Genomic DNA, 288358 nt, shown 5'->3' on the forward strand with positions numbered 1-288358 from the left:
AACTTAACCTGCAAAACTGACCATTCATGAAATCTCCCTTATTAATCCTCCGGACGAAAAAATGCACATGTAAAAAAGTTTTAGAGATGGAATTCCATCACGTTTGGTTGATTTCCAGTCAGGTTGCTCTTGTACTGTATATATTGTGGAAGAGTAAAATCACCATTTCGGTTCCCTATAAACCAGTCCATTCCGGGAACATGGAATGTTATTGACCTTTAAAACCTACCTTTGGACATGTGGATGCTAAATATAAAGTTTGGTTCGAATATCTTCAGTAGTTTTAAAGTTGTAAGCAATACGCTTTACACGCACCCGCTCTTGAGATAAGTCCGATGGGACTTGTACCGAAAAACGGTCCGTTAATGATATCTCCCTTATTAATCCTCGTATCGAAAGAATGCACATGAGAAAAAAGGTTTAGAAAATTTCCAGTAAGGCAGGTAGATTTCCATTAAGTTTGGTTGGGTACATTTTGTGGCAGTGTAAAATCACGGTTTCGATTTCGTATAAACCCCAGTCAGTTCAGGTATTTAGAAACGATGTTTGCCCTAAAGCCTACCCAAGGACTGGTGGATTATAAATATGAAGTTTGGTGGAAATATATCCAGTAGATTCTAGCACTCGCGTACATACGGAGTAATTAAGGAAGAAAATAATACAGTTAAGAAAGTTGAAATTAATAGAAAATGGATTATAACTGAGGACAGCTGTATAACGACAAATATGTAAATGCCAAGTGAATGTACTGGAAAATCAAATGCCCCTCAGTAAATTATGCTGGTGTGAGTTATGGATATAACAAAGCGGTAAAAGAGGAGAAATTAGGCGCAGTGATTCTTAGGTAAACAGATAAGAAGATGACTAATGGTGTTATTACTTACTCTATTCGAGGGCGGTTATAACCTTCAACGATATTCCGCCAATATCCCGCAGATAGGCCGAAGGAACAACCACGAATTTACAAGCATGATGAGGAAAATGGCAATACGTTTCTTCCCTGCTGGCAAGCAGTCAGAGACGTTGCCATGGTAACCTGTAGGATCTGTAGGTCACTCAATGCAGAGCACGATACCAGCAGAAAATTGTAAATTTCTCCATCATGTGGGGAGTAAGTAAGGTAAATTATGAACATAACGAAAGTTGTTTATAATGAAGAGACATTTCACGTACGGTAAACGGAGTTTACAGAAAATCAATAGTATAAGAGAAAATGGAAGAAAACCATTCTGATTTTCCTATAAACCCGCTGTCTATTCAAAGATTTTAAAATGATATGCATATCGAAACCTGCCCCGGGATGAATATACTCTAAATACGAAGTTTGGTTGAGATTTATCCAGCCGTTTTGACGTGATGGTGGAACAGACAAACAGACACGAAAAGTAAAAACCACCGATTCGGTCTTGAGTTGACTTAAAACGGATAGATATCTGAAAAATTGTCAAAACGAAAGAAATTACAGACAGCGGACCCCCTACAACTTTAATTCAAGTTAAACCGCGAAGAACACGTTAACATCTCGGATACCTCTATACCTCGGATATCACGCAATGACTGTTGTAATTCCTAGCTAGGCAAAGTCGAAGCGGAAGAAAGGGGTCGATATAATATCGATTTTACGCGCAATATTACCAAAACACCATTCCTTCATAACAATAGTTAGGAATTCACGTACGACTGGCAATTCACGTGTATAGGAATTTACATGGAACTCTTTATCCCACAAGTTATTAATCCCGCACAATATTCTAGCAGTTTGCATACACCCATTTTTTCAATAGTTCAGGTGCTATCAAGTCCGTAACATTAGTTTGATCACCTCTAAAGGAAGACAGTGGAGTTAAGTATATGCTTTACCTGCTTCCAGACCTCTATTTTGTTTACAATAGCTTTGTGCTCCACACGTTGTAGAGAGAGAAAATCCACAGGGGATAGCTGCCCTAAAACACGTAGGCTACGGTAACAGAATCAAATAGATAATAATTTTCGCGCTATTTATCTTAGGATAAAATTAACTTACATATATTTCAATTTTGAAATTCCCTTGTTGTACAGCTATCCCCGATTAGGAAAACTTTTCTTTACATAATACCATATAAACATCTAAAATATATTTTTAAAACGAAACAGGAATATCTAAATGGAGGAAGATATTAACTGAAAATTTTGTGACAGATTCTCGCGCACCGAAGGGTAACCCTGGTTTTGAAAATGCTTACAGGGCACCGTAAGTCTCTGGGAATGCGAGATTTCGTAGATTTATTATACTAGCAATAGTGAAATATGAAAGTTCAAAATATATCACTTTCCAGCACCTCTTCAGCACAAACTAATGAACTTTCAGACCCTCGTACTTATTTGTTGCTTACTCACCACATTAACACTAGAGGAAAGGTTTTTGTTTTCTTAAGAATGAAGCTATGCTTTCCAGTGTCCACTCAGTTAAATGCAACTTAATGGCTTTTCAGTCTGTTGAACATAAATATTACACTATAACATACCTCTAAAGAATATACTATTAAACAAGGAATAAAAATACACAAATAATGACATGTTTCTTTCTTAAAAAACATCAAATGTCATCATACAGGTATTTTATATAGTGTAATATTTATATTGAATTTGTGTGTTCAACGGACTGAAAATCCTTTTAGTTACATCTAGATGAGTAGAAAACATAATTTCACTGAAATGTGGAAATAACGATTACTCCAAGAAACAGTTTAAAAATGGCATATTTTTCTAAAAACAGGATACATAGTTTACAAATAGAAATTCGGTTTTAATATTATACAAAACAGGCAATAAAGAAATACTGATTATCTGTATACTGTACAACACTTCTAAAACTTTGTCCATTGATGACACAATGAGTGAATGTGAACTGGTATTAGTAATTAACAGAATCTCTACATCCCACAAAAGACTCTTTGAATGAGTGTATGTTATATACCTGATATCAGATGTTGTTCCAATTAAGACTGAAAATACAATGTGAAAACATTTCAAATTGTTAAATTTCCTGAAGGAAACCGTAACTCATTTTAACATATTTTCTTAGATATAAAAGCCAAGGAAGGCATTTATAACAAGTGGAGTTTCATTCTCCACCTGGTGGACTATCACTGCATGTACTTCAGATGAGGCTTAGTGGTGTCTCACAGGCGCGCGAGCCACCAACATCTTGGACAAGCATGGCACTCCAACTGGTGAGCCCCCTGCCACATTAAGGCAAAACGCTGGTAATTTAAAGACTGAAAACGCCTAAAAAGCTTAAAATACTTGTATAACAAGTGGTGAATCAAGTATTGGTGAACTTGTGAGAAGAAGGATTCGAAACTCACGTCAGCCATTATCACAATTAATGGATCTGTAATGGTATCTTTATTATTACCAATGGATTTGACTTTCTAATTAATTTATACGTAAATTTGTCGCTTCTGCACGGTGGATAAGGCTACAAGGATGAGAGAGGCTTATCACATGGAGTAACTTACACAGTTGTATCTCCATGACACGGGAAACTGAAGTCGAAATTTTGGAGTACACAGAGTAATAATAAATGAAGACCCCACGGAAAAACATAAAGTGTCATTTTCCGTTGTTTTCTTTTTTCAGAAGAAAAATTCGAAGTTAGAAACGTTTTCAAATAAACTAGTATAAGCCAATCTGTTGTCTACTTTTGTTTCGTGGTTATTATGTGTTGTTGCAGTACTTAAGTTATTTTCTTGGTCACACTATAAGCTATACTTTCATTTTTCTGGAACATACTGTACTTATCAGCTTCCTCCCAAGTAAAATATTATTTTCTTGATCTTTTCTTTTTTTGCTAGGGGCTTTACGTCGCACCGACACAGATAGGTCTTATGGCGACGATGGGACAGGAAAGGCCTAGGAGTTGGAAGGAAGCGACCGTGGCCTTATTTAAGGTACACTCCCAGCATTTGCCTGGTGTGAAAATGGGAAACCACGGAAAACGATTTTCAGGGCTGCCGATTGTGGGATTCGAACCTACTATCTCCCGGATGCAAGCTCACAGCCGCGTGCCTCTACGCGCACGGCCAACTCGCCCGGTCTTGATCTCTTAACATTCAGCACGTCTTATAACGTAACTTAATTTAACACGTTTTCGATAAAACTCTATATAATTACAGTATTATCAAAAAGAACTTTCCGACATAATTTATTTCTGATGTTCGACTCGTTGGCTGAACGGTCAGCGTACTGGCCTTCGGTTCAGAGGGTCCCGGGTTCGATTCCCGGCCGGGTCGGGGATTTTAACCTTAATTGGTTAATTCCAATGGTCACGGAGGCTGGTCGTATGTGTTGTCTTCATCATCATTCCTCATCACGACGCGCAGGTCGCCTACGGGAGTCAAATAGAAAAGACCTGCACCTGGCGAGCCGAACCCGTCCTGGGATATCGCGGCACTAAAAGCCATACGAAATTTCATTTCTGATTTGTGCAGTGGAATATTTGTCTACTGGTACTCTCAAAAATCATTTAAAATCATTATTTAGGTCTGTAAAGTACTGCAAATAAATGAAGTCGGCCAATATTTGAGTTTAAGCAAAAGGCAAGAATGAATTTTATACAAGATTATTATTTTCAGACATCACTAAGCAAAATAGTTTTGTTCTGGGCTACGAAACACTCTCAGAGCCTGTAAATCTTTAAACTTCTCCCTGAATTCGTCAGTGGGCCACTTGAGACAAGCAGAGGAAAGAGAGGCATAACATTTCTTTTCTGATATAAGATGCTTGCCTATTTTATACTTCCTAGAGAACATGTACTAATTTAATGATATTATTGCAAACACTTTTTCAGTTAAAACATCCCGTGTTTCGTATTGTCTGAATGTATAAAAATTCTTATTTCCATACATATACAGCCAGCCTACATGAAAATCAAGCACCTTTCGTGTACTCATCAACGTCTTGTTCTATTTCATTTGGATTTGTCAAGTTATTCCTTTTTTACAGTCATAGTTCACAACTTTTTATCACCGAACTTGTCAATGATTTCCTCTGTTCAATAACATTACCTAAAAGCCTCACTTCTTTTTTGTTATAATTTGTTTTACGTCACACTGACAAAGGTAGGTATTTTGGCAACGATGGGGTAGGAAAGGCTTAGGAATGGGAAGGAAGCAGCCGTGCCCTTAATTAAGGTGCATCCCCAGCATTTACCTGGTGTGAAAATGCGAAACCACGGAAAAACATCTTCATTGTTGCCGACAGTGGGGTTTGAACCCATTATCTTACTGATGCAAACTCACAGCTGCGCGTCCCTAACCGCAAGGCCAACTCGCCCGGTAAACCTTACATTCAACCACCAGAATTGACGTATCTTGTTTTCCCCTGTGGTCTTCGAATATTCTATGCACTACTAATACCAATCCATTCACATTCGGTAATTAACATCCTTTATGCAAATTATATATGAAGTGCTGACAATACAAAGGGAAAACTCCACAAATGTATGATTTTAAAGAATAAAAACATTCGAAATTGCTTCCTTTGGGTGAACACAACAGAAGAGGCTTACAAATTATATGGACTTTCTTGGGATAAGAGCATTTATTTAGAAAAAGAACTACCAAATTATTTTCTGTATTCTACATTTTCTAATACTTTCTCAGTTTGAATCTCTACTGAGCAAATTAGAAACTTGCTAGACAGGTTTCATATGACCAAACATTCGTCTAATATAGAACTTGCTTTATGTTTTATCCTTTAGTTTCACAGGAGGTAAGTTGATTGAACAGTCCTACAACCTTTCACTTGCAAGACAAAAAATTTTCAGGCTCTAAATTTTTTACCTTTCCGTTCTGAATTTACCTGAACAAGGAGGAGAGCTGTTGAGTTCGCCCACCATACTCCCAGCCACATCACTCAAAATGTTTCCTGGGGTCTGTTCAGTGCTTATAATCACTTGGAAAGAGGCGTGAATTCAATAACGTTGACTCGCATAACTGTTCTCTGTGGTTCATAATTTTAAAAAAATTAAATAAGAATTTTCGCTCCATGTTGAGTTTGCCCTTTATCTTCACTTCATATATTGTTACTTGATTACCTTAACATCAGTTTTAATAGCAGCTAAAATTATGGTCGTAAGACATTATCACTTTTGAGTATAGTCACTTAAATAGTCAATTAAATATAACATAAATATAGTTAACAAAATTACACTCAAAAATATTTAAAATTCTTCGATAAAGGCACATCAGCTCCAGTCACTACTGTAAATCAATCACAAACATACGGCTGTATATTCTCCCGACTGACAAAAGCACGTGACAAATCAGAAGAATTACTCTTTCCTTGCAATAATATTACATACGCTACGCTCACTCTAAGACGTAAGAGAATACAGGAGCTTCCATACAAATCCGCTGAGCATACTCGCTAGTATAATAATTGTAAGGAAAGAGGCCGGTTTCTGAGTTATCTTTGGCTAGCACCTAGGCAGTCTTAAAACATCTCTTGATCAAGAAAGGACGAGAATATTATAAACAACAGACTTCATATTTCTTTGCAAGAAACATCTTTAAAATGTTTAGGATGAAGTTCAAAGGTGTATTTATTACAAAAGTTGTCGTGGAGATATAGGAAGATTTCACGAGACGGAGATTTCATGAAGTTCAGCCAAGAACATACGAGAATGCCTCCGATCAATATTACAGAATATTGGTCATTTCTGTAGTTTAGTAAGTAAGCCAGGTGGGCTGTTCTAACTCATCTAACACAGCCACCGTTATCGTCGCTCAGCACGCCGTGGTGGAGGCTCTCAGGAGGCCTAGAAAGCGCTCAGACTAGGTACGACCATCCATGCCGCCGGACTTGAGCTACTCTATCTCAAATGATCTTCCCATTACAGTTGCAGGTGGCTTTGCAGAACTTCCGCCGTTCCTTGCCCTCTCGGTTGTGCGACTTGCACAGCCAGTCGTGCCAGGTAGCGTTCAACTCTCGACAATTTGCCCACATGTCGGCGGCAGGACACGAGTTAGTGCACAGCTTGCCAAGTTTACAGTGACCGTGGCAACTTGAACACGGCGTTCCAGCTTCGTACGGTCTCCCCAGTCTCTCCATGTAGTTCCCTCTGAAACAGAAAATAGGAAATCAGCTTCATTGTCCTTTAACTTAACCCTCTCGTGCACGCATTTTCATTTGGAAGCGAGAGGAGAATTTACTCATTAAAAGCTAAAAGAATACAAACACATTTACTTAAAAACCGTTTCATTTTCCTTGAAAATCATGAAGACTTCTAACCAAACCTCGACGTAATAATGGTAATATATGATATGGGTAATACAAACATCATTAGGAAAACGGGTGTCTACAATACAAAATATTTTACTTGTTGTTTAGTGTTACTTAATAAGAACATATTAACTTCTAAAAATTGGCATTAGAAACACGCGTAAAAAAATAAAATAATTAAAGAACAACAGTTCGTGAGGCCGCTGTAATGTTTCCCGCTTGCTTCTCTTGGATTTAAATGGAAATAGTAATGGTCTTCACATCAAGTGTAGGAGTGATTATTTTGCATGAAGACGTTTTGAGTAAGACACACAGAAGTGGCCTGGTGTGAGGTTTATGTGCTCGAGAGGGAATAGAAACCAGAACTTCCTGAGCCGTACACCGGTACACTGACAATTCAGCAAAGGAGCCGCACCTTCGTGACATTTAACAAGGAAAAGGAATATTTACATTATTACCCATTGTCCACCGGTGTTGAGCTTATATTTGAAGAGTGTCTGTTCAAAACGTGCTATTTTCATCTCAATAAAGTTGTGAGAATAGCACAAGAAACGTAAAATAAAAGGCATATAAAACGAACCCTTGATCTGGTTTGGAACAACTTTTTTTTTGCTAGGGGCTTTACGTCGCACCGACACAGATAGGTCTTATGGCGACGATGGGATAGGAAAGGCCTAGGAGTTGGAAGGAAGAGGCCGTGGCCTTAATTAAGGTACAGCCCCAGCATTAGCCTGGTGTGAAAATGGGAAACCACGGAAAACCATTTTCAGGGCTGCCGATAGTGGGATTCGAACCTACTATCTCCCGGATGCAAGCTCACAGCCGCGCGCCTCTACGCGCACGACCAACTCGCCCGGTGGAACAACTTTTAATGATTTACATCTTTCTGGTCTGGATTCCTCATGCAGTCGATAATATTCCACTCTAATGCATGTTGACGAAATACGAAATAGTGGAAATAGCCTCTTTTCAATCAATCAATCAATATCAATCAATACTGATCTGCATTTAGGGCAGTCGCCCAGGTGGCAAATTCCCTATCTGTTGCTTTCCTAGCCTTTCCCGAAATGATTTCAAAGAAATTGGAAATTTATTGAACATCTCCCTTGGTAAGTTATTCCAATCCCTAACTCCCCTTCCTATAAATGAATATTTGCTCCAGTTTGTCCTCTTGAATTCCAACTTTATCTTCATATCGTGATCTTTCCTACTTTTATAAACGCCATTCAGACCTATTCGTCTACTAATGTCATTCCACGCCATCTCTCCGCTGACAGCTCGGAACATACCACTTAGTCGAGCAGCTCTTCTTCTTTCTCTCAATTCTTCCCAACCCAAACATTGCAACATTTTTGTAACGCTACTCTTTTGTCGGAAATCACCCAGAACAAATCGAGCTGCTTTTCTTTGGATTTTTTCCAGTTCTTGAATCAGGTAATCCTGGTGAGGGTCCCATACACTGGAACCATACTCTAGTTGGGGTCTTACCAGAGACTTATATGCACTCTCCTTTACATCCTTACTACAACCCCTAGACACCCTCATAACCATGTATAGAGATCGGTACCCTTTATTTACAATCCCATTTATGTGATTACCTCAGTGAAGATCTTTCCTTATATTAACACCTAGATACTTACAATGATCCCCAAAAGGAACTTTCACCCCATCAACGCAGTAATTAAAACTGAGAGGACTTTTCCTATTTGTGAAACTCACAACCTGCTGTCCATCTCACAACATTTTCGAGGTCACGTTGCAGTTGCTCACAATCTTGTAACTTATTTATCACTCTATAGAGAATAACATCATCCGCAAAAAGCCTTTTGAACAGACACTCCTTATTTGTCGGTGTACCTAACCTACAATCTCGTACTGGCCCACTGGTTCACCTTTAACGATGCTCTCCCATATAACGAGTAGGAAGTGAAGCCTGAGAGCTAATATCGTTCTCACCACTGAAAATTAAATATGTCAGGCTGCCATACACTCTGAACTTCATTAGCCCTTTACTCACTTCTATGTACATCTATAGCATCCCTGACTATTGCCCGTAAATTTATCCAACAAATCGGCATGATCAAGATTAAACTTCGAGTTTTATGGGGGAAATATTCAACATCAGCAACCAACGATACTCACTTATTATTATCATTATTATTATTATTATTATTATTATTATTATTATTATGATTATTATTATTATTATATCATTCTCAATTTTACAACTGGGTTTATGTACTTCTTCGGTACAATGTACACGGAAGAAGTACTATTCAGTACATACGCACATATATTCTCAATACATATATACATACAATATTGAAAAATAAACTTGACATATATTTACACACATTAGAGTATTTACAACACATAAATAGACGAAATTATTAGTAGATGATTTCCATTAGTCTTCTGTATATGGTGGATTGTTCATGCCAACAATCTAGTGGCTAGCATTGCTACATTTTGTAACTCTCTGTAAGTGAGAGGGTGATGATTAAGTGCTTCAGTGCTCGTGTGTGGTGTCTTTGGTATAATACCATTACATCCAATCACTACTGGAATTATGATAACACTACCAAATATAGCAGTGCTTCGATTCGGCGTTATCGAAGTAAATTACTGTATATGCAGTGAATAGGATTTTTTAAATTGCTTGTCCTTTAGCGTTATCCGAGGAACAGCATGGGGAGGTCCCCATACGCTGTTTCTAATGTAAAGTGTTAATTGCGGAGTTGTGATGATAATGGCAGGCTCACTTGCCTACTGGCACTAACAGTCGAGTTGGGAAGTTTTCATTAAAATAGAAGGCCCCCTTGTCTGCTATGCGGTCACAATCGATTTGGGGAGTTTTCGTTACAATGGCAGACCCCCTTTCCTACTTCCAGACATAATCGGGTAGGGGAGTTTTCAAGAAAATTGCATGCTCCCTTTCCATCTGCCAGTCAAATCGAGAAAGGAATTATTCACTTCAATGGTAGGCCCTCCTTAGAAATTCCAGTTACAGAGGAGTTGAAGAAGGACCCCATTCCTGCTGCCAGCCAAAGTCGATGTGGGGAGTGTTGATTACAATTGCAGACGTCCTCCTCCTGACGGTCACTATCAATTTGTAAAGTATCAATTATAAAGGTAGACACACGCTTTCAAGATCGCTACAAATCGACTTCAATGAATATTTATAGACCGACATACGAAAGCATATGCTTGTTAACAACATTGCAGACCTTCATTTACAGATTAACTGCTACTAAACGGTACGTCATACCGTCAAACGGATTGCACATAAGACGCCTCATTTAGCGGTCTAAGTGGTTGATCCTATCACGTTTTCTCATATCTCGTCTATCTATGGGTTAGATTGATTTAGAAACGTTGAATAGGGCGAAATTTGGGTAAGGTTTTCAAACAGTGCATTACTTTTCGGATACTTGTGTAACGGCTAGAAACATAGAATTTAGCTCACATATGGCTACAGGGTGGGCCAAATTTCGTGCCTAATTTGGTGATTCTGTCTTTCTAATAAGTGTGTCAAACTATGAATTATACGTGTAAAAACTGCAATATTTACGTACAATCGAGGAAAAACAGTCAAATCTAACGCATAAGCGATAGAATTTTGCCATCCATTTTGTGATACGACTTACCTTTTAGCAACTAAATACTTCGACACAAAGGTATGCACCGTCATTAAAACTGCCTCCATATTTCGATATTTTCCGGGGGGGAAAAGTGAAAAATGTAAACATCTTGGAATTTTTCCGTCGGTTACAGGCTAAAACCTATAATTTGACCAAATTTCAATTTTCTAACTCGTCTTGCAGATTGTGCCGCCATCTTGATTTGGGGGAGGGGGTTAAAAATTAGGACTTTAAGGAAACTATAGGTTATCGTTTTGGATAAATATATCCGACTACGTTCTTACGCTGAGCCCCAAATTGAAGACTCCCAGCGAGGCCTCTCAGGGTGTTTTGAATATTTTCGATTTTTCTAGGGATCCTGAAATCATTAGCTTCTCTGGTACTAAGTTTTAAGTTTCAAGGATACCTGTAAGTGCCTCATTAATTCATGTCTATTTTAATTTATATACCTTAATTTATATATACAGTGCAGTATATATAGATCGCTCCAAACTGGCTTCCATTTGTTAATATATAGATTATATTTCACCCCCTTCCTAGGGGTTCTAGGGGCGTTTTGCCCCCAGAGTATATTTTCCAGATAGTAGGTAATATTTGTACGCCTCTCACCCCAAAGCGGGCCGAACTTGTACTTTAAAAATATCCGGAGTGACACTATTCATCTCAGCAACCCCTAAAAGTATGGATTCGACACTATTTTCGATTATTTTCATATCTCACTCCCCCTCGGCCCCCCGCCTTACAAAGGCAGCTGAAGTTGGACTTTTAAAAAATCAGGAGTGTTACTATTCATCTCAGCGACCCCGAAATCAATGGATACGACGCAATTTTCGATTATTTTGATATATCACTCCCCTCTCGCCCCCATCACGAAGTGGGCTGACATGGACTTTTAAAAAAATTCCGGCATGTCACTATTCATGTCAGCGAACCCGAAAATTATGTATTCGACAATATTTTCTATTTCTTATTCCCACAGTGCTCGTCTCCAGATAGTAAGTTATGAGTGTACCAAGTTTCTTTGATTTTGCTCTAGTGGTTTAGAAGGAGATGTGTCATTTACATACATACATACATACATACATACATACATACATACATACATACATACATACATACATACATACATACATACATACATACATACATACATACATACATACATCCTGTACAAACACATATTTTTAGAAATATAGATAAGTACCATCATAAAAATACTTCAACCCCTACATCACTTCATTTCAAGCGTCCCTTAAGTGGATTTTCCGTAAACAAAAGTACGTGTTTTTTATTTTAATGAAGATTCCAAATACCAATTTTTACGTCTGTAAAGTTAAGTTTTTGAGATATAGGCTAGATGTACTCATATAAACAGTTCAACCGCGTAGCGACGGAATATCCAAATATCGTCCGTTAGTGAGCACCTACACTGTAAAATAAATGTGTATCCCCAAAATGTCAATTTCTTTATGTCACGTAGTTTTGGCTGGGTGTTGATAAAAAACAGTCGGACTTAACCTTCTATATGTAGAGTATTGTTGAGTTTCCACATAGCTTTTATTTATTATTATTATTATTATTATTATTATTATTATTATTATTATTATTATTATTATTATTATTATTATTATTATTATTATTATTATTATTATTATTATTATTATTATTTCTACGTCGCGTCGATACAGATAGGTCTTATGGCGACTATGAGATATGACGGGACTTGATTGGGAACGAAACAACAGTGGCCTTAATTACGGTACATTCCCATCATTTGTCTGAAACCACAGAAGATCATCTTCAGGAGTGCTGATGGTGGGGTTCGAACCAGATATTCTTTCAGTACGCACCGTACGTGTTACAGTGAGAGTAGAAAGCAACAAAACATCATTCGCGTGCATGTGACAAGAAGATGACCAGAAGGAAGCGTTCCACCATTTGCAATCCGCGACTCAGTAGGAAAATAAAACTGACAGCTCTAAAGAATTGCGACATTCGATGCTATTAATTGACTGATATCACAAATGAGGTCACGGGACTGAAGCCTAGGACTGGAGTTTATGATGCTTATCGCCACTAGGCTGTTGTAAATCTACGCACAACTCAAAAGGGAGGATCCCAGTAATTATGCTTGTACGAAACTAATTTATATACACTGAGCGAGCTAGCTACGCGGTTCGCATCGTGTAGCTGTTAGCTTGCATTCAGGATATGGTGTGGTTCGAATCCCATTGTCGGAAGCTCTGAAGATGATTTTCCATAGTTTCCCATTTTCACACCAGGCAAATCCGGGGCTGTACCTTCATTAAGGCCACGGTCGCTTTCTTACCAGTCCTAACTATGTCCTATACCATCATCGCCACAAGATCTGTCTTGAGTCAGAGTAACGTAAAAATCAATAGCAAGAAAAATAAATGATACAATATCAACCAACGGTCCATTAAAACTTTTTTATGTTTCCTGCAGCTGTTGCGCCATGGGATTGGGTTTGGTTTGGTTTGGTTTGGTTTGGTTTGGTTTGGTTTGGTTTGGTTTGGTTTGGTTTGGTTTGGTTTGGTTTGGTTTGGTTTGGTTTGGTTTGGTTTGTGAGACAATTTCGACGTTCAATTTTAATCTATCAGAGAACAAAGGAACTGAAAGTCGGCGAACTATGACTGAGTTTTATTAATTTTATCGGGTAAACACCAGGTGTGTCCCCAGAGATCTTTTAATAATGGTATTCTTTATTACGTCCCACTAACTACTTTGACGGTTTTCGGAGACTCCGAGGTGCCAGAATTTTGTCCCGCAGGAGTTCTATTACGTGCTAGTCATCTACCGACACGAGGCTGACGCATTTGAGCTCCTTCAAATAGCACCGGACTGAGCCAGGATCGAAGCTGCCAAGTTAGCGCCTCAACCGTTTGAAACACTCAGCCCGGCAGAGATATTTTAAATGCCGACATAGTACGGCATGGAGTGCCGAATGGACGTTTTTCCACCCCTCAAAAATTAGTTTATCTTTGCAGGGCTTGAATGCACGATCGTAGGATCCGAGGCCGACACTCGGTCATACACAATGCTTACTGTGATATCTGTAATATTACTTGTAATGAAAATTATTTTACCGAGCTCGATAGCTGCAGTCGCTTAAGTGCGGCCAGTATCCAGAAATCGGGAGATAGTGGGTTCGAGCCCCCCTGTCGGCAGCCCTGAAGATGGTTTTCCGTGGTTTCCTATTTTCACACCAGGCAAATGCCGGGGCTGTACCTTAATTAAGGCCACGGCCGCTTCCTTCCAATTCCTAGGCCTTTCCTATCCTATCGTCGCCGTAAGGCATATCTGTGTCGGTGCGACGTAAAGCAAATAGCAATTTATATATATATATTGATAAAGCATGCCCCAGTCATGAGGTTCAGTAATCCGCATGTACTCCACTGGAGTGAGATTCAAGTTAGAGTGGGGCGGAGGGATTTAGTATTGTTCTGATGTACGGCCACACCCTTACAAGTAGCCTGGCAGTAAAGTGTCGATCAGTGGTAGTTTGTCCACCTCCGGACCCCAAGATCGCTGTTTGAAACAAGACAGGAAATGAAAATCCTCAGCCTGTTTCCAGTCATTCGACAGGATCAGGAAATGAATCAATGAATGAAGCCCCTTCTAGTGGCGAGGACAGGAATTGTGCCGGCTGCCGAAACCTGTCGCATTCCTCTGGGGCAATGATTAATGACTGACAAATGAAATTATATTGGAGAGTGTTGCTGGAATGAAAGATGACAGGAAAAACAGGAGTACCTGGAGAAAAACCTGTCCCGCCTCCGCCTTGTCCAGCACAACTCTCACATGGAGTGAGCGGGATTCGAACCACGGAACCCAGCGATGAAAGTCCGGCGCGCTGCCACCTGAGCCACGGAGGCTCCTAAAAACCTGACAGAGTAGTCAAATTTTTGAAGGGCAGGAGGAGGCTATTCGACACTCCATTTCATACGATGTCGGCATGTATTAGACCTCTGGCGACACTCTTGGTGCTTACCAGACGAGGTGTTATTTTTTTTTTTTTTTTTGCTAGTTGCTTTACATTGCACCGACACAGATAGGTCTTATGGCGACGATGGGACAGGAAATGGCTGGGAGTGGGAAGGAAGCGACCGTGGCCTTAATTAAGGTACAGCCCCAGCATTTGCCTGGTGTGGAAATAGGAAACCACGGAAAACCATCTTCAGGCCTGCCGACAGTGGGGTTCGAACCTACTATCTCCCGAATACTGGATACTCTTACCAGACGAAACTTCATAAAATTTGGTATTCGATCGCTTAATAGGGATTTAGAATAAATATTCTGCCATCTGATAGAGTAAAATAGAACATCGATGCGCAGGCAGTTAAATGGTGTCGATTTACAATTCTAGCACAGCCTAGCTGAGAACATACGATTATTATTATTATTATTATTATTATTATTATTATTATTATTATTATTATTATTATTATTATTATTATTATTATTATTATACTCACATGGGACAGTAGTTGCAGACGTAGCTGTAGTACGACTCGTGGCGCCCTCCGCCGTCACACTTGGTGAAGCCGCAGCCCACCTTGTGTGTAGCATCCCACACCATCTGTGAGTAGTGGCCGATCACGTACAGGTCGTTGTGGTGAGAGCCGTACGTGAAGTTGTTTTTCTCCTCGTTCCACATCCGGATGGCGAAGAACCTGAAAAAATAATCTTTGCTATATGATCCTTTCCTCCAAACATTTAAATAAAATCATAATATTGTCTGTACATTTCAAAGTTTTGTCTAATACATAATTGTTGATATAAATATGTCATATCGCTGGCGGACATCTCAAATTGGCGAAACAAAATGTGTTACGCGATGTTACCTAGCAACCGTGCAGACTGTGATGTGAAATATTGATGGATGGCCATGACAGAGATACATAAATGGCTCTTTCACCATCAACATACTCTAGTCGAGTCCAACTCCCATACAGATTGTCTCTCGAAAATGTTTCGTTAGATGCAAATAAATCAATCCTTATCGAAATCCCGATTTTCTCATCCCCCCACAAGGCCCCTGTTCAGCATAGCAGGTGTGGCCGCCTGGATGAGGTACTGGTTCTCCTTTCCAGTTGTATCCTCGACCCAAAGTCTCACGCTGCAGGATACTGTCCTTGAGGCGGTAGATGAGGGATTCTTCGCCGAGTCCGAGGGATGAACTAACCCTGAAGGGTAAAAGGATTAAGAAGAAGAAACATTCTGATTTTTATTTTATTTTTTGCTGGTAGTTTAACGTTACACTAACACACTAAAAGCTTTCGGCGACACAAGTAAGGGGAAAGGGCTAGGTTCGGGAAAGTATCGTCCGTGGGCATAATTAAGACACAGCCCTAGTATTTGCCTGGTGAAAAATACATTACCGAGGGAGTTGGCCATGCGTTTTGGAGCGCACAGGTATGAGCTTGAAATCGGTAGGTGGTGGGTTCGAACCCCACTGTCGGCAGCCTTGAAGATGGTTTTCCGTGGTTTCTCATCTTCACACCAGGCAAATGCTCGGGCTGTACCGTAATTAAGGTCACGGCCGCTCCCTTCCCACTCCTAGCCCTTTCCTATCCCATCGTCGCCATAAAATCTATCTGTTTCGGTACGACGTTAAGTCAATAGTAAAAAAAACATTCTAAAGCACTGAAAATAAACACTAGGCCATGTTCAACAAAATCAAACGAAATTGCATACCCAAGCACAGTGAGAAATTCACAACATACAATCTATACAAATAAAATACGGTACAACTTACAGCCTTAACAAATTAAAATCACTCCGCACAGTGGAGAATGCACTGAGCACACTCTGGACCGATCTTCTGGGCATGTTCAAGAAACATTGGAAGATCCGCAAGTGTAATTTGTGGCCCGGTTTTCTGAACGACCGCATTTTTAACATCTCTTCCTCTTGGACAGGCTTCTGACGTCATTTCTTGCTCTAGTCTATAGTATTCATACACAGACTTTAAAAATGAGAAAATTACGGTTTAGCGAGATGCCATGCAATCTGAGACGTTCTGAAGAATAAATGTTGTAATAATTTTGAAGATAATACTTCAGAACGGGAATATAAATTGCAGCGGTGAAGTTCGCGTGGCGTCTATGAGACGCCGTTGACACTCGTGTAACAACGACTCACCACCAGACGGTCTGGCACCATTGCTAAATGGTTAGCGTCCTGTCGTTTGGTCCAGCAGTCCCGGGTTCGATTCCCAGCCGGGTTAGAGATTTTTAACCTTCATTGGTTAATTCCGATGGCTCGGGGGCTAGGTATGTGTATCATTTTTATCATTAGAATTCATAACAGACAGGACCCCATCCTCATAGACGAGCAGGTCACCTGTATGGCGTGAACTCAAAGGACCTGCACCAGGCCTCTTCGGAGGCTGCACGCCATTATTATTATTACCATCACACGAGTTAGAATAACACTGGCGCGCTGATGCATTATGATGTTGGTTGTGAGTAGTTACTTGAAAGGTAGATGGCGTTTCCGGTCAGTGGCCTTGGATGTTTCCTTGCGAGGACAAAAATAAACTGGTGTGGCGTCTCTCAGACTCCGCGCGACCAGTCCAGGGTTGACGTCCCATCAAACTCAATTGCTATTGCAACATGATGGGTTGTCAGCATACGAGTTGTGGATCCAAAACCAAGCCAATTAGAACAGGTAACAAACGAGGATCAGGACCGAGGAAGTCAAAATAGAATGTGACTGTTTAGAATGGAAGCTCTAAAATCACAACAAAGGAGAAAAACCGCTCAATACAGAAGTTCAATTTTAATCATCTCAGCTACCTGTTGTAGGCAATATAGTTATACTGATGGCGCCAAAACTTCGCATGGTGTAGGGTGCGCTTTTTATTATCTATCTGCAGGAGCTATGGACCAATGTTCTTTACCGTTACCGACATGATTCTACACAGCGTAAATACTATCAATACAATACAACGTTTAGAAAAAAACAGTATGGAACACGCAGTCGTATAAATACATATTTCAATTACTTGAACCAATGAGGAATACAAGACTTAGAAAAATCAACATACTCTTGCTACGGATATGCGAGAATAAGGCACAACGAAAATGAAGATTTTCTCGAAAACCAAAGTATAAGTGACGCTAACTTCGACACCATTCGTTTTCCTTGAGCTTACGACTAATGGACAAGGGAATGGTCTATAACTGAACTACGTAAAGAATGATACTATCCAACCTACTGCACCATTCCCATTGAACGGCTCAGCATGATCAGTCTTAGAAGGCTACATGTTACGAGTGTAACACGGAAGATACTTCGGCACGGGTTTTACTCCGGTCACCTCCACCCAATTTACGGGTTGGAAAACGCGCAAGTACGACCATTCATGTGTTGAGGGCTTAAAACCTTCTGAACCTTGGTCTGATACAACGTATTTACATCGTTTCAGCATAGTTCATACAAGACATTTTCCGTTGTGCATATTGACTGCAGTTAACGCCGTAAGTATCCGTACGCCTGTGCTGACGAACGGTGTGCAGCATTCAGTCAGCTGCTATACGATACTTGTTGGGGCTAGAGTAATAGGACTGATTGTATTACCCTCATACAGCTAAGATTTGAAAAAAATGTGCATGCAATCTCTAGTATTAAAGGCATAATGTCAAGAAACACAAACAGCTATCGCGTAAAAAGTATTCGTACAGACATGAAAGCATTCTGTAAACAGGGTTGTAGGCGCAGTTCCCATAAGACGGGAACCCATCCGACAAGCAGTTGTTCAGTCCCAGGTAGACTGCAGTTGTGTTTGTATGTGTGATTGTAAAGTGGTGTCAGTATAAGACGTAACGGAAAAGAAACCAGCCAAGCGGAGCGTAAGCTTGTTATTAGACTCCACAATAAGTGTAAATCTTTACTGGAGACCTCATCGCCTGTCGCGAGGCCCCGATCGATAGTATAGTATAGTCTATAACAGATCGGCATTGTGCTACTAATTCTGTGCAAAACATGCCAAGAAGTGGACGTCCAGACAAACTGACTCTCAGAGACAAGCGTAAAGTGGTGCGTCTGATTAAAACAGATCCAAAATTAAGTGCTCCAAAGATAGTGGCAGAACTATCAAATCAAGGTATTGCAGTATCTGAAAGCACAGTGCGCCATGCTTTTAAACACGAAGGGTACAATGGTAGAGTCGCTCGCCAGAAATTGTATGTTTCTGAAGCGAATCGGAAAAACCGCCTTTCTTTCGCAAAAGAATACGTCGACGCACCATTCGTGGAATTATTTTCTCATCTGGGTCTGATGGACTACAAATGGTATGGCGGAAAAAGAATACGGAGCTAGCGCCGAAAAACCCGTGTTCAACAGTGAAACACGGAGGTGGAAATGTGCTGGTTTGGGGATGCATGCGTGCTTCCAGAGTACAGTATTGAGCTTCATATTATAACGTTATAAATGTATATTGACATTTTGAAAACAAGTCTGGCTGCCAGTGCCGAACAAATGAACGTCCAAAACGACTTCGTGTTCAACAAGACAATGGTCCCAAACATGCCGCCTATAATACAAGACTGTGGCTGTTGTATAATGTTCCAAAATAGCTTCATATCCCTCCTCAATCCCCGGATATTAATCCAGTTGAGCAGTTATGGAGCATTTTGGAGACCAGGATATGGAAAAGGCAAATCACGAGCGAGGCTACCATGGTTAACGGCTTTGCAGGAAGAATAGGTCTCTATTTCCAATGAGATAACGAAAAAATTCGTCCGACTCGTTGGCTGAAGGGTTACCTACAAATGGCAGATGCCGCCCACCCTCATCGGAGGGTCTACCTTACAAGGGCTGCACCCGGCTAGTAATAGCCACACAATTTATTTATTATAACGAAAAAACTCGTCTAATCAATCAATGTCACGGCGTCTTTAAGCTGTCATTAACGTGAAGGGGAACCCAACAAGGCGTTCAAACCCTGGAGAGAGACTGCATTCAGTTCGTTCACTACAAATATAGTACGTGTACGAATACTTTTTACAATATGGCTTTTTGTGTTTCTTGACATTATTTCTTTACTTGAAATTATGTGCACGTTTTGTTAAAATCTTAGATGTATACAAGTAAAGGAATATATTGTTGTTTTTTTTTTGTGTTTTTTTTTGTTTTGCTAGTTGCTTTACGTCGCACCGACACAGATAGGTCTTACTACTACGATGGGACAAGGAAGGGCTAGGAGTGGGAAGGAAGCGGCCGTGGCCTTAATTAAGGTACAGCCCCAGTATTTGCCTGGTGTGAAAATGGGAAACCACGGAAAACCATATTCAGGGCTGCCGACAGTGGGATTCGAACCTACTATCTCCCGAATACTGGATACTGGCCGCACTTAAGCGACTGCAGCTATCGAGCTCGGTAATATATTGTTTTGTAATACCATCAGTCCTATTACTCTAGCCCCAATAAGTATCGTACAGCAGCTGACTCAATGCTATACGCCGTTCGTCAGCACAGGTGTACGAATACTTACGGTGGTATCTGTATATAGTTTGCGAAAAATGCAAAATAAGTGACAGTGATCCTAAGTTTTGGTTGAAAGGACTAATAACTAATAATTTTTGACTCTGTATAACAAGCTACTTAGTGTGTATTATATGTAATCAGCTCACTTTTCTGTAATAAAGCTGGCCAAATGCCCATTAATATAAATATAAAGAAACTACCTATTGTCTAAACCATGATAGGAAGTCTTTAAGAACCCTGGATGAGTGGAACGTAAAGACGTCCATATCCATATTCCTAACAAGTGAGATACTAGAATGATTCCCTCTTTGCCCATCAGGAAATAACCTGCAAGCCTGCATGTCATTAGCATACTTACCAAAAATAGCAAGTATGAGAGAGCTTTGACACTTCGTGATGAAACGCTGTATGGTGAGGTCATCGTCCATGCATATCGTATTCTGTACTTAGAGTACGTAAGCGCCGCCTGCAGGAAATCCGATCGTTCTATTTAAAGAGAACTGCTCATCCCCCCCTATAAAACAAAATTAGTTCTTGCTGTGATTTTTAAAGGCTTATTCTCCTCATTCTATATGTATTATAGTGCTGGTACCCAACTTTCGTTATGTCGGTGTTATCCTAAGTAGAATATCAGAAAAAAATGGAACAACCTTCTTATCTTTCTGTCAGGAACTTTCCCAATTTGTTGGGGTATATTTTACGGCCGATGCACTTCCTGGCGCCAATCCTATGTGGAGGGATGTATTTACTATTGCATGTTTCTGTGATGGTCGGAATTCTTGGATGTTGTATGCAAATGAAGAGAAGTGTGTTAAGACGAACACAAACACTTAGTCCCCAAGCCAGAGTAATTAAAAGCACATAGTTAAAATCCCTGACCCAGTCATGAGTCAATGCGGGATCCTCTGCAGCTGGCTAATTATTATTATTATTATTATTATTTAAAGGGGCCTAACAGTGGATCCGACCCGCAATACTCTATGAAAATGAAAACCTACAACCTGTTTTCCAGTCATTGACCGGGTCAGGGATGTAATGAATGAAGCAGATAAAGGCTGTTAGTTCGATGGGGTCGCCACTCCCAAAGTGATTTATTAATGAATGATAGATGCTATGAAATGAGAATGGAGAGTGTTGCTGGAATGAAAGATGACAGGGAAAACCGGAGTACCCGGAGAAAAACCTGTCCCGCCCCCGCTTTGTCCAGCACAAATCTCACATGGTGTGACCGGGATTTGAACCACGGTACCCAGCGATGAGAGGCCGACGCGCTGCCGTCTGAGCCACGGAGGCTCCGCAATACTCTATATTCCCAGAAAATATCGTAAAGCAATAGTACTGCTGACCAAGGGGCTGCTTCTAAAGCACAATCCTGAATCGATGATGCTTGTTGTCTGAAGGGGTCCAAAATTCAGGTCTTCGGCCCTTCATGATGGTACTTATCGCTAGTAAAGTAGAACCATGGTATTACTCATGCAGTGGTACTAATCAGAAGTAGCGCAGATTCGCGCCATTCCACACAATATGGTACTACTCACAGGTAATGTAATACGCACATGTAACGCGGATCTATGGTATTTCTTACATTGCGGCGCCACCTACAGGTAACGCAAACCTATGGTGTTCCTCACGTAGTGAGTACTAATCATAGGCAACGTAAACCCACGGTGGCCCTCATATAGTGGTACTAATCACAGGCAACGTCCAGACCCGTGGTGTTTCTCACATAATGGTACCAATTACAGGCACCGTAAGCCCGTGGTGTTCCAGATGTGGTGGTACTAACCATGAGTATCGTAAAGCCCATCCTGATTCACACTCTGTTGCTCCTAACCACAAACCTATTGTGTAACTAACGTATGGTGGTACTGCTCGCAAGTAAAGGCACCCATGGTGTTCTCCGCGTGATGGTACTAATTACAAGTAGTCCCATGATTCTAATTCGACCATCCCTTGGCCACCCTTTTAGTCGCCTCTTATGACAGACAAAAGATACCATGGGTGTATTCTTCGTCTGCGTCCCCCACCCACAGGGGGGTTGTATGTTTGATCCGCGAGAGCTATTTTATTTCGCTCAAGTCCGCCGGCAAGCCGGTTAAGACCCTCCTATCCACCACCTGGGACGCGCCACGTGGGAGTATCACCACTCCCCCTGCTACGCCAGCGTAGTAGGTTCGTGGGCAGTGAAGGCTAGTATGCTGGCCATTCAGCCAGGAAATCTTAGCAGAGGGCTCGTCTTTTGAAACGCCACGCTTCACCAAGACGGTGGTGGCTTTCAGGCTACTGGGGTACCATTCCAAGCCTTCTTTGAAGTAGATGCAGTGCCACATAATGGCACTGGGAGGGAACTCCGGTTTTGATATAAAAGTCGAAGACAGACATTTATAACAAGTGGAGGTATGTATTTCCCGCTGGCTGAAAAAATGTATACTGTATTGTTTCTGAGCCCCAATTTCAAACCTCTCCAGCTCAACCTCGGGGAGTTTTGGGACCTTCCTATGGAACTTAGGAATGTCAAGTTCTCTGGTACCAAGTCTTTCCAGTTTCTAGGATGCTTGTTAGTCTTCATGTCTTTTCATACTTTTACATCACTACATTTGTATTTATTAGTATACAGTAGATGAAGCGAGTAACATGGTGCTACTTAAATAACATTTAGTACTCTCGTCGTGCGAGTAAACAAGTGCTCGGGAGTATCATGGTGTATCTTAAATGTCATTTAGTACTCTCGTCGTGCGAGTAAACAAGTGCTCGAGAGCACCATGGTGTATCTTAAATAACATTTAGTACTCTCGTCGAGCGAGTAAACAAGTGCTCGAGAGTACCATGGTGTATCTTAAATAACATTTAGTACTCTCGTCGAGCGAGTAAACAAGTGCTCGACAGTAACATGGTGTATCTTAAATAACATTTAGTACTCTCGTCGAGCGAGTAAACAAGTGCTCGAGAGTACCATGGTGTATCTTAAATAACATTTAGTACTCTCGTCGAGCAAGTAAACAAGTGCTCGAGAGTACCATGGTGTATCTTAAATAACATTTAGTACTCTCGTCGAGCGAGTAAACAAGTGCTCGAGAGTACCATGGTGTATCTTAAATAACATTTAGTACTCTCGTCGAGCGAGTAAACAAGTGCTCGAGAGTACCATGGTGTATCTTAAATAACATTTAGTACTCTCGTCGAGCAAGTAAACAAGTGCTCGAGAGTACCATGGTGTATCTTAAATAACATTTAGTACTCTCGTCGTGCGAGTAAACAAGTGCTCGACAGTAACATGGTGTATCTTAAATAACATTTAGTACTCTCGTCGAGCGAGTAAACAAGTGCTCGAGAGCACCATGGTGTATCTTAAATAACATTTAGCACTCTCGTCGAGCAAGTAAACAAGTGCTCGAGAGTACCATGGTGTATCTTAAATAACATTTAGTACTCTCGTCGAGCAAGTAAACAAGTGCTCGAGAGTACCATGGTGTATCTTAAATAACATTTAGTACTCTCGTCGAGCGAGTAAACAAGTGCTCGACAGTAACATGGTGTATCTTAAATAACATTTAGTACTCTCGTCGAGCGAGTAAACAAGTGCTCGAGAGCACCATGGTGTATCTTAAATAACATTTAGTACTCTCGTCGAGCAAGTAAACAAGTGCTCGAGAGTACCATGGTGTATCTTAAATAACATTTAGTACTCTCGTCGAGCGAGTAAACAAGTGCTCGACAGTAACATGGTGTATCTTAAATAACATTTAGTACTCTCGTCGAGCAAGTAAACAAGTGCTCGAGAGTACCATGGTGTATCTTAAATAACATTTAGTACTCTCGTCGAGCAAGTAAACAAGTGCTCGAGAGTACCATGGTGTATCTTAAATAACATTTAGTACTCTCGTCGAGCGAGTAAACAAGTGCTCGACAGTAACATGGTGTATCTTAAATAACATTTAGTACTCTCGTCGAGCGAGTAAACAAGTGCTCGAGAGTACCATGGTGTATCTTAAATAACATTTAGTACTCTCGTCGAGCAAATAAACAAGTGCTCGAGAGTACCATGGTGTATCTTAAATAACATTTAGTACTCTCGTCGAGCGAGTAAACAAGTGCTCGACAGTAACATGGTGTATCTTAAATAACATTTAGTACTCTCGTCGAGCGAGTAAACAAGTGCTCGAGAGTACCATGGTGTATCTTAAATAACATTTAGTACTCTCGTCGAGCAAGTAAACAAGTGCTCGAGAGTACCATGGTGTATCTTAAATAACATTTAGTACTCTCGTCGAGCGAGTAAACAAGTGCTCGACAGTAACATGGTGTATCTTAAATAACATTTAGTACTCTCGTCGAGCGAGTAAACAAGTGCTCGAGAGCACCATGGTGTATCTTAAATAACATTTAGTACTCTCGTCGAGCAAGTAAACAAGTGCTCGATAGTACCATGGTGTATCTTAAATAACATTTAGTACTCTCGTCGAGCGAGTAAACAAGTGGTCGAAAGTAACATGGTGTATCTTAAATAACATTTAGTACTCTCGTCGAGCGAGTAAACAAGTGCTCGAGAGTACCATGGTGTATCTTAAATCACATTTAGTACTCTCGTCGTGCGCGTAAACAATTGCTCGGCAGTACCATGGTGTATCTTAAATGACATTTAGTACTCTCGTCGAGCGAGTAAACAAGTGCTCGAGAGTACCATGGTGTATCTTAAATGACATTTAGCACTCTCGTCGTGCGAGTAAACAAGTGCTTGAGAGTACCATGGTGCATCTTAAAGGGTATTTAGTACTGTCATTGTGCCAGTGAACGAATGCTCGAGAGAACCACAGTGCTAGTCTACTCCGGGTCTTCTATTTCGTCCGGTTTATGGCATCAGCAGGTCGTACGCCCACATGCAGCTTATTCTCATGTACACAGTTCGGTCAGAGTTTTCTTGACCGTCCTCTCGGTCTCCATCCGCAGGTTTAAGTGCGAAAGCTGGCTGCGCAATGTATGTTGGATCATCTCTGGCCATGTTTCCATATACCAACGAAGCCTTGTCTCTCGCTTTTTGTCCCGTATCGAGGCCACTTTGAAAGATGTCGGGATGACTTCACTCTTGATATGCTCGAGTCCCGTGACTGCCAGTAACTATCTTAGAATCTTCATTTCCATAGTTTGAAGCATTTGGCCGTATCTTGTAACTGAAGGCCAACACTCTGCCAACACACTAGTGGCGGACAAAGTTAGCATACATTCATTAAAAGAAAAGAAAATTGCTGTTGGATTGTGAATCCCCTTACAAATTCCTTTTTGATTTTCTGTACCGCCTGTTCTAAATAACCACTGGAAAGGAGGGAAGACAAACTGCAGCCTTGTCCCACTCCTTTCTGTATTGCTGCTTTTTTCGTAGTCTTAGATTCTTATCCCTGCAGACTTATTTTTGTACAGATTATACTGTAGATAATCCTTCGTTTTCGGTATCTGATCCGGATTACCTTCAGAATCTCAAGAATGAGGGAACAATATTCTTTGAAAATAATTAGGAAAGACAATTTACTGTGTGATCTGTTTTCTGTGCCATGTTGTTTATCAGGGTTCAGAAAAGCAAATTACTGCACAGATAGTGCGTTTTCCCAGGACTCCCCGGCGTAAGCCGCAGGAGACAGGCTGAAATCGCAGATCTCTGAATCTTTAATAAAGTTTGAACACCCTTGGTATAACTAAAATCTTTGTTGGTAAATTCTCCCCCAATCGTCGGTCAGTCTTGAGAAAAAGCAGTGCTCACTTTGTAGATATTTACCACAAAGGCCACATGTGGTTCATTCTACAGTTCGTTAACCCATCATTACTTCTTTAAAAAAACGGGAGTTGTTTAACTGCTACTACCAGTACCTGGTTGTACTCTAGTACTGGATCTACTACTGAAAAACTCTTACTATGATTGTAAACCAAATTTTAAGAACGAGAACTTGTTCCCGAATGCTATCGGAATGTGGTGCAGTTTGACCTCCAAGACGTTCGCAATTAATTACAACTTTACAAAAAACTTAAAAGTCACTACGAAAAATAAAACCTGTCTTATAAACTTGTTGATATCACGCACGTAAATAACCACTTCACTTGCGATAGCTATGAGCTTCATGTACGGAAGGCGAAGAAATACTGTATTCTGCAAATCTTGAAACCATGTAATCATCAAATTCGTGATATTACTAAATGAGTAAAACCTGTTTTGTAATGTACCATTGCGGACAAAAGAAAATCTTGCACACCTTTCCGCAGTATAAGGATTTCTGATCCTTTAACATGAACTTTCCATTATCTCCTCTCGTTCGATTTCCAGAAATTTGGACCAATACAGAAATTCCATACTGAAATGTCCAAACACATTTTGTTCATTTCATATGGTCAAGAGAGAAAATTTCCTATTTATAAAAATGTCCAAAACAAATTTTCGTGTGCTTTAAATTGTCCAATATATTGTAAAGTCCACTGAAAAATGTCCAAAATTTATCTCAATGTATCCAGTCAGTGTTAAGGTCCAATTAAAGTTGGCAAAGATGCAAATCACTATTAACATTGTCAGAGTTTTCTTTTTTTAATTGTATTTTATTTAGACAAACATGTGACCTGACGTCTTCAATAATATAACACAGAAAAATAAAAGTATATTATAGCGAAGAAATTTACGTAATTATAATTCGAACAATGCTTGTTCAACACCCATATCGTCGGCTTAGTTCCAAAAACCTCGTAAGTCTGATTTTGATCATTTTTTTGATATTGATGCTAATAGCAGTAAAATGTAAAACATAAAATCTCGTATGTCAATCTCCATTGGAGTTTCTTTTTTTCTTTTTTTGATCATTTAGAAAAATTAAACTCCGTATGTCTTCGAGGATCACAATATTATCGCAAAACCTTTTAATTCTGCTTTACCTTCCAACATAGACATACCTGTACATGTTTTTACACAATAATCAATACTATTTAAAACCTCGTAAGTGTGGAAAAGTTAGTGGAATGACGACACACGATGCTCTGTGCAGTTGTGCGTAAAGTCTGGAATCTCTCTGTCATGTCCTGAAATTAATGTGTGTTGTTGTTACTGCTTGCTCATATTGCGTAATATAATTGATTGGATGGGTCCAGCTCCTTGGGTGAATGGATAGCACACTGACCTTGAGTTCCGAGGGCCCCAGGTCCGATTCTCGCCGAGCCTGGGAATATTTAATTCCATTGGGGTAGGGACTGGGCGTTTGTGCTCGTCTTAATACATACAACACATCACTACCAATTACCAAGTAGTAAATACATTCTCTACATAGAGTTGGCGTCAGGAAGAGCATGCAGCGGTAAAACCGGACTAAATCCACATCCATTTCTGACCAAATCAATTTGGGAAAAGGTCAAAAATGATTATTATTACTATTATTATTATTATTATTATTATTATTATTATTATTATTATTATTATTATTATTATTATTATTATTATTATTATTATTATTATTATTATTATTATTGTGCAAATCCCTTGACTAGAGCCCAGTGATTATGAGGCAAGAATCTCGGAGCCCCTCGAGCGGAATATGCTCTAGTGATTACGGACAGTATTTCGACAAGATCAAAGCAATAATTTTCGATGCTAGTTTATATTAAACTAGCGGAATGTGCCCATTGTTGAAGGGCCTATATTTGGTGATGCCACTGGCATCTGTTTGTACCCATCATTCACGTGTAAGTTGTCCTTTTTAAACAGCACCCTCCGTAAACTCTGGGGTCCATTTTATGATCTACCACGAACTGGCCAAATACCCAGCCGAACAGTGCTCGGCCGGCGAGTGTGTTTTAATTCCTGGCAATCACAGTACATCTGGTAATCACCAGATTCCTACGCGCGGTGATCATTGCGGGGTGGGCCCACTATTATTGTCGTGATTAGCCTCGCGACAACAGGCTCCACGGGCAGTGATCACTGCGTGGGGGGTGGGGAGAGGGCAGGGGCGCACTATACTTGCCATAGCTTGTTAATTACTAATAACTGTAGATTATATTTATTCACAGGGCTAACGGCTCTCCGAAAGTGAGTTGACCGTGGGCCATTTGTTTCCAATTACTAATCGAATTATTATTTTGCCATTGTGCTTAATCAGGAGAGTTTATACATTCTGTACTTGCTTAGACTATTATGGATCTGAACACTGAACTGGACGAAGGCCTGTAAGGTTCAATAAATCCTGTAGTATTAATCACGCCATGTGCTTTAACACGTAAAAGCGTTAAGTCCTAGGGAACAATTAGAGTGATAATAATGTTATTGGCTTTACGTCCCACTAACTATTTTCTTAGCGAGTTTTGGAAAAGCCGAGGTGCCGGAATTTAGTCCCGCAGGAATTCTTTTACGTGTCAATAAATCTGCCGACACGAGGCTGATGTATTTGAGCACCTTCAAATACCATCGGACTGAGCCACTAAGCCCCGGCAAAGAAAATGTATATGTTCTTTCTGTAAGAAACTGAATTTTAAGGACACGCGCTGAGCTTCATCTTGTGAAAGGACTAACTATTTACTCATTATTTTGGATTGTAGCGAATAAAACATGTCGACGCTTCAGAATAATAGTATCGTAATTGGTGTTGTTCACATCTTACATTAAAGCAAATTAAAAGTTCCCGTGTATGCCAGAAATCACCACGGAGACTTGAGGCTGTCAGTATTACCTAGAACGCTAGCAACCATACGTCTTATGACAAATCACTCCACTAATTCGTTCTATTATTCGCAAAATTAGTGGCCGTAATTTTGAACCGTACTCTTTCCCTGATATAAAATCGGTAGACGACGAGTTCCACCAAGGAAATACCTTCACGTCCTACCAAGAATAAAATGTTCAAGGTGCAGCGGCACGCCCTAAATACTAATTCTGTATAATGCTGTATCGGAGAAGGACTTGAAAAATTCTTTCAAACCCAAAATGGGAAAGTAAATGAACTGTAGAGAATGTTTTTTGTTACAAAGTAGTAAAACGCTAGGAAAGTTTATGGATGCAACTAACATAACGTACCAGTTATGCGGATTGCAGCATTTCAGGAACTAAGCAGAGCTTTAACCCTTGACAGGCTTTGACAGATCATAATAATCCCTTTGTCAGATACAAACATTGGGAATTTTCAGTATTGGCTCTACTACACGGGATAACACAATTTCCAAACTTTGAGATTAAAATATTTCGCCTCGTCAACCGGTACTAAATGACAGTGCCATCCTCCTTCCTTTCTTATAAGCATTAAAGACAGGTTAAGTTGTTATATGAAAAGTTCATAAAATTGTTTAATATTATTTGTAAGTGGAAGACATTCAACATGTGTACATGTAAAATAAATCGTGGGAAACTTTTACCCCTTGAGTGCCCTGCCTTCTCCAGGACTCGGGAATAGGAACAGAAGCGCTGACAGCAACTTTCACTTTCTTAGAAACGCAACGGTCACGCAGGGAGAGAGGTGCCATATACCGCGAGGACAGTACCGCATAATAAATATTATCTAGCCAGTATGGGTTTGATAATTTATCACTGATATTTTATTTCTTAATTCTACGTTCGTGATACCTGTATTTTCAGCATCAGTAGCGTGATCATTATCCACATCTGTGAGTTCACCACTGAGCCAGTAAATGTGATCGTCAGGAACTTACTAGTGTGGAACTCGCGTCACGACACTCGGCTGCCTCAACTTTGAGCCTTTCAGCGCACAGCATTCTGGGCGTTTTTGAATTCCCACAAGCCGCTCTATCTTGAATGAATTTTCGATCATTTTGAAGCCATTTACTGTTCACATGAATTCGCAAAATTTTGCGAAAGAAATTTTTCGCCTGTTTTAGTACCAAACTTGCTCAAATGTTCACTATTTGATTTTTTTCACCGTACAATTGTAAAACTCCTCTCTAAAGAACCAGAGAAACAAGGAAAAGCCATTTGGTCCTTGTTTCAATGACGGTGAAATCCTCTCCCCGCGGTAGAGAGGGGGCAACGACTGCATATAAAAATTATACTTTATATGCAGGCGGCTAACGAATAAAGGGACCGATTATCTCCCGGTATAAGGAGATCCCCTATACCAAGTGCCAACAGTCTCTTTGAGAGTGGATGAGCGGGTCTGGGTAAGGGCACTCTATTGTCCTGGGACAAGAAATTGTTCCCAAAGGCGGAGGAACCAGTTTGGTCAACGGCATTAGGATGCAGAAGGAAACGGGAAACCACTGCATTAAAGATCCTGAGAGATATTCCAATAAATTCACATGGCATGGCTGCAACGCCAGGATCAGAGCTGGCCGTGTGGATCGTCTACCACCGTTTGGAGACTACGTCTCAAGAAGAAGAAGAATTGTAAAACTCACTGAAAGGAATCAACGAATTCTCACATGTCGTGTTACCATGCCAGAGTCCAGAACTATACTGCCGCGCGGAACGGTGATTTTATTACCTCAAGATGGTGGGTCTGTTGCATAATATGGTGACGTCATGATTGATGCTAGGTACATTAGTCCCTCCTCTTTGCAATGAGATATTGAACACTGGCATTGCACATGTTATCTAGAACTTATTTCGGTTTTTAAACTTTAGTGTGTGTAGCAATCACCGGCCCGACTAAAGTTCCGAAACCATAGACGTGTTCTACCTCAAAATTCCTAGTTTGCACACATGAGATTCAGACAACCGTGCCCCCACTTCACACTTTTAAGCGGATACTTGAGAGTCTTCAATATAAGCGAAATTTTCCAAAATCATAAATGAAGTCGCTGTGAACGTATTAAAGAAGAAGAAGAAGAAGAAGAAGAAGAAGAAGAAGCAATCAGTGCATAATTTGTGCAAAGTATAAAACTGGAGTTTATTATACTTAAAGCTACGTCAAATTACCGGATATCACTGAGCCGAAGACGTAAATGAAAATCCACAGCCCATTTTCAGTCATTCGACCGGGTCAGAGATGTAATTAATGAATCCCCATCTAGCGGCGAGGATAGGAATTGTGCCGCCTGCCGAAGCCTATCGCACTCCTCTGGAGTAATGATTAATTCTGACAGAGGAAATTATATGATATTGGAGAGTGTTGCTGGAATTAATGATGACAAGGAAACTCGGAGTACCCGGAGGAAACCTGCCCCGCCTCCACTTTGTCCAGCACAAATCTCACATGGAGTGATCGGGATTTGAACCACGGAACCCAGTGGTGAGAGGCCAGCGTGCTGCCACCTGAGCCACGGAGGCTCTCCGAGGACGTAAATGTTCCGCACAGTCACTCAGATTGGAGGAACTGCGAGAGGTTGGTGGATCGTTTTGGAACGTTTGAGTGCAGTACCAGCGACAGATACACACAGAAGGTACACATAATTTCTGCTTTCGTTCTAGACAACAGGGAATGCATGAAGATCGAGATATCGATCATCGCAAAGCGCAAGGTAAGACTTTCAAATATCCAACACTGTCGTACCAGACAGCTCAGATGATAGAGCGCTGTTTTTTTAGCCTAATTTGGTTCGATCCCCTTGCAGTCCGGTATTATTTAACTGTATTCATATACACCAGCCGCATGTCGGTAGATTTATCGGCTCGTAAAAGAACTTCCGTGGAAGAATATTCCGGCATCTCAGTGGTTATGACATTTTTTTAAAAGTATTTATCGGAATGTGAAACCATTATTATTATTATTATTATTATTATTATTATTATTATTATTATTATTATTATTATTATTATTATTATTATTATTATTATTATTATTATTATTATTATTTGACGGCAAGAGCCTCCGTGTCTCAAGTGGCAGCGCGCCGGCCTCTCAGCGCTGGGTTCCGTGGTTCAAATCCCGGTCACTCCATGTGAGATTTGTTCTGGACAAAGTGGACTCCGGTTTTCCCTGTGATATTTCATTCCAGCAGTACTCTCCAGTATCATTTCATTTCATCTGTCAGTCATTAATCATTGCCCTAGAGGAGTGCGACAGGCTTCGGCAACGGGACAATTCCTATCCTCGCCGCTAGATGAGGCTTCATTCATTCCATTCCTGACCTGGTCAAATGACTGGAAACAGGCTGTGGATTTTCATTACCGGGCAAGTTGGCCCTGCGGTTAGGAGCTCGCAGCTGTGAGCTTACATCCGGGAGATAGTGGGTTCGAATTCCACTATCGGCAGCCCTGAATATGGTTTTCCGCGGTTTCCCATTTTCACACCAGGCACCTTAGTGAAGGCCATGGCCGCTTCCTTCCAACACCTAGCCCTTTCCTATCCCATCATCGTCATAAGACCTAATTGTGTCGGTGCGACGTAAAACCACTAGCAAGGAAAAAGGATTTTCATTTTCATTAGAGGAAGAGGAATTAGACGGGCTACTTGGCCGAATATTCAGCGTCGTGTCCTTAGGTTCAAAGTGTCCCAGATTCGATTTCTGCCGGGAAGGCAACTTCATTCGTGTAGGGTCAATTCATATAGCTCCGAGACTGAGTATGTGTTTCTCTGAGTACCCACATTTTATATACAACACACCACACTATCAATCACCACGCGAACAAACAATAGTGGATGATACATCCTGCCATATACGGTTGGCATCTGGAAAGGGCATCCGGTCGAGAAACACGGCAAGTATACAAATAGGATGCACGTCACACCCGCGACTGTACCAGAATGTGATAAAAGAATAAATTAAACAGATTCCCATGAATTTATAGGTGGAAATGAGTTCTGTCTTTGAGTTATTCATGTTCATTCCTGGGATGAAAGGGCAATGTGCTTTTTAGACCCCACACTTCGTGCCTTTGCTTTTTATCTCTGGTACGTTGTTTACGTACAGCATTCTAGTGTAGCGAGTATAGCAGACTGCGATTAAATTTATGTATCTGTAATCCTGATGTGTCTGCCATATGTCTTAATAGCGAAGTCAGTCAGGCTTAATGAATACAATCATATAGACATTAAGCACAATGAGATTAACACTCAACGTGTGATATTGCCAAGCACTGTCGCTGACATCTCTTGTTGAGTCGTGACGTCACGTTCCTGTTGACCCTAGCTCAATTCAGCCAATAGAGCGCGAATTTTCTTTACGATGATGTATAATGTCGCCAGACCGGAGGCGCCAATCTAGAGTTCCACGTGAGGCTAAAAATAACACGAAGTCCATGAGGGCATGCGTCCTCCCAGCTGTCATTGGCTGTTCTGCCCACCAATCGTAAGTCGACAGTATTTTGCATGAGTCACACAAGTTTACAGACAAATTGCAATTTCGAAATAATACCCGTTGAACTAATGACGTACCTCCCGTTAGTTGTGATTGATTGAGGACAGAATTGCCGTCAACTACGGTTAAAAGCTAGTACTAACATACTAGTCCACCTCTGGGGTGTAGTGGTTAGTGTGAGTAGTTGTCACCCCCGAAGGCCCGGGTTCGATTCCCGGCTCTGCCACGAAATTTGCAAAGTAGTACGAGGGCGGGAACGGGGTCCACTCAGCCTCAGGAGGTCAACTGAGTAGAGGTGGTTTCGATTCTCACCTCAGCCATCCTGGAAGTGGTTTTCCGTGGTTTCACACTTCTCATCCAGGCAAATGTCGGGATGGTACCTAACTTAAGGCCACGGCCGTTTCCTTCCCTCTTCCTTGTCTCTCCCTTCCAATCTTCCCATCCCCCACCAAGGCCCTTGTTCAGCATAGCAGGTGAGGCCGCCTGGACGCGGTACTGGTCATACTCCCCAGTTGTATGCCTCGACCCAGAGCCTGAAGCTCCAGGACACTGCCCTTGAGGCGGTAGAGGTGGGATCCCTCGCTGAGTCCGAGGGAAAAACCAACCCTGGAGGGTAAACAGATTAGGAAAGACTAACATACTAATCACACTCGTATTTAGGAGTAGGTTGACGTGATTATCACATAAAAAGAGAAAAATCTGTCTGGAAAAAATCAGGGTTTCAAAAATGTTTTGCATAAATAGGCAATAATAATAATAATAATAATAATAATAATAATAATAATAATAATAATAAGCCCGCAGCCGTGAGCAGGCACTGTTTTTAATTTGACACCATCTGGCTGCCTGCTTTTCAGTTTTGACGTTTCATTTTACTCTACACCCACAATATGGCAGAGTAAACCGAATCTTTCTTGGGTGTCTATGACTGAGTTTTGATTAATTGTATCTGGTAAATACCAGTTGTGTCACCAGAGATATTTCAAATACCGACATCGTACGACATGGAACGTCGAATGGACTTTTTGCCACCCTTCAAAAATCCGACTACTTCTGCCGGATTTGAACCCGCTATCTTGGGATCCGAAGGCTGACACTCTGCCACTGATGTACAGAGGCAGTTATACATAGATATCATTACTTTTAAAATCACCGAGCTCGATAGCTGCAGTCGCTTAAGTGCGGCCAGTATCCAGTATTCGGGAGATAGTAGGTTCGAACCCCACTATCGGCAGCCCTGAGGATGGTTTTCCGTGGTTTCCCATTTTCACACCAGGCACCTTAATTAAGGCCATGGCCGCTTCCTTCCCACTCCTAGCCCTTTCCTGTCCCATCGTCGCCATAAGATCTATCTGTGTCGGTGCGACGAAAAGCAACTAGCAAAAAAAAACTTTTAAAATCCTTTTGACCGTAATCACACCTGCAGCCATAGTCGTCCCAGTTGACGGTATTTATTCTGTCGAACTGAATTCGTAAATACAAATGTGTGGTGTCTGTATCGAAGCCATGGCTGCAGGTCTTCGTCATGTGGGTTTTGGGTTTGTGATTTAATAATAATTTCGTGTGGCTATTTATAGCCTGGTGCAGCCCTTATAAGGCAGACCCTCCGATGAGGGTGGGTTGTATCTGCCATGTGTAGGTAACTGCGTGTTGTTGTGTTGGAGGATAGTGTTATGTGTAGTGTGTGAGTTGCAGGGATGTTGGGGACAGCACAAACACCCAGCCCCAGAGCCGCTGGAATTAACCAATGAAGGTTAAAATCTCAGACTCGGCCGGGGACTCGAACCCGAGACCCTCTGAACCGAAGGCCAGTATACTGACCATTCAGCCAACGAGTCGGACGGGTTTGTGATAGAAATTAGTGAGTGTGTAGAATAAAGGTTTGGAGAGGGCTCTCCTGTTGAGACTGTTAAAAAATCACGCTATTTTCAATCTCCATTAATTTAATCACATCTTCTGGGTGTTTATAATATGCCGACCATTCAGCCAAGGAGGCGGACAAAATGAACCTCTCAAGGCAGCGATTTTTGTACTTTTTAAAGAAAAATATGTTTCTTTCAACCAAGTGATTGTGTCGTCTTCGCTCCATCAGTTGGCATGACTTCGAACTACATCAATCCCTGATTTTGTTTTCTCGCTTCCACAGCGATACAAAGACATTATATAAGTATAATTTACTACTATACAGTACTCGTAAATCATTCCAGGATGTATATTTAATGATTAATCAAACTTAGACTTCGTAAGGCATACACTTGCCATTACCTAAGTCACAGAATTTAGGGTACTTTATCATTAATATCCTTACCCTTACTACTAGCTTCAGGCATCATCTCTGTTTTAACCTACCTATGATTTCTTTCTTATATTTCTATGATAATATGATAGAGATACGTTCTTATCTCGTATGACTCCCATTCATTGCTTAGTAAACTAAAGACGTGTACAATTCAAATATATTTCCCTTCCTATGTATTTTTCATCCGTATACAGTGACTCACATAATTATTCGGACACGTTAGTAATTATAGTCTTTGCTACACACTGGCCCTATATTTCAGAGAAAATATCGTACACGCAAACTAGTTTCTGATAGAACCCAGTTTGACAGATTCAGCACGACGTTCAGATGTGTACTTTTAGAAAACAGGAGAGAATCAGTGATCACGGAACCTCAGAACGCAGTTAACGTGCTTCAACAAAATTATTCGGACAAAAGTCAGTTGCCGTGCAGAGGTCGTATGTAAAAGAGCCACGGGCAGTATGAACGTAAACATTCAGTGTGTTAGAGTGCTGTGTACAACGTAGGTGAAAATGGGCCGCAGAGGAAGAGAGAGCACAATCGAACAGCTAGTAATTTTTCACCATGCTAAAGGTAAAAGTTGTCGTAAAATTGCTGAAATGTAACAAATGAAGAAAAGTACAATCTCTGATATTGTCACAAGATTCCGGGAGGAAGATAGGATTGACATCTACCGCATACGGGACGTCCAAGAACTTTTTTCTGTGAGGGAAGAGTGTTATATCATCAGAAAAATGAAAAAGGCACCCAAGTTAAGTGCTCCAAAACTCGCTACGGAGATTGCCGCAGACACCGGAAACAAAGTGCATCCCTAAACAATACGTAGAGTGCTCAGAAGAGGTAACTTTCACGGCCGTACTGCAAGAAGGAAGCCCTTCATAAATCAAGTAAATCGAAGAAAGAGAATGCTGTTTGCCAAAGAGCATGTTAAAGAAGACAGTAAGTGGTGGAAAGACGTTATATTTGTTGACGAGAGTAAATTTAACATATTTCAGTCTGATGGGAGGTTAACAGTTTGGCGGTGTCCTAATATTGAGCTTCAAGAGAAAAATCTGAAAACAACTGTGGAGCATGGTGGTTGACATGTAATGGTGTGGGGGTGCATGTCGGCGAATGGAGTTGGTGAATTGGTTTTTATTGAGAGTAAAATGGACCACTTTCAATACCTTAAAATACTGAGGGACAATATGAAAAATAGTGCCGAAAAGATGGGGACTGGTGAACATTTTAAGTTTTATCAAGATAACCAACCACCCAAAGCATATGGCCTGGAATGTAAGGATGTGGTTATTGTTTTATTGCGCAAAGGTGCTTCATCCTCCCCCTCAATCACCAGACTTGAATGGGATTGACAATCTTTGAGACAAACTGGATAAAGAAATAAGTAAAACAACAATCACATCTAGAGAATAATTGAAAACTAGACTTAAGAAGAGTGGCAGAAGATATCTCCCGATTACATCCGGAAATTAGTGGAGAGCATGCCAAGTCGACTCACGGAAGTAATTATAATGAAAGGAAAGCCCGCCAGATACTGAACCCTTAGGACCATATGTAAACAGGCAAGTGTCAGAATAATTTTGTACAATATTGGTTTTGATTTTGATTTTGTTTTTAATTATTATATTTTCATTGAACGTGTTCATTAGAAGAATGATGGATGTTTAGCTTTATTATTCCATACAGAAACTTGTATCTAATTTATATGAGTGCTTTATTATTACTGAAACCACTAATACAAAGGAAACTATAATAAATCATGTCTGTCCGAATAATTATGCGAGTCACTGTATATATTTTTGTAGTCTTCTAGTAGGTGTGCAACTATCTTTAACACATTAAATATGTCGATTAGGGGCCGATGACCTTCGATTTTAGGCCCCTTAAAACAACAAGCATAATCACCATCATCATCATCAAATACATCGATTTTCCTTCATTGTATTGTGACGTGTCTTATATACCTTTACTGAACCTGAAATTTCCCTCTTAGCCACATTTTACTTACTTTACATAACTCTTCTAGCTTCCATTCGATGTTGTATTCTGTCCTTATTGTTTGTTTTTGTATATAACTCTTTGGACCACCTCCTTACACGTCATCTTCTTCCGTAGATAAATCGTTTTTGCAATAGAGTAGTACTTCGTTCCTATATCATCTAGAAATGTCCACACCCCATGCACCTAGTAACGCTTAAATATTTACAATCCTAAAAAAAGCTGATGTCGTTTTAGTCTATTCGTGTAATAATAACGACTCATGTAACAGTGACAATCATTCTCTTCATATTTATCCTTCCAAAGTTTTTATCAGACTGTATCCCCGACATTAAATAAGGAAGGGCATCAAGAAACAGGCGAGAAGTGACTAGTTCACAGTTGTCCTTTAGTGGGGATAGAACCGTACTTACCAAGGTACTTGCTGAGTAGAGATGAAGATATTCTGGCCGCACGAACCAAAGTTGTTGACCCAGCGACCCTCTGCACCGTCGTGTGTCAACCGCAGACACCTCTCAGCCCAGCTCTGCGCCGCCCTTGCAGCACCCTTGTGCCAAGACTACAAAAACAAAAATATATTTAACGAACTCTATTTCTCTCTTCATGTTATTAGTATAGTTTGGATATTTACACTCTCGATGGTGAACATAATCGACATATTATGGTAAAAACCACCTTTCAAATAATAATAATAATAATAATAATAATAATAATAATAATAATGTTAACAAAGAAAATAACTCAGTGATATATACAGCTATTAAGAGTCTTGGCCTGTTAAGACGACTGCTGGCCAGTCAGATAGCCAGCAGCTATTAGATCATCACGTGGTCAGCGTAATGCTTGGCACATACTCAAAATCTGATCTGATCATGACAGCCCCTTTGTGGTCTGAAACCACAATGGTTTTCATACAACTTTCAATCACTTACCACACCCTTCCTTCCAAAATTCCAGTGAACACTTTGCCTGGTATACTGATTAATGAGATACCTCGATAATTGCTATCCTTCCTGGTCCCTTGTCTAGAGATAGGCGTTATTACCACTTTTGTCCAATCACAAGGTACCTTACTAACACTCTATGTTAATCTTATTACTCTATGAAGATATTTCATCCCTGCCTTCCCACCACTTCAGGTCTGTTTTCAGCTAATCCTGCTGCTTTATGACAATGGAGTTTATTTACCATACTTTCTATTTCATCAAGCATGATTACACCAAAATCATTACCCCCTCTAAATGAGATCGGTTGTTCATGACATCACCAAGAAGATTTCCCTTTACGTTGAGAAGATTTTCAAAATATTCCTTCCACCTGTCCAGTGATTCCCTGGGATCTATTATGAGTTCACCTGAACTACCCAAAAAACTATTCATTTCCTTTTTCCCTCCCTTCCTAAGATTCTGTATTATGGTCCAGAAAGGCTTACCAATATCTTCCCAGGACTTCTTTTTGGATCCAACAAGTATTTGTTTCGCTCTGTTTCTTCCATCTACCTACATTCTCTGTCTGCATCAGTTCTTGTATGTAGCCATTTCTGATACGCCTTCGCTTTGCGTTTACAAGCTGCTCTGACTTCATCATTCAACCATGATGTTCGCTTTTTCCCATCCTTATCCCACACAGTTGATCCTAGGCATGCCCTTGCTGTTTCTACTACAGCATCCCTGTATGCCACCCATTCACTTTTTTGTATCCTGAACCTACTTACTGTCCACTGGTTAAATCTTTTCACTAATCATGTTCATGTACTGTATGTACTTCTGTCTAATTTCGTCGTCCTGGAGATTTTCTACCCTTATTCATCTGTAGACAGATTTCACTTTCTGTATCCTAAGCCTAGAAATACTTAGTTCACTACAGGTCAGACAGTGATCCGTATGATCTAAAAACCCGCGGAAAGCCCGCATACTCCTAAGAGATTTCCTGAATTCCAAGTCAGTTATGATATAGTCTACTATGGATATGGTGCCAATACCCTCCCATGTGTAGCAGTGAATACCTTTATGCTTGAAGAATGTATTCGTAACTGCTAATCCCATACTAGCAGAAAAGTCCAGCAAACGCTTCCCATTTCCTATTAGTTTCCATATCTTCCCTATATTTACTAATAACCTGTTCGTATCCTTCAGTTCTATTTCCAACTCTTGCACTGAAATCGCCCATTAGCACTATCCTATCCTTGCTGTTGACCCTGACTATAATGTCACTCAATGCTTCATAAAACTTGCTAACTTCATCCTCATCTGCACCTTCACATGGTGAATACACTGAGACAATACTAGCCCTGACTCCTCCAAATGCCAAATCTACCTACACATCATTCGCTTATTATTACGGGCCTAACAGGAACTATGTTGCATCCAATGGTATTCTTGATGAGCAGTACTAGCCCACACTCTGCCCTTGCATTTAACTCCTATCTGTTCCTCGTTATCTCCCATTACCCGAGTATCATAAAATCCTAACAGATCGAGATGCATCCTCTTTGCTAACTCAGCCAGTTCTACTTTCTTTGTTTTATAAGCCCTATTAATATTGATAGCGCACCATGGAATTACATTTTGTTGGCCGAGTTGTTTCCAAGGAGTCTTTCGCCAATCAAATGGGAGTGGGACTCCGTTACGGCCATAGGTCCAAGGCTTGCTTAAAACGTTTTGAGCGTGCTCGGTGAAAAATCTGTGAAGCAGCATGCTACCCTTACTTACACATAGCCCAAGTGGATCTCTCCTCTAACGGGTTAGGAACCGCTGGTGGATTGTATAGTCCTGGCCGACTGAGCACAAGGATGGGCATGACTCAGAATGTGTTCGAGATGCCCACTCCCATTCCATAGCAACTGGTATCCCGACTCTCAGGACCACTTACTAGGCCACTCAGCCGTGGGCCGTAGTTCACGAACTAGTACGTGACTACAGTAACCCACAGCACGAACTATGTCATAACAAACAAACAAAAATTTAACTGAACCTGCTTCTTACTTATATATGCCTAATCATATAAGTCGCCGAAAACCGTAAAAAAAAGTAGTTAGTTGGGCGTAAAGCAAATAACATTATTATTGATCTATATCAACGAAAATCCGAGATATGAACGAAGTATGAGACGATCATTTGAAGTGTATAGAAAAAATATCATTTTATTTATATAAATACAGCAATATGACCGGAGAGTCCGACTCGTTGGCTGAATGGTCAGCGTACTGGCCTTCGGTTCAGAGGGTCTCGGGTTCGATTCCCGGCCGGGTCGGGAATTTTAATCGCTTCTGATTAATTCTTCTGGCTCGGGGACTGGGTAAATGTGTCCATCCCAACACACTCCTTATCATATTCAGACAACATACCACACTACTAACTACCACAGAAACACGCAATAGTGATTACATCCCTCCATACAGGGTTGGCGTCAGGAAGAGCATCCGGCCGTAAAACAGGGCCAAATCCACATGTACGACGCTGTTCGTACCCGCGACCCCACAGGTGTGGGAAAAAGCGGTAGCAAAAGAAGAATATGAGCGGAGAGCCCCCGGGTCTGGTTTCCGGCGGGTGGGGAATTTTAACTTCTAGGTAATTCTAGGTAATTCCTCTAGCTCGGAGGCTGAGTGTTTTTGTTCCTCTTAATACACATCTATATTTACATATAATACATCACATAATAGACCAACACAGAAACGCGTGACAGTGAATACGTCTTTCCGCATCCGGCCGTAAAACTAGGTCAAACTTGTACTAAGTGCCGACGTACGCAATTGAGAAAGGAAGAAGAAGATTAGCAAGATGACCAATGTCCCTACAACCAGCAACGTGAACGTGATTCTTGTTAGAGCTGCACAGTAGCGGTGAGCGCATCCAGGAAGTAGTTCACAACAGCCAAGGTTAAGGACCACACAGCTGACTCATAAGACTATCGCGCGACACACATCGCCATTCACGTTACGACGTGACATAAACAACAAGGGACGGAATAACCAAAGCCCAGCGCTTATATACCCATGAGTTCTAATTTTATTTCAGGGCTAGGTACATCCTCATCTCCGATAGGATATATAAGATACGTATACATCACTTAATCTTCATCAAGGAATGGATCAAACGCACTCTCTTTCTGTTGGGATGCACTCGTCGCAAGCGTACAGCCTTATGTACGCAGTAATACTACTAAACCAAACCCCAGGGCGCAACAGCCCCGAAGGGCCTTGGCCTACCATGCGAACGCTGCTCAGCCTGACGGTCTACAGATTACGAGGCGTCATGTGGTCAGCACGACAGATCCCCAAGGCCGTTATTCTTGGCTTTCTAGACCGGGGCCGCTAACTCAACGTCAGATAGGTCCTCAATTGTAATCTCGTAGGCTGAGTGGACCTCGAATCAGCCCTCAGATGCAGATAAAAATCCCTGACCTGGCCGGGAATCGAACCCGGGGTCTACGGGTAAGAGGCAGGCATGCTACCCCTACATCGCAGGGCCGGCTACTACTACTACTACTACTACTATAATAATAATAATAATAATAATAATAATAATAATAATAATAATAATATAGCTTTTACGTCCCATTTACTGCTTTTTAGAATCTTACAGAGCAGAAGTGTGAGCGAAGTACCCCTAATGCTTTATTAAATGGGAAGTTTATATTTCAGTAACTAAATACTGTATGCTACTTCACAACAAGTTTCATCATCATCATCATCATCATCTGTTTACCCTCCAGGTTCGGCTTTTCCCTCGGACTCAGCGAGGGATCCCACCTCTACCGCCCCAAGGGCAGTGTCCTGGAGCTTCAGACTCTTGGTCGGGGGATACAACTGGGGAGAATGACCAGTACCTCGCCCAGGCGGCCTCACCTGCTAAGCTGAACAGGGGCCTTGTGGAGGGATGGGAAGATTGGAAGGGATAGGCAAGGAGGAGGGAAGAAAGCGGCCGTGGCCTTAAGTTAGGTACCATCCCGGCATTCGCCTGGAGAAGTGGGAAACCACGGAAAACCACTTCCAGGATGGCTGAGGTGGGAATCGAACCCACCTCTACTCAGTTGACCTCACGAGGCTGAGTGGACCCCGTTCCAGCCCTCGTACCACTTTTCAAATTTCGTGGCAGAGCCGGGAATCGAACCCGGACCTCCGGGGGTGGCAGCTAATCACGCTAACCACTACACCACAGAGGCGGACAACAAGTTTCATGCTTAGAAAAATTCATTACCATTAATGAAATAAAATTCATATATTTTAACAATTAATCACCTGGATTTAAAAATCAAATTACCTTGTAAATTTTGAAGCTAAATGGGATTTGTCCTATAAAAACTACTACTACAATAATAATAATAATAATAATAATAATAATAATAATAATAATAATACTTTTAGTCCATGATAAACTGGTTTAGACTCGGTTGAAGTTCGACCGGCTAGCGAAACATAACGTGACTATTGTGCTTGGCCTAACATTTCAATAGCTGACCGTATACCATCACTTAACCGTGGGTCAAATTCCGGTCACTCCATGCGAGATTTGCGCTGGTCAAAGCAGAGGTAGGGCAGGTTTTTCTCCGGGTACTCCAGTTTCTCCTGTCATCTTTCATTCCAGCAACACTCTCCATTAACATTTCATCTGTCAATCATTTATCATTGCCCCAGAAGAATGCGACAGGCTTCGGCAGCCGGCACATTTCCTATCCTCGCCGCTAGATGCGGGCTTCCTTCATTCCATTCCTGACCCAGTCGAATGACTGGAAACAACACCACGTAGCTAAGAAAATATAGCCAAATGCGTGCGACACATTGTTCATACATGTTAATGTTGGCCTGAGTGGCTCAGACGGTCGAGGCGTTGGCGGTCTGACCCCAACTTGGCAGGTTAAATGCTGTCTCCGTCCGGTGGTATTTGGAGATGCTCAAATACGTCAGTGTCGATAGATTTACTGGCACGTGAAATAACTCCTACGGGACTAAATTCCGGCACCTCAGCCTCTCCGAATACCATTAATAAAAATAGTGACTGGGACGTAAAACTAATAACATTATTAACATTAACATGTTATTGGATTGCTGCAAAGATACAGAAATGAAGTTATCTCTGGGAATATTTGTAGGAGGGTCATCTGCCTCGAAAACTGTTTCTTTAGACAGGCCCCATACGTAGGTACGGGGAGCAGGAAGGGTACGTGAATGGCGTTCCATGAGAAATAGGCGATCTCCATTCTGTTATTACCGAAGAGTAAATAAAGTGAAATAAGGAATTTACAAAAGATGTTAATTGTTAACTGCGCCAAAAAGAAGTGAAATGAAGTGAGGTGAAGTGATATGAAGTGAAGTGAAATAAGGAACGAAAGTGCATATTTGTGTACTTTTATCTTGATCGTGCATGTTTCGTAGTTTGCAGATTTCGGGATTCTACAGTGCATAAATGTCTTTTCTTTAGTCATTACTAGGGCTCAGAATTTGAGGAAAATTCCTTTCTTTCTCGAGTGTCCGAAGACGAGGCCCAATATAATACTTGTTCATCCTGCGTCATTGTTGGCCTGAAAATGAAAATGGAAACATGAAAATCTCAAGCCTGACAGATGAAATGTTAATGGAGAGTGTTGCGGGAATGAAAGATGACAGAAAAAACTGGAGTACCCGGAGAAAAACCTGTCCCGCCTCCGCTTTGTACAGCACAAATCTCACATGAGTGACCGGGATTTGAACCACGGAACCCAACGGTGAGAGGCCGCCGTGCTTCCTCCTGAGCCACGGAGCCTCTAGGCATCAAAAATGGTGTGTTTTATTTGTCTTCTGCCTTTTTCGGCGTTTTCCGATTATAGGCACTTTTCTATGTCTGAACGACTTTTTTTAGGTCTGAACGACTTTTTTTCAACTTCACCTTCTTTCGACTACATTTGTATTTCCCGTTCTCAATTCGAATCGTCATTAGTTGATCCATTACCTCTCAAGCATCTTTTCTGTAGTAAGAGAGAAAAGAGATATACAAATGAAATGAAACAAAAGGAAAAATGAAACTATTGCTTGAAAAAGCCAGGGGTATCAAATTATGTGCAAAATAAGTGAAATATTGAAAGGTGAAGATTTCGATGCGAGTGTTTTTGAAGAGGGAGATCTGGAACCTTTGTGTTGTTGTGTTGTTTGAGTCATCAGTCCATAGACTGGTTTGATGCAGCTCTCCATGCCACCCTATCCTGTGCTAACCTTTTCATTTCTACGTAACTATTGCATCCTACATCTGCTCTAATCTGTTTGTCATATTCATACCTTGGTCTACCCCTACCGTTCTTGCCACCTACACTTCCTTCAAAAACCAACTGAACTAGTCCTGGGTGTCTTAAGATGTGTCCTATCATTCTATCTCTTCTTCTCGTCAAATTTAGCCAAATCGATCTCCTCTCACCAATTCGATTCAGTACCTCTTCATTCGTGATTCGATCTATCCATCTCACCTTCAGCATTCTTCTATAACACCACATTTCAAAAGCTTCTATTCTCTTTCTTTCTGAGCTAGTTATCGTCCATGTTTCACTTCCATACAATGCCACGCTCCACACAAAAGTCTTCAAAAACATCTTTCTAATTCCGATATCAATGTTTGAAGTGAGCAAATTTCTTTTCTTAAGAAAGCTCTTCCTTGCTTGTGCTAGTCTGCATTTTATGTCCTCCTTACTTCTGCCATCGTTGGTTATTTTACTACCCAAGTAACAATATTCATCTACTTCCTTTAAGACTTCGTTTCCTAATCTAATATTTCCTGTATCACCTGCCTTCGTTCGACTGCACTCCATTACTTTTGTTTTGGACTTATTTATTTTCATCTTGTACTCCTTACCTAAGACTTCATCCATACCATTCAGCAACTTCTCGAGATCTTCTGCAGTCTCAGATAAAATAACAATATCATCGGCAAATCTCAAGGTTTTGATTTCCTCTCCTTGGACTGTGATTCCCTTTCCAAATTTCTCTTTGATTTCCTTTACTGCCTGTTCTATGTAAACATTAAAAAGGAGAGGGGACAAACTGCAGCCTTGCCTCACTCCTTTCTGGATTGCTGCTTCTTTTTCAAAGCCCTCGATTCTTATCACTGCAGACTGATTTTTATACAGGTTGTAGATAATTCTTCGTTCTCGGTATCTGATCCCTATCATCTTCAGAATCATAAATAGCCTGGTCCAATCAACATTATCGAATGCCTTTTCTAGATCTACGAATGCCATGTACGTGGGCTTGTCCTTCTTGATTCGATCCTCTAAAATTAGACGTAAAGTCAGGATTGCTTCACGTGTTCCTACATTTCTTCTGAAGCCAAATTGATCTTCCCCCAACTCAGCTTCAACTTGTTTTTCCATTCTTCTGTAAATAATACGTGTTAAAATTTTGCAGGCATGAGATACTAAACTAATAGTGCGGTAGTTTTCACACCTGTCAGCACCGGCTTTCTTGGGAATAGGTATAACAACATTCTGCCGAAAATCGGATGGGACTTCTCCTGTCTCATACATCTTGCACACTAAATGAAATAACCTTACCATGCTGGTTTCTCCTAAGGCAGTCAGTAATTCAGAGGGAATATCATCAATTCCAGGTGCCTTGTTCCTATTTAGGTCACTCACAGCTCTGTCAAACTCTGACCTCAAAACTGGGTCTCCCATTTCATCAGCATCAACAGCCTCTTCATGTTCCCGAACGAAATTATCTACATCGTTACCTTGATACAACTGTTGGATATGCTCCTGCCATCTTTCTGCTTTGTCTTCTTTCCCTAGAAGTGGCTTTCCATCTGAGCTCTTAATATTCATGCACCTAGATTTCCTTTCTCCAAAGGTTTCCTTGATTTTCCTGTATGCAGCATCTACCTTTCCCAGGACCATACAGCCTTCGACATCCTTGCACTTCTCCTTCAGCCATTCTTCCTTAGCTACCTTGCACTTTCTATCCACTTGATTCTTTAATTGCCTGTATTCTTTTCTGCCCTCTTCATTTCTAGCATTCTTGTATTTTCGTCGTTCATCAATCAGGTCTAGTATCTCCTGAGTTATCCACTGATTCTTAGTTGATCTTTTCTTCCTTCCTAACATTTCTTCAGCAGCCCTACTGACTTCATTTTTCATGACTCTCCACTCTTCCTCTACTGTGTTTCTTTCGGCCTTTTCATTTAGTCCTTGTGCAACATGTTCCTTGAAACGATCCATCACACTATTTTCTTTCAACTTGTCTAGATCCCATCTTTTTGCATTCTTTCCTTTCTTCAATTTCTTCAACTTCAGATGGCATTTCATGACCAACAAGTTGTGGTCAGAGTCCACGTCTGCTCCTGGGAAAGTTTTGCAATCCAACACCTGGTTTCTGAATCTCTGCCTAATCATAATGAAGTCTATTTGATACCTTCCAGTGTCTCCAGGTCTCGTCCACGTATACAGCCGTCGTTTGTGGTGTTTGAACCAAGTATTGGCGAGGACTAAATTATGGTCAGTGCAGAATTCAACCAGCCGACTTCCTCTTTCGTTCCTTTGTCCCAATCCAAATTCTCCTACTGTGCTACCTTCTCTTCCTTGGCCTACCACTGCGTTCCAGTCTCCCATCACAATTAGATTCTCGTCACCTTTGACATATTGTATTAAATCTTCTATCTCCTCATATATTCTTTCAATTTCTTCATCATCCGCTGAACTAGTAGGCATATAGACCTGCACTATTGTGGTGGGCATTGGTTTGGTGTCTATCTTGGCGACAATAATTCTTTCACTATGCTGGTCGTAGTAGCTTATCCGCTGCCCTATTTTCTTATTCATTATTAAACCAACTCCTGCATTACCCCTGTTTGATTTCGTGTTGATAATTCGGTAGTCGTCTGACCAAAAATCCTGTTCTTCCTGCCAACGTACTTCACTTATACCAACTACATCTAACTTTAGCCTATCCATCTCCCTTTTCAGATTCTCTAACCTACCACAACGATTCAAACTCCTAACATTCCACGCTCCGACTCGCAGAATGTCAGTATCCATCTTCCTGATGATCGCCCCCTCTCGTGTAGTCCCCACCCGGAGATCCGAATGGGGGACTAGTTTACCTCCGGAATATTTTACCCGGGAGGAAGCCATCATCAGTACATCTTTCATACAGAGAGAGCTGCATGACCTCGGGAGGTGGTTACGGCTGTAGTTTCCCGTTGCTTTCAGCCGTGTAGCAGTATCAACACAGCTAAGCCATGTTGAGTATTATTACAAGGCCGTATCAGTCAATCATCTAGACTGCCGCCTTTGCAACAACCGAAAGGCTGCTACCCCCCTTTCGATGAACCATTCGTTAGTCTGGTCTCTCAACAGATACCCATCCGATATGGTTGCACCTGCGGCTCGGCTATCTGCATCATTGGGACACGCAAGCCTCCCCACCGCGGCAAGGTCACATGGTTCGCAGAGGAGGCTGGAACCTTTAACATCCTTTAATGCGGAAAGAAGTTTCTCGACGTTCTACAATATGCTGTCTGAAAACCGACGATCCTTTGTACATAAGAACCTGGAGATGACTATTGTGATATATCGCAAACCTAACTGAGGTAAGATATCCGAATTCCAAAATCTGTAACCCTACCGTGGTTAAGCCAAATATGATTCCAGTTATACTAATTTCAATTTCTTTCTACAAGATGTCCATTGCGGATTCGCTGAATTCACTCTAGGTGGAAAAAATATTTCATTCTAAATTCTGCAAGTACGTTTTTAACAAACACGGAATTCCTTTTTTTATTTTTAATCTAAAAATTGTCCGACTCGTTGGCTGAATGATCAGCGTACTGGCCTTCGGTACAGAGGGTCCCGCGTTCGATTCTCGGCCGGGTCGGGGATTTTAACCTTCATTGGTTAATTCCAATGGCCCGGGGCTGGGTGTTTGTACTGTCCCCAACATTTCTGCAACTCGCACACCACACCTAACACTATCCTCCACCACAATAACACGCAGTTACCTATACATGGCAGATGCCGCCCACCCTCATCGGAGGGTCTGCCTTACAAGGGCTGCACTCGGCTAGAAATAGCCACACGAAATTATAAATTATTATATCTAAAAATTTACAATGTCTGGAAGAAGAGGTATTTCACTCATATTTTTGTACTGTCTGCTGCATACCACCAGAATTTTGCACTTTTAAACACTGTATTCCTTCATTAAATATGTCATTAAAACTAAAATTATGAATGAATTTGGATCGCATTTTTGCGTCCTTTTTGCCAGATTTCAGGTGCTATTTTTTGGATACTTTAGATCTTTCTCCAGGTCTTTCCTACACAATTTATAGGTCTTCAACTTCCGAGCCATAGTCATTACTAAACACATCCTCGCCTTAGCAGCTTCTCTGGCCTGTGCCAAGAGATATCAAGAAACAGCAACGCTCATCAGACCGTATCTACACTGCCAATTAACAAAATGTGTGCACTATAACATATAAAACTTTGGCACTCTTTACTGAAATATTCGTCATATTGACTCCTAAAATATCGTACATTTTCCTTTTAAACTAGCACTGTTGAGATAGTGTTTAAATCTCACTCTCTGAGTTAGAAATGGAACTGGAGGCTACTACGGAATTGCACATAACGTTTTATTCCGCTCCCACATTCTAAGTATTAAAAAGTAATTTATATTTATTTTGTGTTATCTTAATTTTACACACGAGCTAACGTTCGTGAATCAGGATTGGAGCTCTAAAATCACCAAATTGCACGGCTGACCCTGGTGAAGTAACAGGCTTAAATCATCTACTATTTAATTGTAGATCACCCACCATTCGTCGAAATTTTATGAAATACTCCTCACCCATCCAGCAACCAGTGCAACAACTTCATTAACCGAATATACGAAGTGTTTCAGTAAAAGTGTAGAAAAAGTAAACAGGAAATGGAGGATGTCCTGAACATTGAGACAGTAATCCTGCAGTTTGAAATATGAGCTCAGAACATGTATGTCACTATTACTGCTTGCTGGATTATTTAAAGATAATTTATGCATGCATTTATTTATATTAATTGCAGTTATTATTTGAAAGGGCGTGGTAGAATATCGTACGCCAATGTCATGGTTACATGGAGCTTGGTGGCAACTGTTGTGAAGTACAAAATAGTACCTTAACTAAGGTTTGTCAAAGAAATGTTACTGTTCAGTAATAATAATAGGTCAAGTTTCATTATAAATCTATTTGTTGCTATGTGACTATTGAACAACACATCTGAAATTATTTTACAATTACTTTCGTATGGAAATAAGTTAACTTACTTCTCTAAACGCATCATTATAGTATACTTACAATAGCGGGGGTGTCGTGTAAACCATTCAAGTGCTAGCCATAAGGTTTACTCCCCCGTGAACCGTGTGACGTTGCCGCGGTGGGGAGACTTGCGCGACCCATCAAAGCAGATAACCGAACCGTAGGTGGAACCTGTGGTGGAACCATATCGGAGAGGTATCCGTCGAGAGACCAGACTAACGAATGGTTCATCGAAAGAAGGTTGCAGCCTTTCGGAAGTTGCAAGGGTGGCAGTCTGGATGATCGACTGATATGATCTTGTAATAATATTTAACATGGTTTAGCTGTGTTGATACTGCTACACGGCTGAAAACAACGGGAAACCTCAGCCGTAAATAACTCCCGAGGATATGCAACTCTCTCTGTATGAATGGATGATGTAGTAGTTACGTAGAAATTAAGAGGTTAGTACAGGATAGGGTGGTATGGAGAGCTGCATCAAACCAGTCCATGGACGGATGTCCCAAACAACAACAACAACAACAACAACAACAACAACAGGTATTCCTTAGCCGAATCTCATCTTTAGTCTGTATAGGATGTTTAGACATGATTTACACCATAGACACTGCATTTTTGTGTTTTTGCCGTGTTAAACAGACAAACTGCAGAGAACCTTTATATTTTGCGAAGACTTTGCTTCGTGTCCTCAGAAGAGAAATTCAACTGACTTGTTCAAATAATAAAATCAAGAGCACAATGAAGGAAGGTAAAGGATAAAAGGAATAGAATCGAGAAGGAGATCGTGAGAGAAGTAAGTCCAAAACGGGGTAGAGAGGATTTTTTATTTTATTTTTCATTTTCACTTCTCTCCATCTCTTTGATAGTCTGATTACCTTGTTATCATCTATTTTCTAATTGGCAGACAAGAAAACATCATCAGACATGGATCAAAAGTGGCATTTGTTCTCGGAATATACTGCAATAGCACAGTGAGTCATCTGGTGACAAAGGTTCGGTCAACTGATTTTGAACCCAAAATATATCCTGCCTGTTAACTGGGCCTGTGAACATATTTTATATCATATTCACGGTATACACACAACTCCACATAAGAGGCAAAGTTAAAGGGTTTGAACGCGAGGTATGGAGACTTTGGATGTGTAAATTATGTATGTTCTTCATTGGGATCTTACCAAGCCAGTCGCCCTACATGCTATACCGAGTGACAGTCATCCCTTCCTTCCACTACAAGCACTCCCTCAGTGTCCATGAGGCACGTGCGCTATCACATTAAAAGGCGCACCCATTTACCACGCGGGTGGTCGCGATGCCACAGTCCATAGAAGCGCATTCAAGAACTACTTTATCAATTGACCAGTCCCAGGCCATATATATGCCTTTTACTTTTACTACAAGCAGTCTTCAAACTTAGCAGTGGTAGACGCTCAATCATATATAAATTATTATTATTATTATTATTATTATTATTATTATTATTATTATTATTATTATTATTATTATTATTATTATTATTATTATTACATACACATCCTGTACATACATAGGCCTACATCTCCATTATAGACTGTTATGTCTTTCAACCCGCCTGTTGCCATTTCTTGATAGATGCAGTATTTTTGTATCCGTCTCTTGGCACAGGCCAGAGCAAAGTGTAGCTTCCACCGAAGTCCCAGTCTCATCCATGGCTGTGACAGTATAGAAGCTGCTGGGGTATGGGTGGTGCTGAGTAATGACATTTGGAGCACAACTAGTGTCTGAGTGTTATGAAAGGTGTTGCTCATAGGGTCAGTCGTGCTGCAGTGGCACCTTCTGGTCCAGTGAGGAAAGCAATGGCAAACTACCTCACTCCTCATCTTGCCTAGTACGTCTCATTTGGGCTCTGCCACTGGGTTTTGCAGTTTCCCTATAACTGCATAGCCTTTGGTGGTGCTATTTGAGGATCCAATCAGCCTCTGGGCTGACGACCTAACAGACAGACAGATGTCTTTCAATGTTCAGTCTGCAAGCCTCTGCGAAGTAAGTGAACGCCTTCGCAAAACTCTGTTTACAATGAGCTCTGTGGCCTCGTTGTTGTTGTTGTTACATGAAGCTTCCTATTCGAGGAGATAAAGGCCCGTTCGTTTCACCCCGAAGGACGTAGGTTCGATTTCCTGGAAATAAGTCGAATAGTTTAGGAATCAGGTATCCACCGGACACTGAACCTTGGGATTCGCTCAACTTACACAAAAGACGCGTAACAGATTAATTCTTGGGAGCAAAGACGGCCGGGCATAGAGCTAACCACTTTTACATTTCGCCTTCTTCTCCTCCACGGGCCTCAATGGCTAGTGAGAAGATACAGTTGTTGAAGTTGTTGGTATTGTTGTTGTTGTTGTTGTTGTTGTTGTTGTTGTTGTTGATGATGTTGATGTTTTAGTGGGAGATAAGAAATTTGTATTAAATTTCCTCCCATCGGAGTTTGACAAACCACGAAGTGTGGTAGTAGCATTTAATGAAGTAATATTATTAGGTATTAAAATAATGTCGATGTGATTGTGATGTTACAAACGAATCCTAATTAGGGATACTGAATGTTTCAAATTGGTTACCTGAAAAATAGAGGGAATCATTAAGTCAAAAATTGGCTTTAGATGCGATTCATTGAAAGATGTGATTTCTGCCTGTACGTTTTGAGTATTAGATAAGTTACTTGATATCTACCAATGCCAGGTCCATTTTAACTTCAGCTCTTTGTATGTTACAGTATGACGAGCTCCGGCTCCTTGGCAGAATGATTAGGGTAGTCGCCTTTGGTTCCGAGGGTCCCGGGTTAGATTCCCAGTCGGGTCGGAGATTTCAACTGTAAGTGGTTAACTCCCGTGACTCGGGGACTGGGCATTTGAACCGTTTCCAATATCCTTGCAACTCACACACCACACTTTCCTCCACTACAGTAACATGCAGTTTATAATACACGCCAGATGCCGCCCACGCTCGTCGGAGGGTCTGCCTCACAAGGGCTGTAGCAGACTAGCAATAGCCACACAGAATTATAGTATGGCAAGAAAATGGTTGGATGGATTTTAATGCAACTTGGTATTTAAATCAAGAGAAAGATGCTAATAATAATAATAATAATAATAATAATAATAATAATAATAATAATAATAATAATAATAATAATAATATCCGCCTCTGTGGCGTAGTGGTTGGCATGATTGGCTGCCACCCCCGGAGGCCCGGGTTCGATTCCTGGCTCTGCCACAAAATTTGAAATTGGTTCGTGGGCTGGAATGGGGTCCACTTAGCCTCGGGCGGTCATCTGAGTAGAGGGGTTCGATTCCCACCTCAGCCAACCCGGGAGTGGTTTTCCGTGATTTTCCACTTCCCCTCCAGGCAAGTACCGGGATGGTACCTAACTTAAGGCCACAGCCGCTTCCTTCCCTCTTCCTCGTCTATCCCTTCCAATCTTACCATTCCACTTATAAGGCCCCTGTTCAGCATAGCACGTGAGGCCGCCTGGGCGAGGTTCTGGTCCTCCTCCCCAGTTGTATCCCCGAACCAAAGTCTCACGCTCCAGGACACTGCCCTTGAGGCGGTAGAGGTGGGATCCCTCGCTGATTCCGAGGGAAAACCAACCCTGGATGGTAACAGATTAAAAAAATAATAATAATAATAATAATAATAATAATAATAATGGCTTTACGTCTCGCTAACTACTTTTATTGTTTTTGGAGACGCCGAGGTGTCGGAATTTAGTCCTGCATGAGTTCTTTTACGTACCAGTAAATCTACCGACAATAGACTGACCTATTTGAGCACCTTCAAATACCACCGGACTGAGCAAGGATCGAACCTGCCAAGTAGGGGTCAGAAGGCCAGCGCCTCAACCGTCTGAGCCTCTCAGCCCGGCTTAAGAGAAAGAGCGACTAGGATCTTAACAACTCACTTTGCAATTCAGAAATGAATGAGCACAAATTAGTCTAATCAAAATCATGTGTTGTACCCAGGCGATAGTAAGCGTTATTTCCTATCATCTGTCCGTGCATTTTATACGACAAATAACGAAACGAAATATCTTAGCACCGAGCTCGATAGCTGCAGTCGCTTAAGTGCGGCCAGTATCCAGTATTCGGGAGATAGTAGGTTCGAACCCGACTGTCGGCAGCCCTGAAAATGGTTTTCCGTGGTTTCCCATGTTCAAATCAGGCAAATGCTGGGGCTGTACCTTAATTAAGGCCACGGCCGATTCCTTCCCACTCCTAGCCCTTTCCTGTCCCATCGTCGCCATAAGACCTATCTGTGTCGGTGCGACGTAAAGCAACTAGCAGAAACTCGTCACCAACGAGTTCTAGAACTAGTCTAAATTATAAATGTGTCTGTACACTTCAATTTTCTGCCTTTCACTTCGTTCTTATTTCGAATTAGATACACAAAAGCCGAAAGTACGAGTACGTTTAGTTCGACGTTTGTCTGTCTGCTTTTTTTTTTTCTTTTTTTCTTTTTTTTCTTTTTTTTTTTTTTTTTTGGGGGGGTTACTACATCTTGGGAAAACTGCAAAACAGAATTTTTCAAAACTCGTTGCTTAAATTCAGGATCGGGGGGATACAGAGTGGGTCTCGGTCCACAAGTGACTATGGCTGGCCCTTGGCCAGACAGCACTGCACTCTGACCGGCCAACCGAGCAGTGGAGGCATGGCTACGGCTTTATCGTGGCTCTACGCCTCCATATTCGCGAGACGGAGAAACGTTGGTCCCCACCGCCTGCTGTCCTGAGAATGGTTTTCCATGCTTTTCCATTCTCCTGCACTAAGGCGAATGTCGGGACAGTTCCTAGTATAGGCCACGGCCGCAAATCCTCTCACCTTCTCCGCACGTCTCCTTCTCCGATACAGATTTCCTGGCCTGAGAGACGGCGTCACCGTCTAGGAGGCCCGCCTCCCCCTTCAGGGGAGGAATGAAAACATTTCGTATAGTAGTAGTTAAATTCAGAGATAGCCTGGTTTTGTTCTAAGCTATAGCTTCATTAATACACCGTGGCATAGCAATATCAAGAGGGCAAGAGCAGGGAATGACATTTCTCCGTCAATATTAGCCGTTTTGAAATACTGTACACAATAACATTTGTGATATAATTTCTAATATGTTTCATGCGTTGTACGAGGAATTCTGTAATAAGTAATAACGGATATATTTTTGTGATTATTACATTTCTCACAAACTTCCAAATACCTTCGAAACTATTTGTTCTATCTCAAAAGTGTATATAACAAGAAATATAGTAGCCTACATTTAATTTCCAGTCTTTTATATTTGATACGAGCCCTTGCTGGCGAGATGTAGTGTTTAGAGTGCACTATGTCTTCTGGTATGGGCTAGAGCAATTTGTTACTTTCATTGACCTGTCTCTGTCTTATCCTTGGCTTCGACAATATGAAAGTGACCGAGGTATGAGCGATGCTAGTAATACCATTCCTTATGCAGCCAGTCCCTGTTATGATTGGTGTGAAAATATAGGGTCGGTTGGTGCATGCATTTCAGTGGGCTTGGCAGACTGATATGCAATAGCAACTGCTGGCTCGGTGAGGAAAGCAACGGGAAACTACCTCACTCCTCATTTCCCTAGTATGCCTCTTCGGTGACGCCTAGGCTGTCTGTGATAGCCTTTGGTTGAACTGTGGAGGATCAGACCAGCCTTCGGGCTGAATACCCAACATACATATATTTGATACATTTCAGCGTACGGACTACAATAACGTAGATTTTGTGTTAAATCCATCAGCAGTGCCAACGGCCGTAGCTGTGTTGAAACACCGGATCCCGTGAGATCTCGGAAGTTAAGCAACATTGGACGTGGTCGAGATTTGGATGGGTTGCACGCGTTGTTGGTGGGGGCTAAGGGAATGGAGGGGGAATGGAGAAGCGGAAAGGAACTGGCCAGCCTACCGTACGTAAACTCCGGCTCAGGCACACCATTGCGGAGGTTCGGACCTGCCTTTTGGCATTACCATCAGCAGTGATTGCTGACATAGAAATAGATGGCATTATGATGAAAGTTTTATGAAGATACGCTTTGTACGAAAACTGGTCCATAAACGAGGACTACGACAGCTAATAAGTTAGTGATGTTGAGTGTAAATTAAGCACATGATTTTTCATCAATTAAATCCTAACAATATTTGTCGAATAAAGGCGGTTAGTGTGATGAAAGTTTGTGATGTTGAAGCACGTACACTTGTCACGTGATAGCACTTAAGTACTAAGTTCTTGTCACACAGCCCGTGGGCTATGCTGATTTGTTATCTACTGCACGTATAAATGTAATTATCCAGGAATGAATACAGTAGAAGGACCGCTCCAAGCTATGTGAGTCACCACACCTAAAGAGAAAGTACGAATGATTTTCGCTTGTGAGAGCGAAGTTATCACAAGAGCTTGGGCCAATGTCTGACAAAAATTTGTATACAACGTATTCTTTAAGGAATAGATTTGTGTAAAATGTGTCATAAAATACTAATAAAATACTAATAAAATGAATGTGAAGCACAGTTGTATTTAAAGGTAGATATAAAAATGAATAAACATGAATTGATTACACACACCCAGGCATCCTAGAAACTTAGAACTTGGTATTAGAGAACCGAGCATGTGACGTTTGGGACGGTCGTGTGTTTATTTACCGGTAAGCTGAATAACAGAGGTCGTGGGATGATCACTTTCATAAAAAATGTTATCAGCTTTACGCCCCACTAACTAATCTTTTTTACGGTTCTCGAAGACGCCGAGGTGCCAGAATTTTGTCACGCACGAATTCTTTTACGTGTCACTAGATCTACCGACACGAGGCTGACGTTTTTGAGCACCTTCAAATACCACCGGACTGAGTCAGGATCGAACCTACTAGGTTGGGATCAGAAGACCAGGGCCACTCAGCCCGGTGGACAGTCAGTTTAAACGATCATGTGATGATTTACCTGAATAACCGATGTGGTTTCGAACAGTCAGTTTAAATAACCGCGTGTAGGTTTACCTGAATAACAGAGGTCGTTTGAGACACTCAGTTTAAAAGGATCGTGTGTTTGTTTACCTGTATAACAGAGGTCGTTTGGGACACTCAGTTTAAAGGATCGTGTATTGGTTTACCTGAATAACAGAGGACGTTTGGGACACTCAGTTTAAAAGGATCGTGTGTTGGTTTACCTGAATAACAGAGGTCGTTTCGGGAGGTCAGTTTAAAGGATCGTGTGTTGGTTTACATGAATAACAGAGGTCGTTTCGGACGGTAAGCTTACAGGTTCGTGTGTTGGTTTACCTGAATAACAGAGGACGTTTGGGACGGTCACTTTAAAGGATCGTGTGTTGGTGTGCCTGAAGAGCAGAGATCGTTTGGGACGGTCAGTTTGAAGAATATAACAATGCGGAATTATCTCAGATAAAAAATGCTAGTAGCAGTCAGTTTGTGAGGTGACAGCCTGACTGTGAAATAGAGGCTCCTGCTATAGAAATATGGAGCACAAAAATGGGCAATGTTTGTATTGGGGCTAACAATTTCAAACTACTTTTGCTAGCCTATTTGTTTTACGTCACACCTACTCAGATAGGTCTTCTCCGACTCGTTGGCTGAATGGTCAGCGTACTGGCCTTCGGTTCAGATGGTCCAGGATTCGATTCCCGGCCGGGTCGTGGATTTTAACCTTCATTGGTTAATTCCAGTGGCCTGGGGGCTGGGAGTTAGTGCTGTCTCCAACATCCCTGCAACTTACACACCACACATAACACTATCATCCACAACAATAACACGCAGTTACTTACAAATGGCCGATGCCGCCCACCCTCATCGTAGGGTCTGCCTTATAAGGGCTGCACTCGGCTAGTAATAGCCGCACGAAATTAAAAGGTAGGTCTTATGGACAGGACAGGTGAGGACTAGGAAAGAAACGACCGTGGCTTTAATAAAAGGTACATCCCCAGTATTTGCCTGACTTGAAAATGGGAAACGACGAAAAACCATCTACAGGGCTGCCGGCAGTCTCCCGAATACTGGATACTGGCCGCACTTAAGTGACTGCAGCTATCGAGCTCGGGGCTAATATGTGTTCATGGCATACATATTATCAGTGCCAGAATTATACAGCAAAATCGTTGATGTTGAAAATTACTTGGAATCAGGCTCTAAGTACCCACGTGAACTCAAAATCAATCAATCAATCAATCAATATCCGACTCGTTGGCTGAACGGTCAGCGTACTGGCCTTCGGTTCAGAGGGTCCCGGGTTCGATTCCCAGCCGGGTCAGGGATTTTAACCTTAATTGGTTAATTCCAATGGCACGGGGGCTGGGTGTATGTGTTGTCTTCATCATCATTTCATCCTCATCACGACGCGCAGGTCGCCTACGGGCGTCGAATAGAAAGACCTGCACCTGGCGAGCCGAACCCTTCCTGGGATATCCCGGCACTAAAAGCCATACGACATTTCATTTTTTCATTTCAATCAATCAATCGTCTTTGATCTGCATTTAGAGCTGCATTTAGACAGGGTGTCTCCACTGACACCCGACAATTACTAGGATAAGCTTGTGTTTCCTACATACATTATTAATCTTAACCTCTCAATGCATATAAAATATGCTCTCTCTGCTCAGCATTACATCACAGAAGTTCAGCTTACGTAATACGACCCACGTGTACAAAAGAGACAATCGAAATAGAAACTCTTCATAAACAAATGGTTGATCTGGGATCAAGGATCATGGCGGCATTAAGTGGTACCCACAGCGGATTAAACTCCAGCCATCAAAGAGGACCCCTCTCAAAAAACATCTGGAGAGTTGTATCTTTACTGAGCAATGCTCAAAGGCAGCTCTACGATTTAGGATTGCCCTTTGTTCCAGGTTGTATGAAATGTCTCATGTATGAAGCGAGAAAAGCTTGTTCCGTTCTGAAGACATAAGGTACACCATTGCAGTAAAATATGACAATTACCTATCGTCTTTTTACTATACAGTGTACAGTCAAAGGAAAATCTAGATGCCCTACTATCAGGGGTGGCAAACCTTTTCCAACTAGTGTGCCATTTTCTGTCTGGTTTATTTTTCTCATCTGTATATTGTGCCACTTGTTATTTTCCTTTGGAATGGCTACAACCCCCCAACCCCCTCCAAGCCACCCCAACTTCCATCCCTAATTCCAAATTATGTTTCATAATATGTTATTACTTATTACATATACACCGTAAAATAATACGTTTTATTGCTTGTTCCGTGGTCGTATTTTGCCAATACCACAAAAATACATTTTTAATACGTAAGTTTTAAGAATACCTAACATTATTTTTCTTTAAATATAATAAGTGCCCATTGTAGCACACTTCGTCATTGAGTATTATTGGATATAGAAATCAAAAATGCTAATATTGCCGAAGGACTTTAAGTGAAATGTCGTTCTCAACTTTAGTGTGAAACTTGTTGCTGAATCTTAGTAGCCATGATATTTATGTTCGATTCTTAACTTGTTGTCTTCGATAACACACAAGAAGCACTTAGGTCTGAATTAAGACGGTTCCTAACAGTCGACTTCACAACGTTCATTGCATAAAATAGCTGTTCACAGGCACATGATGTCCCAAACAAAGTAACTAACGCTGTAGCAAGTTTGTTCATGGCTGAAAATATTTGTGGGAGGCTGTTCCGCTGTTCAAGTATTCTTCTGGAAATAAAATTCACCATCAACAGCACACTCGATTTTCACCCATTCTTCATCAAGTTGTAGGAATTAGTTCACCGATGTACTGCTGTCTTGAAATTCAGTAAAGTGGGCCAATGATCTTCGATGTTAGGCCCCTTTAAACAACAAGCATCATCATCAAATTCAGTAACTCCATTTCTAAACTGCCAATACTTAACCACTCAAAAAATTGGCCTTAATATCACTCATTTGTGCAATAGGAGACTTTGAAATAAAGTGCGATAGTTTCTCCAAATCTGGAAGTTGGCAACTATTTGCGTTACAAACTTCGAAACAATAAACAGTTACACACTAAAAATAAAACGCGATGCTGGCAACCACACAAGCCACACTTCGCTAATTGATTGATGTGGGTGAGCGAATGGTTCGCGGACGCATCTGACATTTGTCTCACTTGACCTCCGGACCTACCAATGTTGAAGTGTTGCTATAATGCACGTCCGAATGGAAATAGAATTTAAATTTTCGGTATTTATTTCTTAAACCTGAAACACTATAACTATACCATGCATGAGATATGCATAGTATATAGTACAAGACGTACATAAAAACGTTAATATGTGCATGTGATGTGCCACCGAAATCGTGTTCGCGTGTCACCTAGTGACACGCGTGGCATAGGTTCGCCATCCCTGCGCCTACTTAATATAGCACTAACATATGAACGCACGCATAAAAAAATCGAACATACGAACGTATCATTAACTTATACAGGGGTTAACTAGATGGATGATAAAATGGCCATTGATTTACCCTCGCGTAATAAGGTCTTAATCCCCATTAAGAAGACAATAATACTTATTTTTAACGTACTTATTTAACTGCAAGATATATCTTGGTGATGGAGATTGTGCCAACATCTTATGGAACTGTATGTATTCAGGTCGATAAAAGACAACCTCTAGCTCATTGAAAAGCTACTGTTAGTTGCTGGGATCTTTGGCCGTGTGGAAATGTAAACCCAAATGGTGAACATTGCCGAGTGTTTAACAAACAACAGATCGAACACTTGACCATACTTCAACACGATATCTTCCGAACTGCTCGTATAGTCACGCTGACACAATCAAGTCGACTGTCCTCTCCCCGCAGGAGATGGGGAGACCCCTTTAGCACGGCCACAGAAGCCAGCATCACACAACTGACAGTACTGATCTACTTTGACCAGGCTCAAATAAGCTCGGTGGTGGCTATGATCATTGCCTTAAGAGAAAGTGCAGCTGGACGACCATCCCCTCCAACACTAATCAGAACTGACTCTTCGAATACTGGAGATGTGTGTGTATCTAACCCTCAACCCGTAGCTCTACGGAGTCGGGTATAAAGTGAGGTGAATCTTCGTAGCAAGGCGGCAACCTCATCAAAAGAGTCAATAATACGAGTATGAAATGAATGACGTGATGTATGATACTGCAGTAGGAAGCGCTAGGGTAAAACCCGGTGCCGACACACAGACTACTCCTGTCGAATAGCACAAAGGAGGGCGTGCTTAAGGCTTAATGTCTCCATCAGGCGGACGAATCACCATCATCAACGTCATTTGCCATCACTCCATATGAACACTTGCAATCCAGTGATTAGAAATTGTATACCACCAATTGCTGACCAATATTATAATGGTGATTCTTTTTTTCGACCAGCGGGACTCGAACCGGCTAACCACGGTGTCTGACGCCTTAACGACCATGGCCACCAAGCGGGTTCTTTGAAGAATAAAGGTATGGCTCAAAGAAAAGGACCAAGAAGGGCTTCCTAGGCCTCGTAAATCCAATACCGTCGGGGTCGGAAAGGAGTAAGAGTTGACGAAGGGAGGTTGGAGGGAAAGATGAAAAAGAGAAGCCGTGCACAAGTAAGTGGAAGTAATGCCAGACTCAGCTTGGGAACCCGTCATCACCACCCACACTCCTGAGAGTCCCTGGAAATTGCACCCTTAGTTACCTCTTATGTAATCGGTTATGCACTCACTTCAAATAGGGAGACCTCCCCTTCGAGTCGCGAGGTTGATACTCATTCCGATGCCATCGTACGAGCTCAGGATAAGTTACTTTGTAACAATGTGTACTTACCATACGCAGCATGTTGGCTGCAGGAGGAGACACCTGAGTCCGGAAGAAGTTGTGGTAGGTGACGATCTTCCTCTGGACCTCACGGGATGACGTCACCAGCTTGTTGCGAGGGATCCTGTCGCCGAACAGCCGCGGCCCTGGTAACACACATCAACACTCCTGAGATCTCCAGTTCGTCTGTAAACATTGATATTTGAACCAAGACAAAGTCCTGACACTTGGTAGGGAAAAATATTCAATTTCATAGTGAAATAAGTAGGTTTGATTTTAGGTCTACTCTGTGTAAATATACATATTTTCAATGAATATTGAATTTTCACGACCGCATTGTAATCGAAACCAACTTTCAACCTATTAGGTCGTGTTACGTACATTTAGTACGTGTTGAAGAAATGTTAAGTACAGAACAAAAATGGCCAACCGGACACCAGTGGGAGGTTGTGGGTTCGGGCGTTAGAGGCCACGTTAGGTAACAGTTACATGTTTCTGGAAGCCTTCTGCACAGCCCAAAACTTTAGCATCCTTTCTCTGGCAGCTTGTCTTCTTTCTTCCGTCCACCCACGGTTAAGTTTTGGTTCGTCATGGAATCCCTGGAATTTGTCGATCACTGACCTAAACTTTGTTCGGTTTGAGATGTCTTCTGAATTTAGCTCCACCTGTTTCAGATTCTTTCTCACCTCCCTGAACCATTTGTCCGACACTTTAGGTCTGCTGTTTAGTATTGTGAAAATCCTTTTCGTTAGTCTCTTCTCATCCGTTCTGAATAAATGCCCATAGAATTTAAGTCTACGTTTTCTCATGAACTCAATTAGCCTTTCATTGTCACGGTAAAGTTCTTCCTCTTACTCGAAACCTATATTGTCCATCCACAATCTTTGGACCCATTATTTTGCGAAGGATCTTTCTTTCGAATTTCTCAGCTTTTCTCAGTCCCTCTTTCCCTGTCATTTGGAGGCGTTCACTAGCGTACAGACATTCCTTTTTAATCACTGTATTGTAGTGCCTTAGTTTGGCTCGCCTGGAGATGGTTTTCTTGTTGTATACAGGATAATATGTCCTACGAAAAGCCTCAGCCATCTTCTCCCGGCTGGTGTTGTTTGCTTCTCTTTCATTAGTTTTCAATTGCACTATTTCACCCAAGTGCTTAAAGCTATCATCTCTTTCTTCTTTACTGTGTTCTGTCTTCAGGCACTATACCAGTAAAAGAGCCCGACTTTAAGATTTTAATTTTAACGTAAGCATGAAATAGTTCTCAGGGCGAAACTGGATGAACACTAGCTAGGGCTTAGTACAGGAGGCAGGGTCCTATCTACAAGAAAAATTTTAATCAGATTGAACAAGAGTTTATTCATGAAATGCATATCAAATTGCACATCACCTCATTGTAGATAGGGGTTGTCTTCAACATCGTCCTTTTAATGGTCCGGGTCTCCAGCACACCGGGCCGAACAGGCTGGAACATGTTCCGGAAGATGTCAAATACTCCATTAAGATGAGGTCGGAACACCCAGGTTGGTCGTGTATGAGTAAGTCTCGAACTTCCGATGTTCTGGATGATCTCCGATGGTCTCTGACGATGTTGCAGGTAATCACTCATTACCTAAGTCCAATGTGGCTGATAGACTCAATGTCCACAAAGACTTCTTCGTCACTCGCAGAATTTACAAGTTAAAGTTCATAAAGACCTTGAATAAGTGGTTTCTCACCACTGGCAAAATCACAAGTCACTGTCCATAAAGACTTTAAAGAATTCGTTCCTTAACACTCGCGAAAATGACAAGTCCATGTTCATAAAGACTTTGAATAATTTTATAGAGTTCATCACTGGCAAAAATTACAAGTCAATGTCTGTAAAGACTTTGAATGATTTTAGAGTTCATCACTGGCAAAAATTACAAGTCAATGTTCATAAAGACTTTGAATAATTTTAGAGTTCATCACTGGCGAAAATCACAAGTCACTGTTTATAAAGACTTAGAATATCCGACTCATTGGCTGAACGGTCAGCGTACTGGCCTTCGGTTCAGAGGGTCCCGGGTTCGATTCCCGGCCGGGTCGGGGATTTTAACCTTAATTGGTTAATTCCAATGGCACGGGGGCTGGGTGTATGTGTTGTCTTCATCATCATTTCATCGTAAACACGACGCGCAGGTCACCTACGGGTGTAAAATAGAAAGACCTGCACCTGGCGAGCCGAACCCTTCCTGGGATATCCCGGCACTAAAAGCCATACGACAGTTCACATTTCAAGACTTAGAATAATTTGTTCCTTAACACTCACAGATATTACAAGTCCATGTTCAGAAATACTTTGAATAATTTTAGAGTTCACGCGCGCACAATTGATAAGTCCCATATGGCCGTGATGGTTTAAGTTCCGCATGAAGACTGTCACTACTCGAAGATAGCTTCTGACGACTACGGCAGCGTGTAGAGCCAGGCTGAATACTCAGCTGTGACTGACTGATCAGGCTAAAGTGAGCCCTCCTTATATTCGGTTTGGGGGCTTCTACGTCATCATATTGCGTTATCCCTTGAAGCTGGTTATCTCATGAATCCCTCGACGGATTTACTTGAGATTCACGCTTTGCGACGTTTATGCGATTCCCTTTAAAATGACATGTCGCCCAAGTCGCTACCATAATTATTAGAGGAGTTTTAAAATTTTCTTAATCGAATGTTCGTGAAGGTATGACGCATGAATCCAGAACATACCAGGTCAAGCCAGCTACACTTGGTGTGTCAGGCGGGTGATCTCTCATGCCCCTGCAGCTACGTCACACACACAGCTGTCCTCGACTCGCTCGCTCGTTCCACCGAATGTAGACAAACCAGGCTTGCTCGGAGTATTACGCGTGATGATTAAATGCAATTAACTATCAAAAAATACGCATGTACAGGTCGTAACCGGTACAGCACCAAGGGGCTATTTTGATGTTTATTATATATTTAGTTTTTTCGAAAGAAATCGGTAGTCTTGCTTTTCCTGCTTGTAGTTTTAGTACATTCAGCTGTTCTATTGGTGTGTCAGTATTCCTAGACAGCAGCACGAGGTTATCAGCAAAGGCAAGGCAATTAATCATGACACCACTTTTTAATCCTCCAATGTATATTTAGTTAAGTAGTCCTTTTCTGTACAGTTATTTTTCCCATTCCCGGATGATCTTCTCCAACACACAGTTGAAAAGAATTGGTGACAGTCCATCATCCTGTCTGACTCCTGTTTTAATTTCGAACTGCTTGGAGATCTCTCCCATAAACTTAACTTTCGAATGTGTCCCTGTGTACATAATAATAATAATAATAATAATAATAATAATAATAATAATAATAATAATATGCAGATCGTCATACGTGCATATACATAACTGATTTTGTCCTAATATGCAATATATATATTCAATTCTCGAACACAGTGGCAGATAAATAACATACACTCTCTGACGCTATGCTCGACTGTCTTTGCCTCCAGTATAATGGTGATAATTCTGGTGCAGGCTGCGTGAATCCCATGGCCAATTGACTCTCCAGAAGTAGAAGTCTTGTTTCTAAATCTCCCGACTTTCTGTCAAGGAATCGAGCTCACATCCTTGCAGCTGTGCAGAGTACACCCTTACTACCTCAGCTAGGCAGTCTCCGTTCAACTTCTCGCACCTAAACTGGTTTCTTTTCTTGGAGCTACAGTAGAAGTCAAACTCGACCTAAAGAATAGGAGGCTAACCTGGCAGCCCCTTGTCCATGGCAACAGTTTAGTTGGAAAATATCAAGAGTTTACCTAGCGTTGTTCGACAGGTAAGGTGACAAAGCTACCATACACAAACAGGAGAAAACAATGGCAAACATACGTCTCAAGTTAAGAGTCGCGGAGGGGAAAACCTACCTAGTTATAATTAAAATGCAGACGTACCATACTAAGGTATGAGGTATGTTATGAGGGTATTTAGGGGTTGTAGTAAGGATGTAAAGGAGAGGACATATAAGTCTCTGGTAAGACCCCGATTACAGTATAGTTCAAGTGTACGGGACCCTCACCAGTATTACTTGATTCAAGAGCTGGAAAAAATCCAAAGAAAAGCAGCTCGATTTGTTATGGATGATTTCCGACAAAAGAGTAGCGTTACAAAAATGTTGCAAAGTTTTGGCTGGGAAGACTTGGCAGAAAGGAGACGAGCTGCTCGACTAAGTGGTATGTTCCGAGGTGTCGGTGGAGAGATGGAGTGGAGTGACATTAGTAGACGGATACGTTTGAGTGGTGTCTTTAAAATTAGAAAAGCTCACAATATGAAGATAAAGTTAGAATTCAAGAGGACAAATTGGAGCAAATATTCATTTATAGGAAAGGGAGTTAGGGATTGGAATAACCAAGGGAGATGGTCAATAAATTTCCAATTTCTATGCAATGATTTAAGAAAAGGCTAGGAAAACAACAGATATGGTATCTGCCACCTGGGCGACTGCCCTAAATGCAAACCAGTAGTGAGTGACAGTGATTGTTTGAGAAATTCTGAAATATCCACAAGAAAAGAACACACCCTAAACTGATCTCTGTCTATAAATGAAAACTGTCTGCATAAATAATAGCCGAGACTATTTCAGCGTGACTTCTTCAACAAATAAAGTTAGGGGATGAAGTAACACGTTGTCACTAATATTATAAAACAGCCTATAACCCCTCACTGGATAAATACTATCTTTATTTATTTTCTTTCTCTTCCTTTGCTGGTGCTTTAACGTCGTTCCCACTCAGGTAAGTTAAGAAAAGAGCTATGATGCGAAAGGAGCGACGATGGCCTTAATTAAAATGCATCCGTCGAAGACTGTGGAGAAGGAGAAAAGAAGGAAGTCTGATCCCTAGAATAGTGAATTTTCAATTGATAAAAACAGTTTGAAGCACGAGTACGAAGGACATTACATAGGTTTTTAAAAAGTTGCCCAAGGGAGCTTGAACTGAAAATATGAAAAGAGATGGTACCGATACGTGGAGGAGGAGGAGGAGGAGGAGGAAGAAGAATAAGAAGAAGAAATGGTCTGAGCAGGTTGGCTATGCGTTTCGGTTTACGCAGCTGTGAGGTGGAGGTGGCGATTTGTTTTAAGAGGAAATACAACGAGTTAACGATCCTCACACATAGCTGTGAACTATCGTTCAGGAGATGAGTTCGAATCCCACTTCCCTGAAGATGATTGTCGAAGGTTTCCCATTTCCACACCTAACTATACCTACCGTAATTAAGGCCACGGTCACTTCTTTCCCAGTCCTAGCCCTGTCCTATCTCCTCGTCGTCATAAGACTTGTCTGTGTCTGCGTGACGTAAAAAGCAAAAAATAAGGAGTATTGAGACGTTCAAGTTGGAGTCGCCTGTTCGACAAGAAATATTATCACTAGTTTTAAGGCCTAGTGAGCCACAGTGAATACAGAGAGAACACACGAAGAATGTCTATATTCAAAACTAAGACAAGGAAGGAGCATCAAGTCGCTGAACTCATATCGAGGCCAGAGGTTGCTGTTCGCTTCAGCGGACGGATGCGGAAGTCATTTGGCAGCAAACACTTGCTGAACGATAGCTTTCCAGATGTGTGTTGTATAAACCAGTCGACAAGAAGAGTAGCCCAGTCTGGAGCAAAGAAGGGAGACGGATTCTAGATTCTACCGGGAAAATGCAGGAGTTTCAAAAGTTGTTTCTTTACTGGAGAAATCAATCTAATAATAGAATGTCAATGTCTTTCGAACACAGTTTATATGCATTTAAAAATACGAAACAGAGACGTTATAACACACAGAATGACAAATTTAGTCCAATCAAGTGGACGTTTCCAGGTTATTCAAATCAGTAGTGGCGATTGAGAATTAGAAGTGGGGGAAGGGAAAAAAATGATAGACAAAAAATGTCCCCGGGTCCAAGGGATATCGCGTGGGGGTGGGGAGTAGACATCAACATTGAAATACATTGCTATGAAATGGTAAGTTGTTGATGTTTTTAATAATACAATATACAATGAAACTTTCACTAAAGGAACAACCATTTCACATGTATTACAATTAAATAGAAGTATGGCGCGATTATATAGTTTAGAAGTAATTTAACACTAATAAAGTAGCAGACGCTAGATAGAACTGAACAGACACATTGACGGAGTGTGACTGCCTGACACCCTTCGTCGCAGAAGATGCTAAACATTGTTCTGCGAGTCTCCACTACTTGCTGTGGCGCCGCACAATTCGGTTAGCCGCGACGAACGACATTTCGTGCGTATTTCCGCTAAGTATTACTCTTAATAATAAATAAATTAGAGGGAATAATCAGCTCAAAAGACAACAGGGTTTGTACAAATTGCCTTTTTTTTAAATAATACATAGTTTCAGGCGGTTAAAATGAAATCATTTTTTTCTCCACAAACTGGGGGGCAACTGCCCCCCGTCGCATCCCCCCCCCCTAATCGCCGGTACTGCTTCAAATACGCCAAAATACAGGCTACAAGCACTAATACAGATCTGTTTAAAAATTGTAAACTTGTTGCTGTGCTGGAAAAGAAAAGTAGGTCATAAACTAATCAATTTACAGTAAAGGGTGATGCACTTTTTCCGTTATGCACGATTCCCACCAACAATTTATATACAGTACATATAAAATAACTTGTCGTTACTGACTGACTGACTGACTGACTGACTGACTGACTGACTGACTGACTGACTGACTGACTGACTGATTCATCATCGCTGAGCCAAAACTACTGGACATAGAGAAATGAAATTTTGCGAATACATTTATATTAGAGTGTAGATACTCACTAAGAGAGGAGTTTTGATATTCCGTCGCTAAGGGGGTGAAAATGGGGATGAATTTTTCAAATGAGCATATCTATATCTCAAAAAATTAAACTTTACATACATAAAAATTGATATTTAGAATCTCCTGTAAAAATAAAGAAACACGTTTTTTTTTTTCGAAAATTTCCCTTAAGAGGGGTGAAAAAAGGTGATGATTCCTATATGTCAAAAAATTTTGTTACAGACATGAAAATTGGTATTTGGAATATCCTTTAAAAATAAACACGTATTTTTGTATTAGGAAAATCCAATTAATGTGGGAGAATGAACAGGAATGACAAAAGGGATGAATTAAAAAAAGGAACATATCTACAGTATATCTCAGAAACACAAATTGTTACAGACGTGAATGATAGGTATTTGGAAACTCTTGTAAAAGTAAAGAAATACAGATATTTTCGGAAAGTCCACTTAAGGGGAACTGAAATAGGGGTTGAATTTTTTTAAATGCGAATATCTACGGAACATCTCATAAACTAAACATGTAACAGACGTGAATATTGATGTTTGGAGTCTTCTTTAAAGATAAAGAAATGCCTATTTCTTTGGTTTTGGAAAATCCACTTAAGGGGGTAAAAGATTTGAAAAATTAGTTGAATTCTTTGTTTGAGGTTATTTATATCTCAAAAACTAAAGATGTTGCAGATGTGATAATTGGTATTTGGAATCTCCTTTAAAAATAGAGAAACATGTATTCTTTGGTTTCAAAAAATCCACTTAAAGGGGTGAAAGAATTGAAAAATGATTTGAATTATTTGTATGAGGATACTTATATCTTAAAAAACTAAGGATGTTACAGACTTGAAAATTGTTGTCTGGAATCTCCTTTAAAAATAAACACGCTTTTTTTGTGGGGGATTCAAACTGCGGGGGGTTAAAAAGGAGTTGAATCCGTTTTATGAGGATACATATATCTCAAACACTGAATATGTTACAGTCATGATAATTGGTATTTGGAAGCTCCTTTGTAAATAAACACGTATTTTTTGTTTTAGGAAAATTCACTTCAGTGGGAGGGTGAAAGGAAGTGAAAAAATTGAATTATTTTATGGTGATACTTATATCCCGAAAACTGAAGATGTTGCAGACGTGAAAATTGATATTTGGAACCTCCTTTAAAAATAAAGAAACGTGCATTGGGGTGGGGAGGGGAATCAACTTTGGGGGGAGGGGTGAAAAAGGCGTTGAATTCTTTTTATGGGAATACATGTCTCAAAAACTGAAGATGTTACAGACATGAACATTTGCATTTGGAATCTTCTTTCAAAGTAAAGAGGTATTCTTTTGTTTTTAGAAAAACCACTTAGGAGGCTTAATAAATTGAAAAATTAGTTGAATTCCTTGTATGAAGGTACTTACATCTCTAAAACTAAATGTTTTATGAATGTGAAAAATGGTATTTTCTCCTTTAAAAATAAAGACACACGTATTTTCGGCGGGTGGATCAACTAGGGGTGGAGCCGGAAAAGGAGTTTAATTCTTATGTATGAGGATACATATATCTCAAAAACTGAAGATGTTACTGTCGTGATAATTTATATTTGAAAGCCCCTTTATATATAAATTAAGATAAATGTACTTTTTGTTTTCGGTAAATTCACTTAGGGAGGGAGAGTGACACGAAGTTAAGCAATTGAATTCTTTTATGGGAATACTTATATCTCAAACCCTGAAGGTTACAGACGTGAAAATTGGTATTTGGAATCTAACTTAAAAACAAATAAACACATTTTGTGGGGGGGGGGGGGTGAAATTAACTTAAGGGGTGAGAGTGAAAAATAGTTGAATTGTTTTTATGAGTATACTTATAGTTCAAACACTGAAGATGTTACTGACATGAAAATTTGTATGTGAAAGAAGATTCCAAATAAAGAAACACGCATTCTTTTCTTTTCGGAAAATCCACTTAAGGGAATGCACGAATAGAAAAATTAGTTGAATTCTTTGTATGAGGGTACTTATATTTCAAAAACTAAATATGTTACAGACGTAAAAATGGTATTTATAATCTCCTTTAAAATAAAGAAACACATACTGTTTTGTTTTCGGAAAATTACTTAAGGCGGGGGAGCGGGAGGGGGACGCGAAAAATTAGTTGGATTATTTGTATGAAGATACTTATAACTTTAAAAAAATTAAAGATGTTGCAGACGTGAAAATTGGTATTTGGAATCTCCTTTAAAAATAAACATGTACTTTTTGTTTTCGGAAAATCGACTTAATGGGGGGGGGGAGGGGTGAAAGTAAGTAAAGGTGTTGAAATGAAATGAAATGAAATGAAATGAAATGGCGTAAGTACGAGGACATGTTCGGCTCGCCAGGTGCAGGTCTTTTGATTTGACTCCCGTAGGCGACCTACGCGTCGTGATGAGGATGAAATGATGATGAGGACGACACATGCACCCAGTCCCTGTGCCAGAGAAATTAACCAATTAAAGTTAAAATTCCCGACCCTGCCGGGAATCGAACCCGGGACCCCTGTGACCAAAGGCCAGCACGCTAACCATTTAGCCATGGAGCCGGACAGTAAAGGTGTTGAATTCTACTTATGATGATACTTATATCTCAGAAGCTGAAGATGTTACAGACGTGAAAGTTGGTATTTTGAATCTCCTTTATTAATAAAGAAACATGTATTTATTGTTTTCGGAAGTCCACTTAAGAGGTGAGAGGGGTGGAAAGAAGTGAAGAAGAAGTTGAATGCTTTTTATGAGAATACTACCTTATAAATCCCAAAACTGAAGATGTTAAAGACGTGAAAACTGGTATTTGGAATCTCTTTTTAAAGAAACTTCCTTTTTGTTTTCCGAAAATCCATTTTAGGAGGTAAAAATAATTGAAAAAACGGGTGAATTTTTAAATTGAGTACCGATATATCTACAGTATATGTCAAAAACTTAACATGTTACTGTACAGGCGTGAAACTTGGTGTTTGGAAAGTCCTTTAAAAATACAGGGACATTTTTATTTTTATTTTCGGAAAGGCACTTAACGGGGGTGGAAATATTTCTTGGTATACCAACGATGTATTTAATGAACAGTTGCTTAGCTTGTACGAGGCCTGTTCAAAAAATAACCAAACTTTCAAAATTCCGCGCAAATGCGAAGTCTTAGTGGTTTCCGGTAATTAGCACGATAGGCCTATACAGTAATGGAATCCTTCTTAAGTGAGTAGCCATTCGTAGCACATTTCTGAAACAGTTACCACTCAGGAGCTGTTGGTTTGCGAGTGTGTACAGTATGTGTTGTGATTGTCGGCATGTCTGCATATTTCAATATTCACTTCTGCTTCAAGCTAGGGAAAACGTTTATGGAGGCACACAGTGCAGTTAAAAAAAGAAGGTGATGTGATCGCAGAACGCGTGCGAGGTCAGGTTGAACGTAAAAGTGTTGTTGACGGTCATTTTATTTCTAAATCACGGGTCAAATGGTAAACCGCTGTTGAGAAAAAAATCTAAGGAGAAATATATCAGACTTGCAGAGGAACGACTCATGGAGTCTCCACCATGACCATGGGTGTCTTTACTTTAACCAGGGGGCCCGTGGCGGGGTTGTCATGTGGGACATGTCATTTCAGCCACTCATTCAAGCATTCTTTTTCCCAGGCCAATAGTGCTCATTTTCGTCAGCAGTCTCCCATGATCTATTTCATAAAAAGTCTTAGATAGATAGATAGACAGACATGATTTATTTTAACTGGCAAAGTTAGGGACACGTGTCCCTGTCTTACACTTAACCAGTGAAATACATAATTAACATAAAAATATATAACATACTGAATAAATGAAAAAAGAGACTGAAACAAATTACTACGGTACTATGCTATCCTGCTGTACATAAAAATAACTATTATAATACACAAATATAAATCAACATGTTGCTTCCTGCGAAGAAATTAACATACAACAAAGAACGAATTACAATTTCAATACTAATAATAATAATAATAATAATAATAATAATAATAATAATAATAATAATAATGTAGATAAACCTACTAATATTTACAATTAATTTGTCCAATTCCAGAAGTATATCACATTGACGAATGTTCAGTTTTCATGTGTTTACTGTGGGTGAAAAACATTGCAAAATGGGGATAGGGATAAGGATAACTATGCAGGAAAACCACAGCTGAGTACTTTCTAACACTACTGATGAATAATAATAATAATAATCAATAATGATAATAAGAAGAGGAAGAAGAAGAAGGACCATGGGGAGAAGAAGAAGAAGAAGAAGAAGAAGAATGACCATTAGAAGAAGAGGAAGAAGAAGACTGTCGCACTACGAGCTCGTTTCATAGAGATATTTTGAACACATTCTTTTAAATCTTCCGTGGTTTGATATCCCTTTGACCTTCTGCGGAAGGAAGTTCCATTCACGGCTGGCCACAACAGTGAAGGAATTGTTGTAGGTTGAGGATTTATGCTTAGGAATAGCGAGCAGTGTCGAGCTCGGCGCTCTGGTGTTTTTATCATGGTGTTCAGAAAGGCTATGAAATCGTTCATACAGGTAAGATGGGGATTGTAACGTAAGGATTCGGTGCAATGAAGTCAGGGTATGCAGCTTGCGTCTGTCTTCAAGGCGTAGCCATCCGAGGTCGACGTAAGACTGGGTAACATGATCTGAAAATTTCAGATTACATATAAATCTTACACAGGCATTCTGTGCACGTTGTAGTTTATCTCGAAGCTCGGTTTTCACATCTTTGTAAACTACGTCACAATAATCGAATATTGGAAGAACGAGGGTTTCAACTAGTTTCTTCTTTAAACTGAACGGAAAAGTAAATTTGAAATTGTTTAATGTGTGCAACGTAGCAAAAACTCGTCTACTCACAGATATTACCTGATCCGTCCACGAGAGGTGCTGGTCAATGGTTACTCCGAGATTTTTTACGCTCTTGCAAAAGGGCAAAACTTGATTTTGAAGTTGTACGTTAGCGACACAGCTCATTCGACCTCCTAAATCTATAGCATATAGCATCTATAGCATATATATCTTGCTGAAATCCTACAAGTTCAGCCTCACTGGAATAACCTTTCCAAAACCTGAGTTGCCTTCTATCAATTTTGAAAACGGGTCTGATATAATCAGAAGGAAAGCCTTCCCAGAACTTACAAACAACGCTTGCCAATAATTATATGCTTTATGTTTATCACCCTTTCCTTTGAACACTGCAGCTATGTTTCCCCAGAGGTTTCACCATGAAGTGAATTACTATCTTATTCCAAGTCAAGGACTGTCGGATTAAATAACCTCATAAACGAAATATTCAGTAGGTTTACCTCTATCCTTACGAAAATACTCTAAGTCTAGAAGGCGCAGGAAAACGCAGTTTTGTATGCTGGTAGATCATAAACTCCAAGGGTACAGGAGTCTTCTTCATCATCATCTTCATATTCGTTGCCTATTCCCAATTACCTAGACTCGGCTCTTTATATGGAAATAAGCCCAGTTTTACGGCCGAATGCCTTTCCTGGCGCACACTATATACATTTACTGAACAGTCAGCGTGCTGGTCTTTGGTTCACGGCCCCGTGCTTGATTCCAGGCCGGACCGAGAATTTTAACTGTGTGTGGTTTATTCCTCTGGTTCGGGACTGGATTGGCCTCAATACACCCATATTTACCACTTTCCTGTTTACTGTATAGGACGGCACTTCATTGTACTACAATAACATTGAAAATGTAATAAATGATGTTAATAGTTTTTACGGTGAGATTATTTAGAGTTATAACTTCGATTTTCTCCACTCTCCTAAAGGAAAAGTTGTGCGTATGTGGACTACTATTTCGGCTTGGAACTTCCACGAATATAAGCCGACGCTTTTGAAAAACCACAGCTGGGGTGATAGGGGTCTATTACCTTTTGGGTGTGACAAGGGAAAGGATCTCCGCTGTAATTTCAGTTTCTTTTTTCGGAAATATACCTGTACAATCATTTCTAGAATGTCTGGAAAACTCCAAGTTTCCATGCAAGTAGTCCATAATGTATAAAGATGTAAGAATACTTGGTGACCGAAAATTTCTGGAACCCAAGAAAGGAAGATTTTCGAAAAAACGGATAAACAACGGAGATCCTTTCCCCAAACGGCAATAGTTCTCCATCACACGAGTTTTCGATATTTAAAATAAACGTCGGCTTATATTCGTGGATAAACCAAGTCGAAATAGTAGTCCACATACGCACATCCTTCTGTGGCTAGATGTGGAGCGCTATTTTCGACTTTGCTTTTCCATGAGTACTAGCCGATATATATTTTTAAAATCAACGCAATGCTATTTCAGCAGAACAAATCAAAACTAACATCAAAACTGTGAACTGAGATCACAGCGACCGCCCTGGATTCACTGAGTCAGAAGTTACCCTGAATAAAACTTTGTAAACGCAACGAATTTATACCAAAATAACGGCGCCTCTCACTCCGTCCCGCGCGTTTCACAATCCCCTCTGGATGAAATGAACTCTCTCTTTTTTTTTTTTTTTTTACCATCATGAGATAAAATTTCATTTTCGATATGAACGATAGTTGTTGAACTGAGACATAAAAACGGTATCCCTTGATTTCGTTATCACATATTTTACATGTCCCCAGTATAGGAGAAAATTTAAATACGTATTCTCGTCAGATATAGAAAACCGAACGAGTTGGCCGTGAGGTTAGGGTCGCGTAGCTGTGAGCTTGCATTCGGGAGATGGTGGGTTCGAATCCCACCGTTGTCAGCCCTAAAATGGTTTTTGGGCCGATGACCTAGATGTTAGGCCCCTTTAAACAATACGCATCATCATAAAAAATGGTTTTCTGTGGTTTTCCATTTTCACACCAGGCAAATGCTGGGGCTGCACCTTAATTAAGACCACAGGCACTACCTTCCCAATCCTATCTCTTGCGCCGCCGGAAACCTTCGACGTGTTAGTGTGACGTAAAACCACTAGCAATAAGCAGATACAGAAGAAGTCTGAACCTTCGATGAAAGATAATTTCGGCAAAAAATAATAATAATAATAATAGAAAGGAAAGAAGAATGGAAAAGGAAAGACCCTCGAAGAGTATCAAAATAAAAGACACCTTAGGCCTTGCAAGCTTAAAACCACCGAAGTCGCAAGAGGAGTGCTGGCCAAGGGAGGTTGTATAGGAAAGTGGAAAGCGAAGAACCTGAGACAAGCAAGCGGATCTGTGATCGCCCACCCGTGCTCCGAAGCTGAGAGACCCTGGGGAGGTGCCACCAACCCGCTATCTTGCGGAGAGAACGAGAACAACTAACATCGCCACTGAGGTCAGCGGTACATTCTAACCCTAGAAACAAATACTTTTAGTAGAAAGTACATATACGAAGTGAAGTGACACCACAAAGAAGAGTTCCTTACTTACTGCGATCCGTCCTCCAGAAACTGTGGGAGTGGAAGAGCGTCACAAAGAGCAGACACCACAGCCATACACTGCCTCCCATGGTCCTAGAACACAAGCAGAACTACACTTAGCAAGAAATTAAATAAATAAATAAATAAATAAATAAATAAATAAATAATCCTGACACCTAAGAATGAAAACCTCGTTAGTCAGATTTTTCTGAAATTGAGATAATTGGACGAAGGGTTGAAAACTCCGTATGTCGAGCTGCTCAGTGACGAAAAATATAACAACTGCCCTCCAGTGATCAGTCTGTGAACCACGTGCTGTATATCTGAGAGGGCAGAATTCAATGTGAAATACTCGTTGGCCATTGAAAACGATGGAACATTTCAGGTTTAGTTGCATGTAATGAAGCTTCTTTAATAAAACAAAACAAGTAATGAAAGATCAAGTTGTCAAATTTCCTCCCTCATTCATAGAGATGACGAGCATTCAGTAGACATTGCCATCCGTTTTATGAAGAATGGTTATCTGTTTTATCGAGTTTAAAAGTTTATTTTCCATCTTATTGTTAACTGCATTTTAATCTATTAGATCTGTTTAGACTGTTTTTATGTATTTTAATACTTTTTAAACTTTTAATTCGAATGATATGCGTTATTCAATTCCATTTTAGTACATGTTAATCTAATTTTAAATCATTTTCTAAGAAAATAAGGCATTGCGAAACAGATCCACTGATAATTTTAAATTTGTAATAATTTTCTTCATCGTCTTTCAAAATTCTAGTCAGTGGACACATTTTACATTTTTATTTTATTACATTTTGTTTCATCTCGTACCATGACCTAGCATCATCTTCATCTTCAAATTACCTGTTACAGTCACTTATTTTTATTGCTTGATAAACAATATGCTTTCCCCATCCAGGGATTGCCATACTGAACAATATGAGTATATGTTTATAAACAAAGAGGATTTGAAAGATCTTAAAAATACGATTGTAATTTAAAATTTAAAATGAAACTAAAATTGAAATTATAATCACAGGAATAGAACCAGCTTTTGGGTGAAAGCCTTTTTTGATAAAATTGAAATTATTTCTACCTTTCATGGAATGTGAGACACTTAAGTCTCTGAAAGTGTACTGCAATATAATGAAAACTTCGTAACTCTTAACTTCGAAAGTGTGAAAAGTTCTTTTTCATGTTACTGACGGATTAAGTAAACATTATCTCACTACATACAAGTTTCTCAGACGTTATGGAACATAATTATGAACAAACGTATTGAGAGGGGCTTTGAAATCTAAAGAAAAACCATTTTGGTTTCAGTAAAATGAATTAAATCGGATATACGAGGTTTTCTTTCCTAGCTGTCGATACATTATGTAGCGTATGTATGTGTGTATGTTGCATACTCAGCCCGAAGGCTGGTTGGATCCTCAGCAGTTCCACCATTAGCTATTATAGATGGCCTAGACGTCACTGAAGAAGCGTACAAGGGAAATCAGGAGTGAGGTAGTTCCCCGTTGGTTTTCTCACCGAGCCAGAAGTTGCTATTACATATCAATCTGCCAAACTCACTGAAATTCACGCACCAACCGACTGTATGAGCGAAATTTTCTCACCATTCATAACAGGGACTGGCTGCATAAGGGATGACATTACTAGCATCGCTCATACCTCAGTCACTTTCATGCTGCCAAAGCCAAGGATAAGACAGACAGGAAAAGTAAAGCAATAAAATTTGTACTAGCCCAAGCCATTAAGACATAGTGCACTGTAAACACTAGGTCTAGTCAGAGAAATTATACTCTGAATTTCAGTAAGGCAAAATCTTCTATTAATATTATTTATTTAACGTTCGTTCTAACTTCTAATGCTCTTTATACATGAGCGTATGTTGATATTTTATCCTGCAAGTTTTGTTTGACGTACCGGAAGCAACTTCATATGAATGTCACATTTAAGGGGGCTGGTACCGAATATGTTACAATTTCCAAATATTGGTCATTTTAAACAATGTTTTATTCCAGCCCAAATAACGTCCCAATCAATGTCTGGATTGATAACTTGACAGACAGATTATTAGAAGTAAAGCAATACAATTTTCTAATTGAAAAATATTACATGTTTACAATAGAATCACATATTTCAGAACTGGCATAGAAGTTATCAAACTCACTATAGTTGGTCCCACGAGAGTTGGAGTCTGACACTTGAGCGGCGAAAGTAATAACTACGAAGTACACTGCGTCGTCATAGTTACCTCCATCTGCGGCATATCACTCTTTCATACAGGCTGAGTGTATAAGAAAATATACAGGCTCAATGCAATTCAATAAACTTTGAATCGTTCCTATGATCGGACTAATAATTCCAGCAGTTAAGACAGAATACGTCATTGCCGATAAATACGAGATTTCATAATCACCAACAAAATCATCAGTTTCTGACAATAACCTCAACAAATGCACATGTTCAATACAGAATAGAACTGTACAACTAGCCACTGATTCAATTACAAAAAAAAACCTAACAAAGAAAATGATATTCAGAATACAAACATGTAAATACACAAACACAAAGCAGCAACAGCTAACACAGTACCGCTCCGAATAATATCACAAAAGCGACAGGAGAGTAAACCAACCCACATTGCGATACCTTCCTTAAATGCAGCATCGCTGGTATCGTTGCCATAGCAACAGAGCAGCGTTAGTCAACCTTTTGTCGCCAGTGGCGCTAAACGTGAGACTCCAACTCCCGCGGGCCTTAGTGTAATTAATTGTTTAACATGGCGGATGTTTACGTGTCGATATTTAGCGCTTTCTTCATTGCTGGGCCATTAACATTTGCATTCTGTGTTTATGATTGTGCTGTGTAAAGTAATAGCTAAAAGTCTGACAACTTCGACAAGTTTCCTAAAGTGTATAATTTTAATTGTGTGTTACTTTGACGAGAAAATCTGCTGTTGCGGTTCTTTCGCATTTAACAATGCAAAATAACTCTGCTGGGATATGATGCCACGATACTGAGTATAGAATCCGATCTCCTAACGAACCATGTTTCAAGGCTGGTCAGACTGGTAGTCCACGTGCTTTAGAGCGACAGTGGGAAGAGCAGTAAAGGCAGACAGTATGGAATGCCAGTAGCTTTGGAGAGAAAAAGCAGTTAAATGTGAGACTCATACTCATAAGTAAGCATTAGGATTGGTCACCAGGGACCGAGATATCAAAGGAGTGCTCTTGACGATGGATGTTCGCCGGTAAGCTCCCATGTTTCGGCTCTCACTGTGGACATTAAATAAGGTTCTTTAGCAAAGACAGAACACAGCTGTGACCCTACTCTACTCAACAGGGGGATATGTATCATGGCAGGGACTTTAACACGTTTAGAGACTTACAGACAAGCAGAGAAATACGGTAGGTCAAATTACAGTCTTCTTGTCTCGTAAAGCTGGCTTTAAGACAGAAAAGTCTACAGATCTCCACTTGGAAAACATTCCCTCACCTTACGGTCACACTCTAACATGCCGCCTTTACAGACCCTTCCGCCACGTTTAAACTCTTCCTCAAATTTTGCCTTCCTCTAAATTATACTCCGATAATGTTTTTAAATGGAGTATTATATGTATATTTAAGCAGTTTCACGCTTTATTAGGGCTTTAAAATGTAGACACTTGCCTTGTTAACAATATACAATGGTTCAGACGATCGAGGCGCTGGCCTTCTGACCCCAAGTTGGCAGGTTCGATCCTGGCTCAGTCCGGTGGTATTTGAGGTGCTCAAATAAGTCAGCCTCGTGTTGGTAGATTTACTGGCACGTAAAAGAACTCCTGCGGGACAAAATTCCGGTACTTCGGCGTCGTCGAAAACCGTAAAAATGTAGTTAGCGGAACGTAAACCAAATAACGCTCTTATTCTTATTATTATCATTATACATGTATTACATATATTATTATAATAGACCGTTATTCCTTTCAGTGTTCAGTCTGCAAGCCTCTGTGAATTTACTAAACGTCGCCACAGTCCTCTTGTTTGCAACTAGTGCTGTGGCCTCATTTAGTTCTATACCTCTTACCTTTAAAATGTTAGAAACTGAGTCTAACCATCGTCGGTTTTGTCTCCCTCTACTTCTCTTACCCTCCATAACAGAGTCCATTATTCTCCTAGGTAACCTATCCTCCTCCTCCATTCGCCTATCATAACCCCACCACCGAAGCCGGTTTATGCGTACAGCTTCATCTATCGAGTAACTTAGCCTTTATCTCCTCATTCCGAGCACCCTCCTTCCATTGTTCCCATCTGTTTGTACCAACAACCATTCTCGATAACTTCATGTCTGTTACTTCTAACTCATGAAAAAGATATCCTGAGTCCACCCAGCTTTCGCTCCACTAAAGCAAAGTTGCTCTGAAAACAGACCGATGTAAAAACAGTTTCGTCCGGGAGCTGACTTCCTTCTTACAGAATACTGCTGATCGCAACTGAGAGCACTCTGCATTAGCTTTACTACACCTTGATTCAAACTCACCTCCTATATTACCATCCCGGGAGAACACACTCCCTAAATACTTGAAATTATCGACCTGTTACAGCTTTGTATCATCAATCTGACATTCAATTCTGTTGAATTTCTTATTTACTGACATCAATTTAGTATTCGAAAGGCTAATTTTCATACCATACTCATTGCACCTATTTTCAAGTTCCAAGACATTAGACTGCAGACTTTCGGTACAATTTGCCATTACGACCAAGTCGTCAGCATAGGCCAGACTGCTTACTATATTTCCACTTAACTGAATCCCTCTCTGCCACTTTATACCTTTCAGCAGATAACTTTATCAGAGGGCCAAAACCACATGGGGGATACAGTTCGTATCCATGACCCGACAAGACTGAGAAAAAAGGTAGAAGAAAAAAGAAAAACAGCGCTTTTCGAAAGCGTGGTCATTAGGAATTTATCGTAGAATGAAAATTACTATTCAAACCGTTCTTGATCTTTTATGCGTTGTTGCACCTTCGCTGACACTCCGTTATATTATTGTAGCATTACTACTGTACAGTCAAGAAAGTTGGTAGAAAACTCCAACATTCTCACTTGTTCGATGGTTTGGACAACACAATATGCAGTCTGTTTGCCATTTGTTCACTCTTCATGAAAAGAAATGAAAATTCACAGCCTGTTTCCAGTCATTCGACCGGGTCAGGAATGGAATGAACGAGACGCCATCTAGCGGCGAGGATAGGAATTGTGCCGGCTGCCGAAGCCTGTCGTACTCCTCTGGGGCAATGATTAATGAATTACAGATGAAATGAAATGGTATTGGAGAGTGTTGCTGGAATGAAAAATGACAGGGAAAACCGGAGTACCCGGAGAAAAAACATATTCCGCCTCCACCTTGTCCAGCACAAATCTCACATGGAGTGACCGGGATTTGAAGCTCGGAACCCAGTGGTGAGAGGCCGGCGCGCTGCTGCCTGAGCCACGTAGGCTCTGGTTCACTCTTCATGTACAATGTTAACTACTAGAACCACTTCAAGATATTACCTCCCTTCTCACAACACTTCCTTATGTTCATTTAAAAAGAAAAGAAGAGGTCTGATGAAGTCACAGCTAGAATCAGTAATGACGGGAATGTCTTTCCAAGTACGGTTTCTAATGTGGTGCTGGATTTTCCTCTAATTTCCTAGTTAATCAAAGCAAATTACACGAGCAGTCTTCTATCCTTTGTGAGTCAGCGCTTGAGTTTAAGGGTGTGATGATCATTTCAAGAAATTATTTCGTTTCTAGAATCGAGGAGAATGTGAGTGAAGTCATTTGTTTGTGGTTACAACTACTCATCAGATATGAGTCATTGAACCATGCATACTTCTCCTTAGCAACTCAGTTATTATTATTATTATTATTATTATTATTATTATTATTATTATTATTATTATTATTATTATTATTATTATTATCCGCCTCTGTGGTGTGTAGTGGTTAGCGTGATTAGCTGCCACCCCCGGAAGTCCGGGTTCGATTCCCGGCTCTGCTACGAAATTTGAAATGTGGTACGAGGTCTGGAACGGGGTCCACTCAGCCTCGGGAGGTCAACTGAGTAGAGGTGGGTTCGATTCCCACCTTAGCCATCCTGGAAGTGGTTTTCCGTGGTTTCCCACTTCTCCTCCAGGCAAATGCCGGGATGGTAACTAACTTAAGGCCACGGCCGCTTCCTTCCCTCTTTCTTGCCTGTCCCATCCAATCTTCCCATCCCTCCACAAGGCTCCTGTTCAGCATAGCAGGTGAGGCCGCCTGGGTGAGGTACTGGTCATCCTACCCAGTTGTATCCCTCGATCCAGAGTCTGAAGCTCCAGGACACTGCCCTTGAGGCGGTAGAGGTGGGATCCCTCGCTGAATCAGAGGAAAAACCGACCCTGGAGGGAAAACAGGTTAAGAAGAAGAAGATTATTATTATTATTATTATTATTATTATTATTATTATTATTATTATTATTATTATTATTATTATTATTATTATTATTATTATTATTATTATAACAGCCAGACTAGTAAGCAGCTATCCCGTTTCCAAATACGACAAAGCAATGCATGTATTATAGAACAAGGGGCTATTGTTTTTTTAGGTCACATGTATTCATAAACGACCCTAGAGATCATAAAACTTAAGATCCAGACAAAGTGATGGTTCGATTCTGGGCTGTAAATGCCATCTGACTATTTCAGTCAATCATTAATCCAGACACCGCTCCCAAGACTAGACTGCGGATATCACAATGAAACAATTCACTATGGAACTCCTATAGGATGCTCAACTGATAAACATGACACCCATAGCCTCTAAAATGTAAAAACAATAGACTATAAAGTTATTATTTGTGCGAACAAGTGTACTTTTTATCCATGATATGATCGGCCTCGGCCGAAACGGACCTGACACAAGAGTAGTATAATCATTGGCCTTTTTACAAAGGCGGTCGTGGTTCGTAACCCAGCGTGCGCACGTAATATTTTTGAAATGAAGAGTCGCGTCCTCACGATTCGATTTCACATAAAACAAGAAGTACCGTATAATATCGCGATATGAACAGTCACGTACAAGTATAAACATCATGTTCAGGTGATTGTTTCTATGTCCCTAGGTACAATAGGAATACATTATCTGTAGTAACGTAACGAGAGCTCCAGAATTTATCTGGACTTCGAGTTGTATTTATTTTGACTTGTTTAGTGAATAACTACACAATCAAAGAAGTATTGATAATAAAAGTGCATGAATACAAAATAAATACAAAATAAAGTGATGATGATACTTGTTGTTTAAAGGGGCGTAACATCCAGGTCATCGGCCCCTAATAGTACGAGATAAAACAAAATGTAATGATAATTAAAATTTTAAAATTTATCCTCTGACTAGAATATTTAAAATGATGACGAGGAATGAATATGAATTTAAAGTAATCAGTGGCTCTAATTCTTAATTTGAGCCCTTCGGTTCAGAGGGTCCCGGGTTCGATTTTCGGACAGGTCGGTGATTTTAATCACTTGTCATTAATTCTTCTGGTCTGGGGACTGGATATTTGTGTTTGTCCCAACAGTCTCCTCCTCATATACAGACGACACACAACACTACCAACCACCACAGAAACACGCAGTAGTGATTACATCCCTCCATATAGGGTTGGCGTCAGGAAGGGCATGCGACTGTAAAACAGGACCAAATCCACATGTGATCCCATGGTTTGGGAAAAGCTGTAGAAAAAGAAGAAGTGGCTTTAATTCGCAATGCCTTATTTCCTTACAAAATAATATAAAAAAGTAGATTGAAAGTGGATAAGGGATTGCCTCTGAAGTGGTATCATATATATCATACAAAATATAAAATAACACATTAAAATGCACGAAGGCTAACTAAAACAGAGCCAATAGAATACAGCCTAGTGAACAATAAAATTAAAATTAAAAACCAAACTGAAAATACACGTATATACAACATAAAACATGCCGCTATCACTCATAAAACGGACGGTAGGATGAGAGAGATGATACTTGGGAAGTTTTGGACTGCGGCACAGATCGGCCAGATCCACGCACTCCGTGAGTATGTGTACCATGATAAGATGACCGGCGCAAGTAGACACCGGGAGTAAGTAGTAGTGCGTTGCTGCTGTACCGTGGCCGATACAACTACCTCCCTCCGAGAAATCCGAAGGGAAGTCTTCCATATCTTCGTACATCCTTTTATCATTCTCAGCTTCTTTGGAAGAAGGAATAAATTAAGTGGATAGATACTCATAACCTATCCAGAGAACAAAACTTTCAGCACGGAAATGTACTGTTTTATTTTTGTATTTAAACTCCTTGGGCCTCAGTCTACAAATGCCGGTTGTCGGCTTCATCGGATCAACACAGTTACGTAAATGTTACTGAATACAACTGAAGCATGATTTTACAGCATAAATGCGCTGTTCTGATGGGTGTTCATACGAATAAACAAGGGCACGCAGGTGAGATAATTAGGAATAGATAATTATGTTGCGAAATACGGCTGTTGATAGATTGAAGTTCTTGTTATTCTTATATCAGATTGGTTATTAGATGCATGAGCTAAATAGTCATAGAAATGTCTAGGCTACTTAATACAGAGAGGTTTGTCTACAATTTACCAAAGAAAGGGTGCGTATTTGGACGTTTTGAACGAGTTTAATGATAACATTCATAACAGTTCCCAAATAATGCTTCCCACTTTCCCATCATAATGAAACTACATACGTCTATTGGTAAAGTCTGTATTGGAAAAATATATAGCAAATAATAATACAAAAAAATGTTGTTATAACGAAAGACGAAGGAAACACGTCTTTACACTGATTCTTCCATACGGTCTTCGGGTCAATGAATTTTGACGGCATAAATTATTACATCTTAACACACAAAGAATTAAAATTACTTCATGTCTGGAATCGTAGTATAGGTGGTTGAAAGACACAGTTTCTATGCGCTAGGTTTCGGGATCAAATCCGGGCGCGTTTAAGATAATATTAAATGTGAGAGACCCGTTCCAGCAGATTTATTGGAAATTTAAATAAATCAGTTTCAGAACGAAAATACAGCTATTCGGTCGGTTTTGGAATCTATAATAATTGAAGATTATTATTATTATTATTATTATTATTATTATTATTATTATTATTATTATTATTATTATTTGCTAGTTGCTTTACGTCGCACCGACACAGATATGTCTTATGGCGACGATGGGACAGGGAAGGGCTAGGAGTGGGAAGGAAGCGGCCGTGGCCTTATTTAAGGTACAGCCCCAGCATTTGCCTGGTGTGAAAATGGGAAACCACGGAAAACCATTTTTAGGGCTGCCGACAGTGGGGTTCGAACTTACTATCTCCCTAATACTGGATACTGGCCGCACTTAAGCGACGCGACTGCAGCTATCGAGTTCGGTATTATTATTATTATTATTATTATTATTATTATTATTATTATTATTATTATTATTATTATTATTATTATTATTATTATTTCGAATAATCCGTCTGGCTCCTTGGCTAAGTATTCAGCATAGAAGCTTTCGGATCATTGGAGCCTAGGTTCGACTCCTGGCAGGGCCTGGTATTTTAGGCGTATCTGTTTAATTCCCCTAGCAGGGGGCTGGGTGTTTGTGATAGTCTTAATATACACCTCCATTTACATACAATGCATCACACTACCAACCACCAAACAAATATGCAATAGTGAATACGGCGCATTCCTCTACGTATGGTTGGCAGATTAAATATTGTTATTTGTTCTTACGTCCTACTAACTACTTTTACGGTTTTCGGAGAGGCCGAAGTGCCGAAATTTAGTCCCGCAGGAGTTCTTTTAGGTGCCAGTAAATCAACCGACACGAGGCTGGAGTACAGTATTTGAGCACATTCAAATACCACCGGACTAAGCCAGGATCGAAGCTGCCAAGTTGGGGTCAGAAGACCAGGGCCTCAACCGTCTGATTGGCGGATTAAATCTCCCTCTTGGTGCACTATTTTTTATAATCAGCAGAAATACGTCATTTTCAGTCAATTAGTTAGTAAGCCACAGAAATCTAAACAACTCAACTTCGTGGAATATCCGTATTAAAGGGTTAACAAAACTCGTTTGTACATCTTACGCGTGTTACTTGCGGTACTTACCATGCTCTCTAAGGACAGCGCACGTTTTAAGGTAGGCGTAAATCAACTTCTGGGTAAACAGTTATTAGCACAAGCAGTCGCAAGGCTGCAGTGGAGTTCGCCGCACTCAGCCCACGTTAGCCGGCACACAAAGGCACTGCCAGCTTATGTAATAAGATTCACGATGGTAGGCGATAAGCCAGTCATGACGGCAACCCCTGGCTGAAGAGTCAAGGTCGTTGAACATCCATCATTGTTTATGGATCTAGCAGACTGTACTGTACTTGCTAAAAGACATTCATCTCAGCCAGGGTGTTCGTCCCAGCGTCTGTATTTCAAATTAATCGCTGTTTAACCTGTTGTTATTTCATTATGGATCCCGTATTTTCACGAGCGATACGTCTATTTACGTCAAATAGTTTCGGAAGAGTCGGGCTGAGTGGCTCAGACGGTTGAGGCACTGGCCTTCTGACCCCAAGTTGGCGGGTTTGATCCTGGCTCAGTCCGGCGGTATTTGAAGGTGCTCAAATACGCCAGCCTTATGTCCGTAGATTTACCGGCACGTAAAAAGAACTTCTGCGGGACTAAATTCCGGCACCTCGGCGTCTCCGAAAACTGTAAAAGTAGTTAGTGGGACGTAAAAACAAATAACTATTATTATTATTTTCGGAAGAGTGCTTGAACCGATGAATGTTACAAAATAACGAAAACGTTTAAATGTAAATAATTTCTAGGCGACCGCCTGTGTGGTTTATTGGTTAAAGTGTTTAGTTGCTACCCCGGGAGGCCTGGGTTCGATTCCCGGCTCTGCCACGAAATTTAAAAAGTGGTACGAGGGCTGGAACGGGATCCACTCAGCCTCGGGAGATCAACTGAGTAGAGGGGAAATCGATTCCCTCCTCAGCCATCCTCAAAGTGGTTTTCCGTGGTGTCCCACTTCTCCTCTAGGCAAATGCTAGTATGGTACCTAATTTAAGGCCACGGCCGCTTCCTTCCCTCTTCCTTATCTATCCCTTCCAGTCCTCCCATCCCCCTACAAGGCCCCTGTTCAGCATAGCAGGTGAGGCCGTCTGGGTGTGATACTGGTCTTCCTCCGCAGTTGTACCGCCCCGATCCGAAGTCTCACGCTCCAGGACACTGCCCTTGAGGCGGTAGAGGTGGGATCCCTCGCTGAGTCCAAGGAAAACCAACCCTGGAGGGTAAACGGATTAAGAAAGAAAGAAAGAAAGAAAGAAAGAAAGAAAGAAAGAAAGAAAGAAAGAAAGAAAGAAAGAAAATTTCTAGACAACGCCGTCACGACAGTGATCAATATCTCATTTTAAAGAAGAAGGACCTGAGGCTGACCTGGGTATGAGGTCATCGGGTGATGCAATATTGCTGCCATCTTTAGGTACTAAAATCGCCGTGCCACGCGGCTAACAGTGAATGTAGCTCTGGACTCCAGTGTGGTAGCACGTCGCGTCAGGTGTAGTTTCATTAGTCTCCGTGGGTCGTATGCATATAAGGCGCAAATAAAATCAAGTAGTGATCATTTGAAAACACTGTGATGCGAAGAAATGAGAAAAATGTCTTTCTTTCGCAAAATGTCGCGACATATGGACCATTAATGGCTTCAAGAGTATCGAAAATGCATTTAATAGAAGTCTCATTTAAACTACAGCTAGTAGGTAGTAATTTTTTTGCATTATCATATTGATCAGCTACTGTTGACGGACATTACTCCTCAAGAAGGGCTCACATGTGTCTCAGACAGCCTGTCCCGATATAGACTGAGGATCGAGCGGGGGGTTGAGTCTGTGTTTGTGTTCCTTTCTCTTTAGAGTTGTGGAGCAAAGGCTGTCAGCTGTTATGTCTTTCAATAAGGGTTTAGAGAAGTAAACACCAAAATATAATTAATAACTCGATATCCAGTTGCTTGGTTGACGGGGTGTTGAACTCCAGCGGCGGTATAGAAGTTTGGTAGATGGTTTAGTAACGATCTCGCTTCAGAAAGTGTTTGAGGTATCCTTGTCCATAATGCCGTCTATTTTTTTTACAATTTGCTTTATGTCGAACTTGCCACGCGCTGTTGGTGGGGGCTAAGGAAATGGAGGAGCGGAAAGGAACTGGCCACCCTACCGCACGTAAACTCCGGCTCAGGAGCACCTCTGTGGACGTTCGGACCTGCCTTCGGGCAGAATAACCCTTACCTTACCTTATGTCGAACCGACACAGATAGGTCTTATGGCGACAATGGGATAGGAAAGGGCTAGGAGTTGGAAGGAAGCGGCCGTGGCCTTAATTAAGGTACAGCCCCAGCATTTTCCTGGTGTGAAAATGGGAAATCACGGAAAACCATCTTCAGGGCTGCCAACAGTCGGATTCGAACCCACTATCTCCCGGATGCAAGCTCACTCGCCCGGTTTTATTATTGTTGTTACCGGGCGAGTTAGCCGTGCGGTTAGGGGCGCTCAGCCGTGAGCTCGCATGCGGGAGATAGTGGGTTCGAACTCCACTGTCGGTAGCCATGTAGATGGTTTTACGTAGTTTCCCATGTTCACACCGGGCAAACGCTGGGGCTGTACCTTAATCAAGGCCACGGCCGCTTCCTTCCCATTCCTAGGCCTTTCCTCTCCCGTCGTCGCTATAAGACCTATCTGTGTCGGTGTGGCGTACAGCAAATAGCAAAATAATAATACGTTTTATGCTGATTATTTAGCCGCGGGCTAATTGGATCCTCAACAGCTCCGTTATGAGCACCATAGATAGTCTAGGCGTCGGAGAGAATAGGCATACTAGGGAAATGAGCCTCACCGAGCCAAAAGGTGATATATCAGTCTGCCAAGCCCACTGAAATGCTTTTACCAATCGATCCTATGAGCGACACTTTCACACCATTCATACAAGCTCCTTGAAAACGTTTAATAAAAGGCTAGGTAAACAACTGACAGGGAATCTGCCACCTGGGCGACTGCCCTAAATGCAGATCAGGATTGATTGATTGATTGATTGATTGATTGATTGATTGATTGATTGATTGATTGATTGATTGATTGATTGATTGATTGATTGATTGATTGATTGATTGATTGATTGATTGATTGATTGATTGATTGATTGATTGATTGATTGATTGATTGATTGATTGATTGATTGATTGATTGATTGATTGATTGATTGATTGATTGATTGGATAGGGAATGGCTGCATAAGAAATGGCAGTTCTACCATCGCTCGTACCTTAGTCACTTTCAAGTTGTCAAAGATAAGGTGAGACAAGTCAATGAAAGTAACAAATTTATTCCAGCCCATGCCAGAAGACATAGTGCACTGTAAGCACTTTAAATAATAATAATAATAATAATAATAATAATAATAATAATAATAATAATAATAATGGGCTTCTAACCGTGGCTTTTGTAGTGGGAAGCTAGCGACAGCAGTGTCCTTCGACTACCATGCTTTCTTCCCATGTTTAAAAGGGAAGCATATTTCATGAAGGAGGTGATTGGTAAGAATAAGGTCTCCAGATAACCTTCTTATACGAAGTAATTAAATCGAATTTTAATTAAATGTAGGTCTCTTATTGCCCTGTGTCATTACAAGGATTTTTTCAAGTTATTGTGAGACGAAATTGAGTGTTAACCTTGGTTGCCAGCATGCACTCAACTGTAAATGCCATTGTCACATTCGTTGTTAACTTCTGGCTTTATTGAGTCGTCTTAGTATGAGCGGACAAGGCCAACCGCTGTTTTACATTCCATACCTCCTGATTACATCAAAACTATTTATATACTTCGTTAGATGCAGATGTAGGGGCAAGTTTTTGTAATTGTTCCATTACAACTCGTACTGAACATCGTGACCATTGATAATGTTATTCTCTTATGGTACTGACCCTTTATAGCACTAGCAAAATACAGTATGCGACTAAACAGTACGGGAGTTATAAACATGCTATGAACTTCAAGATACGTCATTATAACGCGCAAAGTGACGACAGCAATACATATCTAACTGTGTCGGTACAGCACGTGTTCAAAATGTGCGCCCTCACGTCTCACGCATTGTAGATTGTCGAAAACAGTCATGAACACAGGTTGTCGTAAGCACACAAATAATAACTACCTTCTCTCGTAATTCGTGAATATTCCTAGGTGGATCATCTCACCTGAAAACGGATTCTTTCAACATGTCTCATATGTAGGCATCTGGGGGCGTTAGATCCGGGGAGTGGGAATGGTACGGGAACATAAGCGATCTCCATACTGCTGTTGCAGAATCTCTATCCTAGGCTATATATAAGAATGAAATGACGTATGTCTGCCTTCGGGAAAGGTAGCACGTCTAAAACGATTTGCGAAATTTCATTAAATTTTGCGCAAACATTCTCAGAAGGACCTGCCTCATGACTATGTTCTATTTCAAAATATAGACCTAAAAGGCATTGAAAGAGATCTCCCTTTAAGAAAATCAAACGATCATAAATGATTTGTTTGTCCAGCCCTTGTCCCGTTTCTCTGCGGGGTCGGATGTGAGGTGAGATGAATCTGCCGTGGCGAGTTTTTATGACCGGATGCCCTTCCTGATGTCAACCTCATCAGAGGAGTTAATGAAATGAATGACTTCATGATAGTAGGATAGGATAGTAGGAAAGGAGAGGGTGAAATCCGATGCCGACACATAGCCTACTCTTGTCGAATAGCACAAAGGGGTCTGTTCAAGGCTTAACGTCTCCATCCAACGAACGAATCACCATCAACAGAGTCATATGCCCTCACTCCATATGAGCACTGCGGAGAAGTTTGGAATTTAGTCCAGGCTTTTGCCACGCAATCTAGTGGTTAGAAATTGTATACCACCACCTCCCCTAGCCTGCCGGCCAATATCCTGATGGCGAAAATTATTTCGACCAAAGGAACTCGAACAGGCTAAGCACGGTCAGACCGTTCAGACTTCAACGCCTTAACGACCATGGCCACGAGGCGGGCTGTCAAGTGATCACAAATATATCTATATAAATAAAGATGTACGGGTTCCGCTGTCTGTAATTTCGCTTGTTTTGCCAATTTTCCAGATATTTATCCGTTTTAGGTCAACTCAAGACCGTATCATTGGTTTTTATTTTTCGTGTCTCTTTGTCTGTTTGTTCCACCATCACGGCGAAACGGCTGGATAGATCTCGACCAAACTTCATATTTAGAGTATAATCATCCAGGAGAATGTTTTAATATGCATATGATTTAAAAATCTCTTAATAGACGGGGTTTATAGGGAAGGCATAACAATTTTCTTCCATTTTCTCTTATACTATTGATTTTCTGTAAAATCCGTGGACTATACGTGAAACGTCCCTTCATTATAAACAACTTTTGCTATGTTCAAAATTTAGTTTACTCTTCAAATGACGGAGAAAATTACTATTTTCTGCGGGTCTCATGCTCTGCATTGAGTGACCGATAGACCGGCAACGAACCTACAGGTTAACTGCTTGCCACCAGGGAAGTAACGTATTGCCATTTTCGTCATCATTCCTGTAAACTCGTAGTTGTTCCTTGGGTAGAAAGCAAGAGAGACGTCAATCGGCCATTCTGCGCTATATTGGCAGAATACCATTGGAGGTTACAATCATCCTCGAATAGCACTAAAGGGCGCTGTTGATATTTGAACAGTACCGCGGAGTGTAGCCCATTATTTCACGCCATAAGGTGCTTTCTGGTATGTGTTGTAATTTTTACTGTATTTCTATTCTACTTCTGTTTCCCGCTGTAATTTCTTGCCTCTGCCTTGCCTCTTTAGGCTTAAGTAATAACACTATAAGTCATCATCTTCTTATCTGTTTACCTAAGAATTTCTGCTCCTAAATGTTTCCTCTGTTACCGCCTCCTTATATCCGTAACTCATACCATCACAATTTATTGAGGAACATTTTGTTTTCCAATACATCTACTTGGTATAATCCTATTTTCTGTTAATTTCAATGTCTTAACTGCATTACTTGCTTCCTTAATTACTCCGTATGTATGCGAGTGCTAATCCCGAAACCTGGACATTCTTTTCTTTGCAAAAAAATTCCGAGCTTTTCAAATGTATAACTTTTGGCCCCGGAAAATTTCAAAATATGGATGCATTTTAATGACGGTGCGGACCTTCGTTTCGGGTTAATTGGAGGCTAAACGGTAGGTCGTATTTCAAAAAAGATAGCACAATCGCTGTTCCATTTGGAGATATCTACAACTTTGGTCCTATGACTTATTGTCGTGTCTCGATTTTTGATACGTTAGATAGCTCTGTATTTCTCCATTGTAATTCGGAAAAGAGGTCTGTCTTTGTAATGAAAACTCTCCATCTCTATTATGGATGGCAGTTGCCGAGTAAACCTGCCGTTATAGTAGAAGCTCCCAAACTCGACTGTGATTGGCAGTAGAAAATGTGGCCTGCTATTATCCTCAAAACTTCCCTAATGCCTACCTTTCATCGGAAAAAACGTATGGCAACCTCCCTGTTTTGTTTCTCGGATAGCGCTAAAAGACGTGCAGTTTATTTTATATTAGATTAATCTTACTCACTGCCTTTACAGTAATTTTCGGAGAGATTCGTATACAATGTAGAATACCGTCACGAAGCACGGGTACATTTGCTAGTCTTTCAATAAAATGTGTGAAGCGATGTTACCTAGCAACCGTGCAAGGTGTGATGTGAAGTATTGATGGATAGCCATGACATATAGATCCACGGCCTGTGCAGCTCTCAAGGTACCCTACTGTAGCTAGGCAACATCGCGTTGCACATTTTCGGATTACTCCTACTTCTAAGACAATGTCAAAATATATTTGCGAAATCATTTGCTAAAATACGCGTTCTAGCTTACTTGTAACTTACGAGGTATCATGGTTGCGTGAACATGTACATGATACAAGTTGATTAAGATGAAGGCGATAACCGACATATCCACTGTTCTCCCAGACCAGGTACCATGGTTACATAAGCATAACAGTGTTTGTTTAGTGTATGATGAACTGAATATTTACATTGTACAGAGATATACAAACATAGATACATTTTCTCAAGTTCGCAATCATTGTTCTAAATCAACGTGTGAAAGCCAATGAAGAACTTCATCTGCCATGCTGTTCAGGTTTTTTAATCTTGTCTCTCAACGCATGAAGAGTACATTCAGTGGCAGTATGGTTCACAACATGCTTTTCTTCTTTGTAGTCACATTGAAGTGAGTCTCTATTCCTATTGTAAAAGAGTGTTGGAATTCAAGATGACAAATTGGACCAAATATTCGTTTATAGGAAGCGGAAATAGGGACTGGAACTATTTTTACAATTTTTTTATCGTACATATACGATGTGTCTTATGGCGACAATGGGATAGGAAAGGGCTAAGAATGGGAAGGAAGAGACCGTGGCCTTAATTTAAAGGCACAGCCCCAGCATTTTCCAGGTGTGAAAATGGGGAACCAAGAAAAACCATCTTCAGGGCTGCCGACAATGGGGTTCGAATACACTATCTCCCGAATGCAAGCTGACTGCTACGTGACCCAAACCGTACAACCACTTACTCGGTGGGATTAGAATAATTTACCATTGAAAATGTTCGATACATTTCCAACTTATGTGACATAATTTAAGAAAAAATGATAGGGAAGCTGTCACCTGGAAAACAGCCCTAAATGCAGGTCAATTGTGATTGATTGATTGATTGATTGATTGATTGATTGATTGATTGATTGATTGATTGATTGATTGATTGATTGATTGATTGATTGATTGATTGATTAGTATCAAATCTGTCATAAGCAGTCCTCACTCTAGTTAATGCTGCCACTGTCGTGTGGTTAGATGGAATCCAGCCGGCCCCTCACAGGGGTTTTCTATGATGTGATGGTGGGGTAGCAGGAGTTGCTGTTGTCACAGTTGTCCCCAGGCATATGATATATTGAAAGAGCCGCCCTTTATAGTAGGTTAAGTGCTGTTCAACAAGAAGTTAATCTGGTTTTTTTTTTTTTTTTTTTTTTTTTTTTTTTTTTTTTTTTTTTTTTTTTTTTTTGACAGAGGTCACTGATGTGTCTGCGTGAATCGGAAGGTGCGAATCGCTTTTCGATTTCTTCCACGAGTTTAACAGCAATTGAAGTGTCCGGCTGGTAGAAGTATATAACGCAATACAGGTAGGCAATGGATACTCGTACGATGAATACATCCTGTTATGATGTGCACTGCTTGGTTCGGGTGAATGTCCGCTAGTTTGGTGTGAGAGCTGTTAAGCTAACTTGAACAGCGGTATTCACCATAAACCCCCAAACCCCATGGCACTACAGCCCTTGAAGGACCTTGACCTACCAAGCGACCGCTGCTCAGCCCGAAGGCCTGCAGATTACGAGGTGTCGTGTGGTCGGCACAACGAATCCTCTCGGCCGTTAATCTTAGCTTTCGAGACCGGGACCGCTATCTCACCGTCAGGTAGCTCCTCAATTCTAATCACGTAGGCTGAATGGACCTCGAACCAGCCCTCAGGTCCAGGTAAAAATCCCTGACCTGGCGGGGAATCGAACCCGTGGCCTCCGGGTAAGAGGCAAACACGCTACCCCTACACCACGGGGCCGGTATTCACCATAGCAGTCACAATTTTATTGATATGAAAGTAATAGTTGGCATATTGATATTCTGTGTTCTGCCGAATACGTCGGCCTGTATAGAGGTTTCCTACATCAGAAATATCGAGTAATAATATAACGAGAGCTCCAGAATTTATCTGGAGAGAATCTGGATTCAGTGTTGTATTTATGTTGACTATTTAGCGAATAACTACAAAGTTAAGTAATGGTAATAAATGTACATAAATATAAAACAAATCACGAACATAGGTGCTCATAACCTAAAGCAGAGAACAAAACTTTTAGCATGGAAGCATGCTATTTTATTTTTGCATTTAAACTCGTTGGGCTGCAGTCTCCCAATATGTCGAGTGCTTTCTTCATTAGGATAACACAAGTGCGTACTGTTGATTCGATGATTAAATCAATTATCACTGATGTGCATTTAGGACTGCCATCCAAGTTACAGTCTGTGGTCAAATGTATTACTGAATATGTTCCAATACGCATTCTGATGAATTTATATAAAAACAAGTGTGCATAGGTGTGATAATATAAAAATGATAAGAGTGTGGCGATATACAGCTGTTGATTAGTGGAAGTTCTTGATATTCGTATACAGGATTGATCACTGGAGTCATGAGCTGGATAGTCGTTAGTAAATTATATTTCCTAATTTACCTTAGACGTCTAATAAGGCAAATTCAGGATGTTTAAAAGCTCCATATCTATTGAAAAGTCTAGGAGAAATGAAATTAAAATTTACTACTGAACGTAGGCTATCAACCGGCTTCGGTGAGGTCATCTGAGGCGAATGGAGGAGGATAGGTTTCCTAGGAGAATAAAGGACTGGGCCTTGGAGGGTAAGAGAAGTAGAAGAGATCAATGCGACCATGGTAAACTAAGTTTTCAATTACTTAATTATCAGAGGTGTGGAACTAAACGATGGGTACATTCTGCTATGATTTGTTTCAAGTTATTGACCTAAAAATATAAGATTTGCAAAATTACTTTTTTTAAATCGCGTAATAGTTTAAAATGTGGCAGTGTTTCTTAATTTCTTGCTCAATTACGCCTAAAATAATGAACCAAGTGAGCTGAAATTTGGTCTGAATATACTTCAAATATTCAGTTCAAATATAAGTCTATTCTATTTTTTTAATAATTAACCTTTTCCCAAATAGTGGCCATTAATATGCAGGTATTTACTGAACTTGGGCACGTTTTGTCCACTAAAAAAAAAGAATGGGAAAAAAGCCCAGCATGTGAATTTGAAATGAAGTTCTATAAAAAACGGCCTTATGCACTTTCTTTGTAACTCTAATGGTTCTCCAGGAAGTTCGGCTTTTATGTCTAAGGGACGCGTTCCACAGATAACTCGCCTGCCGAGCGCTGTTCGACTGGATATTTGGCCGGTTCTTGGTAGCTGTTGTTAATTAAGACTGCGTTAAGGTTACTTTTTAAAACTTACACGTCAATGGAGAGTACAAACAGAAGTCAATGATACCGCCAACTATCGGCTTGTTAAAGACGGGCACGTTCGGTTAATACACTGACTGACAGAGCAAATGCAACACCAAGAAGGAGTGGTCAGAACTTTATGCCAATTGCAGGGTAGACTGACGTCACTGAGGTATGCTCATGATGTGAAATGCGCCGCTGTGCTGCGCACGTAGCGAACGATAAATGGCACACGGCGTTGGCGAATGGCCCACTTCGTACCGTGATTTCTCAGCCGACAGTCATTGTAGAACGTGTTGTCGTGTGCCACAGGACACGTGTATAGCTAAGAATGCCAGGCCGCCGTCAACGGAGGCATTTCCAGCAGACAGACAACTTTACGAGGGGTATGGTGATCGGGCTGAGAAGGGCAGGTTGGTCGCTTCGTCAAATCGCAGCCGATACCCATAGGGATGTGTTCATGGCGCAGCGCCTGTGGCGAAGATGGTTGGCGCAGGGACATGTGGCACGTGCGAGGGGTCCAGGCGCAGCCCGAGTAACGTCAGCACGCGAGGATCGGCGCATCCGCCGCCAAGCGGTGGCAGCCCCGCACGCCACGTCAACCGCCATTCTTCAGCATGTGCAAGACACCCTGGCTGTTCCAATATCGACCAGAACAACTTCCCGTCGATTGGTTGAAGGAGGCCTGCACTCCCGGCGTCCGCTCAGAAGACTACCATTGACTCCACAGCATAGACGTGCACGCCTGGCATGGTGCCGGGCTAGAGCGACTTGGATGAGGGAATGGCGGAACGTCGTGTTCTCCGATGAGTCACGCTTCTGTTCTGTCAGTGATAGTCACCGCAGACGAGTGTGGCGTCGGCGTGGAGAAAGGTCAAATCCGGCAGTAACTGTGGAGCGCCCTACCGCTAGACAACGCGGCATCATGGTTTGGGGCGCTATTGCGTATGATTCCACGTCACCTCTAGTGCGTATTCAAGGCGCGTTAAATGCCCACCGCTACGTGCAGCATGTGCTGCGGCCGGTGGCACTCCCGTACCTTCAGGGGCTGCCCAATAATCTGTTTCAGCAGGATAATGCCCGCCCACACACTGCTCGCATCTCCCAACAGGCTCTACGAGGTGTACAGATGCTTCCGTGGCCAGCGTACTCTCCGGATCTCTCACCAATCGAACACGTGTGGGATCTCATTGGACGCCGTTTGCAAACTCTGCCCCAGCCTCGTACGGACGACCAACTGTGGCAAATGGTTGACAGAGAATGGAGAACCATCCCTCAGGACACCATCCTCACTCTTATTGACTCTGTACCTCGACGTGTTTCTGCGTGCATCGCCGCTCGCGGTGGTCCTACATCCTACTGAGTCGATGCCGTGCGCATTGTGTAACCTGCATATCGGTTTGAAATAAACATCAATTATTCATCCGTGCCGTCTCTGTTTTTTCCCCAACTTTCATCCCTTTCGAACCACTCCTCCTTGGTGTTGCATTGTCACTGTCAGTCAGTGTATATGGGTAAATGGTTAGAACTACGTTGCATATGAAAGAATACTGGGCTAAAAGAAAATCCAACGAATGTTGATATCATGTGGTTCTAAGTGACCCATTCGCGAAGAGAAAGAATAAGAATGATATATATGTGCACATTTGTGAGAAGTTTGAATCTAATCAGTTTAGGACTGGTTTGTCTGCAACACTATGAATTCTGGAAAAAGTTACACTTGAGGAAAGCAAAGCTGGAGACGTCGTGGCCTGTTAAATACACACACAGGCGCTCTCCACAGTACTCTTAAAAACCTGTATGTGCAGGTATTTACTGAGAAATACCATAATGTGTTCCAAATATTGGAGAATCTACTAGTACCAAAATCTCATTTTTTGTTGCTTGGCCATTTTGAGTACAAAAGGTCACAAAGATCACTTCCATATTCCCGCGACAAAAGATGCTTTGGCACGTTAAAGGAACTATATTTTGAAATCAAATTCCTGGCATTTGGCCTGTCTTAAGAATATTATAATTAACTCTGATGACGAATTATATTTTACAGCATGCAATAATTTACAGAGTGCAAATCACAGCCATCGTCTCTGTTTATGTATACTGAGAAAAAATATTTCAGTATTTCAGAGAGTTTGCGTGTATACATTTGTTCTTCGCTTTTCTCGATGCCACCTTCCCAGATATGTGTGATCAGTGGAGCACCTGGTCTGGATTTTAAGGTCGGATGCCTATCCCGTCACTACGCACTGATCCTATTAACAATTCCTCCTAAGTTCACCAGGATTGAAAACCAGGACATACGAGATGAGAGACGACTTGGCAAGCGGTCGCTGTTCCAAACTCCATCAATGCATGTGGGGTTTAGGAATTCTCATATTTCACATAAAACTAGAGATCCCGAGCTCTCACATTAATCCTCAGTTATGTAACACTATAACTTAGCTTGCTTGTTTACTTATTACCTCCTTTGTACTATGATAGTATGCGATGTAAAAATCACATTCAAGAATAAATGATGTCTGGAGACAATCGTTGGTCAGATAGCCCTCAGTTTATTGAGTCAAACGGATCACTCGCTCTGGAGATGCCAACTCATCGAGCATTAACATTGGGACACGCAACCTAAAACTTGCCCTAAAGATTATGTAGCTGTCTCCATAAAAACGTGCATCACTTAGTTTTCTCATTACTTCTATTTCAACAGAGAACCCTGTAGGATTTTTAAGTTCATAAGCTCATAAACTCAAGCGAAAACTCAAGTCGATAAAATAAGCACTTTGTTCTGTTACAGAATTAAGACTCTAGTTGTTTTGGCTGTGGCAGAAGTGGGGCGAGAATCTACCAAGCTAAACCCTGGTCGACGACTTTGAATATGTCACCCTTTTAGATTTATTTCCAAAGAATTCCAACAGGTTATTGTACTTTCTGAGTCTTCCAGCTTTTCTTAAAATGTTCAATCAACTGCTTCGTGGAAATTTACACCGTACCTGGTATCTGTGTCAAGGAATTTCTACTCAACGTGACAGGAATTAGAGACCACAGTACTGATAGTAACCAGATCTCGTAGCTCACCGCTACCTACTGTTGCCAGATTTGTCGTCTTTGATGACACGACCTGGGTATCATGCAGGATTACTCCACGGATTAATGCTGAGTTAAATTATCTTTATTCGGATACGTGGTATCATTTCAAGTACATGGAAATTATTTCCTTAATTGATAATCCATATAAATAAAATTAAAATGTTGTCTCTCTGATTCAAATTTTTGCTTCAGTTCAGTTTCTTCTTACTTGTTTGTTCTATGTTGGTTTGTTTGTTTGTATCGAGATCACGGGGAAACACCTTCACAGAATTTCTGGAAACTCGGTATAAGTTCAGAGATAGCTAGGTTGTGTACAAAGCTCTATATATTATTTGAAAAGTATTCAGTGGCGTAGGAATACTGAGGGTGGCAAAACAATGAAAGTCAAATTTCTCCGTTAATATATGGTCAATCGATAAACTGCGCCTCGTAAAATTTGTGAAAAGTCCAATTCTCAAGTTTTACCGCGCGAAGAATAATTAAGGAGATATATATTTTTCATTAGCTTCCGATATCTCAGATAATACAATTCTACCGAACCTAAAAGGTGTACATAAGAGAAGCTATACAAAATATAAAAAGACAAAGACACCTCCGTACAGGCCATGAAGTCCCTTGGAGGAGTGGAAGGTACAGGCTTCCACCATTGTTAACCGCGGCACGTGATGGGGTAGAGTGGTTAGCTCTACGCCCGGCCGCCTTTGCCCCCAGGAATTAACCTGGTACTCATTTTTGGTGTAGGCTGAGTGAATCTCAGGGCCATATGTACCTCCGGAAGTGGAAATCTCGTTTCTTAAATTTTACGACTTCCTGACGGGGATTCGAACCCACGTCCTTCCGGGCGAACCGAGCACGCGTTTTACCGCCTCGGCCAGGCAGCCCCTGTACAAAATATAATTTCCAATATTTTATATTCGATGCATTTTTTTACTGTGAGAGTGGTGGTAATGAATTCTCACGAATTCTTTTTTTTTTTTTTTTTTTTTTTAGTAGTTCTAACCGCGAGCATCACTGACGTAGAAGTATTACTTAATCATAAAGGTAACAAATTAACCGGCGTGAACTGTTCACTAACCCGTCAGCGAACCAAACATACTTCAGAGCTGCGTGGCAAGTCAGCAGAGTAACAATTTCCGAGCTGCCCTCGCTGTTCGTCATCACGAAATAACAAACCGTCAGTCAATCAAAGCCGTGTTGGCGAGGGTCGACTATCCAGTCACCTAGAAGGACTTATGACGTCTATTACTTCTTAGTGTTAGGGCAAACACTGGAGAAGTAGTTATCCGCTTTCCGGAATATCTCAGTGGCATAGCTTTCACACCATATCTAGTGTGTTGCTAGCGCGAAGTGTTTACATCTACCGTACTTTTTGTTAACAAAGAACTATTTTATATAATACTAGCAAGATACCCGTGCTTCGCTACGGTATTATACTGAAATTTATAATTGAATGCTTATTGTTTTAGATATATAATCCGCCGAAATTCGCGAACTGACTCGTTTTCTGCGAGAATCCACCAAAATTCCCGATCTGACTGGTTTTCTATTATTTCACGGCACGTTTCCTCCCATTTTTCAATCTTCCTTTCCAGCAATCGATTTCGTACTTCCCGGGCAAGGCTCAGGTATTCCTCCCGGTCAGTTGGGTCCGTAAATCTTTGCCATCTTTTCCTATACTCATTTTTAATATGGATAAAATCCTTCAGGAGATCCGGCGTGGTGTCATATTGGGTGCCTAGAAGGCACTGAACCCGCGGCCGGACTGCATTCTTAGTCATTAGACGTCCAGGAGCCGTTTCCAACGCGGTCCGCACATTTGACGACGGTCCGGAACATTATTATTATTATTATTATTATTATTATTATTATTATTATTATTATTATTACTATTATGTGTTGCTGGAATGGCTGATGACAGGGAAAACCGGTGTATCCGGAGAAAAACCTGTCCCACCTCCGTTTTTTCCAGCACGAATGTCACATGGAGTGACCGGGATTTGAACCACGGAACCCAGCTGTGAGAGGCCGGCGCGCTGCCGCCTGAGCAACGGAGGATACTTATAAGTACATTAAGAACAGTAAAATCAATTGGTCTCACCTCCTTCTACACCCCACCGCCGTTAAGTTTATTTACCGCCACCCCCCCCCCCCCCAAATTAAAAGAATGCTTGTTTCTTTATGTTTAAGGGAGATTCCAAACACCAATGTTCACTTCTATTGCCTTCAGTTTTGAGATATAAGTATCCCCATAAAATTAATTTATTTTTTTCACTTCATTTCACACTACTCCCCCCCCCCACCCCCCAAGTGAATTTTCCCGCAAAAAATACTTGTTTCTTTAATAGTAAAAGATCTTCTAAATACCAATTATCACGACTCTAACTTCTTCAGTTTTTGATTTATGTGTCCCCCTGAAAGGAATTCAACTCCTTTACACTCCCACCCTCCAAGATGGTTTCCCCACCGAAACGCGTTTATCTTTGTTTTTAAAGGAGATCTAAATACGAATTTTCACGTCTGTAACAACTTTAGTTTTTATTAGATGTATGTATTCTCATACAATTAAGTCAATTAAATTTTCAATTCTTTCACCCCCCCCCCCCCATTGGATTTTCCGAGAATACGTCTTTCTTTACTTTTAAAGCAGATTGCAAATATCAAATTTCACGTCTGTAACATCTTCATTCTTGAGATATCAGTAGCCTAATTAAAAGAATTCAACACCATTTTCAATCACTTTTACCCACCCCTCACCACCCAAGTGGTATTTCCGAAAACTAAAAATACACGATTCGTTATGTATAATAGAGATAAAAAATACCATTTTTCACTTCTGTAACATGTTAAGTTTTTTTAGATATACTGTAAAAATTCTCATTTTAAAATTTCACCCCTTTTGAGTTCCCCTTAAGAGGAGTTTCCAGAAACAAATCACCTATGTTTCTTTACATTTACAGGAGATTCCAAACACCCACGTTTTACGTCTTTAACATTTTACGTTTCCAAGATATTCTGTAGATATAGCCTTTCAAAAAATTCACCCCAATTTGTCACTCCTGTTTAACCGCCATTAATTGGATTTTCCAAAAACTAAAAAATACGTGTTTCTTTATTTTTAAAGGAGGTCCTATATACAAATCATCAGTTCTGTAATATCTTCAGGTTCTGAAATATAAGTATCCTCATTAAAGGCATTCAACCCATTTTTCACCCTTTTACACCCCTCCTATTGGGATTTACAGGAAACAAAAAAATACGTGTTCCTTTATTTTTAGAGGAGATTCTAACTACCAATTTTACATCTGTAAATTTTAAAGTTTTAAGATGTAGACACACTCATTTTAAAAATTCACCCCCCTTTTCACCCCCCAATATTTGAATTTTCCAAAAACGAAAAAATACGTGTTTCTTTACTTTTAAAGTAGATTCCAAATACCAATTTTCAGGTCTGTAATATCTTCAGGTTCTGAAATATAAGTAGCCTCATTAAAGGCATTCAACCCATTATTCACCCTTTTACACCCTTCCTATTGGGATTTTCCGAAAACAAAAGAATACGTGTTTCTTTATTTTTAAAGGAGATTCTAAATACCAATTTTTATATCAATACACCTTAAAAGTTTTGAGATATAGATACACTAATTAAAAAAATAACCCCCTTTTCACCCCCCATAATTGGATTTTCCAAAAACAAAAAAATACGTGTTTCTTTTTTTTTAAAAGAGATCCAAAACACCAATTTTCAGGTCTGTAATATCTTCAGGTTCTGAGATATAAGTAGCCTCATTAAAGGCATTCAACCCCTTTTTCACCCGTTTCACGATTCCTATTGCGATTTTCCGAAAACGAAAAAATGCGTGTTTCTTTATTTTTAATGAAGATTCTAAATACCAATTTTTACATCTGCAAACTTTAAAAGTTTGGAGATATAGATTCACTCATTTTTAAAATTCACCCCCTTCTCACCCTCCCATTAATTAGATTTTCCAAAAACAAAAAAATACGTATTTCTTTATTTTTAAAAGAGATCAAAAGTACCAATTTTCAGGTCTGTAATATCTTCAGTTTCTGAGATATAAGCACCGGTATCCTGATTAGGCATTCAACCCCTTTTACACCCTTTTTCACCCCTCCTATTGGGATTGTCTGAAAACAAAAAAATACGTGTTTCCTTATTTTTAAAGAAGATTCTAAATACCAATTTTCACATCTCTAAACTTTTAAAGTTTTGAGATATAAACACACTCATTTTAAAATTTCACCCCCCTTTTCACCCCCTTAGCGACGGAATATCCAAAAATCCTCTCTTAGCGAGCACCTGCATCTTAATATGAATATATCCCCAAAATTTCATTTCTTTATGTCCAGTAGTTTTGGCTCGGCGATGATGAATCAGTCAGTCAGTCAGTCAGTCAGTCAGGACAAGCTACTTTATATATATAGATGTTTCTATTAACTCAGCAGATGTTCATTCGTCGATCTGTAGTATTTTAGTTCCTCAAAACATCTTTCTGACTTCATACTGCCGTAGTTTAGGATTTGAAATGGTGCATAATTTATTTCTCAAGGACTTCTACGACCTAGAACGACAAGGTTGCATCATATTCCAAGAAGAATATAAACAACTTCCGATTTCCTAGCATCTATCGTCTTTACGCCAACATGCAGTTCTTATTAATTCACTTACGCACTAGTCTAAGACATATAGCAGAAGGGCTCTTCCAGGGAAGATTCATCACACGAAGACCCAAGATTCAAATCCCGGATGTAACAGCTTCTATCTTGAGTATGTCCTGTTTCCTTCATGCTTCCACTTTCACTTCATAAGTTAGCGTAATATTACTACGAGTACCAACTTGAACACTAACAAGAAAACCCCGAGACTTTCTCGCTTCTGATTTTTAAGAAACTTAATAATGATTCTTGTAATGAGGTAAAAGTGACATCTGTGAAGTAGTTCGTTTTGGAGCTCTTTCTCCAGTTATTGAAATGAAAACTTTGACATTCTCCTAGTAGTTAGGCAACCTGAGAGAGTCTTTTGGTTAAATGTAAGACAAATTACGTTTAAAAGTTATCTCAGCTCGATTACTGATCGGAAAAAACATCTTATTTGAACAAAATAATAATTATTATTATAAATGACTTGTAATGGAAATTTAATTTGACGAAGGCCTTCCCTTGTAGGTTTATGTAGCCCAACACGGCCCTTGAATCTGTCAAGACATTTTCCTTTTTATTTCTGTAATTATTGTTGAACGTCGCACTAAACGTTGACGGTCGAGGCCTTGATTAACGTACAGCCGTGGCGTTTAAATGGTGTGAAGAAAATGGGAAACCAATGAAAAACCACCTTCAGGGCTGTCATTGGTGGAGTTCGAACACACTATCTCATGAATGGAAGCTTGTAGCCACACTAGTCGTACCACGTACCCAACTCACTCGGTTTCGTGGTTAACCTCGTACTGTATACGTTAAGGAAATTGAGTCTAGTCTAGACTAGATCCATTTTCAGAGGCTAATGTAATGTAGAAGTTGCATTTTCTCTGTTAACATATTTTAATATGTTTAATGGATGGACATAATTATCAAGAAAATTTCAGGAGTAGGCCTATATGACAGAATAGTATACATTGACTGACAAAATCACTGTTCTGTTTCAGTTATACACCGGGCGAGTTGACCGTGCGGTTAGGGGCGCTTAGCTGTGAGCTTGCACCCGGGAGATAGTGGGTTCGAGCTTCACTGTTGGCAGCCCTGAAGATGGTTTTCCGTGGTTTCCCATCTTCACACCAGGCAAATTAAGGCCACGGTCGCTTCCTTCCCACTCCTAGGCCTTTCCTATCCCATCGTCGCCATAAGACCTATCTGTGTCGGTGCGACGTAAAACAAATTGTAAAAAAAAGAGTTATAGAATTATTTAATTATTTTCGATTTAGTTTGTAGTTTTCTTATTAAGATGTTATCTATCAATATTGTATTCGTTTTTATTTGAAATTCTATTGTCATACTGATTGTTTGGATTTCTTGAAATTGTTCCGATTTTATTGTATGTCCAAAGTATTCGGCCTCCTACAGTGAGTTTTGCTCGTCCGGGCCTTTCTCGGTTAAATTAAATTTAATTAAATCGATTAAATAGAAATGAGTGACAACATTAACATTAAATTCTCCACGAAGTAAGCATACTAAGAACGGTAATTACAGCGTCTGAAACAAATATAGACAAGAGAAAACATCTTAAAACGTGACCATACCTCCCTTGTCTGTGTGCGGTAGTCTTCATGTCTGAGAACCAGATCAGCCGACTGCACCTCGCAACGAGGAGTGTGGGCACACAGGTAGGTGTAGACGTAAAACACTGATATTACTGAACTTGGTCTTGCTGCATTTCCATAGACCTCCAACGTCGTCTGGAATGTAGTTTCACAAACGGTATTGCGTTATTTTATCCGTAAATACGAGGACTACCAGTGGAGGTGGGTAGCCAATAGTGGAGCGTGATTGGTGGAAGGTCGGACCGCTGAATTTCTCATCAGTATGAGAGACGGGTGGTCTGCCCTTGTAGCCTTGCGGCCGGCTACTTTGAAATCACCCACGCTGTCACTATGGAGATAAAAAACGACCCACCTTTTACTGAAACTGAAGATGTGATCATAGAGGTAAACTCTCAGATCTAGATTCGCTATTGTCTCCTATTACATCACCTCCAGAAGGTCCGACTCGTTCGCTGAACGGTCAGCGTACTGGCCTTCGGTTCAGAGGGTCCCGGCTTCGATTCCCGGTCGGGTCGGGGATTTTAACCTTAATTGGTTAATTCCAATGGCACGGGAGCTGGGTGTATGTGTTGTCTTCATCATTTCATCCTCATTACGACGCGCAGGTCGCCTACGGGAGTCAAATAGAAAGACCTGCACCTGGCGAGCCGAACCCGTCCTGGGATATCCAGGCACTGAAAGCCATGCGACATTTCATTTTTTACCTCCAGAAGGTTCGCGCTTATCCTCTCAAAGTCTCATAAGTGTATAATTCCTATGATGACCATGGGGCCCGAAGCGTGTCTATCATTAGTTACATCCCATTGCCGTAATTGGAAGTAGCTGCATCAAGTGAAGTGTGACAAAGGAGACCCCATAAGCCCGTTATCATAGCTACAAATAATAATGTTATTGTTTTACGTCACACCAACTACTTTTGACGGTTTTTGGATACGGCCAGAATTTTGTCCCACAGGAGTTCTTGTGCGTGCCAGTAAATCCGCCGATACGAGCATCATGTGGAGCAAACTGACAGCCGGTAAAGTAAACATGTGTCCTCATCCCGAGGTGGAGCAGCTTTTTTCAGACACACCGGAGGCACCCAATGGAGGTGAGCTGCATGGACCATTTCAACCACATACCAGCCTTCCAGCCATTCTTCAATTTCTGGTAGTAGCGGGAATCGAACCCGGGCGTCCGAGGACGGCAGCTAATAACACGAACCGTTACGCTAAAGAGGCGGACTGACAAACAGAACAGAAACGATCAAAGCAGAAGAGGACGTTAGGAGTAAGCAACTCTGAACTGTTTGAGAATTATTTATGAACTAACCAAAGAATCCTTCTCATTGAGGACATCCGGATGAAGCTACTCTTACAGAGTTCTAGATTCGAGGAACTCGAAGCGAGCAGGACTAGACTAGAAGTCCACAGTGAGAGCGTAATGATAAACCGAAACTGGACCGCCGAACTCCAAGTTCAAAGAAATGTCATGGTAAGACTGTCAGTCCACGGGTTCCACCACGAGATCAGCTCGACAACATTTTAGCAATCCGCTCAAGACTGTATCTGCACTCTATGCAATAAAAAAGAGCCAAGTCCAGAAGTATGACACGGTTCGCAACCGCCGCCCTATTATGTATGGGAAAATGCGGAGAGCCCGCCTCGGTGCTGTAGTGGTTAGTGTGATTAGCTGCCACCCCCGGGGGGCCGGGTTCGATTCCCGGCTCTGCCACGAAATTTGAAACGTGGTACGAGGGCTGGAACGGAGACCACTCAGCCTCGTGTGGTCAGCTGAGTAGAGGTGAGTTCGATTCCCACCTCAGCCATCCTGGGAGTGCTTTCCGTGGTTTCAACTTCTCCTCGAGGCAAATGCCGGGATGGTATCTAACTTAAGGCCACGGCCGTTTCCTTCCCTCTTCCTTGCCTATCCCTTCCAATCAACCCATCCCCCACCAAGGCCCCTGTTCAGCATAGCAGGTGAGGCCGCCTGGGCGAGGTACTAGTCATCCTCCCCAGTTGTATCCCCAGACCCAATGTCTCAGGCTCCAGGACACTGCCCTTGAGGCGGTAGAGGTGGGATCCCTCGCTGAGTCCGAGGGAAAAGCCAACCTTGGAGGGTAAGCAGATCAAGAAAATGCGGAGAAAGAAGAATATATTACAGGTTTCGTTTTCCTTTTTGTATATTTTCACTGTTACGATAAATATTGAGTGTTAAAATAGTAATAGTAGCAAATTATAAAACCATCGTAAATAGTTTTGTAATATTAATTACACAATAATAAAAAGAAATGAAGTTGTTCAATAACCCGTCAGCGACGGATAGTACAGCTAGTTCTTTAATAAAATGATGCAATATTGTTCGTTCACAGGTGAAGTCCTTAAGATGCTTCATATTCGGCTAGGTTACGTGCTATTGGCTCCGTAAACACGTGTGTTCCGCTCTGTAAGGTTGGTTCGTGACATCACCGGCCTAATCCCAGACGTAATGGGAAGGAACGCAGATGGCGGGACCACACAAACTAAATCTGCTCTAAGTCGCACGAGAAACATCTGGTTTACACATTCTGGGAGACGAAGAAGTTCAGTGTTAAGGGTAACCAGCACACGTGACACACAGCAGACACACTTTACGATCCGTTAATACACGTGATGTTTCATTGCCCGGCTGTCTTCTTCCAGGAGCAAGGGGCCAACACCAGCACTGTGCTATCTCTATTTCGCTGAGGAGAAAGATATAGGACCTTATTTTATTAACATTCAAACTAATTTATATACTGGAGGTGTTAGGTTCGAGCCTCCGTCCATAGCGAATCTTTTCTTTGTTTTAGTGGTTTACCCTTGCACTAATTCAGATTTTCGGCGATGATGCGATACGAAATGGCACAGCCCACAATGTTCCTGGCGTGAAGATAGGAAAACACGGAAAACCATTTTCAGGGTTGCCGATGGTGGGGTTCAAACCCACTATCTCCCGAGTGCAAACTTACAGCTGCGTGAACCTTACCACGCAGCCAACTCGCTCGGTCCACGAATCAATACATTCCATATCAAATGTGGGGATTTTCTGGCATAACTTGTCAGTTCTTAAAGTTGTAAAAATAAGGGTGGGGGCGGCGTCTGCCATGTACAGGAAATTGCATATTTGTATAGTGGAGGGTAGTGTTGTGTATGACGTGTGTGTCACAGGAATGTTAGGGACAGCACAAACACCCAGTTCTCCAGCCAAGATAATTAGCTATTTAAAATTAAAATCACTCTAATCATCCGGGAATCGAACCCAGGGTCCGGAAACCGAAGGAATCGAACATACAATTGACGGAAATTCGTGGAATAACTTTGATTTCTCTGGAAACATTGTACGGGTGATGATAACTTTTTCGGTCCATTTTTGGCTGAACCATTGTAGAAGTACTATATCTAACTCTTTCTTAAACTCTTACACTTTGAACGTGCACCACTGTCACTGTTCTTCTCAAAATCCTCCAGCTTTTCTTAACATTGTGGGCAGTTTGTATTCTTGCTGCATAATCTGCCGTCAACTTAGCAGCCAACACTCCCATCTCAGGTTTTTTTTTTTCTTCCAATTTTTGCTGCATTGACTGCACGGACTACAGCACTCAACTTACAAACCAAAGGGTTAGCAAGAGAAGTTAATTATCACTCGTGTGGACCCTGATCAATATGGGTTGATGACCACGTGATTTTTAACCTTATAGAAACAAACAGGACAACAGCCACCACCATCGCGAGTTAGTTACCATGACGACACTTTAAGCGACGTTTACTAATGACGGAATTTATTGCTACCACAAAGCTACATTCCTTAAGAACTCGGATATCAGTAATCAATAAATCCAATTTAAAATGAATGGATTTTTAACACGTTCCCTCGGTTTCTAAAAACTGTAAAAGTGTAACGGAAGGAAGTCCTAATATTATAATGCAGTTTCAACAACACGTCAATAAAATGGCACTGTATACATTAACAATTATGGGATGAAATGATAATAGGTTGACTATAACATAGCACTGAGTAAATAAATGATAACTACACGAGATTCAGCAACAGGCTGGGAATAAAACAGCACTATGACATTAACAATCACTAGATGAGATTCAACTATATGTTAACAATGAAACAGTACTGTGGCGTTAATGATCACTAGTTGAGATTCATGAACATGTTGACAATAAAAGAGCACTGTGCCATTAATGAGCACTAGATGAGATTCATCGCCATGTTAATAATGAAACAGCACTGTGACATTACTTATCACTAGATGAGGTTTATGATCATATAGACAATGAAATAGTGTGACATTAATTATCACTAGACGAGATTCATCACCATGTTAACAATTAAATAGCACTGTGATATTAATGATCACTAGATGAGATTCATCACCATGTTGAAAATGAAATAGCACGGTGTCATTAATGATCACTAGGCGGTATTCAAGAACGGGTTAATAATAAAATAGCTTTGTGAAACGAATGATCACTAGGTGAGATTCAACAACAGGTTGACAATAAAATAGCACTTGACATTAATGATCACTAGATAAGTTGCATGAAGATGTTGAAAATGAGATAGCATTGTGACAGTAAGGATCACTAGATGAGATACATCACCATGTTGACAATGAAATAGCACTGTGATATTAAGGATCACTAGGCGATATTCAGCAACAATTTGGTAATAACATATTGCGACCTTAACGATTACTAGATATTCAACAACAGGTTGAATATACAACAGCACAGTGTACATAAGTGATCACTAGACGAGATTCAACCACAAGTTGACTATAAAATAGTACAGTGTACATTAGTTATCACTAGACGAGATTCAACCACAAGTTGACTATAAAATAGTACAGTGTACATTAGTGATCACTAGACGAGATTCAACCACAAGTTGACTATAAAATAGTACAGTGTACATTAGTGATCACTAGACGAGATTCAACCACAAGTTGACTATAAAATAGTACAGTGTACATTAGTTATCACTAGACGAGATTCAACCACAAGTTGACTATAAAATAGTACAGTGTACATTAGTGATCACTAGACGAGATTCAACCACAAGTTGACTATAAAATAGTACAGTGTACATTAGTGATCACTAGATGAGAATCAACAACATGTTGACTATAAAACAACACAGTGCACATTAATGATCACTAGACGAGGTTCAAAAACAGGTTGACAATAAAATATCGCAGTGTACACTAACGATGACTAGATGAGATTCATCACCATGTTGACAATGAAATAGCACAGTGTACATTAATGATCACTAGAGGAGATTCATCACCATGTTGACAATGAAATAGCACAGTGTACATTAATGATAACTAGAGGAGATTCAACAACAGGTTCACTACAAAATAGCACTGTGACAGTAATGATCACTAGATGAGATCCATTAACGGGTGGACAATAAAACAGTACTGAGACATCAATGATCATTGAACGAGAACCAACAATATCCTGACTATAAAATGACACTGCACGTTAAGGATCACTAGACGAGTCAACAATAGGCTGACTATATAATAGACAGTATACATTAATGAAAACACTGCGTGAGTTAAGAAGAGATCGGTTACACAATAACAGTTCGAACCATAACGAATTCGAGGCGATAGTCAATAGTAAGTTGGCTAAAACTTGACAAATTGAACAAACCTTAACGAAACCCAACGGCAGAGTTAACAAGGTCAGCGGTGCTGCACTGTACGATCCGGACAGGAAGAATTTCTTTTGCACAGCTTTGTCGGACACGAGTCTCATTTCGGACTTTGGCTCGTGATGCAGGTGCTCAGCTGAGAGGGGAAGCACTGTACTGAAGTAGACGGCAGTGTCACGTAATGCAGTGCGTAATTGTAAACGTGCGTGGGGTCGGGCGACCCAGTGGCCCAGATCGCTTCAGATAAAGGCGTGGTTAACGGCCATCGGAGTGAAAGGACATCTACACACACATCCAGCCATTGTTCGCATCTATGCATCTAGGCCAAATATTTGCAAATTTTAGCATCGCAAAGCTTGACAATAATCAAATAAAAGTGTAGATCCTGTCATTGTAATTTATAAACTTACTCAAATATGTAGAGCCATATCCAGTCGATGGATGGCGATTTTATTACTACCATCTTCTCCACGCGTTCTCACACACCGATCTTCTGAAAGGGCATCCTCTGCTATACTTCCGACAGAATGGTTTGCTCTCACTTGTGACTTCAACTCCAATGTTAAAACAAGCGGCAGAACAAAGAGTTTTTCTTTTCTTTTTTCGAGCAGTTCAACGTTGCACTAACATGGCCAGATTTTCGGCGACTCTCAAATGGAATAATCTTAGGACTAGGAAGGTGGCCGCTTTGGCCGTAATTGAACTACAGAACCGACATTTGCATGGAGTGAAATGGGAAGCCACGGAAAACCATCTCCACGAGTGCTGACAGTGGCGCTTGAACCCATGATTTCCCAAATAATAATAATAATAATAATAATAATAATAATAATAATAATAATAATAATAATAATAATAATACCCGGCGAGTTGGTCATGCGGTTAGGGGCACGCAGCTGTGAGCTTGCATCCGGGAGTTGTGGGTTCGAAGAAGCCCGCTGTCCGCAGACCAGGCAGATGCTGGAGGCTGTACCTTAATTAAGGCCACGGCCGTCTCCTTCCTACTCCTAGGCCGTTCCTATCCCATCGTCGCCATAAAATCTATTTGTATCGGTGCGACGTAAAGCCAGTTGTAAATAATAATAATAATAATAATAATAATAATAATAATAATAATAATAATAATGTCCGCCTCTGTGGTGTAGTGGTTAGTGTGATTAGCTGCCGCCCCCGGAGGCCCGGGTTCGATTCCCGGCTCTGCCACGAATTTTGAAAAGTGGTACGTGGGCTGGAACGGGGTCCACTCAGCCTCGGGAGGTCAACTGAGTAGAGGTGAGTTCGATTCCCACCTCAGCCATCCTGGAAGTGATTTTCCGTGGTTTCCCACTTCTCCCCCAGGCAAATGCCGGGATGGTACCTAACTTAAGGCCACGGCTGCTTCCTTCCCTCTTCCTTGTCTATCCCTTCCAATCTTCCCATCCCCCCCGCAAGGCCCCTGTTCAGCATAGCAGGTGAGGCCGCCTGGGCGAGGTTCTGGTCATCCTCCCCAGTTGTATCCCCCGACCCGATGTCTGAAGCTCCAAGACACTGCCCTTGAGGCGGTACAGGTGGGATCCCTCGCTGAGTCCGAGGGAAAAACCGACCCTGGAGGGTAAGCAGATTAAGAAAGAAATTATTATTATTATTATTATTATTATTATTATTATTATTATTATTATTATTATATATTCGTTTACGGCCGTTAGAGACCACGTTAGATAACAATTACATGTTTCTGGAAGCCTTTCTCACAGCCCAGAACTTCAGCATCCTCTCTCTGGCAGCCTGTCTTCTTTCGTCCGTCCACCCACGGTTAAGTTTTGGTTCGTCATGGAATCCCTGAAATCTGTCGATCACTGACCTAAACTTTGTTCGGTTTGAGAAGTCTTCCGAATTTAGTCCCACCTGTCTGAGATCCTTTCTCACCTCCCTGAACCATTTGTCCGACACTTTAGGTCTGCTGTCTAGTATTGTGAAAATCTTTTTCGTTAGTCTCTTCTCATCCATTCTAAATAAATGCCCATAGAATTTAAGTCTCCGTTTTCTCATGGACTCAGTTAGCCTTTCATTGTCTCGGTAAAGTTCTTCCCTTCCTCGCAGCCTATACTGTCCATCCACAATCTTTGGACCCATTATTTTGCGAAGGATCTTTCTTTCAAATTTCTCAGCTTCTCTCAGTCCCGCTTTTCCTGTCATTTGGAGGCATTCACTAGCATACAGACATTCCGTTTTAATCACTGTATTGTAGTGCCTTAGTTTAGCTCGTCTGGAGATGGTTTTCTTCTTGTATATAGGATATGTCCTACGAAAAGCCGCAGCCATTTTCTCCCGTCTGGTGTTGTTTGCTTCTCTTTCATTTGTTTTCAATTGCACTACTTCACCCAAGTACTTAAAGCTATCAACTCTTTCTATTTTACCGTGTTCTGTCTTCAGGTACCGAGGGGCTGTTTTGATGTTTGTTATATATTTAGTTTTTTCGAAAGAAATCTGTAGTCCTGCTTTTTCTGCTTGTAGTTTTAGTACATTCAGCTGTTCTATTGCTGTGTCAGTATTCCTAGATAGCAGCGCAACGTCATCAGCAAAGGCAAGGCAATTAATCATGACACCACTTTTTGACCCTCCAATGTATACTTGGTTAAGTAATCCTTTTCTGTTCAGTTCTTTTTCCCACTCCCGGATAATCTTCTCCAACACACAGTTGAAAAGAATTGGTGACAATCCATCACCCTGCCTGACTCCTGTTTTAATTTCGAACTGCTTGGAGTTCTCTCCCATGAACTTAACTTTCGAATGTGTCCCAGTTAAAGTCTGCTTAATAATTGCTGTTGTTTTGGCGTCAATTCCAAATTCCACTAATATATTGAATAGCACTTCCCTGTCGACTGAATCATATGCCTTTTTAAAGTCTACAAAAACGACTATCAGATCCTTTGAGAGATGATTCTCTAGTACACGTTTCAGACTCCAGATTTGATCAACGCACGATCTTCCCTTCCTAAATCCCGCTTGATACTCGCCTAGTTGATGATCCACTTGTTCCACAAGTCTCCTCTGTAGTGCTTTAGAGAGTGTCTTATAAGTTACAGATGTGATGGAAATGCCGCGGTAGTTGTTAGGATCTGCTCTATCACCTTTTTTGCGTAGAGGATGAATGATAGCATTTTTCCAATCTTCAGGGATTACCTCCATTTCCCATATCTTTTCCATTTCTCGCCTTAAAATTATAATAATAATAATAATAATAATAATAATATTATTATTATTATTATTATTATTATTATTATTATTATTATTATTATTATTATTATTATTATTATTATTATACGGGGCGAGTTGGCCATGCTGTTAGGGGCACGCAGTTGTGAGCTTGCATCCGGGATTTGTGGGTTCGAAGAAGCCCGCTGTCGGCAGACCAGGCAAATAGTGGGGGCTGTACCTTAATAATAATACCGTTTTATTAATACTATTAATGAATGTAATTTATCACCATCATCATCATGATCATCATCAACATCGTATGGACTCAGCTACAGTGCAGGCATTTGATTTGACGTCAATAATACTGCCTGCATGTCAATTTTGAATTTCGACGCTGCGGTTTACTCTACAAGACGGCAGAGAAAGTGGACCTCCCTTGGGCAAATGGGCGTGGCAGACAAGTGATATAGTCACTGGCTTCTCCCTGTGGCGGCCGATGTTCGAATCCCGGTCAATGATTGTGGGATTTCTGAAATAAGAAATCACGTTCCCGTTGTTCGGATTCCACGTAAAAGTGAGGGCTTAAGGCTTGATCTGCTTTCTTCTGATTGATCTATTGCTAATTTTAAATAATTTCGTCAGGTAAACATCGAATATGTCACCAAAGATATTTTTCATGCCAACATCGTACGACATAAAATGTCCGACTCGTTGACTGGTCAGCGTTGAGACCTTCGATTCAGAGGGTCCCGGTTCGATTCCCGGCCTGGTCGGTGATTTTAATCACGTCTGATTAATTTTTCTGGCTCGGGGACTGGGTGTTTGTGGTGTCCGAACACTATCCTCTTCGTATTCAGACAACACACCAAACTACCAATCACAACAGAAACACGCAATTATAAGTAGCTCCCACCACATAGGGTTATGGTCAGGAAGGGCATCCGGCCGTGAAACAGAGCCAAATTAACTTCTTCGGCACAGTTCGCACCCGCAACTCCACAGGTGTGGGGAAAGCGGTGGTAGAAAAAGAAGATGGTACGACATAAAATATCATATAATATATTTCCCGCTCTTCAAAATTCCATCCAGCTCTGCGGGTTTGAACCCGCTTTCTTGGGATCCGGAAGCCGATATTCTACCAGGAGCTTAACTTACTCCACCACGGCCCGTACAGCGTATCCGAGCCGCTCAGTAGCCTTGTCTCAGTCTGACCTTTGTTTGGACAGTAGGAAAGTTGCAGGAGTACGAGCGACGCTAGAAAGGCCATTCCAGTCCCTCTAAAATATGGCGTGAAAGTGTACCTTATATGGATAGCTAGTGTGTGCATTTCAGTTGGCTCGGCAGGACGAAAACAGACGAAGCAGTTCATGTCGAGCCGATGGCCGAGACGGCAAATTAACGAACTGTTCACACGGAACGACCTGTGTCAACATCCCGCCCCATACGTTCTGAAGTCGACTGCTGCACCTCGACGCTCTATATCAGGGCCTCTCAAACGCCCAAAATCTCACGCGTGCAGATAGAGGCGCAAGAGCTCCGTGCACTGTGCATCGCTGCCGCTCGGCATGGCTCGGATCAACGCTTCGTCTCTGGGCTACTCGGCTAAGCTCGGCTCAACTCGCCTATGCTCGGCTCAAGTCAGCCCGGATTTGGAGCGCTACGGCGCAAGTGGGGCAGAGGGAGACAGGCGGAGCGAGCGAGACAGGCGTGAGGAAAGAGAGAGTAAGCGCTATTGCTCCAAATCGAGGAGTGGGGGGTCTGCACTCTGGTCAACCAAGCCAAGTCGTCTCTTGCACCGTGCACAGTGCATGCACCACGCGCTTGCACCCTGAGAGGCCCTGCTCTATATGAAATTATTGAGTGATATACTGTACATTTAAGCAACATACCGAATCCTTCCAAGTAGCTGTGTCTGGCAGAAACAGATTCACAGTTTCTTCCAAGACCTCTCTGTTCCTCAGCCTGCCCACATAATCATTCTTTATGTCCCGGATAGATCGTCATCTTCTGCTGCCTGTATGAATTTCTCGGGGGTCTATAGATTCCACAATTTATGCCTAATAACAGCTCAAAATGTCTTTAAGAAAGAAGTGGCACGAATTCAGAAACGCAGATTCACACTCAACCCCACTCTTGACCTGCCTTTTTCCTTCCGCACTGTGAAGAACTGCTACGTCTGAGCAATTTCCTTGTCGAGTCTGAACGCTCACACTTCACAGAACGGCGACTCTTCAGTGTCACCCGTCTGTCGCAATGAACTCATGTCCGAATGTGTTTTGTTCCATTTGATCAAGAAGAATGGTGTGTCGAATATACTATCGTCTCGGCCATCAACTCGGTATAAACTGCTCCGTCTGTTTTCAGCCTAAGTTCTGGATCGTTTAGGAAAGTAACTGGAAACTATCTCACTCCTCAAGTTTATAGTACTTCTCTTGCCACCTTGATGCGAATAGCATATCGCAGGAAAATCCACTCTACGATTGTCGCAGAGCCTTCCGACATGGTTCGGTATGCATGACTTTACCATCTTCACACGTAGAGCAGGTAGACAAAGGAAACCACTCTACGATGGTCACAAAATCTCCATCCGCGACACTGGTATCTTGATAAGAACAGCAGAAAACAGAGAAAAGTACTCCACGATGGTCACAGAACCTCCAGCAGTAGTTCGACATTGCCAACTTGAAACTACTACATGATGGTCATCGTCCTGCAAATGGACGCCTCCAGAAAAGAAGACTGGGCATGAATGTGACCTATACTGTATGAGCGAACTACTAAAAGGCACATGCAAGACAGCTGATGATTATGAGGTCGGCGGTTACAGAGTGGGCTTCGGCTGGTCCGATAGTTCTGCACTCCGACCGACCAACCGAGCAGAGGAAGGGTGGCTGCGGCTCTACCGTGGCTCTACGCCTCTGCATTGGAGAGACGGAGAGGGGCTGTTCCCCACCGTCGGCTGTCCTGAGAATTGTTTTCCGTGGTTTTCCATTCTCTTGAACTAAGGCGAATGCCGGGACAGTTCCTAGTTTAGACCACGGCCGCCAGCTCTCTCACCTTCTACGCAAATCTCCTTCACCGTAAGGGCCGATGACCTTCGATGTTAGGCCCCTTAAAACAACAAGCAAGCAAGCATCCTTCACCGTAATAAATCTCCTGGCCTGAGAGACGGCGTCACCGTCTAAGAGGCCCGCCTCCCCCTTCAGGGGAGGAATGAAAACATTTTAGTAGTAGTAGTGATGATGATGATAACTGTAGCTTTAAGAGGATTTTAGGACCCGATGACCTTCGATGTTAGGCCCCTTAAAACAACAAGCATCATCATCAAGAGGATTTTAAGCTACTTCACGTCTCAATGGAAATTTTGGTGCAAGAGTTTGAACAGGATACGCTTAGCCTTATTAGAACATCCTGATTATTTGAATCCTATTTCCTGGCAACCTGGAAGAAAGTTTACATGGTTGTCCTACTTCATTTCCACGTGGATGCTCAGGTGATAGCTAAAATGCAGCGCACGATTCTTTCCTCTTCCGAGCTTACAGTCCGGTTAGTCGTTGTCGTTCTCTCGCTGTGGAAAGAGTTTTTTGTTTGTATTTATTCTCCAAGTGAGATATCAGCTTACAAACATTAAGTGACCACGGAGGTCCTGAAACAAGAACACAATTACTTGCATTGCTGAGTATCAGTATGTATAGTTTAGTAATGGGATTGACTCCCTATCACATTAGGTTCAATTGGTGGTGGAGAATTTGAAGTGAATCCTCAACAATGTTTAAGACGATGTCTTTTAGACGAGAAGAAAATCCAAAGCGTTTCATATATTTCCAGGTCAACAGAGGCACAACACCTCTACTGCAAAACAGTAGTCCTATAACACATCAACTTTGGCATGGAACATGAAAGCGACGAAAGAGAGGTAAGGTAGAAAGGGATCGTAGATGAACCTCTTCTCCTTGTTGACTTGAGATGCCTGATGTTGATCCCTTTCAAAGCGAATTTTTTGGGTCTAATGCAACAGCTTTTCCAGTGCGGTTTTTTTTTCGTGTGGCTATTTCTAGCCGAGTGCAGCCCTTGTAAGGCAGACCCTCCGATGAGGGTGGACGGCATCTGCCATGTGTAGGTAACTGCGTGTTATTGTGGTGGAGGATAGTGTTATGTGTGGTGTGTGAGTTGCAGGGATGTTGGGGACAGCACAAACACCCAGCCCCCGGGCCATTGGAATTAACCAATGAAGGTTAAAATCCCCGACCCGGCCGGGAATCGAACCCGGGACCCTCTGAACCGAAGGCCAGTACGCTGACCATTCAGCCAACGAGTGCCAGTGCGGTTTAAAAGATCCTTTAGTGGATTCACAGTGTACTTTTTCATGGGTTTCCCATCCTAATGATCTCAAGGATGAGGCTACAGCACTCTTGCGTTCACCGGCAGTTAACCTTTGGACCATGAGCCCAGTACGTGTCCAAGAGGTTCGATCTCACTGCAGTCTGAAAAACGGCAGCGGGTTGTGCTGGAACATCGACCGGGTATTGCGCGAAGCGCTGTAATGTTGCGTGACATCCACAGTATCCCTTGCCAGGTGTTTTTTTCTTTTTTGCTAGTAGTTTAACGTCGCACTAACACATCGAAGGTTTTCAGGGTGGGAAAGGGCTAGGATTGGGAAGGTAGCGGTCGTGGACTTAATTAAGGTACAGTCCCAGAATTTGTCTGGTGTGAAAATAGTAAACCATGGAAAACCACCTTCAGGCTTCACGAAGGTGCGCTTCGAACCTACCATCTTGTTTTTACAAGTTACTTTACGTCGCACCGACACAGATAGGTGTTAGGGCGACGATGGTACAGGAAAGGGCTAGGAGTGGGAAGGAAGCGACCGTGGCCTGAATTAATGTATTAATGTATTAATTAATTAATTAATGTATGAATTAATGAATTTTCCTGGTGTGCAAATGGGAAACCACGGAAAACCATCTCCAGGGCTGCCGACAGAAGGGTTCGAATCCACTATCTCCCGAATACTGGATACTGGCCGCACTTAGCGACTGCAGCTATCGAGCTCGGTGAACCCACCATCTCCCGAATACAAGCTTACAGCTACGTGATCCCAATCCCCTGCCTGCCGTACGATGCGACTAAAAGTGGGGACTCCAGTTTTCAACTTGGGTGCTGGTGACGACGACGACGATGACAAAGGTTGGTGATCACGGCGACCTTAGCTGTGTCCGGCGTTGCTTCTTTCTTCTTCAACCTCCTCACTTTCTTCCGTCGTATCCGACCTCCCTAAGTCAATTCTTGTTTTCTTCCGACCGCTACGTATTAGGTCTGCGATGCATAGCGTGTCTTCTATTTTCACGCCCTTCGTGGTCTTTACCTATCTTTTACCGATACCCACATTTTTGGAAGGTTCGGAATGGGGATGGATGCCTTGTTGTACTTCTCGTACAACCAATACCGTATCCTTCTCTTCCTAAGATAGCGGGTTCGATCCCGAATTATGTCGGCGGCTTTTGAAGGTTTTTAAATGCGGCAACCACATATTGCTGGCGTCGGTACGTTAAAAATATTCTGACAACCCAGCATACATTACAATCGAACATACTTAAAGGAACGTTAATATCAAGGAAACTTCATTTTTTACTCATATCTTTCGATAACAATATTGCAATCCTCTAAACTGAAGCAGCTTCAAGAACGACTTGCCATATAAATTATTGACTTGCTATCGCATTGGTATATTTATCAATTCTTTAAAAATACCTTTGCACAATAGAACACTCCTTTCTACATGTCTGTATTTGTAAATAAATCTTGATTCTAAGAAAATAATGAGGAATTACGACAGAGATAAAATATTAGTTATTGTATTACGATAATTAGACATGGCAGCATGGAGTAAAACACGATGTTACACCCTGCCATGACCTACATACTCTACGGCGAATCTTGACTCGCATTATCAAACAGGCTCGGGAATTTTTATAAACAACTTATGGCGCCTACACAGCACATTTAGATTTGTATTAAATTACCTCCGCTCACGGTTCGAAGGAAGAGGGTATATAACACGGATCTAGCGCGGTAAATCGAAGAGCAGGTTACCTTCGGCCACATCCAGTTTCATGAAATATTTTCGTCCGCCTCTGTGGTGTACGGTAGTGGTTAGTGTGATTAACTGCCACCCCCGGAGGCCCAGGTTCGATTCCCGGCTCTGCCACGAAATTTGAAAAGTGGTACGAGGGCTGGAACGGGATCCACTCAGCCTCGGGAGGTCAACTGAGTAGAGATGGGTTCGATTCCCACCTCAGCCATCCTAGAAGTGGTTTTCAGTGATTTCCCACTTCTCCTCCAGGCAAATGCCGGGATGATACCTAACTTAAGGCCACGGCCGCTTCCTTCCCTCTTTCTTGTCTATCCCTTCCAATCTTCCCATCCACCACCAAGGTTTTTGTTCCGCATAACAGGTGACGCCGCCTGGGCGAGGTACTGGTCACCCTCCCCAGTTGTATCCCCGACCCAGAGTCTGAAGCTCCAGGACACTGCCCTTGAGGCGGTAGAGGTGGGATCCCTCGCTGAGTCCGAGGGAAAAACCGACCCTGGAGGATAAACAGATAAAGAAGAAGAAGAAATATTTTCTAGTAATTTCTTGTAGATCAAGTTTGGCCTTTTCATAAACAGGAAACTGAAGCAGCCAAACTTTTCCCCCTTAGACTTCAAAAATACCTAGCTCGATAGCTGCAGTCGCTTAAGTGCGGCCAGTATCCAGTATTCCAGAGATAATGGGTTCGAACCCCACTGTCGACAGCCCTGCAGATGGTTTTCAGTGATTTCCCATTTTCACACAAGGAAAATGCTGGGGCTGAACTATAATTAAGGCCATGGCCGCTTCCTTCCCACTCCTAGCCCTTTCCTGTGGCATCGTCGCCATAAGACCTCTCTGTGTCGATGCGACGTAAAGCAACTTGTAAAAAAAAATACTTCAAAACTAAAACAGCCCAGTGTGGTTGCGAGGGTGTAGGAGATATTGTTACGGAGAACATCAACACGAATTCATTTTAGTTATAGAAAATATATTGGTTTCACATTCCAATAAACGCTTTTACGGTTTTGAGAAACGCTGAGATTCCACAATTGTGTACGAGATGAGTTATTTTACGTGACTCAGTCAGGCCTTATGGTGACGATGAGATAGGACCGGGCTAGCAATGGGAAGGAAGAGGCCATTGACTTAATTAAAGTACAGTCCCAGCATTTACTTGTTCTCAAAATCAGAAAGCATGGAAAATAATCTTCAAGGCTGCCGACAATGGGGTTCGGACCCACCATATCGCGCAGCCAACTCGCCCGGTAAATCTACTGACGGGAAGTTGATGTATTTGTGCACCTTATGGTATATGCCTGTGGACTAAGTCCGGATTAAAACGTCAAAGCCACTCAGCCGGGAAAAATATAGGCACAGTATTAGTTATCATTTACATTGAGACTGTATGCAATAAAACGTATCGTCTTCGAGATTCCAACTCGAAGTCTTCATTGTTTATAGACAGAGAAGCTACCAACTGCCCCGACAGAATAAGAGTTGGAATATATTCACTTCAGAGGAATAGACTACCCTACTCCTTAGCCAAATCGTAAACATCACGGTCTTCAGTCCAGAGGGTCCCAGGTTCGGTTCCCAGTCGAGCCGGGGATTCTAGCCGCATCTGATTAATTCGTCAGCCTTGGAAACTGGCTGTTTGTATTCGTCTTAAATAATACTGTACACGCCAATACATATACTGTAGACTACACGCAACACTCCACACTATAAACCACCGGGCAAGTTGCTCGTGCGGTTAGGGCTACGCAGCTGTGAGCTTGCATTCGGGAGATAGTGGGTTCGAACCCAGCTGTCGGCAGCCCTGAAAATGGTTTGGCGTATTTTCCCATTGTCACACCAGGTTATTGCTGGAGCTGTTCCTTAATGAAGGCCACGGCCGCTTCCTTCCCGCTCCTAGGCCTTTCATATACCATCGTTGCCATAAGACCTATCTGTGTCGGTGCGACAAGCAAATGTAAAAAAAGAAACACTGTCAACCAACACAGAAACACGCAACAGTGAATAGCTTACATTCCTCCGCATAGGGTTGGCGTTAGAAGGGCATTCGGCCGCGTAACTGACCCAAATCCTCAAGTGCCGACCCCATTAAATTGGGAAAACGGACAGAAATAATTGTTCTAGAATTCAAGATACACCGGGGTGTCGACGTTAGATTTACTTGACCACAGGAAATATATTGGGCGGCCTATTGCTGGGTTTTAATTACATTTTGTCGGGCGAATCCGAATGTTTTACAAATATTTTTATAGCAACAGCATACATTAAAACCTGGTGGGAATGGTCGTCAAGGCGTGGTTGGCCAGATCGAGTTCCGTTGCCGAGGAAAAAATTTCGCCATCAGAAAGTTGGCCGGTAGGATAGGAGAAGTGGTGGTAGACAATGTCTAGTCACTAAATAGCGTACCAAATGTCTGCATTCAATCCCAAACCTCTCCGTAGTGTTCAATCAATCGACACTTATCTGCTTTTAGGACAGTCGCCCAGGTTGCAGATACTCTATCAGTTGTTCACCTAGTCTTCAAGAATTACGAAATTTATCGAACACCCTTTGGTAAGTTATTCCAATCCCTAACTCCTCTTCTAAGTTCATATTTACCAAAACTTGTCCTTTCGAATCGCAACTTTGTCTTCATATTGTAATATTTCCTACCTTTAAAAACACAAATCCAACTTTTTCGTCCACTAATATCATTCCAAGCCATTTCTCCACTGACAGCATGGAACATACCGCTTAGTCGAACAGCTCATCTCCTTTCTTCAAAGTCTTCCCAGCCCAAAAGTTCGCAACATTTTCGTAACGCTGCTCTTACGCCGGAAATCACCCAGAAAAATCGAGCAGCTCTTCTTTGGATTTGTTTTTTCAGTTCTGGAATCAAGTATTCCTGGTGAGAGTCCTATACGCTGGAACCATACTCTAATTGCGGTCCTAGCAGATACTTAAATGCCCTGCCCTTTCCTTTACATCCTTACTACAACCTCCAAATACACTCAAAACCATATGAAGAGATCTGCAAGCTTTATTTACAATCCAGTTTATGTGATTACCCCAATGAAATCATTTCCTTATATTAACAACTAAGAGTGAGGGCATATGATGTTGAGCCCCTTGTGCTATTTGACAGAAGTAGGCTATGTGCCGGCATTGGATATCACCTTCTGCCTTCCTACTCTGATGTATCCCGTCATTCATTTCATCTCATGAACTCTTCTGATGAGATTGACGTCAGGAAGGGCATCCGGTCATAAAAACTGGCTACGAAGATTCATCTCACTTCATACCCGAGCCCGTAGAGAAACGGGAGAAAGGTTGGGCACACACATCTACCGTATGTAACCATTTTTGATGTCATTTAGACTGTCGGTGATGTTCCATCTTACTCTACCAGATGTTAGAAAAATGGGTCATTGTTGGGTGACCTGTTACTGGGTTCTTTCTTCGGGTAAACTCCATATATGTCACCAGAGAGCTTTAACATGCCGACATCGCGCGGCCTAGCTCGCCCAATGCTTCAAAAATCGATTCAACTATCCCTACCGGGTATGGACCTATGATCTTGGGATCGAAAGGCCGATACTCTAAGAAAAAGAAGAAGAAGAGGAAGAATTAAGGCTCGAATAATTGTGTGCTTAATATATTTTTATTTAATTAAATGTTTTATTTATTTATTTATTTATTTATTTATTTATTTATTTATTTATTTATTTATTTATTTATTTATTTATTTATTTATTTATTTATTTATTTACATATTTTTGCTGTTTTTTATAATTAAATACATATTCTGGCGTATTCCTAACTACATATTTCCTATATTCGGCGGAATTTTCTGCTTCTTAGATGTCTCCTGTCTATATTTTCGATCCTTGGCAATTCCAACAATGGGATTGTCTGTTTTGTCAGTGCACCCTTGTCTCTGTATTCTATTTCAAGACAGAAATATTCCGGCCATTAAGGGATAGCAGGGGGCTGAATCCGGCACGGTTTATCATAAAGCCTCCTTTGCTTCTCAACTAGTCCGTACCTCAATAGCAAATTTCACCTGAAATGACAGTGGTCTGCCAAACTTGTAAGAGACTAAGAGTGGAGTTCTCGTTACTACGAATAAGATGCACCCCAAAAATATTAGATTGAACCCTTTTGTGCGAGAGGTTTTTTTTTTTTTTTTTTTTTTTTTTGCTATTGGCTTTACGTCGCACCGACACAGATAGGTCTTATGGCGACGACGGGATAGGAAAGGCCTAGGAGTTGGAAGTAAGCGCCCGTTGCCTTAATTAAGGTACAGTCCCAGCATTTCCCTGGTGTGAAAATGGGAAACCACGGAAAAGCATTTTCGGGGCTGCCGGCAGTGGGATTCGAACCCACTATCTCCCGGTGCGAGAGTTAGGCGATGTTTTAAAAACTGACGGAGCTGTATTATTTTGCAAGATTTGTGAGGAACCAGTAGCTACACACATTCGTTCACAAGTTACGCAGCATACTGTGACAGCAAAACACGTGAAATATGCATCGTTAAAGAGGCCAACACAACGTTTGCTTCCCGAAATGCAAGGTTTGAGACCTGGTCTAGTTCTCACAAGATATTTGCCAAGCATTTCTTACGCATAATATACCAACGAATAAACTGCAGCATCCAGTGCTACATGAAACGTTAGAAAATTACGTCAAACTTCCTCTTCCTGAAGAGTCAACCTTCGTAACTATTATTTACCAAAACTACTTTGAGTCACTACGCAGAATTCGTGGTGAAATCGGCGACAACAAATTGTGGATTACAGTGAACGAGACGATTGGTAGAGCCCTGCGGATATCCGCGAAGTTAGTGTCTTGCCGGATACAAACTGTATGGCAGCGCGGATAATTTTGCTGATAATTTCTAAATAATGACTTTTATTAATTTTCATTTAGGTATAGGCTACTCTAGTTTTTGCTTGTGGTTTGGCGACTCTTGACATTGGTATGGGAGAATGGTGATATATAAAGGATCTTGAAACCATAAAGTCGTAAGTATGACTTAAGCCCACCGAGCTCGATAGCTGCAGTCGCCTAAGTGCGGGCAGTATCCAATATTCGGGAGATAGTAGGTTCGAACCCCACTATCGGCAGCCCTGAAAATGGTTTTCCGTGGTTTCCCATTTTCACACCAGGCAAATGCTAGGGCTGTACCTTAATAAAGGCCACGGCCGCTTCCTTCCCACTCCTAGCCCTTCCCTGTCCCATCGTCGCCATAAGACCTGTCTGTGTTGGTGCGACGTAAAGCAACTAGAAAAAAAAGAAGAAGACTTAAGCCCAACTGATTCCTGCCTGAAATTAATGGAAGAAACAAAGGTCAATACGTCGGTAGTTGTCGCAAGAGAAAATCCCTGATAAAACTGCGACTGTAGGGGTTCTGGTGCCAGGTGCCAGGTGTATTGTATTATGTTAACAGATCTATCCGTTTCAATACATTGGGTGTGATATACTGTAGTTAAATATTTAAATTATCCGCGGATAACCATTTTGCGGATGCGAATAACCATTCACGGATGCGGATATTATTTTGTATATCCGCCCAGGGCTCTAACGATTGGCGCTACTGGATTCGGAAACCCCGGCAGGCGCCGGCCTGTTAAGCGGGAAGTAGGCTACGTCTGACGGAATATTTGTGCTGTGGACTGGTTTATTCAAGCAGCTGGAAGTTTCAGCTATATTTTGGAGTAACTGGCGGTATTATTATAGTACATGTTTTCAAATTGTTAAGCACATAAGTCATTCTGAAAAGTTAAGCACACAATTAGCCAAACCCCAATAATAATAATAAAATAATAATAATAGAGCCTCCGTGGCTCAGACGGCAGCGCGTCGGCCTCTCGCCGCTGGATACCGTGGTTCAAATCCCGGTCACTCCATGTGAGATTTGTGCTGGACAAAGCGGAGGCGAGACAGGTTTTTCTCCGGCTACTCCGATTTTCCCTGTCATCTTTCATTCCAGCAACACTCTCCATTCTCATTTCATAACATCTATCAGTCATTAATAATCGCCTTGGGAGTGGCGACCCCATTGTAATACTAGCCTATATATGTTTCATTCATTACATTCCTGACCCGGTCTAAGACTGGAAAACAGGTAGTAGGTATTCAATAATAATAATAATAGTGCAGTAATTTCGTCCCCGCGTTTCAGGTAAAAACTATGTTAACTTTGCTTCAGACATGATCAGTATCTCTAAAAATAGACTAGGAAATAAACGAACAGACTGCACGTGCGAATGTTAATGGTAATAAGCCCCGCAACAGTGAGCAGAAACCATGCGTAGCTCTGGCGCCTCTAGGTCGACCTTCAAAACGCGGGAATGTTCAGGTTGGTTGAGGTTTGATGGAGCCAAATCAGCGTCAGTTGAACGGCCAGGAGCTCCCTGTTGTCCACAGACAAAATAACTCCGAGAACCAGGTAAACACAATATGCTATAAAAATTAACGGCTGTCATAACATATGTTGCTGAACAGCTTTCACTAAAATGCTTTAGCTGTGTTCCGAAATAAGAAGAGCTTGTATTTATCTCTAAATGTCTTTTGTTTTGACAACGCTTACCACCAGACGTGGAGGGCGCCTGCTGGCTAGCTGCCCACTGCCGCCATTCGTCATGTCCCAAGGTTGAGTTCTACTCTCTTCTTTCACATTAAGATATGCAGAGTACGCCAAGAGACCTCAGACTGTGTTCTTGGCTTCGAAAGTCAAACAGAAGTTATCATACTCTCCACAGACAACGAAAACAACAATAATACAAACTCGCCAAATAAGGAGAAGAAGCAGAAGAAGAAGTTAGCATTACTTCCGTTATTGTCTAACTTATGAGTGCTAGATTATGTTATCCGTTTTACGTCCCGATTAACTACTTTCACGGTTTTCGTTGACACCAAGGTGCCAGAATATTTATCCCACAAGAGTTATTTCACGTGCCTTTTAATCTATCAACACAAAGCTAGATCTGGGCCGGACTCGAACCCACCAACTTGAGCTCAGAAGGCCAGCGCTGTGCCATTTTAGCTACTCAGGCCGAGTACCAAAACTTGACCTAAAAAAGACTTCTTCTTCTTCTTCTTCTTCGTGTGGACCAAGTAGATCGAACGGTTGAGCGCTGGCCGTCGGAGTTCAACGTGGCAGGTTCGATTTCGGCCCTGTCCGGTGGTATTTGAAGGTAATGACATACGTCAGCCAAGTGTCGGTAGATTTACTGACATGTAAAAAAACTGTGGCGGGAAAAATTTCGGCACATCGGCGTCTCCGAAAGCAGTAAAAATAGTTAGTGAGACGTAAATATCAATTACATTATCATCATCATCCGACTCCGTGGCTGAATGGTCAGCGTTTAAGCCTTCGCTTCAGAGGATCTCGGGTTCGATTCCCGGCCGGGTCGGGGATTTTAATCGCGTGTGATTAATTCTTCTGCAGTCCGACTCGTTGGCTGAACGGTCAGCGTACTGGCCTTCGGTTCAGAGGGTCCTGGGTTCGATTCCCGGCCGGGACGGGGATTTTAACCTTAATTGGTTGATTCCAATGGCACGGGGGCTTGGTGTATGTGTTGTCTTCATCATCATTTCATCTTCATCATGACGCGCAGGTCGCCTACGGGAGTCAAATAGAAAGACCTGCAGCTGACGAGCCGAACCCGTTCTGGGATATCCCGGCACTAAAACCCATACATTTCATTTCAATTTTTCTGCCTCGGGGACTGGTAGTTTGTGTTTGTCCCAACAGTCATCTTCATATATACACAACACATCTCACTACCAACCACCCCAGGAACACGCAATAGTGATTACATCCCTCCGCATAGGATTGGCGTCAGGAAGGACACCCAGCCAAAAAAGCAGAAACAAATCCACATGTGCGGCACAGTTTGCACCCGCGACCCCACAGGTATGGGAAAAGCGGTAAATTATTATTATTATTATTATTATTATTATTATTATTAATGTTATTTGCTTTACGTCCCACTAACTACTTTTTAAGGTCTTCGGAGACGCCGAGGTGCCAGAATTTAGTCCCTCAGGAGTTCTTTTACGTGCCAGTAAATATACGGACACGGGGCTGTCGTATTTGAGCACCTTCAAATACCACCGGACTGAGCCAGGATCGAACCTGCCAAGTTGGGGTTAGAAGGCCAGCGCCTTAACCGTCTGAGCCACTCAGCCCGGCATTATTATTATTATTATTATTATTATTATTATTAGCGTAACGATTAGTGTTATTAGCTTCCGTCCTCGGGGGCCCGGGTTCGATTCCCGGTTCTGCCAAAAATTTAAGAATGGCAGGAGGCCTGGTATGTGGTTGAAATGGTACATGCATCTCACTTCCAATGGGGGTGTGCCTGAAAAGAGCTGCACCACCTCGGGATGAAGACACAAGTTTACTTTATTATTATTCTGCTGCTTTTCCTATACCGTCATGGATTCGCTGGTGAGAATTGTGTAGCACTTGTGGATTTGGCCCTGTACGCTACTGGTTGCCAACGCTATGTAGAAGAACACATTCATCTATCATATAGTATTTGTGTGTTGGCTGATAGTATGGTGTGTTGTGCGCTTATGAAGACGAGTTCTTTAACCTGCAAAAAATAATTCTACTGACACTGGACTTCTTACAATGATGCACTCTTGAATTCTTCAATACCAGCCGACTGTGCCAGGTTTCTCTCAAAACTTGAGCATTGGGGACAAGTTCCTAACTAACTAATGTTTGTTGTTGTTGATGATTTCTGTTGTTTAAAGGGTCCGAACAGGTACGTCATCACCCATTAATGGTTCGAGGTACAACAAAATGAAACGATAACGATAATAATTAAAACTTCAAAATGTATCCACTGACTATAATCTAAAACGAATGATGATGAAAAATGGCCATGAATCCAAACAATCAGTGGATAATTCGCAATGCCTTATTTTCTGAGATGATGCTTGTCCAAATGTGTCCAAAATCCAGGTTACCGGCCCCTCATTATGGTACCAATCACTGGTAAAGTAGACCCATCGTGTTCCTCATATAGTCGTACTAATCACAGGGAGCGTAGTCTCCTAGTGTTCCAACACAGCGATACTACACCCCTGGTGTTCCTCATATAATGGTGCTACTCACAGGGAACGTAGTCTCCTAGTGTTCCAACACAGCGGTACTACACCCCTGGTGTTCCTCATATAATGGTGCTACTCACAGGGAGCGTAGTCTCCTAGTGTTCCAACACAGCGGTACTACACCCCTGGTGTTCCTCATATAGTGGTACTAATCACAGGGAGCGTAGTCTCCTAGTGTTCCAACGCAGCGGTACTACACCCCTGGTGTTCCTCATATAATGGTGCTACTCACAGGGAACGTAGTCTCCTAGTGTTCCAACACAGCGGTACTACACCCCTGGTGTTCCTCATATAATGGTGCTACTCACAGGGAACGTAGTCTCCTAGTGTTCCAACACAGCGGTACTACACCCCTGGTGTTCCTCATATAATGGTACTAATCACAGGGAACGTAGTCTCCTAGTGTTCCAACACAGCGGTACTACACCCCTGGTGTTCCTCATATAATGGTACTAATCACAGGGAGCGTAGTCTCCTAGTGTTCCAACACAGCGGTACTACACCCCTGGTGTTCCTCATATAATGGTACTAATCACAGGGAACGTAGTCTCCTAGTGTTCCAACACAGCGGTACTACACCCCTGGTGTTCCTCATATAATGGTACTAATCACAGGGAGCGTAGTCTCCTAGTGTTCCAACACAGCGGTACTACACCCCTGGTGTTCCTCATATAATGGTACTCATCACAGGGAGCGTAGTCTCCTAGTGTTCCAACACAGCGGTACTACACCCCTGGTGTTCCTCATATAATGGTGCTACTCACAGGGAACGTAGTCTCCTAGTGTTCCAACATAGCGGTACTACACCCCTGGTGTTCCTCATATAATGGTACTAATCACAGGGAGCGTAGTCTCCTAGTGTTCCAACACAGCGGTACTACACCCCTGGTGTTCCTCATATAATGGTACTAATCACAGGGAGCGTAGTCTCCTAGTGTTCCAACACAGCGGTACTACACCCCTGGTGTTCCTCATATAATGGTACTAATCACAGGGAGCGTACTCTCCTAGTGTTCCAACACAGCGGTACTACACCCCTGGTGTTCCTCATATAATGGTGCTACTCACAGGGAACGTAGTCTCCTAGTGTTCCAACGCAGCGGTACTACACCCCTGGTGTTCCTCATATAATGGTACTAATCACAGGGAGCGTAGTCTCCTAGTGTTCCAACGCAGCGGTACTACACCCCTGGTGTTCCTCATATAATGGTACTAATCCAAGGGAGCGTAGTCTCCTAGTGTTCCAACGCAGCGGTACTACACCCCTGGTGTTCCTCATATAATGGTGCTACTCACAGGGAACGTAGTCTCCTAGTGTTCCAACACAGCGGTACTACACCCCTGGTGTTCCTCATATAATGGTGCTACTCACAGGGAACGTAGTCTCCTAGTTTTCCAACACAGCGGTACTACACCCCTGGTGTTCCTCATATAATGGTACTAATCACAGGGAACGTAGTCTCCTAGTGTTCCAACACAGCGGTACTACACCCCTGGTGTTCCTCATATAATGGTACTAATCACAGGGAGCGTAGTCTCTTAGTGTTCCAACACAGCGGTACTACACCCCTGGTGTTCCTCATATAATGGTACTAATCACAGGGAACGTAGTCTCCTAGTGTTCCAACACAGCGGTACTACACCCCTGGTGTTCCTCATATAATGGTACTAATCACAGGGAGCGTAGTCTCCTAGTGTTCCAACACAGCGGTACTACACCCCTGGTGTTCCTCATATAATGGTACTAATCACAGGGAACGTAGTCTCCTAGTGTTCCAAAACAGCGGTACTACACCCCTGGTGTTCCTCATATAATGGTACTAATCACAGGGAGCGTAGTCTCCTAGTGTTCCAACACAGCGGTACTACACCCCTGGTGTTCCTCATATAATGGTACTAATCACAGGGAACGTAGTCTCCTAGTGTTCCAACACAGCGGTACTACACCCCTGGTGTTCCTCATATAATGGTACTAATCACAGGGAGCGTAGTCTCCTAGTGTTCCAACACAGCGGTACTACACCCCTGGTGTTCCTCATATAATGGTACTAATCACAGGGAACGTAGTCTCCTAGTGTTCCAACACAGCGGTACTACACCCCTGGTGTTCCTCATATAATGGTGCTACTCACAGGGAACGTAGTCTCCTAGTGTTCCAACACAGCGGTACTACACCCCTGGTGTTCCTCATATAATGGTACTAATCACAGGGAGCGTAGTCTCCTAGTGTTCCAACACAGCGGTACTACACCCCCGGTGTTCCTCATATAATGGTACTAATCACAGGGAGCGTAGTCTCCTAGTGTTCCAACACAGCGGTACTACACCCCTGGTGTTCCTCATATAATGGTACTAATCACAGGGAGCGTAGTCTCCTAGTGTTCCAACACAGCGGTACTACACCCCTGGTGTTCCTCATATAATGGTACTAATCACAGGGAGCGTAGTCTCCTAGTGTTCCAACACAGCGGTACTACACCCCTGGTGTTCCTCATATAATGGTACTAATCACAGGGAACGTAGTCTCCTAGTGTTCCAACACAGCGGTACTACACCCCTGGTGTTCCTCATATAATGGTACTAATCACAGGGAACGTAGTCTCCTAGTGTTCCAACACAGCGGTACTACACCCCTGGTGTTCCTCATATAATGGTACTAATCACAGGGAGCGTAGTCTCCTAGTGTTCCAACACAGCGGTACTACACCCCTGGTGTTCCTCATATAATGGTACTAATCACAGGGAACGTAGTCTCTTAGTGTTCCAACACAGCGGTACTACACCCCTGGTGTTCCTCATATAATGATGCTACTCACAGGGAGCGTAGTCTCCTAGTGTTCCAACACAGCGGTACTACACCCCTGGTGTTCCTCATATAATGGTGCTACTCACAGGGAACGTAGTCTCCTAGTGTTCCAACACAGCGGTACTACACCCCTGGTGTTCCTCATATAATGGTGCTACTCACAGGGAGCGTAGTCTCCTAGTGTTCCAACGCAGCGGTACTACACCCCTGGTGTTCCTCATATAATGGTACTAATCACAGGGAGCGTAGTCTCCTAGTGTTCCAACGCAGCGGTACTACACCCCTGGTGTTCCTCATATAATGGTGCTACTCACAGGGAACGTAGTCTCCTAGTGTTCCAACACAGCGGTACTACACCCCTGGTGTTCCTCATATAATGGTGCTACTCACAGGGAACGTAGTCTCCTAGTGTTCCAACACAGCGGTACTACACCCCTGGTGTTCCTCATATAATGGTACTAATCACAGGGAACGTAGTCTCCTAGTGTTCCAACACAGCGGTACTACACCCCTGGTGTTCCTCATATAATGGTACTAATCACAGGGAGCGTAGTCTCCTAGTGTTCCAACACAGCGGTACTACACCCCTGGTGTTCCTCATATAATGGTACTAATCACAGGGAGCGTAGTCTCCTAGTGTTCCAACACAGCGGTACTACACCCCTGGTGTTCCTCATATAATGGTGCTACTCACAGGGAACGTAGTCTCCTAGTGTTCCAACACAGCGGTACTACACCCCTGGTGTTCCTCATATAATGGTACTAATCACAGGGAACGTAGTCTCCTAGTGTTCCAACGCAGCGGTACTACACCCCTGGTGTTCCTCATATAATGGTACTAATCACAGGGAGCGTAGTCTCCTAGTGTTCCAACGCAGCGGTACTACACCCCTGGTGTTCCTCATATAATGGTACTAATCCAAGGGAGCGTAGTCTCCTAGTGTTCCAACGCAGCGGTACTACACCCCTGGTGTTCCTCATATAATGGTGCTACTCACAGGGAACGTAGTCTCCTAGTGTTCCAACACAGCGGTACTACACCCCTGGTGTTCCTCATATAATGGTGCTACTCACAGGGAACGTAGTCTCCTAGTGTTCCAACACAGCGGTACTACACCCCTGGTGTTCCTCATATAATGGTACTAATCACAGGGAACGTAGTCTCCTAGTGTTCCAACACAGCGGTACTACACCCCTGGTGTTCCTCATATAATGGTACTAATCACAGGGAGCGTAGTCTCCTAGTGTTCCAACACAGCGGTACTACACCCCTGGTGTTTCTCATATAATGGTACTAATCACAGGGAACGTAGTCTCCTAGTGTTCCAACACAGCGGTACTACACCCCTGGTGTTCCTCATATAATGGTACTAATCACAGGGAGCGTAGTCTCCTAGTGTTCCAACACAGCGGTACTACACCCCTGGTGTTCCTCATATAATGGTACTAATCACAGGGAACGTAGTCTCCTAGTGTTCCAACACAGCGGTACTACACCCCTGGTGTTCCTCATATAATGGTACTAATCACAGGGAGCGTAGTCTCCTAGTGTTCCAACACAGCGGTACTACACCCCTGGTGTTCCTCATATAATGGTACTAATCACAGGGAGCGTAGTCTCCTAGTGTTCCAACACAGCGGTACTACACCCCTGGTGTTCCTCATATAATGGTACTAATCACAGGGAACGTAGTCTCCTAGTGTTCCAACACAGCGGTACTACACCCCTGGTGTTCCTCATATAATGGTACTAATCACAGGGAGCGTAGTCTCCTAGTGTTCCAACACAGCGGTACTACACCCCTGGTGTTCCTCATATAATGGTACTAATCACAGGGAGCGTAGTCTCCTAGTGTTCCAACACAGCGGTACTACACCCCTGGTGTTCCTCATATAATGGTACTAATCACAGGGAGCGTAGTCTCCTAGTGTTCCAACACAGCGGTACTACACCCCTGGTGTTCCTCATATAATGGTACTAATCACAGGGAACGTAGTCTCCTAGTGTTCCAACACAGCGGTACTACACCCCTGGTGTTCCTCATATAATGGTACTAATCACAGGGAACGTAGTCTCCTAGTGTTCCAACACAGCGGTACTACACCCCTGGTGTTCCTCATATAATGGTACTAATCACAGGGAGCGTAGTCTCCTAGTGTTCCAACACAGCGGTACTACACCCCTGGTGTTCCTCATATAATGGTACTAATCACAGGGAACGTAGTCTCCTAGTGTTCCAACACAGCGGTACTACACCCCTGGTGTTCCTCATATAATGGTGCTACTCACAGGGAGCGTAGTCTCCTAGTGTTCCAACACAGCGGTACTACACCCCTGGTGTTCCTCATATAATGGTGCTACTCACAGGGAACGTAGTCTCCTAGTGTTCCAACACAGCGGTACTACACCCCTGGTGTTCCTCATATAATGGTGCTACTCACAGGGAGCGTAGTCTCCTAGTGTTCCAACACAGCGGTACTACACCCCTGGTGTTCCTCATATAATGGTACTAATCACAGGGAGCGTAGTCTCCTAGTGTTCCAACACAGCGGTACTACACCCCTGGTGTTCCTCATATAATGGTGCTACTCACAGGGAACGTAGTCTCCTAGTGTTCCAACGCAGCGGTACTACACCCCTGGTGTTCCTCATATAATGGTACTAATCACAGGGAGCGTAGTCTCCTAGTGTTCCAACGCAGCGGTACTACACCCCTGGTGTTCCTCATATAATGGTACTAATCACAGGGAGCGTAGTCTCCTAGTGTTCCAACGCAGCGGTACTACACCCCTGGTGTTCCTCATATAATGGTGCTACTCACAGGGAACGTAGTCTCCTAGTGTTCCAACACAGCGGTACTACACCCCTGGTGTTCCTCATATAATGGTGCTACTCACAGGGAACGTAGTCTCCTAGTGTTCCAACACAGCGGTACTACACCCCTGGTGTTCCTCATATAATGGTACTAATCACAGGGAACGTAGTCTCCTAGTGTTCCAACACAGCGGTACTACACCCCTGGTGTTCCTCATATAATGGTACTAATCACAGGGAGCGTAGTCTCCTAGTGTTCCAACACAGCGGTACTACACCCCTGGTGTTCCTCATATAATGGTACTAATCACAGGGAACGTAGTCTCCTAGTGTTCCAACACAGCGGTACTACACCCCTGGTGTTCCTCATATAATGGTACTAATCACAGGGAACGTAGTCTCCTAGTGTTCCAACACAGCGGTACTACACCCCTGGTGTTCCTCATATAATGGTACTAATCACAGGGAGCGTAGTCTCCTAGTGTTCCAACACAGCGGTACTACACCCCTGGTGTTCCTCATATAATGGTACTAATCACAGGGAACGTAGTCTCCTAGTGTTCCAACACAGCGGTACTACACCCCTGGTGTTCCTCATATAATGGTACTAATCACAGGGAACGTAGTCTCCTAGTGTTCCAACACAGCGGTACTACACCCCTGGTGTTCCTCATATAATGGTACTAATCACAGGGAGCGTAGTCTCCTAGTGTTCCAACACAGCGGTACTACACCCCTGGTGTTCCTCATATAATGGTACTAATCACAGGGAACGTAGTCTCCTAGTGTTCCAACACAGCGGTACTACACCCCTGGTGTTCCTCATATAATGGTACTAATCACAGGGAGCGTAGTCTCCTAGTGTTCCAACACAGCGGTACTACACCCCTGGTGTTCCTCATATAATGGTACTAATCACAGGGAACGTAGTCTCCTAGTGTTCCAACACAGCGGTACTACACCCCTGGTGTTCCTCATATAATGGTACTAATCACAGGGAGCGTAGTCTCCTAGTGTTCCAACACAGCGGTACTACACCCCTGGTGTTCCTCATATAATGGTACTAATCACAGGGAGCGTAGTCTCCTAGTGTTCCAACACAGCGGTACTACACCCCTGGTGTTCCTCATATAATGGTACTAATCACAGGGAACGTAGTCTCCTAGTGTTCCAACACAGCGGTACTACACCCCTGGTGTTCCTCATATAATGGTACTAATCACAGGGAGCGTAGTCTCCTAGTGTTCCAACACAGCGGTACTACACCCCTGGTGTTCCTCATATAATGGTACTAATCACAGGGAGCGTAGTCTCCTAGTGTTCCAACACAGCGGTACTACACCCCTGGTGTTCCTCATATAATGGTACTAATCACAGGGAGCGTAGTCTCCTAGTGTTCCAACACAGCGGTACTACACCCCTGGTGTTCCTCATATAATGGTACTAATCACAGGGAACGTAGTCTCCTAGTGTTCCAACACAGCGGTACTACACCCCTGGTGTTCCTCATATAATGGTACTAATCACAGGGAACGTAGTCTCCTAGTGTTCCAACACAGCGGTACTACACCCCTGGTGTTCCTCATATAATGGTACTAATCACAGGGAGCGTAGTCTCCTAGTGTTCCAACACAGCGGTACTACACCCCTGGTGTTCCTCATATAATGGTACTAATCACAGGGAACGTAGTCTCCTAGTGTTCCAACACAGCGGTACTACACCCCTGGTGTTCCTCATATAATGGTGCTACTCACAGGGAGCGTAGTCTCCTAGTGTTCCAACACAGCGGTACTACACCCCTGGTGTTCCTCATATAATGGTGCTACTCACAGGGAACGTAGTCTCCTAGTGTTCCAACACAGCGGTACTACACCCCTGGTGTTCCTCATATAATGGTACTAATCACAGGGAGCGTAGTCTCCTAGTGTTCCAACACAGCGGTACTACACCCCTGGTGTTCCTCATATAATGGTACTAATCACAGGGAGCGTAGTCTCCTAGTGTTCCAACACAGCGGTACTACACCCCTGGTGTTCCTCATATAATGGTACTAATCACAGGGAACGTAGTCTCCTAGTGTTCCAACACAGCGGTACTACACCCCTGGTGTTCCTCATATAATGGTACTAATCACAGGGAGCGTAGTCTCCTAGTGTTCCAACACAGCGGTACTACACCCCTGGTGTTCCTCATATAATGGTACTAATCACAGGGAGCGTAGTCTCCTAGTGTTCCAACACAGCGGTACTACACCCCTGGTGTTCCTCATATAATGGTACTAATCACAGGGAGCGTAGTCTCCTAGTGTTCCAACACAGCGGTACTACACCCCTGGTGTTCCTCATATAATGGTACTAATCACAGGGAACGTAGTCTCCTAGTGTTCCAACACAGCGGTACTACACCCCTGGTGTTCCTCATATAATGGTACTAATCACAGGGAACGTAGTCTCCTAGTGTTCCAACACAGCGGTACTACACCCCTGGTGTTCCTCATATAATGGTACTAATCACAGGGAGCGTAGTCTCCTAGTGTTCCAACACAGCGGTACTACACCCCTGGTGTTCCTCATATAATGGTACTAATCACAGGGAACGTAGTCTCCTAGTGTTCCAACACAGCGGTACTACACCCCTGGTGTTCCTCATATAATGGTGCTACTCACAGGGAGCGTAGTCTCCTAGTGTTCCAACACAGCGGTACTACACCCCTGGTGTTCCTCATATAATGGTGCTACTCACAGGGAACGTAGTCTCCTAGTGTTCCAACACAGCGGTACTACACCCCTGGTGTTCCTCATATAATGGTACTAATCACAGGGAGCGTAGTCTCCTAGTGTTCCAACACAGCGGTACTACACCCCTGGTGTTCCTCATATAATGGTACTAATCACAGGGAGCGTAGTCTCCTAGTGTTCCAACACAGCGGTACTACACCCCTGGTGTTCCTCATATAATGGTGCTACTCACAGGGAGCGTAGTCTCCTAGTGTTCCAACACAGCGGTACTACACCCCTGGTGTTCCTCATATAATGGTACTAATCACAGGGAGCGTAGTCTCCTAGTGTTCCAACACAGCGGTACTACACCCCTGGTGTTCCTCATATAATGGTGCTACTCACAGGGAACGTAGTCTCCTAGTGTTCCAACGCAGCGGTACTACACCCCTGGTGTTCCTCATATAATGGTACTAATCACAGGGAGCGTAGTCTCCTAGTGTTCCAACGCAGCGGTACTACACCCCTGGTGTTCCTCATATAATGGTACTAATCACAGGGAGCGTAGTCTCCTAGTGTTCCAACGCAGCGGTACTACACCCCTGGTGTTCCTCATATAATGGTGCTACTCACAGGGAACGTAGTCTCCTAGTGTTCCAACACAGCGGTACTACACCCCTGGTGTTCCTCATATAATGGTGCTACTCACAGGGAACGTAGTCTCCTAGTGTTCCAACACAGCGGTACTACACCCCTGGTGTTCCTCATATAATGGTACTAATCACAGGGAACGTAGTCTCCTAGTGTTCCAACACAGCGGTACTACACCCCTGGTGTTCCTCATATAATGGTACTAATCACAGGGAACGTAGTCTCCTAGTGTTCCAACACAGCGGTACTACACCCCTGGTGTTCCTCATATAATGGTACTAATCACAGGGAGCGTAGTCTCCTAGTGTTCCAACACAGCGGTACTACACCCCTGGTGTTCCTCATATAATGGTACTAATCACAGGGAACGTAGTCTCCTAGTGTTCCAACACAGCGGTACTACACCCCTGGTGTTCCTCATATAATGGTACTAATCACAGGGAACGTAGTCTCCTAGTGTTCCAACACAGCGGTACTACACCCCTGGTGTTCCTCATATAATGGTACTAATCACAGGGAGCGTAGTCTCCTAGTGTTCCAACACAGCGGTACTACACCCCTGGTGTTCCTCATATAATGGTACTAATCACAGGGAACGTAGTCTCCTAGTGTTCCAACACAGCGGTACTACACCCCTGGTGTTCCTCATATAATGGTACTAATCACAGGGAACGTAGTCTCCTAGTGTTCCAACACAGCGGTACTACACCCCTGGTGTTCCTCATATAATGGTGCTACTCACCAGTAACGCAGACCTATGGTGTTCCTCACATAATGGTACTACTCACCAGTAACGCAGACTATGGTGTTCCTCACATAATGGTATTAATCGCAGATAACGTACACTCGTGGCGTTCCTCATAGAGTGTTACTAGTCACAAGTAATGTAGACCCATGGTGTTCCTCATATAATGGTACTACTCACCAGTAACGCAGACTATGGTGTTCCTCACATAATGGTATTAATCGCAGATAACGTACGCTCGTGGCGTTCCTCATAGAGTGTTACTAGTCACAAGTAATGTAGACCCATGGTGTTCCTCATATAATGGTGCTACTCACCAGTAACGCAGACTATGGTGTACTAATCACAAGCAACGTAGACCCATGTTGTTTGTCATATAGCGGTACTAATCACAGGTAATGTAAACTCATGGTGCTTCTCCCCCAATGATACCAATCACAGACCATGGTGTTCCTCACATAATGGTACTAATCACAGGTAATCTCATGGTTCAAATTCCATCATCCCTTGGCCGCCCCTTTTAGTCACCTCTTACGACAGGTAGGGTATACCATGGGTGTATTCTTCGTCTACGCCCCTCTCCCACATGGGTTCTAACCAACTAAACTAAGCCTTCTGCCAGTTATTTTCCAAGGTTAGGAAACAAAGTGTTAAACCGATAGGTCGCGGTTCAAACCGAGTGAGACCGGATGATTCACTCAGTGCGCCACATTTTCTGGTTCAATTCTCACATTCTTTATCTGCTACTGGTCAACACAGAAAGCACAACAACCAGTCTTCATGGTAGTATCAGTAATACGATACATTGGTGGGAGGAAATTGATGCAGCAGATATTTCCTTATAAGGTAGAATTGCTCGTCAAATAATGTATTCAGTGTCGTTGTAACGCATGGGTGAGCGTGTGATGTACCGACAGCTTAAGGCACGAGAGGTGTAGAGAATATGAAAAAACGACGTGTCTCACTAATAGCTTTCCAGAGAAAATGGATCATTCAATGAACAACTTTTCCAACTCAAGAAATGTTCTCATTTTCGATGATGGTGTTTTACCCTTACTAATTTCAATCAGTGGCGACCTGAGATTTCTGAATAAAGTGTAGGGAATACGAGAAGAAGGCGGAGCCTCACTGATACATTTCAAGAGAAAATACATCACTTAGTGAACACCTCCCGACCGAGCTCGATAGCTGCAGTCGCTTAAGTGCGGCCAGTATCGAGTAATCGGGAGATAGTGGGTTCGAGCCCCACTGTCGGCAGCCCTGAAGATGGTTTTCCGTAGTTCCTCATTTTCACACCAGGCAAATGCCGGGGCTGTACCGTAATTAAGGCCACGGCCGCTTCCTTCCAATTCCTAGGCCTTCCCTATCCCATCGTCGCCATAAAACATATCTGTGTCGGTGCGACGTAAAGCAAATAGCAAAAAAAAAAAAAAAAAAAAAAAAGAACACCTCCCTAATCCAGAAATATCCCCTCCTTTTACGAAAGTATTTTACTCTACTAGTTCAATCAGTGAACCAGATGGTGCATAACAGCCTGTCATCTGATAGGAAATGTCTTCTCGTCCTAAGAAGAATCGTATAAATGACTTGTGCTTAAATCAATTAATAAATTGTTCAATTAAAATAAATCCATTAATCAATTAAAATATCTTCAATTGAAATGAAATGGCTTATAGCTTTCAGTGCCGGGATGTGTCCGAGAACTTGGCTCGCCAAGTGCAGGTCTTTTGATTTGACTCCCGTAGGTGACCTGCGCGTCGTGATGAGGATGAAATGATGATTAAGACGACACAAATACCCAGTCCCCATGTCAGGGGAATTAACCAATTATGGTTAAAATTCCTGACCCTGCCGGGAATCGAATCCGGGACCCCTGTGGCCAAAGGCCAGCACGCTAACCATTTAGCCATGGAGCCGGACATCGTCAATTAATGAGCAGCCAAATGAAATTCATTAAATTAATCAGCGTAGCAGTCATCAGTTCAGAGGGCCCCGGGTACGATTCCCGGCCAGTCAGAGTTTTAGCTGCGTCTGATTAATTCCCATAACTCGGAAATGGATGTTGGTGTGTTCGTCTTAATACACATCTTCTTGTTATACCCAACATATTAGGGCATGTAGCTGTCAGCTTGCATTCGGAAAATAGTGGGTTCGAATCCCACTGTCTTAGCCTTTTTCTTTCCCTTCGTCGCCATGAAAACCTATGTGTGTTGGTGCGACGTAAAGCAAATTCTTCTTCTCAACATATTGAACTACCAACCTCCACAGTGAATACATCCTTCCACACACGGTTGGTGTCAGTGCACCTTTTCGTACAAATGGGCTTAATACGCAATAATGCCGACCCCTAATAGTTAAGAAGTAAGGTAAGGTAAGGGTTATTCTGCCCGAAGGCAGGTCCGAACCTCCGCAGAGGTGTTCCTGAGCCGGAGTTTACGTGCGGTAGGGTGGCCAGTTCCTTTCCGCTCCTCCATTCCCTTACCCACCACCAACAGCGCGTGGCAACCCATCCAACTCCTGACCACGCCCAATGTTGCTTAACTTCGGAGATCTCACGGGATCCGGTGTTTCAACACGGCTACGGCCGTTGGCAATAGTTAAGAAGTGGTTAAGAAGAAATAATACTTCCTAAAACGAACAGCATAACTTATTTAAATAGACAGCTGGTTAGGACATGATACAAAGAATGTTAATGTTAATGAAATCGACTTTTATTAACATTTAATACAACGTAATATGAAACCATGTGACAAAGTGGAACAGTCGTGCCACACTACGTAACCAAGTTTTTCCAATAAACATCGGTTTGTTTCACATTCATTCCATTTCCCCCTATAATAGCCTATATGGCGACGATGGGACAGGGAAGGACTAGGAGTGGGAAGGAAGCGGCCGTGCCCTTAATTAAGGTACAGCCCCAGCATTTTACTGGTGTGAAAATGGGAAACCACGGAAAACCATTTTCAGGGCTGCCGACAGTGGGGTTCGAACCTACTATCTCCCGAATACCGGATACTGGCCGCACTTAAGCGACTGCAGCTATCGAGCTCGGTCGCAGTAAGTCCAATAGTTGCTGTAAAGTAATCCTCCATTATCCATAATGCAGTAATATAGTTTTCTTCAATAAATAATTACTTTTATACAGGATGGATTTATAATAACCTCGGACCTGTTAAGGGGCTAGAGATGTCATTTTCTTTAGAAAATATAAGAGTATTTCGTTATTTCATCAATAGTTTGAGAAATATTAAAATTAAGACACAGTTGAAACTTTCTATTACGAAAACGCTTCAATGAATGATACTTATCTTCGTACACAAAAATAGATTCTTCTTCTTTTCCTTCACAGTTTTCCTCACTCAAATCATAGGATCCGCTCTCATAGTATGCTATCTCCACTCCCATTTATCGTTCATGTCGTAAGACGTTAGATCTGTTGCCCTCATGTTACTGTGATAGGTAATTAATGTAATTTATTGGTGATTAAAACATTCTAATTAATTAAGAGCTTCATTCCCCGCCTCAAAAGGGTGGAGTGGGTCACTTGAGAAGACGACGCTCTCTCCCTTTCTCTCTCTAGTCAGAAGATGTGTGGTAGTTTGAGGTGTGGTGATGAAGGAAAATACACTGACTGACAGTGACAATGCAACACCAAGGAGGAGTGGTTCGAAAGAGATGAAAGTTGGGGAAAAAACAGAGACGGCACGGATGAATAATTGATGTTTATTTCAAACCGATATGCAGGTTACACAATGCGCACGGCATCGACTCAGTAGGATGTAGGACCACCGCGAGCGGCGATGCACGCAGAAACACGTCGAGGTACAGAGTCAATAAGAGTGCGGATGGTGTCCTGAGGGATGGTTCTCAATTCTCTGTCAACCATTTGCCACAGTTGGTCGTCCGTACGAGGCTGGGGCTGGGGCAGAGTTTGCAAACGGCGTCCAATGAGATCCCACACGTGTTCGATTGGTGAGAGATCCGGAGAGTACGCTGGCCACGGAAGCATCTGTACACCTCGTAGAGCCTGTTGGGAGATGCGAGCAGTGTGTGGGCGGGCATTATCCTGCTGAAAGAGAGCATTGGGCAGCCCCTGAAGGTACGGGAGTGCCACCGGCCGCAGCACATGCTGCACATAGCGGTGGGCATTTAACGTGCCTTGAATACGCACTAGAGGTGACGTGGAATCATACGCAATAGCGCCCCAAACCATGATGCCGCGTTGTCTAGCGGTAGGGCGCTCCACAGTTACTGCCGGATTTGACCTTTCTCCACGCCGACGCCACACTCGTCTGCGGTGACTATCACTGACAGAACAGAAGCGTGACTCATCGGAGAACACGACGTTCCGCCATTCCCTCATCCCCTCATCCAAGTCGCTCTAGCTCGGCACCATGCCAGGCGTGCACGTCTATGCTGTGGAGTCAATGGTAGTCTTCTGAGCGGACGCCGGGAGTGCAGGCCTCCTTCAACCAAACGACGGGAAATTGTTCTGGTCGATATTGGAACAGCCAGGGTGTCTTGCACATGCTGAAGAATGGCGGTTGACGTGGCGTGCGGGGCTGCCACCGCTTGGCGGCGGATGCGCCGATCCTCGCGTGCTGACGTCACTTGGGCTGCGCCTGGACCCCTCGCACGTGCCCATGTCCCTGCGCCAACCATCTTCGCCACAGGCGCTGCACGCTGGACACATCCCTATGGGTATCGGCTGCGATTTGACGAAGCGACCAACCTGCCCTTCTCAGTCCGATCACCATACCCCTCGTAAAGTCGTCTGTCTGCTGGAAATGCCTCCGTTGACGGCGGCCTGGCATTCTTAGCTATACACGTGTCCTGTGGCACACGACAACACGTTCTACAATGACTGTCGGCTGAGAAATCACGGTACGAAGTGGGCCATTCGCCAACGCCGTGTCCCATTTATCGTTCGCTACGTGCGCAGCACAGCGGCGCATTTCACATCATGAGCATACCTCAGTGACGTCAGTCTACCCTGCAATTAGCATAAAGTTCTGACCACTCCTTCTTGGTGTTGCATTTGCTCTGTCAGTCAGTCAGTGTACAATAGATATTCTGTATGGTGATCGGGCTGAGAAGGGCAGGTTGGTCGCTTCGTCAAATCGCAGCCGATACCCATAGGGATGTAAGTAGGGGAGTAATTTATCCATCCATCTTTGCTTTGGCCTTCCACGAGATATTTGTCCATTTACTCCAGATTGGAGGTCATGGCTGCCATGGAGGTTGGTTATGCTCTTTTAGCATGTCCATACTAGCCAAACTTCATCAGCAGCATCTTTTCTTCAATGTAATAGGTATTACAATACTTCCATTTCAAGTTTAGGTGATGTAGAATAAAAGAAAAGACGCTGAGACTGTATGTATTTCTTAATCTGTTCATGCCAGTCTTACTTCATTTCTTTCATCAATAACTCGTTATGAGTTTATTTTATTTACCATTTAGCCTACATTCTCTTTATTGGTACAAAAATGAGTAAACCCTTTCTGCAATAAGGAAGTTCAAATTCCAGTCAGTCTTCATTTTTCTCTCTAAAAGTCTTGTCAACTCGCGGAATATCCCAATAATTTCTAACAAGAATGCCATAACTCTAAAAACTTATTTAAAATTCACCCTGTATCAGAAGCTCGTCAATCCATCTCATTGGCTGAAGGGTCAGCATAGTGGCCATCTGTCCAAAGGGCTGCAGATTCGATTCCCGAACGGGTCGGGGAATTTAACTACATATGGTTAATTCATCTGGCTCGGGGATTCATGTTAATACACGTACCTTCACCTACACACGACACATTACACTATCAACTAACACAGAAATACACGATAGTGAATACAGCGGCGGCGTCAGGAAAGGCAACCGGCCGTAAAACTGGGCCAAATCCATATTACGTGCCAACCAAGAAATTGGGAAAGGTGTTCGCAATCAGCCACGAGAACGTAGTATGCTTGAAATCTATCCGATAACCTGTATGACCAAATGTGTTTATTTATTTATTTATTTATTTATTTATTTATTTATTTATTTATTTATTTATTTATTTATTTATTTATTTATTTATTTATTTATTTATTTATTTCGTCCATAACAGGGATACTTCCCCAATTAAAACGAACGGTAACAGACTAATTTATATTACATAACATTTGTGGAAATAATAACAATAATTAATACTAACAATTATAAGAATAAATGCATTTATTATTAATTGGAACTAGGGATTGGAAGGAGGCATGTAATATGTTATGTACTATCTCAGCATTTATCTGGGTTTGAAGTTAGGGAGAAAATAACAAAAACCAATTTATAGTAATTAATAATGTTATTTAATTTTACGTTACTACTTTTACGGTTTTCGGAGATGCCTAGGTGCCGGAATTTTGTCCCGCAGGAGTTCCTTAAGGTGCCAGTGAATCTACCGACACGAGGCTGACGTATTTGAGCATCTTCAGAATTCCCGGACTGAGCCAGGTTGGAACCTGCTAAGTTGGACTCAGAAGGCCTGTGCTCTACCGTCCGAGCTTTTGTGGAACGTCAAGTGTGGTACTGGCCTACAAACTGTGGAGTGCTTCGGCACTTGGTATTATATCACTTGTGGCGGTTTGGTGTCCTAACCACCAGGTGTCTTATATGTTGGTGAAAGCTATGGGGTACTGTATTTCAGACTTTCCATAATCTATGGTCAGGAACATCAAGCGTGTGTTGCTCAAGTGAAGGTATCATTACATCATGTGTTAGAGTCGGTGAATACAGAATTATAAAGGTATAGTATCAATTTGATATACTATGCGTCGGCAGTGAGAAACTGCAAATGTTCTTTTTCAAGCTGCTTTACGTCGTACTGGCACAGATAGGTCTTGTGGCAACGATGGGATAAGAAAGGGCTAGGAGCGGGAAGGAAGCAGTCGTAGCATTAATTAAGGTACACACCAGCATTTGCCTGGTGTGAAACACGAAAAACCATTTTCAGGGCTGCCGACAGTGGGGTTCGAACCAACTATCTCCCGGATGCAAGCTCACAGCTGCGCGCTCCTTACCGCACGGCCAACTCGCCCGGTCTGCAAATGTGTTAAGACAGAAAAACAGTCAAGGGCCATATATAAATGGTAGCTTGATCCTCGCTTTTGTTTCCCACTGCCTTTCTTTTCTTTTATGTTGGATAATAAAATTGTGTAAATATGGAGTCTTCCAGCAGTATTTTGTGTGTGTATAGTATGTATATTTTGGTGTACTGATGAGGTGCTTATGCACGAATATTATTCAGAATATAGTTAGTTATTTCAGAATCAGTGAAGTTATTGATGAACCTAGGTGCAGTTCATACCTATTTAATCGTTTTCGTAGGGTTAGGTAAGGCCCGAAAGAGATGTAACAGTACGCAGCTTTATGTACACGCCCTGGGAGAGAGAATTATCATACTCTTATTAAAATTCGAGGGATCCATTTAGGTGAACTCTGGCGCCCATATTATGGATATTTCTATTTAATTCTATTAATTTATTTCATTGATATTATTATTCAAATAATTTATATTACACATGACGCCCAAGCATGAGGCGAGTAATATATTCTATTTTATTTCAGTCATTTATATAAATATGTATTACAAATGGCACCCAACAGTGGGGTAATGGTTATTAATTTATATTGGTTACATTACAATGCGCCCCATATATTTTTTGCTGGAACAACGGCAAACCTTAGAGAAATAAGGACAATTCCATAAAATAAGGGCCATCTGGTCACCCTAAATCTAACCTGTATGTGTACCCATTCAATTAGCTCATTCTACAGAGACATAGAATGGTAGGTGAGTAAATCAGACCACTTACACATCTTGTCAACAGTGAAGATCTGCTCTAAACCGGTTGAGCAACTTTCTTGTAAGTACTCTTTTCTCAATAGATTACCAAGTTCCAGCAGTAATTGCCTACCAGTACGAAGGTATACAGTTGCTCTAAAGAAAGTTAATTTATTAACGCTTATATAACACAACTATAAATCCCGTTTCCTCTGCCTCATCGAGAATATTTAGTTTTAAATGGTCTCTGTTTTCTACAATAGTAGTCACATGACTCCCTTCTTCTTTCCTTGTGTATACTTCGATCAAGTGGTGATTTTAAAAGATATTCTAATTAATTACCTTAATTAAAACTTCATTCCCCGCCCTAAAGGGGTGGAACGGGTCACGTACAGGGTGACACCCTCTCTTAGACCAGGAGATGCATGGTGGTTTGATGTGTGGTGTTGGATGAAGGAAAGTACAGCTGATATTGTAAAAAACAGAGACGTAAGTAGGAGGTAAAATGTAGAATGGAGATTAAAATGTATTTATTTATTTATTTTTATTTTTTATTTACCAGCTGCACAGTTTAGGGGTAGCAAGCCTGGTTCTTACTCGATGGCCCGGGTTAGATTCCCCGCCAGGTCACAGTTTTTACCTGGATCTGAGATCTGGTTCGAGCTCCACTTGGGTTGCGTGATTAAAATTGGGCGGTCCTGGTCTAAAAGTCAAGAATAACGGCCGAGAGGATTTGTCGCGTCGACCACGCGTCACTCGTAATGTGCAGCCCATTAGGACTGTAGAGCTACCGCATTGGTTTGTTTTTAATTTATTTATTTATTTATTTATTCATTCGTTCATTCATTCATTCATTCATTCATTCATTCATTCATTTATTTATTTATTTATTTATTTATTTATTTACTATAAGCCTACTCGTGACAGGGGAGCAATGTTGAATGTATGGTTGACAGACTATAAAAGATTTTCTTGTAGACATTAGACTTTCTCCTTCTGAGGTACAGCATGTATGTAGCTTACAATCAGTGCAGTGGTTTCCGAAGGCCCTTCTGGCCACCTGCCTGTTAGCTCGCCCCATTCTCCCCATGAGTATTTAAGTCATTCCTGCGCTTTCACACAGACGACGATAACTACTACACCAAACACTTACACATTGCAAAGGGTATTTTTAATTTTAATAATATTATTATTGATGGTGTTAAGAGATACTTGCACGATGTCAAAGCCGCCAGACAAACATGATCTAGGCATTGAAACTGAAAGCGGCTGTTACCACGCACTCAATAGAGGCTCAAATCGAATAATAATAATAATAATAATAATAATAATAATAATAATAATAATAATAATAATAATAATACTTCTATGGGTTGTAAGTCCCACTAACTACCTTCACGGTTTCCGGAGACTCTGAGGTACCGTAATATTGCCCCGCAAGAGTTCTTTTACGTGCCACTAAATCAACCTACATGAGGTAGACCTATTTGTGCATCTTCAAATACCACCGGACTGAGCCGGGATGGAAACCGCCAATTTGAGCTCAGAAGACTGTCTGAGCTACTCAACCTGGCATCATCATCAGGAAAGTTGTGTGTGAATTTGTATATAATGACGCTGGGTTTAGAAAGTTAAACTAGTAGTATTTCTTGCCATATTTTCTTTCCATGGAATTGCATGTTGAACTCTTGTTGTTTGTTGTTGTTGTTTTTGGGTAATTATGTTAACTTTACTTTATTATTACACTCCTGCAAGATACCATTGCCAGCGGGATATTTCCATAATAATAATAATAATAATAATAATAATAATAATAATAATAATAATAATAATAATAATAGGCCTAATAATAATAATAATAAAACAACTATGTATTACAATGTCAAATGTGGGCAGATGGGACTTGACAACACTTGCAGATCCCTCTACGAGGAAACTATCATAGATATTCTGAAACTCATCGCTATCCTCGTATCATCAGGAAAGGTAACTTAGACTCGCTAGCGAAAGGATGATGATAAACCAGTATTAGCGTCAAGAGGACAAAAAACAAGGTCGCACAGACAGCTTCTCTCAAGAGGAGTGATTAATATCCGTCCACCGAAGCGCACCACAACATGTTGACGGTACAGGAAAGTATCCAGTAGTGACAACCATTAATGATGGTTTTTATTACTCAGCCCTTGATAAGAGCTCGGCCACTGGATGGATGACTTCACCATAGTAAAAGATGTAAGTGCCAATAAATTAAGTTTAATTGAATAGAGGACATTCTGATTGTCCAAGAGAACAAGACTTACGTAGCGTTAATACGGATTCGCCAGTAAATAGCCTTGGAAATGATTCAAGAAAATAAGTGTCTAGGAGGTCACGTCGAGTGATTGTTTCTCCTTTCTCAAAAGAAAAAGAAAAAGAAAAAGAGACAAACTACCACCATCGGAGCAACTGCCATCGAACGTCATGGAATTGGTTTTGACTTCTGACACACATTACATCTGAACCTTTTACGGTTTTATGTCCATGGTTAGCGTTCTGGCCTTTGGTCCAGAGGGTCCCAGGTTCGATTCCCGCTCGGGTTAATTCCTCTGGATGCATGTTCCGTCTTCATCATTATAAATCATCTTAAGTAAGGCCCCATCTTCACAGACACACAGGTCGCCTATAGGATGTCTACTACAAAAAGATCTGCACCACACCTCCCTGAAGACTATACGCCATTATTATTATTATTATTATTATTATTATTATTATTATTATTATTATTATTATGGTTATTATTATGGTTTTCTTTTAATTTTCAGCGTATGACTTATAGTGCCCGGAGTGTCCGAGGACATATTCGCCACGACAGTTCTGTAGCTGCTTGTCGCGTTACACCCCGTGGAGGTGAGCTACATGCATCGTTGTGTCAGGGTGTTGTCTGTGGGTACAAGCACCATTAATTGTACGGGCTAGAAATGGGAAAGAAGCAGCCGTGACTTTAAGAAGGGGACCAACCCAGCATTTGCCTAGAATTGAAATGGGGGAAACCACGGAAAACCATTCCGAGGATGGACGATGGGGTATTCGAACCCACATGTTCCCCTGTACAGAGCTAGTAACCATAACTGGCCGTGCATCAACGTACTGAGCGAACCTCATAGGCTCGGTTTACGTAAGAAAGCTATAAGTGACAAGTTCCTGTAACGTACGCTGTTCTGTCATTTACAACGAATATACAAAGTGCTTTAAACTAGATTCCCCACAAATTTTTCAAGTTTGCGGTACATTTTCCCAAAACCTATTGCAGGTAAAGCAATGAAACCTGGCAGTTTCATTGAGAATGGTAATGTTCATAATCCTGATCACCAGATTTTCAATTAATGATTTCGTGTAAGATATGTTATGAATACTGTACAGATTAAAGAGAATTGCTTATTTCTTAACTTACGTATTTAAAAGATCTTAAATGCTGTGGAACAGAGCTACCACTACTACTACTACTACTACTACTACTACTACTACTATTACTACTACACTAATAGTACTACATGTTTTCATTCCTCCCCTGAAGGGGCAGGCGGGCCTCCTAGACGGAGAAACCGTCTCTCAGGCCAGGTGATTTGTATTGGAGTAGGTGAGAGGGTTGGCGGCCGTGGCCTATACCAGGAACTGTCCCGGCATTCGCCTTAGTACAGGAGAATGGAAAACCACGGAAAGTCATTCTCAGGACAGCCGACAGTGGGGACCAGCCCCTCCTCTGCTCGGTTGGTCGGTCGGAGTGCAGAGCTGTCGGACCAACCGAAGCCCACTCTATAACCGCCGACCTGGAACAGAGTTTTCATAAGTGGAGGCTTCCTAAACGAGAAGCTTATTTCCAAAAGGTATCAAATTCAAAAACTTCGAAATTGAGAAAATGATGGAAAACGTTATGTTGGTAAGAAGCTCCATAATATGAAAGAAAAATAAATCGTCAAAATGGGCCAAATCCATGTTAAACATGGCTATAAAAATCATGTTTGATACCAACAAGTACCAAATCTCACGGGCTGAATTGGCTGAAACATAACGTACCTATACATGTAGCCAATGAGAAGCCATTTCTGGAACACGTGACCGGCAGCAACAGAACACTTTGTTTAATAATTACGTTGCTGTGTTCGTTGATTCTATTTTCTATTATTTACAATCTGTGCCTTCACTATAAATAACTTAATTTTGATCACTGTGTATTTAAGTACAGTCAGTGTCCTGACGACCACAGTGAAATTTATGACTTACAGAGGAAGGTATTTAGAGTTTCAGTGCCAAAAATTACCAAATCCTTCCTCTTTTCTTGAATAATCCTTAAACTGCAGAAGTTTTAAAACAGAAATATTTTGTATACTAATGCATTTATTCTGTTTGAATATAATAAAAGTGCTAATATGTATTTTTCTGTTGTAATTTTACACTCTGAGCCTTTTAGTTCTCTCCTGTAAAATTTGACTTTTCGATTTGGTACATTTTGGAAATAATCTTGTAGAAAATGCACATTAAAATTTTGAAGATACGTACAATTTTGATTTGAAAATTATATCTTTAAAATTATTTGTAGAATTAAGTAGAGTGTGTGTTTGTAAAGGAGGCGGGATCACCTCGTCCATCTTCGAGAGAAGTCCACCAGTTCAAGGTAATGGCAGTTCTGGCTTAACTAAGTGATAGCCTTTGAAAGCTAGCTCGAGGAGAAGGTTTCCAATCTTTAATGGTGTAACTTTCTAAGATGCAAATTTCAAACTTTAAATGTAAATTTCAAACAAGCCGAAGGAACTTAACCGCTGTCAGGGAATAGAGAGTGAGCTACCCTCTCGTGTTCCCTATCAACTTGATTTTGAGGTAACCATGATTCTGTAAACTTTTAAGTTTGTAATCGTTGTAACTTAAATATTTTCTCCATCTAGTCACCACAGTAGGCTTAGCCTCTGCAACTTCGAGCCATAAGCCCAAATAGGGTTTTAAGCTTTTCATTCCAATTTGCAAGACGCGCAAGTGTCCGTCTCCTCGCCATTTTGATTTTTGGGCCAGTAACTTTAACCTGTTGTTTTTCACAAAGGCCTGGTAGAATGTGTACTCGATACCCCTGTTATACTCGTTTCGTCCTTTTCGTGTAAAGATGTTAGACTGTTTAACTTTTAAAAATAGTGAATACGATTCTATTTTGTAAACTGTAGGTTGTGCCTTTGATAGACCTGGAAATTTGTGGAAATAGGTTCCTAAGTTGTAAATTTTATAGAGCAAGGATGCTCTTTCTATTAATGTAAAGGCCGAATGGTGCCTTTGGAAGGCTGTAGAGTAGTCTCCTGGATAAACTTGTAGAGCAAAGGTGTTCTTACTAATAGCGTAAAAGAAATTAGTTATTGATTATGGATTGAATGGAGCAGTTGTGCTCAAGTAACATTTCTAAATTGGGAGCTTTAAGTTCAGATTGTTAATTGGCAATTTGTTGATAATTCTGATTTTTTCGAAGCTAACGAACTAGTTCTGTATCTGAATTGTTGCTTTCTTAACAAAGTGTAAAATTTAAAATTTGAAAAGAAGCCAAGAAATAACAGAAGCAGAAATATAGCTATAATGTTAAAGTTTTAAATGAATCTTCTGATTGTCTTATATCGACCCATTCATACCCGCACCTTCTTTCACCTCTGTGATCCACACATTATTATTATTATTATTATTATTATTATTATTATTATTATTATTATTATTATTATTATTATTATTATTCCTCAACTTGTATCACTGTTTTTACAATGACAGTCATGTAGAATCTGTGTCAACGACTTCAATCTACACAGAAAACCAAAACAAATTCTCTCCGGAATATAGTTTACCATGGTTCCATTAAAAGGCTGAAGGAAGACACATGTTATCATGGAAACTGGGTTATGGAATATTTCCTTTCCTTCTTAATCCTAGTACTTATAGCAAATAAACTAAACAGCCAAAGGAATGCCTTGAGTCACGCCTCAATTGTCCTGCAAGACAGCTGAGTACGGAAGTTTGTGAGCACCTTGTACGCAACTCAGACACACCCTAGACAGTCAGTTAGCAATTGTCTCTGCCGTCGTGAACGAGCTACAAAAAGAAAGGGAAAAGGACCTCAGGTACTTACTAACAGTGTGTAGCGTAACGAAGAAAGTGCGCCAATTAATACATAGGAGGCTGGGAGACTTTTCACTTCACACGTGGAGTAAAGTAGCTAAATACTCCGGCGACACAGTTCATAGTTTGTCCAGAAAGTTGGGAGCGTTTCCTCGGGGGAAAATACTCATGCTTAAGAAAAGAAACTCCTCATGGGTAGCAAAATATCTTCCATAAGTTTCCGTATCACACTTATTTTATATCCATATTTTGATATATCCTGAATGATGGCGGTGTGATTGGCGCAGTAGCTTGGATGTGGGTTTTTTCACCCAGATGACCTATGTTCGTTTCCCGGTAGATCCCAGGTTGGAATTTTCACCTGAAAAAACACGTAATTCAAGAAAGGATTCTTGTCTTAAGCCATCAGCCAAAACCCAAAATGAATCAGGGGAGGCGGGTGTGGTTTCCAACGATGACAAGAATACCTAAGACAAGCTGAAGATAGATTTTAAATATAATGTGATTTTGTGTGAATGCACGGCTCCTTGGCTGAATGGTCAACGTACTAGCCTTCGGTTCAGAGGTCTCCGGGGTAGATTTCCGGCCAGGCCGAGTATTCTACCATGTCTCGTTAATTCCTGTAGCTTAGAGGTTGGGCGTTTGTGTTCGTCTTAGTACACCTCTTCAAATACATACAACACATCGCACTACAAACCACCACAGAAACACGCTACAGCGAATATATCATTCCACATAGCGTTGGCTTCAGGAAAGGCCGCATCACTGTGTTAAATACATACAAAGTGCCGACCCCAGGTAATTAGGATAAGGCCAGGAAAAATTAGAATATTAATTTAGTAAGCCCAGGTCCATTTCTGGTGAGCCACAGTGTTGACAGATCACTTTGTCTTCTAATACTGTATGCGCTAGATTAACTTTGTTGTTTTCATTGTCCTGTCTCAGCTCCTTCCTTCTTTTAAATTTACTTTATTTAATTAACCTTTGTTGTGTCAACATTTGGTCATCCTCCATGTGCAAGGAACACTCACAGCTCACAAACAAAAATATAATTATTGTCAGCGCAAAGTGCATGTAAGAAATGAAAACCAAATCGCCCACATTCTTCAAGTACATAACACCACACTGAATCACTCTTCCGGAAGGAGAGGAGGAAAACAAACAAAACAATGGCAACAATGCGATGAGCACAAAGTGAAATTCTAATGTCCGCGATTCTCAAAAAGTCCATCACAGCATTCAGTCCCGTCCTTGACTTTGACAATATGAAAGTGACTGAGGCACGAGTGCTGCTACTAATGGCATTCTTTATTCATCCAATCAATCAATCAATCAATCAATCAATCAATCAATCAATCAATCAATCAATCAATCAATCAATCAATCAATACTGATCTGCATTTAGGGCAGTCGCCCAGGTGGCAGATTCCCTATCTGTTGCTTTCCTAGCCTTTTCCGAAATGATTTCAAAGAAATTGGAAATTTATTGAACATCTCCCTTGGTAAGTTATTCCAATCCCTAACTCCCCTTCCTATAAATGAATATTTGCCCCAGTTTGTCCTCTTGAATTCCAAATTTATCTTCATATTGTGATCTTTCCTACTTTTATAGACGCCATTCAAACCTATTCGTCTACTAATGTCATTCCACGCCATCTCTCCGCTGACAGCTCGGAACATACCACTTAGTCGAGCAGCTCTTCTTCTTTCTCTCAATTCTTCCCAACCCAAACATTGCAACATTTTTGTAACGCTACTCTTTTGTCGGAAATCACTCAGAACAAATCGAGCTGCTTTTCTTTGGATTTTTTCCAGTTCTTGAATCAGGTAATCCTGGTGAGGGTCCCATACACTGGAACCATACTCTAGTTGGGGTCTTACCAGAGACTTATATGCACTCTCCTTTACATCCTTACTACAACCCCTAAATACCCTCATAACCATGTGCAGAGATCGGTACCCTTTATTTACAATCCCATTTATGTGATTACCCCAGTGAAGATCTTTCCTTATATTAACACCTAGATACTTACAATGATCCCCAAAAGGAACTTTCACCCCATCAACGCAGTAATTAAAACAGAGAGGACTTTTCCTATTTGTGAAACTCACAACCTGACTTTTAGCCCCGTTTATCAACATACCATTGCCTGCTGTCCATCTCACAATATTTTCGAGGTCACGTTGCAGTTGCTCACAATCTTGTAACTTATTTATCACTCTATAGAGAATAACATCATCCGCAAAAAGCCTTACCTCCGATTCCACTCCTTTACTCATATCATTTTTATATATAAGAAAACATAAAGGTCCGATAACACTGCCTTGAGGAACTCCCCTCTCAATTATTACAGGGTCAGACAAAGCTTCACCTACTCTAACTCTCTGAGATCTATTTTCTAGAAATATAGCAACCCATTCAGTCACTCTTTTGTCTAGTCCAATTGCACTCATTTTTGCCAGTAGTCTCCCATGATCCACCCTATCAAATGCTTTAGACATGTCAATCGCGATACAGTCCATTTGACCTCCAGAATCCAAGATATCTGCTATATCTTGCTGGACTTACTATGAACGGTGTGAAAACGTCCTTCAGAGAGGTGGTTGGAGCGTGCAATGACAGACTGATATGTAATAGTACCTTCTGTCTCAGCGAGAAAAGCAACCAGAAGGTGTTTTTCTCCTCATTCCCCAGTACGCCTCTTCAGTGACACCTAGGTTGTCTATGATAGCTGATGGTGGAGCTTTTGGGGATCTGACCAGCTTTTTAACTTAGGACTCAGCATGTATACAGTAATTTAGTGCGAATTTAAACCTACACGTTCACACTGGCATCTGTGACACCCAGGCAACATTTAAAATTCACACCATGTGAACGTTTCTTAACAGGTTTTATATTAAAATTTCTAAGTTTTTGAAAACATTAAAGAAAAGGCTAGGTAAGCAATAGACAGGGAATCTCCCACCTGGGCAACAGCCCTAAATACAGATCATTGATAGTTGATTAATTCAGATTAGGCCTATCCGCAAGTTACTTACACTCTCAGTCGGTGGTAATCCGTAGTGTAGGAGTAGCATGCCTGCCTCTTACCCGGACGCCCTGGGTTCTATTTCCGGCCAAACCAGGGACTTTTACCTGCATCTGAGGGCTGGTTCGACGTCTACTCAGCCTACGTGATTAGAATTGAGGACTATCTGACGGTGGAATAGCGGACCCGGTATAGAAAGTCAAGAATAACGGCCGAGAGGACTCGTCGTGATGCCCACACGTCACCTCGTAATCTGCAGGCCTTCGGGCTGAGCAGCGGTTGCCTGGTACGCCAAGGCCTTTCAAAGCTTTAGTGCCATGGTTTTATTTAGGCCAGTCGTTGATAAAGCTGAGTATACAGGAGAGTTATGGGACAATAATACTCATATTTTGAAGCAAGGTTCTTATTAAGATTTATGATATAATAAAATGAACCAGTAATACTTCCATTATATTGCTTAGAAGGCTAAACTATTGTCTACTTATATTTGCAATTAATGTACTTTGTTAAATGTTACAGATGCTGTGTACTTTTTTAAAAACGTGATCATTTTATATCATTTTCTGGCAAAGTATTTAATTCTTGCATATTATTTAATAAAAATGAAATATATGTCAACACACTTCTCAATTATAAATCTTCCCTGCAACGTTTATAATTGCGAAGTTCTCCGACCTTTTCGTGATAACTTTTTGTTTGTTTTTTTCCTTAATGAAGTTCACAAGGAAACAATTCCTCGTCAGTTCGCAAGTTGTGACGAACGTGCTAGGTCTAGACACCTCATTCAAGTACTCGCTCTCGTTCTTAGGATTCCCCTGTCGGTGTTAGAAAATAGCACTTCAAACTACACCAGATGGAAGAAACGTGGTTTACTACGCTCAATATTGAACCTCTTGGTTATACTTGTCTGAGCCACATATAATATTAGAAAGGCAAAGAGGGCAAAGCATTGTCATCTCCGGACAGGCCATGAAAGGCCCTTGGAGGGATGGAAGGTAAAGGCTTCCACTATCCGTAACCTCGACACTTGGTGGGGTAGAGTGGTTAGCTCTACGCCCGGCCGCCTTTGCCCCCAGGAATTACCTGGTGCTTATTTTTGGTGTAGGGTAAGTGAACCTCAGAACCAAATGCACCTCCGGAAGTGAAAATCTCGTTGCTTAAAATTTTAGACTTCCTGACGACAATCGAACCCACGTCCTTTCGGGTGAACCGAGCATGCCTTTACCGTTTCGGCCATGCAGGCCCTATATAATATTAGAAAGCGAGCAGAAGAGACAACTACAGTCTCTGCAGATAGCCACCATATAACGAGGAACCCCCACACCGTCAAGAAATACACATTACACAGGAATATCTAAATGATGCATATTTTAGATTATCATATTTCTGATACATTCTTCACCTTTAACCAACAGATGTCTGCCAAAACATCTAGAAAGTCATGGCCCGAGATATGAGCGCTAAACGCTACCAAGTAGCAGATAAATAAACTACTGTACCACCCATGACCTATCAACTCTGCCTAGCGTCATGAAAATGAATTGTTATAGCAGTCCTCGACCTGTCCCTCCGAAATATTGCCCATTTTTCGTGTTTTTGTACTTTTTTTTTTACTCCCTTGGCTGATTATTAACTGATATTTAAGACTTCTTCGCACACACAAGGTTCATGTATATACAGTAACAGAGAGAGCGAGAATCAAAACGTTCCGATCTGTGAGTCCCTGCGGCAGGGATGACGAACCTATGACATGCGTGCCACTCGATGACACGCGAACAATTTCCGTGGCACGCCACGCAACATACTAACATGTTTTAATGTTTTTAACATACAATAAATAGGCCGAAATTCTTGCAACATAGCATACTTCAATTACCCTTTAATAACGAAGTATGTCACAATTAATTCCTTGGCCATATTTTTTTTATAAATTTTATTGGTTAAAGCAAAAATATAGTATCTTATTCCTAAAATTGACCTGTTTTTAAAGATGTTATTCTCCGTGATGCTTGCGAAATAAAACCATGATAGATTCGGTCGAATGGATTTATATTTAATGCAATGTAGTGCCTAAACGAAGTCAAATGAACGGGTTTCGTGATGATTTTCTCCTCCTCCTTCTTCTTCTTATTATTTATCTGTTTACCATCCAGAGTCGGTTTTTCCCTCGGACTCACCGAGGGATCCCACCTCTACCGCCTCAAGGGCAGTGTCCTGGAGCTTCACACTCTGGGTCGGGGGATACAACAGCTGGGGAGGATGACCAGTACCTCGCCCAGGCGGCCTCACCTGCTATACTGAACAGGGGCCTTGCGGGGGGATGGAAAGTTTGGAAGGGATAGACAAGGAAGAGGGAAGGAAGCGACCGTGGCCATAAGTTAGGTACCATCCCGGCATTTGCCTGGAAGAAAAGTGGGGAAACCCCGGAAAACCACTTCCAGGATGGCTGAGGTGGGAATCGAACCCACCTCTACTAAGCTGACCTCACGAGGCTGAGTGGACCCCGTTCCAGCCCTCGTAACACTTTTTCAAATTTCGTGGCAGAGCTGGGAATCGAACCTGGGCCTCCGGGTGTGGCAGCTAATCACACTAACCACTACACCACAGAGGCGGACTCACGATGACTTTAAAGGAAAATGGCACACTAGACAATGAAAAGTAATAAACAAGAACTTAAATGACACGCTCGTCGGAAAAAGTTTGCCAACCCTGCTTAAAGGTGTAGTACGTGTAACTAAAAATACACGTGAGTAGTAGGGTTAAGTCTTAAAATTATTTCCCTTGCATGTTGTTATTAAATCTTTGTGTGCTTCTATTATATCTAACGCAGACGCTATATAAAGAGCCTCAGTGGCAAACTGTGCCTAGCAAATTTAAATTAAATTGTTCTTTAAGGACACCGGAGTGCCCGAAATTTGGTCTGTGGGGGATTCGGGCAGTAGTATCTAACCACCTGTGGTTCTCAGTCGGCCAAGGAAAATGTGTTCCTTCAGTCGAGAACAGAACCACTCGGTTGGTGAGCTATTCGGCAAGTTTCTTTCACAAAGAATACCGCCTGCCTGTTCCCATCATTAACGTCTCTTGTAACATGAGCCCGCGCGTGCGAGAGATTACCTAAAGGGCGTCATTAAAATTCCATTTCATGCCGTATACGATTAGTCAGCAACTCGTATTGCTCAAGTCGACTGAATTTTGATTGTTCGGGAGACAAAATACGCAAGCTAAATCAAAATATCATATTGTTTTCAAACATCTGTCCTCTCCATTGTACAAGTCACGTATTTGTGGAGCAAGTACAGCAGACAGAGAGGAAACCATTGTTCCTCCACTAATGACATGACAGGTGAAGACAATGAAGAGAAATATAAACAAACCTCAGGCAGGTTCAGGTGACACAGGTATTATCTATATTCCTTCCCTTAAGGTCATGTTCTAGTAATCTCCTTCTGATTTCTCCGACAATTTTATTCCATATGTCTCACTCAACTGTCATCTCGAGGAAATGAAAAAATGCAGGGAGGCCATTTGAACTAAGAACTTACCTCAACGTTTGATTGTTTTTTCTACACCAGTAGATTTTACTTTTGATTATCTTTTGTTATATTTAGGCATACTGAAAGTCAAACTATATGTTTTAACTTTTCTTTCTTTCTTTCTTTGTTACTTTATTAGGGACCGAGCTCGATAGCTGCAGTCGCTTAAGTGCGGCCAGTATCCAGTATTCGGGAGATAGTAGGTTCGAACCCCACTGTCGGCAGCCCTGAAAATGGTTTTCCGTGGTTTCCCATTTTCACACCAGGCAAATGCTGGGGCTGTACCTTAATTAAGGCCACGGCCGCTTCCTTCCCATTCCTAGTCCTTTCTTGTCCCATCGTCGCCACAAGACCTATCTGTGTCGGTGCGACGTAAAGAAACTAGCACTTTATTAGGGGCTGCCTGGCCGAGGCGGTAAAGCCGTGCTCGGTCCTCCCGGAAGGACGTGGGTTCGAATCCCCGTCAGGAAGTCGTAAAATTTAAGAAACGAGATTATCCACTTCCGCAGGTGCATACGAGGGCCCTGAGGTTCACTCATCCTACACCAAAAATGAGTAGCAGGTTAATTCCTGGGGGCAAAGGCGGCCGGGCGTAGAGCTAACCACTCTACCCCACCACGTGCCGAGGTTAACAATGGTGCAAGCCATTACCTTCCACTCCTCCAAGGGCCTTCATGGCCTGTACGGAGGTGACTTTGCTTTGTTACTTTATTAATCCGTTTACAGCCCAGGATTGGTTTGTCCCTCGGACTCGGCGTTTCAAGAAAATACGGTGAAATGCCTTATGTTTCGCAGAGAACTTTGCTCTGTGTCATCTGTTCACGAGAAAGGCTTCTTAACCTGTATCATGTCTATAAGTAGGGGCCGTAAAAGCATCAATGGCCATACCTCTGATAGTGTTCGCAGTGTTAACGGCGGAGTACGGCGACCTTACGATAGCATCGAGTGGCATCGGCGTTTTAAAATAGGGCCAAAAATATTTTACCAATAATAAGAGCTTACGAGAATATATTCGTTTAGAATTCATTCCAGAGGGCAAAAGAATGAACATTGAACTATACCTGGATATTCTACGTCGTTCGGGAATTCATCTGTTGTAAGTGTCCTGAGATGTGGTGAAGTGGACACTGGTACCTTCTCCATGGCAACACACCTGAATATAGGTTTCTAGAGGGTTCAGAGTTTGTTGCCGAGTATGAACTTCACCAATCACCTTTTCACCCGACTTAGACCCATAAGACTTTTACCTCTTTCCAAGGACAAAGCAATTATGAAGGGACGTCGTTTCGAATCACTAAATGACGAAAAAGCGGTACCGCACGGAGTGTTACGGTTGGTTATTACATCTTGTTCCAACGCTGGCAAACGTGTATAGTAGTCCAAGAAAATTTATTTGAAGGTGATCGTGGATTGGTGTTATTGAAGTACCATAACTCAAGATAACCTCCCGGAATCGTATTTCCTAGTACTGGCCACCCATGTAACGCGGCAATGGACGCAGGTAATTTCTGCTTGTTCAAGCAGTACTGATATTTCACCTGAGCCACCTACGCTTGCATTTCACACTCCACAGACCGTGATAGGGACGGAAGGCACGAGCTGGGACAATGACCCGGACGAAGACAATATGCGATCAGTAGCGTAGAAATGCCTCGTTAGAATCGTTCCGGAAATCGATTTGCATTGCTTCTAATTTAACCACAAATTGCACCCCCATTTTCATTTCATTTAACGCGCCGTACTTAATTCCGTTCAGCATATTTTCTTATTCTTCTTCTTTATCTGCTTACCTTCCAGAGTCAGTTTTTCCCTCGGACTCAGCAAGGGATCCCACCTCTACCGCCTCAAGGTCAACATCTCTTAATTTCCTTGAATGGTTTTGCCTTTCCAAGTTCATCTTTAAGAAAGACAGTGAAACCAATTGAATAGCCTAAGTTAATGTGGCCAAGGAGCAAAAAAGAAAATTACTACTGCTACTCCGCTTTGCAGATGACATTACTTTGCTGGGAAATGATGAAGAAGAGCTACAAGAGACACTACACCTTATAAAAAACAAACTGAGGAATAACCCCAACATGAAGATAAATAGGAAGAAAAAGAAACGAAAATCATGAAATGCTCGAGAGATGGAGAACAGGTATGGCTACAAATTTTCCTCTTTCAAATACCTGTGGTGCACTTCAACATCAAACGGCAGAAGTACAGTTGACGAAGTGTAGAATAGTCCAAGCCAAGGAAGCATTTTTCAAGACGAGAATCTGTTAACATCAAGAAATGTGTCACACGAAACTAGAAAACTATTTTGTCAAAAGTTTTGTTTGGAACTTTGCCACTTACACCCCTGAAACTTGGAATTTAAGAACAACAGAACAGAAGAAACTTAATGCTTTCGAGATGTGGTGCTGGAGGAGGGTGTTAAATTTCCATCGACATAGAGAGAGAGACTAACGAGGAAGTAATAGCTCGAGTAGACGAGAGAAGGTATCTGCTGAAAGCAATTGCGAAAAGAAGGAATGGTTTGCTTGGTCACCTTCCGTGACATTTAAGATGGTTCACGACCTTACTGGAGGAAAAAATGAAAGACGGAAGGCGAGAAGGAGCGATGAAATGAGGATGAGATCAAGAAAAAAAGAGAATACAGTAAAGTGAAGAGTTTTGCCCTGGAAAGAAGGAATCTGTAAGCCCATCAACCTCTAGATTGAGGATAATAATAGTAATAATATCATCGCAAAATTAAGACATTACAACACACAGTTATTAAACCTGAAGCACTGTACGCTTCAGAAACCTTGATAATTGGAGGCAGACCACTTACTGAAGACATAGAGAAACAGGTGAGGAAAATATTGAGGAAAATGTTTGGTCCAGTCTACTCAGAGGGAATCTGGATGAAACGGAAGACTCGGGAGCATTATCAGCATTCTCAAAAGATCACCGGCACCATCAGGAAAAGGCGATTCATGTTCTATGACCACATTCTCAGAATGATCAATGACAAGCTCACCTAAAGGATTCTCAATCTTGCTCTCTCAATGAAAGCCAAGAGAAAGTCCGTTGTAATTTTCTGAGATAGCAGCTGGATGAAGTTGGTTTTCGTTGGCTTTCCACTTCTTGACAGGGAAAACTATTCCATAAACAATTGCTACTTCATAAACATAATATTCCCCAGGAGTTGCTGAAAGATTAAATGGTACCGTGAACTATTTCGTACGCTGGAGGAGTTCTTCGATATACGAGCACAACAGGAGATCGTGATGTCGGAACATAGGCTTATACGACATACGAGCGTAAAATAATACAGATTTATCTTGACAGGGAGAATTTCACTGCTGCCTACTGTGGTGCAGTACTGCATGGCTGTAAAACGAGTGTACAAATAGTGCTGGCAGTAGATCTGACTGGATAATGGAGCCGTGATAGAAACGTTTGAACCGAGTCCAAGAGCAGCTCAAGTTGAGCAGAAGTGGAACGCAAGAGAAACTAATGAAAACTGTAAAATAAATTAGCCGCACAACTCGTCGTGCTGAGTACTAGACAGTGCTAACAATAACACAGGTTGCTGAATGAGAAGTAGACTACCAAAACATCGCATCCTGCGTATTTCTAGTAAGTGGAATAGTGGATAACTACCAGGTATTATGCACCTATCTCTTGGCACAGGCCAGAACAAAATGTAGCTTCCACTACACTCTCAGTCGCATTTGTGGCTGTGACAGTATGGGTGGTGCTGATTTCGGCCCACTAGTGCGTCTTTATGTTATAAAAAGTGCTACTCATAGGGCTGGTCGTGCTGCAATAGCGATCTCCGACACAGTGAGGAAAGCAATGGCAAACCATCTCTCTCCTCATCTTTTACTACTCATTTCGGCTCCGCCATCGGATGTTGTGCTTTCCCTATAATTGCATAACTCTGGTGGTGCTGGTTGACTCAACCAGTCTGCGAGCTGACGACGTAACAGTTTAACAGCAACGACGTGAAGTAGAAACAACTTGGAGTTCAGTTTCGTACCAGAGTGGGCAAACTTAGCAGGGATGAATTATGTTTTGCTATTTTACATTGTACCGTCTCGGAGAGGTCTTATGGCAACGATGGAATAGGACAAGATTAGGAAGGAAGTGACCATGTCCTTAATTAAGATTTACCTGGTGTGAAATTGGGAATCCTCAGAAAACCATCTTCAGAGCTGCCAACAGTAGGGTTCGAACTCACTGTCTCCTGAATCCAAGCTCACAGCCTCGAACTGCGTAGCTAACTCGCTCGGTATCAGGAAAAATATTATACAGGTTGAATATAGGTCTAAGAGAAAGGGGAATGGTAACCAATGGGGCCTTCGGTTCAGAGGGCACCGAGTTCGATTCCCGTCCAGGATAGGGATGTTTGATTAATTCCTCTGATTCAGAGACTGAGTGGTTGTGTTTTTCCTACTACAAACCTCACGGTACAAACATCACACTACACTTATACAAGTGGAGGGAAAATCCTTGAGTCCGACATACAAATGAGTATTTCTCCGCCAAATCATCAAACATATTGTCGAGGAATGTCCCCTCTCCCCTTACCGTGGACATTTTCTGGATTTACGGATTTTTGGGTGCTACTCCATAGTCTCTTCAATTGAAAAACAATTTAAAAATGCATTTGTAACTTTTTCTTTTGTCTTTTCTTTCCTTATGTTGAACGTTGAATGTAGTTCCGTAAGTCAAATAATAACAATACACCGCACTACCAATTGTCATATAAACACGTAATAGTGAATATCCGACCATAAAACAGCCAAGTACACATGTTTTAATAGGTGCTCGTTACACCCGGAAAAACGTGGGTTCGATTCTCCGTCAGAAAATCGAAAAATTTAAGAATTTTCACTTCCGGAGGTGCAAATACCTCTGAGATCTACTCGGCTTAGCAGAAAAAAAGGCATTTTACGGACAATCAATCATTGTCTAAAGGCAATGCCTTGTCGATTCAAGCATTGTCTCCTGTCTTCAGCTTGTCGTTTCATCTCACAGTAGGAACAAGAATAAATATAAATCTAACTACGCAGATACAAGCCTAGCTTTAATGCAATTGTAAGGTTACGTATAACATCTCTAATAAACAGGAGGCAATTTACGTACTTGTAAAAAGGTCCTGACCTCGTATTATATCTCTGCCACTGTGTGACAGCTGCATTTCTAAGAAAGTAAAGGTCTAGTTACTGTCAGCGCTTCTGTTCCGATTTATATGGTATTCTTCTACATTGTAGACTCGGGAATGGGAATAGAAGGAGAGGCATAACGTCTATGATACGACCTCGCCTGCAGGAAACAAAATTGGGCCTCCTCAAGGAAATGGTATACAATGTATGTATGTATGTATGTATGCATGCATGTATGTCTCTTAGTCCCGTTTCCTGATACAGTGTTGGGAATGAGGTGAGGTGAAATTTTATAGCATGTCTCAGTTGAGGAGTTAAATGAAGATGAAATAAATGATGGTGAATGAAATAGGTTGTGGCCTATGAATATAAACTATCCTGGCATTTGCCTGGAAGTGAAAATCGGAAACCACGGAAAACCATTCCCAGAACAGCCGACGGTGGGACTCGAACTCACTCGCCTCTCGAATGCACAGTTTGGCTCCAAAGCGGTCACATGTTAACACATGCGGCCACTTCGCTCGGTGGTATAACACCTGTCAAAAATACATATAAATTTAACTAGAACAGATGAAAGCCTAGCTTTAATGCAGTTTATATTGATTTATTGCAAGGTCACAAAACTAATTAATTTATTTAATCATTTCGTTTTGAAAATTAAATACTTTGTAATACAACGTTAAATATATGGTTCTATCTTTCGTTTTTACATTTTTTAAACTTTACTGTACTCTTTTTTTTTTTTTTTTTGCTAGGGGCTTTACGTCGCACCGACACAGATTGATCTTATGGCGACGATGTGATAGGAAAGGCTTAGGAGTTGGAAGGAAGCGGCCGTGGCCTTAATTAAGGTACAGCCCCAGCATTTGCCTGGTGTGAAAATGGGAAACCACGGAAAACCATTTTCAGGGCTGCCGATAGTGGGATTCGAACCTACTATCTCCCGGATGCAAGCTCACAGCCGCGCGTCTCTACGCGCACGGCTTACTGTAGTCTCATTAGAGACTCAATAACATGAACCAGGGTGTGCTTTCTATTATGTAAATGCATTGACGATTTCAAAGACATCAGTGGATGTCGCATTAGATGCTGAGGAGGCTGACTTCACTGAGTATGTCTTGGGCCACACCGTTCCGTGGGTAGTTAGTTCTTTAAAAAGTTTCAGTTTCGAAAATTATCGTGTTATGGAAGAAGCAGTGACAGGAGTAATTATTGATGGTTATGAATTTCATATTTTTGGTCCGTATTGAACTGAGAATAATATATAAGTAATAATAACAACGTAAACGTAAAATCAGGAGTTTATAGGATCAAATGTACCACCTGTAAAAAAACCTACATCGGGCAAACCGGGAGAAACTTCATTATCAGATACCACGAGCACACTAACGCAATAAAATACAACAGGTTTTCAGCCATCGGCCAACACATGCAAGATTATAACCATAATTTCACCAATATTGAACAAGACATGGACATCCTCGTATTAGCAAACAAGGGCCCTTTACTCAACATAATGGAAAATTACTACATACACCTAGACCAATACTTTAATGCCAGTCACAATCTCAATGAAATCTCAGAGAAACCCAACATACTCTTCGATCTATTTATCACTTTCCTCAGAAACAATAATGCAGCCAACCTAAACTCAATCCTAAATTTAATCAAAGGTACTTTTTCCAAGACAATTACACTTTCTCCCGCACCCTTCAGCCCCACCTTAAGCCCTCTTCCTAAGCCATATTTCATTTCAATACAAGAACTTACTGATTTCCATGATTATAATTTTTACAACACCCCATTTATACTTTATTCTTTGTTAAAAACCTCTTAGTATGTATATTCCTTGTATTATTAACTATTACCATAATAACATCTCATTTCACTTGTTATTCTTTAAAATAACATTTTCTTAGGATTTCGCCAAAAATGATCTTTGCTCCAATACGGCTGATGATGACCCCTAGATGGGTCGAAACTAGTACCGTGTAATTTATAATTTTGTGAATATATTTTAGTATTGAAAAGGTGGAAACGTTTACGTTGTTATTATTACTTATATATTAGGAGTAATTATGTCAAAAAGGAGATATTTCAGTAACACATTTCATTGGTTTTTCTTATAACTTGGTGCAAGTCGTTGTGAGAGAGCGTGCTGCTCTTGTTAAGAGAAACGGCTGTGCTAGACTCAACACAATAACAATAACTGAAGCAAGATACAACCACCTGGCAATTACTCTACTTACGAACTGTAAAAAGACCAATTTTTTCGGGCTGTTCTATATCATCATGTCATATTTCGCGTGCAGAGTAGCATTGGGATAAAGTTATTACATTTTTCTGGGGAAGTCTGCGGGCCCCTTAAACCTCAGGCCTGCCTGCATTGAAAGTCTTGTAGGCCCTGACGTTACGCCACTGAATAGAAGCACTGACAATAACTACACCTTTCACTTTGTTAGAAATGCAACAGTCACGCAGCGGCAGAGATATAGTGCGAGGACGGATCAGTTGTGGTACTTGATGCAGATTTTGAAGATCTCAGCTGCTGTGATTGTGTGGCTCTTACAGCCTAGACATGACGTGTAGTTCTGTCGTCCTGTCATAATGAGGTGAGTGCTTTGATATCAGTCACGGCGTGCGGCAGCCCCTGACTCAGCCAGGCCATTGACGTCGGCCGCTACACACAAGGTGCTTTGTCTGGACCGGCCTTCACTACTGCGGCCTCTGGAATACCGTAAAGCAGGGAGGTCATAGATAGCATGAGGAAGTTCGAATCTCCCATTATAGGAAGTAGCGTTTGTGTCCTCGACCTTATCACTCAACGAATCACATATTCCTCATATTTCCGGGTCTGTTTCAAATCAATGAGGAAATTTGCACTACACTTTTGTTTTTTCTTTTCAAGACTTTCAATTTCATAGTCTGCAAAAAAACAAAGTCCCAACTGTTGGTATCCCTTGATGGATACTGTATCTGTCTGTAGGCATAGGACCAGAGCCAAATGTAGCTTCCCCCAATGTCTCATTCTCATTGATGGCCGTGACGGTATGGAAGCTGCTGAGGAATGGATGGTACTTGAGTAATGGCAGTCACAGCACGACCAGTGCGGCTAAATGTTATGAAAGATATTACTCAAAGGACCGGTCGTGTTGCCACAGCATTTTCTGCCTCAGTTAAGAAGGCGATTATGTGAGCTTGCATTCGCGAGATGGTTGGTTCAAATCCCACCGTCGGCAGCTCTGAAGATGATTATCCGTGATTTCCCATTTTCACACTAGGCTCTACCTTAATTAAGACCACGGCTGCTACCTTCCCACTCCTAGCCCTTTCCCATCTTGCGTCGCCGAAAACCTTCGATGTGTTAGTGAGACGTTAAACCACAACAACAAAAATAAAAGCTACGGCAAACTACTTCACTCTTCATCATGCCTTGTACGCTTCACTATAGCGCCACCACCAGTTTTTGCTGTTTCCCAACAACCTTAGAACCTTTGGTGGTACTGTTTGAGGATATAACCAGCCTCTGGACCGAAGACTTCACACACAGAAAGAAGTGGTAATACATAATTATGTCATTGACTCTATGTCCGACTAGCTACCTTTACTATTTTCGGTGACGCCAAGGTGTCAATTTTGTCCCACAAGAGCTATTGTACATGCCGGTAAACCTACCGACACGAGGCTGGTGTATTTGAACACCTTCAAATACCACTGGACTGAATTCTGATCGAAGCCAAGAACTTGCCCTCAGATGGCCAGTGAAAAGTAGTAGTTTTACGCTCAGCAGGTGAAGATCAAGGTGCTGTTGCAGCTACTGCACCTCGAGAACGAAGACGATGTTAACCGTTTTCATTCGGTAGCTGGTGGGTTCAAATCCCACCGTCGGCAGCCGTGGTTTCCCATTTTACTTCAAGCTGTACCTTAATTAACGCCATGGTCACTAATTTTCCCATTCCTACGTCGCTGAAAACATTCATTATGTTAGTATCACGTTAAGCCAGTGGCCAAAAAATACACCTTTTAAGGGGTCTAACATCTAGGTCATCGGCCCTTGCTTCTCGAGGTCAGCTAGGAACATAGTCGTCAACAGTACCGTGTGTTTAATGTGCACGATAGCCATTGCAAATGTGGTGTTTGTACTGGTGTGCATGTTTAATGAGAAGAGGGCAGATATTTTCTAAGTGCTAGGCGATACACCGACATTCGTCTGAAGTTGAACGATGCCCGAAAGGGAGATTTAAAGTTATATTTCCAGTAGCTCAATTCATAGAGTATCAGACACAAAATCCCAAGAATATTCGTTCGATTCTCACCCGTACCCGATTCGCCATATTTGCTCTGTACATGTACTCAACGTCTCTTTGGCATGTACAGTATCGACCCGACCTTCCGCCTTATAGTCTATTTTGATGCATCTTTCTGATATCGTGATCATGGCTGTGGAACCTTCACTTTTACGTGGAATCTTTTTTTTTTTTTTGCTTTACGTCGCACCGACACAGACAGGTCTTATGGCGACGACGGGATAGGAACGACCTAGGAATTGGAAGGAAGCGGCCGTGGCCTTAATTAAGGTACAGCCCCGGCATTTGCCTGGTGTGAAAATGGGAAACTACGGAAAACCATCTTCAGGGCTGCCGACAGTGGGGCTCGAACCTACTATCTCCCGATTACTGGATACTGGCCGTACTTAAGCGACTGCAGCTATCGAGCTCGGTACGTGGAATCTGAAAGATAGGAAAGTGACATTCCAAAAATACCACATACGTTGAATACGCACATTCGAGCCACGGCCAACTCAGTGAGAAGCCATGACGATACCACTCGGCTATCACGTACCCCTCACAACAACAATCATCGTCATCATCACATCGCAACAATAGTCGCGGTAGTAATCCCAGGGTAAATGGGAAAAACAGTGAATATAGAAAACCAAGAAGTCAAATTATGTTGTATTAGACTACAATAAAGCAAACTCATCTCCGTACAGGCCACGAAGGCCCTTGGAGGGATGGAAGGTAAAGGCTTCCACTATCCGTAACCTCGGCACTTGATGGGGTAGAGTGGTTAGCTCTTCGCTCGGCCGCCTTTGCCCCCAGGAATTAATCTGGTACTCATTTTTGGTGTAGGCTGAGTGAACCTCTGGGCCATGTGCACCTCCGGAAGTGGAAATCTTGTTTCTTAAATTTTAGGACTCCCTGACGGGGATTCGAGCCCACGTCCTTTCGAGCGAACCGAGCACACCTTTACCACCTCGCCCAGGCAGCCCCTTAATATTAGACTACAGCAATGTGGAAAAGTGAATCGAGTAAAAGTTAAGAGAGAACAGGTATCTTCCAGGAGGTATTCTAAGATATGTACGCGTAAAGTTTAAATTCATTTTACAAAAGCCCTTTTTGGATTAACTTTTACTATTTGAATTTAAAATAATTAACGTATGTGTCACGTAGTGTATAGAAACATACTGTAGAAACAGGAATAGCAACACATCCACTGATGAGCATGTAGTAGCATGTAGCACCTTCTTTCGCCTGGATGACGGTGGCGATGTGGTGAGGTATGGGCTCCTCAATACACTATAAACATAGGGGAACTATACTGATACATAATCGCTGCACGGCCTCGCACAGTGCAGCACGGTTACTAGACTAGACGGTAGGAGTCACACGCAGGATTAGTGACGTCAGCTGGCTCCCACCGGCAGCCTGGTACTGTACACGGCCCATTGTAACTATGGGTTGCTGTTTTTATTTAACCCCTTGCTTAATATTTTTCCATTCTGTCAAATATATTTGTCAATTTTTATATCTGTGCATTTATCAAATTATCTTGTAATTTAATCATTTTTCACCTCGCAAGTAAGTTGTTTATGAATCAGTTTCGTGTTTTCTATCCAACCAGTGATTCTGAGAATGATTTTATGTGTAGTTTTATTTATAAACCTATTCACTAAAACTTAAAGAAACATGACCAATTACACGGGCATGCGTTTTAGAGTTGTTTTGGCGGTTTGTTGGTTTTAAGTAGTGTTGTAAACATCTGATTCTGTAAAAACTCCTGGAAATTTCTTAATAGAGTTTCCATGGAAGGCACTCAATTCATTTTCCACTTAATAATACAATTAATGCACTCGTCCGCAGGTTTCATTAATTACCTACCCCCTTGAAATAGTTTCTAGCCAATTCTTTGATAAAGGAGAAATGTTGACGGTTTGGATTCCTTACATACTGGCTTTGTGTTCACAGCACACACAAGCACTCTGAACAGTAAATGAGTCAGCCCGATTACAGGCATCAATACACTTTAATTTAATTTCACAGTTCTTCGGAAAGCGTTGAAATGTAATGTCTAAGTCCTTCTGGTGTCTAGCGTAGTAATAATTATAATAATAATTTCGTGTGGCTATTTCTAGCCGAGTGCAGCCCTTGTAAGGCAGACTCTCCGATGAGGATGGGCGGTATCTGCCATATGTGGGTAACTTGCGGTGGAGGATAGTGTTATATGTGGTGTGTGAGTTGCAGGAATGTTAGGTGCAGCACAAACGCCCAGCTCCCGAGCCATTGGATTAACCAATGAAGGTTAAAATTCCTGGCCCGGCACCCTCTGAACCGAAGGCCGGTACGCTGACAATGCAGCCAACGAGTCGGACCGTCTAGCGTGGTTAGAGCAACCGATGTCATCACAGCACAGCGCAGAAAAATTAAACTCCTACACTGTCACAAAAGTAAACACCAGCAGTCCACTAACAGCGCTCGGCTTGGTGTAGTGAACTTGGTCACCGCGTGACGTCAAGAATGTGGCATGCTACTGCACACCCTACCGTCTAGTCTAGTAACTGTGCAGTGCACGGAGATTGCTTGGGGCTTCTCGACAGCATCCCGGATGAGCTCTATAGGATTGAGGTCGGGTGACCTTGAGAGCCAGTCAAACATCCTTATTGTTCTTAGAGTGTTCATCGAACCAATCATCCATAATGAGGGAGCGATACGGCGACGGATTGTCTTGTTGTTGGTACAGGGTCCTGTTCCACGAACGAACTTTGCACCTTTTCAACTTTGCATTTTGCACTTTTCAATTATTGCAAAGTGCAAAGTCTTTCTTTTTCACCATGATCTAGCTATTACTTTTCAATTTCTTCGCAAAGTTAAAAGTCTTTGCGTAAGAGTGAATCGATCACGTTTATTCCATGAACAAACTTTACAATCATCATCATCATCATCATCTGTTTACCCTCCAGGTTCAGTTTTTCCCTCGGACTTAGCGAGGGATCCCACCTCTACCGCCTCAAGGGCAGTGTCCTGGAGCTTCAGACTCTTGGTCGGGGGATACAACTGGGGAGTATGACCAGTACCTCAACCAGGCGGCCACACCTGCTATGCTGAACAGGGGCCTTGTGGAGGGATGGGAAGATTGGAAGGGATAGGCAAGGAAGAGGGAAGGAAGCGGCCGTGGCCTTAAGTTAGGTACCATCCCGGCATTCGCCTGGAGGAGAAGTGGGAAACCACGGAAAACCACTTCCAGGATGGCTGAGGTGGGAATCGAACCCACCTCTACTCAGTTGACCTTCCGAGGCTGAGTGGACCCCGTTCCAGCCCTCGTACCACTTTTCAAATTTCGTGGCAGAGCCGGGAATCGAACCCGGGCCTCCGGGGGTGGCAGCTAATCACGCTAACCACTACACCACAGAGGCGGACACAAACTTTACAATACTCCATGATTTTAATGTTTTACTTTTTACGGTGAAGACGATATAAATGTGGCAGTTTAAAAGTTCTGATTTTTGATAATTGGAAAGAAGGATAATTACAAGAAGCTGGCTGTGCTAGAATTTGTCAAGGAGAAATGGGACATCATTTTTGGCAACTTTAAAAATAATATTGAGAGAATGATGCCCATGTCTATCAACATAAACCTCTTCGTGCTCAGTAGGAGTATAAAAATTAACGAGAATACCGTCCACATATCCACACACAGAAGGAAAACCACCCTTCATTAGAAGTTCCTTCGCTATATTATGTGGATTATCAGGCCAACGTACTATGTTAGGAAATATTACATTTAATGTAGACCGAGCTCGGTAGCTGCAGTCGCTTAAGTGCGGCCAGTATACAGTAATCCGGAGATAGTGGGTTCGAACCCCACTGTCGGCAGCCCTGAATATGGTTTTCCGTGGTTTCCCATTTTTACAACAGGCAAATGCTGGGGCTGTACCTTAATTAAGGCCACAGCCGCTTCCTTCCCATTCCTAGGCCTTTCCTATCCCATCGTCGCCATGAGACGTATCTATGTCGATGCGACGTAAAGCAAATAGCATTTACTGTAGCGTCTACGACTGTAGTAACAGTTCTGCAATTAGTTTATTTTGATGTCCCATTCATTGCTGCTACACCGTGCAGCTGGGCATCATTTCCTCACCAATGTAAACATATAAGAATTTGTTCGTTTCCGAAAATGGATTGACTTCTTTTTGCTGCAGGTTTCAATAAATAATGACCAATCATTCAAAGAATATAGTCCGCTTCTATTGGGGTAACACGAAAACACTCGCAAAATTCCGTCGAAGTGAGGTTATAAAAATTAATGCTGTCTTTATACATTCTCTTGTTGGATTCTTCATAACTATCCTCACTTGATGATAATAAATGCTCTCGTCGTAACATGTTTTTATCTCTAAATCAAATTCTACGCTAAGAAACTAGTGTAGATACTTGTTAATTAATAGCCGAAAAGGGAATCGACTCTATGCAAGATTTGTGAACACTTTCCACTTCATTTCTTTGCACTTTGCATTTCTGTACCGATGAAGGAATATAAGACTTGAAAAGTGAAGACAAATCTGAAGAGTGATGGTGGAACAAAATCTGAACTGAAAAGTGCAAAGTGAAAAGTTGCAAAGTTCGTTCGTGGAACAGGCCCCAGGTCTGTCGCAGGATTCTGGAGGATAACAGATCGTCGGAAGGAACGTGCCTGTATCGTTCGCCGATGAGGAACACTGGCGGATGTACCAAGGGTTCCATTTCATCGCATGTGAACGGTCGCCGTACTATTACATTTACCTGGTTTACCGTTTACCATATCGCTAAACCGCAGTTCACACTGATTCAACTGTTCATCAGTATAATCCGATAAACACAATGGCAATTCAGTGTGGAAAGAGAGAGCGACTGAAAGAGGAGACAAGCACAGATAAAGCTCTAAAAAGAACAAAAGGACAAGGACAAACTCCACATCATCATGCACTGTCCACTTTACACAGATGGGCTATGCCTTCTTTTCCGTTTCCCAGGAGCTGGGCTAAGTAGGTCAGACAGTGGTGGGTTGTCCTGCTGAGCTCAAGTTGGCGAGTTCGATCCTGGCTCAATCAAGTGGTATCTGAACTTCCTCAAATGTGTGGCTTCGTGTCTGTACGTTTTACTCACATGAAACAACCCCTGCGGGACAACATTTCGGTACCTCGGCATCTCCGACAACGGTTATTACTATCTGCGTCTCGCGAGTCGCGAGAAGTGGTGGTAGCTTGTAGGTACGGCACGAGTAACAGATACTACACTAAGCTACGAACATTAGTCGTGATACTACACTAAGCTAAAAACATTAGCCGTGATACTACACTAAGCTACGAACATTAGTCGTGATACTACACTAAGCTAAAAACATTAGCCGTGATACTACACTAAGCTAAAAACATTAGTCGTGATAAGACAGTACGAGCTCTCTGAAAGAAATGCGTGTTCATTGTACAGTACTTACAGTGAATGTGTAACTGAGGCACAATTGCACTACCAATTTGAAACTTCACAGCAGCACTTTGGTTCACAAGATTCACCGCGGACGGAAGCGATGTTTATTGTCAGCCCTTGAGACTTGAGATTGGTGCATGCGTAGCACCCATGCATACCCTTCGCACACCTTACCCCGCATGCACGAGACTTCTCCTCAGACGACGTAAAACCAATAACATTCATTATATCAATCTGTGAGCGTAGGTTGGCGAGACGGAGCCCCTAGCTGAGGCCTGCATTGCTTTCACTAAGTGTGACAGCCACCTCACTTGGTCAACTCTTGCTCTTTTCCGACCCCGACATTATTAAGTTTGTAAGGCCTATGGGGTCATGTTCACCCCCTTTTGCCGGTATTTTCATTCTTCCAAGGGTCAGAGAGGATGGTTACCTAGTTGCACTTCCTATGAAACCAGATCGACAACACCTTTTCCCGTACTGGTCTGTCATGTTTATTCTTCTTTTTCTTTTTTCTTCTTCTTCCACTTTCCCCAAATCTGTGGGGTCGTGTGTGCGAACTATGAAGCACACATGGATTTGGCCTTGTTTTACAGCCGGATGCCCTTCCTGATGCCAAACCTGTATACAGGTTTCTGTCGTGGTTGGGAGTGTAGTGTGTTGTCTGGATATGACGAGGAAAGTGTCGGGACAAACACAAACACCTAGTCCCAGAGCCAGAAAAATTAACCCAAACGCGATTAAAATCCCCGATCTGACCGTGAATCGAATCCGGGACCCTCTGAACCAATGAGTCACTTGTTTGTTACTTTCCTCTACTTAACTCGTATATGCGCAGCTGGTCATCCATGATTAAGGGAGGAAAGTAATATATTTTATATACACGTCCGCATGGAGTTTGGGAGACCTTGGACTGGAAATAAAGCCAGAAACAGCATGCAGGCCAGTCTAATAAACTAACCTCCTGATATCTGGAACTCTGCCAAAGTACACCACCGCTAACCATAACTTGCTTTCTAGAGCATCCAGACGTAAAGTATTAGGTGATGGCAGAAAATCTAAACAATAAGAAAACCAGACGAAATTGTGCAATTGATCGATGCTCATGTAATAGTGCATTCGATAAACAGTTCCAATTGCAACGTAATTCAGTCCAGTATCATTACTTTAAATAGCTTAACATGTTCATGAGCAGTTCAGTTCGACACGTTCATAAGAAGTGATTAGAAATAACATCGAAACTAGAATATATAATATTTTTGGACTCTCATTTTGTCCTGTCAAACATTCCAGCCTAATTTCTAAATATGCCACTGAGATGAACTAATTTCGATACCATATTTTATAGAAAGTAGCCAGGAACAGTTCTCAGAAATTAAATTGTGGTATAATTAATAGATTGACTAATTATAAAAACGTCACTGCCCACTTGGTAGTGCAACAATTAGGGCTTCTCGCTGCCGACCTCCGAGGTCCGGGTTCGATTCCCGGTGTTCCCAGAAACGTAAGATTGGTTGGAGGGTTGGTATGTGGTTAAGAAGGAACAAGTAAGTTGGGGGTGTGCCTGAAAAGAGTTGCACGGCCTCGAATTCCGCGGCAACCTGTCCATATGGGCTGTTGCACGACTGAGAATATGCTTTACATATTAGACTCTCTCTTTCTAACATATACCATTATGAAATATCAGCCGATATATCAAGCCCCACACTATTCTCTGAGAGCCAGGTTTGCAACCCTTCCAACCTGATGGCAAGTAGCCACCTCTGATCGAATTCCGACACTGGGTGGCATTTAAGAGGGTTTCAGTGCCAGAGAAGTCCGGAAATCTGGCGCGTCATTTGAAACTCAGAGCAATTATTATTATTATTATTATTATTATTATTATTATTATTATTATTATTATTATTATTATTATTATTATTATTATTTGTTATTGTTTTACGTGCTACGAGACGCCAGAATTCCGTCCCGCAGGAGTTCTTTTACGTGCCAGTAAATCTACCGACACGAGGTTGATATATTTGAGCACTTTCAAATACCACCGGACTGAGTCAGGATCGAACCTGCCAATCTGGGGTCAAAAGGCCAAGGGCCCAACCGTATGAGCCACTCAGCCCGACCCAAGAGACTTCTTCGTTGTGCTAATAAGTCACATTACGAGTGTCGTTTGTCACTATGTATTTTAAAATCTGCAGAACTCATTTCCTATTCTGTTAAGATTCACCAATAACAGTGTTATGCCCAAGGACTAGAGAGAAGGCGAGCAGGTCTAACGGTTCCTGTGCATCACAAGTGGTACCCCAGAACAACCTCTGACCGGCCACGGCGACCTTCACCGCACAGCACGTGCAAGCAGCGCAGTGCCCCGCCTCGGTCTGCACACTCCACGAAACAGGTATCGTGCGTATTTCATGTCATTGCGGTTTAAGTCTTCGTGATTACATCTGCGAGATACATCCAGAACCCAAGCTCTGTAGCTTACGAAAAAGAAAAAACTGTGCCACCCTCCTGTATGAAATACTCCATCCTCTAGAAACCATCCTATATTGTAGAACATGAGTGTGAATTATCTTGTAAACTATGTCTAGGATTGCCCTATCTTGTAGAACATGAGTGTGAATTATCTTGTAAACTATGTCTAGGATTGCCCTATCTTGTAGAACATAAGTGTGAATTATCTTGTAAACTATGTCTAGGATTGCCCTATCTTGTAGAACATGAGTGTGAATTATCTTGTAAACTATGTCTAGGATTGCCCTATCTTGTAGAACATGAGTGTGAATTATCTTGTAAACTATGTCTAGGATTGCCCTATCTTGTAGAACATGAGTGTGAATTATCTTGTAAACTATGTCTAGGATTGCCCTATCTTGTAGAACATAAGTGTGAATTATCTTGTAAACTATGTCTAGGATTGCCCTATCTTGTAGAACATGAGTGTGAATTATCTTGTAAACTATGTCTAGGATTGCCCTATCTTGTAGAACATGAGTGTGAATTATCTTGTAAACTATGTCTAGGATTGCCCTATCTTGTAGAACATGAGTGTGAATTATCTTGTAAACTATGTCTAGGATTGCCCTATCTTGTAGAACATAAGTGTGAATTATCTTGTAAACTATGTCTAGGATTGCCCTATCTTGTAGAACATGAGTGTGAATTATCTTGTAAACTATGTCTAGGATTGCCCTATCTTGTAGAACATGAGTGTGAATTATCTTGTAAACTATGTCTAGGATTGCCCTATCTTGTAGAACATGAGTGTAAATTATCTTGTAAACTATGTCTAGGATTGTCCTATCTTGTAGAACATGAGTGTGAATTATCTTGTAAACTATGTCTAGGATTGCCCTATCTTGTAGAACATGAGTGTGAATTATCTTGTAAACTATGTCTACGATTGCCCTATCTTGTAGAACATGAGTGTGAATTATCTTGTAAACTATGTCTAGGATTGCCCTATCTTGTAGAACATGAGTGTGAATTATCTTGTAAACTATGTCTAGGATTGCCCTATCTTGTAGAACATGAGTGTGAATTATCTTGTAAACTATGTCTAGGATTGCCCTATCTTGTAGAACATGAGTGTGAATTATCTTGTAAACTATTTCTAGGATTGCCCTATCTTGTAGAACATGAGTGTAAATTATCTTGTAAACTATGTCTAGGATTGTCCTATCTTGTAGAACATGAGTGTGAATTATCTTGTAAACTATGTCTAGGATTGCCCTATCTTGTAGAACATGAGTGTAAATTATCTTGTAAACTATGTCTAGGATTGTCCTATCTTGTAGAACATGAGTGTGAATTATCTTGTAAACTATGTCTAGGATTGCCCTATCTTGTAGAACATGAGTGTGAATTATCTTGTAAACTATGTCTAGGATTGCCCTATCTTGTAGAACATGAGTGTAAATTATCTTGTAAACTATGTCTAGGATTGTCCTATCTTGTAGAACATGAGTGTGAATTATTTTGTTAAACAAGTCTAGAACTGCCCTCTCTTTTAAAACGTGAGTGTGAATTTTCTCGCAAAAAACCATGTCCGAAACCACCAAGCCCTGTAGAATATGAGTGTGAATTATCGTGTAAACTATGTCTAGGATTGCCCTGTCTTGTAGAACATGAGTGTGAATTATTTTGTAAAACATGTCTAGAACTGTCCTCTCTTGTAAAACATGAGTGTGAATTCTTTTGTAAAACATATATCTAGAACCGCCCTATCTTGTAAAATGTGAGTGTGAATTTTCTTGTGAAAAACATGTCAGGAACCGCAAATATTGTAGGGCATGAATGTGAATTATCTTGTGAAAGATGTCTAGGACCACCGTATCCTGAAGAACATGAACGACTGGACGAGTTGGCTGTACGGTTAGAGGCGCGCAGCTGTGAGCTTGCATCCGGAAGATAGTGGGTTCGAAGCCCACTGTTGGTAGCCCTGAAATTGGTTTTCCGTAGTTTACTATTTTCACACCACGCAAATGCTGGGGTTGTACATTAATTAAGGCCACGGCCGCTTCCTTCCCTCTCCTGGGCCTTTCCTATCCCATCGTCGCCATAATACCTATCTGTGTCGGTGCGACGTAATACAAATTCTTGAAAAAAATGAAAATGAAAAATGTCTAAGACATGTCTAAGGACATGAGTGTGAATTATCTTGTAAAGAAGCATGTCATGAACCGTCCTATCTTGTAAAACTTGTGTGCGTGAATCCTGTTGTATTGCAGAAAATGTATTGGGATCGTCATAGGTTGTAGAATATACCATATGTCTGACGCTTGAGGTCTCGTAGAAAATATCGTCATTGTGCCTAGAAAAACCGCTATAGAATAATATTTCAACTTAGAACTCTGACCAAAAAGATTCTGCATGTACTATATCAAGGAATTCTCGTTCTAATTGATACATGTGTTGCGGGTCATTATTTCTCCCCTCAACATTGTCACACAACGATATTTCGAGGCGCTAGGACGATATCGTCGCTGCCGGGACAAAACATCCTATGTGAAATATTTTAGCTTAGAACTTTGGCCAGTAAGGTTCTGTCATCTAAGGTGCAATATTGTGTGAATATGGTCAAGGCATTCTCGTTCTTCATAATGTATGTGCTGCGGGTCAGTATATCTCCAAAAATATTATCACATAGGAGGTTTTGTCCCGGCAACGACGATATGCTGTTCTCGATGGTGTTTTCGAACGATGAGCACACTCCTTTCCAGTACCCCCTAAACGATTCATATTGATTCCATAGCGATAAACCTAACAACCAGACCACGTCGACGAATTCAGTAAAAGGGCAAGATACTACATCGTAGCCTATAGCGCGATTATTGACCTCACAACACAGGCAGTCAGACACTTCTTACACACTTCACCAGCATGAGTATCGTCCCTACAGGTCATACCACAAGCACAACTCTCTTCCCGGTACTTTAGTTTCCCGAAAGCTATCTGTGTGGAATGCTGTCCTAGAAGTTCGCAGGTCTAGTGTTTCACATACATAGAAGATGAAAGGTATCGAGTGCTGAACGGAATGCGCCTCACTTAGAAATATTTTGCATGTAGTGTATCTTCCATGTCTCCCTAAGCCTACCAAGACATACCATCTTTTCATTTCAGAAATTATTTTTGAATCATGGAAATCAGCTCCATGAACTTACTGCGAGTGTAGGTATTACCCGAATAGCAATAATTTTTGCTCTGGGCTGTTCACGTATGACTGATTAAGAAGAAAATGTCCATGGCCAAGAGAGAGAGAGAGAGAGAACTGAATGGCTTTTAAGGAATAACATTTATTCGAAATAGGGCGCCACAAGGCTGACGAACGAAGAACATTTGAAGACATTCTATTTTCTCGAGAAGTACTTGTCAGGTTTTAAAAAATAATCACACCCCTGAATTCGCAATGTCCATCTACAGTACATAGAAAACTACTGAGCGAGTTGGCCGTGCTGTTTGCGTCACGTAGCTATCAGCTTGCATTCGGGAGATAGTGGGTTCAAACCCCACTGTCGGCAGCCCTGAAGTTGGTTTCCATGGTTTCCGCATTTTCACACCAGGCAAATGCTGGGGCTGTACCTTAACTAAGGCCACGGGCACATCCTCTCCACTCCTGGCCTTTTTCGATCCCAATGTCGTCATAAGACCTATCTGTGCCGGTGCGAGGTAAAAGTCAATTGAAAAAAAAAAAAAAAAAAAAAAAAAAAAAAACACATACACACTTTGAGACACAACCTATAAAACCATCTGACATACACCATTTGTGACGTTTGGCCTTTTTAAATTCTGTTGTACCTAAGCAGGCCTCCCTGCACATTAACATTACAATTGTTCAACAATTGTCATCCTTCAAATACTCGTACCTTGGGACTATAGTGACTGACCATTGCGATCCCAAGAATGAAATCTTATCCAGGATTGGGCAAGCCAAAAATTTTTTCAGCAGTATGAGGGACCTATTCATCAGTAGAGATCACAACCTTCGGTTCCGAGTTGGCATGTTGCGATGCTATGTTTTCTCTGCCCTTCTGTGTGGTTTTGAAGGTTGGACGCTCGGTCCTTTGCTGTAGAAGCGGATTGAAGCTTTCGAAATGTACTTGTGCTTCGAATATCCTGGGTAGAAAAGAACACCAACGACGATGTCCTCAGCTTGTTAATTAAGAAAGGGGAGCGTCTAACAGTTGTCAAGGAAGGAAAAGTCAGGTATATCGAGCACATCATGAGAGGTGAACGGAACGATATGAATCGCCAACTCATCATTGAGGGGAACATTGAAGGAGAACTATCTGTGGGGAGAAAAATTTCTGGCTTGAAGACCTGAGCCGTTGGTATGGACGAACTTCCATCGATATCTTTCGAGCCGGTGTTTCGAGAGTTAAAATAATCAATTGGATCGCCAACCTTCGTAGGGAGACGGCGTCCTAAGAAGAAGAAGAAGAAGAAGAAGAAGAAGAAGAAGAAGAAGCTCAATTCACTCGAATTTGTGTTCTGTAATTTTGAAGCCATTTGTTGTTCATATGTCGTGGCATTTTACGAAATATTTATTTTGCATTTCTTCGCACCATTAAATTTTCTAAAGTTCACTATTCGGTTTGTTTTCGTCGTATAATCTACTCATACATATCGCTGAGACGAATCAAATGACACCCTACATGACATGCTAGCACACCGCAGTCTAGAGCTAATAATTGTTAGCCGCGCGGCACGGCGATTTTTATACCTCAAGATGGCAGCGCTATCACATCACCTAGTGATGTCATACCGAGGTCAGATTTTTCTTGCTAGATACACAGGCCCTTCCTCTTCAAAATGAGATACTGAACACTGTTGTCGCACTTGTTGTCAAGAAATTTAAAACTTTCATGTTTGTGTAACGCTTACCGTTCCCAGTAGGGTTCCGAAATTATAAACGTACCTTACGTCAAAGAAACGAAGACCCGCTATCTCTGAGTTAAACAGCTTGAAAAAGACGTCCTACCAGGGACATCGCTATCTACAATTACTGTCATAGGAGATTATCAAGGCTCTCGTAGCCTGATGACGGACACACCTTAGTTAATCTCGAGCCAGGTGGAGAACTGCTGAGCCAGCGCAGTGGTTATGTCTCACACGTAGTGCTCGTTCACACAATTACTCGCGCCAGCTCGTCCATTCTAATGAGATGGCCGGTAAATCTGTGGATTTACTTGCGCAACAACAAAAATAAAGAATTATCATCATTCATACACTGTTTCTTCAATGTAATAATAATAAAAATAATAATTCTCGAGAACTCGTCGCACCAGCTTCTATGGGACCAAGACGTCATAACCGAAGTCACGCTGAGCAATAATAGGCCTCTATTATTCTAATCGATAAAACAAAATGACACGCATTCCTTATGGAAATAGCCTGTCCGAACATCTCCAATATGCAAAGAACAATAGCAACAAATATATCAAAGTACACAGAAATGGCGATAGAATTACAACCCCTGTGGACACTAGAAGCAGTCATCACATTTCCAATAGTGATATCATGTACTGGTGTTATTCCGGAAAGCTTGCACAGCTGCCTGGCCGCATTAAACCTGCATCGCCACATGTACGTAGAACTGCAGAAAGCCACCTTCCTGAGCACCTGTCACATCGTGAGAAAGTATCTAGGAAGGACTTTTTCTCTGAGTTACACTAAACAGCATGAAGATCCAGGCCCCAGCTCCAGTGCTACTGAAGGACACATTTCCAAAACGGGTAGATGAAAGAAGTGTTGAGGAACATCATTTGAGCACATTATTGTTGTCTACCGTATAGCCTACTGTATGTATGTAGGCTATATTGTAATACTATTTCTGTTGTAAATATTTGTAAATATCTGTACAGTACTTCTTGCTGAGGCCGAGTCAGCCCATTATGTTACCAGCACAAGCTCAGCACTCCTAAATTGACATAATAATAATAATAATAATAATAATAATAATAATAATAATAATAATAATAATAATAATAATAATAATAATAGAGACCGAGCGAGTTGGTCGTGCAGTTAGTGGTGCGCAGCTGTGAGCTTGCTTCCGGGAGATAGTGGGTTCGAACCCCACTGTCGGCAGTCCTGAAGATGGCTTTCCGTGGTCTCCCATTTTCACACCAAACGAATGCCGGGGATGTAGGTACCTTATTAAGGCCACAGCCGCTTCCTTCCCATTCCTAGGCCTTTCCTATCCCATCTTCACCCTAAGACCTATCTGTGCCGGGCGACGTAAAACAAATTGTATACTAATAATAATAATAATAATAATAATAATAATAATAATAATAATAATAATAATAATAATAATAGATTCATAAACCACCTAACTCCTGGAGACTTACGATTTGTGGGACTTACATTTTAATTATGATGTGTTTATGTCTAGCAAGACTGGCATGGCTTCCAAATATCTCTCAGATCCATGTCAAAGAAAGTACCAGTCTTTTCTCTAGCCCTAAAAATGTAGTGATTTGTCCTAGAGAACTCACACCAGCTTGTTTCTTACCAGAAGGCGATGGGTTCGATTTCCGACCCGGCCAGGTAATGGATTTAAAGAACCTGGAACTGAGGCCTGTTCTGAGGTCCACTCAGCCTACTTGAGAACAATTGAGGAGCTATCTCAAGGCGACATTGTGGCCTCGGACTTGAAAACCAAGAATGGCCGAGAGAATTCGTCTCCCCAGACCTCGTGTCACCTGGTAATCTGTAGGCCTGCGGACTAAACAGCGGTCGCTTGATAGAGTAGGGCCCATCGGGGCTGCACGGACTTGAAAACCAAGAATGGCCGAGAGAATTCGTCTCCCCAGACATCGTGTCACCTGGTAATCTGTAGGCCTGCGGACTAAACAGCGGTCGCTTGATAGAGTAGGGCCCATCGGGGCTGCAGTACCGTAGGATTTGTTTGTTTGTTTGTTATTTTGTTTATTTTACTCACAACATTAGAAGCATGCGGCGACCCAAGAACTCAGGCCGATCCCTGCCTTGCTTCCACATTCTTGTGCTAGACTGTTCCTATTAGTTTTCCTGTTCGTTTCCACTCGGCTATCTCTATGTCCCTTTCAACTTATCCGAGTCCATATTTTCATTATTTCCCTTCTTTAATCTGAACCTAGTCGTCCTCTAAGACTAAAGGTTCAATTCTTTCATATTCTGAATTGGATGCTGTCATCCTTAAACTCCAAATAGAATCACAAATTATTAAATGTCAACTCTTGAAGTTGAACTTAAGAGGCAAGTTACGGTCGACATCGTAGATGTAGAGCAACCTATGGCCATATATTACAGTAACAAATCTGTTCTTAACTATCGTATACATGGTCTCGATCCACGGTTAGCAGATCATTTCAAAGGGCACAGTAGATGAAGTTGTTTACTTTCGTTCTCTTGAGAGACATGCAAATAGCCCGACCTTTGGATCATGGGAGGAATGCAGCTTGTGCATGGCCTTGCACTCGGTCAAACAATGAGTCTTTATTATGTTATCGCTCATTACAAGGAGACTATGAAGCCACTTTCTCAATTGAAGAGCTCGAGGTTAACTGTAAAGAAGAAAAGCTGCATATTCGCAATATTCTTTCACATCTTCACAGTTCAATCCTGTCAATGCATTGATTCATTCCAGAGGTTGAGAAAAATTTAGGTCGTCATTACGACCATCAGTTTCATTCAGCAAAATGTAAATGCAGGTTAACGATCACTTCGTCGTCCTCTTAAAACAACGCACCACCACCACCACCACCACCACACTGCAAACTGGTTGTCATATTGCCTGCTCTAATGTTGTGTAGGGTGAGTTGCATAAATAGTAGGGGTTACAACAGATCGAACCCCAATAATATCTATGTAAATCTCATACTAAAGCCTGGTACTTATTTGTGATATGATCTATTACGATGTGAAAATCCTGTTCTCGTACCTTGAAGCTGTGAGTGTTAAAGTCATATGATACCCTGTGTTAATGATCTATGTTAAGTGCTGTAATTTAAAATAAGTAAGTTACACCGAGGATGGATACAAAACATTGTGAAATATTCTGGAAGAATAATTCTTAATATTACTCTCAGAATAAATTACATGTACCCGAAGTAAAACTACTTTATTTCAAGTTGATTTATATCGCACTGACACAGATAGGTTTTATGGCGACGATAGGGTAGGAAAGGCCTAGGAGTGGGTAGGAAGCGGCCGTAGTCTTAATTAATGGACAGTCCCAGCATTAAAATCTACTTCTTGCCAATGACCTAGATGCTAAGCCCACTAAAGCAAGTCATCATCATCATCATCACCATTGCCGGGCTGAATAGCTCAGATGGTTGAGGCGCTGGCCTTCTGACTCCGACTTGGCAGGTTCGATCCTGGCTCAGTCCGGTGGTATTTCAAGGTGCTCAGATACACCAGCCTCGTGTCGGTAGATTTACTGGCAAGTAAAAAGAACTCCTGGGGGACTAAATTCCGGCACCTCGGCGTCTCGGAAAACCGTAAAAGTAGTTAGTGGTACGTAAAGCAAATATCATCATCATCATCATCAGTTTTCTGGTCTCACAGATAAACGGTCAGCGATTCTCGGGACCTTGGGTTCCATTCTCGGCCAGCTCGAGGGATTTTAATCGTAAAAATGCAGAGCAAAGCCACGATACTAATAAGCTTCATGGTAAGTCTCATTCATAAGGATTGCAGTTTGTCCCTTCCTATCGTTAATATATTTTGTGTTGTTTTTCAAAGAAAACCGACCAGAAAGTCACAAAAAGAACCACATAATCAGACGACAGTTTCCCTGTATTATTCTTTTACCTATCCCATAACAAGCAAATCGATCCCATTTCACAACATATCAAAAAGAAGTTTCTCAGGCACAACAAGGAATCAAATCCGGGATAAGCTGGGCTAGAACCACTGACTAGAATCAGAACACTATTATGACAACAGTTATACAATATTCCATTCGAGACACACCTTCCCGTTCATGAAAATGTTTAGGGTATTCTATTTTGAGAGACTGAAGAAACGTAGTGGTACTCAGATAGTTGCTCAGCAGTGCTCCACCGAAAGAGTTGGACGTGAGGTTAGGATCGCGCAGGTATGAGTTTGCATTCGGGAGATAGTGGGTTCGAATCTCACCGCTGGCAATCCTGAAGATGGTTTTCCGTGGTTTCACGTTTTCACACCAGGTAAATGCTGGAGCTGTACTTTAATTAAGGCCATGGCCGCTACTTTTCCAATCCTAGCCTTTCCCTTCCTTCCGGCGCCGGAAACCTTCAATGTATTAGTACGACGTTAAACAAGTATCACCCCTCGCCCCCAAAAAGTAAAGAGCGCTTCAGTGAATCAACAGCAACAGGGGGCAATTCATTTATTTACAAGGAAAGATTAATACCTGGCAGATGTGATAGAAATAAATGGGGTTAAGATTAGCAGAACAAAGATAGAATACTTGAACTGCAAATTTTCCATGAGAATATCAATCGTCAATGATTGGCAATGAAGAGGAAACGACAACAAATACCTTCATGTATCTTGGATTATTAATACAGGATAATTAAATTATCAATACGCATATTTATAATCGGATACACAATGGCTGAGCGAAGTGGTCGGCAGTTACAGGAGTTCTGTGTGATAAGATGGTTCCACTCAACCTGAAGGGCAAGATTTATAAAATGTTTGCCCTTCACTCATTATGGCTCCGTATGCAGGGCTTCAAACAAAATGGACGAACAGAAACTTCATTTAGGCCCTGTTAAGGTGGTCCTTTAGTCATCAGACCCTATAACATTCAAAATGACGTCACCCGAAAATCTCTTAGAGTAACACCAATCGTAGAGAAACCCTTAAAGATGGTTTGGTCACCTTCAGCGTTAACCACAGGAATATGTGGCCGATAGAGTGCAGAGGTTCGCACTGGATAGTCAGCCAGTCCTAGGACGTTCCGAAATAAGATGGAGAGGCTCTGTTGAAAGGGACCTGGACAACACCAATTCTGGTGTAATTATAGTACAAGATATAAGATAATCGAGGAGAACAACCACAAAACCCGACCCCACCTGAGTTGAAAAAGGCGAAGAAAAAATTATAATATAATATTATGTTATAGTTATATGTTATATATATTATGTTACAGTATCTTAGTTTGTGATATCTTAAGCCATCTCTTTTCATTTTAGACTCGGTTAATTTATAACTGTTAGCCTCTTCTACCGAAACCAATTTTGAGTAAGAAATTTATAAACTAGCTGAAAAAGAAAATGTATGGTAACAGTATTGTACTTTAAAATGAAACAAGTTAATTAAAATAGAATTAAGTTCTTTTTAAGGTTTAATTCTGTTACCATATGTTTTTCTTTTTTCAAGAAGTTTATAAATATATTACTCAAATTTAGTTTTGGTGGACTGGAGAACCGAACAGTTATTTAAAAAATTAAGACAAGTATTTTAGGACAAAACTGTTCTGTATCATTAATTTCCTGCTAAGAGATCATGAGACAGTTTTAAATAGTCACAGTCGCACGTCCATCCACCCATCGATCCATTCATAACATTACAAACATTATCAGTGTAGACTGTTATATCCTTCTGCGTTCAATCTGCAAGTCCCTATGAATTAACGAAGTGCTTCTAAAATACTTTATTTACAACTAGCGCTGTAGCCTCATTTACTTCCACACCTTCCTTCGTTAAATAATTAAAAATCAAGTGAAGACTACTCATCGTCGACTTGGTCTCTTGCTTATCTTATCCTCCATGGCCGAGTCAATTATTCTCCTAGATAACCTGGCCTCCTCTGTTCATCTCACATGACTTTCCAACAAATTCGGTCCATGCGCCCATTTTCATCTATGAAGTCTTTTCCTAATCTAGCCTTTATCTCCTCATTTACAATACCACCGTGCGATTTTTCCTACTTTATTTATACCAGTAATTGTTCTCGCTCATTTCTTGCCTGTTTAACTTTTGAATAGCATACCCTGAGTCCAGCCAGCTATCAGTCGCGCACAGTCAATTCGGTCCGAGAACAGATCGATGTAAAGAGTTCCGTCCGAGAATTTATTTTATTACAGAATAACGTTGATCGCAACTGCGTTAACTGTGCGGCACCTTGATTTGATTTAACTTACTATACTACCATGCTGGAAGAACACACATCCTAAGTATTTCAAATGATACACCTGTTCCAATCGTGTATTCCCTACCTGGCATTCAGTCCTCTTAAGTCCCTTACTGACATCACTGAAATGAAATGGCGTATGACTTTTATTGCCGGGAGTTCCCAGGACGGGTTCGGCTCGCCAGGTGCAGGTCTTTTGATTTGACGGCCGTAGGCGACCTGCTATCGTGATGAGGATGAAATGATGATGAAGACAACACATACATCCAGCCCCCGTGCCAGGGAAATTAACCATGATGGTTAAAATTCCCGACCCTGCCGGGAATCGAACCCGGGACCCCTGTGACCAAAAGCCAGCACGCTAACCATTTAGCCATGGAGCCGGACAATGACATCACTTTTGTCTCGCACATTCATTGTATAATAAATGTTCACCTCAAGTTTGAAATAATGACATGCACGTAACGTTTCTCTAGCAGCAAAATCTTAGATTTCACTACAGACTCTTCTGTAGTAACAACTTCCAGTCCTTGACGAGGGACCTACTTCAAACATGTGCATTGCCAGATTCGATCCCAGTTCAACAGCAGAAGAACTGAACTGACCTCCTTCCCAGCCCAGAAAGCCTTGCAGGGTTCCTTTGCTTGGAGAATGCGGAAGGAAATACTTCAGTTAACTTTTGCATAACAAGATAGGCTCAGCAGCCGAAATCAAAATACAGGATACCGGAGGACGACTTGTAATAGATCTAGACCCGCCTTTCTGATTAGGATTTTAAGATTAAGATAACTCTAAAATAAATTTAATGAAAAGAATATGAATGTATATATAACACCCATTGGCATCAAACATTAGAAATGTTATCTTAACCGGCAACTTGCATATCTGTTTCAGTTGGGTAAAAGGCCATCCTGGGACTGTTGGAAATGAGAGGGCGGACATGTTAGTAAGACCCTCAGTTTGATGGAATACAGATTTCAGCCTCTCCACGTGTCCCGTATCTCATGTAAAGGAGACATTTGGAAGTGAAACGGAAGAGTGTTGGAACTCTGTATGGACAAATATTATGAAGGGACATACCACGTGGGAGTTGTTCTTTGCAACCGTTCATCTACGTTCAGTTTTTAAATTCTCCGAACTCACGTTTGTCCTTGCAAAGACTGGACACGGCAAATTTAGAAGTTATTTTCATTGGTTTAAAATACCATCATCAGAAGGATACCTTTGAAAGTAGCAATCAGACCAAACAGTAGCTCATTAATTTTTATTGTCCACCACATGCCATCAAAATAAATCATTTGTTAGGACACCTCAGTTACTGTAATGTAAATCTTTCCCCACCAGTCTCTGATATATTTGTGAAAAGTTGTTGTTACACTTCGGCTTTTATCTGTTCCTTAGAAAATGTTTTAACTCTGTGCAATATTCTTATGCAGTATTTCGTTCAGCTAATGTATGAATAGCCATTAATATTGTGTCGATAGCCCTAACGCACTTTCAGGTAAAACAGGGCTACCTTCTGTGGAGAAAATGAAAATAATAATAATAATAATAATAATAATAATAATAATAATAATAATAATAATAATAATAATAATAATAATGCAAAATTCCGGAACATTGCCATATTACTTTAAGAATAAATACAAGGTATTAAACCTATCTTGACTGGTGGTGATAATAGTCGTTTTAAGGGTCAAGGGAAACTTCTATCACAGGAAATAAAGGACATTGTTTGCCCCTTCGAACAAAGAAGGTTACGGAAATATAAAGGTAAAGACTGTTAATGGCGTGCTAATGGAATTTCCTCTTTAAAGCTCTAAACAAATTAATCTCCTTACGTGCCATGAATGTCCTAAGAAAAGTATAAGGTAAAGGCTTGCACTATCCGTAACTGAGCACTAATTGTAATTGGGACAGCTGTATATCCAACAGCGCTTGTCCTCAGTAATTAACCTAGAACTAATTTTTGGTATAGGCTAAGTGAACCTCAGGTTCGTGTTCCTTTTGAGAATAGGAAATCTCGTTTCTAAATGTTCGACTTCCTGGTGGAGAATAGATCCTTCCGGGTGAACCGAGTACAGCCGCGGCTAGGTAAGCCGTTAAAAGACCCCTAGGCATCATTCAAATAATACATGAAGAGAACAAGAGTTGACCACAGGAGATCAAAGAGGATATATTATAAGAGCCTAACGTGTTACATGACTGCTGGTATCGTAATGATAGCCATAGGATGGCCAGCTTTTACATTCCACCCTCAGCAGTCGAATACGTTTGTCTAGCCAAATAACTCCAGTCATATCTATTATTTATCATTTCTGGTATTGCTATGTATAGTAAAGTTTAGGCAGTTTTTATGCTAAAATCAAGCTAGAAAACAATAATTTACATGAATATATAAGTACTCGAAATGCTTTCACGTAAAAATCGAAGACCTCGATGAAGCCTTAGTTTCCTTGAAAAGGATTTCCTTGGTCTGCCTTTTACAGTACTACATTCGGCACATTTCTTTTTGCTAATCTTATGAGTGTACAGCTGGAAGAAATGTGGTTTTCCATAGTAGTAGCTGTTCGCCTTGACAGGACGAATTATTCCAAAAACCATGAATTGCTACTTTTTGGACGTGATGAAGAAGGATTTCATTATTCTGCTTTTTAATAATTCGGTACATTTTCTTCTAATCTTCTGAGTGTGCAGCTGGAAAAATGCGGCTTTCCATAGTACCTGTTCGCCTTAACAGGAAGAACTTTTCCAAAAATGCATTAACTCCTTCTTTATGGTCGTGATACACCCCAAGAGCTGTTAAACGCTTAAATACAGCTATTAACGCGCACTATTTTTAGAATAGCGAAAATTTCCGGCATACGAACACAACGGGATATCGTGATCTTGGAGCATATCCAACATACGAAAATGAGTTATTCAGGCTTTTTCATCATAAAATCATAGGAGGGAGAGGACGATGTGCGTCCCTCCGTGGAATGAAATCATTGGCGCAAGGTAGGGGAAGACTGGATGACGTGAGAAGCCTGCTAAAACTAATACCAGAAGAGAACAAATGTTAACTGAAGTCGAATAGAAATAAAAAGAAAACAGTTTTTAATAGGGACGTAACTTCACTTCAAAAAACTCCCGTACAATGGGCGGCTTTTGAGTTGTAACTACCATGAGGAGAAACCAGTGACAATATCATTCAGCTATCACATTTCCCAGAGTAATCAACAATGTTATTACTTTTACGTTTAACTGACTACTTTTATGGGTTTCGGAGCCGGGGAGTTGCAGGGATTTATTTATTTATTTATTTATTTATTTATTTATTTATTTATTTATTTATTTATTTATTTATTTATTTATTTATTTATTTATTTATTTATTTATTTATTTACTTGATGCTTGTTGCTTGCTTTTTGTTTAAAGGGGCCTAATATCTAGGTCATCGGCCCTACTTATTTATTTATTCATTATTTATTTATTCATTTATTTATTATCGTCTTGTTTTCTATGGCGTATCTCAGGTTATAGAGCCTGCTATTATGCCCAGCCATAATACACTGTTTATTTTATGCTAAATTCTACAACTTACTAAAATTGTGTAACTTATAGACTGACTCGAAAAGCTTATCGTCTAGTTCCTACGGTTAATATTTACATGAGAAAGTAAATCATCTTAGATATGTTCTTATATGTAAGTAATGTTTGCAACGCCTTCTTTTGAACAGCGGAATGTCTTTCATTTCAGCCGGCTGGGAAAGTTGACTTATTTGAGCACCATGAGTTACCATCGGACTGAGCCGGTTCCAACCCACCAACTTTGGTTCCGATGGTGAGTGCACTTCTTTCTCACCTACTTAGCCACGCCGTTCCCTAAGGTATGAAGGATGTACGTTAGCAGGCTGGTAGAAGTAAGTAAAATTCATGGCAATTATATAACTACCTGGTGGACATATACTGTTATGGAGCATCCTATTGTTAGAAACTATTGGGCTCTTCACGACACATTCGCAAGGTATAGTCGCTCAAATATGAGCGCATAGTATTGTGTAATTTCTTCACAAGTACGCTTTATTTTGCTACTGGTTTCACGTCGCTCTAACACATCGAAAGTTTTCGGCTACGGAAAAGAGCTAGGACTAAGAAGATAGTGGCCGTGGGCTTAATTAAGGTAAAACCCCAACATTTGTCTGGTGTGAAAATGGGAAACCACGGAAAACCACATTCAAGGCTGCCGACGGTGGGATTCGAACCTACCACCTCCCGAATTCAAGCTTACAATTACGCGACTCTAAACGCACGACCAACTCGCTCGGTAGGTAGGCCTACACTTAACTCAGAAATAACTGAACCTATAATCTTTGTTGTGAGTATAGACATGGTTTGTATCAACACGGGGGTAAATTATATATTGATAATAATTCAAATTAATTCTGATGAAACATTACATGCAAGGAACATACAATACCATTCTTTTTTTAAGCGACTGTACATAGTGTTCCCGGCGTTAGAAGGAAGATCGAACGTCGAGAAAAATTAAAGGCAAGAGGTAAGGTAAGGGTTATTCTGCCCGAAGGCAGGTCCGAACCTCCGCAGAGGTGCTCCTGAGCCGGAGTTTACGTGCGGTAGGGTGGCCAGTTTCTTTCCGCTCCTCCATTCCCTTACCCCCACCAACAGCGCGTGGCAACCCATCCAACTCCTGACCACGCCCAATGTTGCTTAACTTCGGAGATCTCACGGGATCCGGTGTTTCAACACGGCTACGGCCGTTGGCAAGGGCAACAGATTCATCTTATATTTGAAGTAGAGAGGATTCGGTATAGCAAAACCTTCAAGGCGACGTATATAGATAGCTATACTCGGAAAGAAATTAAATTATATACATGGTATCTTAAAGTGACGTATAAACATGATATTACAATAAAAAATATTGACACTGCTCTTTTGTGTAGATTCCAAGGACCAGCAACTAGCCTTCAGCCCAATTCGGCGCGAAGAAACGTTAATAAAGATATTTAGTTACAGCGAACCGTATATATGTAATCTACTTTCTAGCCGAGTATAACTACATACAGTTCGTTGAAGGCTTTTAAGTACGCAATCCTCTTCCACCTGCAGTCAGCGCCATGAAAAAGTAGCGGTACTTTTCTAAGAAGTAACTAACCTTGAAAGTCTTGTTATTGCTCCATATTATATAATACTAGAATTATGGATGACTGAATAGAAGACATAGGCTATTGTGAAGAAGCCGTGATATTTGAGACCAGGGCATTTTATAAACCTGATTAATACCTTAATAAAGGACGATCTCACGAACGGAGAAATCCTGCACCGTTTAAAACAGAACAGTAGTTTAATATCGTTCCATATTATATTTCATTATAAGACTACTGTCAGTTAGCAAGTGTTCTACCACAAACAGAAAGTACTACTGGTGGAACATGACGGCGCACACTCGATCTGCCACCTTTTTCTCGTCACGGCTACCTGGAATAGAATTCCATTTCTTTTTAGGAGCATTCAGTCATCAGGTAATCATTAGCACAGTTCGTAAGGCTCCTGAAATTTATACACTCGTCGAGTTAATGATTGCGAGAGTTATTTCGCGTCGTCGTATGTCAAATGTCGCACCTTGGGAAGAAGAGGGCTACATTTGCAAAAATGATGCCTGTGAGATAATTGCAATGTAGGAATGTAAAAATATATTAAAACTGTATAAATATATCTAAAATATGTAGTTTATAAAATATATAAATACATTAAAAGCTGAATTTACTAGACCATTTTAAATATTACATTGAAATTTTCTCAGTAGTTATCATTTTTGCGCTTAAGGCTCTCTTCTTATTGCCGTCAGAAGCGATCGGTAGTCATGGCATACACCAAGACGACTCTGGAATCGTATGAAGAGAAATGAATTCCCCGCTAAATCTACGGAGAAGGTAGTGTGAGAGGGGGGGGGGGGCACGAATCAGTATGAAATCCTGTAGCACAGGTGGTACCAACCGGTGGCTCAAGACAGCCTCCGAGAACGACCTCTGTGCACCACAAGTGATACATGACAGAATCTGAGAACGACCTGTATGAACAACCGGTGGTACATGACAGCCTCTGAGAACGACCTCAACCGGTAGTACACGACAGCCTCTGAGAACGACCTGTGTGTACCATCGTGGTACACGCCATCGCAAACTTGATAATGTACTGCTCTGGCATTTTTCTGGTGTGAAAATGGAATACCGCCAAACTCCATCTTGAGGCTGTCAACTGTCGAATTCTAAACCATTATCTCAGAACGCAAGCTTATACCTGCGCGACTGTGCTGTATAGCTCAGTACAGCGAATATTAATTATTACCTTCAGATCACCATTGTGTACGCTACCTCCTAGTATAGTAAAATCCGAATCAAAGGAATATGGCATTTCAAAAATTACATATGCTTTGGGTATACTTCTAACCATGATGCCTTCGTGAGAAGCCAATAACAATGAAATTCGTTTATCATGCACCTCAAGAAGGATAGCTTAGTAACCTACTAGCAGTTTCCCGCTGGCTCCGCCCGCAGTGTACAAAGTATGGTGTTGTTCGTTACTATCCTCACGGATGTATTTCCAAATTTTCGACTTAATGCAATAAATCACATGATCTACTGTGGTAATAGAATGTAATATTATGTCAACAAAACACTTGATAATACATCACACAAAGAAATTGAATTAAACATTCCTTGGAACAACACTACGCGCCGAACTGTTAAAAAGTCCTTCAAAGATCTTCGTCATGGAGACAAATGTACTCATAACTTTTCTCATAATCTATCAATTTAAGTATTTATTACCTCAAAATAAAGCGCTTGATCCACTGAGTGTTTTAGACCAAACCGAACTGCGTACCTCAATTAGAACGAAAGATATGATTGCTTCAATGAGAAAAAAATGTTGAAGAAATGAGACGTCAAATTGAATGTGCACTCATAACTTTCCTCAGAATCAATCAATTTGAATAGTTAAGAGCTGAAATGAAAGAGCTTGATCCACTGAGTGTTCTTAGGCCAAAATTAACTCCGTACCTCAATTAGAACCAAAGATATGATTGCTTCAAAGAGACAAAATCTTTAAAAAATCAAATAATTTGACGAAGGCGGAAGTTAAGTGATTTATAGTACCTGATGACAAATATGTGCATGAATACCTTTTAGTTAAAAAAAGAATAAAGGAAATCCACCGGATAGAATGGCCGGACTGATTGACTTTAGTTTTCATAATTGTTTTTAATATATAGAAGTCTCAGTTACAATAGCTTCTATCCATTGACTCTAGAGGGGGACTGATTCGAACAACATAACTGATGCAGAAGGTTAGCACGTACTGCTCAGCCCTGACCCACTCCTTGGCTTAATTGTCAACATAGAAACCTATGATGCAGAGAGCCGTCGGTTCGATTCCCGGCCAGATGAGAAATTTTATCCACGCTTTGTTAATTCCTGTGGCTCGTGAAATAGGCATTTGTGTTTGTCTTAAATGTTAGTTCATTACATCTTAACACGTTCAACTGTAGTGAATAAATCAAAATGAGGTTCATCTACACTTTCAAAAATACAAATTGAGGCTGGCTGGATGATCGTACAAGGAAGAAAGCTGCTTTTCTAATAATAATAATAATAATAATAATAATAATAATACTCAATCGGCCCGCGTTCATGCACCTGAGCACCGCTACTTAAGGCTTCACTACTTGACCTAACTCTTGACTCGGATAAAATTTAGTCTAGTCTATTAATTAAAAACCATCAGCCGACAAACATATCAATTATGCAGTCGGACCACAGATGAGTAGCGTTTACATCAAATAAAGGTTTAAAACAATAAATAACTCATCCCTACTTCTTGGACTGGTAAATACAGTGCGTGCAGTTGCAGATATCTCACCTACTTTTTAACATTTAAGTAACTCTCTGTCAACACTTAATACGAAAACTATCCCTATCTAAATATACGCTGCTTTTCTGCAAGGCGAGTTGAAATTTCTTATAATAATAATAATAATAATAATAATAATAATAATAATAATAATAATAATAATAATAAGCGACCTCGCTAGCGCAGTCAGTAGTTATCCTTTTGTTTCGAAGATAACGAGTTCGATCCCGACGAAGGATAGTAACTTTTGAAGATATTATTATTATTATTATTATTATTATTATTATTATTATTATTATTATTATCGTGTTCTTAACGTTCCTTCAGAACTATATTGCCATTAAAAATATTATTACAGAGCTTGATAGCGGCATCGCTTAAGTGCGGCCAGTATTCAGTATTCGGGAGATAGTGCGTTCGAACCCCACTGTCGGTAGTCCTGAAGATGGTTTTCCTTTTTTCACACCAGGCAAATGCTGGGACTGTACCTTAATTAAGGCAACGGCCGCTTCTTTCCCACTCCTAGCCCTTTCCTATCCCATCGTCACCATAAGACCTTCTGATAACATAGAAATCATAAGAATATAAAACACAACACGACCTGTCATTCGAACCATCCTAGCCCGCACCGCCCAAAAAATACACCATTCAGGAAAAACTAGAATTTAGCATTATATCGAGAGCGCCGCCTGCTATGTACGCAAGAAGTTGAACGTGACTGTAAGACAGGTTGCGTTATGAGAAACGAATACAACAAGTAATAGCAAGTTTAATGTGGTATACTATGCTGTCCAATTTATTGTGTAATTAGCGACCCACTGCAGCTTCGCGCGGAAGGAGTTTTGAATTTATGGCAGTAATGTGTCTTACGATTTCCTGGTAATCGACATTATATTTGTTTTTCTTCCTGCCCGCCTGCCTGTTAATTTGCTCACGATATTTAAACCATGTCTGTGTTTTCACTCAAATTATAACAACTTATAAACCGTTCGTGAAAATGGCATGCTGAGAAGCGTATTTTTATCTTAATAAGATTATTAAGATGAGTAAATAATTTGTTTCGTTAAACATTACGTGAAAATCTCAAAATAATGTGTCTAAGGTTGATTTTCACTGCAAACTGTGACGTAAACACGATTATTGAGGGCTGTAATTTACAAATAAGTATATACCATCGAGGATCTTTTTTTTAGAAGTGTTTATGTTCAACAATTATTCTGCACATACTTGGGATCCATTGTCGATGGTTTAGGCAGCATGTCAAGAAAGCTCACGGATGGCCAATGTATTTTATGTTTTTATTTTGTTACTTTCTTCTCTTAATTAGTCACTGTTCGAGTCCCTTTTGTTGTATTTTAACTTTCCTCGATAAATAATGCATGCAATGGTGAAAATCAAACTAAAATCTGTTCTGTGGCACTCGGGATTAGCCCAAACAAACACAGCAGGGTATCTACCGGGGACTTTATTTCATAGTATGTATAGATTTGGGTGGCTTTATCTCAGTTCACGCCTGTCGTACAACATATCCCTTCACTAGTTGCATGATACTTTGCACACGTATCACATACAGTAGTGCTACACCAGACGTCCTGTCATACGAATGACATTAAACAACGTTAGACATTTTTCTTAAAGAAAAGAAGTCTGTCATACAAATGGCACAAAACAAGTTCCACCAACTCATCCTTCACACGTTCACCTCATCTGTCGAAGGAACAATACCGAGCAGGTCTACCCACCTGGTTGAATGTTCACAGATTAGTGCTATCGTACAAAACACACGGAGACAATTCATCTTCTTTCTTCTTTTCTTCTTTTCCTACAGCTTTTCCCACACCTGTGGGGTCGCGGGTGCGAACTGCGTCCCACATGTGTATTTGACCCTGTTTTACGACTAGATGCCCTTCTTGACGCAGCCGTATATGGAGGGATGTAATCACTATTGCGTGTTTCTGTGATGGTTGGTAGTGTGGCATGTTGTCTGAATATCATGAGGAGAGTGTTGGGACGCACACATACACCCAGTTCCGAGCCAGAAGAATGAATCAGAAGCGATTAAAATCCCCGACCGAGCCGGGAATCGAACCCGGGACCCTCTGAACCGAAGGCCAGTACGCTGACCACTCAGCCAACGAGTCGGACACACGGAGACAATTCATAAACTATTTTATTGTGTCTCTGTTGCCAGAACTCGGACTTGGCACCTTCCCGCACACGAATTAGAAGACTTGAACGCTGATAGCAGTGGTACGAAAGCACACGCAGCACTTAAAAATAAACCAGATAAGGATGCAGACAGTGAGTGATTTTAGTGGTCTTACCTGTCGGTGGTAGCACGTGTCTGGTCCGGGAACTAAATGTGGTTCTAGCACTAGCCTCCGCTACAGCGCAGACTGCTTGGCGAACTGCTGAGAGCTGACTGGCTGCACCGCCAGTCGCTCGCCACATATTATAACCCGCTCCAAGGTTGCCAGATAACAAGGTGATCACCCTCGCAGAGCTGCACTCTCATTGCCGCACCACAACTCTTGTTAATACACACGAAATAAACCGTCATTAGTAGAATTGGCATATTCCCCAGAAAAAGTATCTTTTTCGACATCAGAACAAGCGTCCGGGTATTTTTTGTAAAAACGATTAATCCTCCATTTTTTTTAGAGACGATGAAATATACAAATTTTGGAACGAGATCACCAGCATTTTCATAGTTCCATCGTAGTATGACTGAAATGACCTTATTACCTTTAACGGTCGTTCAATAATCACTTTCAAATGGTTCTTTTTCTTACGTCGCACCGACACACATAGGTCTTATGGCGACAATGGGATAGGAAAGGCTTAGGAGTGGGAAGGAAGCGGCCTTGGCCTTAATTAAGGTACAGCCCCAACAATCGCCTGGTGTGAAAATGGCAAATCACGGAAAACCATTTGTAAGGCTGCCGACAGCGGGGCTCGAACCCACTATCTCCCAGTTGCAAGCTCACAGCTGCGCGCCCCTAAACGCACAGCCAACTCGCCCGGTACATTCAACTGTTTAAATAGGCAATATCAACAGTCGTTCTTCTTATTCTTCGAGCGACTTTCCTACACTGGTGGAGTCGCGGATGCTAACTGTATCGCACATGTGGACTTGACCCGGTTTAACGGCTGAATACACTTCCCGACGTCAACTATATATGGAGGGACATATGTATTATTGCGTTTTTCTGTTGTGGTTGGTAATGTGGTGTGTTGTGTGAACACGAAGAGGAGTATTTGGGGACAAACACGAACACCCAGTCCCCGAGCCATAGGCGTTAACCATACGCAGTTCAAATCTCCGGCCCAGCCGGGAGTCAAACCCGGGACCGTCTCAACAAACGACCAGTACGCTGACGATTCAGCCAAGGAGCCAGACTATACTACTACTACTACTACTACTACTACTAATAATAATAATAATAATAATAATAATAATAATAATAATAATAATAATAATAATAATAATAATAATTTCCTGTGGCTATTACATCCGGATGCAGCCCTTACAAGGCGGACCTTTCAGTATACATGGGAAACTGCGTGTTACTGTAGTGGAGGATAATGTTGTGTGTGATTTTGCAGGGCTGTTGTGGATAGCACAGAAATCCAATCCTACCGAGCGAGTTGAATACGTGGTTTGCGTCACGTAGCCGCGAGCTTGCATTCGGGAGATAGTGGATTCGAATCCCATTGCCGGAAGCTCTGAAGATGGTTTTCAATTTCTTCCCATTTTTAATAATAAGAATGTTATTTGCTTTACGTCCCACTAACTACTTTTTAAGGTCTTTCGGAGACGCCGAGGTGCCGGAATTTAGTCCCGCAGGAGTTCTTTTACTTGCTAGTAAATCTACCGACACGGGGCTGTCGTATTTGAGCACCTTCAAATACCACGGGACTGAGTCAGGATCGAACCTGCCAAGTAGGGGCTAGAAGGTCAGCGCCTTAACCGTCTGAGCCACTCAGCCCGGCCTCTTCCCATTTTTACACCAGGCAAATGCTGGGGGCTGTACCTTAATTAAGGTCATGGTTGCTTCCTCCGAATCCTAGCCCTGTCATGTCACATCGTCGCCATAACAGCTGTCTGTATCGGTGCGACGTAAAAAAAGCAAAAAATACTCAGTCCTCGAGCCAAGGAGATTAACAGCTTACGATTAGATTCAGATGACCTACCCGGGAATCGAACCCGGGGACCAGGGTTCCGAAGGCCAGGACACTGACCACATCCACTGAGCCGGACATTTAAATGACGTTCTGAGTAGGAGACCTAGCGAGATGACTATGGTACTGATCGTGAAGAAGTGACTTTACATTTGAGGGATGACGGGTTTGAACCGTCGGCGGTTCAGAATGGTTCTCATATTTTCAGACCAGGTACCGGTACTTACAGTAATCCCATAACGAGGTGATCACCCTTGCAGAGCTGCATATCATTGCCATCAAAAACTCTTGTTAATATAAATGCTAATTAAACCGTCATTAGTAGAATTGGCATACGTCTTCTCTTTCTGACATCAGAAGAAGCGTCCGGTTGGAATTTTTGTAAAAAAAAAAAAAAAAAAAAAAAAAGGAAAAGGAAAAGGAAAGAATTGACTTCCTTTTTAGGGTCAAAGAAAAATACAAATATTCAGACAATACGTTAATTAGGGCTACGGACCTTTTCCTTCCCAGCCTGCGTTTCCGAAAATCTACATATTTTAGTGTGACGTTAATCCACTAGCAAAGTGAGATTCAAAAAAAAAAAAAAAAGACATAAAGTATCTTCACAGTGAAAGAAATGTACTTCTTGATGATATACTGTAAAATGCGTTAATCAGTATTGTAATCTAATACCGTTATTGAAAATTATGAAAGTATGAAAAGTCGGCTAGTCAAGTTTAATGTAAATACTACAGTGAATCATCACTGCGAGTTGTCGAGAACTCTTCAAAATTTTCTCCATTCATAACCACAATGCAAATGCTAAACGTGTGTAGTAAACGATAGAAATAAGTTCATGATTAAAAATATGGAAAGTGTAGTGTGTGCAGTATAATTTAAACTTACCAGCCTCGTTCACATTTACGAGCACTTGCCAGAGGAGCAAAAAGACTTTCGGAAGATTGAAAATGATAGTGCTGAATAGCGTGTTATACTGACCATTACAACATTGAAGCATTAACAATTATCGTCATTAAAGCATTGTTTTAGAGTAGTTTTCTTAAATATCGTAATGTTGATGGAGATAGTGATCATTGTGTCACATTTTGCCTAGTAAATATAATTTTACTTTTACCTTTCCTCATGGTGGCCATATGGTCATTAAGCATAGGTTCCGACAGCCTGCATATTCCTGTTTAGAGTAGCTAATTACATTGCTAGTTGTTTTACATCGCACCGACACGGATAGGTCTTACGGCGACGATGGGACAGGAAAGGGCTAGGAGTGGGAAGGAAGTGGCCGTGGCCTTAATTAAGGTACAGCCCCAGCATTTGCCTGGTGTGAAAATGGGAAACCACGGAAAACCATTTTCAGGGCTGTCGACAGTGGGGTTCGAACCTACTATCTCCCGAATACTGGATACTGGCCGCACTTAAGCGACTGCAGCTATCGAGCTCGGTAGCTAATTACAAACCGTAGATCATAGAAAATTCTCACCAACTTTTATTTTCCAACATAATGGAGACTGCTTTGAGACTCAGTACAGTATATGTGCTACAATACTGAGAGACTATTTTCTTCTTCTTCTTCTTCTTCTTCTTCTTATTATTATTATTATTATTATTATTATTATTATTATTATTATTATTATTATTATTATTAATATTTTTATTGTTATTATTCATGTCAAAAACGTCATACATATTAATTACACATGAATTACATACAACGAATCACATTACTGTGGTAATATAAAAAAACATTGATGGCATTTGGCCGATAGAGTGCAATATCCTGTGTCTGAGATGTTGCGAACATTAATTCATCAATAGAGCAGGATGAAGGACAAAGAGAGCAGTTGCACATGTGTTCAACGGTCTGTAAGTTGGTGGTGCTGGTGATTATTGTTTTAAACATTTGCCTGGTGTGAAAATAGAAAACCACGGAAAACCATCTTTAGGGCTGCTGACAGTGGGATTCGAACCCACTATCTCCAGGATGCAAACTCACAGCCGCGCGTCCCTAACCGCATGGCCAACTCGCCCGGTAGGTATGTCATTTCAGTTAATTATTTTGCAGTGTGGCAAACTTTGACATGCACGAAATATACTGTGCTTAACGATGAAAGTCCACAGCCTGTTTCTAGTCCTTCGACCGGGTCAGGAATGGAATGAATGAAGCCTCATCTAGCGGCGAGATAGGAATTGTGCCGGCTGCCGAAGCCTGTCGCACTCTTTTGGGGCAATGATTAATGAATGACAGATGAAATGAAATGATATTGGAGAGTGTTGCTGGAATGAAATATGACAGGGAAAACCGGATTACCCGGATTACCCGGAAAAACCTGTCCCGCCTCCGTGTTGGCCAGCACAAATCTCACATGGAGTGACCGGGGATTTGAACCACGGAACCCAGTGATGAGAGACCGGCGTGCTGCCGCCTGAGCCACGGAGGCTCTCACACTGTGCTTAATCATTATGCTCATCCGAAACCGGGAGGAGTTTTAATACTAGGATGTAAGTTTTGTACGCCAGTCGGTTCAGGATACCTTAGCATATGATAATTAGAATAAAGACGCTACATTATTCGGGCATGATGATCAGATGCTGCTCTGTGATACGCCACCATTACTGACAAGGTTGCATGTGAGCGAACGACACGTCAGTGTGCTACAGTAGCGCACCACCAAGGTTATCAAGGAAGAGAGCTTGGCCGGTCACACGCTGCACAGACTGGCACAGAAGTTGCTCACAATTGAACTTACATTTCTGTGTCGATTTTCTTGTGAACTTTCACTGGAAGGAAATAAAATACGCTAGAAATCGATTTTTGTGTCAGAACACTATGTCCTCTTACAATGTCCGTAACTTATTTGTAGACACTCTGTATGTATGTGTTCAACCTTTGTCCCATTTCACTACAGGGTTGGGTATGAAGTAAGATGAACCTTCGCAGCGAGTTTCTACCACCGGATGTTCTTCCTGATGTCAACCTCATCAGAGGAGTTAATAAGATGAAACGCATGACGTGAGACATTATAGTAGGAAGGGAAAGGCTGAAACCCAGTACCGGTACATAGACTACCCCTATCGAAGGGTCTGCTCAAGGCCTTACGTCCCTATCCGATAAACGAATCACCATCAACAGCGCCATATGCCCTCACGCCACATGAACACTGCGGAGAAGTGGTTTTTTTTTTTTTTTTTTTTTTTTTGCTGTTTTGCGTCGCACCGACACAGATAGGTCTTACGGCGACGATGGGACAGGAAAGGGCTAGGAGTGGGAAGGAAGCGGCCGTGGCCTTAATTAAGGTACAGCCCCAGCATTTGCCTGGTGTGAAAGCGGAGAAGTTTGAAATTCAACCCAGGCTTTTGACACGCCATCTAGTGATTAGAAATGGTATACGAACCCCTCTCCTACTCTGCCGGACAACATTCTGATGGCGATTTTTATCGACCAACGGGACTCGAACAATGTCGGACCATATAGACTTGACGCATTAACGATCATGATAACCAGGCGGGTCCAGTGGGTCTCTCTATATATCGAATAATACGAGTAAGAAGAAGAAGAAGAAGAAGAAGAAGAAGAAGAAATGCTTAACGTCCTCCGGTGACTATCGGGTTTCAGAAACTGCGTAGTAACGAGATATTTATTTGAATTACCAGATATCTCAAATATCTGCTGTACTCGTTGTCAGAGTTTTTATTGTTTTATTTTTTTATTATTACACGAATGTATCTTTATAATCTCTTCGGCAGAGTGTTTACCAATGGAATCCAGATATTACTTCGTCTTGCATCTGAGCTCAATGCAAACATCAGTATAGTAACATCTGGAAGCTATCATCGTTCGTGGAAGAGTTCGGAGGAATGAAGGTATCGGCAAAGGAGAAGGAAGGGTCAAGAAGGGTGACAAAATTAAAAGCTACCTACAGGCCTTCTGTCGGACTGAGTGGCTCAGATGGTAGAGCGCTAAACTTTAGAGGCCAAGTTGTCGGGTTCAATCCCGACCCAGTCCTGTGGTATTTGAGGGTGTTCAAATACGCAAACCTCGTGTCGGTAAATTTACTGGCACGGAAAAAGAACTCCTGTTGGACAAAATCGGACACCTCAGCGTCTCCGTAAACTGTAAAAGGAGTTTATGTGACTTAAAACCAAAGGTAACAGAAGATCATAGTTCCAAAATTTGATAAAAGTTAACACGGCTCACATGTTGACAAACTGAAACAAACCTGGCACGGCCAGTCTATATTTTCAAAGAAGGAATTCGGAAAAGCCCACGATCAAAGGCAGGTAGGGGAGGTATTTGCTACACTTTATGTGGCTGCGGAAGTGCTTTGAAGATCATTCATCCTCAATCCCACCCCCTAGTAAACTGACTTAAAATGTAGGCCTTCTAAGGCCTGGCAAAACTTAACACAGACGGGATCAGAAGCGAACAAGTGTTGGTCAGGAAAAGTGAAAGTGAGGAGCCTAGTACAGGTATGTGTAAGCAATGTCAGACTCAGCTAAGGGTCCTGTGGTCGCTGACGTACATTCCCAAGGTGAGAGCCCCTGGAATTTCCCACTTTAGTTGCCTCTTTTATGACAAGCTAGGGATACCGTGGTTGCTTTCTACCGCTCCGCACCCACAGGGGAATTGGAATAGCTCTACAGCTCCGAGGCGAGAATGGCGGTTTCGATACGGACGAGTAGTCCTGCCGTATTGGCAGACTGCGGACATTGCTGGTAAAGTCAGTGAGCTGAGGTAGATAGATACTGTAGATATTTATTTTACCTGTCAAAATTAGGGACATTTGTCCGTGTCTTACATTTAACCAGTAGATATATTAATATAAAATCTGAAACTAACCCCTACCCAACTGTACTATCTAGCATACTTATATAACAACTAATTCGTATATTTCATAATGAGCAAAATAAACAGAATCAAGCGAGTTGGCTGTGAGCTTGCATTCGGGAGATGCTGGGTTCGAATCCCACCATCGAGAATTACGGCTGCTACCTTCCCAATCCTAGTCCTTTCCCATATTTGCGTCACTGAACCTTCAATATGTTAGTGCGACGTTACAGCTCTAACAACATAAATAAATAAATAAATAAATAAATAAATAAATAAATAAATAAATAAATAAATAAATAAATAAATTATTTATTTAATTAATTAATTAATTAATTAATTAAATAATGTATATCTTGCTTCCTAAATACAATAGTGGAGTAATATCTATATAGAAAATAACAGAAATAATCACAATAATACCGAGCGAGTTGGCTGCGAGGTTCGATTCACGTAGTTGTAAGCTTGTATTTGGAAGATAGTGGGTTCGAAACCCTCTGTCTGCCCATTTTCACACCAAGCAAATGTCCCTCAAATAAGGCCACGCCGGCTTCCTGCTCATTCCTATCCCTAGTCTATCCCCTCGTCGCCATACGACCTGTTTGAGTGGGAGTGTCGTAAAACCAATAATAATAATAATAATAATAATAATAATAATAATAATAATAATAATAATAATAATAATAATAATATTAATAATAATAATAATAATCTAGATAAACTTAATATAATTTAATGTTATGTACGCATTTGTAATTTTCACATTAAACAGTGCTCTAGTACCCATGTTTGTCGAAAAATATAAATTGGATGCTATATAGCCATAATTGTCAGCATTAGCAACTAAAAGCTGTCAGCCTGTGTAATGTTATTACTGACTAATTTACACCAATGATGGCGAATATGCTGTCCCGTGATTACCTCGCCGACATGTGGAAGTTGCAGGCAGATCCCAAACGTTGTCAACAAATAGACTCAGCGCCGAGCTACAAGCTAGTCTATCAACTGCAGTTCAACGTAAGCCCCACAGAAGACATTTATATGCCTCAGTATTTAAAGAGTAAGCAAAAAGTGAGCAAAACAAAAATTGTTTGAAATAAACAGCCTTTTATCTTACAAAGATTCCAGGATCTTACAGAAAATCAAGAGTAGATGAGCTATTTTTTATACAATTGGCTTTAAGTCGCACCGACACAGATAGGTCTTATGATGACTATGGGATAGGAAAGGGCTAGGAGTGGAAAGGAAGTGCCTGGTGTGAAAATGGGATATCACGGAAAACCATATTCAAGGCTGCCGACATTGGGATTAGAACCCACTATCTCCCGGATGGAAGCTCATAGCTGCGCGACCCTAACCGCACGGCCAACTAGCCCGGTAACCGTGCATGAGAAAACACTGAATGACTGTTTAGATATTCCTGTCGACCTCAGTTTATTCAGTGGTTTTGAAATCAACGTGCATCTTGATATGTGCTCATGGATAGGTAAGCTCTAAATATGAAATTTGGTTGAAATATACACAAGAGTTCTCCGTGATGTTGGATCGAACAAACAAACAAACTAGGAAAATACATGAAATTCATAGATATAGACCTGAGTTGACCTGAAGGGGATAAATGTACCAAAAATTTGGAAAAGAAACGAATGTACGAACAGTGGAACCTTTGCCGGTTTATTTACTTGTAAATGATGTGTTTTAAACCTTAAATGCGCAGTTTATTATTTCTTTTAAAATACCGGTATGATGGCTTTTCATTCCAAAGGTAATACCTACATTATTATCAGAAAAGTATTATAAACTTATTTGTCAAAGTAAATATTATTTTGTTTATTTGGATCAGTCAAAATGCTAATACAGATGTTTTACTTACCGGTATATGCAAAGTTGAACGATTACTGTAGCTTAGGGATGTCCTTGCTGACGAATTCTCTGAGGTAACGACATTTTATTTCTTTTATCTTAACTGTTTAAAGGTTACACTTTACTCCAGCAGATTAGCAAGTAAAAATATAAAATACGTTATTGTTCAGTTTTAATACACTAACGACACCTGGCGAGTTTGACTGCTAGGCAGAAGTAAATGTACACATGTAAAATCGCAAAGCAGATATAACAAGCAAGCAATTTCGCCTCTGTCCGGCTTCATGGCTAAATGGTTAACGTGCTGGCCTTTGGTCACAGGGATCCCGGCTTCGATTCCCGGCAGAGTCGGGATTTTTAACCGTCATTGGTTAATTTCGCTGGCACTGGGGTTGGATGTATGTGTCGTCTTCATCATCATTTCATCCTCATCACGACGTGCAGGTCGCCTACGGGAGTCAAATCAAAAGACCTGCACCTGGCGAGCCGTACATGTCCTCAGACACTCCCGGCACTAAAAGCCATACGCCATTTCATTTTTTACCTCGCCTTTGCACAAGCGCCATGCTGTGGATTTAAGGGATAACTCTCGAGCGGAGGAACATGATTTTGATTAAGCTCTGCGTGATGAAATTCTAGCCAGTGCGCATGTTTAAGGTCCTTTCTGACTGGTTTAGAGCAGTTAATTACAAACCAAAGATCCTCGAACATTTTCAACAGATTATATTTTTTCAAAAGAACGGCTGGTGCTATTGCTGCGAGTGAGAGACCATCATTTGTGCATTTTTATTTCAGTGATAGCTAACATAATTAGGTCCCACTGAATGTTACTGTTTAATGGCAAATACCGTACAATTTCAACAGACGTGAGACGCTGTTCATAGATATCCACATTTTGTACATTTCATTTCTCTCGGTGCTGCCAGCAAAAAAAAAAAAAAAAAACCCGCACATTTTATTTATTTTTTCAGTAGCTCTTCCTTTTTGACAGGTTGACACATTCTTTCACACTTCAGCCTTCATAGCCATTATAGGTTGCTGATAAATATATTTATCACTTGGGATATTTGATCAAAATGTTCAGAAGGTAATTGCCTACCCTATGCAGCCTTAACTGCCTGCTTCCTAGTCTATTAACGCTCACTGGGAAGAATATATACATTTTTTGTTGTTGTTGTTGAAAATGGCGCTTCACGACCACTTGAATAGTTGCACGTCCGCATATGGTACATATGTTTACCATAGAACACAATTGCTTCACTCGTGTTATACACTGTGGAAAGTTATCATGTAAACAAATTGGTAAATATATTTATCAGTGCACCCTCCAGGTGGAAAAAAAAATCCTAAATGCTCTCTGGCAAAACTATTTACCATACCATATTTCACAAACAAACAATGCATTGACTCAGATTTTGGTGAAAAGCAAAACAATAGCTCCCAATGGCATGATGATTAATCAAATAATAATACTTTTTGTTCCCCGAGTTTTGCCCTATAAAGAATTAGTGTTGTTCATGAAAACTGACATGCAACTTCCATTTACTTCAACGCAACCAAATGAGAGCACTGTTTTAAATAAACGGCATTTTTACAAAATTCAATGGTTGATCTTCTTCTTCATCATCTGTTTACACTCCAGGGTCGGTTTTTCCCTCGGACTCAGCGAGGGATCCCACCTCTACCACCCACTCAGGGCAGTGTCCTGGAGCTTCAGACCCTGGGTCGGGGGATACAACTCCAGAGGAGGAGAAGTACCTCGCCCAGGCGGCCTCACCTGCTATGCTGAACAGGGGCCTTGTGGGGGGATGGAAAGTTTGAAAGGGATAGACAAGGAAGACGGAAGGAAGCGGCCGTGGCCTTAAGTTAGGTACCATCCCGGCATTTTCCTGGAGGAGAAGTGGGAAACCACGGAAAACCACTTCCAGGATGGCTGAGGAGGGAAACGAGCCCCCCTCTACTCACTTGACCTCCTGAGTCTGAGTGGACCCCGTTCCAGCCTTCGTACCACTTTTTAAATTTCGTGGCAGAGCCGGGAATCGAACGCGGGCCTCCGGAGGTGGCAGCTAATTACGCTAACCACTAAACCACAGAGGTGGACGATCTAATTTTACGAATAAAGTATTGCTTACACATGCTTTTACTCGGATTGCTTGTAAGGAGTTTTGCGGTATAATGTCTACAATTATAGTACCGGTACAGTGTCGCTCATATAAACCCAGACCGAACGCACGCTGTTTGTACTCTGCGCTACGGCAGCTGCAGTATGGGACCTTGCAAGCAGCCTGTACGTGTTCGACCTGGCAAGCATGAGTCGCCAGTCTGAATATCAACTGTTAACATGGTGAGACAGTTATCATTGTAACACCGTATTTTCGTATGTAAAAGTCCTGGTTTCATCTTGATGGTCGTGTGAACATTCATAACTCTCACTATTGGTGTGCAGAAAATCCTTCTGGTGTTTATGAAATCCCTCATTATGATAGGAAGTTTGGTGTTTGATGTGCTGTTAGTGCAAGACGAATAATTTGGCCTACTTTTCTTCAAGACGACAGTAAATGCAGTAAACCAAAATCGCGTGCGTGGTTTCAACAAGATTCACCCCCTGCTCATACAGCAGAAGACTCCCTTCTTACAATTTCGGAAGTGTTTGCAGACAGAGTGATCAGTGGTGGTCTATTTCTCCCTCGTTCTCCAGATCTAACAGTGTGTGATTTTTACTTGTGGGGTGAACTTAAAGAAAAAGTGTATCGAACAAATCGTCACTTATTGGAGGAACTGAAAGAAAGCGTTACGAATGAAATCAGAAACGTTACAGTGGCAGAACTCACTTGCATCAGCCAGAGCGTGTTTACCAGATACAATACCTGTATAAGCGAGGAAGGATGACACTTCCAATATCATTTATAACGTAAGATTTCATGTAAGATTGTATACACACTTAAAGCAGGGCGGCATAATTTCGGCTGAGGCAGGTGCCGTAGCGCAGAGTACGCCTACTCTACAAACGCCGTGCTTTCGAACTGAGTTTATATGAGAGACCCTGTATTTTATCGTACGTAAGGAAAGTAGGGATGTATAGTTTGATGGAAATTATTATTTCCTTTTGTGGAGTTAAATGTTTTATCTTTGGATATTTTTTTTCTTTTTTGCTAGTTGCTTTACGTCGCACCGACACAGAGAGGTCTTATGGCGACGATGGGACAGAAAAGGGCTAGGAGTAGGAAGGAGGCAGCCGTGGCCTTAATTAAGGTACAGCCCCAGCATTTGCCTGGTGTGAAAATGGGAAACCACGAAAAACCATTTTCAGGGCTGCCGACAGTGGGGTTCGAACCTACTATCTCCCGAATACTGGATACTGGCCGCACTTACGCGACTGCAGCTATCGAGCTCGGTTTGGATAATTTAATATCCATATTTCAAGATAATTTTTCCAACAAAATCCGTATCAGGAAGGCTGTTAGGGCCATGCCACATCACTGATATTGTATTTTCCGTACAATTTTTGTAAAAATTCAAGTTTCAAAAAATGTTTATTATCTCCGGATTAATCTGTACAATCAGATAGTGCTTGAAATAATGTTGTAAAGACTAACGTATGCGTAGTATTGTTCGATTGCACTGTTCAATATTCACGTCCCGAGTACGTATATGTTTCTGCATAATAGTGAACATTTTCATCTTTTGGAGGATTTCAACATTGATAGAGGCTCGAGTGAAATGTCGTTTTAAAACTTCTGATGAACTCAATTATGCTGGAGACAATCTAACAGCAACACTCAAAACTAAGGAATTAGTTCTTCCTTTTGACGATGTTCTCACGTTGACTTCTCTGCACTGAAGCAAGACAGCGACAGTAAAGAGAACTACATTGGTCATCAACCAGACAGAGATGACGTCAACCTCACTGAGTAAGAAACACTCCATTAGAAGAAAGAAGAAAAAAACAAAACAAGGAGCATAACCATGGCCAGAAATGGCAACTGATAAGAAGTAAATACCTTTCATTACAGACTTCTGTGCCTTTCTGCATTCACTCTACAGATGTCTGTGGAGGAAGCGCGTGCGGCCATGATCTTGTATTCACAGTTGATCCTTCTTCAACTTCTAGGTGGAGTCACCATATCGGTGAAGTAAAAGTACCACTCACCGAGCTCGATAGCTGCAGTCGCTTAAGTGCGGCCAGTATCCAGTATTCGGGAGATAGTAGGTTCGAACCCCACTGTCGGCAGCCCTGAAAATGGTTTTCCGTGGTTTCCCATTTTCACACCAGGCAAATGCTGGGGCTGTACCTTAATTAAGGCCACGGCCGCTTCCTTCCCACTCCTAGCCCTTCCTTGTTCCATCGTCGCCATAAGACCTATCTGTGTCGGTGCGACGTAAAGCAACTAGCAAAAAAAAAAGTACCACTCGGTGGTACATGACCAGATTTAATACGGATGGTAAGGATGAGGCAGCAGTTCACGCAATGCAATGATTAAGAATGGAAGCATATCCTAATTAAAATGGCCAGGTCTGCCCTAATCATATTAACTATATACCGATATTTTATATATCTCACCTTTAGTTGTATTTTTAAGAACTTATAATGTTCTGAAGTAGCTCTTTGCCCCTCCAACAATGTTTACAAAACAGACCTTTTAAATTAACTGAGTCAACAATAAGTTCTTCACTGAATTCACTGGTAGCTTATTTCTTTCTGGTGTCCACCGTACTTTCATTGAACATATTGTTCTGAATTGATCATGCTTGTTTGAACTATTTAACACCCTCCTTTCCACTCAGGAATCTTTTCCAAATAAGTCTTTTCTCTTGCATTCATTTTCTCAATATTCAAATGAATACGATCGGTAGCCAATGCGATGAATTGAATAAGAATGGCTCGGTGTTAGTTACTACACTGACTTTGCTAGAAGTGTTGTGATTGGCTAATGATTGTGCGTTACCTTCTCCGTATATCCCTTTTAATTGAATTTGTTGATTAGTTATGACACTAAAAAAACCGCCGATACTATCGCGAAGACGGGTTAGTAAATGAAATGTCGTATGGCTTTTAGTGCCGGGATATCCCAGAACGGGTTCGGCTCGCCAGGTGCAGGTCTTTCTATTTGACGCCTGTAGGCGACCTGCGCGTCGTGATGAGGATGAAATGATGATGAAGACAATACATACACCCAGCCCCCGGGCCATTGGAATTAACCAATTAAGGTTAAAATCCCCGACCCGGCCGGGAATCGAACCCGGGACCCTCTGAACCGAAGGCCAGTTCGCTGACCGTTCAGCCAACGAGTCGGACGACGGGTTAGTTACACTTTAGAAGTCATCGGTAGGAACCAAAGGGATGACCAAAACAGCGATGGGCCGATACTCTTCATGAAGATCTGAAGATCGCCAGTCTCCAGCGTGGCGTGGCCCAGGACCGAATTAAATGGAGACAACCAATCCGTGTAGTGGACCCCACCATTAGGAGGAAAAAACGCTGAAGGAAAAGAAGAGTTAAGATACTTCAGGGTAAGAAAAGAACTTTGAAAAAGGTAGGGACCAAGCAAGTATGTGAACGTGTGAACGTTAGTATGGTATTCATAGCAAGGAGACTTTCTAGTTTAACTCCAATCTGAATCAAAAAGACGTGAATTTTGTCTTCAAAAATTCTACATTCATTGGAGGGATTCAAATCATACCTGGTTTGGTGAGACGCTAGATACAATAAATTATTATTATTATTATTATTATTATTATTATTATTATTATTATTATTATTATTATTATTATTATTATTATTATTATTACCGTAGAAGTAGTTGTTATTGTTTTGGTTGTTGTTGTTTTCCAGCTCTTTGGCTAAATGGTCAGTGTTTCGGTCTTCAGTTCAGAGGCTCCTGGGTTCGATTCCCACTCGGGTCGGTGATTTTAGCCACATCTGGTTAATTCCCCCGGCTCCGAAACTGCGTGGTAGTGTTTGTCTCAATTCACTCCTCCTCATATACACACAACACAGCATAACACAATACAACAGACAACTAACAATTACAGAAACACGCAATCCCCCAACATAGAGTTGGCTAAGTCGGCTTGTGCTACCCCACCAGGGTATAGAAAACATGATAGAAGTTTTATATTTACGGGCAGTTCATTTAATTTTCTCACATCGCAAGAAAATGTGATGGATCATAAACAGTATACCCTCGTAGTATCTGACTAAGTGAGGGGGACGTGGCGGTGTAAGAAGGAAGGGGCTCGTAGATGTACAGTAGTGCCAACATCTGAAATTGAAGTTCTATTGTCCGATGCAACGGTTTTGCACCATTTATATGGAAACGTAAATTGCTTTTGAGCCAGAGAGTACAAGATCTTTATCTTTACTACAATGCTTCTCCACCAGCTATCAACTAACACCAAAGACACGTAGAGTGACTTTTCAAGAATTTCAGTTGCTACTACGTCATTCTTAGGGAGAAGTTTACAATAGCTAATACATGTCTCTGAGAGCGTAAGATAGTGATGTGTACGACTATTTATATTTGTCTTTTAGAAAACTCACAGGAACAAAAATCTCCCATTATCTGAAACATGTATAGTAAATAACTGAATACAATAATTTGTGCAGTAATCAAATAGATCGTCCATATAAAGGTTGCCAATCCTACTTAATTATATACCTCGAAATGAAATGGCGTATGGCTTTTAGTGCCGGGAGTGTCCGAGGACAAGTTCGGCTAGCCAGATGCAGGTCTTTTGATTTGGAGATCTGCGCGTCGTGATGAGGATGAAATGATGATGAAGACGACACAAACACCCAGTCCCCGTGTCAGAGGAATTAACCAATTATGGTTAAAATTCCCGACCCTGCCGGGAATCGAACGCGGGACCCCAGTGATCAAAGGCCAGCACGCTAACCATTTAGCCATGGAGCCGGACATTATATACCTCTATAATGTATTACTCACCGCCATTAACTAAGACAAATTTTTCTTCTCTTCAACGAAGCGCCATCTTGTCCTATATACCGCTCCTTGTAAACGGTTTTCCTAGCAAAACTGTAATGTTTCTGCTCCTGCAAGTTTTTCCTCGTTTCTTGGTATAATCTTAGCTGGCTGTTCATGTAAAACACCCACCACTTTACGTTTAGTGAAGGCATGAACATTGTAGCATATCACACTTCGTTCACCACTTTCATCTTCAGTTCTAATATCAAGCCATGATTCGTTACTATTTTAACACTTCACAATTTGTTTGTGCATCACCAACGTACACATTCTTCTGAATAAACGTGACATCCTCCATCCTTAATACTGTAATTAGGACGGTTCCCGATTATAACCTCCTAAAACCTCCAAGTTCTGACTGCTAGTCATTCATGTACAAATGATCTGCGATGTAATGGGCGTATAGCCAACCAATTCACTTACGAACTATTAGGCAGGTTTTGCTTAAAAATCATCGAGGTGCAAACATACATAGTATACCCTAGATTGTTATATAATTCCTAGTGACAAGAAAAACATAAATAAAAAGCCACACATACAAATTTTGTTCTCCCGTACGAGAAAAGGAGCTGAGTACATCTGGGTTGTGAGTACAAGCAACTATCAGCAATAGCTCCTACATGTTACAGATCATTGTAGAGGAAATGCAATACTTTGATAATATCATCTCTTCACATTGGAAGTGAGACAAGAAGTGGTAACACTTCCTGACATTACTGGCAATGAGGTAACAGCTCAACTACATAACTGGGAAAGGATGATCAAGTGCTGCGGTTACTTGTCGGAATCCTTCCATAATAACACTAGCCAAAATGATTTTGCGGTAAAATAGAAAATATGTAATTCTTATGGAAATCGCTGCCCTGATTCCGAAAATGATGCTATTTTTTTCCTATCACGTCTAGTTTTGACGCAATTTGGTATTTTAGTATCTGCATGAATTCGTAAGATGTAATGTTGAGAGATGTTCTCGTGCAACTTTTTTTAGAATACAATTATGTGGTTTGATTTGTTGTTGTTTGCATATTATTGTAGGTTTATTTCTGTCTAAATGTTCATTTTGTAGTTGGTGATTTCCTGGTAAATTCATAACAAACTCCCCCAGATACGCAACAGACCGCGAGGTATGTAGGGTTGAAGACAGGACAGTTGAGCGTTTGTCTTTCACCTTAGACCACTTGAATAAACAGACATGTTAAAAGCCCCAGCCCTTATGCAATGTTGACGATGGACTGATAAAGCAGTTTCCTTGCACACTCCACAAAAATGTCTGAAACCTACGAGACCTTAAAGTTGGTGCTTGAAAAAATTAAATATCACGAGCATGGGTGGCAAATTTGCGGTGATTTGAAGATCATTGGATTGTTGCTGGGACAACAAAAAGACTGCACAAAATTTCCCTGTTTCCTATGCGAATGGGATAGCGGGGCACAGAATAAACATTGAAATACGGTGAATTAGCCAGAAAGGAAACAACTACAACCAGGATCCAAACATGTTTTGAAGGTAAGTCTTATTGACCGTGAAAAAATTCTACTTCCACCCTTGCACATCAAATTAGGATTGATGAAACAGTATGTCAAAGCATTAGATAAAAGTAGCCTATGCTTCCAATATTTATCCACTAAATTTCCCTCATTATCAGATGCAAAAATCAAAGAAGGCGTATTTGATGGACCACACATTCGTAAACTGATGAAGGATACAAAATTCACAGACATGATGACCAAAATTGAGAAAGAGGCATGGAACGCATTCAAAGATGTAGTGGCTAAATTCCATGGCAACATTAAGGACCCTCAATACAAAGAAATTTTAAGAAAAATGTTGGTAAAGTTTAAGGAACTCGGTTGTAATATGAGCCTTAAACTTCATTTCTTAGCTTCGCATCTGGATTATTTCCCTCCAAATTTAGGAGCTTTCAGTGAAGAACAAGGTGAAAGGTTTCACCAGGAGCTCTAAGATGCAGAATGACGCTATCAGGGACGTTGGGATGTGAATATGATGGCCGATTACTGTTGGTCGATTGCACGAGACGACCCTTCTAGAGATCATTCAAGAACTTCAAAAACCCGGAAATTCCACGGAAAACGGGAAAAGACATAGGTGTGAATCTAACCTGCACATAATGTAAGTAACAAAACTATGTATGTTTAACCATGTCATTTTTATTCAAGGTACGGTTATATTAATTTAAAAGGAACTGTTACAGCCGAAACTAAATAGGCGTTTTATGCTTCAGTTTCATGAATTTCAGTATACATTAAAAATATAGTCTAATGCAAACCATCTACTTGCTTACAAGGCAAAATGTATGTGTATTTAATGCATGCAAAATATGATTACGTTTTGAAAGCTGAAATTTACATTAATATATCAAATTTAATCAATACTAAGTATCAACAATTTTGCGTAAGAACAAAATAACATTTTGTAAAATTGGCATTAAACCAGACGTGATACGGCAAAATTAATTTTTTCCCCGAATTCTGCGTTAAGAAATTCATAAAACCCACCTATTTTCCTTTTTACCGCACAAAAAAAGTTGTTTTTTGCAGGCTAGTGTAATATACGAAAAATTCCTATTTGACGCGAGTAAGTGGCGGTGATGACTATCCCGGTCACTTTCGTCGCTAAAATTCCATCCCAGCCGTTTATGTGCCGAAAAATGTTGGTCTCAGGCATTTGGGACCAAACCAAATTTCTGCTGATCCCACAGACTCGGGCTGAACTGTGTGGCATCATTGGAGACCCGGGAAATTTCCAATTCCCAAATTTTTGTTGGTCCCTAAGACTAGGTAGAAACACGGTATCATGAACAGAAATAGAGGAAATTCGTGATGAATCTGAGAAAAAAATAAACCTGAAAAACTCTAATTGGAAACAAGTTCCTTTTGAAGAAAATTTCCAGCGTTTGTTATTTACGTATTATAATTCAAACAATTACACAGTGTACCGTACAAATGGGAAAGTGGCATTCATCATTGAATCAATCAGTCCATGGAGCAACTACGGGCATAATTATTTGTAAACACGAGAAATCTTGCCAGTTGAGGCAAGCTGGTCTCCGAAGAAGATAAGAAAATGTTATACTTGTATAGACCATCGAGAAGAAAGAATGCTTAACTATACCTTTGAGTACAAGGACAACAAGTACATTATTCAGTACAATCGTACTCTAGGACATACCAATTCAAGGAAATTATTCTCATAGCTAGTCAATAAATTTAAGATGTTTAGCTATTATTTGGTCTTAAAACCACATATACCTCGAGAAACCGTAGAAAGATTATTAATTGTTATAATGAGCATAACCCAATATAACAAGGGTTTAAAACAATACATTATTAAATACAGCTTTGGATGTAAGTGTACTTTAAACGAACATCTGATGAGAAACGACGAGACAAAACATTTCTGAGACATTGGGTGAGAATGTAGCTGGGACAACAGCACGGGATCAACCGTCGTACAAAGAAAGGTAACGACCACAAAAGTAGTAGTAGTAGTAGTAGTAGTAGTAGTGCATAATAGTATGTTATGCAACGAGCCTGTAATGATACTTATTACGACACGAGTATGCTTATGAAACGAGTGTAAATGAGTTTCATTATTTTCATTACCATTAGAGGCAAGATGCTTAAGACTGTTTATGTTCGACCATAATTAGATGTCTAAGTTTTGATTTTTTTTTTACTATATATTTTACTTTGTTTTTTTTATTTATTGTATTCTACCTTTTCTTTAGCTTTCATTTCGCACCATGATGGGGTATGGTGGGGCCTTACACCCTTTCTCAGGCCAGGAGATGTGTGGTACTTTTGGTGCAGTGAAGGACGAAGGTGAAGGGATCGGCCCGTAGCTTTTAAGCAGGAACTGTTCCGGCTTTTGTCTGGAAGTGAGAATGGGAAACCATTCTTAGGAGAGACGACGGTGGGATTCCAACGTACTCGCCTCCCGGATGCAGAGTTTCCCCATAGCGATATGCTCGGTGAATTCTAGAGCCTCCTAGAGGGTTTCTCTTTTCTCACGCCAAAGAGATATGTATCGGTGATGTGATGTGCGGAGAAGGTGGAGATGGGTAGCAGCCGTGGTCCATGAAAGGATCTATCCCGGCATTCGCCTTAGTGCAGGAGAATGGAAAACAACGGAAAACCATTCTCAGTACAGCTGGCGGTGGGGACCAGCTACTCCGCCTCCCGCAGGGCTAGAAAAGCTAACTGCTGTTAAGCGGAAGCCTACTCTATTCGGTGAATTCTATCTGGATGTTTGTACTTAAACTGCATCATCGTGTGTATACCATCTACGAGGACTTCGATAAAATCTAAAAACAAACAATCTTTACAAGAAATGCCTCGTAACGAGATGTGTATTACTGGAATGAAAATATTGATATTCATGAAACACCTTTAATGGTTGTACCAGAAATTACTAAATGATCCAGCATAGTGGAATATTCGAAAAATATACAGATCCATCACACTGGTCAGTATTCGACTCTTGCGGCAGATGGGCTTCACAATACACAGTATATTGACCACGACCGACTTGATGCGTCGCTCTAGCTAGCTCCAGCGCAGCTTAGATCTGTTTCGCAGGATACTGATCATGAGTGTTCCCGACTAGTTCAACACAGAATCTGCAGGATTTTAACCTGAAAGACAGATTAAAACACGCGAAATGAGCTCAATTTTCATCAATCCATCAACTGCGCATAGAATACTTCATCTCCCTTGACCTTTGAGGCAATAAATTGTTAGTAACAGCACTTGTGTCCCAATTTCCGATGATTTGAAATCAGCTTCACTTCCAAAACTCGCGCTTGCCATTTTGGATTGCTACTTTCAATACTTGAGAATTGTTAAAGCAAAAGCAAAGCAAAGTCTTCTCCGTACAGGCCATGAAGGCCCTTGGAGGGGTGGAAGGTAAAGGCTTCCACTATCCGTAACCTCGGCGCTGATGGCGTAGAGTGGTTAGCTCTACGCCCGACCGCCTTTGCCCCCAGGAATTAACCTGGTACTCATTTTTGGTGCAGGCTGAGTGAACCTCAGGGCCATATGCACCTCCGGAAGTGGAAATCTCATTTCTTAAATTTTACGACTTCCTGACGGGGATTCGAACCCACGTCCTTCCGGACGAACCGAGCACGCCTTTACCGCCTCGGCCAGGTAGCCCCTACTTGAGAATTGTTCCACGTACTATATTAATCGATATCGGATATGGTTAACTGGACATCGATAATTGCAATAACAGCAGTACTTTAATTAATGGCAACACTTTTATGGATGTCATTAAGCTACAGTTATGTAACATGTAATTAGCATATTACAATAGTATGGTCGAACAAAATATCTTACATTTCATCTTCTAGTATTTTTGCTGTCAATAATCTTTGTTTTGGTCTGTGTCTAATATTATTGGAGATGTTTGAGAATTAATTTCCTGACCTCCATAAACTGCTGTTCCTTCTCTTTGAGACCAATATAAATTTGGAAATGGGAAATTTCCCGGATCTCTATTGATCCCACTGGTCCCTAGTTTGTGGGACCTGAAAAATTTAGAACAAAGCTGTACTGGTTTCCACGTTAAGAAATATAGCTCGTTTTCCTCCAAAATACGAAAATGCATTCCAGATTCGTTTCAAGATTTCGAATTGCTAGCTGAACGATTATACGAAAATCAGACTGAGCGTGGCCAAGACGCGAGAGTATGCATGTCCTAATTGTGAGCAACGTTGCAGTTCATAGTCATTTGATATGGAGAGGAATCTTTCTGATTTTGACCGAAATGTTAATAATAATTGTACCGGGCCGCTAATTTAAAATGTGCGCCAGTTGAAACTCCTCTGCTGGAGGAAGTCTGAACTTTATTGACGGTATTAATTTTCAAGTTTCTCAGAAGATGTCACTACCTGGAAATTTTAGAGTTTTTGAACTGTTCATTTTCGACGTATTTTTGTTTTGCCTGTAGTAAGAAGTGTGAACTTTCTCTTCTAGAGGACACTACTGAAGATCAACAATAGTGCACCCTAGTGCGGAGTGAAAGAACTATTTTTTGGAGAAATTTTTATTTCAAAAGTTTGTTTCTTGTTAAATTTCCTTCTGTTATTGTTTAAGTTGGCTGTATACCCCTCTCTTTCCCCTTGTTTTGTATTTAGCCAATCCCGAATTTCTTTTATTAATTTCTGACCAATCGGATGTATCTTCCCCCAACTTGAATATGTTGCTGTATCCTACCCAATAAAGAGTTTGTGGGAGGGTGTTTTCATTCCCCTAACGCCTCGAACCTTCCGCGAGAGAATATAAACTGCTGATTTTAGGGTCTCCGGGCCACTTCTGTTCCATCTTTCAGTGTGTAAAGTACATTGCAGGGGGCGGGAAGCGCCTCTTTCTCCGGCAGCGGTCAACAACCAGGTAATGGCCGATTAATTACTTCTTTTCTTGCTTGCTCAGCAGTTTAAACTCTCGGGGCGGGTCCGAAGTTTTTCCATTATGTAACCTTCCTTAAAATGTAAAGAAACTTGTATCTATTCCATCTTTTAAACTACATATTGGGATAGTGAGTGCTTAACCCTCTCGAGCTCCCACTCATATTGTTTTGAGGTGAACTTATTTTCTCAACCTATTCTTCTTTAACATTATGTAAATTTGTTTCTTTTCTTAAGTCACCTCCGTAGTATGGGATTAGCCCTTGCATCAATGGCCTAGAGCCAAATTAGGTTTTGAAACAAATACATTAGGAGTGCAGATCGCCTCCTCTCTAATTGTTATTTTAGAGGTCATGTAATTACCCCTTTTTTCATCTAATAGACCTCAGTAGGTTGGGTATTTTACCCCTGTGTCTATGTCCAGAGAGGACAACTTGAAGGTGGAGTTTGGTGTGGCCTTTGAGAGGCTTAAAGTTGAGAGCGAGTGGCTCTTTTTCGAAAATTGAGTGTTGTATGCCTCGTGGAGGCTTTTCGGTGTAATTTGGAGCAAGTGCTCCTGAGCATGAATGGGGTTTTCTGCCCCTCTGTTAATACTTATTTTGAAGTAAGGTTGGGCTGATTGCCCAAGCATTGTAAAGTCAGGGCGCGAAGCCCGAATCCTGTAAATATTCTAACTACCTTTGTGACTTGCTACTCTGCACCTGCCATGCTTGTTATTTCTTTATTTTGAAAAGGAAATATAACCTTGTTAAATTTTAAATTAATTTTACTTTCGTAGCTTGAGACCTGTTCACCACCCCGCACCTTCTTTCACGCATAACTACCACAAAAACACGGTAACAATAATAATAATAATAATAATAATAATAATAATAATAATAATAATAATAATAATAATAATAATAATAATAATAATAATTTGGGCTGATGACCTTCGATGTTAGGCCCCTTAAAACGCCAAGCATCATCATCACCAATAATAATATTTTAGCGTACCACTGACTACTTTTGACGGTTTTCGGAGACGCCGAGGTGCCGGCATTTTGCCTTGTAGGAGTTATTTCACGTGCCAGTAAATCTACACATGACGAGAGTACCAAATATCATTTTAAAAGCATAATGGTGCTCGCAAGCACTAGATTCAGAACTCCTGTACATGGTTTTCGGATGCTACTTCTCTTTATATTCTTTTGTTGGCTCATATCGGAGGATGATGACGGATGTATATTTCATCCTTATCTCTTAAGTGCCGCAAGTCCACAGCAAGCTGTAAGCATTCTCATAAAAAGAAGTGCCGAGCTGGCTGAGTCCTGTCCAGCGGGAAGATGTACAGTACACTTCGATGGAGCCTTGTACATCGAAGAAGAGAACCGGTTTGCCGCATTGACATTTGACTTCTTGCACTCCGGTATTATCGGACCTTCAGTTTAATGCCACATGTACATTGAGGTAGATCATGGTTATAACACTCAAGAGACGTAAAAGGAGGAAAGAGTAAAGGTGATCGTGACTGAGATTATCACCTTATTTCCCCTACCCTCCCATTACATTATTCGGAGAAGAAAGAGAGATGCCCGATGTCTCAAGAAACGATTCAATAGGGCGAAAACAAAAGAGCAAGAGCCCGAAAAGATGGAAGGAGTAAGATTCCCTAGATCTCAGAAGCTCAACATCGTTCGGCCGGGAAACAACAACAACAACAGGACATAAAATATAGCAAAGGCCAAAAACAGTGGTAGCAAAATAGCTCAGCTGAGATACCACGTTTGAAAAGAAACTCACGCGTCTTGTGAGTCACTAACGGAGAGAATAGGTATTTTACCCCTTCGAATGCCAACTGATCATACAGATTTCCTTACATAAATTGCCAAGCTATTTTATATAAACATTACAGAATTATTTATTTTTTTATAATATCCTGAAAAATATTTTGTGTATTTGTTCCTTTCTTATTTTCAATCTGAAGGATTATTTCCCAAAACAATAAAAATTAAAAATAAGTTATTTGAAGTAGAGAACGTTTTTAAAAATGTTGAAAATGTAAATTGTTTTTTAGTTTATTTTCATAGCTTTTATACTCAACAGTTAAATTTCCAACAGTAAGTGGTTTTGTGTCCGCCTCTGTGATGTAGTGGTTAGCGTGATTAGCTGCCACCCCCGGAGACCCGGGTTCGATTCCCGGCTCTGCCACGAAATTTGAAAAGTGGTACGAGGGCTGGAACGGGATCCACTCAGCCTCTGGAGGTCAACTGAGTAGACGTGGGCTCGATTCCCACCTCAGCCATCCTCCAAGCAAATCCCGGTATGGTACCTAACTTAAGGCCACGACTGCTTCCTTCCCTCTTCCTTGTCTATCCCTTCCAATCTTTCCATCCCCCCACATGGCCCCTGTTCAGCATAGCAGGTGAGGCCGCCTGGGCGAGGTACTTGTCCTCTTCCCGAGTTGTATCCCCCGACCCAAAGTCTGAAGCTCCAGGACACTGCCCCTGAGGCGGTAGAGGTAGGATCTCTCGCTGAGTCCGAGGGAATAACCAACCCTAGAGGGTAAACAGATTAAAAAAGAAAGAAAGAAAGAAAGAAAGAAAGAAAGAAAGAAAGAAAGAAAGAAAGAAAAGTAGTTTTCTTCTCCTCATGAAACTTACCAGTTTACGTCATTGCTTGTTTACATTCGCCATTGATATGCTTCAAAACAACCCATTGCCTTCAAGAAACCTATAAAACAGGAAAAATTATCTACAACCTTGTAGTCTGTCGTGTCATATTTGCAACATTCTCTGGCTGATAACAACAGAGCGATGTTAGCGACAGGAAGTTTTCTTAACGTAGTACGAAATTTAGCAATATAAATCTTACCTGGTAGGTGAGAGAGAAGTGTTCAATACCACCGATCCGCCCCAGAAACATATTTATTTTTATAGCAAAATATTACGAATCCTCCGACATTTTCCATGCATCCTGACTGAAGAACCACTGCATTGGCTGCAATGTATTAAATTATGACGTCACTTCCATAATTCAACACAGATAGATATCATCTTCAACTACAAAAAAGCTGCTATACCAATGGTGAAAAATCTAATCCCTCATGCTGACAATAAACCAGTGGTGATAAGTTTCCAAGCCCCTTATGCTGCAGTAGGTCAATGGTTTAACAAGAAACAGTTGAACCAAGCGAGTTGGCAAGGCGGTTTGTGGCATGTAGCTGTTAGCTTGCATTCGGGAGGTAGTGGGTTCGAACCCCATAGTCGGCAGACCTGAAGATGGTTTTCTGTGGTTTCCCATTTTCAAACCAAACCCTTACTTTCTAGTCCTATTCCATCGTCACCACAATACCTCTCTGAGTCAGTGCGACGTAAAACAAATACTGTAGAAGAAAAGAAACAGCAGACAATAGTGTCGGTATTGTGTGAGGAAGTAAAATAAGCGACTAGGATCAAGAGAACATCGTCATGCGGTGACTAGATAGAAGATACCGTCGTGCAGCTGAGGGGAGACATGCCATTGACTTTCCTGTCGAATCTGTTCCGTTCGGCACCTTTTAGAAATCTCTACGAACTGTTTTTCTTCTGATTGTTATTTGCTGAAATTCCGCTTATATACGGTAAATTCGTCATATGGTTCGACACTGTCCTATTTTCCACTAATTTTTGTAATTTCGTCTCACAGTTATTATAGCGTTACAATGTTATAACTCTCTAAATGTGATTCATATAGTTCACTATGTTCTGCACAAAATGATTGATTGATTGATTGATTGATTGATTGATTGATTGATTGATTGATTGATTGATTGATTGATTGATTGATTGATTGATTGATTGATTGATTGATTGATTGATTGATTGATTGATTGATTGATTGATTGATTGATTGATTGATTGATTTTTAAAGTTAAATCGGTTAAGACCCCCTGAGGATGGGAATGGTAGAATACATCCATGGAATCTCCTGCCTGAAGTAGGAGGCAGCTAAAAGGGGACACCAGTGTCTCTTAGCTTGGGAGTGTGGGTTGGCGACCATGGGGCTCATGACTAAGTCCGGTACTGCTTTCATTAACTTGTGCCAGCTTTTTTTGCTTTTTTTACTTTTATCTTTCGTATCTGACCTTCACTGGTCAATTCCCTCTGATTGTAGTATCACGAGAGGAGCCTCCGTCGCTCAGGCGGCAGTGCGCCGGCATCTCACCGCTGGGTTCCATGGTTCAAATCCCGGTCATTCGATGTGAGATTTGTGCTGGACAAAACGGAGGTGGGACAGGTTTTTCCCCGGGTACTCCGGTTTTCCCTCTCATATTTCATTCCAGCAACACTCTCCAATATCATTTCATTTCATCTGTCAGTCATTAATCATGGCCCCAGAAGAGTGCGACAGGCTCCAGCAGCCGGCACAATTCCTATCCTCGCCGCTAGATGGGGCTTCGTTCATTCCATTCCTCACCCGGTCGAATGACTAGAAACAGGCTGTGGATTTTTATAGTGTTACGAGAGGATGGTTGGCCATTAGTAAAATCACAACCACCACCACAAGCACAAACAGGTTAATGCGTGTGTTCGCTACGTACATGCATGCACAGAAATGGTGTCCCGACATAAACAATCAACACTGCCCCACTCCAGTGCCGAAAAGGAGGGGAAAGGAGTGAACGGGTAGTGTTGAAGGCCACTCTAGTACCGAAAAGGAGGGGAAAGGAGTGAACGGGTAGTGTTGAATGCCACTCCAGTACCGAAAAGGAGGGGAAAGGAGTGAACGGGTAGTGTTAAAGCCATTTCAGTACCGAAAAGAAGGGAAAAGGAATGAACGGGTAGTGTTGAAGGCCACTTCAGTGCCGAAAAGGAGGGGAAAGGAGTGAACGGGTAGTGTTGAAGGCCACTTCAGTACCGAAAAGGAGGGGAAATGAGTGAAGGAGTAGCGTTGAAGGCCACTCCAGTACCGAAAAGGAGGGGAAAGGAGTGAACGGGTAGTGTTGAAGGTCACTTCAGTACCGAAAAGGAGAGGGAGAGGAGTGAACGGGTAGTGTTGAAGGCCACTCCAGTACCGAAAAGGAGGGAAAAGGAGTGAACGGGTAGTGTTGAAGGCCACTTCAGTGCCGAAAATGAGAAGAAAGGAGTGAACGGGTAGTGTTGAAGGCCAGTTCAGTACCGAAAAGGAGGGGAAAGGAGTGAAGGAGTAGCGTTGAAGGCCACTCTAGTACCGAAAAGGAGGGGAAAGGAGTGAACGGGTAGTGTTGAAGGCCACTTCAGTGCCAAAAAGGAGGGGAAAGGAGTGAACGGGTAGTGTTGAAGGTCCCTCTAGTACCAAAACGGAGGGGAAAGGAGTGAACGGGTAGTGTTGAAGGCCACTCCAGTACCGAAAAGGAGGGGAAAGGAGTGAACGGGTAGTGTTGAAGGCCACTCCAGTACCGAAAAGGAGGAGAAAGGAGTGAACGGGTAGCGTTGAAGGCCACTCCAGTACCGAAAAGGAGGGAAAAGGAGTGAAGGAGAAGCGTTGAAGGTCTCTCTAGTACCGAAAAGGAGGGGAAAGGAGTGAACGGGTAGTGTTGAAGGCCACTCCAGTACCGAAAAGGAGTGAACGGGTAGTGTTGAAGGCCACTCCAGTACAGAAAAGGAGGGGAAAGGAGTGAACGGGTAGCGTTGAAGGCCACTCCAGTACCGAAAAGGAGGGAAAAGGAGTGAAGGAGAAGCGTTGAAGGCCACTCCAGTACCGAAAAGGAAGGGAAAAGAGTGAACGGGTAATGCTGAAGGCACAGTGTGTGTATTACTATACATCCACCACTGTGCCCATTTCAGTCACAACAGTATTATAACGGGCTGTCTACCTGCAGCAATGGATTAGGCGCGGGGGACGGCATGTTTTGTTTGTATCCGGACACCATTTCTGTGCATATGTGTACTCTCGAAGCAGACTGATTACCCGAACCGAATGCTCAAGAAGTACGTCCATTCCTCGTCGTGACCTTGAATGTTTTCGGGAATCAATTTTACTGGCGGATGCGTAACATTTGGCCGACGTACGGGTACATGCAACTCCACTGTACTGTGTGTGGTATTTATAACATTTTAAATTCTTCCTTAAATTTGTGTCGTTCAACTTTTCAAACTGGCATCGTGATTTATAAGACGTATCCACATCGGCAACAATTGGTTAGATTGTATCTGATCGGGCGAGTTGGCCGTGCGGTTAGAGGCGCGTGGCTGTAAGGTTGCATCCGGAAGATTGTGTGTTCGAATCCCACTGTCGATAGCCCTGAAGATGGTTTTCTGTGGTTTCCCATTTTCACACCAGGCAAATGCTGGGGTTGTACCTTAATTAAGGCCCCGGCCGCTTCCTTCCAACTCCCAGGCCTTTCCTATCCCATCGTCGCCATAAGACCTATCTGTGTCGGTGTGACGTAAAGCCACTAGCAAAAGAAAAGAGATTGTATCTGACCATTTTTCCCAAAAATATTATATTGTCTCAAGGATTCTAAGGCAGGGATTTTTAATCTTCTTTTTAGATTCCCTTGAAAATCTGGTGAGACCTATGGATCCCCTCCATATAAGAATGAATACGAACACAACTTCGCAGGCAATTTATTTATTTTTAGCGTATGGTTTTTAGTGCCGGGACTGTCCGAGGACATGCTCGGCTCGCCTAGTGCAGGTCTTTTTATTGTCGCCTATGGACGAGATACGCATCTGAGTGTCAGGTGATGATAATTAGGTAGAGAGAGCTTGAAATCCGGTATCGGCATATAGCTCACTTCTGTCAAATAACACCCAGGGGTCTGTTCAAGGGTTACCATCCGCATCCGACGGACGCATCATCATCAACAGCGTCATATGCCTCTACTACATATGAACACTGCAGAGAGGTTTGCTTTTGACACGCAATCTAGTGATTATAAATTGTATCATACCTTCTTTCCTACCCTACCAGCCAGAAATGAAAATGTAAATCCACAACCTGTTTCCAGTCATTGGACCGGGTCAGGAATGGAATGAGTGAGGCCCCCCTCTAGCGGCAAGGATAGGAATTGTGCCGGTTGCCGAAGCCTGTTGCACTCCTCTGGGGAAATGATTAATGAATGAAAGATGAAAAGAAATTATATTGGAGAGTGTTGCGGGAATGGAATATGGCAGGGAAAACCGGAATACCCGGAGAACAACCTCCGCTTTGTCCAGCACAAATATCACATAGAGTGACCGCAATTTGAACCACGGAACCCAGTGGTGAGAGGCCGGCCAGCCAGCAATCTGAGAGTTAAATTTTCTTCCACCAACGGGACTCGAACCTGCTAACGGTGTCAGATCTTATAGACTTAACGCCTTAACGTTCAGGCCACTAGGTGGGCTTTTACAAGCAATGCATACATTTTATTTTATTAGAAACCGATTGCCTCTTTCGGCATATGACATACATAAGTTCTGCTCCTTGGCTGAATGGTCAGCGTAGTGGCCTTCAGCCAGAGGGATCCGAGTTTGATTCCCGACCGGGTTGAGGATTTTATCCGCGTTGCGTTAATTCAACTGGCTAGGGACTGGGTGTACGTGATCGTATTAATACACATCCACATACAACACATCACACTCCCAACCAACTCAGAAACACACAATAAGATTGGCGTGAGAAAGGGCATCCCGACGTAAAACAAAGTTTAATCCACATGCATGACGACCCCTGATAATTGAGGAAAGAATATGTGTAAGACATACAGTACATAAAGTATGAAGAAATTAAGCAGAAATTGTGATTTTCCAGTTTTTAACACACACAATTTAGTGAACACCCCATTCAAAATTGAAATATAATGAAAAATTCACATCCTGTTTCCTGTCATTCGACCGGGTCAGGAATGGAATGAATGAATGAAGCCCCCATTTAACCTGTCGCACTCCTCTGGAGCAATGATTAAATGAAATGAAAGCGGAGAGTGTTGCTGGAATGAAAGATGACAGGAATAACCGGAGTATCCGGAGAAAAACCTGTCCCGCCTCTGCTTTGTCCAACACAAATCTCGCATGCAGTGACCGGGATTTGAACCAGGGATCCCAGAGGTGAGAGGCCGATGCGCTGCTGCCTGAGTCACGGAAGCTCTCTCAAAATTCAAATATAACATCAAGTGCAAATTGGATGAAACAAAACAAATCTTGGATGCAGCTTTAATGTTCATCTGAATTAAGACACTGTAGTTGTTCGACATGAATAAGAAGATGAAAGTGTGGAATCGTCCTTGGCAAGGCAACAAGTATAACTTTTGACATCCAATCGATTCCTCGACTATTTTCGCGCCGGACTGAGTAGCTCGGGCTGTGGAGTGCTGGTCTTCTGATCTCAAGTTGGCGGGTTCGACCCTGGCACAGTTCAATGGTATTTGAAGATGCTCAAATGCATCAGCCTCGTGTCGGTAGATTTACTGGAATATAAAATAATTCCTTCAGGACAACATTCCGATACTTTGGCGTTTTCGAACGCCGTAAAGTAGTTAGTGGGACGTAAAATAAATAATATTATTAATATATTATTAATATAAACTATTTTCGCGACAAAGGTTTGGCGTTGCCAGATTCACAATCCAGGCATTTATAAAGAGTGGTCAGCTAGTTTCGAATTAGTGTACTTAAAACGCATTTTCAATTTTTTAAACATAAACTGATGTTTACCGTTGCAGTGAAATGCTTTATTATTATTACTATGCATTGTTAAAATCAAAATGTCTGTGGTACTCTTTTGCTGTTCACGTCACAGTATAGTGAACATGATGTTAAATTTGTATTTGACTTCCTCCCAGGGAACCTATCCACGGACCCTCAAGAGGTCCACAGACCCGAGGTTAAGAACCTTATTCTAAGGGTTAAGACTGTATGTGTTGACGGTTAAGAGAAACCGGCTGCAAAGGAAAACAAATATAATTTACCTGATTTAACATCCGTAAAAACTGTCGAAGGCCATTTCCGGAAGCGAGTGCCAAGCTGAAAACAGCGGGTACGAGACACTGCTGATCACATGAAGGAGAGCAGGATCGTGTTACATGTGGTGTGGTGTGAAAACACCAGTTAACTAACAAGGTGACTAATTATACGAGCACATGAGGCTAAATAGGTAACCGGATACTGTGCGCTGCATTGGCTACCGCTAAACCTAAAACCAGAAGTCTTTTGATGGCAGCTCTAGGGCCAATGGGATTATATACAACGAACAGAATTTCACCCTCTCTTCCCACACCTAGGAGCGGACTACGCAGCACATGGGGAATTGGTCCTGCTTTACGGCCAGATGCCCTTCCTGACGCGAAACCTATTTGAAGAGAAGTTTCAGTGGTGGTTGTTAATGTGTTGTGCCGTGCATTTTGCCCGAGTTACAGGAATTAACCAGACAAGGTTAAAATCCCTGGCCCGGCAGGGAATCGAACCCGGACCCTTCTAAATCTACGACCTCAACGCTGACTTTTTAAAACCAAGGAGCTGGACACAAAAAACATAAGATTGGATTTTTTTGTTATTTGATACACTTTAATGAGAATTAACTCTGAAGTCATCACGTGTTTGAATGAAGAATGGAAAAGTGTTCTGTTCCTCGATGATGATAATGGTAAGAAGAAGAAGAAGAAGAAGAAGAAGAATTTTCTCCTTCGTATTTCCCCGTTGGTTCTGATGATGGTTGCCTAGTTGTACCTCCTCTTAAAACAATAATCATCACCACCATCAGGCGTTGTTCCTTTGATTTACAGATTGTGAACTGCCTTTGCAACAGAGTTAGATTCAGCTCTTTGGACATGGCCATACCAGCGAAATCTGCTCTGACGAACCTTCTCAGTGACTGGTGCAACGTCAACATTGTAACCTCTAGAGCAGGGCCTCGCAGGGTGCATGCACTGTGCACGGTGCAAAAGACGACTTGGCTTGGTTGACCAGAGTGCAGACCCCCACTCCTCGATTTGGAGCAATAGCGCTTACTCTCTCTTTCCTCACGCCTGTCTCGCTCGCTCCGCCTGTCTCCCTCTGCCCCACTTGCGCCGTAGCGCTCCTAATCCGGGCTGAGTTGAGCCGAGTATAGCCGAGTAGAGCCGAGCTTGGCCGAGTAGCCCAAAGACGAAGCGTTGATCCGAGCCATGCCGAGCGGCACCGATGCACAGTGCACGGAGCTCTTGCGCCTCGATCTGCACGCGTGAGATTTTGGGCGTTTGAGAGGCCCTGCTCTAGAGGGTGCGTCCATAGCTGGCGGATGGGGGAGGGGTGTGCTATCTCTAGAGTTGGTTCGGATATCCTCTAATACAAACCGTAGACCAGAAGGCAGCCCAATTCCTGGAGGCTTTACAGTGCAGGGACCAACGTCAAGCCCAGGCGATAGGCCTGTTGGAAATAAACGTTACAATTTACGGATTAAACTATATAACATTACTAATATCACCGGACAATGTCAGGGGGCCCTCCGCAGCGACGTGTGATGATTTTGCCCGACCAGCGTGTTAAGTGAGCAAGGTATAGCAATAGAGGACGGGGTTGGATAAAGAAGCAAGTTCCAAACAAATCACAAATAATTGCCAAAAACAATTACAGGAGAGAGTTTTTGAAGAATTTTTGTCTTTAAAACCATATGACTTGTCCGATTCATTGACAGTAACTGTCGGGCCCTCAGAAACTTCGACAACGGTTTAGAAACATCGGAGAAATACCGCCTGAATTAAGCAGCCTTACGTTAAATTTCAAAGAGAACTGGCAAGGCTTCAAAGCACAACAGTTTTGAAAGATAAGTACCAAAATATATCAAGCGGCCTCCTTGCATTTTATAAGAACTTGGAAAATAAATAGTTCCCAAGTAACCACGAACTGGCATAAAAATGAGTTACTATATCTGGCTCGACATACCTTTGTGAACACATATTCTCAGTCATAAATCTGAATAGTGTCAAATTGGGTCATGTTTGCCCAATGTTGCTTTAGAAGCAGTGTTACGTATCCATTTTGTTAAAAAAATACCTGATACTCGGTCTGTCTCTCCTTCGGGACTCGCTTTCAACCTTGACAGTCTGGAGGTGCCACGAGCCAAACACGGGGCTGCTCACATGGAATGACCTGCCTTATCATGTCAGTAAACCTACTGCCACAGTTTACGCACATAGCAGTAAGACTCACTTATCGATCTTTCCTCTCGGGGAATCTAACTCATACCGCAAAAGTAGTTATTAGGATGTAAAACAAGTCACATTATAATTGATTAACTACAATAATTAATAAATTATTATTATTATTATTATTATTATTATTATTATTATTATTATTATTATTATTATTATTATTATTATTATTATTATTATTATTATACCGGTGGTACATCCGTCCCGCGCATTTAAATTGAGCGCCTTGGAGAATGCCATCTGAAATATAAACCCTGCGACAACTAGTACAAAAGTTTGAACATTTCTCAACAGATGTCGCCGCTATAAACTTATGTTGTGCCCCTTGGTGTAAAGATGAACTATTAACATTCTAGACAAATTTTGTATGTAAAGCTTTCCTAAACTGGAATGTTAAGTTTTTTTAGGTTCAAAGGTTATCAACACTTCTGTCTCTTCCCGCCAACTTAAGGCGTTGGCCAATGAAAAATTTCATACATTTATTTTTCTGCCAATCAAAACCTACTGGTTTTATTTGATTATCCAATGAGAACTGGGGGTGTATCAGGGCCCTAGCCCAGAGTTTTCTGGAATTTTCCTCTCCGCTATAAAAGTCAAGAGCTGGTGGGCCATGATGTCTTTGGGATCGCTCCAGTCTACAGTCTAGTGTGTGTTCGTAACGAAGGCGGGAGCACCTCGGCCATCTTAGAGAGGTCCACCAGCTCAAGGTAATGGCAGATCCAGTTTAAAATCTGATAGTATTTCAAAGCTAGCTCGAGGGGAAGGTTCCAAACCTTTAGTAATGTAACTTAATTTTCTAAAATGTACATTTCAAACTTTAAATGTAAATTTCAATCAAGCCGAAAGAACATAACCGAAATCAGGGAATAGAGAGTGAGGTACCCTCTTTTATTCCCTCTCAACTTGATCTTGACGTGACTATCATTTTGTAAACTTTAAATAAAATCTATCTTATAATTTCTGTAACGTAAATATTTTTCTCCATCTAGTCACCTCTGTAACGTCGGGCCATGAGCCCAAATAGGGTTTTATGCGTTTAATGTAAATTTTAAGGAGTGCAAGTCTTCGTCTCCTCACCTTTTTGGTTTTTGGGCCAGAAATTTAACCTTCTGTTTTTACCAAAGGCCTTGTAGAATGCGTACGTGTTACCCCTGTTACAATCTATGTCATTCTTTTCATGTTAATGATATCAGACTGTTGAGCATATAAGACAGTGAACAATGTTTAAATTTTGTTAAATGTAGGTTGTGCCGTTTATAGGCCTGGAAAGTGTGAATTTTCGAAAACAGATTCTTAAATGTAAATTCATAGAGCAAGGACGCTCTTCATATTAATGTAAAGGTTGAATGGTGCCTTTCTAAGGCTGGAATGGTATAATGTTTGGAGAGCAGTCTCCTAGATAAATCTTGTGGAGAGAAGGTGCTCTTGTAAGATAGCATATTTTGGATACTCTGTCTCCTAGTGGTGTAAAAGAAATTGGCAGATCCCTCTCCTTGACTACTGATTTAAAGGAACAGTAGTACTCAGGTAAAAATTGTAATCGGGAGCTTCAAGCCCAGCCTGTAAAATTGTTATCTGTTTATTTTAGACCTCCCTAAAAGTGTTTTTTTCTTAGCTTACGAGCTAACTTTTGTAAATAATTGTTAATTACTTTGCAAACTATTAAGATTTTAGTATTCGCTTAGCAATTTCTTTATCAAAATTTAACATCTGAAAAGGAAGAAAAAAAAAGGAAAGGTTAAGGAAAGAAATGAAACAGCCAATTTTAAAGTTTTAAATCATATTCGAATTTCGTATATCCACCCATTCATGCCCGCGCCTTTTTTCACCTCCGCGTTCCACAGAACAGCCGGAACAATTATTATTATTATTATTATTATTATTATTATTATTATTATTATTATTATTATTATTATTATTATTATTATTATTATTATTATGGGGATTTATCGCGGAACGCAGAGACAAGGAAGCGCATGGAGTGAATGGCTGGACAGGGGATCACTTAGAGTAAAAATTTACTTTAACAAATTTGGAAATTTTGTTTCTTTCCTTTCTTAAAATTCAGAGAGAGAGAGAGTAATCTAATGATATAACAAGAAACAGTCGAAATATTATTTGGGGGTATTCGCATTAAGCAACGAGCTTGTCAACTCCAGCGCCAATTGGGAAAATTGAGTCCGAAGACTGTACAGAAGATCTCACATTTCAGCGCAAAAATGATAAAATATTACATATTATATTTTAAGGAAACTGCTTAAATCTTCCCCTCGAAACACACGCTGGCACAATCACATATTTAGGTGAATTCTGACATTACCTGTCAGCGCTGGATCTTCTTCAAGCCGACCGCCTCCTGCCTCCTGGCCCCCTCTAGCCTCCGTCAAGTCGCAATCTCAATCACCAGAGAAAATCAGACAAGGCGGCCCTTAAAAGCTCTCCTTAAATAGCTCCACAGGAGTTCTAGATTAAAGTAAAATCCAGAGCTATGATAGGCTAAATTACCATACACTCCCCCGGGTTTTGATTGGCTAGAGAACTAGTTACAGCCATGTGATAGGCAGATTACATTGGAGGAGGGACCAGGTGAACTATTGACAACTTCGGCTCATCAAAAAACAAAAACCTAAAATAAGCTACAAGAAATTAATTTTCTCTGACGGTTAACTGAGACAGCCCACCAGAGATCGCTTGAAAATAGATGTCAGAGCCATCTAATCATCGGAGAAGAAACTTTTAGGATGTCTTAAAAGTTCTTAATTACTGACAAAGATGGCCACTGTGGAGAAGGCGCACGGTTTAAATAGCCGGAGAAGGTGTACCTCTGGTAGAGTTATTCTTATCCTTATTATTATTATTATTATTATTATTATTATTATTATTATTATTATTATTATTATTATTATTATTATTATTATTATTTACTAGCGAAGTGGCCATTTAGGATCACCTTAAAACTTCATGTCTTCCTCTTTGTGTGGCGTTTACTCTGCATCCAAAACTCCCTTGTGCCTTCGCTGGCCTGCTTCCGTTGTTCTGTCGAGGCTCTTCTGGTCCTTTTAGTTCTTTCTTCGGCTTGAAACCGTTCCAAATATTTCATTGTTCCTAAATTTATTTCTGTCTAACATTTGGACCACCGAGATATTTAACCTTTCCATTTTCGCATTTAACCGAGCGCGATAGCTGCAGTCGCATCAGAGCGGCCATTATCCAGTATTCGGGATATAGTGGACTCAAACCCCACAGCCGGCAGTCATGAAGATATTTTTACGTGGTTTCCCATGTCCACACCAGGCTGTACCTTAAATAAGCCCACGGCCACTTCCTTCCCGTTCCTAGCTCTTTCCTGTCCCATCGTCGCCGTAAGACCTATCTGTTTCGGCGCGAAGTAAAGCAACTTGTAAAAAAGAAAAAAAATATTTCGTGTTTCCTTAATCCATGTTGTAGTGGTCTTGTTTTCCAGAAGTAATCAAATATCTGCTTGGTAAGCCTATTATTATTATTATTATTATTATTATTATTATTATTATTATTATTATTTCTATTTGGATATCATCTCGTGATGTTATCTGCTCGACAATGTAGCTTTCCAATGAGATATACTCTTGTCTAAGACAGATGCTGCGGTCCATATATGAATGTTTCATGAGGCTAAAAATGAATTACTCTTAATATTACTTTATGGAGAGCGAACCTATTAATAATAACCACGTAATTGTTCTCGGGTCTTGATCATTTAGTTCCAGGCGCAATGTGTTTGTATCTTAATTAATGCCCAGCAAAGCAGAACGAATTAAGTCAGTATGCAAATTGCAGTGAGTTTGCGAATACTACAGTGGTAACCAAGAAACCGCACTTTACGTTAAGATACAGCCTCGGTCACAAACATAATTCGTCAACCTCACAAGGTAGTAGGCCTAAATATGACGACTTCACAAGCTCTCCCGGGTAGGATTTTGTTCGAGGAATGTCTTCCACTTCGATGGAGATTCACGGTTGATACAAATTGTGGTGTAAACAAGACTGCGTGGTATGCTGGGAGACCATCCGGCAAATTAGTATTTTATTAGGGTGAGATGGGTTAGGACTGGCTTCTTATTGTTTAGAAATTTACTAGCTGTAGTGCCCGACTCAGCTCGAGTACTTCTTTTGAATGCTTACTTTTAGGATTTGTATTTCCTGTTTGAAGTTATTTTTTATAGATGTCTTTACTGTGATGTTGTTTAGTAGTTTACGAACTTTGTAGATTTATAAATATTGTCAAGCAAATAATAAAAGGGATAACAAAAAGGATGTCTTACCCCACAGATAGTAAGTCATATGTGCACCGAATTTGCTTGGGAACTATGCTGGAACACATGCATCTATAATCTTGGTTGTTTTGGACATTTTCATTTTCGTCCCTTCCCACCCCCACCCCCATGTGGATTGTGGGAGAGCTGATCTTGGACTTAGAAGATATCCGACCGGTCGACTTGGTCGTGAGGTTAGGGGTGCGCAGCTGTGAGCTTGCATCCGGGAGACAGTGGGTTCGAACCGCACTGTCGGCAGCCCTGAAGATGGTTTTCCGTGGTTTCCCATTTTCACACCAGGCAAATGCTGGGGCTGTTCTTAAGGTCACGGCCGCTTCCTTCCCATTCCTGGGCCTTTCCCATCGCATCGTCGCCATAAGACCTGTCTGTGTCGGTGCCACTTAAAACAAATAGTATAGAAGATATCCGGAATGTCACTGCTCTTCTCAACGATCCAAAAAACTATGGATTCTACGTTAATATGGGTCATTTTATATTTCATCTCCTTTCCACCCCGGCCCTTAGGGCTGCTAGTGGTGTCTTACCCTCACAGTGGTTTTCTTTTTTTTTTTTTTTTTTCATATAGAACATCATATGTGTACCAAGCTATGCTGGAACATACACACATACATCCATAATCTCTGCCATTTTGGACATACTCTTTCATCTCTCCTCAATCGCCATGCCGATGGAGGCTGAACTTTGACTTAAACGGCAATCGAAGTGTTACAATCCATCTCAGTAACCCAGAAAACTGTGGATTCGACACTAATATTCGTCATTTTGATTATTTTTACATGTCACTCCTCCTCACCCCACTGCAAGGGATGCTAGATGCCCCCAAACTCGTTTTTCCAGATAGTAAGTCATATGTGTTCTACTGTAAGTTTGGTTGAGAACTGTGCTGGAACATACACATATTTTCTATAATTTGTATACTTCACCTCTTAGCAACCCCGCCCAGATATCAAATCGTATGTGTACCAAGTCTGGTGAACAGCTGTGCTGGAAAATACAGGCATGCGTCCATAATCTCGGTCATTTTGGACTTTTTCACCCCTTCCCCCAACAAGGCGATGCCGGTGGGGGATGAACTTGGACTTAAAAGAAATGCGAAGTGTCGCACAGTTCATCCCAGGATCCCCGAAAACTATGAATTCGACACTACTTTCGATTATTTTTATATACCACCCCCTCCACAACTCTCCCCCCCCCCCCTAGGTGTGGCTTACCCCCACAGTGCCTTTTTTTTCAGACAGTACCCTAAGTCATCTGTGTAGCAGAATATCTCCTTAGCCTAGCCTACATTCACGCACGTGCCTACTTCGAACACCAGGCCTGTATTCTACTGCAGAATCCTTGAGATGACGTTGCCATTGTTACGGCCGATCATTTCTTCATGCGATTCCTAGAGCGGTGGTAATGTAATGTCAATATCTCCATAACGGTTGGTTTTAGGGCCTTAAAACGTGGTTTTCGATCCCGTAACTTACCGAGTTTTGTTTTCGCGTCGTGAGGCATAAAATGAGATTTGTCTCCTCCCTGTACGACAAATTCGATATTTAACCTATATTAATGTGCCAAACCTGAATCCATGGAATGGAGAGGGCTGTCAAATTTTCTTGTAGTCGGGGTTACCCGCAGGGTCCTAAAAGGTAAGTATACAAAATTTGTTTTTTAGGTTGGTAGAATAGTACAGATTTGTGTAAGGAACAGACAAATAGACAGACGGATAGACGGATGGACAGAAAGGCATTCTGCTTTTTATATATAAAGTTAAATGAGGCTATATAAATGAACAACTTAACATACCAAGATCGAGTTTTGAATGGTGGTTATTTGTCAGTATTGTTACGAATAAAACACTGGGTGTTTAATCGAGGATGACCCAATTTGCGTGAACACATACGCAACACACACACTTATACTTCACAACTAATTACAACACTTCACTAATTACGTGCTATTAACAAAAGTCTCTTGTTATCACAGCGGGTCTCTGGCTGGCAGTATTTTCCTGAAACGGGCGATCCTTCTGTAACCTTACTGACAGGTTTCAACTTTCACTTTGGTTCGCACGCACTAAAGTCATTTCACACAGCAGCTCCATATAGCCAGGTTCGAACACAAGAACGTTGGCTACTTTTGGCTCGACTCCAGACAAGACTCCAGACTTGTACAGTCAACTCATGCGACTGCTCTACACACTGAATAACTCGACACAGATCACTCGAGAAGTCAAAACACAACACAAATCAACACCAACTCATTCGGTTCGAGGCGAGCCCGCTTTTATATACCTGGAGATTAAGTTCTAGTATCTAAGGGTGTTCTACTTTCTCCTCAGAGAAAATCCTCGGAAATACCAGACGGAAACCACACTAAAAGGACAGACCATCAATTGCCCTCAGGCCACCCAGGAGCTCCCCAGCTTAGCACACTAATCCCTTCAGAATATATTCGTACCGAATAACCATGTAACATTGCCTTCCTTCAAGAGCTGGTCGTCCCGATCGGTTATCTTCTTCAGCTCTTCGTCGGTAAGGTGTCAATCGGTCCAGATGTACAACCTTCATCTTGCATTGTCAGCTCCATCGTATGCGATAGCTGACGTCATGTATTCTCTTCAAAAGGCTGTAAGGCCCTTCCCACGCCTTCTGAAACTTGGGAGACAAGCCTCTCTTTCTTATGAGATTGTACAGCCATGCTACGTCGGTAGCGTCCGCTCGTTGGTCGTATTGTGCCTGCATTCGGTCGCTTTCTCTCCTCACTCTCGTCGGGACAGCGGCATGTACATCCTCTAGTTTTCTGGCCAGATCCAGACAGTACTGGTCGGTCGGGATAGGATGGTCCTCAGGCCGACGATGTAATCCTCCGTGCAGTCGACCTAACTCCTTGCAACTATCATAACTACGAAATGGATGTTGCCGTTGAAGAATCATTAAATTACCAGAGACTAAAAGAAGATAACACGTAAATTCTTCGTCCAATTGCCCCTAAGCACTGAAGTTAACATTTCGATTTCAGTATTTATAATACTATTGATTCATTTTTCTAGACATCTCCTTTCCCTCTAAGTTTTTACTAATGCACTATTTCACAAACTTATCTTTATAGGACGAATTTGTTTATAAATAAGAGTAGGACCACCCTATTCAAATATTCTGTTTTCATTATTGCTTCTTCATTTGGGGATCTCTAAACATTTCAGTTTAATATTATTGCGAATGTACCAGTTAATAAATTATATTTCTGCAACCACAAGATGATGTAACAAGTACCATAATGAAATCAAAATCCACAGCCTATTCCCAGCCATTTGACCGGGTCAGGAATGGAATGAATGAAACCCCCATCTAGCGGCGAGTATAGTAATTGTGCCGGATGTCGATACGAAAACCGGCTTTCTCAAGCACTCGAGGGTCAAAGTAACCTCTTTACGAATGTGTATCAAAAAAGGTTTTTTTTCTACGACTGACTCAAATTAAAAGAAAATGCATATTGCAAAACCGAAGGTCAAGTCATAAGTTGACATAGTTCATGACCATCAAGGTGATGATGCCGGCTTGAATTCATCAAACAATAAAATAATGTCACATTTTAGGTGGCAAGTAAGCGAACAATAATGATTTTTCGTAATATTTTATCATGCACTGAAGGACAAATCATATTTTTAAAAATAAAATTATGAACGTCTCTGTAGAAGAAATTCAGGCAGCAACGGAATGTGCAGATGCTGGATTGACTCCATTAAAGTCATAGAAAATATACACTATGCAGTATGATAAGTGAACTGGCATTACGTCACTTCACCAGTGTATGCACTGCCATAGATAAAACGTTATTTTATACTCCAGCTACTGTGTGCAGACATTATGATTTGACGTCATTTAGGCTGTCACGTTCCGTTCTACTGGAGCACATACCACCCTTCATGGTCCCTGCCTGCCAAGACCGATCACCAGCCAGATTGCTGGTAGATATTACAGCGCCATGCAGTCAGCGTGCTAACATGGCTTAGATATCACGATCAGGTCCAATACCTCTCATATCACACAAACCTCTGTAGGTGGTGGTGGTGGTGTGTACCCATGCCTGTCGTAAAAGGCGACAGAAAGGAGAACCAGAGGCTTTTAACTTGGGAGCGTGGGTTGGCGGCCATGGTTCCCCTACCTACCACTCACATATGCCAGTCTCCTCGCTTATATCTTTCCTATCAGGCCTTTTTTCGTCATCTCCTGTTCTTTTCTGACCCTAGGGAGTGTTTCATTTTCACGCCCTTCATGGCCCTTCTGCCGGTGCCTCGATTCTTCGAAGGATCGGAACTCTTCCATTTTCATTTTTGATCAGTGTTAAGAGAAGGATGGCTGTCCAGTTGCACTACCTCTTAAAACAATAATCACCTCCACCACTATTACTATCTCCTACCAGAAAACGTCCCGGGTGGAATCAAGAGGCAGATTGTACCCAGTTTCAGCCCTCAGTCCAGATTAAAATCATTGGATGAGCCGCGAATCGAACCCAGCACCGGCAAGCAGGCAAGCTACCTCTGAATCATTAAGGATTTATTGATGAATAATAATTACTCTAGAAGCGTAAACGCCGACTGTGTCACCAGATATATTTTACGTGCCGACAATAAACGGCATAGAGTACCGAATGAGCTACTTCCCTCCATCAAGAATCCCATATCTCTGTTGGATTTGAACTCCCCATCTTGGAATTCGGAGGCTGGCACTCCGTCACCGATCCACAGAGAGGGCTAGTAACCATATGTTCTCACCTAGTGTGAGCAGGCACATTTTGAATTGATACTAAGTATGTGTTTCGAAGTTATGTTTCACTCTGCCAGTTGGCAGATAAATCGGAACACTATAGGGCAATCACTTTCTACCCCAATGAATACGGCATATCATGAGAGTCCGTGGGATGGACTCCAGAACTGGGTGGGTTGGTTAAAGTTTTCAATCCGTACCCGCACAGGGTATGGCGGGCCTCCCGGGTGGTTACGACGTCTCTCAAACCCGGGAGATTTGTGTTGGTTGATGTGATTTGCGGAGAAGATGAGGTGGGTGCGGTCGTCTGTCCCGGCATTTGCCGCAGTGCACGAGAATGGTAAACCACGGAATACCATTCTCAGGACAGCCTGCGATGAAGACCAACCACTTCGTCTCCCGAATGTAGAGCTACAAGTCTAGCCAAAGCTCAATCTCCACCATGGGTGGGCGGGTAAAAGTGCCTCGACAATGCCTCCGGTGAATAGATATTTGAACAGAATTATTTTCACCTTATGCTGATCAGTGCGCATTCAATTTGAATATATTTTGCACTGACCACAAAGAGCTGTTTCATAGAAGACTAGCTGCTATGTACAATTGATAAGTTAGCATTTTTGTAATTCCTGGAGTAATGCCACTTAGCGGAGATGAGAGGAAGAGGAGACTGCTTATGGGTTATGATACTGTAAATCACTGCATCCTACTGCAAAACATTTACTGCACAACTGGCGACGTCAATGGAATGAAAATGATAGCTACTCTCCTGGAAAATCTTCGCTTCTGTGTTGAATTTCAAGGACAACGAAGTATATGGAGGGACCAAAGGACTGGCCTGCCGCAAGGCAGTGTGTTGACTAATGTCCTATTTAACTTCTATACGTACAAATGAGCAACTACTACCAAAAGGCACTGAAAGCTTTTTTTATGCTGATGATCCTGCAATCGCCTCCCGATCTAACAGTTTTGAAGAAGTAGAAATTTCTCTGACACATTGCCAAAACTCGGAACATATTATGACCAAAACCAGCTTAAATCCAGTCCCGGCGCATTTCACGTGCCACACACTCAAACATCCCGGAAACTTGAAGTAAATTGGAAGGAAAAGCTACTGAACCATTGCTTCACTCCCACATATCTAGAAGTCATCCTGGACCGCACACTGACTTACAGAAACACTGCCAAAATACCAGACAAACGGTATTCGCAAGAAACAACATTCTTCGCAAGTTGACAGGCACTACTTTGGGAACTCAACCACAAATCCTTAGAACATCAGTTTCAGCTATATGCTACTCTGCGGGCGAATATGCTATCCAGTGTGGTATAAATCAGTCCATACACAAATGGTTGATACTGTACTCAACGAAAGCTGCAGTATCGTTACTGGATGCCTGAAACCTACTCCTGTTGAGAAAATCCATCGCTTAGCTGGTATTGCTCTTGGGGAGGTACGCAGAAGCATAACAGATTTAAGATTTAAGATATCTACATCACAAGCACACCCACTATTTGGATATTCCCAGCCCAACCTCGCCTTAAATCCAGGAAAAGCTTCCTTCGGACAACAGTCGGTCTCGACATGAATGCTGATACCGCTAGTACAAGAATGTGAAAGGAAAGAACTGGTCATCTGTCCAACTGGATGGCCCTAAAAGAAAGCCTCCCTCCTGGCCACAAGGAGGACTGGGCTACATGGAAGGCACTTAATAGACTGCGAACTGGAATCGGTAGAACCAAGCTGAACCTGCAGAAATAGGGGCTTTCGAGTGACCCACTGTGACTCTCCCCTCTGTGATTGTGGGAAACACCTTTACCAGTGTCCCTAGTGTTCAACAACATGCACGATGGAAGATTATTATTTGCCAAGCTTAACGCTATTGGAATCGCCCGCTGCTGAGTACAGAACATTTACTATGATAACGGCTACCTGGCTATCAGACATGTTTTTGAATGGTTTAATTCAATTGACTTGTGTCTCGGTGTCATGAATTTAGAATGTTAGGTTTAAAACAGCCTGAATACCGTATTTCTATTACTAATTCACTGTACTAAATCTTAATTTATGTATTTTATGTCGTACTGTCCATCATCTGTGTTGTATTTAACTGGTGCTTCTGATACGAATAAAGAAAGAAGACCGAAGAGACAAAACACACCTCAGCTAACAGTAGTCACTTTATTTTTGCTAGTTGCTTTACGTCGCACCGACACAGATAGGTCTTATGGCGACGATGGGACAGGAAAGGGATAGGAGTGGGAAGGAAGCGGCCGTGGCCTTAATTAAGGTACAGCCCCAGTATATGCGTGGTGTGAAAATGGAAAACCACGGAAAACCATCTTCAGGGCTGCCGACAGTGGGGTTCGAACCTACTACTTCCGAATACTGGATACTGGCCGCACTTAAGCGACTGCAGCTATCGAGCTCGGTACAGCAGTCATTCAATGAAATGTTATTGTTGATAAGTTTTAGGACCTTGGCTCATGGCAGGCCATCAAATTTTGTTTCCTTCTGGCTCGCAATATTAAGGCTTTCGAACCCCCTCCCTTATGATTACTGTTCCTCACTTTTGTAGTGATTGGTCGTTCACGTTTTTTCTACCCACTTTGAAAGTCATCTTTATTATCTTCCAGATCAGTAGAGGCTAATGACCACACGGTTTTTTTAGTTTATAAAATTAATCACGAAAACAACTACCACCATCACTAATGAGCTCGTTACCATACCGATTGAACAATATTCCGTCGTCAACGATGCTCGCGCTTGATTGATTTAGCAATAACAATTTACATTCGTGAATATCTCCATTATTACAGCTCATAGTGTAAACATATGTCAGGCAGAAACAATTGAAATTGGAGTTTCTATAATTTTTGTATGTACAGTTCTTAGATAGAACTGTTATTTACGGAGGTATTTAGAAATTTGTGAAAAATGGGTAGTCACGAGTCTCTCCGTTAGTATTCCCCCCACGGTAAAAACTTTTATTTTGCATAGATTTCGATACAGCTAATATCACTGGAAAAATTTGAAATTTCCTGCTTTGGGCTACGACACTGTGTACTAAAAAATATCTGGCCTAATGCAGTATCCCTGAACTTAAACACAGAGTTTTGAGAAATTCTGCTAATTATTTTCTCTGTAATGTAACAAACAGAAAGACTATTTTTTAAACCATGGCGCAACAGCCCCAAAGGATCTTGGTTAAGCTAAGCGACCGCTGCTCAGCCCAAAGGCGTGTAGATTACGAGGTGTCGTGTGGTCAGCACAACGAATCCTCTCGGCCGCTATTCTCAGCTTTCTAGACTGAGGCCGCTATCTCATGGTCAGATAGCTCATCAATTGCAATCACGTAGACAGAGGGGACCTCGAACCTGCCCTCAGAACCAGATAAAAATCCCTGACCTGACCGGGAATCGAACCCGGGGCCTCCGGGTAAGAAGCAAGCACGCTACCCCTACATCGCTGGGCCCGCAGGGACACATTAATAGCACGCGAAAATTGAACTGAATCTACTTTCGATTTGTGTATACTAAATCCGAGATAAAAGCGAAGTTTGAGGGGGAAATTGCAAATGTATGGGTCAAATAATAATTTCACTTATAAGAAAGAATATCCAAATAGATAACCGCCCCTATATGGGAATCGAACCCCTCAGCCTCCTTATCATTTCACACAGAACAATAATTATGACAATGAATTTTAAAGTTTTTCCATTGCTTTCTTCTAGCAAGTAGGTTCATGTCCTGTATCGAGCATGAGAGTTATCTGTTGGATTTCCTGTCCTCTACTTTCTTGAAATGTTAAGCATTTTATACAGTCATATCGTGGAATAAAGATACATAATATATTTAACGAAGAGAGTCTCAAGCAGATATCGGAACCTAAAATTTGCATTGGCTGATTGTAGGTGCACTCTAATAAGTAGATACATTAATATGGTAGTACTTACAGATGAAGAATTACTACTTGTAATCCTAAGGGACAACTGCTGCACGAGCCTATTGTTTGCACTGTACTCGCCTAATGTCGGCATCATACTGTCTGTAGTGCGTGTTGAATAGCAGGACCGCTCCCGGCTCCACCGCACGAACCTTCAACATTTACATTTCAAATCATTTCAATTATGTAAAAGACAGTTTATACTGCAATTAACCAAAATTCTGCTGATCTAACCTTGCCGCACCCCAGTAGGCCGTGTTTCTGTGTCAAGAGCGTCGCGCCGCACGAAGGATGGTTCTCGAGTGGGACGTCTTCTCGACAGCGACTTTACCAGGAGAGGCGGAACTTGGTTCACTCTACGTACTTCAAAGTAGATTTAAAATATCTGGAACACAGATTTATTTATTTATTTATTTATTTATTTATTTATTTATTTATTTATTTATTTATTTATTTATTTATTTATTTATTTATTTATCACTGCTTTCTACATCACTTGATACTTGCAGATGACCAAATGATGCTGATATAAGGCACTGAAGAATCTTCATATGAGTAGTGTCTCTTCAAAAAACGCTATTTCCACCCTAAGAAAGAATGACAAAACGCGAAGAAACATATAATAGGCTAAAAGGCACATGGAACGTACCTATGATCGGGTGTGGTACTACTTTTAAGGAATTACATCTCTGGTCTAGATTGCTCCTAGCATTCGAGAGTATTCAACTACTGCAATCTCATATACGAACTAATTTCATGTGGCTAAGCTATCTTGGTGTAGCTCTTGTAAGAAAGACCCTCGGACGAGGGTGGGCAGCACTGCCGTGTATATGAAACTGCGTGTTTGTGTAGTGAAGGATAGTTTTGTATATAGTGTGTGAATTTCTGGAACATTGCGAACAACACAAAAACCCAGTTCTCGAGCCAAGGGAATTAACCATTCAAGATTAAAATCCCTTTACCAATCGATAATCGAACCCGGGACCCTCTGAACTGAAGGCCACAACACTAACCATTCAGCCAAGGAGGCCAGATGATGAGGAAAGTAATTGTGGAATACTAAAGATGGGGGCTGGATATTAATTTACAGTAAAACGGAGCATCTCCTTTCGGGGACAAATGTTGAAAGAATGTTACAGTCAGATGCTGATAGGTCTCTACGGGTATCTGGAGTATGCTGTCTGCAATGCGTCCCACAACTGTTGAAGGGTGCGTGGCGGAGGAGACAGAAGGCGAACACGACTATCGAGGTAGTCCCAAAATGTTCAATTGGATTCAGATCGAGGCTGTTAGGGGCCAGGGAACAGCTTTGAATTCTTGATCGTGCTCACCCAGCCACGAGTGAACACTTCTAGCCGTGTGGCAAGGCGCATTATCGTGCTCGGAGATTTCAACCACCTGAAGAAAGACAATCATCATGTACGGGCCAACGAGGATGGATCCATAACCAAATCAATCAAGAATATCTTCCACACGGATGATGGGACGTAGAGAATACCACGAGAACATTCCCCAGACCACAAGACTGGACCCACCGCCTTGTGTTTCTCCAGCAATGGTTGGAGGATATTAGTTGTCCGGCGTTTCTGACCGGACACGCCGACATACTGTACATCCGTTCTATGCAGCTGAAAGCATTTATTTATTTCGTATGGCGGAAGGATACAAGTTTAAAAACAATGATAAAATATTACTTACAGCTATATACATATTTTAGTAGTCTTAAAACATACAGAATGAGACTTAGATCACATGATAGTGTCAGAATTGAATATCCAACATGCTTAACCATTTTAAAGATTCATCGGTTGCCTCATGGATGTCCTGCATTTTTCCGTTGATCTTCCTGAGTGGGAAATCCATAGCAATATGTTGGAGAGTCTGAGGCACGTCTGCACAGTCATAATAAGGGTTCTCAGTTACCTTCCACTTATGCTTGCAGTATTGACATCTGCCATGTTGGGTTCTTGTTCAATTTAATGACGTCCAGTTTTTTCTGGGTAAGTTGAAACCAGGCGGACGGTTAACTGGATCCAGGATTAAGCCTAGTTTGTCTGGGTTTGAATTCAACCACATATTGCACCATGTTTGATTCATGTTAAACTGTTTTTTGGATCAGTCTCACACCTAGTACCCACGATGGTTTCCTTGAATTTAACCTGAGGCGTTGATATGAGCAGTCCTGATGTATTGGAAGGAGAGAATTTTCACGGCATTTAAGCCATTCTTTTTTCAGTGCCATTTGCCTTATAAGATGAAGGGGTGGGATGTTAGAAAGTACTGGTAGCCATTCCAAAAGTGTAGACTGAATGGTCCCTGATATAGTCGTCAAGTGTCGATTATCTTTGTGTGAGCACTATTAAGCCATACCGGACTGCAATATTCAGCAGCTGGGTAAACTAAGGTAAGAGCTCTTGTTCTTAAGATGCAGTTGTACCCCAGCATGGTGCGTTGGAGAAGGCTATCCGTAACCAATCAGCAGTGGTCCAATTACCATCTATCGATCAAATTCCTGTGGTATAGCATGGTTTTAGCATGGGTAAGCTGTAGCCTATCGGTTTGCTTTCACGAACCATAGTAGTTGACGTTCACTTCGGACATGAATGGCGCGTGGAGCTCCGCAGCTTCCACGACAGTTATTCCTAATGGTTTCTTTCGTCCACTCACAATACACCTTTACGACAGCGGCACATGAACAGCTCACGAACGTCGCTGTTTCCGAAATGCTTGACCCTTGACTTGAAAGCTGATCCTTTTTTTGCAAATACTTTAAATCGCTCTGGGATCGTTAATTGAGGCTGATGGCACCAATTCGTCCGAATCTGATAGAAGAGTAAATGGAGTAGAAACAGTTCAAACAAAACAAACTCATGTGCAGTTTCGTGGTGCAGAGTATTTTGCTTTTGAAGCTGGGATTTCGCGAACGCTGTAGTTTCCGTCATTTTATACCATCTAAGCCGAAAAAGTACGGCTCAAAAGTATATGCTCTTTGTGATGCCAAGATGTTGTATACATCAAATTTAGAAGTTTACGTAGGCAAACAGCCTGATGGTCCTTTCCAAATCAGCAACTCTCCCCTAGCAGTTGTTGAGAGGCTGTGTGAAACAATGTATCATACTGGTAGAAATGTCACTACAGATAATTGGTTCAGTGGCGTTGAGCTTAACTCCGTCAATATAATCTAACTTTGTTAGACACCATTCGGAAGAACAAACGTCAGATTCCCCCTGAGTTTCTACAGCAGCAATCAAGGCCTATTCCATCAACAATGTTTTGGTTTCGCAAGGATTGCACGCTAGATTCTTATATTTCTGCAAAGGGGAAAAATGTTCTACTCATTAGTTCCATGCACGACGATGACAGCATCGATGGCGCAACAGGAAAAGCCGAAATTATCGCGTCATATGATAAGACTAAGATCGGTGTTGACGTGGTCGATCAACTGAGTGATAATTATAATTGCGCTAGGAATACTGCTCGCTGGCCCCTGGTGATTTTCTTTGGATTAGTTAATATTTCAGGCATAAATACTCAGGTGATATTTAGTCATAACTGCCCATCTGCCAAAATTGTCCAGCGTAAATTCCTGACTGGGTTGGCTATGGACCTAATGAATAACCATGCCGTTCGCAAAGCTTCTATTTGCAATATTCCCAGAATAACCAGAGAGAGGCTAAAAGAAATTTACAACATCATGGGAGATGGCCAACCTAGATTAGAACCATGAAAGGAAGTGGGACTAAAGCAGAACCGGAAGACAAAGTACTTCTGTAAGAAGTGTCTTAAGTATTTGTGCCTTGAACACGCAAATATTGTATGCCATGACTGTCTTGAAGATTAACTGTGTACCGATGCAAATTTACAAACTTTAGATCTCAATCATGATTGTTTTCTTTTCAACAGAGTTTATCATTGGATTTTTCACTAATTTCACTTGTCATAACTCAGTTATAATTTCTCCTTATTATTGCTTGTAGATTACTTATGTGATCTTTTTAGTGGCTTTACGTCGCTCCGACACAGATAGGCCTTATGGCGACGATGGGATAGGAAAGGCCTAGGAATTGGAAGGAAGCGGCCGTAGCCTTAATCAAGGTTAAGTGAATTTTAAATAAAGGTTAAGATAATAAAATACTTATGTATTAAACCCTTCCTTAAAAATATACTCTAAAATAATGAAAAGTATGGAATTATTTAAGGCCGGTCTACTGGACCGAAGTCACTAAAGAGAGTAAAATTCACGTCAATAACGGAGGGTTAAAGAAAAAGAGACAGAAAGTGACCGGACCCAGACGCAAATGTGATTCAGCAGCGTTAGAGGCACTCGGCCTGTTAAGCCCTGTCACGAAGGCAACAAAACAAACAATACTGAAATGTTAATAATAATAATAATAATAATAATAATAATAATAATAATAATAATAATATGACTGTCTTTACGTCCTACTAACTACTTTTGCGGTTTTCGGAGACGCCGAGGTGCCGGAACTTAGTCCCGCAAGAGTTCTTTTACGTACCGGTAAATCTACCGGAACGAGGCTGACGTATTTGAGCACCTTCAAATACCACCGGATTGAGCCAGGATCGAACCTGCCAAGTTGGCGTCAGAAGACTACCGCCTCAACCGTCTGAGCCACTCAGCCCGACTACTAAAATTTTGCAAACATGCTCGGAACATCAACCTACGTTATTATAACATGCAAGGTGGCGACGGCAACACGTATCTAACTGCATCGATACAACATGTGGTCAAAATGTGCACCTTCATATCTCACGCATTGTTCATAACGGTCTTGTAGATTGTCGAACATTTTGATGAACACAGGTTGCTGCAAAAACACAAAAATGACTGTATCTTCTCTCATAATTCGAGAACATTCCTAGGTGAGTCATCTAACTGGAAAACGAATTCTTCCAGCATGCCTTTATGTATGTATGTATGTATGTATGTATGTATGTATGTATGTATGTATGTATGTATGTATGTATGTATGTACACTGACTGACAGAGCAAATGCAACACCAAGAAGGAGTGGTCAGAACTTTATGCCAATTGCAGGGTAGACTGACGTCACTGAGGTATGCTCATGATGTGAAATGCGCCGCTGTGCTGCGCACGTAGCGAACGATAAATGGGACACGGCGTTGGCGAATGGCCCACTTCGTACCGTGATTTCTCAGCCGACAGTCATTGTAGAACGTGTTGTCGTGTGCCACAGGACACGTGTATAGCTAAGAATGCCAGGCCGCCGTCAACGGAGGCATTTCCAGCAGACAGACGACTTTACAAGGGGTATGGTGATCGGGCTGAGAAGGGCAGGTTGGTCGCTTCGTCAAATCGCAGCCGATACCCATAGGGATGTGTCCACGGTGCAGCGCCTGTGGCGAAGATGGTTGGCGCGGGGACATGTGGCACGTGCGAGGGGTTCAGGCGCAGCCCGAGTGACGTCAGCACGCGAGGATCGGCGCATCCGCCGCCAAGCGGTGGCAGCCCCGCACGCCACGTCAACCGCCATTCTTCAGCATGTGCAAGACACCCTGGCTGTTCCAATATCGACCAGAACAATTTCCCGTCGATTGGTTGAAGGAGGCCTGCACTCCCGGCGTCCGCTCAGAAGACTACCATTGACTCCACAGCATAGACGTGCACGCCTGGCATGGTGCCGGGCTAGAGCGACTTGGATGAGGGAATGGCGGAACGTCGTGTTCTCCGATGAGTCACGCTTCTGTTCTGTCAGTGATAGTCACCGCAGACGAGTGTGGCGTCGGCGTGGAGAAAGGTCAAATCCGGCAGTAACTGTGGAGCGCCCTACCGCTAGACAACGCGGCATCATGGTTTGGGGCGCTATTGCGTATGATTCCACGTCACCTCTAGTGCGTATTCAAGGCACGTTAAATGCCCACCGCTACGTGCAGCATGTGCTGCGGCCGGTGGCACTCCCGTACCTTCAGGGGCTGCCCAATGCTCTGTTTCAGCAGGATAATGCCCACCCACACACTGCTCGCATCTCCCAACAGGCTCTACGAGGTGTACAGGTGCTTCCGTGGCCAGCGTACTCTCCGGATCTCTCACCAATCGAACACGTGTGGGATCTCATTGGACGCCGTTTGCAAACTCTGCCCCAGCCTCGTACGGACGACCAACTGTGGCAAATGGTTGACAGAGAATGGAGAACCATCCCTCAGGACACCATCCGCACTCTTATTGACTCTGTACCTCGACGTGTTTCTGCGTGCATCGCCGCTCGAGGTGGTCCTACATCCTACTGAGTCGATGCTGTGCGCATTGTGTAACCTGCATATCGGTTTGAAATAAACATCAATTATTCGTCCGTGCCGTCTCTGTTTTTTCGCCAACTTTCATCCCTTTCGAACCACTCCTTCTTGGTGTTGCATTTGCTCTGTCAGTCAGTGTATGTATGTATGTATGTATGTATGTATGTATGTATGTATGTATGTATGTATGTATGTATGTATGTATGTATGTATGTAGGGGCATGAGATCCAGGGAGTAGGAAGGGTATAGGAAATTATGGGATCTCCAAAATGTTGTTGCATTAGGGCAGGTGACCTCCCACCCCTCACTTCCACCTCGCGGTGTGAACAGCAGCTCCATCTTCCTGCATCCACTGACGTTGCAAAGGCAGGTTTCTGGCGACATTCTGCACTGTTTGATGTTCAGAACATGTTTGTAATTTCAGTACTGTTCGTTTTGTCACGTACTGTGTGTAGACTGCGTTGGAAATTTTACTCCTAGATACCTCGGGAACTAAAACCCATTACGCAAAGACTTTCTATCCTAGTGTCAAAGGAGTACCTTCTTACAACATACAACACAGTACCGGTACGTCAAAATAATCCAAACTTCCCCCCTGTGGGTGGGGATGGTAGAATACACACACCGTATCCCCTGCCCGTCATAAGAAGCGACTTGAAGGGGCTTAAGGTGCTCTCAACTTGCAAGTGTGGGTTGGTCGTCCCTTACTTCCACTTATTTATGCCAGTTTGCTATCAGACCTTCGTTGGTGAACACGTCTTGTTCTTCTGCGATACCGACAGGATTAGGTTTGCGACGCCTACGGAGTCTCATTCTTACGCCCCTCGTTGCCCATCGCTTTCTTTTGTCAATATATTCATCAGACCTCTTCCTTTTTTTCCTCTGATTAGTGTTACGAACAGTAGCTGAGTTAATATTTCTGCGCCGAAGACACAATTGAGAAGTGTCTGTTCAAAACGCGCTATTTCCAATTCATTTTTAAAAATATTTTTTATAAATATGTTTTAGTATTTTGTCTAAATGCATTGCAGTAGTTGAGCTCTATCGAATGCCATGGGCAATCCAGACCAAAAAGATGTCATTCCTTAAAAGCAGTGCCATACCCGATCATGGGTGCGTTCCATGTGCCTTTTTTATTATACGTTTCCTTGTATTTTCCCACAACTTTCTTAGACACTCCTCAATTATACCACACTAACAACCCTCCCCTTCACACACACACATAAGAACAATACTTCAAGAACTTGGAAATAACTGAAGAATATGTCCGGCTCCATGGCTAAATGGTTGGCGTGCTGGTCTTTGGTCACAGGGGTCCCAGGTTCGATTCCCAGCAGGGTCGGGAATTTTAACCATCATTGGTTAAATTCGCCGGCACAGGGGCTGGGTGTATGTGTCGTATTTATCATCATTTCATCCTCATCACGACGCACAGATCGCCTACGGGGGTCAAATCAAAGACCTGCACCTGGCGAGCCGAACTTGTCCTCGGACACTCCCGGCACCAAAAGCCATACGCCATTTCGTTTTTAGTGCAGAATATGCAATATGAGGCACTGTACTGTATAAGTATTATTCAAATTTACACAATGGAGAATTCAGAACTTGATATTTTTAAAGATGAAAATAAATGCAACAATAATAAAAGTTACCGTCTAACATTCCGAACTCGTCAATCAAATTTTCTTGGTTGAAATACTGTAGTCATAAGTCAGGGGGACGGCTTCACTAGCGTCAATATGAGACGATAACTCTTAAGAGAGTTGAGATTATTTCATCTTCAAAAACTATCAAGATTTGAATAATCCGCTTTTGTGTATGTTTAAATCAAATGCACCATATTCTGTTGTAATTTAACTATTGACTATAGTTGTTTGGGAGGGAGATAATGGAGGTGCATGCTATATTTGGGCTAAGCGAAGAAAAGTACCTACAGTATGTTACTTGACTGTTAGAAATGTAAGACCACACAGATGTTGCATTATTCTAAGAAAGAAAGAAAGAAAAAAGGGCAGTAGTAAGTAAACAAGTTGTAGCTGTAATTATTCGAAGCGCAAAGAATATTATTGTAGGAGTAAAAAAGATATACAGTAAATAGCCAACTAATGCTGCCGCCCCTAGGCACGTGCCTAGTAGGCCTATGTTATACTGTAAATCCGCCTCTTAAGATGCCCGCATTGATACGCTGTTTACACTTGCGTGGGTTCTGAATTTGAATTTGCTGTCGCATTTCATCGCTAATGTTGGTGTCATCCAAGTGACAGTTTCATTTGAGAACAAGTCTCAGGCAGACCCCAAGCCACCGGATATTGCGTAAAATGCGTGAAAAAACTCTTATTTTTGCAGTCTCCTCTAGTACTTCAACAAAGTAGTCGCGTACATGCCGCATAAAAAGTAGAAAAAAAATTATATTTTTTGCAATCTAACTGAAGATGTCCTGTAAAATGTAACAAACTCTTTCGAAACTCTTTTCCAAAGATACCCCAAAAATGTATAAACAAACTTATTTTTGCAGTCTTTTTCCAACCTTTTCTAAAAATATCACCAAATATATAAACAATATAAACATTCTATATTTTTTCAACTCACTTAACACTTTCCAAAAGATGTCACATAAAATGTAGAAAGACTCTTATTTTTGCCCATTTAACACACTTCTGCCGGCCCCGCGGTGTAGGGGTAGCGTGCCTGCCTGTTACCCGGAGGCCCTGGGTTCGATTCCCGGCCAAGTCAGGAATTTTTACCTGCACCTGAGGGCTGGTTCAAGGTCCACTCAGCCTACGTGATTAGAATTGAGGAGCTATCTGACGGTGAGATAGCGGCCCCGGTCTAGAAAGCCAAGAATAACGGCCGAGAGGATTCGTCGTGCTGACCACACGACACCTCGTAATTTGCAGGCCTTCGGGCTGAGCATCGGTCGCTTGGTAGACCAAGGCCCTTCAAGGGCTGTAGTGCCATGGGGTTTGGTTTGGTTTTTTAACACACTTCTGGAGATGTCACATAAATTGTAGGGGAAAAAACTTGTTTTTGCAACTCAATTAACATTTTTCTGAAGATTCTCATTAAACGTAGGCCTATAAACAAACTCTTATTTTTGCAATTCATTTTACGCTTTCCTGAAAATGATCAATTGAATGTATACACACATTCTTATTTTTGTAACCTATTCAACACTTTTCTAAAGCTGTCGCATAAAATATATAAACAAATTCTTATTTTTGCAACCGATTTAACACTTTTCTAAAGCACTCCCATAAACTGTATACCGTTAAACGAGTAAATTTGGACACTTTTGAAATTAAACTGTCAACAAATCTTCCATTTTGAAAGATAAAATAAAGTTATTGGCACCAAACTCTTAATGAGAGACTGCATTAAATATATGTAATGTTTAATTTGGGTCGGACTTCATTTTATGCCTGAAAAGACACAAAATAATGAGATCCAAAGCCAGGCCTTTGTTTTACACTGCCGATAATAGTCGTAGATGCTAAGCGAAGTAATAACGAACCTACGTCAAATAATATCTAACACTTCGCATTCTCATATGTTCCTTGCTCTACATGAGCTCACAACCGATATTTGTGCTTAAACTACTTGTGGATGTTAATAAAATTGTCCCTTGCCTTACAAACATCCTGATTTCACTCATCTATCAAGGGATTTATAAAATCTAAAACAAGATCTGTCTTCCGTGCCAACATACAAAATATCCTCAACCAAAAGTTCACATATGTCTCTATCATTTTTTAAAGAAAGTGTCCTTTGCTGCTGATATTGATTTGAGGCCTATAACCTCCAATTCTTGGGTAGAAATAACTTTTTTGCAACATATGCATGTATATATACCTTCTTATTTAATGGGAAAGACAGTTGCGATAAAAGTTCCCTCTTTCATAGTTTCCCCAAACGGTGATGTGGCACTTTCAATTACTGTCTCCGTAATTCAGAGATTGAGATCAATTATGGCGTGTGTGGTTTAGTAAGGTGCCTAGAAAACATGAATCCTAAGTCGGTTACTTAGATTCAAAAAAACAAATGCACAGTAGTGGGACTTTCAAATCGCTGTACAGATATCCAAAGTTACCCCTGCGTCCAAAGTTACCCCGTTTGACGGTAACCAAACTGTTGCTTTATAACTCATTTAACACTTTTTCAAAACTGTCACTTAAAAGGTAGAAATAAACTCTATTTGTTGAAGTCTTATTCAACATTTTTTCCAAAGATGTCACGTGATATGTAAGAAAAAATTCCTTCTAACAATTTTCTAAAGATGCACTGTACAATGTATAAACAAATTCTAATTTTTACAGTTTAACACTTAGTCCGCCTCTGTGGTGTAGTGGTTAGTGTGATTAGCTGCCATCCCCGGAGGCCCGGGTTCGATTCCCGGCTCTGCCACGAAATTTGAAAAGTGGCACCAGGGCTGGAAATGGGTCCACTCAGCCTAGGGAGGACAACTGAGTAGAGGTGGGTTCGATTCCCATCTCAGCTATCCTGGAAGTGGTTCTCCGTGGTTTCCCACTTCTCATCCAGGCAATGCCGGGATGGTACCTAACTTAAGGCCACGGCCGCTTCCTTCCCTCTTCCTTGTCTATTCCTTCCAATCTTCCCATCCCCACCAAGGTCCCTGTTCAGCATAGCAGGTGAGGCCGCCTGGGCGAGGTACTGGTCATCCTCCCCAGTTGTATCTCCGACACAGAGTCTGAAGCTCCAGGACACTGCCCTTGAGGCGGTAGAGGTGGGATCCTTCGTTGAGTCCGAGGTAGAAACCAACCCTGGAGGCTAAACAGATTAGGAAAGAAAGACAGTTTAACACTTTCCCAAAGATTTCACGTAAAATGGATAAATAGCCTCAGATTTTTGCAATCTATTTTAACACGATGTGACTTCTATAAAGATATAATTCAAAACGTGCAAACAAACTCTAATTTTAGTAGTCTCATTTAACACACTGTATCTTCTCGAAGAAATTTCTGTTAGTGTATAAATGAAGCAATTCCCAACCAGACTTCCGTGAAAATGCATAAAACAATTTTGTAATGTAATCTTAGTCCGCCTCTGTGGTGTAGTGGTTAGTGTGATCAGCTGCCACCCCCGGAAGCCCGGGCTCGATTCCCGTTTCTGCCACGAAATTTGAAAAGTAGTACGGATCTGGAACGGGGTTCACTCAGCCTCGGGAGGTCAACTGAGTAGAGGTGGGTTCGATTCCTACCTCAGCCATCCTCGAAGTGGTTTTCCATGGTTTCCCACTTCTCCTCCAGGCAAATGCCGGGATGGTACCTAAGTTAAGACCACGGCCGCTTCCTTCCCTCGTCCTTGTCTGTCCCTTCCAATCTACCCATCCCCCACCTAGGCCCCTGTTCAGCATAGCAGGTGAGGCCGCCTGGGCGAGGTACTGGTCATCCTCACCAGTTGTTTCCCCCGACCCGATGTCTGAAGCTCTAGGACACTGCCCTTGAGGCGGTAGAAGTGGGATCCCTCACTGAGTCCGAGGGAAAAGCCAACCCTGGAGGGTAAACAGATTAAGTAAGTAAATGTAATCTTAAATGTTTTCCCTATTACCTCAGTTCCAGGCTCAAACACGCATGAAGACATAATGCCAATGATTTTCGACCTTCTGGAATCCCTGACAGAAAAGCTAGACAAGTACTTCCTTTCGTTATCACGTGGCATTTACATCTAGATTTGGAATCCTTTCATGGTACCGTACTCCTTGCATTTCCGAACAATTTAAATAACTTATTCAGCCTGTAAAAAGAGGATCAGTCGGCTGAACTGAAATGATATAGGACATTTAAAGTCAAATTCAGTGAACAGTCCTGTGATGTATTTTAGTTATCGATAAAAAGAGATTTCTGTAATCTCGCAAAAATTCATAAGCATATTACTCCTATTCTCCACATGTCATTGACCGCATGTGAACAACGATATAAACTGTACACCGAAGGAGAACTTGGTGTTTACCTATCAAAGTTGCGACCAAGGGTGAAATTATTGTGTTCCAAGATACAAGCCCAAACATCACATTGAACTGTCAGTGTCAACAGAATCATGCATTTGAAGATATGTTTACAGTTTATCTGAGAGTGAAAATGTTCTGCAAAGGCAGCATTCGTAGAAATGTTATAATATGACATATTATCGTACAAACATATAAATTCTGCTTCTGTTAAAACAATTTTTTATAAATTGTGAAATTCAAGTGAATATCTTTCTGCGAAGAGTAATAAATAAATACTAGTCTTAAATGTATTTAAAATAGTATACAGTATACAGTAGGAGTCCGCCTCTGTGGTGTAGTGGTTAGCGTGATTAGCTGCCACCCCCAGAGGCCCGGGTTCGATTCCCGGCTCTGCCACGAAATTTGAAAAGTGGTATGAGGGCTGGAACGGGGTCCACTCAGCCTCGGGAGGTCAACTGAGTAGAGATGGGTTGATTCCTACCTCAGCCATCCTGGAAGTGGTTTTCCGTGGTTTCCCACTTCTCCTCCAGGCGAATGCCGGGATGGTACCTAACTTAAGGCCACGGCCGCTTCCTTCCCTCTTCCTTGCCTATCCCTTCCAATATTCGCATCCCTCCACAAGGCCCCTGTTCAGCATAGCCGGTGAGGCCGCCTGGGCGAGGTACTGGTCATTCTCCCCAGTTGTATCCCCCGACCAAGAGTCTGAAGCTCCAGAACACTGCCCTTGAGGCGGTAAAGGTGGGATCCCTCGCTGAGTCCGAGGGAAAAACCGAACCTGGAGGGTAAACAGATGATGATGATGATGATGATACAGTAGGAATTGTAGTTTGGCTTGCCTACCGTACAACATCATTTTACAATTTTTTCTGGATTAAAATATGTCAGGCAAACAGGGTTCTGCAAGGTTAAGTTAAATATTTCTAAGGTTCATCGAAGCAAAAACAGTTAGTAAACACTTCAACCAACAGCACTAGTCTTGGAAATTTGATCGTTTGATGTATAATTTGTCTTGTGCCATATCTTTACTGCATGATTAGAGATAAAATCTGGAAGGTAATATGTTCCATGTTAGAGGTGCTCTAGAATCATGACTCGTGTGGAGATTGCTCCATTTTCCTCTATGAACGCTAGACCTCGCTCTCAATTTACTTGCACACGGCAGTAAAGGCCGTTTCCCGGGTACAACTATTCGCGGAATTCTGTTGGCCGCTTTGCTTCCCTCAAGGTCGTGGTCCTAATTTCTGTCCTATATAACACAAACCAACCCACAAATAGGAAAGAATTCTCCCTCCCTACATAATTTAGCTGTTGCTTTATTTGGAGGGGCGTGGAGCATGGCGTTCAACAACCTACAGTACAGTATATCCATTTCGAGTGTGAATTCTATCTGGTAACCAATGTGAATTTTGTGTCAGTACCAGTTATTCTTGGAAGCCTCCGTGGCTCAGGCGGCAGTGCGCCGGCCTCTCACCGCTGGGTCCCATGGTTCAAATCCCGGTCACTCCATGTGAGATTTGTGCTGGACAAAGCGGAGACGGGACAGGTTTTTCTCCGGGTACTCCGGTTTTCCCTGTCATCTTCCATTCCAGCAACACTCTCCAATATTTCATTTCATCTGTCAATCATTAATCATTGCCCCAGAGGAGTGTGACAGGCTTCGGCAGCCGGCACAATTCCTGCTTGTGATGATGATGCTTGTTGCTTAAAGGGGCCTAACATCGAAGGTCATCGGCCCACGCACAATTCATATCCTCACCGCTAGATGGGGGCTTCATTAATTTTATTCTTGACCCGGTCAATTGACTGGAAACAAGCTGTAGATTTGCATTTTCAACAGTTATTCTTATGTATTTACTTATTTAGCGTATGGTTTATAGTGCCAGGAGGCTCCGAGGACATGTTCGGCCCGTCTGGTGCAGGTCTTTTTACTTGACGCAAATAGGCGACCTGCGCGTCTGGATGTGGTATGATGATGATGAGGTAGGGAGTGTGAAACCTGGTGTCGGCACGTAGCCTATACCGAGGGGTATGCTCAAAGTTTTACGTCCCTACCCGACGGACGACCAACAGCAGCGTTATGCCCTCACTCCATATGATCACTGCGGAGAGGTTTGAAATTTAATCTAGGCTTTTTTTTCCCCTACCCTATCGGACAACATTCTGATAATGAAAATATTTTCGCTCAACGGTACTCGAACCGGCTACCCACGGTGTCAGACCATCATAGACTTCAACGCCTTAACGACCATGGCCACCAGGCGCACTAGTACCAGTTGTTACGCTGTATCGATGATCACAGCCGGCCTTTTACTGACTGATTTGCAGTGGTGATTAGTTTCAGGGGTGTTCGAATTGCACCGTGGCCATAGCCTTAAACGCCCTATTGTTCAATTCCTTTCATTTCTTCTTCTTCTTCTTCTTAATCTGTTTACCCTCCAGGTTTGGCTTTTCCCTCGGACTCAGCGAGGGATCCCACCTCTACCGCCTCAAGGGCTGTGTCCTGGAGCTTCAGACTTTGGGTCGGGGATACAACTGGGGAGAATGACCAGTACCTCGCCCAGGCAGCCTCATCTGCTATGCTGAACAGGGGCCTTGTGAAGGGATGGGAAGATTGGAAGGAATAGACAAGGAAGAGGGAAGGAAGCGGCCGTAGCCTTCAGTGAGGTACCATCCCGGCATTTGCCTGGAGGAGAAGTGGGAAACCACGGAAAACCACTTCCAGGATGGCTGAGGTAGGAATCGAACCCACCTCTACTCAATTGACCTCCCGAAGCTGAGTGGACCCCGTTCCAGCCCTCGTACCACTTTTCAAATTTCGTGGCAGAGCCGGGAATCGAACCCGGACCTCCGGGGGTGGCAGCTAATCACGCTACCCACTACACCACAGAGGCGGACGACTCCTTTCATTTCAATACTCTAAATATGTCTTTCAGATGTTAAGTAATGAAGACAACAACGGCCTTTTCCAAGGGCCCATATAATTTACAGCTACTGAAGTACACTTCCTCTATTGCTCTGCACATAGGGTTGCCGTAATTGTCTTCCATAAAATCGGGACAGAAATATACACAGCGGTGGCCGGTCCAATTGGGCCAGGGAGTGCAATTCTACAGCACCGCGTTCTCCTTCTTCTTCTTAATCTGTTTATCCTCCAGGTTCGGTTTTACCCGGGGGTTGCAGCTGATCACGCTAACCACTACACCACAGAGGCGGACACCGCGTTCTCTTACTACAGTAATATGTGCCTTGAGGAAACACCAGTCGATGTACTTAACACTACTTTCTCTTACCCAGACTTGAACCCTCTTAGTCTAACAGCGTGCAGCCGCCATTGACTATACATTTGATTTGATTTGATGGGTATGATGCGCAAAGGTATCACCGAGATATCACTATAAAATTTGTCACAAATGGAACATAACAATTGCTTTTACACATATCAAGTAAAAAATTCCTGGCACATTAAGAAATACCGTCGTTATTTGAGAAATATGAAAACATACTTAAGGCTTGTAGACAGGACTGGTTTATGTCGTATTCCGCTGCTGATGCCGTCTTTTGTTCTTTTCTTGAGGTCCAGGGCTAGCACCGAGGAATGCGAGTGCTATGTCTGTGGATTCTCATTATCTTTGTCCATTATGAGTAGAGCGGCTAGTTCAAAAAACAAAATGGAGGTGAACAGTGTTCATTTTTCGATGAGGCAAATGAACAGGTTATTGTTAAATTACAAGACCTTAAGCTATTGCCGAAGTAGCATGATCCCTGGACCAATAAATAACTTAATGAATCAGTTAGGGCACAAGTCCACAACTCGTCGTGATCAAAGAACTTCAGCGAACAAAGACATTACACACGAAATTGTTCAACGTGTGAGACAAAAGACATACGTGTGTCACTGTGAGCGTAACACCAAATGTACTTGTAAAGTGGTAAAGTACGCATACATAATATACTCCAAAAATGAAATATTTCTTAATGTGCCAGGAATTTTTCACTTGATATGTGTAAAAGCAATTGCTATGTTCCATTTGTGACAAATTTTATAGTGATATCTCGGTGATACCTTTGCGCATCGTACCCGACTTGATTATTTATCATCAACAGATTTATTACTTCTCCATTTACAGATGATGCAATAAATTAAAATAATTACTACTACTACTACTACTAGTACTACTACTGCTACTACGAATAATAGTAATAATAAGAATAAGAATAAGAATAATAATAATAATAATAATAATAATAATAATAATAATAATAATAATACTGTATTTACAAAACACATGAGGAAGAAAGAAGGAAATATAACTTTCAGTTACCATAAACGCAGAACAGCGTACAAGGAGTTCTCTGTCTATGAGACGTCCATCACACTTCTACGAATTTCACGATAAAAATAAGTGAATTTTCAATAATAGTAAGAAGAAGAAGAAAAAAGAAGAAGAAGAAGAAGAAGAAGAATGATTGTAATGTCCAAAAAACTACTTTTAAGGTTTTCGGAGACGACGAGGTGCCGCAATTTTGTTCCTCGGGAGTTCTTTTACGAGCCAGAAAATCTACCAAGGCTTGAGCACCTTTAAATACCACCAGACTGATCTGCGATCGAACCCGCCAAAAGGCCGGAACTCTACCGTCCAAGCTACTCAGCCCTCGGATTTTCAACAAAAGATTTTTATTTAAAACAAATACGGTATATTGTAATGACAATGGTACATCAGTTTATCATACCGTAGTACATGTTTTTACAACAGTTAAAGTTTTTTATTATCATCATCATCATCATCATCTGTTTACCCTCCAGGTTCGGCTTCTCCCTCGAACTCAGCGAGGGATCCCACCTCTACCGCCTCAAGGGCAGTGTCCTGGAGCTTCAGACACCTGGTCGGGGATACAAATGGGGAGAATGACCAGAACCTCGCCCAGGCAGCCTCACCTGCTATGCTGAACAGGGGCCTTGTGGAGGGATGGGATGACTGGAAGGGATGGGCAAGGAAAAGGGAAGGAAGCGGCCGTGGCCTTAAGTTAAGTTAGAAGTGGGAAACCACGGAAAACCACTTCCAGGATGGCTGAGGTGGGAATCGAACCCACCTCTACTCAGTTGACTTCCCGAGGCTGAGTGGATCCCGTTCCAGCCCTCATACCACTTTGCAAATTTCGTGGGAGAGCCGGGAATCGAACTCGGGCCTCCGGGGGTGGCAGCTAATCACGCTAACCACTACACCACAGAGACTGACAAAGTTTTTTATTATACCAATCATATTTTTCAAAAGACTGTAGTCTTACTTGTTCAAGGTACTTTGTTTTCACCGTACGTGAATTTATAAAATTCAGAACAAGATACAGTATATGTGACATACTTAAAGGAAAGAATGACCTTAACGGATGACAGAGTTTATCTGTTGTATAGAAATAACACTCTGAACTGCACTTAGTGCAATCCACATAGCAACACCTGCATCAGACAAAGAAGAAACTGAATCGGAAGCGGATCCGGCATTGGTATTTCTGGTATTTCTGCCATGTGTTGTACAGCATGAGAGATGAACTGGAAGGCGACTATTTGACGGCTGGAGTATGAATGTATTTCAATATTGTATTATAATATTCACCTAATGGGTAACTGAAAATTCCAGGACTTCTACAGGAATTTTACTGAACCGGCCGGAACAATTTTTTCACCTTTGAATCCTGGACAATACCGATTTTCCGGGACGTATGACATCCTTATCTGCTCACGTTCTTGCCCGTGACAAAATCCATTGGTCTAATACAGAGGTGCTCAGCTGGACGCCCGTTGAGGCTAGCCCAGTGCGGTCGGACTGGCGTGACGTGAATGTGGGCAGCTTGCGTATCAAGCATATGTCACAGTGAAACGAGAGAGCGAACATACTCCTCCACTACTCAGCGAAATGTTTATTGGGGTACATTATTTAAAATAAAACTCTGTAATCGCAACCAAAAAATCTGATCTTTTCAAGACATTCCGGTTTGATTTATGATTGGATTGTTGGTGAGTTTATCAGATAATTTAAATCTAAACAACCACAAGCCACAGTTCATCCACCTTAACTCCGTATTTTATTAGAACTGTTTCTAAAGCACCACTTAAAATCTAATAGTGAAAATCGTAATTCATTACGTACATTATAAAAATATTTGTGGTTGTAGGCCTAACTCTTTATTGTATCCTGTCAAAATACATAAACTGCAGTGAACATAAATAACTTCTTGGGGCGGATGACCTAGCTGTTAGGCCCCTTTAAACAACAAGCATCATCATCATCATCATCAAATAACTTATTTCTTTAACGTAAATTGAAAATGACGTGGATTTCTGCCCTCTTTCTTTCATTATTTTCTACCTCCATTTAAAACTCGGTTATCGCAGCAGTGATCGAGAATGACTGGGAGAACTTCGCCCCACCTTTCCGGTCTGTGACGAAGCCACAACGTCACTGTGGCTGAATAGCATACGCTCATCGCCTGCCAGCCTGCCCACTTACAGTGCTGGCCGCCCGCAGGACGGAATGCCCAACATAAGAACTTTTGATCTAACACGCCAGGGATCCATATCATAGACCATCTCGAAGAAAGTGCGTTCCCATGGAGCGGGGCGCTGTTTCGTGTCAGACCAAGTATATAATGAGTAAAGAGTGTTCTCTGGGTACAGCAAAGTTGAACAACGGTGCAACTCAATATTTTTGGGGACTGGACTGATTGTAGACCCTTGTAAATTCCTTCGACCATCGGTGCAACTCAATATCAGTCGTGAAAATGATCGGGGGGAAGGAGTGGAATTCTCAGGCTGGTAAAATTGTTTCCCTGACTGATGATAGCAATATTTTTCCTTGTCAGGAAAAGGAAATCTCCCCCTCTCTTGCCCTAATTCCTATTGGTTATTTCCAAAGTCTGTTATTGTTTCGAGCCAGTTCCATTATTACAACCACAGGTAATCACTATTATACCTACTAACCTGGTTCATGGAAGAATTAGGCTATTTCTAATATACAGTGCTCCATGTGGCATGAGCTGGTACTACTGGCTGACTTTCCACCGTCTCATCTAATGTATCAAGGAGGTGGTGCGTATTTGTAAGCTATTTTTTCAACATGAATGCAGGTATTTTCTTGAAGGCAGTCTAGTCGTTAATTTTAAATCCAGTCGTAACTAATTTCAGTTAATCACATTAATAAAGAAGCAAACAGAATAAAACTACAAGTAGTTTTATCTGAAAGTTTGCAGTAGTTTACCTACCGATATCGGACCTTAGGCAACAGAGTAACAGAATGATCATATTCATTCAAGAAAGCTAGTACTAGCGGTGTTACGAAATTGCATATTTAATTTTTCAATTCCAGTGCTCGAAACATGTTGATAGAAGATAAATTGGTTGGATGCCCCTCTTCCACTACTCAATAATAAGCTTGATTCGCACTCTGGTGATTTTAATTCATTGGGCTGGCCGTGGCCTGTATGTTAGATGCCGTGGCAGCATTCTTCTAGTTATGAAGCGAGAAAACACGCGAAAACACTTCAAGGATAAAAACTTGCCAGCATAAAGCTTCAACAACAAATTCACTACGACGATTGCACTACCTTCCAGATACCCATGTTTCTGATCTCTTGGATGCATAAAACATTTTTGGAGTCAAATATTAGAAAGGTGGATTTTTTGATCAGGTAGGACATTCTTCTTCGTGAAAATGAAGAAAGAATATGATGCATCCTCTTAATTTGCCTCATATCGCAGAGACCCAATTAGTTTTAATTGGATGCTTTTATTTACCACACCGAGCCCGATAGCTGCAGTCGCTTAAATGTGGCCAGTATCCAGTATTCGGGAGATAGTAGGTTCGAACCCCACTGTCGGCAGCCCTGGTTTTCCGTGGTTTCCCATTTTCACACCAGGCAAATGCTGGGGCTGTACCTTAATTAAGGCCATGGCCGCTTCCTTCCCACTCCTAGCCCTTCCCTGTCCCATCGTCGCCATAAGACCTATCTGTGTCGGTGCGACGTAAATGCAATATCAAAAAAAAATTTACCACAATGTACGGACATTTCCTGAACCAGTATAAAACACACGAAAATGAGTACATTTTAAACACTCAGGAGTCGATTTAGCTGTGCCAGGTAGGTAACTCTACTAGAGGTTATCTTCCTAATAAAGTAAAGATGAATTTCTGAAGGCTAAAAATATTTATATTAATCCGAAACTAAAATAAAACGCTTTACATTATTACATAAATGCCAGAAATTGGAAAGTTTTACCTCTTTCATAGGACGTCTTAAAAGCAAGCACGTCGACGAAGTCCTAGTTTATTTGAAAAGGTTTTAGAGAAGAAGTGACACCCAGCATAGTTGATTGAAGTCCTTTTAGTGTGTGGCTAGATGAAGTGTAGGTTTCCATTCAATGGCTGGTCGTCTTGACAGGAAAAGTCTATTCCTTTGGAATGATTTAAACATATTTGCTTCCGTAGTGATTTAACGTCTCATTAACTCAGATAGGTTTTCTGCGATGGAGCTATAAGAATGTGCTCGGGCTGGGTAGGAAGAAGCCGAGACCTTAGTTAACGTACCCCTAGCATTTATATGTAATGAAAGTTAGAAACAACAGTGAACCATCTTCAGGGCTAGGGCTCTGAACCATCCATCTTCCGCACGGAAGATTACAGATAAATGGCCTGCACCGCGCAGCGAATTCATTCGGTCAGAGACCATGAACTGTTACTTTATGGAAATGATAGTGGCCAAGAGTTACTAAAAGCTCAAATGTTTCCTATAACGCCCACTGCTCTTAGAATAAACATTAGGTCAAACTTCTGTAACTCGAACGTCTATGACTCGAATTTTCAATATTTGGAATGAATTTTTGTTTCCCGACGGTATCTTATACATCTTACGTGTTATATATTTTCCAGACTATCTTTTTTCAAATAACCTCAAATATCCATAGAACAAGCTAGTTTTGTCGAAGGTATAGAAACGCGTGAGCAAATCCTCAAACTGAGACAAATAAAAGTGAAATCCAGATAGTTTCGCGTCCCCGTCCTCATCTGTTTTCTGGATTATCAGAAGGTGGTGGTGGTGGTGGTGGTGATGATTATTGTTTTAAGAGGAAGTACAACTAGGCATTCATCCTCTATATAACACTAATCAGAGACAAAAAATGGAAAGGGTCCGATACTTCGAAAAATGAAGATATAGGCCAAAGGAAGACAAGGGCCACGAAGGGCATGAAAATGAAAGACTCCCTATCCCTCGAAAACCTAATAGCGTCGGGGTCGGAAAAGAACAAGAGTTGACCGAGAGAGGTCGGATAGGATAGATGAAAGTGAGGAGCCTGGCACAAGTAAGTGGAAGCAATGCCAGGACTCAGCTGAGGGCCCCGTGGTCGCCAACCCACGCTCCAAAGTTTAGAGCCCCTGAGGCCCCTTTTAGTCGCATCTTACGACAGGCAGGGGATACCGCGGGTGTTATTCTACCGCCCCCACCCACAGGGGGTTTATCAGAAGGCCTTCAATTGCGTTTCATGGGGAAAGATGTGGAAGGTACTCACTGAAACTGGTATCCCTCCCCTCTTGTTATCTTTTATGAAAGGCCTGTACGAAGGAAATAGCCCAGTGTGACTGTAACAAGAGATGACAGTAGCTCAGTTCCTCGGGGAGTCAAGCAAGGATGTATCTTGTCTCCTCGATTATTTAACATCTATGTCGAGTCTGTCATAAGGGAAGTAACTTGATGATTGTAATGGGAACATCACTGTTGGTGGGATTGAGTGAAACCAAGTGGAAAGGAAAGAAACAGACGAGATTGAGGAAGAAGTTTCAGTTGTTTTGGAGAGGAGGTGCAAACTGCAATAATGGAGTAGATTATATTGTGAGAGAAAGAAGACCTGATACAGTACATAGAGAAGGTCTACCAGGTAAATAACAGAATCATGAAAATTAGACTTGGCATGGAGAGTGGAGTGCAAACTATATCCAAGTACAGGGTGGCGCACGAAATGGCATACAGTGGAAACTGTTTATAGAATATTTAATATACAACATAATTAATTAAAAATGGCATTATAACACTCACTGAAATGTGCATGATTATTCAGTATGCAGGACACGTTCAATATGCCCAACCACTCGACGTATAGGAGTTTCGAGACGAACTTGCATGTTCGCGACCACTGTAGAAAACATGTCTCAGTCAACTATTGGAAAAAATGTGAGAATGGCCGCTTGCAACTGCGGTACATTTTCTGGTTTCTAGCAGTAGATTGTCTCCTTCAAATATCCCCACAGGAAGAAGTTGCAGGGATTATGATCGGGGCTATGTGGTAGCCAGGTTGAGCCACACTAAAAACGTTCGGGATATGGATGGGGCATCACACGGGGCCCGAAAGGTTCAGGCAGGAAGTCCATAACAACATTTGCTGTATACGGACGAGCTCCATCTTGCATGAACCATTGTCTCTCTATTGGTAGTCTTGTTTCAAAGACGTGTGGAAAGAAATTGTTTTGCAACATGTCCATGTGACGCACAATGTTGACTGTGTCACTGAAAAAAAAGATTGGCGCAGGATATGTTCATCGTCACTGGAAATTGCAGCCTACACAGACTTTCACATCATGACTTTCAAACTCGTGCACATTATCAGTACGTTCTTTCTGTTTGTTCACAAAACCGTTGAGATAAACGTGCGCCTCATCAGTAAGCTATGTATTGTGCAGTACGGAATCACCTTCTGCAACAGTCCACGCAGCGAACTGTGCTTGCGGTTAGGTTATGAGCTGTTGTCATTTTGTATGGGAAAAGGTCGAGCTCAGACTGCAATATCTCTGAAGTTACTTAAGAGAAATGCCCAGCTGAACACATGTAGTTCTGGTGGATTTGGAGGGGCTCCTAACCACAGCCGTAGTTCTTGATTTCCCATGCATTTATTTCAGCTTTAGATTTTGTTTATATGTCAATATAAAGAGACAAGTTCCCATCTTTCGTTTGTTTATTTAAAGGGTTGTTTACATGTTTGTTGCAACAGTTTGACGAAGTCATGGATAATGACAATTTAGATACAGCTAGTTTCTTCCAAGTCATTATGGAGATTTTATTTAAGGTAGATAACCTTAGTGCAGCTCCCACCCTTTTAATCGTTTCGAGAAGGTTAGGTGAGGCTCATAGCGGATGTATCAGTACACAGCCTCACGAACACGCCCTGATAGAGAAGAGAAAATTTATCATATTCTGTCTAAATTCGAGGGACGAATTTTGTTGAACTCTGGAGCCCAAATTACGGATATTGCAGATGACTGCATTACAATTGTTTAATTATTTTCAAGTAAGTTCAAGTTAATATAATTGATGCTCAACGCAGCGCAAATAGAATCAGTGAGGTTACAACCTCTAATGTTCATCTATCCCACGACTGTGAATGTGTATCATGTCAGTAACGTTCTGGGACAAGTTTTTCAAGGTCTGCGTTTGTAGCCTATTCTTTGACCATATTTCAACAAGACAATACCTGGACGCATGCTGCAAACACACTTTACTAACTTATCTAGAGATGCAATAATATTCTTTCTCCACTAGTACTGTAGATCGCCAGCTTCCTGTCTGTCGTTGGATAGGATAGCAATGTCATCAGCAAATGCTAGGCAATTAAGGTGAATTTTGTTTTGGAGACATTATTATTATTATTATTATTATTATTATTATTATTCACATTTTAACCATTTATTACCTATATCTAATCAGAAATCATTCTTGCTTTAAATCTTTTTATCACATTTTCACACATTTCAATGAAATGTTACAGGAATATTATTTCTGAATATTTGGGAACATGTACTGTATGTCCGACCCTAGTCCTGTTCCTCTACGGAGTCGATTATGAAGTGAGATGAATCTTCGTAGCGAGTTTTTACGACCGGATGTGCTTTCTGACGTCAACCTCATCAGAGGAGGTGAATGGCGTGATATATGGTAGAAGAAAGAGAGAGGGGTGAAAACCGGTGCCGGCACATAGCCTACTCCTGTCGAGGAGCACCAGGAGATATACTCAAGGCTTAACGTCCCCATACGACGGACGAATCACCGTCAACACCGCCATATTCTCTCGATCCACATGAGTACTGCGGAGAGGCTTGGAATTTTATCCAGGCTTCTGACACGCAATCTAGCGATTAGAAATTATATACCACCACTTCCCCTAACCTGCCGGCCAACAATGTGATGGTGAACATTTTTTCGAGCGACGGGACTCGAACCGGCTAACCACAGCGTGAAGACCATAAACACTTGACGCCTTAACGATTACGGCTACGAGGCGGCTTAGGATATATATAAATTGCCAGGTGTTTAAAAACTAAAGGTCGCGAATGTTCCTAATTTTAGTTTGTAAAACTTATAAGGCGACTGAAATTTTGAAACACGATGCCCAGAGCATATTAGAGCACCCAAGTAACAGGATCAGAATCTGTCTTTGCCGATCACCATCTACACACAATACATATACTCACCGATAATGGTACAAGCATGAACATTCTCGCATCAGTCCTACAGGACATAGTGTACAGGCCGGGAAAGGGTAGCGCTGACGCGGATTCAGAATTATTTGATAAGATAATCAACTATGTTGGAAATGATCTGGGAAGGAATGTGATAGTGGCAGGTGATCTCAATTTACCAAATGTCAATTGGGAAGGTAATGCGAACGACAAGAAGCATGAACAACAAATGGCAAATAAGTTAATATGGGAAGGGCAGCTGATTCAGAAAGTGATGGAACCAACTAGAGGGAAGAATATTTTGGATGTGGTGCTGATAAAACCAGATGAGCTATATAGAGAAACCGAAGTAATAGATGGTATTAGTGATCACGAAGCTGTTTTTGTCGTAGTTAAAAATAAATGTGAAAGAAAGGAAGGTATTAAAATTAGGACTATTAGGCAGTGCCATATGGCTGATAAAACAGGCATGAGGGAGTTTTAAAAAAGTAACTATGATCGCTGGAAAATGGTAAATAAAAATGTAAACAGACTCTGGGATGGGTTTAAAGCAATTGTTGAGGAATGTCAAGAAAGGTTTGTTCTTTTAAAAGTGGTAAGGTATGGTAAGGATCCACTATATTATAACAGAGAAGTAAAGAGATTAAGAAGGAGGTGCAGGTTCGAACGAAATAGAGTTAGGAATGGTTATGGAAGTAAGGAGAAATTGAAGGAACTTACTAGGAAATTGAATCTAGCAAAGAAGTCAGCTAAGGATAACATGATGGCAAGCATAATTGGTGGGCATACAAATTTTAGTGAAAAATGGAAGAGTATGCACAGGTACTTTAAGGCAGAAACAGGTTCAAAGAAGGACATTCCAGAAATCATTAATGAACAAGGGGAGTGTGTATGCGAGGATCTTGAAAAGGCAGAAGTATTCAGTCAGCAGTATGTAAAGATTGTTGGTTACAAGGATAATATCCAGATAGGGGATGTGAGTAACACTAAAGAAGTATTAAAATTTACCTATGATAACAATGACATTAACAGTAAGATACAAAAGCTGAAAGCTAGAAAAGCAGCTGGAATTGATAAGATTTCTGGGGATATACTAAAAGCAATGGGTTGGGATATAGTACCATATCTGAAATACTTATTTGATTGTTTGGTTGAAGGAGCTATACCAAATGAATGGAGAGTTGCTATAGTAGCCCCTGTGTATAAAGTAAAGGGTGATAGACATAAAGCTGAAAATTACAGGCCAGTCAGTTTGACATGCATTGCATGTAAGCTTTGGGAAGGCATTCTTTCTTATTATATTAGACGTATTTGCGAAATTAATAACTGGTTTGACAGAAGGCAGTTTGGGTTTAGGAAAGGTCATTCCACTGAAGCTCAGCTTGTAGGATTTCAGCAAGATATAGCAGATATCCTGGATTCAGAAGGTCAATTGGACTGTATCGCGATTGACCTGTCTAAGGCATTTGATAGGGTAGATCATGGGATACTACTGGCAAAAATGAGTGCAACTGGACTTGATAAAAGAGTGACTGAATGGGTGGCTGTATTTCTAGAAAATAGAACTCAGAGAATTAGAGTAGGCGAAGCTTTATCTGACCCTGTAATAATTAAGAAGGGAATTCCTCAAGGTAGTATTATTGGACCTTTTTCTTATATATATCAATGATATGTGTAAAGAAGTGGAATCAGAGATAAGGCTGTTTGCAGATGATGTTATTCTGTACAGAATAATAAATACGTTACAAGATTGTGAGCAGCTGCAGGGTGACCTCGATAGTGTTGTGAGATGGACGGTGGACAATGGTATGATGATAAACGGGGTTAAAAGTCAGGTTGTGAGTTTAACAAATAGGAAAAGTCCTCTCAGTTTTAATTACTGCGTTGATGGGGTGAAAGTTCCTTTTGGGGATCATTGTAAATACCTAGGTATTAATATAAGGAAAGATCTTCATTGGGGTAATCACATAAATATAATTGTATATAAAGGGTACAGATCTCTGCACGTGGTTATGAGGGTATTTAGGGGTTGTAGTAAGGATGTAAAGGAGAGAGCATATTTGTCTCTGGTGAGACCCCAACTAGAGTATGGTTCCAGTGTATGGGACCATCACCAGGATTACTTGATTCAAGAACTGGAAAAAATCCAAAGAAAAGCAGCTCGATTTGTTCTGGGTGATTTCCGACAAAAGAGTAGCGTTACAAAATGTTGCAAAGTTTGGGCTGGGAAGATTTGGGAGAAAGGAGACGAGCTGCTCGATTAAATGGTATGTTACGAGCTGTCAGAGGAAAGATGGCGTGGGAGGACATCAGTAGACGAATAAGTTTGAGTGGTGTCTTTAAAAGTAGGAAAGATCACAATATGAAGATAAAGTTGGAATTCAAGAGGACAAATTGGGGCAAATATTCGTTTATAGGAAGGGGAGTTAGGGACTGGAATAACTTACCAAGGGAAATGTTCAGTAATTTTCCAATTTCTTTGCGATCATTTAAGAAAAGGCTAGGGCGACTGCCCTAAATGCAGATCAGTGGTGATTGATTGAATTCTCACTATAGAACAACGCGAAATACACACAAAGCAGCAACATTGTTAAATAATAGACATGATTTAAATTCCTTCCATTATATGACGATATTTATATTTTTATATTATCAATGGCCATAAGATATATAGGTTTCCTGCCCTGGGAGTCAGATGTTGAAGGTGATCTAATTCAGGGCTCAATGCTCTCCAGTGACGTACCTTTTACGTTAAGAATGTAATGGAGCGAATATTTGTCTCAGAATTGAATTTATTTTTAAAGTAACTGAACATATTTTAGTAATAATTTGTATTGATGTGAAAGGTATGTACCTTTTCTTTTTCTTCATTAAAATCTTCCATAATAACATCCAGCACTTCGCCGTTTTTCCAAGTTGTTTGTCCTGACAATCCATACAAGGCCGATTTCACATTTCTTCTCTTGATGGTTTTTCAGTTCCAGAGGTAGTTCACGTTTATTTATTTTTTCATGGTTCTCACATACTCAACTTCTTCTTTACTAGCTCCCTTGCAAGGTCTATTGATGAGAGCCAAGTGTCTGGGGTACGATTGCTCTTAGTTTGTACAAATGGTATTACCAGACAAAGGACAACTGAAGTTGGTTGGAGAAGTTTAGCTAATGCTTGCTGAACTGCATTTCGACCGGAAAAAAATATTGGCATTAAAGCGCATTTGTTCATCAGCAGATACGAATAGTTTAATGCCATATTTTCTGGGTTTAGAAGGAATGTACATTCGAAATGCACACATATCCATGGTTTCCGAGAATTTCATCCAGGGTAACATTTGTGTCCAATGTTTTACACCACTCGATAAATTTCCTAAAGAGCCAAAATATGTGTGCTAGTCTGTCTTTCTTTCTGTTTTCTTTGATTTCTTGCTCGGAAATCATCAAAAGGCACACAGCGTAGCAGAAAGTTATTGTTATTTGCTTTACGTCGCACCGACACAGATAGGTCTTATGGCGACGATAGGACAGGAAAGGGCTAGGAGTGGGAAGGAAGCGGCCGTGGCCTTAATTAAGGTACAGCCCCAGCAATTGCCTGGTGTTGAACCCATGACCTTTGTGCCCTAAGAACATTATGCATTATAATACAATTAAATTAAAAGTTGGATTCTTGATAGCATGGATTTGACACGTGACGAGGGGGTGATTACCTTCGGTCCCACGCTCTGGGGTACGTGACGTCAACCACACGTGTCGACGGCGGAAGAATCTCAAGTAATTTTTATGAACTATTTCAAAGCGCGTGTACACGGCGTGACCACGCCAAGTCAAAAAAATATAGTGCCTATCAAAGGAGGTCAATCATCTCACAAATCGAACCCGTAAAATTTTTAAATGTCCATGAACACTACCATCAGAAATGTAGCAAGCATGTAGTCACTTTCAAAACTCTTGAAATTACAGTTTAGGTAAGTCAGAAAATTTATAAAATTTTTCTTGGCGGCAAAGGGAGAGACCTGAAGAGAGGGGGTAACTGCTATAAATATGAAGGGACGCCATGACGAAGCTTCCTTCTCCGGCATTTGTGATACAAAGCGGACGAAAAATTGTTGAGCTGCTCTGCTAAATCAAACCAACGAAAGTAGACTGAGTTCGACTGCAGAGTTTAGCCATTGCGGCTAAGTCTTGACTCCGTGGGGAGATAGTTTTCTTGAGAGAAATAAGTGTATCAGATAGGACGGTCAAAGTACTGAAATATTCTAATGTGATTAAGTAATTCGTGTGCGGGAATAATTATAATCCATCGTGTGCGTTCAAGCAATCAAGTGAAGGGTATTTTCTTTTTTTTTATGCTTTATTCCAGGAAACCTGAAGAAACACAATGATATGTACAGCCATGAATGTAAAAATGGCTAAATAAAATGCCAGGGTCGCAGGTGAGCCCTATGACGAACAATGGTGTGACTACATAAGGTAATGTGACTTTCCATCTTACTACCTCTTATATCTCGTATCGTGATTTCTAAAAGTGTATTTGCATGGGGATATACGACGCAGTGGTCGCCCTACTAAGTTTTGTAAATGTGAGAGTACGACTAAAAGAGTCATTTGTTTTATTTTCCACTTGGATAAATTTTTGAAGTCTTGCGAGTGCCATATAATGTTGTAAAAAGTTATTGAATAGGGTTCGGAAGTGATATCACGTCCAATGTAGATCGTCATCCGTGTGAGTGTACTGCCTATATTTTGTGGTGTCAATGTAAGATGTTCATTCGATGTAAGATTCTTCTGTCTGCAATTTGACGTTAATAATAATAATCCATGGTCACTCATTTTCAATCGAGTGGAAGCGCGCTGTCGGGTGAGAGCCAAGGGTGATGAATTTGGTCACGGAGAGAAACGTTTTCCTATGCCCATTTTAAACTGTGTCTGACTGACAATAAAAAGATCTAGTAGAATGTTTCAGTCATTTCTCGAAAAATCAAGTTATTAAATACGATATCATTTATGCGAAGTTATTCATGATTAATGCATTGTGCGATATTAGACGTCGGTATTTCTAGTGAGGATTTTATTCCAGTTCTTTGTCAATGATAATTGTGGAGCTGGGAAATAGAGGTCAGTTTTGTGAATCAGGTTGGACCTGTCATTGAAGCCGGGACACTGAAGCCCGAGGAGTGTTTTATATGAGTTGAGATGAGATGTGCGAATCAGGTTAGAGTCCTGTCATTGAAGCCGGGATATGATAACCCGAGGAATATTTTATAATGTTGAGAATGGAAAGAAATTCATAGAAATCCATAGCGGTATAATTGGCGACGCGTATAATTAGTGTGGGCATCTGGAAGCATATCTGTGCATTTTGTTGGTTAGAATATCGTATTTGTTTAATCATGTCGGCAGAGTTTAAAGGGAGCATTTTGAGAAGTCAGTCAGGTAGAACGAACCGGGTGGTTTATGTAACTGCCAAGCGAGCATGGGGTGAGAGACCTAAGCGGACAGCGGGGATAATAACGGGAATAGGAGTGGAGTCGAGATTGTACTGCAATTCTCGGCCAGGAAAACGTTAAAATGCTGGATTTAGTTGAAAATTCATAGCCGGTAATGATCTAAGTATTGTGAAATACTGTAATTGGGGACGTAATGAACATTGGAAACCATGAACTTTGAGTATAAGGAACAGAGTAACCCAATTTCAAGGTTGTCCAAAATATAGAGCGATGGTCGTGATGATCGATTTGTCTGTGAGGGGTGTGCAAAATTCATAATGGTAATGACGAGATATGACATCGTAATTATATGGCGAGTTGTTTGGTTTGTACGTAGATTATTAGGATATCCAAGTGTTAATAACGGTTAGGATTAGATTAGATTTTAAAGTGTGATATCACGATACGAGATATATAGCTGGGCCTGAATGATGTAACAAATTCTTTTCCAGCCAGATAAACATCGCAATATTGAATTTACATCACAGCTGCGTAGAAAGTTGTGAAGAAACCAGAGTCCGCGGAGATAAAATTTTCTGTTCTTTAAAATTTCGATAAATCATTTAAATTTATTAAATTATTAAATTCAGTGAAACCGCATTTTGAAATAACTTCAATCAAGCGAATAACTTGGAGATGCATTCTGGAAATTTTAGTTTGTTTTTCTGGGGAATATTAACATGTAAAGTAACGATTAAGGGGACATATCCGAAGGAAATGGATTTTACTGCCACAAAGTTTGTGAGCATTGTTGTTGTTGTAATTATTGAACTTTGATTGATTGAGCAGTGAATGTGCTGGGGATAGTAAAGTGGAAAATTTGGTCATCAACCGATGTAACTTAATTGTGTTTAGCCTTCAGCCTAGAAACTTGGATGGTCAGGGGGTCATCAACCTCAGTGACTTAGATTAGGGCCATATGCCATTGTAGCATCATTTCCTTGCGGTCATCATCCACAATGACTTTAAAGTAACTTAGAAGATTAGATGTCGGTCCATGACATAGACGCAGGTCACATCGATTCAATTAAGGGTCCATGCCGTAGAACCACTGTGTGGCACACACCGATTGGACGGCCTTAATTATACTCAGAGTCCAGAGTTCGTGTTACGAGGGCTGGACCATAACGAATCACTATGATGGTACATGTGATCTCACATGGAAGCCGAATTTAAGGATTTCCAGACTTTCCTTTCTTAAATGATTAATAATTGAGACAATGGTTTCATGTAAGAATGCCCATCAGGCAGTTATGTTAAAGTCTCACACCAGTGTTCTGACATTTATGTAAAAATGATTGTGGTGTCCAGTGGACACAATTGACTATGACACCGTTGACATAGTAAATTACTTCAGAATTTTCCTGAATAAATAGGAATCCTTTAAATAGACCTTTCATTCCAGTAGATAGATTAGAATTAATGAACCCTACCTTTACCTCAGCAAGTGACGAAGAACCCGAGACGACCCAAGAGACAGATCTCATGAGCTTTGCTGATAGGTAAGGAAGGTAGGTATCCCTCAATATGGACCTAAAGGGTTCAGTAAAATGTCGCACCAACGATGGGGCATAAGTCACGATAACGATGAGGGAACATAAGTCACGATAACGATAAGGATATTTTGAAAAAAAATCGTGTACTAGGGGGAAAGAGAAATAATGTTGAGGCTATGCCACATTATGGATGATAAAATCGTGCGCCAGAGTTGATAGTGAACTCGAAGAAATAGATAAACACCCGATGAGTAAGGCTAGGAGATACCACTATGAGAATAATTTATCTACTGAATGAAAGGTATAACTTAAGTGTGCTAGTGTAATTTCCCAAATTTTTGAATACTGGTTTGAATGTTTTGGCTGATCACTTTGATCGAGTGAACATTGCAGTTCACGTTTTATTAAATAAATTTTTTTAGAGAATGTTGCATTAACAGTGTGATGTGTTAGATAGGAGGATGTTGTGATGTTTATCGTTGTAGTCTTATTATACGCCGTTGAAGTCTCGGGCTCACCGATGACCTTTCGTTTCTGTTAAATACATTATGTTTATGCAGGAGGGAGAATTGGCCCAAGGCCAGGTGGCCCAAATGATCAAGGACTTAATGGAGAGGATGGAAAATAATAAGAAGGACTTTATGGAGAGAATGGATGCCGATAGGAAGGTTGCGGAAGCCGATAGAAAGGACTTAAGTGAGAATATTAAATCCATGAGTATGAAGTTAGATAGTGCAGATGTAGAATTAAAAGGTATGAAGGAGGTCGTACAGGACACGCAGGATAGTTGTAAAGAAGCTAGTGGGTATATTAGGAAGGACATTGGTGATTTAAATGTGAAGGTGGAGCAGAACACTAAAGCACAGGTTGACTTTAAACATGAGATAAATCAGCAGTTCATGGAAACTCGCGAGCTACATCGTGTTCTCAGTGAAAATCAGGACATAATTAGAGGGGACCTCGATAGGCACGTCAACGAAAGTAGGGAACTACATCAGCAGTTGATGTCAGATCAAGCTGAGCTTAAGGCCGATCTGAAGACAGAGGTAGAGAAGTTCAACATCATGCGTGAAGACGATAAGTCAAAGGTCTTCACAGCAATGAATGAACATAAGGAAATGTTGTGTAAAGAGATAGCCGTCGTAAATGACAAAGTAGACCAGGTAGCCGAAGACGTCAAGGCAACTGTAGACCAGCGTCTTGAGGCCATTGACTTTAAATTAATCCAGATGAATAAAGAGGATATGAGAAAATTAGGTACAACTCAGGAAGAAACGGCTAGGAGTATTGAGGAGGTACAGGTAGACTTGAAGGAACCAAGTGAAAATATAAGGGCGGATGCGAAAGAATTGAAGGAGAAGTTAGAAATAGTGAATGTTAAACCGAACACTACACTGGAACAGATAGATAACACTCAGTCTCCTGAATCAGCGTCACAAGTAGTTACGCATGTGGAAAACCAAGTGGATGTCGTAATTCATATCCAAGAGAGTAGACCGGAAAGGGATGTTTCGCAGGCAGACATACAAGAGAATAATGGGCCAGGGTTTGAAACCATACTAAACCAGAATAGTCAGAACGTGGAACAACCTAGCTACCTGTACGGAAAGTGGAATAGACGCCGTGATCCATGTAGGAGGAACCAGGGTCGATGTCGGGAAAATTCTTACCAAAGACGCAGACGCCGTTGTAGAAATGAAGCCGATAGAAGATGGAATAATTACAAATCCAGACATTCTTATCTATGGCATGGGTCTGAAGAGGAAAAGGCAAAACCTAAACGATTTGATGTCAATAAGAAGAAGAGGCCTACGATAAGTAGAAGTGATGAACGTTCAGACAAGGATGCCAGTGATGACGATTATAGTCCGTCAAGAAAGGCTCAAGCAAATGCGAAGAAGTGTAGGCCAGCTGCTAAAATGAAGAAGATGACGATGATGAAGAAGAAGTGTAAGCCAGCTGCAAAAATGAAGAAGATTATGAGGATGATGAAGATGTGTAAGCCAGCTGCTAAAATGAAGATGAGGATGATGATGAAGAAGAAGGGTCAGCCAGCTGCTAAAATGAAGAAGATGAGGAGAATGATGAGGAAGAAGAACGGTAAACCACCAGCAAAAATGAAGAAAGTCAGTGACAACGACAGTAATGAGGACAGGGATTTGCACCCAGAAACTTCGCATTTTGAGGTGAATGCAAGTTCGTCGAGAAGTTGGAAGGACAAACCACCTAACTTCCAATAAGTCAACTACAATTCACTGGAGATCTACCCCGCAACCCCGAACTCTCCAAGCAACCAAGAACTACCAGGAAGCTGAAGGCATCAACCAGTATCCGTACACCAGAAGATGAACAACTACATAAGAGGGAGGAAAGGAATTTACATTCAAAGGTCATGTTTCATCAGACGTCAAAATTAGAAATTTCGCCATCTGGAGTATTTAAAGGAAATTCCTTGTCACTGCGCGAAAGGAATTCGTGTCTTGGGGGAAATATGAACCCATGACCTTTGTGCCCTAAGAACATTATGCATTATAATACAATTAAATTAAAAGTTGGATTCTTGATAGCATGGATTTGACACGTGACGAGGGGGTGATTACCTTCGGTCCCACGCTCTGGGGTACGTGACGTCAACCACACGTGTCGACGGCGGAAGAATCTCAAGTAATTTTTATGAACTATTTCAAAGCGCGTGTACACGGCGTGACCACGCCAAGTCAAAAAAATATAGTGCCTATCAAAGGAGGTCAATCATCTCACAAATCGAACCCGTAAAATTTTTAAATGTCCATGAACACTACCATCAGAAATGTAGCAAGCATGTAGTCACTTTCAAAACTCTTGAAATTACAGTTTAGGTAAGTCAGAAAATTTATAAAATTTTTCTTGGCGGCAAAGGGAGAGACCTGAAGAGAGGGGGTAACTGCTATAAATATGAAGGGACGCCATGACGAAGCTTCCTTCTCCGGCATTTGTGATACAAAGCGGACGAAAAATTGTTGAGCTGCTCTGCTAAATCAAACCAACGAAAGTAGACTGAGTTCGACTGCAGAGTTTAGCCATTGCGGCTAAGTCTTGACTCCGTGGGGAGATAGTTTTCTTGAGAGAAATAAGTGTATCAGATAGGACGGTCAAAGTACTGAAATATTCTAATGTGATTAAGTAATTCGTGTGCGGGAATAATTATAATCCATCGTGTGCGTTCAAGCAATCAAGTGAAGGGTATTTTCTTTTTTTTTATGCTTTATTCCAGGAAACCTGAAGAAACACAATGATATGTACAGCCATGAATGTAAAAATGGCTAAATAAAATGCCAGGGTCGCAGGTGAGCCCTATGACGAACAATGGTGTGACTACATAAGGTAATGTGACTTTCCATCTTACTACCTCTTATATCTCGTATCGTGATTTCTAAAAGTGTATTTGCATGGGGATATACGACGCAGTGGTCGCCCTACTAAGTTTTGTAAATGTGAGAGTACGACTAAAAGAGTCATTTGTTTTATTTTCCACTTGGATAAATTTTTGAAGTCTTGCGAGTGCCATATAATGTTGTAAAAAGTTATTGAATAGGGTTCGGAAGTGATATCACGTCCAATGTAGATCGTCATCCGTGTGAGTGTACTGCCTATATTTTGTGGTGTCAATGTAAGATGTTCATTCGATGTAAGATTCTTCTGTCTGCAATTTGACGTTAATAATAATAATCCATGGTCACTCATTTTCAATCGAGTGGAAGCGCGCTGTCGGGTGAGAGCCAAGGGTGATGAATTTGGTCACGGAGAGAAACGTTTTCCTATGCCCATTTTAAACTGTGTCTGACTGACAATAAAAAGATCTAGTAGAATGTTTCAGTCATTTCTCGAAAAATCAAGTTATTAAATACGATATCATTTATGCGAAGTTATTCATGATTAATGCATTGTGCGATATTAGACGTCGGTATTTCTAGTGAGGATTTTATTCCAGTTCTTTGTCAATGATAATTGTGGAGCTGGGAAATAGAGGTCAGTTTTGTGAATCAGGTTGGACCTGTCATTGAAGCCGGGACACTGAAGCCCGAGGAGTGTTTTATATGAGTTGAGATGAGATGTGCGAATCAGGTTAGAGTCCTGTCATTGAAGCCGGGATATGATAACCCGAGGAATATTTTATAATGTTGAGAATGGAAAGAAATTCATAGAAATCCATAGCGGTATAATTGGCGACGCGTATAATTAGTGTGGGCATCTGGAAGCATATCTGTGCATTTTGTTGGTTAGAATATCGTATTTGTTTAATCATGTCGGCAGAGTTTAAAGGGAGCATTTTGAGAAGTCAGTCAGGTAGAACGAACCGGGTGGTTTATGTAACTGCCAAGCGAGCATGGGGTGAGAGACCTAAGCGGACAGCGGGGATAATAACGGGAATAGGAGTGGAGTCGAGATTGTACTGCAATTCTCGGCCAGGAAAACGTTAAAATGCTGGATTTAGTTGAAAATTCATAGCCGGTAATGATCTAAGTATTGTGAAATACTGTAATTGGGGACGTAATGAACATTGGAAACCATGAACTTTGAGTATAAGGAACAGAGTAACCCAATTTCAAGGTTGTCCAAAATATAGAGCGATGGTCGTGATGATCGATTTGTCTGTGAGGGGTGTGCAAAATTCATAATGGTAATGACGAGATATGACATCGTAATTATATGGCGAGTTGTTTGGTTTGTACGTAGATTATTAGGATATCCAAGTGTTAATAACGGTTAGGATTAGATTAGATTTTAAAGTGTGATATCACGATACGAGATATATAGCTGGGCCTGAATGATGTAACAAATTCTTTTCCAGCCAGATAAACATCGCAATATTGAATTTACATCACAGCTGCGTAGAAAGTTGTGAAGAAACCAGAGTCCGCGGAGATAAAATTTTCTGTTCTTTAAAATTTCGATAAATCATTTAAATTTATTAAATTATTAAATTCAGTGAAACCGCATTTTGAAATAACTTTAATCAAGCGAATAACTTGGAGATGCATTCTGGAAATTTTAGTTTGTTTTTCTGGGGAATATTAACATGTAAAGTAACGATTAAGGGGACATATCCGAAGGAAATGGATTTTACTGCCACAAAGTTTGTGAGCATTGTTGTTGTTGTAATTATTGAACTTTGATTGATTGAGCAGTGAATGTGCTGGGGATAGTAAAGTGGAAAATTTGGTCATCAACCGATGTAACTTAATTGTGTTTAGCCTTCAGCCTAGAAACTTGGATGGTCAGGGGGTCATCAACCTCAGTGACTTAGATTAGGGCCATATGCCATTGTAGCATCATTTCCTTGCGGTCATCATCCACAATGACTTTAAAGTAACTTAGAAGATTAGATGTCGGTCCATGACATAGACGCAGGTCACATCGATTCAATTAAGGGTCCATGCCGTAGAACCACTGTGTGGCACACACCGATTGGACGGCCTTAATTATACTCAGAGTCCAGAGTTCGTGTTACGAGGGCTGGACCATAACGAATCACTATGATGGTACATGTGATCTCACATGGAAGCCGAATTTAAGGATTTCCAGACTTTCCTTTCTTAAATGATTAATAATTGAGACAATGGTTTCATGTAAGAATGCCCATCAGGCAGTTATGTTAAAGTCTCACACCAGTGTTCTGACATTTATGTAAAAATGATTGTGGTGTCCAGTGGACACAATTGACTATGACACCGTTGACATAGTAAATTACTTCAGAATTTTCCTGAATAAATAGGAATCCTTTAAATAGACCTTTCATTCCAGTAGATAGATTAGAATTAATGAACCCTACCTTTACCTCAGCAAGTGACGAAGAACCCGAGACGACCCAAGAGACAGATCTCATGAGCTTTGCTGATAGGTAAGGAAGGTAGGTATCCCTCAATATGGACCTAAAGGGTTCAGTGTGAAAATGGGAAACCATGGAAAACCACCTTCAGGGCTGCCGACAGTGGGGTTCGGACCTAGCAGAAAGAGAAAAGGGTTAAGTGACATCACTGCCTTAAATGTGAATCTTCCATCACCTCATAATTTGTTCGATGTACTATTTTTGTAAATATTCCTTCTGTAAATTACAACTCGGAGAATTTAATCGGAGTTTTACACGTTACTTTGCGGTCTTCCCTCAATAACCCCTGGCAAATGATAAGAAGAATTGTATTGTGTCGAGGGATTTTGGTGCCCCTCAGAGCAGGAGTTTTTGAGCATGTAAATATGTTTTACCATAATAGGCTGTAAAACTTGCGCGATATGGATCCGGAATGTTCTCCATGTCATTGCCGCTTTCATCGGAGACTGAGTCGCGTTCACTTAACTCATATCCACTTTCTGATGCACTAAAACCTTCAATATCACTCATCGAAAGTTAAAACCTACAATGGTATCTCAACGCCAGTTGAACATCAGGAGGGTATGGCAGCCAACCGCTGAGATAAGAAACAGAAAACACATTTTTCTCGGGACCCTTGCACCCTAGTGCGGTATTTGCAATTAAATAAATACGATCAACCTTCACAGAAATCACTATACAATTGTTAACTCTATATACTCAGTATGCTAAAACAAAATGGTAGTGTAGCAGAGCTGAGTTATTTACTCTTTGATGGAGTATTATTGTTTGTATGTGAGATATTTATTTGTTTCTTAATAATAACAATGTATGATGCCATACGTTTGTCTTTTGCTGCCATTTAATATTCCAAAGTCTGAGGGGTGGAGGCCACAAGAATCATCCCGCTAATCGTGTTTGCATTAAGTAGTCCCAAAATAATAAATCTGAGCCAGAAAACTATACACCTTTTAAGGTTGATACACAGTTCAGAACAAAGAAGCAGTCCATCAACGACTCAGCCCAGCTAGAAATGCAATAAGGAAAGAGGAACATTTGGTCGATCTGTCAGGACTTCATATTGCAGTAACAACAATTGTGTAAACAGAAGACGGACAGGCACATCAGCAGAGAGAATTGTTTATGTTTAGAAGTCATGACCCCCTGCTACGCGTGTGTTGTACTTCCGCTTTCGTCCTCTTCTGTTGATCACTGTACCGTACACATGACGGAGTCTTTTCACCCAACAATGAGTCATTTTGCTTCCAGAAACAGAATGTTGGAAAAGATGCTGGTGGTGATTATAGTTTTGGTAGGGGATACAAATAGTCAACCATCCTCTATCAACATTAATCAGAGGAAAAACTGGAAGGTGTCCGACACTTCGAGAATGAAGGAATCGGCCAAAGAAAGACAAAGGCCACGAAGGGCGAGAAAATGAGACTCCTTAGGCCTCGTAAACTTAATATCGTCGGGGTCGGAAAAGAGCAAGAGTTGACCACGGGAGGTCGGATAGGATAGATGAAAGTGAAGAGACTGGCACAAGTAAGTGGAAGCAATGCCAAAACTCAACTAATGGTCCCGTGCTCATCAACCCTCGCTCCCAAGTTAATAGCCCCTCGGGTTTCTTTAGTCGCCTCTTACGACAGGCTAGGGATACCGTGGGTGTTATTCTACCGCCTCCACCCACAGGGGGGAATGACGAAGAATTTCAGAACGAATAGGTCTACTATTAAAGCACGAGTCTTTGCGAACAACGTGAGACTCCGGCTACAAACAAGGATGTATTGCGAATATATGAGCAAGAGAGTTCACTTATCTTCTCACATCTCAATTCTCCAAATCCTACTTATACATGGTATCCCCGTTAAGCTAGCTATACACGTACAGGAAATCCTCAAGGAGAAATCCTCCGGGATTTCCTTGGGGATTTCCTCAACCGAACCTTCGCCCACACACGGAGAGGATTTCCTCGAGCAAGGAAAAGGCCTTGGGGATTTTCTCAAGGTTCAACTCCAGGTCAACACAACAGTTCTGTTGACTGGCGGTGGTTGGTTTTTCACGTGGTGTTGCAAATAGTTTTCATCATGGTAATTTTTTGAACTCACTTGCCACAAGCAAGATTCATTCTGGTATATTTGTATAAATTCTGTTAAAAGTTCTCGAGACATGACGATATAGGACACTCCCGACAATCACTTCACTTCACAAATCCTCAAGGCCTACTGCCGTCAACACATACACGCAGCGAGACTCGGAAAATCCGGCCTGCTTGGCCTCAAGGCGGAAAAGAATTGAATTTTATTCAGGATTTTTGGATCTCTCGCACTCAGCGCGGCCTCAAGGACGCTGCCACATACGTTGCGGAATTCCTCAAGGATTGGACTGTTCAGGCGGAACCTTGATGAAAACCTGCTCGTGTATGGCCGCCTTTAGCCGAGCAGCCCAACAGAAGGTGGAGTAAACAGTCCCTGCGGGAATCTGGGTCGGTGAACCAACAGGATTGGTAGTCAGTGGAAGACAATGGAAAGCCTTCACTGTAAATCTACGAAGAAAAACTCATGGCTTTGTTCATTTTTTGTATTTATTTACAATCTGCTTTACGTCGCACCGACACAGCTATATACCTAATGACGGCGATGGGATAGGAAAGGGCTGGGAGTTGAAAGGAAGCAACATTGGCTTTAATTACGGTACAACCCCAGCATTAGCCTGGTGCGAAGATGGGAAGCCACCAAAAAAACCATATTCAGGGGTGCCGACAATGGGGCTCGAACCCACTATCTCTCAAATGCAAGCTTGATAGCTACGTGACCCAAACAGCACAGCCACTTCCTCGGTAATTCAAAATGTTCCTCAACCTGTTCCCCAGTCGGATCTTTGCGAGGAACTAGGTGGAGAAAAAACCTCAAGAATTAGCGATGCTGTAATGAATAGTACTGTTTATGAACTTGAAATTAATATAAGACACATGTATCAAGGAAACTTGGGCATAGTCAAGTCAGCAATTGAAAGAACAGGTATCAATGTACGGGGCAAGTGAAGTTAGATGGACTGGTATGACTACATGGTCTACTATTCTGCCTACGAAAATGAAAGGCAGAAAGGAGAAGCCTCCATAGTTAGTAACAGGGTGCGTAACGTTATACTGGGGTGCAGCATTAAAACTGACAGAGTGATGTCTGTACGTTTTCAAGGCCACCACAGTCATAGAAGTTTCCGCTTAAACCGACCAAGCTGAAGAGGAAGATATTGACCAGTTCTGTGAAGATTACAACAATTTCTACAGCTGACACCAAAAAATATGTCCTTATTATTGCCGACTGGAATCGTCAAGTAGTAATTTTCTTACCAGGCTGTACCTTAATTACAGCACGATCACTTCCTTCCCAGGTCCTATCCTATCCTATCCATCAGGTAAAAGTCGTGTCTGATGTCTTGTTTTGCTGTATTGCCTTTTTTTTCTCCTTTCTGGCTTTGCTCTATTACTTTGGGTCGGCGCTACTTGTAGATTATTATCCATTTCACGGCCAGATGCCCTTCCTGCCACCAAACTATGCACAGGTCTGCATTTACTATTGCGTATTTCCGTGGTAGTTGGTAGTCTTGGGTGTTGTATATATATATATATATCCCTATTAAGACGAACACAAGCACCTAGTCACCGAGTCAGAAGAATTAACCTTAATCACTTAAAATACTCGACCACCGAGCTCGATAGCTGCAGTCGCTTAAGTACGGCCAGTATCCAGTAATCGGGAGACAGTGGGTTCGAGCCCCACTGTCGGCAGCCCTGAAGATGGTTTTCCGTAGTTTCCCATTTTCACACCAGGCAATGCCGGCGCTGTACCTTAATTAAGGCCATGGCCGCTTCCTTCCACTTCCTAGGCATTTCCTATCCCATTGTCGCAATAAAACATATCTGTGTCGGTGCGACGTAAAACAAATAGCAAAACAATATATATATCCGACCACGCCAGGAATGGAATCCAGGGTCCTCTGAACAGAAGACCAGTACGCTGACCATGCAGCTAAGGCGCCGAACGGTTGTTTTGGACACATTTATTACGTCATGTAATTTAAAAACTTTTATGATGTTCATTACAAAGAGTAAGTTTCTATGTGTCTGTTAGCTAAGGCATCAGCCGAGAAACAATATCGACCCTGTAACGATTTATGTCCAACAGATATCATGGCAGCGTAACATCTTTTGTTTTAAAGATAAAGAATGGAATTGCTCCGGGCAGAGGATATTCTTTTTTCATTGAAAGTAGGAAGGTCGCTATTGTGTCTGAGACTTGCTTTCTATCTTCATCGCCCACAACAACGGAGGTCACTTTATCTACTCAATCGTTCTTCACCTTCATCAGGTATTGCATCAACCTAACTCCAAGAGATAAGATTTATTTTCCAGCTCTTGAGCCATACAGTATTGAGTATAGAATTATGATATTCAAGCTATCAAGTTAATTACTTTTAACAACAGGTGGTTCAACGATAATAGACACCTGCAGAGGGATGAGTAACTTTACCTTTGTGCGCGAGTGTACCGGTACTACCAAGCGAGTTGGCCGTGCGGTTAGGGGCGCGCGGCTGTAAACTTGCATCCGGGAGATAATCGGTTCGAATCCCACAGTCGGCAGCCCTGAAGATGGTTTTCCGTGGTTGTAATTCGAGAGGACAAATTGGGGCAAATATTCGTTTATGGGAAGGGGAGTTAGGGATTGGAATAACTTACCAAGGGAGATGTTCAATAAATTTCCAATTTCTTTGCAATCATTTAAGAAAAGGCTAGGAAAGCAACAGATAGGGAATCTGCCACCTGGGCGACTGCCCTAAATGCAGCTCAGTAGTGACTGATTGAACTAAGCAGGCACCGGTAGTTATGATTTCCCCTAATGATGACGTTGAGGTAAAACATTCAGAGCAGACTTCCCAATTGCTGCAGTCTTCGACTAAAACGAAGTCTCTAGAATAATCAGAGTCAAGAATATACGCAATAAAGGCATCGTTTTAGAATTGAGAAACGAAGAGGAATGTAAAAGTATGGTGCATACGATTGACGCAAGTAATCTGCACGTTAAAGCCATCATTCCATACACATTCCTGGAAGTGAGATTTATTTTACAGAGAAGAGTTGCTAGATTCTACCAGAGTAAAATTCGCTGTAAAGTAAGCTAGTCCGCCTCTGTGGTACTGTATATCCCAACCCATTGTCTTTAGTATATCCCCAGAAATCTTATCAATTCCAGCCGCTTTTCTAGTTTTCAACTTTTGTATCTTATTGTAGATGTCATTGTTATCATATGTAAATTTTAATACTTCTTTAGCCTTAGTTTCCTCCTCTATCTGGACATTGCCCTTGTAACCAACAATCTTTACATACTGCTGACTGAATACTTCTGCCTTTTGAAGATCCTCACATACACACTCCCCTTGTTCATTAATGATTCCTGCAGTGTCCTTCTTGGAACCTGTTTCTGTCTTAAAATACCTATACATACCTTCCATTTTTCACTAAAATTTGTATGACTGCCAATTATGCTTTAGTACTACTTTGTTCTACTATGCTGTAATAGAAATGAAACCTGGCATTTGCACAAAAATACACACGAATATAACAGGCAAGATACTATCTAATATACTGTACTGTATCTACACTACAATTCTCAACTGAAATGTTGTTATGTGATCTTTACCGATGGTGGATTACTATTATTTTCCCTACTCCGCGGGACGGAGAATAAAAGTGTCCTTAAATGCTGTTAAATATGAGGTTGTTTACAATAATTTCTCAAAAGTATTTCTGTGTAAACTACGCCAGGGACTTGAATTGCAATTATTGGAATGTAGTAACTTGATTATTAGCTAACCGCTCATAAATACTGAAATGTCGAGGGTGTGAAATATAAATTACGGATACTTTAACTGCCTACTCAGAACTACAAATGATCCGAATACAAGAATCAGTTGATT

At 41.6% G+C, this 288358-nt stretch overlaps 1 protein-coding gene across 3 annotated transcripts; it reads right to left on the reverse strand.

Annotated features, from left to right (window-relative positions):
• Positions 1-2726: 2726 nt before the first annotated feature.
• LOC136877426 (cysteine-rich secretory protein 3) lies at positions 2727-198836 on the reverse strand. 3 transcript variants are annotated; one of them, XM_067151449.2, is made up of 6 exons: positions 198742-198836; positions 76179-76261; positions 61974-62110; positions 38340-38485; positions 15404-15601; positions 2727-7105 (listed from the first exon to the last, which is right to left on the reverse strand). In XM_067151449.2, the coding sequence occupies exons 2-6, from the start codon at positions 76255-76257 to the stop codon at positions 6862-6864; spliced, it is 804 nt and encodes a 267-aa protein (XP_067007550.1). In that variant the 5' UTR covers positions 76258-76261; positions 198742-198836; the 3' UTR covers positions 2727-6861. The 3 variants fall into 3 exon arrangements, with proteins under 3 accessions (XP_067007550.1, XP_067007552.1, XP_067007551.1); XM_067151451.2 differs by lacking the exon at positions 198742-198836 and adding an exon at positions 111411-111448; XM_067151450.2 differs by lacking the exon at positions 198742-198836 and adding an exon at positions 86359-86389.
• Positions 198837-288358: the final 89522 nt, after the last annotated feature.

Source organism: Anabrus simplex, chromosome 7 (genome assembly GCF_040414725.1).
Source record: "Anabrus simplex isolate iqAnaSimp1 chromosome 7, ASM4041472v1, whole genome shotgun sequence".
Lineage (NCBI taxonomy): Eukaryota > Metazoa > Arthropoda > Insecta > Orthoptera > Tettigoniidae > Anabrus > Anabrus simplex.

Coding starts and splice junctions, on each gene's coding strand:
- LOC136877426 (XM_067151449.2), bottom strand. CDS start 76,257: ATGGGAGGCAGTGTATGGCTGTGGTGTCTGCTCTTTGTGACGCTCTTC. Junction 62,111..76,178: donor TTTCTGGAGGACGGATCGCA/GTAAGTAAGGAA, acceptor GTGTGTTACCAG/GGCCGCGGCTGTTCGGCGAC. Junction 15,602..38,339: donor TCTACTCAGCAAGTACCTTG/GTAAGTACGGTT, acceptor TTATTTTTTCAG/GTTCTTCGCCATCCGGATGT.